Source organism: Cryptomeria japonica, chromosome 4 (assembly GCF_030272615.1).
Source record: "Cryptomeria japonica chromosome 4, Sugi_1.0, whole genome shotgun sequence".
NCBI lineage: Eukaryota > Viridiplantae > Streptophyta > Pinopsida > Cupressales > Cupressaceae > Cryptomeria > Cryptomeria japonica.
Window position 1 is genome coordinate 397,816,346 of NC_081408.1, and position 288,358 is coordinate 398,104,703.

At 37.0% G+C, this 288,358-nt stretch overlaps 2 protein-coding genes across 2 annotated transcripts; one reads left to right on the forward strand and one right to left on the reverse strand.

Moving 5' to 3' along the window:
• The first annotated feature begins 67,531 nt into the window (after positions 1–67,531).
• On the forward strand, positions 67,532–214,603 carry LOC131074668 (uncharacterized protein At4g19900). Its single transcript, XM_058011339.2, has 5 exons — positions 67,532–70,005; positions 116,770–116,919; positions 155,223–155,360; positions 172,282–172,476; positions 213,668–214,603. The coding sequence occupies exons 1-5, from the start codon at positions 67,760–67,762 to the stop codon at positions 213,852–213,854; spliced, it is 2,916 nt and encodes a 971-aa protein (XP_057867322.2). The 5' UTR covers positions 67,532–67,759; the 3' UTR covers positions 213,855–214,603.
• On the reverse strand, positions 76,256–78,167 carry LOC131875473 (uncharacterized). The gene is made up of 2 exons (XM_059219841.1): positions 78,082–78,167; positions 76,256–77,958 (listed from the first exon to the last, which is right to left on the reverse strand). Exon 2 carries the CDS (start codon positions 77,948–77,950, stop codon positions 76,790–76,792), a length of 1,161 nt encoding a protein of 386 aa, XP_059075824.1. The 5' UTR covers positions 77,951–77,958; positions 78,082–78,167; the 3' UTR covers positions 76,256–76,789.
• Positions 214,604–288,358: the final 73,755 nt, after the last annotated feature.

Below are 288,358 nucleotides of genomic sequence, written 5' to 3' on the forward strand. Positions count from 1 at the left end.
TCACAAACTTCTTTATGCCTAATTTTAAACTTTCGGACCTATTCTCTTAGCTTCTCAATGCATTCATTAGCCAACTAGACATTTTCTTTCAAATCTTTGTTTTTTATTTCTATTGCCTCAAGATCCTCAAGAGATTTCTAATATCTTCATTTAAATCCATAAGTTCAACTTTCTAAATCTCCTTCAAGTGGTTAAACTCTTCCAAAGGACTTAGCTCTGATACCAATTATTGAATATCCAGAATACTGAGAGGGGAGGGGTGAATTAGTATTCCCTTAAAATAATTAAAACTTCTAACTAACCAATCACATGTCATAATTTAAATACAGTAAAGGAAATTAACACAAAGCATATAACACTGGATTTGTACGTGGAAACCCCAATATGGGAAAAACCACAAAGAGAGTGTTCTCTTAGGTCTAATGCAATATGTAACTTATTACATAGTACAAAGGGTTGGCTCACTACCAGATGATAGAGTACAAAATTGAATTGTTAGAATTTCATCAGACATATGCATGATTTACAATTCTGTTGAAGTGCACAAGTTGTCTTATACATCCAATGTACATATACCGCATAATAGTATTCACATCCACAGATTTTTTGCATATACACAATGTACACAAATAGTTGGTTTTCAACAACCATGCATCTAACATGCAAATTTGATTGCTATATATTCCACATCAATTGTTCTTGATAAGTCGGCTCAACCAGAAAGGGGCGAGACTGGAATATCTACATGCTACACAAAACAAATATCTCCAAAAGATGTTGATTTCCAATCTAAATCATAAGTGCTTTGTATAACATGACTCCAATAAGCCTAATGGGACTGGATCCAAAAATACATTGTGGATTATGCCTTCATCGCATCTAGGTAGGATCGGACCCAAAACACCTTCCCGTAAGAGTAACACTGGACCTCAAAACTGCATGAAGAAAATATACATACATTGCATAGAAATAACTTATATCAAAGCAAACTTCTGGATCATAACAAAACATACATTCCGGACCAAAACACATCAATGACAATAGACCAACATAAATGACATCATTTTTTGGGTTGGAGGAAGCACCAACATTCTCATGAAATAGGTTATCCAAATTAGGCTCCATATCCTTATTGTCGAATATACCAATGTACAAGACAACTGAGAGGGGGCTTGAATCAGTTGTATAAAATCTTAACTTATTTCATAAAGTAGATCTGCAACAACCTAAATTTAACATATAATCCACAGAAAGATATGAACACGAAACATCAAACACACCATGCACATTGAGACACTAGAATTTACGTTGAAAACTGTAACACCCCATTAGAGAACCCTAAAGGACAACACAACTAACTAGCCAACCTTAGGAGACAAATATTTTGTTTTCCTAAAGAGATACATTAAACAATCAAGCTATAATAATGAATAACATAATATTTAACATGAGAACAACTTATCTGAGCACAAGCAAAACAAATTAAAACAATAACACTTACATGTCCTCTAAGGTTCCCTAACGTCGCTACAAGGCAACACTACAACACACTAAGACATGAGAATAGAAGTTATTCTATCCATTACATAACATAATACCTCAACATAAATATATGAAAATTAAACATATCAATGATATCATAAATGAACTAAGTATAACATGATTACTCCATCAAAATGTTGCTAACATTACTTTCCATGTTATCATATAACCATAGCAATTGAATTTAGATAAATAAAACTATGCTCATGAAATATCATTTTATGTATGTGATGATGAAAAATGGGATCGGTTGGTTTAGGACCTAACCCCACTTTCCTCTATACATTGAAATACAAAATCTCCAAAGGAAGCGATTCACTTTGACTAACTCTTGCAAAAGAGAGTCAAGGAATACTCTTAGGGTTTCTATTCCTTTGTTGCTATGAAGAGAAAATGAGCTAGATATGATAGAATGATCAACTAAGCTAGGGAGATGAATAAAAGCAATGATATAAACTTTAAAAACAAATAAATGCAGAACTCAAACTGAGATATAAACCACTAAACTGGAAATGAAATTCACATGTGCACCTGATATCAGAAAATAAGCTGGAATGAGCTAGACCAAGGCGTTGGGTGCCCTGGTCCCTGTTACCAAACTGCACTATACTTTTGGAAACTACAAACTGAGATCCCAAGCTGCAAAACTGCCACATGAAACCTACAAACTCAAAGGACCATGGCATTGGGTGCCATGGTCGTGGACTAGAGTGCTAGGCAACTTGGTCCCAAAAAACTAGGGCCTTCCTCTAATTCTATACATAAGCCTGTGAACTCTGTCTTCTCAAAAGTCCGCTGCTCCATCGGAATCCTGTAAATGCACCTGCAAGCTAGAAAATGGTGTATGGATGGCTATATAGGGTTTTGCCTTAGTCAAACCCCTTGTTTTAGGTATTTCCGCCTCCACAAATAGCCAATAATATATTAAAATGTGTGTGTGCTAGAATCTTATGTGCTTACAAGATCCTAAATGAGCTCAAATGCAAGAATTACAGTTCTATCCTACACTATGAGCATAAAACCTTAAGTGAATGTAAATTGAATGTAAATGCTTCAAATTACAAATGCAATAATGGATCTAAAGCATGAATATAAATCTAAAAACAAGTGTTGTGAAACACACATAGAGACATGAAAATAACATGAAACCATACCAAACCCTAAGGGAGAGGTACAAGCCAGTCAAAAGTCGATGATCTCCTATTATTCTTAAATATCTCCAAAGCTTCAATTGATGATGAAAATGGTTTATGAAGACTTGATAAATGCTTGATTTTCTAGTTGAAGACTACACATTGTTGGCCATTTGGTGGAATTGATTATGTTTTGCATTGATGTTTTGTCATTGATGCCAACACTAGTTGTCTGGATGCTTTACCGACACCCTTCTGGTCCCGGTAGGTTGACTGGTTTCTGGTTAACTTGGATCTAGAATGATCTGATAGGCTCTAGTATAGTTTAGCGATGGAATTGGCATGTTCATGATACTCATGCTCATATTTGGTTAGTTGATTTTGGTCTGCTGATCGGATTTTATCCTTCTTACTTAGAAGCTTGGTTTCTGGTTCTGGCGAGGGTTTAACCGGCAGAGCTTTTGGTGGAGATATTTGATGAATTTCATAAGTGGTGTTGGTGCAACTTCTAGTGGAGTTCTAGGATGTTGTTGATGATCATGTCCAGGACTTGGTGGATGGAGATCATTGTTGAAGCGTGTGGACCTATATTAGGTCCTGGTTGATCTAGGTTATGGATCGGCTTTAATGTAACATGTGGATGGGACCTATTGATGTATTTCTAGGATGTCTTATGTGTTGACATTATTTGTTTGGCCTAAGGCTGAAATGGTTTGTAATTATGTAATTGGTTTATTGTTTTGTGGTTGACCTGATTATTTATGGTCGAGGGTTTTGTATATATATATATATATATAGATATAAGATCTCATTGTAGATAATCATGGTTACTGTTAGAGGTCATGGTCAAGGAATGTAATGTGTGAATAATGAAATATCATTCAGGCAAAGGAGTCGGTCGATCATTGGAGATCGAATTGGGTTTACGTAAGAGGATTTAGTCATCTAGTAATGAGCTTAAACCAGAACTGTACTCAAGCATAGGAGATGCTATCGTTTGCAGTTCAACACTTCTCCAGATTGTAGTCTGGATTTTTGTGTGATGAATAATGATGAACAACAAAAACCCTAACTGGTACTGAGAGGGGGGTGAATCAGTACAGACAAAAACTTCTCAACAACTTATCAAGTTAAAATAATACTAACCAGTTGTCTTCATCACTGAACTTAACCATGGCAATACCGGTTAAACACAGTAAGACTTCAAACAGCTAAACCAGTAAAATTGAATACTTCAAATAACATTCAACACTTGATAACTACTTCACCAATATACTCATGCATGTGTTTTATCGGTAATACCATAACCATTAGCTCTACATGCATACTCACCTAAACAAAGACTGCTCAATCATCACAAGAAAAATGCACAACCCATGGCACACAAATTTTTCACCTGGAAACCCAAATGGGAAAAACCACGGTGGGGATAAATACCCACAAGCTTGTTTTTGAACTCTTTTGAAGCTCGCTCTATTAGGATCCTAGTCCGGTTAAAGACTTTACAATAAGGTTATATTAGGAACCGATCCTGTTAAAGATCACCCGATTAAGGAATGGCTATATACCTTGTTAAAGGTTGAAACCCTTTTAAAGATTACCTCACTAGAGGATTTGAAGAACTCAATGATCTTGAGTCACCTAGTTAGAGGATTTACAATAAGCTTGTTAAAGCTACCTAGTAAAGGGATTTTCCTACTGTTGAAATGGTTAGAAGACAACAGGTAAAGCTCTGATCTAATAACAGCACTACATGCTAAGGCAGATCCTTTTTAGCTCCTCTACTCTGCAATCACACTCTGCAATTTTCCACTCACTGGTCTAGCAAGTATCTCATCACTCAGATACAAACAAAACATTTTCCAACACAAACAATAACAACCATCATTGACCTTATAGACAACAATTACGGTAGCATAAACCCTAAACCCTAAACATTATAGGTTTACAATTACAAGCGGTCCAATCCTGACCATTCAAACACTTTGCATAGAATAAAACAATCTCAAACAAATCACAAGTCATTTTGCATTGTCCATTCTTCATCGCACATGGAAATCAGTAACCCATCACTCTTTCTTCTCATACTGCTAAGAAGAATGTTCATTCCTGAGGTAGACATTTAATGCAATCAATCTTCACATGCAATATCCTCAAGGAAATCCTTCACGTGCACAAAACTGATGTGGCATCTCGATCTCATCCTTATCTCTTAGCTAACTCATCATAGAATGTCATCGGTTGCATTGCACAAGCTATATTGCCAAACCGGAAACCCTAGAGCTGAGACTACCAACCGGTAGTCACACTTAGGGAAACCCTAACACCGGTTCACTTCATCCCTTCATACCGGTTCTCCTACTTCAACATCAATAACTTCTTCCAATCTTCATACTGGTTCACCTGTACTTATTGACATCAATGACAACATACGTTATCATCATACCGGTTCATCATATGCCAAGAATCTCCCCCTTTGGCATTGATGGCAATACTTAGTGTAGCACTGCAACTATAAACAACATATATCTTCATCACTTCAGATATCTTCTCCCTCATACATCAAATATCTTCTCCCTCATACATCAAATATCTTCTCCCCCTTTGATAGCAATGCCAAAGTGGAGGCACAAGCTTCCAAGCTCCACTATGCTGGTCCCCCTATGGAGTAGCATCTTTCAACACATCCATCCTGAAAGATTTGACATTGTAGTACCTGACTGATGTGGAGCACACATTCTTTAATTTACTTCATGAAGGGGCAGAACCCCTAATTCACCTCTCAAATAGGTAAATGTAGTCTTCGGTAAGGGCTTAGTGAATATGTCTGCTAGCTGCTCCTTACTGGAAACATGTTCTCATACAACCTCTTTGTTTTGAACCTTCTCTCTCAAGAAATGATACTTGAGCTCAATGTGCTTAGTTCTAGCATGCAATACCGGATTCTTGGAAATATTTATTGCATTTCTGTTGTCACAAAATATACTCACTGGTTTAGATATAGGTACTTTGAAACCATCTAATACATGTTTCATCGAGATTGCTTGAGTGCAGTTCATAAATGCTGCCACATATTCTACTTCAGCTATAGACTGGGATATACAACTCTACTTCTAACTTGTCTATGAGACTAGTCTTCCACCAAGAAAGAACGCTCCACCGGTTGTGCTCTTCCGGTCGTCCACATTACCTCCCCAATCTACATCAGTATATACTTTGAGATTAAAATCATCATTGTATGGATACCACAATCCATAATCAACTATCCTTTCAGGTATCTAAGAATCCTCTTGACTGCTACCAAGTGGGATTCTCTTGGACTTTTTTGAAAACGGGCCACAATGCCTACTACATGAGCAATATCGAATCTGATGTGTACCACACAGTGCAGCTTACCAATCATTGACTAGTACTCCTTCTCATTCACCAACACTGAATCATCTTCCTTAGTTAATTTGCAGCCGGTCATCATCGATGTACCAACCGGTTTGCTCTCCTCCATGCCAAAGGTCTTCAATACCTCGTTGACATACTTGGACTGGGTAATAAAGATACCCTCTTTCATCTGTTGAATCTGTAGACTAATGAAGAACTTTATCTCTCCAATCAAAGACATCTCAAACTCTTTCTTCATTTCATCTGCAAATACATGGCTCATTTCATCATCTCCTCCAAATATTATATCATCTACAAACACTTCATAGATCAGAATCTGATCACCTTTAGATTTCAGGTAGATGTTGTTGTCCTCACTTGTTCTCTGAAATCCTATCTTCACAAGATGAGAGTGCAATCGTTCATACCATGCCCTTGGTGCTTGTTTCAATCCATACAGGGCCTTGTGTAACCTACACACCGTGGTACTATCTTCTGATAAGGCAAACCCATCTAGTTGCTTAATATACACTTCCTCTTCTAGGATTCCATTCAAGAATGTAGACTTTACATCTATCTGGTATACCTTAAATCCCTTAAATGCTACAAATGCAAGTAGCATTCAAACACCTTCTAGTCTTGCCACTGGGGCAAAGGTTTCTCCATAGTCTTCTCCTTCTTCTTGAGCATATCCCTTGCATACTATTAGAACCAGTGACAGTCCCAAAGACACTAAGAGGGGGGGTGAATCAGTGTCTAACCAGTTAGCAGAATATTTAAACTTATTATGTACTTTGCATCCCAAAACAGTTTATCGATAAATAAGAATTAATGCAATAAATAGGAATAATAGAGACAGCATAGAAAACACACCATAACACAAGATATTTAACGAGGAAACCCGATGTGGGAAAAACCTCGGTGGTATTTGTGACCCACAATATTCACTCACTGGCCAATGAATAAATATTACTTACAATGAGGGGCCTACGCATGCAGGAAGGCCAACTGCCTAGAGCTCACTACTCAATAAGAGTCACACTGACTACAAAAGTGGATTATCAAATCCAATACAATGTACTACTTCAAATCAGCATCAACTATGCCAAGTTCAGTACTGGTTTAAGCTCAATCTTTTACCAAAACCTTCGTTGTCAACTATATCACCTTATACAAAAATATTATCCATATATTCTCTCCATACACTACTACTCAAAATGACCTATAAGATCGCATACATATATATGAGTCTTTTACAATATGCCATGTTGGCTTTACAAAAGATAATTACAATAAAATACAATAAACAAAAGTTTATTCCCTATCGGCTAGGGTGTCGGTATGCATTGTTGTCATTGTTGGTGAAGTGCATGCCTGTGTATGTAGAAGTCTGTTGTCGGTGTCGATAACTGTCGGTGGCTTACTAGATGAATACTAGTTGGTTGCCAGTTGGTTGCCATCAATGACAACATCAACTATTCTCATAAGAGTGTAGAATGCCAACAATATCCCCCTTTGGCATTGATGGCAACACTCATGAGAAAAATCCAAAAACTGAAGTCCAAATTTTTTTCCAAAAAGATGTGCTCCCCCTGAGCAAATGATCTCCTCTGAATAATCATTTTTCTCTCCACTACTCCCCCTTTGACATAAATGACAAAGGTTGTCAAAAATAGTCAAACGAGTCCAAAAATTTCACCTCAAGATCTATAACCGGTTGGTTACAATCTGAAAGATATCTGCTAAAACCAAATTAAGACTCTGCATAAACCTTTTGTTGTCTTTTAAGGTTGCCTCAGTCTGTTGGATCATGTCAGTGAGATGATGCATGTGCTCTTATGGTGATCATTCTCCTTGAAGTAATGCCTTGGATATTTCCATTCTCTGAGATATAAGATTGTCCAGTTTTGGACCAAGTTTATTTTTCAGTTCTCTCGCATTAGACCTAATCCTTGCCTTTTCTTTCTCAAGTTTCTCTAGTTTTTCTTCAAAGTCTGCCATTTCTTGCTCAAAAACTAATATGTGGCTAGATGAGCCAATTATGTTATCAACTATGTCTTCAATTTATTTCTGAATTTTACTGATTTCCTTGTCTATATCCTCTGTCAAAATGTGTGGTTTGCATGTTTCTCTGTACAACTCTTTGTATTCCAAAATTGTAGAGTTCAGTGCCGGTAATAATGTATTTATGTGTTTTGTGCACTTCTTTATGGTGTCATCAAAGAATTTGTTCTTCTCCTTTTCAACTTTGTCCTTAATTGTATCCTCATTCACTTTATCAACCGTTATTAGATTGTCAATAATAAATTTGGACAATGTGTCCAATTTACCTAAAGAATCCTTAACATGATCTATGTTACATTTCGGTGCAATCAATTTAAGAATTGGTATGGTGTCATCAATTGCTTTGTAAGCCAAAGCATTGCAATCTGTTATCTTTTTGATTGAATCCAGGAGTACCTTTGTTACATTAGTAGGTCTGAATTCACTTGATGATGTGTCAGATGTCTGACTAATTTCCTTTATTAACTATGTGCTTCTATCATTAGTAACCATTTTGCTTGTGTTTACCTCTAGTGGATCAGTCTGAGTTTGCATTTCAACCAGTAAAGGTTTGTCTAATTGTTTAGGTATCTTAGTGATTGTCGGTTTCTCTACCTCAGTATGTACCTCTGCCTTAGTAGGTTTCTTTGTATGCTCAACTATCGGTATCTCAGTCTCTGGTGGCCCTGTGCCAGTATCTATACCTTCAGTATTCTTCCCAGTATCCAATGGTTGCTTTGTTTGTAATGATTGCTCTGTTTGGGTTGGGATCTCAACCTCAACAGTCTCTATCAGTTTCTCTGCCATGTTGCCACAGTCAACATTGTCATCCTTAACCTCTGCACTGTCCTTGTCCACAACAATAATCACTTTCTGAGTATCCATATTCATGGTGAATAGTATCTTAGACTCGGGATTTGTATCATCATGTGTGACACCTTCAGTGTCAAAAACTGGTGGAACATTAGTATGTATCGGTGCAGTATCCAAAGGTGGTGGCGGTAAATTGTCAGTAATCTTGATGTTCAAAACTCCACCAACTTTACCTTCTCCCTTATTCTTATCCTTCTGATACACTTTGAATATTTTCTTTGGTATGTTCATTTCCTCTTGTTTTTCCTTTTCCACAAAAAAGATATCCCATTTATTAGCAGTCTCCTTTGCAATCTCATTTACTCTACCTACCATTAAACTTACTTGTCGGTGACCACTGGAAAAAATAGATTGGTTAGCCTCTGAGATTAGTTCATCAATTTCCTATTTTGAGTTCACAGGATGTACAGCTAGAAGTTTCTCAATTTTTAGTTTCTTATCCAATTCCATCACTGCTATCCTTTTTGCATCCAATCTTCTATACAGATCATTGGGTAAATCATCCACAACTTCAATTAAAACTTTCCTATATATGTCCAAGTATAAGATAATATCGTTCTCAATGATTTCCCTGTCTTAATCATTGAATGTGTTATACAGTTTACTCACATTAGCCATATTTCCATCATCAGTTATTTCATTTAGTAAATCATCCAATGAGGGAGTGACCGGTTTTTGTTTCTTCTTAGGAGTTAATTTCTTTGGTGGTCCCCTTACTGCCTATTGTTTCTTCCTTAAAGTCCTTGTTGTTTTGGGTGAAGGTTTTCTCTTCCTCTCAACTTTCTTGAACTCAGTTGGTTTCTCACTATCAGAAGATGTGCCAACCGGTCAAATGTGTGCCTCCGGTTGCAGTCCTTCTAGCTCACTAGCCGATATCCCACTGATGTTCATTAAATTTTCTTTGATTTCTTGTACCTTCTTCGAAGCATCTCTAATATATTTTTCTCTTATCTTCCTTTGCTTCATTGTTTTCACATCACTTTCAATAGTTTCTGCACTACCAAAAACTTCTTCTGTTGGTTCTTTGGGTGCATCTAACAAAGCTTTTTCATAAGTCTCAATAATGTTGAGATCTACCTCATATCCCATTTCAGTTACCCATACACTCCTAGGGAGTACAACTTCCATCCATGTCTCATCCTTCTTGATGACAAACCAGATTTCTTTGTCATATTTGTCCACTACACTCTGCGGTAGTCTTTCTCTAGTTTTCATTTTAGCTTGAAAAGCTTTAAAGTATTCAGTTATGTTGTTGTCCTTTGCAGTTCCCATTCTGATAAAAGCTTCCTGTAATTGTTTTCCTACCGGTATGTCATATCCAAAATCTTTCAGTCCTATACCGGGGATTTCCTTAGTGAAATACAACATTAAGCATACTAAAAGATTACCAAAGTGAAATGTCCCTTTCTTATCTCCTTTAATCTTTTTCAAATTATCTATGAGTTCATATTTCAACCATTCACACACATCTATCATTGCATTATTGTTAACCATCTCATAAGCATTGTTAATGCAAAGACAAGAAACTGAATTAAGCATGTTTGCATGTGTAGTCTTGTTACCTAGTACCATACTTATGAATCTCACATTGATGTATTTGATATCATTCACTCTTAGTGATCTACTGTCAGATGTTTCTCCAGTTAGGGTCATTACTTTTTTGTTAGGAACTTTCTTTGTTTTGTCAGGTCTGTTGTCGGCTGAGGGTAAACCAATTACTGCCCTAATTGCTTGCCGGGTAAATTTGCAAACATAATCCAACCATAGAAATTCTCCATGTGCTCTACTTAGGACAATTCTCACCACTTCTTCTGAAAATTCGGGAATGTTCAGTATTTCCACAAAACCTAGAGTTTTTATAATCTTGTGCTTGGGTTTAACCACGCCATGTTCATCACAAATTACATTGGTAAACATTTTCATCAAATCTTCAGAACCTAGTAGTTCTTCAATGTTGCAATGAATATAAATCCTAGGATATTCAGCATAAGCTACACCTTTAGGAATTTTTGAAAATGCTCCTATGGAATCATATTGCTTAGCTACTTCAGGAATTATCTTAAACACAAGCCTAGGGTGTTTTATGTTTTCCACAATAGTAGGGTTCGCAATAAACTCAGGAGCAGAAGAAGAAGCCATTAAAAAATACCTTTAGCTACTTTAAAGTATTCTGAATGCTTGAAAAGATTACTTCACACCTTCACCTTGAATGTCTTTGCTCTTTTTCACGCTCTCTGCTAATTTGAATGCTCGGTGAATCAAAAATGAGGGAAATCTGATGATTTATAATTACTTTACTCTTACCAACCTCATTAAATGCTCGTCGGTTAAGTGAAAATTTAACACATCTATCGATAAAGAAGAAATCTATCTTCTCACCATCGACCAAGGGTAATCTACATTAGATTCAATTTGCTGCAATACCCCCAAAGGGTTACTTCTCAGTTGGATTAAGAATCTCCTGTTGGTGGAGGGTTACTCTATTCTACCGGTATAGAGATAGTCACATCAACATTTTGATTTGTCTTCCTAATCCATTGTTTTGAAAATTCTTGCTTTACCTCATCTACCTTTTATTTGCCTTTCAAACTGGATCCTTTATTATTTGCCAGTGAGGTCTTGCTTCTACAAAATTTTGCAATATGTCCAATTTTGTTGCAAGCATAACAAGTCACATTATTCCTCTAAATAGATTTTCCATATCCTATGCCAGTTTTTGTTCTGCATTGATTAGATAAGTGTCCATATCTTCCACAAACATAACATTTCACATTCATTCTGCAGTTTTCTGAATTATGACCAACTTTGTTGCATTTGGAACATTGACTGGTGGGTGCATTAATATTCTAATTGTTTCTAAATCTACATTGATTTTCTTTATGACCATATTTGTTGCAATTGAAACATTTGCCATTAAACTTGTAAGCATTAGGTTGTCTTACCGGTTTGTTCTGATCTAGATTGTTTGCAGTACCAGAACTTTCTCCAACTTCAAATCCAAGTCCATTCGTATTTCCATTAGGTTTCTGATTTTTCAGCATGTTATCAAGTTCCTCTGAACTTTTCTTGAATTTCTCTTTGTGTTTATTTGCAGTAGCCAACTCATTTTCCAGAATTCCCTTTTGTCTCATAAGCTCAGTTTTATCATGTTGCATGTGAATCAGATTTGTCTTCAACATATCATTTTCATGACGAAGTCTTAGATTTTCATTTCCAGCATCATTGAGTCTCCTAGTCCAGTCATCTTCATTTTTCTTTCTGTCCTCAATGTCTTTACAAAACCTCATAGTTATATCTTGCATTTCATTCTTTATAGTACTTTTTTCTTGTCTCAACTTGTTCACAAGTTCATTAAGAGTTTCCTTTTCATCATTATCATTCTGCATCTTCTCATGAAGTTCTTTTCTTTTATTTCGAGCTATAGTAAGATTCTCCTGAAGTCCTTGAATTAATTCATGTGCAATCCTCAGATCATCTTCAAGTTTGATATTCTTCAATTTCTCTGTGTCATAGTCTACAAGAGCTCCCTCCAATTGTTTTCTTAAGTTCTCCATCTATACCGGTGTTAGAATCTTCCTCGAGCTGTTAGGCTTTAGAAAATAGAGGATCGGGCTCTAATACCAATTGTTAGAATCAATGACAGTCCCCAAGACACTGAGAGGGCGGTGTGAATCAGTGTCTAACCAGTTAGCAAAATATTTAAACGTATTATGTACTTTGCATCCCAAAATAGTGTACTGGTAAATAAGAATTAATACAATAAATAGGAACAATAGAGACAACATAGAAAACACACCATAACACAAGATATTTAACGAGGAAACCCAGTGTGGGAAAAACCTCGTTGGGATTTGTGACCCACATTATTCACTCACTGGCCAATGAATAAATATTACTTACAATGAGGGGCATGCACATGCAGGAAGGGCAACTGCCTAGAGCTCACTGCTCAATAAGAGTCACACTGACTACAAAAGTGGATTATCAAATCCAATACAATGTACTGCTTCAAATCAGCATCAACTATGCCAAGTTCAGTACCGGTTTAAGCTCAGTCTATTACCAAAACCTTCATTGTCAACTATATCACCTTATACAAAAATATTATCCATATATTCTCTCCATACACTACTACTCAAAATTACCTATAAGATCTCATACATATATATGAGTCTTTTACAATATGCCATGTTGGCTTTACAAAAGATAATTACAATAAAATACAATAAACAAAAATGTATTCCCTGTCGGCTGGGGTGTCGGTATGCATTGTTTCCACTGTCGGTGAAGTGTCTGTCGATGTATGTAGAAGTCTATTGTCGGTGTTGGTAACTGTCGGTGGCTTACCAGATGAATACCAGTTGGTTGACATCAATGACAACATCAACTATTCTCATAAGAGTGTAGAATGCCAACACATACAAGTCTTGCCTTGTTTCTTACAACTGTGCCTTCTTCATTCAGCTTATTCCTGAAGACCCATTTGGTACCTATGACATTCTTGTGTTCTGGTGTGGGTACCAAAGACCATGTTGCATTCTTTTCTATCTGGTCTAGCTCCTCTTCCATTGCCTTAATCCAGTCTTCATCTGTAAGTGACTCCCTAGAAGTCTTAGGCTCAAATTCAGAAATCATGCAAGATTTTTATTTCACCTTTCTTCTTGTGAGTATCCCTGCATCTTTATCTCCTATGATTTGCTTTGGATCATGATGTAGTTTCACATATCTAGGAATGACTCTAGTTGGTTCTACTTGCTTTTCCTTTTCTTCTTCTTCTCCATCTTCTTCTTCACCTACTGTAGCTTCTACCGGTACAGGAACACTTAGGTCTTTTCTTGTTTCTTTCTTAACCGGTTCCCAGAAGTTTACACCCAGTTCATCTTCCACTTGCTCACTGCAAGTTTCCTTGGGTTTCTCAGGGGATTCATCAACTCTGACATTGATACTCTCAACAAATTTTTGAGTCCTATTGTTGTAGCACTTGAGAGCTTTGCTTTTAGTGGAATATCCCAGAAATATTCCTTCATCACATTTAGCATCAAACTTGCTCAGATGCTCACCTCTCTTGATATAACACTTACTGCCAAATACTTTAAAATAACTCATAGTGGGAGTCTTCCCAGTCTAGTACTCATAAGGGTTTTTAACTTTACCTTTCTTGATGAGTACCCGGTTCATAGTATAGACTACAGTGCTCAACGCTTCTCTCCAAAAAGTGTGAGCAACATTTCCTTTGACCAGCATTGTTCTAGCCACTTCAACTACAGTCCTATTATTCCTTTCTGCTATGCCATTTTGTTGTGGTGTCCTTGGGGCAAACAACTGCCTCTTGATATCGTTCTCTTCACAGTACTTGTTGAATTCATCAGAAGTGAATTCACCTCCTTGATCAGTTCTTAGGCATTTTATTCTTCGACCACTTTCCTTCTCTACCAATGCTCTTAAGGCTTTGAACTTTCCAAATGCCTCAGACTTGTCTTTCAATAATGTGACATACATCATTTTTGAGCAGTCATCAGTAAGAATTATCAAATACCTATCTCCCTAAATACTTCTAGTTTTCATTGGACCACACAGATCGGTGTGCACAAGATCAAGTAAGTTCTCTGTTGAAAAAGACTTACCTTTGAAAGTTGAGGAAGACATCTTCCCAAGTTGACATTCTCTACATAAAGAATTCTCTGGTTTGTTCAGCAAAGGTAATCCTCTTACTGCCTTGATCTTACTGGCTTTTACAATATTGTCAAAATTCATATAAAAAAGTCTCCTATGCCATATCCAACTGTCATCAAACTTCGCCATCAGACATTGACTAATCTTGGCATTCAACTAAAAAAAGTTACCTCTAGTCTACTTACCGATGGCAATAAGTTCACCACTCTTTCCAATTATACTGCAGACTCTATCTTTGAACTCCAGAATGAGTCCTTTGTCATTTAGTTGAGCAACACTCAAAAGGTTATGCTTAAGTCCTTCTACCCAGTAGACATCATCCACACTGCTCTTTCTATTCAGTGAGATGGATCCTTTACCTTTTACCAAGCATGGTGCATCATTGCCAAACCTGACAACACCTCCATCATATTCTTCCAGAGACAAAAACTTTCTCTGATCACCAATCATGTGGTGAGAACACCCACTATCAATAATCCACTCATTTGAGTTGTCAATGCGAGAGACGAGGGCTTTCTTGTTAGATACTTCTTCCTTTACAGCTACAAACACTATGTCTCCATTCTCTTCATCCTCAGATTCTTCATCCATAACACCTTCATCCACTGCAACAAGACAATTTCTTCTACCTCCTCCTTTATACTTTCTAAACCTCTCTGGTTTATCCTTATTGTTATTGTTAGGATAGTTAACAGCTATATGTCCTATCTTATTGTAGGAAAAACATATTAAAGGAAGCTTACCTTTGTATTTTTCGATGCCTTTTGGAAGTCTCTTGGCAAGAAGATCTTCAAACTCCATCAGAATCTCTTCATCATCCATACCTCTGATTGCATGGATTCATAAATGGTACTTACTTCTTTTCCTTTTTTAGTTGGTGCAACAGATGCTTTAAAGGCTAACTCAGTCTTTTGAACACTGCCATCATAGCTATTCAACTCATACGCAGTCAACTTTGCAATGATAGTCTAAGGATACCTTGGTTTTGTCGATAGACCTCAGCTCCTCAATAGCAGCAACTCTGATTGCATAGACCGGTAACATTGATCTCAAAACTTTACTGACAATGGTGGCATCATCAATTGTTCCACCAGTGCTCTTGATATCTCCAACCACAGTCTTGATCCTTATGCCATATTGTTGAATGGTCTCTCCTTTAACCATCCTCGTGTCTTCAAATATTCCTATAAGGTTCTCTTCCTTATCTTTCTTGACATGCTCATCACCACCATAAATAGTTACCAGAGTGTCCCATACATCCTTAGGAGTGTCCTTATCTTGTACATCAATGAACTCAATATCGGACAGGCTGCTAATAAGGGCTTCCATGACTTGCCCATTTTCTTGAATCTCTCTTTTTTGATTATCGGTTAGAGTGCCAGTGGGGATTACATAGGCATTCTCAAGATAGCTCCAGTGTTGAGCACCCAAACTCTTGATATAAATCTTCATTTTGTCCTTCCATACTTTGAAGTTATCTCTATTGAACTTAGGACCTTCCCTCTTCATCATTAAAGAAGGATCTTTTACCTCAAGTGGTTAAGCTTATATCACCGAGGACTTGGAGTTGTTCTGATACTAATTGATGAATAATGATGAACAACAAATACCCTAACTGGTACTGAGAGGGGGGGGTGAATCGGTACAGACAAAAACTTCTCAGCAACTTATCAAGTTAAAATAGTGCTAACCGGTTATCTTCATCACTGAACTTAACCATGGCAATATCGGTTAAACACAGTAAGACTTCAGACAACTAAACCAGTAAAACTGAATACTTCAAATAACATTCAACACTTGATAACTACTTCACCAATATACTCATGCATGTGTTGTATCGGTAATAAAATAACCATTAGCTCTGCATGCATATTCACCTAAACAAAGACTTCTCAATCATCACATGAAAAATGCACAACTCATGACACAAATTTTTCGCATGGAAACCCAAATGGGAAAAACCACGGTCGAGATGAATACCCACAAGCTTGTTTTTTAACTCTTTTGAAGCTTTCTCTGTTAGGAGCCTAGTCCAGTTAAAGACTTTACAATAAGGTTATGTTAGGAACTGATCCTGTTAAAGATCACCCGATTAAGGAATGGCTATATACCCTGTTAAAGGTTGAAACCCTTTTAAAGATTACCTCGCTAGAGGATTTGAAGAACTCGATGATCTTGAGTCACCTGGTTAGAGGATTTACAATAAGTCTGTTAAAGCTGCCTGGTAAAGGGATTTTCCTACTGTTGAAATGGTTAGAAGACAATAGGTAAAAGTTTGATCTAATAACAGCACTACATGCTAAGGTAGATCCTTTTTAGCTCCTCTACTCTGTAATCACACTCTGCAGTTTTCAACTCACTGGTCTGGCAAGTATCTCATCCTTCGGATACAAACACAACATTTGCAAACACAAACAATAACAACTATCATCGACCTTATAGACAACAATTAGGTCAGTAGCATAAACCCTAAACCCTAAACATTTTAGGTTTACAATTACAAGCGGTCCAATCCTGACCATTCAAACACTTTGCATAGAATAAAACAATCTCAAACAGATCACAAGTCATTCTACATCGTCCATTCTTCATTGCACATGGAAATCAGTAACCCATCACACTTTCTTCTCATACTGCTAATATGAATGTTCATTCCCGAGGTAGACATTTAATGCAATTCATCTTCACATGCAAGATCCACAAGGAAATCCTTCACATGCATAAAACTAATGTGGCATCTCGATCTCATCCTTATCTCTTAGCTAACTCATCATCGAATGTCACCGGTTGCATTGCACAAGCTAGATTGCTAAACCGGAAACCCTAGAGTTGAGACTACCAACTGGTAGTCACACTTAGTGAAACCCTGACACCGGTTCACTTCATCCCTTCATACCGGTTCTTCTACTTGAACATCAATAAAAACTTCTTCCAATCTTCATACCGGTTCACCTGTACTTATTGACATCAATGACAACATACGTTATCATCATACCGGTTCATCATATGCCAACATTATGTACTCAATGAGGCTCCTTTTGTGATGAGCAGTGCGCTCTAGGTTGTTGGCCTTCCTACAAGTGCAAGCCCCTCAATTGTAATTCACATACTTACTACAGAAGTATTATCTGACTGTGGGTAGGCTTCCCACCATGGTTTTTCCCTTTATCAGGTTTTCCATGTACAAATATTGGTATTATGTGGATGGTATTTATTTTGGGATTATTGTTTATGCTTAATTGGTTTATCTACTATTCTGGTATTAATGTTTTGGGTTCCGGTATTAAAGTTTAAATTGCTAATGGTTTCGGTAATCTATGATAATTGATTCATCCCCCCCTCTCTATTGTCTTCCGATTATTTGAACTGTCTAACAATTGGTATCAAAGCTTTGGTCCTCTCTGTAGAAAGCTCAACTACTTGAGGAAGATCTATGGCGACTAACAGTTCAAGTTCATCCAGTTCTTCTAGAGATATCTTTCGAAGGGATATTGTGAGGCTTGATGGAACAAATTACACAGTATGGAAGATTTGGATGGAGACTCGTCTGAGATGTCTTGGCAAGGAGATTTGGTAGATCACACAGAATGGTGTCACACCCTATAATTCAAGATCTGGCAATCCTCCTCCAGCAAACCTGGACAAGGAGCTTGAGAATGATTGTAGAGCAAGAGAAGCCCTCTTGTGTGCACTTTCTGATCAGCAAATAATGGGATTAACCGACAAATCATCTAGAAAGGTTATATGGAATAAGTTGGAGACTCTTAATCAAGGTGACCCTACAGTGAAAATTTTTAAACGATGGATATCCAGTGAGATATGAAAACCTGAAGATGGAAGAAGATGAAAGGATTACTGCATTCATGGAAAGGGTAAATGAGATTGTTATGGGAATTCAATGTTGTGGTACAACTCTGAGCGAAGATGAAATTGTTTCTAAAGTCTTGAGAGCCCTACCACTAGCTTACAAAATGAAGGCTACTACTATTAATGAGTTGAGAACAATGGCTAATACATCTATCAACAGAGATACTTTGGTTGGGAAACTATCTTCTTTTGAGCTTGAAGAATTTGGACCCTCTGGAGCTGTAAAGTCTAAACCTGCTTTTCATGCATCTACATCTACAACTGGTAAGCAAGACTAGAAAGATTTGTATGCAAAGGAAATGGAAGATATGAAAAGAGAAGATGATGAGTTTGAGCAACTTGAAGAACTATTTGCTAAAAGAGTACCTAAAGGACCGGTAGGAAGTAAGTATGAAGGAAAAGCACCTTTAAAATGTTTTGCATGTAATAAGATTGGTCATTTTGCATCTAGATTTCCTGAAAGAAATTCAAGCTTTGAAGAAAGAGGTAGAAGATCATTTAAGCCTAACCCCGGATATCAAAACAAGTATAAATACAAGAAAAATAGAGACAAATCATGCTACATAGCGGATGAGGAAGGCATTATTGATTCTGATGATGAATCGGTAGAAGACTCTGCTAGTGGATCCAACAATGGGAAGGAATGGGTGTTCCTGGCTATCAAAGAAGATGATCTGACACTGGAAGAAAATGTACCTGAAGAGAAGGCACTTGCTGCTAAAATTGAAGACAAGGATGAATGGGTAATTGATAGTGGTTGTTCACATCATATGACTGGAGATAAAAGGAAGCTTCTATCTTTGCAAGAATTTGATGGTGGTATAGTTAGATTTTGGAGATGACAAGGCATGTATGATCAAAGGAAAAGGAACTATATCACTGGATAGTAAGAACAATACTGACAATGTTTATTATGTTGAAGGTTTAAGGCATAATATTTTGTGTGTGGGACAATTGGTAGATAAGGAATTTAAATTACAGTTCAAGGATGGAAAATGCAAAATCATTAACAAATTTGGCTTGGAGATAGAAATCGGTACACAGACAAAAGGTAATATATTTTATTTGAACTCCGGTGAGAAGACATGTTTGATTACACAGATTGATGAGAGTTGGCTATGGCATAAAAGGTTGTGTCATGTTAATTTTGATTGCATTGTGAAGATCAATTCAACTAAGGTAGTTGGGGATATGCCTAAGATTATGAAGCCCTATAATCTGGTATGTAAAGAATATCAAATGGGTAAACAGGTCAGAACCTCGTTTAGGAGTATACAAGATAAATCAAATGATGTTCTTGATCTTATTCATACTGATTTGTGTGGCCCTTCTAGAGTTAAATGTTTTCAAGGTGATAGATATTTCATGCTAATCATTGATAATTATTCTAGAATGATGTGGGTTACTTCCCTTAAAGAAAAATCTAAAGCATTTGAAAAGTTTAAAATCTTTAAGGCTAAAGTGGAAACTGAGATAGGATTGAAGATTAAGTGTTTAAGATCAAATCATGGTGGAGAATTCACATATGACGAGTTTAATAACTTTTGTGACAAGCATAGTATAAGAAGACAATTTTCTGCTCCCCAGACACCTGAGCAGAATGGAGTTGTGGAAAGGAAGAATAGAACTATCTTGGATGCTGCTAGAACGATGATGATGGAAGCTAGTCTACCTCATATCTACTAGAGAGAAGCAGTGAGTACAGCGGTTTATACATTCAACAAAGTACATAACAAAGGAGAAACTGGTAAGACACCTTATGAATTATGGTTTGGAAATACACCTACAGTTAAGTATTTCATACTTTTTGGTAGTAAATGTTATATCAAGAGAGATGTTATTATTGGGAAATTTGATCCTAGATGTGATGAAGACATATTTCTTGGTTATTCTAATGAAAGCAAAGCATATAGATGTTGTAACAAGAGATTGCAGAGAATTGTGGAGAGTGCTAATGTCAAAGTAGATGAGTTGAACAAAAGTCAAATCAGAGTTTCTGAGAAGGAACTGCCAGTGGAAATGATTATATCTTAACCGGTAGCACCTTTACCGAAACAGAGAGTTGAACCAGTTACTCCGGCAGTATCAGAGAATTCTACAGTAACTGAAGAACATGGAAGAGGAACAGAAAGTCAGAAGACTCCTAGGTATGTGAGATTGAATCATTTAGAAGATCAAATCATTGGGGATAAGAGCAATGGAGTGATGACAAGAAGAAGATTGGCAACTAATGAGGTATGTTTAATTTCACAAGTTGAACCGGTATCAGTAATTGAGGGATGTAAAGATGAACATTGGTTGAAAGCTATGGAAGAAGAATTAGATCAGATTGAGAAAAATAATACATGGACCTTGGTTCCCTGGCCTAAAAATAAAAAATGTTATTGGAACTAAATGGATTTTTAGGAATAAATTTAATGAGGATGGTCAAGTTATAAGGAATAAGTCTAGATTGGTTTGTAAATGATATTCTCAGAAGGAAGGAATTGATTATGGAGAGACTTTTGCACCTGTAGCTAGGATTGAAGCTGTAAGATTATTTCTTGCCTATGTTGCTTATAAAAACTACAAGGTTTATCAGATGGATGTTAGATGTGGATTTTTTAATGGGGATCTTGATGAGGAAGTTTATATTGAGAAACCTGATGGTTTTTCACTATCAGATGATACAGATATGGTTTGCAGCCTAAGGAAAGCTTTATATGGATTGAAACAAGCACCTAGAGCTTGGTATGTGAGGTTGGATAAATATCTTTTGAAGCTTGGTTTTATTAGGGGCAATGTTGACAGTAATTTATATTATAAGATCACTAATGATGATATACCGATTATTGAAGTATTTGTTGATGACATTATTTTTGGAGGTGAAGATAAGTTATGCATAGAATTTTCTAAAAATATGGAGAAAGAATTTGAGATGTCTATGATTGGTGAGATGAAATTTTTCTTAGGTTTGCAGATTACTCAGATTGACAAAGGTATTTTCATCTATCAAACTAAATATGCTAAGGAATTGTTGAAGAAATTTGGTATGGGAGATTCTAAACCGGTAAGTACTCCTATGGTTACAAGTGAGAAATTGACAAGAAAAGATGTTTCTGCACCGGTAAATCCTATAAGATACAAATGTATGATTGGACGTCTGCTTTATTTGACTCAAACTAGGCCTGACATTATGAATGATATTTGTATTGTTTCAAGATTTCAGAGTGATCCTAGAGAAAATCATGAGATGGAAATGAAAATGATTTTTAGATACTTGCAAGGTACATCAGATTATGGCTTATGGTACCCTAAGGATGATAACTTTACTTTATGTGCATATACAGATGTTGATTGGGCTAGAGATGTTGATGACTGGAAAATTACTTTCGATGGAGATTTCTTTATTGGAAAGAAGTTGGTTTCATGGATCAACAAGAAACAGTCGTGTACTTCTTTATATCCTGTTGAAGCTGAGTATGTTGATGTTGCTACTAACTGTACACAAGTTTTATGGCTGAAGCAAATGTTGAAGGATATAAAGGTGGATTGTGATGCACCGATAGTTATTCACTGTGATAACTCTGCTGCTATTGATATATCAAAGAATCTAGTCTTTCATTCTAAAACAAAGCACATATCTATCAAGTATAAATTTTTGAAGGAGAAGGTGGAAGAAAATGAAGGTAGACTGGTTTATGTCAACACTAAAGATCAGATTGCAGATATTTTCACTAAACCTTTGTCTAAGGAATCATTTGAGTACCTGAGAGATAGATTGGGAGTTTCTGCCCCTCCGGTAGAGACTTGATTGATGTTGTTTGGCATCAATCTGGCATGCCTTACCAGAGATATTATTCATTTTGGCATTGATGTGGGATGTTACTACTCAGGGGGAGTAGTCAGCTTTGTGATTCAGTGGTTTATGTTCTTGTTTTGATATTTCTGTCAGATTTCTGGCATTGATGTCAAAGTGGGGGAGATATCGATGTGAAAAAGAAAAGGAAGATGAAAAAGAAAAAGAGAAAGAAACAGAAATTCATAGCTTTACAGAGATATTATTCACAGGGGGAGATATTGATATTCAGAGCTATACGTGGGTGTTTGTTGGCTGTCATCCATTGGGGGAGACTTGTTTGGCATTTCTTGGTACTTAGATGTTTTTCACATCTAGTGTTGCCATCAATGCCAAAGGGAGTGATTGTTGGCCATTTGGTGGAATTGATTATGTGTTCCATTGATGTTTTGTCATTGATGTTAATAGTAGCTGTCTGGATGCTTTATTGGCACCCTTCTGGTCCCGGTAGGTTGAGTGGTTTCTGGTTAACTTGGATCCGACATGATCTGGTAGGCTCCGGTATAGTTTGGTGATGGAATTGGCTTGTTCATGATACTCATGCTCATATTTGGTCAATTGGTTTTGGTCTGATGATCAGATGTTATCATACTTACTTAGAAGCTTGGTTTCTGGTTCTGACGAGGGTTTCACCGGCTGATATTTTGGTGTTGATCTTTGATGAATTGCATAAGTGGTGTCAGTGCAGCTTCTGGTGGAGTTCTAGGATGTTGTTGATGATCATGTTCAGGACTTGGCGGATGGAGATCGTTGCTAAAGCGTGTGGACCTATATTGGGTCCCGGTTGATCTAGGTTATGGACCGACTTTAATGTAATGTGTGGATAGGACCTATTGATGTATTTTTGGGATGTCTTATGTGTTGACATTATTTGTTTGGCCTAATGCCGCATGGTTTATAATTATGTAATCGGTTTATTGTCTGGTAGCCGACCTGATTATTTATGGTCGAGGGTTTTGTATATATATATATAGATGTAAGATCTCATTGTAGATAATCATGGTTATTGTTAGAGGCCATGGTCAAGGAATGTAATGTGCGAATAATAAAATATCATTTAGGTAGAGGAGTTGGTCGATCATTGAAGATCGAATTGGGTTTATATAAGAGGATTTAGTCCTCTGGTATTGAGCTTAAGCTGGAACTGTACTCAGACATAGGAGATGTTATCTTTTGCAGTTCAACGCTTCTTCAGATTGTAATCTAGATTTTTATGTAGTCAGTGAGGCTCCTTTTGTGATGAGCAGTGCGCTCTAGGCTGTTGGCCTCCCTGCAAGTGCAGGCCCCTAAATTGTAATTCATATACTTACTGCAGAAGTATTATCTGACTGTGGGTAGGCTTCCCATCGTGGTTTTTCCCTTTACCGATTTTTCCACGTACAAATCTTGGTGTTATGTGGATGGTATTTATTCTGTGATTATTGTTTATGCTTAATTGGTTTATCTACTATTCCGGTGGGTAAAAGTACAAAGTTGTGTCACACTTTTATAAAGGAAATGGCCAATGCTAATTCAACTTTTTAAATTAAATCAATAGAAAGTGAAATATATGTTTTGAATTTTGAAATGATGTAAACTAATCAAATTTATATTCTTATGTCTATTTTAAGTTTGTAATTTTAACAAAAATTTAAAAAATTATTTGAATATAGTTTTTTATAAAGTAAACACTATAATTTAGTTGCTGAAAAAATGCTGAAATTGAAGTTATATAGGCCACCACACTTTATTTAGTAAAATTTACTTTTTTTTCTTGATTTTTTTTTGTATATTAATAACTTGAAACTTTAGTGCATGGATATATTGTTTACTATTTTATATAAATATATATTTTTCATTAAATTTGAAAAGTTATGTGTGCTGAAATATAACTATTTCCAATTCCCACCACCTTTTTTCTTAATTATATATCCAAATCATAAAAGAATTATATCATCTTGACATAGATTTTTTCTCTACTGCATCGTATTTTTTTCAATTTTTTTTAATAAATGTTAGTATTTTTCCTTGACAAGATAATCAACCTTATATTTTAGTGTTGATGACCTACTTTCAATAAAAATAAAATATAAAACATAAAAACTAATTAAAATATTAAAAGATATATATAAAGGGGTATTTTTACATCTCAAAAAAAATACTATTTATAAGAGTAGGAGTTGTTGAAACATCGAGTTTTTTATTTTTGTAATTAGACCAAAAGTAGTATAAAATATACATTTAGTAGACACTTCCAATTGGAAAAGTTGTGGCCCATATATAACTTAGCTATAATGAATCTATATAGACCATATGTTTGACTAAAATTAATTTTTAGTTAGAATTACTTAAATTCACTTTTGCTGATAAGTTAGCCTAAAACATGACACAGCTTTGTGCTTTTACCCCAGTATTAATGTTTTGGGTTCTGGTATTAAAGTTTAAATTGCTAATGGTTCTGGTAATCTGTGACAACTGATTCACCCCCCCCCCCCACCTCTCAGTTGTCTTCCGATTTGTAATATCCCGGATAAATTTTTTTTGGTTTTTAAGTGCAATAAGAATTACAAAAAAACACATAACCCATTAAGGTTAGAAAATATAATCTCAATGCTTGCCGAAATTGCAACCCTTCCACTTTTTGATCACCAAGTTCCCAATGTGAGAAGGTGAGAGAATACGGTGATAAGGGGTTCGTTAGCTCACTAATCTGCTGGAAATTATAAAGCAAGTACAATACTGACCAGCAAGCCAGCCCCTTTCGCTTATCCAGCAGCAAAGCAAGGAACTTGGCGGTGAACCAGCCAAGAGAACAATACTGCAAACACAAATCACTCTACCACAATATTTTAGCGGGAGGACTGAATTACAATTTACTCAACTTAATCGCTTATGCAGGGGGAGGATCATTACAACCAATAATACTCAACCGTTTATGTAGCGGGAGGACTGAATTACATTTTTTTAGATATAGGCAGCAAGCCAGCCTCTTCCACTTTTCCACGAGATATGAAGATTACAATCTAGAATGGGTTAGTAGTACTACTACTTAACCTTACAATAGAGAAGAAAGTGAGAGTAGAAGTATATTGTTGAACACAAGAGATAATGATCATCAAACTAATTCAACATCAAAACAGCAGGCTGGAAATGCATAACCAGCAACCTATAAACTCACTAAATTACTCATATCTCGCTCAAATCTCTCTCAATTCACTCCAAATCACTCCCAAACCAATACTAGAGAAGCAGCAACTAAGGCAATCTAAAAAGGAGCTACAAAAACACTTCAAAATACCTTGCATGCGTCCTAATGCACTCTCTAGAAACCACGCCTAGCTAGGATATTTCGATTTGCATTATTAAATTCAAAACTCAGAAAAAGGTGCTATAAACTTACAAGATGTATCACCAACGGCAAGAAGGAAGAGTGAGCCAATACCCAGAATGATCAGTCGCTCAGGCAAAGAGGTATGATCAAAAACTTGCTTCAGCCACAAGGAAACCAACAACTCCAGAAATTACTTCGAACTCCAAAAACACTAAAATGTGCACTAAAAATGTCATAGAATACATCACACAGCTAGGTACTATATCTCAAGTATGAAATTGGAAACACTAGGGAGTCGTACTCTAAAGCTTCAAAGTTCATACGCCAATCCGGCTTTATAACGCTGCAATTTTTCAAGATAGCAAAATGAGAGCCCAAGGCTCATATTTATAACTCCAAGCCTCCCCAAATGCAAATGCAAATGGTGCCCAATCTCAACTCAAATTCCCTTTCATTTTGTTTCATGTCTCCTCCAACATGGTGCCCACTTCCCTCTTCCTAGGCAAGTTTGAACTTTGCCTTATGGAGGCATTTTTTGCAATGTAAAAAATATAAAACATGAGATGTTTTATCCTTCCCATTTGCCACCAAAAAATACGCCTTTTGACTTAGGAAAATAAAACATTGATATCAATTAATTATTTTTCCCTAAGTCATCCTCAAAATATTTAATCAGTAAATACAAATATTTAAATATTAAACCTTTGACATGGAAATAATATTTAATTAAATTACTTATGACTCCCATACTGATCATTAACAAAAACTAGGATGAAGTGGAGTAAAGAAGACCATAAAACTACTACAGGATCAGGACCCTGTCCACTGCCAAAAATAGAAATGCTCCATACTGCCACTTACTAAAAATAATAAGTCATGAATTGCTACTCCGAAAAGCATGATCTTTGCACCCAGTGACAGAGCATGGAAAGCTCAATAAGACAACATAATCCAAATAACCAACCCTTGACTTACTAAAAATAGTAAGTTCTTGCTTCACCAACATTTGAAACCCTAATTCTTCACTCCACGTAGTCTATGGGTCTCAAGAATAGGCCAGTGGACCACTGAAAGCACATCATCAAGAAGGGGACATTACAGTCCGCTCTCCCTAAAATTGCTTGTCCTCAAGCAACCGTAAGGCTAGATGTAGGAAAATCTCCTCATTTTTCCATGTAGCATCCTCTACTGGCAAATTTTTCCACTTGATCAAGTATTTCTAGATCACCCTTCTCCTCAAAGAATGTTCCCTGAAATCAAGGATAGCTTCACGAACCAAAACTAGCTCTCCCTCCTCATCAAGCGGAGGTAAATCAGCTAAAGCAACAACAATATGTCCCAGAGCCTTCTTAAGGCCAAACACATGAAATACATTATGAATCTTGTTGCTTGTTGGTAATTCCAACTCATACACCACTTCTCCAATCCTCCTATTGACTCTGAAAGGCCCATAGAATTGTGGCTTCAATTTCTCAACTCCACTCTTCTTGAGAGTAGACTTCCTGTAGGGTTGGAGCCTCAAATAAACCATGTCACCCACCTCAAAGGTGTGCTCAATTCATTGTTGATCAACATACAACTTCTACTAATTCTATGCATGTTGGAGATTGTCCCTCAGAATCCTCAAAATATCTTGACTTTGTTGTATCATATTGTTTGCCTGAGGGGTTCTACTATCACCAAATACCAAGTCAACAAATCTAGGAGCTTCATAACCGTATAGTGCCATGAATGGTGACATTCGAATGGACATGTGATAGGAGGAGTTGTAGCAATATTCTCCTGGGTGAAGCCATCTCATCCATGTATTCTGTTGCTCCAAGACATAGTTTCTAAGATATCCTTCCAACCAATTATTCACTATCTTGGTCTTCCCATCAGTTTGTGGGTGATAACTTGTGCTTGGAGTGAGCACAGTACCACATAACATGAAAATCTCCTGCCAAAAAGCACTTGGGAACTTGGTATCCCTATCACTCACAATGTTCTTCGATAACCCATGTAACCTGAACACTTCCCGTAAGAACACTTCAGCAACCTAAGTTGTTGTAAAAGAGTTGGTGATGGCGAAAAAGTGAGCAAACTTAGTTAGTTTATCCACCACCACATAAATACTATCCTTCCCTTGAGCCCATGGCAACCCAATAATGAAGTCCATGGATATACTTTCCCATTTTTTACCAGAAATGGGAAAGGGTTGTAACAAACCAGCTGGCAGAGTGTGCTCATCTTTATTTCTCTGGCATGTATGACACTTCTTTATGTACCTCAAGACATCATTTTTAAGTCCCTTCAAAGAGAACCTCTCTCGGATCTGCCTATATGTTTTGAAGTAACCTTGGTGACCTGCAAGGGAAATGTCATGGAAAGTCTTCAAAATTTTCTCCTTCGGCTTACACTCAGCCACAATGAAAACCCTTCCTTTGTATAGAATCAACCCCTCAACCAATTTTTACTTTTCATCATGAAAAGTACCCTCTATAATGCTGGTTGCAAACTGATTTTTGGCATAATCAGGCAGCAACAAGTCCCTCCAATCAGCAGTAAGCTCACACAATGAAAAGTACCCTCTATAATGCTGGTTGCAAACTGATTTTTGGCATAATCAGGCAGCAACAAGTCCCTCCAATCAGCAGTAAGCTCACACAGTAAGGTCAAATGGGGCCTTCTAGACAAGTCATCATCCACAACGTTATTCTTCCCTTTGACATACTCAATATTGAATTTGTAATCCTGTAGCCTACTCACCCACTTATGTTGCCTTTCATTCAAGTATTTCTGAAGTCTGAAGTGTTTAAGACTGTTATGATCAGTCTTAACAATGAACTTACTCCCCACAAAGTACTGCCTGAACTTTGCAAGGGCATGCATTATGGAAAGCATTTCCTTCTCATATATCAAATACAACCTTTCAGGCCCTCTCAACTTCCTACTCTCGAAGACTATAGGATGTTTATCCTGCATGAGGACTGCACCAACACCTTCTCCAGATGCATCACACTACAATTCAAAAGGTTTGGTGAAATCGGGTAAAGCCAAAATAGGGTAGGAACTCATGATCCCCTTAAACTGATCAAAAATTATATGTGCCTTTTCAGACCATTCAAAATCTCATTTCCTTGTAAGATCTATGATGGGGACAGCCAACTGAGGGTATCCTTCACAAACCTCCGATAAAACCCACAAAGACCCAAGAATCTCTTCAAGTGTGTTATGTTCTCAGGAGGAGGCCAATCAATGATGGCTCTAATCTTCTTAGGGTCTACCTTCACACCACCTGCACTAATAATGTGACCAAGGTAGAGAAATTCTTTCCAAATTCACATTCGGATTCCTTTGCAAATAGGGACTCGGATTCCAGTATGCCTGACACTTCATCCAAGTGTTGTAAGTGCTCCTTCCAAGATTTGTTGAATATGAGTATGTCATCAAAGAATATGAGTATGAACTTCCTCAGCTGTTTCTGGAAGATTTTGTTCATGCATGACTGAAATGTGGCAGGTACATTAGTCAAGCCAAAGGGCATGACTAGGAACTCAAAATGCCCAAAGTGGCATCTGAAAGCAGTCTTCTCCACATCTGAAGCTCTCATCCTAATCTGATGATACCATGACTAGAGGTCAATCTTAGAGAAGAACACTACACCATGTAGCTCATCAATGAGCTCATAAATTCTCATAATGGGGTACCGATTCTTAATAGTTTTTTGATTTAGGGCCCGGTAATCCACGCACATGGTATGGTCCCATCCTTCTTTTTCACCAAAACAACAGCTGAAGAAAAGGGGTTTTTTCTTGGCCATATGTAACCCATGTCAAGCAACTCCTGGATTGTTTCTCAATCTCATCCATTTGCTTCTTGGGATACCGATAAGGAGAAGTCATAACTGGCTTAGCTCCTTCTTCAAGCTCAATGATGTGTTATGCACCTCTCTTAGGAGGTCTACCAGGAGGTGGGTTCTCAAACACCTTACTCCTCTTGGTTATCAAGGCCTAAATATCTTCAGGATAGATCTGATTCTTCTTTAGTGGTTTGGAGGGCATAACCATGATCTTACTTATGTCTGTGATCAATGCTTAAATGTCTGCGGAATAGTTGCCCTTGTCTACCAGTGATTTTGATGGCATTATCAAACACTCTGCTGCCCACTCCAGCTGGTTATGACAGATCAGCCTCTCCATCCTCTTCAAGGATACAACTCTAAGTCCACCATTCAACATTCCTCTCAATGCCACCTTCTTCCCTTCAGACATGAATTTCAGCAACATGGTTTGCAAGTTTAATATAATCTCACCAAGAGATCTCAGCCATTGAATCCCGAGGACTGCATAATCAATCCCACCAATGCTAACCACAAAGAAATCATCTCTAATTTCATGATTTCCCAACTTCAAAGACATGTTAGAAATAATCTAGTTGCAAGATATAGTGGAGCCATCTGCTACCATGACTTTGAAGCCTTCTACTTCCTCTGCCACTAGCCCCCTCTTTGCAATAATCCTCTCATCAATGAAATTATGAGTCGCTCCTGTGTCAATGAGAGCAATGACACGATGCTCTCCAATAACACACCAAACTCTAAAGGAATTATTCTTGTGAATGCTTCAGAGTTGAGCAACCACTCCTATGTCTTCTGACTCAGTTTCGGGCCCTTCAAGAGCCTCTTCATACTCATTGTCCTCAATTTCAGTTTGTTGTTTTGAAATTTCAGAATCTGATCCATCCACAGAATAGCACTCCATTTGATTCAAATTTCCCTTCCCATGACACTTATGTCCTGGGGCCCAAGGTTCTCTACAAGAATAGCAAAGATTCTTCCTTCAAAGCTCTTGATGGAGCTCATCATTCATTGGCGAAGGAAACATCTTGGTATGATTTGTAAATTTGTTCTTATCCTTTCGGAAAGGAAAAGGCTTGGACTGAATTTTGTTCCTTGGGGCAGCCAACTCCATGCTTCGAGATTTATTAATAGCTTCTACCAAGGTGGGTGGATCAAATACTTTAACCCAACCTTTCAAAGGTTCCTCAAATCCTTCAGTGAAAAGGACCACTAACTGCTTCTCAGAGATACTACTTACCATAACTGATAGATTTTGGAATTCAGTTACGTAAGTGTCCAATGAACCTTGTTATTTGAGTTGAGCAAGTTCTCTAAATTTCACCTCTAGATCGTTGGTGTCAAACCTCTCAATCAGCTTGTTGGTGAAATCAGCATATGTGGTGATCAAGTTATGACCAAGGGTGACCAATCCATGGTACCACCATTCGTGAGCCACTACATCCAAGCGCAAAGTAGCGAACTTGATGGCGTCTTCTTTAGGCATAGGCCTCAAGGACAAGTAATTGTCCAACTTTTGCACCCATGTTCTAGTTGTGCTCTTAGTGCTCCCATCAAAATGTGCCAGAGTCACCCTTCTAAGAGCTTGTTGATAATCTCTTGGGGCAGCAAATCTGTTGTCATTCCTCCTTCCACGCTTCATTTTCTGATTCATGAATTGATCCAAATTAAGGATATCTCAGATCTCTACAGGGAGAGAAGCATATTCCATATAGTTGTTCCTTATTTCATCAGTTGTAGGTATCTCCACTTCAGCTCATTGTGCTTCTCTTGGTAGGAAGACATGTTGTAGAGGTCTTGGGGTTGAACCTCCACTGTTGCTCCCATTGTTACTCCCATTTCCATTTCCTACAAGAGCATTAGAAGTGTTGACTTCTGGTCCATTGTTGGGTTGGTTAGGGGTCCCAACAACATTCTGGTTAAGTTTGGCCAACAATTGAGACATCATATCCATCATGACATTGAATTGTCTCTCAGCCTTCTTATCAGGTGCCTCATTATGTTTTGTAGCCTTATCTGCCACTGAATCTACAGAATCCAATTCCTTCCCTCTATTTCTCAATACCTCTGAAAAAGTATCATCTTCCGGCACTACAGGAATCTGAAACTGTTGCCTCTTATGTTCTTTGTTGTAGAAACAAATGTCTTTGTCACTCATGGAGAATTATGACTCCTCTGAAACTCACAGGCTAGCAGGAAAACCAGCTCTGATACCACTGTAATATCCCGGATAATTTTTTTTTGGTTTTTAAGTGCAATAAGAATTACAAACAAACACATAACCTGTTAAGGTTAGAAAATATAATCTTAATGCTTGCTGAAATTGCAACCCTTCCACTTTCTGATCACCAAGTGCCCAATGTGGGAAGGTGAGAGCATATGGTGATAAGGGGTTCGTTAGCTCACTAATATGCTAGAAATTATAAAACAAGTACAATATTGTGCGGCAAACTAGTCCCTTCCACTTATCCAGTGGGAAAGTAAGGAACTTGGCGGTGAACCAACCAAGAGAATAATACAGCAAACACAAATCACTCTACCGCAATATTTTAGTGGGAGGACTGAATTAGAATTTACTCAACTCAACCGCTTATGCAGCGGGAGGATTGAATTACAAATTTTTAGATATAGGCGGCAAGCTAGCCTCTTCCACTTTTCAGCGGGATATGAAGATTACAATTCAGAATGGGTTAGTAGTATTAATACTTAACCTTACAATAGAGAATAAAGTGAGAGTAGAAGTATATTGTTGAACACAAGAGATAACATCAAAATAGCAGGCTGGAAATGCATAACCAGCAACCCATAAACTCACTAAATTACTCATATCTCGCTCAAATCTCTCTCAATGCACTCCAAATCACTCTCAAACAAATACTAGAGAAGCAACAACTAAGACAATCCAAAAGGGAGCTATAAAAACACTTCAAAATACCTTGCACGCATCCCAATGCACTCTCTAAAACCCACGCCTAGCTAGGATATTTTTATTTGCATTATTCAAATTCTAAACTCAGAAAAAAAGGTGATACAAACTTACAAGATGTATCGCCAACAGCAAGAAGGAAGATTGAGCTAGTACCCAGAATGATCGGTCGCTCAAGCAGAGAGGTATGATCAAAAACTTGCATCAGCCACAAGGAAACCATCAACTCCAGAAATCACTCTTAACTCCAAAAACACTAAAATGTGCACTGAAAATGTCATAGAATACATCACACAGCTAGGCACTATATCTCAAGTATGAAACTGGAAACACTAGGGAGCCACACTCCGAAGCTTCAAAGTTCATACACCAATCCGACAGCATAATGATGCAATTTTTCAAGATAGCAAAATGAGACCCCAAACTCAACTCAAATTCCCTTTCATTTCATTTCATGTCTACTCCAACATGGCGCCCACTTCCCTCTTCCTAGGCATGTTTGAACTTTGCCTTATGGTGGCATTTTTTGCAATATAAAAAACATAAAACAAGAGATGTTTTATCCTCCACATTTGCCACCAAAAAATACACCTTTTGACTTAGGAAAATAACACATGGGTATCAATTAATTATTTTTCCCTAAGTCATCCTCAAAACATTTAATCAATAAATGCAAATATTTAAATATTAAACCTTTAAGGAAATAATATTAAATTAAATTACTTATGTCTCTCATATTGATCATTAACAAAAACCAGGATGAAGCGGAGTAAAGAAGACCATAAAACTGTTGCAGGATCAAGACCCTATCCACTGCCAAAAATAGAAATGCTTCATACTACCACTTACTAAAAATAGTAAGTCATGAATTACTACTCCGAAAAGCATGATCTTCGCACCCAGTTGCAGAGCATGGAAAGCTCAGTAAGACGACATCATCCAAACAGCCAACCCCTGACTTACTAAAAATAGTAAGTTCTTACTTCACCAACATTTGAAACCCTAATTCCTCACTCCACATAGCCTACGGGTCTCAGGAATAGGCCAATGGACCACTGAAAGCACATCATCGAGAAGGGGACATTACACTGTTATTTGAACTGTCTAACACACATAACCTGCACTTTCACTTCATAAGAGGCTCCTTCAATTGCTTGTAGATGGGATCCCTCAAATGAGGAAAGGAAAGGCTATATGTATGAAACCCTAACTTTGTTTTTTTATCATAGGTCGGCCTAGAAATGATATAATTCCGCACCAAGCCAAATTTAAACATTATAATACCACCAAAACATGATCTCGAAATTCAAGGAGAAAAACTTGGGACCGTGATGGTACCACCATAGTCCAGCTGACTTTTTCCCAAATTTATAGGGATGTGAGGTATCCTAATTATAAGGTGATTCCTAGCTTGGTGCGATGATTCAAGTAGTTTAGATATGTGAAATCAGTCCTTGAAGGTCGAAATAGGACTTAATTAGGGTTTTGATGGATTAATCAATTGAAAGAATAAAATAAAAGGGGCACACTTAAGATTAAGGGCCCAATTTTATGATGTGTAGAGGGATGAAAGAGGACTTTAGATTTATTAAAATTATTTAATTAAATGCTTAAAGGGAAATTAGAATGCAAGATGCAACACACTAAGGCGGGTGCTAACCTAAGCGTGGAATTGTACCATGCAATTAAGGGTGTAAAATTTACGACACTACAATATATTACAGATAACATCTACTCACTATGAACCTAATCATTCATAAGGGATAGATGGTACCTACATCGTGCTATCTAAACTCACAAAACAACCACGTAGTTAACTGTTATCACTAAGGTGCACCCTAGCTAAGCCTAGACTCAGCTCACTTGTGACACATGGGACTACTCTCAAGTTGTGGGTATCCTATTGTGAGAGTAGACCTCTAGATTATGAGTTGGCTCCCTTTAGATATCCTAAAACTAACACTTGACTTTGACTTGAAATGCTGACAAACTCACAAAAGAATCAAGTACTGAAGTTATATTATCTCACAGCCCAACTATGCATGCTTGCAAAAATGATTCATATGAAAGGTCTAAGCTTTCTAATGTTTGTAAAAGGAAAACAATGGTGTTTTCACAGTTTAAAACATAAAAAATGACAACACATTCACTGACCTGCATTATAACATGGTATTCCATAATCCCAACATTGAAGGAAATAGATAAAATTAAAGGATTGTTGAATAGAAATCATAATAATTTTATCAAAAAACTCACAAACAATATTGGAACGGTGAATAACTGAGAAAGAAAATTTGCTTCTTTATTGAGAAATAGGAGTTATTTGCATTGCAAATCAGAAAACTGCTTACAAAAATCTGAAATACTCATGACAAATGAGTTACAAAGTGTGAATATTTGTTGCCACCAGAAGTACCAACTCAAAATTAGAGAAAAATGAGTGAAAAAGAATAACTTATACAAAAGGCCTCCAAAATTTAAATTTTGAATTTTGCCTATAAAAAATATGTGATGTCATCTCTCCTCGAAATCAGGCATCTAACTAAAAGAAAACTCCTCAAAACTGCATCAAGAGTTGTCAATTTGAGCACAACTACTTGGGGTCAAATGCGACTAAAAATCTCTCCAAAATAGGGATGTAACTCGCTGAAACAAGTAGTTAAGTGCCTAAATCACTCCTTGACTCAACCTCCACCCACTTGGACTTTCTAACTGAAGTCAAACTCTCAACTAGGTGTCCAATCACCTAAATTTGCTCCACATGTTTACAAATTAACTCAAAGATGCAACCAAAGATAACTAACCCTCCCTTTTGATATCTCTTTTCAAAAAGTAACGCCTCTTTTATCATGCATTAATGAATTACTTTACTAAAATTATTTATCTCATCACCCTAATAAAGTTTTACAGTTTTGAAAATAAATGCATGAATAATGAGTTTTAAATTACAAGGTAAAAAGATTCTCGACACAAATATGAGAATAAAGCTTTTTTCCAAAGATAAAGGCAGAGAGCTTTTGCATCTATCAAGTCACTTTATGGTTTCAAACCCTAACTAAAAAGTAAACAAAATTATCGATGCCTTTTTCATTTACTTTCATTTTTCCTTGTGAGGGTGCCGCCATGAGAAACCTAGCATTTGTATTGGAAATCATTTCTTTGAGCTACTATTATCTTGATGGTTTGGTAGAAGATTTCATAGGGAATGTGTGGTAAGATCTATACTTGAGATCCGCTATTATCATTTGTGCCCTTACTGTCTAGAGTTGTATTTCTTCTTTTCTGAGTTATTGCGCTTGATGCTCTAGGGTTACCTTGAAAAGGTGACTATGATCTTGCTTTGAACTGTATTTTTATGAGCATCTCTCTTGTTGAGATTACCGATTTGGATCTTTGGCATCAAATCTGTCTAATATTGTGTTGAGATTCATTGTCACTACCTGTGTATATACTCTGCTAATTCATGTTTTTGCTAGCTAACAAATCATCACTGTCGAGCTAACACTCACTTGGGGACTGCTACAAGATGATGACTGTCTTCATGATTATACACAGTTACTCTTAAAGATATCGGAGCTACATTAATATCTCTACAATTTCTATGATCACTTGGAGATCTGTTTATGACTACTTTTATTGGCCTTTGATGTCTGCAAAGCCTTATGCCTTTCATTCATACTTGAGTTGCACCATGACTATTTTAATGGTATTATCTTGAAACCACTATATATGTGATTGGTGAAGGTTTTTTACATATCTTATATTCGGGGATTGTTACTTTTCCACAGTTGTCTATGAGTGATGCTCTGTGTGTGCATTGTATTCATTTCACTATTCTTGTGCTATTAGATTGCATAATACCTCATGAATGACTACAATATTATTACTATGTTTGCATTTAAAAATCTTCTTGTGGACTTGCTTTGTCCTTTGTGACTTTCTTCTTGTCTGGAAGACTACACACATGAGGCTTTAACAATCCATTCATTGTATCCCTTGTGTATGAACATTGATCATGCTTCTACTATCTTTGTACATTATTGAAGATCGAATGCTCAATGTGTTGTAATTATGTGTCTTAACTCTATGATGAAAGAGGCCTGATACTCAATGATCTCAGACTTCTCTCTATCTCATTTCCCTATTACCCTTCTCGATGTTGTGAGATCCTTTACTATGCTTAGTCTCTATGACTATTATTTGATGTTAATCATCTACACATGTGATCTTAACAGTGCATATGATTATCTTCTTACTAGTGAATCTACAATTTCTTTCTTAGAGACTTCCTCACTGATCATGACTACCAAAGTATACTTTGTAGCCTTCTAGGTCTGTGACAATGATGGTTTACAGTTATTGTTGGCATTAGCTCTAGGACAATGATGTATCTGAATACCTTGTGTCATGTACCACCGAAAATGTGAACTGCTCTTCATCATTGCCATGACATATTTTGCCTGGATATAGCTTTCTTCACTGCTATCATGACTATCTTATAACAATCTGCTCCTTTGCTCAAATTACCAATGTTGTAGCTGCATAGTGATTGCCTCTATTATTACATTCCATAGGACTAATATTTTAATCATTGTAATATGTATTTTGATATGATCTTTTGAACTCCTTGGAATGTACAAACACTGTCTTTTAGTATTGACATATGATTATCATGGCCTTGTCCTCAATCTAAGACCTGTTCTTATTCCTTGTATAATGATTCTTAAAGGACTGCAAATTCACCCATGGCTTTGTATCATCGTGAAATTATGTGTATCTCTTCTAGTTGCTTATAAATGAGTTGCCCTATCATTTATACCTTGTAGCACTGTCATTCATGCATATATTTCCTTTTGCTGATATAAAATTGTATATATGCTTAATGTCTTGTCTTTGTTTCATCTAAGAATAATCTCTTCTCTCATTGTCTTTCTCTTTTATCTCATATTTACTCTTTGTACTTTCACTATGGCTTTTCAGAAGCTATATTCTAGACTTTATCATTGCACTGTAAGGATTTTTATATGTCAACATGCTGGGCTCAACCCTTGTGGGAGCCACATTTTACCCCACATGTTGTTATTTATTTTTCCTATATCTACACATGAAGAGAGCAAGTTAGATAAAAATAGTGCATATCAGATTTCTTCTTGATGATTTGATCTGGTACTTGTTTCCTAGACCTATATGATATATTGGTTGTTATGATGCATATGAGGAATGGATTATATGTTTGTAGGTGCATGTGCAGATAATTAATGATGAGCTTCATTTCTATAACATATAGTTTTTCTCTCAGATGAAAGCACTTAGGAGCATCAAGGAGGCACAATTGGATGTAAGTTGGATGACACAAGGCCACTCAAAGAGGACTCATCATTCAGGCAATGGCAAGTCACCCTTCCTTATTAGCATTTTACATTTACTTTGCATATGCAAATATATATGGTTCTCTCTTTCATATGCATTATAAAGGCTAGTCTCACGGCTTGTGTGAGACATCATTCATTTATCAATAAAGATTACTTTTCTCAAAAAAAGGGTACTTTTCCTATATCATATGCATCTGCATAATGAGATATGATAGTAATCTTCTATTTTTCTTTTTAAATTGTTAATGTTTGTAGCTTCAGTCGAATGATCATTTAGAATACATATAATATATGCTGATTAATAATAATATATTATTATGTTATATTATTATATTATTATTAATCATATAAAATTTAATATTCAATATTAATCTATTATATTATTCTAAATTAATAATTGATTGATGAAACATTATAATATTGATTAAATTATTATAATTAAAGGAGAGACATGTCCGTTCAAGGACATGCCTCTCCAAAGGAATATATATAGTATAATGTTATTCAATTTGAGAACACATAGAATTCTAAGAATGCAAGTATCAGATTGAATCAGATATATATACATTAAAATACATCCAATAAAACCTGGGAAAATCAACATAAATGTTCATGAATGTGATAAAGAAGAGATAAAATGTACCTTACTTTCATTTGTGAAACATGACAACTCTACTTGATCGAGCTAGTAGCAAAATTAGGTAACATTAACATCATTACATTAAATTTACATTAAATATTCCTCAAAGAGAGTGTTCATATAACATAATAAATATAAATGGAAATCTATTCAATAACATTAATTAAACATTACATAACATATTACTATTACATCTTGAATCCAAATATTTTGCAATTGAAGAAAACATAGTCCATCCATGAAGTTCATGAACATAGCACCAAAAATCCTGATGGAAGAAAGCATTAACCACCTGATCATGTGGAACCCAAAGGTCCACCCCCCATGCTCCAAAGAATGACATATACCCCACACACCAGACATACCACTAAGGTTGACACTTAACACAACCATGGAAATTCAATGAACACACAAATGCAACAATCACAAGGACTAGAACAAAACATAACATAGACTACCAGAGGATTCTGCACAACACCGCATATGATAGGGTAATAGGATACAACTGGGGAAGAATGTCATCACATGGCATAAACGTGACTTATCCTGGCAACCCTACCCTCTCCAAACTCTAGACCCTAGTGCCCATTTGACTACACATGTGGAACCAAACAATCCTTCCATGGAGGCAAGAAAGTTTGATCTACCATACAAACCTTCCCAATCTCATCCTAAGTCTAAATGAGCACTCTAGACCATGAGATCTCATCCTCTGTCTATACAAGCACACAAGGCATGACTGGGGCACCATCAATTATATAATTAATATGTGTTTTATACCCACCCCATAATTCATTTAATTTAATGTTATCTTTTTATTAATCCAACTCTCAATGAGATATCTTGGTAGCCACTTTAGGGCCTCAATACCCACTTGAGAGCCACTCCCCGTAAGTTGCACCTAGACACCACTAACCTATGGGTACAACAAAAGAATCACAACAACGTCATACACATCTGAGGTACATATAATTATTCATCACAATATATCTCGTAAATAAATATCTCATAAAATAAAACAAGACTTCTATAAGACCCCAATCAACAAAAAGGGTTAAGTCCTAAACCCACTGATTCATAATCATCAAAGGATGGGATTGGGGCTATGATCACCAATACAAATCCAAGTATACATACATAAATCAGACTATATAATTCACATTGCATTGGTTATATATCAAAAAATAAACCTTAATTCACTTTCTGGACCACATAACATTCTTTTATCCAAAAGTACTCAAGACACCTTCAGAAATATAGAATCAACAAACCATAATGAATAAATGCATAGAAATGAAAGGAGAAACATGTATCCATTTAAAACCACTCACTTATCCTTTGGAAAATGCATATTATAAGTTACAAACCCAATAAAAAACCCCTGGATTGACCTAGATTGACATGGGTCCCAAAAACTGAATCGGGAAGCCAAACTAGGTTGACATTGGGCTCAAAATTTGACAAACAGACCAACCCAAAAGAAAAATATAACTAAAACCCATTCCAAAGTGATAAATACCCTTTTCATAAATTCCCTTAGATAACCCCTAAGACAAATAATAAATCTACACAAAACCAAACACTAAAAACAATCCAAAAATACACTACATAGAGAACACATACTTCATTTTTCAATCAAACAAATAGCAATGAATGCATTAAAAATTCAGAATGAAACCATGGCATAGAAAACATAAAGAAGTCAGTCCTTTCAATTCCACAAATATTTTTTATGTATATAAATTAATTAGCACAATAATTCCAACTTGGAAGTAGAAGAAAATGGACAAGAAAGATGGAAGGCCAACCCTTGCATGTTCAAATCGACACAAACAACACTTTCAAAAAATCAAGAAAACACTCAGGTCACGAAAAACATAGCAACCAACCTCCAAAAGACCAAAGAAAACCCTCTCCCAAATCTTCACAAAAACTCTCACCAAAACCCCTTTAATTCAATGCAAATATTGCTCTCCAATGCCACACACAAGTCTCTTCTCCAATTCCAAATTTTTTCAGCAATTATTCAAGAATTATACAACATCCACACACATCAAAAACATGTTATTTTCATAAAAAAAACCATTCCCCAAAAATAAGATTTTGTGTTTGTACGGGAAACATCCAAATTTCCCAACCAATCACAATTTAAAACATTAATAACATAGCCAAACTCATATAATCATAAACATAGAATATATATTATCCTACTTACAATATTTTATGCATATCAATATTCATTTGCCACCAATAAAACCTAATAATTAACCAAATAAATCCTCCTATAAAGTAGGAAGGAAAATAGGAAAAACAATTACCTTAATTATTTAATCCAACTTCTCAAAACACACACATAAGTAATACAAGAGTGATATTATTATAACTCACACCTTATCTTATATAAATAGCATTTAATTAATTTAATAAATTATATTAATAATAATTAACCTAATATCATAATAAATCTCAAACAAATTAAATAAATTAAAATAAAATAAAACACAACCATACACATATTAAATGCAAACGGTAACATTATAATAATTGCACCCAAACTTATATTAAATAGACATTTTTTTTATTAATTAATATTAATAATATTTATCCATATACCTAAATAAATATTAATAATTCAAATTAAATAAAATATAATTAAAGAAATAAAGCACAATTACTCGCATAGTCATGCACAAGACCACACAACCAAAATGGAGATTAAACCAAAGGTAAAGCAATCAAGACAAGGGTTAAAACCAAGACATGGACTAGGGTTAGATGTGGTAGGGCCTTAGTGTCACCTCTAACCAACTACCATTGGGAAAGGAGACACGCTCAAACATGTGGGACTAGGTGGATTCGGTGCCTAGTATCTACACTCCTACACAACATCATCTAGGAACAAACATGTACATATATATATTCATCAAATCAACATAGTCAAGTGAAAGAGAATTATAACATCACATACTTCTCCTATTGAGTGATGTGATATCAACCCTTACACACTTACAAACAATAAAACAACATAAACATAGATATAGCATAATCAAACAACCATCATCCATATCCAATAAGACTATCAGAATTAGGGTTAGCACAAGATATAACATCATAAGCAGTAAACATAAACCATAACATATAAGAAATGCGTTATCACCATGTCCATAAAATAGTAAGTTACCTAACATCATCTAGTAGCTCTAAATCTAGAATCATCATCATAAATACCAATTGTATCCACTGATATGCAGAAGTGCCTCAAAATAATAAAGAGCAAAGCATGGAACAAGAAGTATCAAGACATGAGAAGAGTCCATCAACATCTATCATAAGAATCATAGAGTATAATCATGGAGGGGCACTACATCCTCCCCACCTAAGACTCAACTTACTCCTAAAAGTCGCAAGGTTGAGATGAAAACATTCACACATGAGTGAATCAGTATTCCCACATATTCACACATGAGTGAATCAGTATTCCCACATGACTAGGTTGGAAGCACCAAAATATTGAGGAGGGGGGGGGGGGGTGAATCAGTATTCCCACATATTTAAAAAAAAATGTTGTTCTAACTTTAATTTTCCACAGAGATATCAAACTTCATCCAATAAACTTAACATATATGAAACAACAAATGTAGAATAAACATGAAGAACACAACCATAAGATAAAAGCCAGATTTTATACGTGGAAAACCCAAATGGGAAAAACCACAGAGAGTGTTAGCTCTTAGGAGAATATAACTAGTTATATGGTGTTTGCAACAGGGTGGTTCATTGTTGGGTGGCTCATTGTTGGGTGGCTCATTGCCAAATTACAAAAGCTACACTATCAGACTACTCACTGCAAAAATACAAAGGAACGACTCACTGCCGAAATGCTCATTGCAACATAAAGGTTGAACTGAAAAGGATTGCATCTTCAAATGCATGGGATCAGTTCTTAGATTAAGCTCATATTACAATTCATAAAATTTACAGTAGATTCAGTTAGAGATCTTTGTATAACTGTCATGTAGTAGGTCTGGTGAAGGACTACTACACCACTACAATACTATCTACCTTTGTTGTTCACAACTCACACATTACACACTGCTACCTTCACTGCTAACTCTCTTTCACATATCACATTAACTTCCTTAATCATGCTCTTTCTTCATCAAGCTACTACATATCTACATATATATACAGGAGGGCATGCTGGTTCCCAAAACCACAGATTGGAAATCCTAGAGCTTTGCCAAATCTCCTACTGATTTCTCAATCAGCCTTGGCCAATGAACAGGAATGGTCAAAGACCAAATTCCTATGCACTTTAGGCTCCACTAGACCTAGGCAGGTATACCTTAATCTCCAAAGCACAAAGAGACTTCTTTATAGTGAATTTAAACTTTTCAATTTAGATGTTTGCAAGAATGGAAAAAAGTTTCCTACAACTATGCTTTATTATGTGCTTTTAACTTGCCTTAATCTGAAAACTTGAATGTAATTGATAGTGAATGAATGCTTATAAAATAATTTTGTTGGAACCTTAAGTAATTATGAAAAAACAATACTGATAGAAATAAGAAGTATGTTTCCCTAATGAGGACCTTATGCACACCAAATTTATTCATAGGAAACTAACAATAGACCAATGCCTTATCTAATAATTTTTTATGTTACTTAGTGGACGAATATTTGCAATTAACTTTGGAGAGAGTTTGAAAAACTTACAAATATGCAAGACTATCAATGAAATAGTTTCATTATGTGTTGCAAGAATAACAAAAATAATTATGTTTCCTACACAACAACATGATGACACACCGCAACAAATCTTAATTAGATTTATCCAAAGAACTTGATTCATCAACACCATGTAACATAAAATGATATGAAGATAAAGACAACAAAAGATAGGAGCCTTTTCAATTGTGTACCCCCCCCTCCCTTTTTGTATACAAAATGACTCCCTATACATATGCGACTCAAAAGACACAAATGAAAGGACACACCCTTTCATTAATACAAACTAAAATTGACAAAAACCTAACTAATAACTCCCTATTTGTAAGTGTTGGAGTTGAAGATGATATCCCGCACTGCCATCTCTATAGTCATAAAGCTTTCCAATTGGTCCATTGTCTCTGCCATGTCCAAGGTGTCAGCCCATGCAATACCTAGGGAAGCATTAATTAATGATTGACATTTTGTAATCCACATATTCTTGTCCTTAATCTGCCCTGTTTCATCTATCACTTTTGGAATACTGTATCGCACAATCTCCTGGCAATCATCATATTCAACCTTCAAGGCTGCATCAAACTTCTCATGCTTTTTCATCAGCCTCTAGATTTTTTCAATAATTGCACTGTCTGTCTGACTAACCTTCTTATCCTGCAGGAGCATATGTAATATGTCAGAAACTCTCTTATGTGACAAACTGTTATCCATATTTTTCTGGTAGACTGTCCAGAAGTCTTCAAGAACTCCATTTAACTTTTCAAATATTTTAAACAATAAGACACATGTTGTATCTGCCCTTATGTTCTACATTTTCTCTTTCAACTTCTTGTTTTCTTTATGTAATTCCTCGCACTTCTTCAATTTTGATTCATCTGCTATTTCGGGTACAGGCTGACCTCTACTTCTCAAGAGTTCTTCATACAGTGAATTGTATTTCCTTGTTTCTTTTGCCAACATCTTCATTTGTGCCTTATTTAATTTGGAAATATCAATTCCCATATCCGTTGTGACCATGGGATCCACTTCACCAACCTTTAACTTCATCATGTGACTGAAGGCCTTGTCCACATCTATAATCTATGGCCTCTTATTCAGAGGATAAATGGACCACAAAAGCATAGCCTCATCATCTGGATCATATCTTGATCCAATAAAAATATCACTTACGCCCTGAATATCTAACTTGAAATCCTTCTTATCTGAATGCAATAGGCTATCAAAAATAAAGGATGCACTAAGGTCCCAACTTGGAAAAAGAATGATTCTTGCCTCTACAAGAAGTTGCCTTCCCCTTTGAGGGGTCATCTCTTCTAGCTCTGAATTAATCTTCGCCTTCAGCTTTCTGAGCATTTTTGCCTCATTCTCTAGTGTCACATCTAGCATTGCTTCTCTTAACCTCTTTCCTTTAAAATGATATAAGAAGGACTTAAACTCCTTCGACCTAATAAATTCATCATCTGACACAAAATATGTATGCTCTTCTAGCCTAACATCCAAATCAACATTCATCCTTGCAACGATTCGGTCTTGCGCTTCAGGTTCCTCTTCCTTATCAGGCATTTTAAATCTTAAGATAGCCTCATTTTTACCTGATTCACTTTCAACATCTTCTTTTTCCTCCATCTCCTGTAGTCTCTATCTTTTTTCTTCCAATTTCTTATTCAAATCTTGAAAAATTTGCATGGCTTCATCAGACTCCTTGTTTCTAAAGATATCCAAGCCTTCAATATGCTCATGAAAGTAATCACCAAGATTCTGCTTTTTTCTGCTCTGGTGTATATAGTCCTCCGAGTCATAATTTTTTATGCTTGTGTGCTCATACAGATTATAATCTTTTATTAACCTTCTGTCAATAACTTCACAAGCCTTTGTTGATACAATGGTGAAATCACCAAAATGCAGAGTTCCAGGTAAGAAGACTTGCTTGTGGGCATCCCCAAAATGATGTGCATTAGAGATACTCATCTATCTCACAATCTCCAAGTAAGCAATTCGGTCTGGTGTAGGCTTTGGCAATACATAGGGAGCACCTTCGAATCCAAAAACCCTAACATATGAGAAGTCTTGGCATACATACCAATCACCCAATTATGATTCATCCTTGTATCTCCATCCTCATGGGGTCTAAGAAATCTTTTAATTTCTTCTGAAAATGATCCATCACAAGAAACCCCAAAAGCTTTGTATAATGGTTGAACAAAAAACTCTTCAAATTTGACATAATGGGATCTCATGAACCGAGAATCCCATAGTGATACCCACAATTGTATTGGCTGCTCCTACCCATCTTTACCATTAACATTAAATTTCAACTCTTCAGGCCACAACCCTCTGGTTCGTCCATAAAACAAGATAATATGCATCAATAACGAATAAAACTTAAAAGACTTATCAGGGTTATTCTGAATATTTAAGAAACCCTCATGCATTTTTTTCATGACATAGGCAACATAATCAAATTGCCTTGGTTCATGCATTTGTGTATCTGCAGCAAGTACTAAAGGTCCTACTCGAGCCACATCTGGAACATCAACTCCTCCCACTTGACTGCATGTCATGTATGTATATTGCAGATACTGTCTGAAAATGGTTATGTCAAACGGGGGCCCGTCCTCATTTGTCAACTTCCCTTTCTCAACCTTATGTATGGCCAAATTTCACTCGTTGTATATAGTATCCATCTTTGTATATTCTTCTTTCATCTTCTCAAAAGACAGAGGCACATTGGATTCAAAACCAAGACCAAAAACCTCATGAATGGTAGCTACTGAAAGACAAATGGATGCATCACCATTTGGTAATTGGATACATCTTTTCGTGGAATTATAAGCCCTAGCCAGGGTTTTCAACAATTGAATATTTACAAAGACATTAGGGATCACTATCTTACCCAATCTAGTCGTCCATGGGTTTGATATTGGGGTCGGCTTGCTCCTTTGTGATTAATGATATAAGAACAATTCGTGGTCTCTAACCCTAGTCTAGACATCACCAATTTCCTTAAAATCATCTTCTAGTTGGTCACGGATAGGCAAATTAGCCTTAGACCTTCGGGACTTGGCTCCCGGTGAGCTCATCTGGTCAATCATATCCTGATTTAACTTCCACTTCTATGCACTTTCCCCACCTTTAGACTTCTTTGAGGTGCTCTCAAAAACCTTAGTGACCTTCCTCTTTCCTTTGGAACTATAACCCTCCATATTTGAATCCTTCAAGCTTTCTAAAATTCAAATTTTTGCAGTTTAGTTTCGCTTCAATCTCTCTATTCGCTTCAATCTGTTATGCATATTTCTTATACAAACTTCCATATATAGATTTAATACATCAGGAGCATTTACTCAATTGAAATGGTGTTATGATTTGCCTCGTGCAAGCATAGACCTATTTGTTGCCTGTATTTAATAATGGTGGGTGGATTCGTTAAAATCAGATTTTGCAACGGCTAGTTGGCATAACTCCTCCCGATAATTCAATCACTTGGTGCCACTCATCTTTTTGATCGGCATAGGTCTCCCCGATCACTCCATCAGGCATCAACGTAACTCATTTGCCCTCATTCTGATGGTTATAACATCCCCGATGGCTTCACCTTCTAGCTAGGCTTTACTTTCACCTTTATGTCACATCAGCGTAGGTCATTCCGTTGTACCCTCCTTCTATTCCTCCATGGCATTTTGCCCGTCGGGTATCGGCATAGCTCCAAATATGTTCCTCTGATGGTTAGAAGTTATTCTGATGAGTCCTCCTTCGTAGTCTGCATCTCATTTGTTACATCGGTTCACCTCATTGGGTATCGGAACAACTCATTTTATGTTCCTTCGATGACCCGATGACATCGACTTCATACTTGTGTATCTTTTTACTTCTCTGGTCTATCGACATACGTTTCCCCGATGAGATCTCCTTGCTTGCACCCATCTTTGCTTTCTCATAGGGTATCGGGGTAACGGAAAAAGTCTCCTCTCGATGAGACAATGATATCCCGATGAATTTGACTTCGATCGGTGTAAATTATCTCGATCAAGTCTCCTTCTTCGTGTCCAGCTTGTCTTCCTCATCGAGTATTGGCATAACCTAAAACACCTCTCCCCAATGGTTTAAGTTACCTTGATGACTTAGTATTCTCCTCCTTTTGGTACCGCCTCATCAGAGTAGGTCAGGCCAATAACACCACCTTCGCCACCTAGTCCATCGGGTATCGGGGTAGCATAAGATGACACTTTCCGATGACCCGATGACATCGACTCCAAGTATTCTGCTCCATCCGACATCGGCATAAGTTCTATCGATAACCTCATCGGGTATCGGGGTAAATTTTTCCTGGTGCTTTCGATAGTGAACGCTATGCCGATGACTTCGCCTTCTTGGTATGCTATCGGTGTAGCTCTTCCCAATGATTACTAACTCGCTAAACTTCTTTCTGTCGATCGCACCCTACGAAAATGCCATCGGACTCATCAGTGTGAGTTTTTCCGATCGACACTCACCCTTTTCTCCTTAGGCAATCTTATCGGGGTGACTTGCGCCGATAAATATAATTTTATCTTTTATGAAGAGAAGGCTTTCTTTCACAAATGTAACTCTCCACAACCATGCCAATGGACTTCTAAGGCACTAAAAACATCTTTGAATGTACTCATGACCCTGCTTCTGTGATGAACCCTAAAATGTGCTCTTGTTATGCAAAGACTGTCATGATGAAGGTTATCACAATGTCACCATACTTAATGTCATCCCTTAATATGCCTAGGTGATACTTGTTCATGTAGATTCAGGCTACAATTGGACTTCTCTGACACATCAACATATCTCTTGCACATGCAATCCAGCAGCAGTAAATGCTCTTATGATGAAAATATACATATAAAACATCAATAGATAGCACAAAATATTTTTGTAAAAATATGTGCTAATAGGGCACAAATAAAAAAAATAGTGTGTTGACCAAGCCTAACACGTTATCAAGACACTCATGTCGACCTCTGCAAGATCTCTAAACGCTTCCTTTTACATACTTCATTTTCCAATGCACATATACCAAGATTATAGGAATGGGGCAAGGTCATCTGGACCCAAGAATACTGACTCATAACAAAATTAAGTACAACATCTCCAAACCATAGACTCCATGCATACCAAGAATACTACAACGCAAAGCTTGAAGAGATACTACTGATATTGACCAAAACAACTAATAATGGGACACATGATTGATACCGGGATTAATGAGAACTCAAAATAGAACAAGGATCTTTCAGAGATTGCCACAACATATTACCTTCATCATATTGCATCATAACACTTGTCCAAAACAACATCTATCCATAACCAAAGAATTGCACATACTAACTTCATACAACATTTGGACCAATATATACATATCTGGGTCACACATACTATCTGGTCTAAACCAGAAAGCTAGATTAACATCAATGACAACAATATCAGCAATATTCACACAAGTCTAACACCATGCTCATAAAAGGAAACAATATTCACAATGCAAAACACATCTCAACATCCACACCAAAAGTGCTAAGCTAAAGCACAACATAGTCTCAACTAAAGAGAAGGGGAGAATCTCAATACATGTTACAAACACTCGATGCATTCCTCACCCAGTAAATTATTCATAGGCATCCTTATTCAATAGTTATACATGAAACATACATAAGCATTCACAGGGAACCTATAGTTCATTAACATTTAACCACAACATATTATTCAAACTTCTTTAATACAAACACGCTTCTCTCTAACATTTCATATAATCTAAAAAATTACCAATGTATTTCATCTTGGAAAACATACTTTATTTCCTCAACTTACATTAGTATTATCTAATTGCCAACCATGCCTAGTGCACTTTTCCGTGATGTCCTCCCTTAGACACGCTATGAGGGGTTCAAAAATGAACATGAGAGAAACAACATTTAACACATAACTAGGGCCCACAATACTAAACATTAAGATGGCCACCATAGACATCAAAAGAGAAGCCCAAATGGAGAAATTATCAAATTCAACATCAAATTACAAAAAAGATGCTAGCAATATCAACAATTAATAAAGTGTGACAAGTGCCACAAAATTGATAGATAGAAGAGCTTAGTGGCCAATCCTAGCATAAGGGAATCCAAAAATTAGGCTAAGCCAACGACACCAGGTAGAAATCACAAATAACTCAAGGAAAATCAACCAACACATATAGAACCACATAACGAGGTGACTATTATTAGCCACACCACAAGGAGTAACTATTGCATGATACCCAAGGACACAATGTATTAAATGTATTAGAGAATGTACACCATACGCATTAGGCCATATTTATATATATCTTTCTTAAGAAAATTTTATGCAACAACAAAATCAATCATGGTTTCTACTTACTTGCACCCATTTACCATCATTAATGCAATGCAAATTTTTCCTTACACACGAGAATTTCTGCAATCATCCTTTATGTAAGAAGACATATACATGGGAGGTATATAATGTCTCATACACACATGAAGAATACACTCATTATATGACCAACATTCATTTAAGATATCTCAGTCACAAGATAATCGCATTCACCAGATTATGACTATAATAGAAATAGATATCAAATTCACAACTAATCATTTGATTACATACTACAACATACACCATTGGTCACAATGCACAATAAATAGCATGTTGGTAATTAGAATACCCTTCATGATTCCATAAGGCAATTTAGTCATTTAAATACTCACACATACATCGCATCATTAAAAAGACAAATCTCATTACTTTAATGATAAAAAAAATCTAATATCAGATTTCAATAACAAACACTCCTATCATCTATGATAATTTTCCTAATAAATCACTAATCAATCAATTTGGTTATTTAATCATGGAGCTAATTACCATAGGTACTCAAGGAAAATTCTCACTTATTAGCATGTTATAACATCATTCATCTCATGATTAATCCATTCTACTAAAGTTTATTGAGCAATAATACTTATTTTGAAATTCAAATAAGGTAAGAAGATAACATCATTTCTTACCCATTCATTTGATCAAACACAACATTTCATCAAAACCATGTAGACCTTTCATGAAGCTAAAGACCTTTATCTTTCCAAATCAAATAGGAACACAAGGGAATGATTTCAAATTTCCTATACACACTTTACATGCAATGCACCAACATTACCTTTTTCAACACTTATATTATAACATGATCTATTAATCTAATATTTGTAAAGATATTCTACATAGATGCAATGCATTAATTTAGGCCTTCAATGCAAAATTTATTCTAGCCAAAATTTTCCTTTTGTGCACACCAAGTCACATTCATTAATAAGCATTCAATACTTCTATTTGAGATCAAATACACCCCTAAGTAGAATCCGTATGAATCTTAAATCCAAATAGAGAGAATATGAAGAGAGTTGTCAATCAATCATTAAATGCATATATATATATATATATATACTAGATCATGCAAGGTCATGCAAGTATAATTAAATTTCCTAGACACATCATCTTAATTCTCCAGTTTAGCCACTTACCACATAATCTGATGCAAATCTAACCTTTCATAAGGTCTCCTAACATTACAAATGCAAATAGAAGTCTCTGAATTCCTTACTAAAAAGTGAGACCTATACAAACAATCTTTTTCTTACATATAAGATCACATATATATAAACACTAAATAGTTATAATCGGTAAAAATACATCATTAGTTTACATCCTTATATTTCATATCAATATAGGAGAAGAAGGGGAGAGATAAATATCATTCAACAACTATATAAATTTATATAGATAATTTCCATGCAAGTTCTTCACATACACATCGTGATCCATACTTTAAGTCAAATTCATATGAAGCACACAAGCACATCATCTTACTATTCATAAATAAAGAAATGCATTATTCCAAGGTAATAAGCTAGTCATAAGAACACAACGCCAGTTAAGGGGATATATACCATTTCCTCTATAATATGATCAATTATATACCTAAACCACCTTTAGCATTCAAGTAAGCACTAGAAACTACAAGGAAAACCAAGGGTGCATAACATTATATAACAATTACTTGCATTAAGGAGGGAAGCACGAGAAATGAATACACATTATGCACACAAATATAATTTTTTAGAAAGAACAGGACAAAGAGATCACAAAGCATATACATCTAAAACCTCCAATGTCCTAAAAACTTTTCCAAAACGTAAGTCTCGAAGGACAAACATAAGACAAGAAAAAACACTAAAACACAATGTATACACCTGAAAAATGGTCTGAAGATAATTAATTAAATACACAATTATTTAATTAATCCCCCTTCCCAATTAATCGAATTCACAAGCAAATTTGATTAATTCCCTTATTCATCTACTAGTAAATAAATCTACATGATTTATTTATATAGTTCATTTTATATCCCTTTTGATTAATTAATCTAAATTAATTAATCCTCCCCCCCCCCCCCTAAATCAATTCTTCTAATCCCTGATTAAAATTAACAAACTCAAGTTTGTTGAGATTAATTACCATTTTCTAATTATTTGAATTTATAAATTCAAATGAGCACATGACTCCTAACTTTTAACCATCCTTAACCTCAACCTTCCACCTAACCCCGAGTTTAACTAACCCTATCCTATCTTGCACATCCTAACCTCCTTATCCTAACCTCCTATGGGTTGGATATCCTCCCCTCGAGACACATGGCACTTATGCCATATGTCTCCTCCCTTGGACACTTGCCCTTTGTTGGCATTTTTTATGTTTATGTTGTGATTGTCATTGATGGACACACACTTGCATTAAGATCCTCTTTATATGTATGAGTTTGAACACAACCGGTATTTGTTCCAACCGGTATGTTGTATTATAGTCTTTAGACTATTGATGTTTTGTAGAATGTGTTTCCCGATTTGAAGCGGCATATTGACCCCAAGCGGTTTGTGGATACCAAGCGGCACGAGGGACTAAAGCGGCATAACACATTTTTACCAGTCTTCATTTTTGTCAAACCGACAACCGACATTTTGTATGAACCGACATTTTATGATGAGTTACCATCCATCGATTATTTGACGGTGCCAACACATTAACGGTGCTTTTTGTGTCGTGGTACCAAGTATGTCCAGGTTCATTGAACCTAGGAAATTGTTATGTAATCCTATTGGACCGACATGAAATCAGATTCCTTTATAAGGACATCATGTCTAAGGTTTTAGGTTGTTGATGTGGATATAGAGAAAGTGTATGTTGTTGCTATGGTTTAAGGTGATTGAGGAGTTGGAGAGAATATGAATGTGTAGAAGACTGAAGTAATGCTGAAGTGCACTAAGAACGAGCTACCAAGGATCTAACCAAGTAGTTTGTGCTACTAGCTAGATCAAACACTTGTTGATTACTCACATCTTTGACAAGTCTGTAGCCCTTAACTAGGTAGGCCCAAAAGCCTTTTGTAAATCCTCTAAAAAGGTGGTTCACATCTGTGGATCTAAAATCCTCTAGCAAGGTAGTCTTTAATCGGACTTATCTCCTAACAGAGATTGAGATTCCTAACAGGATCTGTTCTGGTAAAGAACATTGTAAGACCTTAACTAGTCTGACCTTAACCAGTCTGGTTCCTATTTTGCAGATAGTTACTTGTGAGTTCCATCTCGACGTGTTTTTTCCCATTTGGGTTTCCACATCAAAATCTCTTGTGTTATGGTGTTTGTGCTTCTGTGGGTGAATGCATTATTAGCTATTTGGTTTGCTTGTTTGTTAACCGGTTTGTCTGCTAAATTGTTTTACCGGTTTACTATCAGTCTTGCAAAGTGTTTAAGTGCAAATATTTCTGGCATACTAATTCACTCCCCCCCCCCCTCCTCTTAGTATTCATCACCCTCTTAGGAGAAAGGCTCCTTGATACTTGTCACCACAGAGATGACAAGTGTCCCTCCCTCCACCTCTTCTCCAACCTCCTCCAATTTCACCCTTGATATCTTCATACTCAATCTTGACTATTGATTCCTACCACCTCACCCTTGGCATTGGAAATCCTATAAATATCCACCTTTTTGGAGCACAAAGGATCCCATCTCATATCATCTTATGAATTGTTATTATAGGCATATCATCCCTTGCATTCATAGTTTTAGCATCATTACTACAGGCAATTTGCATTTCAATTATCTAGTAATTAGCATTTTGGATTAATCATAGCATGTTAATCTAGTTTCTTAGATCATGCATTTCATATCATTTGCACAATCAATCATGATCAAGTAGCTACTCAACTCTTGAGTTGCCACTTTGGAGGTCATTACTCCATTGAGAGCCAAAAAATCCAACACCTTCAAGGTCCTCAAGAATAGAGGAAAATGGGACATTGCAAGGGAGGCTTATGGTTTGCATCTTTAATTTAGTTTTCAATTAAGCTTTCCATTATGTTTTATTGTCTCATTATATGTGTATGCTTGTTTCTATTTACCACATTTTTAGCATCACATTAATTGGCGCCCACTGTGGGGCCAAGCCCCTTTGATCTTTAACAATTTTGCTTGCAGGAAATTTCATTGACAGGTTGATTAGCTCTTTCAGTGTGCAAATTAGCACTCTCGAGCTCCCAAATCGCATTCTTGGTCTCTATTGTAGCGTCCCGACACCTCAAATGGTGTTTATGGGAGATTTCTCAACTCTGTTTTTATGTTTTTCTCTGCTTTAGCATTTTCAGTTTGTACCTTAGCATTTTTGGTATGTTTTGTGGCATTTTTGGTATATTTGACAGCGTTTTCAGTCGGTTTAACAACGTTTTGGTCAATTCAACAAATTTCTGGTGTGCAGAATAGCGTTTTGGGTCACTTTGGCAGCGTTCTTGGCACATATGATGGCATTCTTGGTCAATTTGATGGCGTTTTTAGTTTTTTATTGATTTTTCAAATGTTGTATTTTGTATTTCTTATTTCTGCTTCTATACTATCATTTTATTGAACCTAATTTGCAAATTATTGGTTTTGCAGGTACTTATTTCGTTGTGAGAGACCAGAGTCATAAACCATTTCGTCGTCAAAGAATGCAATATAAATTACTAACTTTGTTTGCAGTCGCGGGATTTTGCACTTATTTTCTTAAATTAGGCACATGGACTAATTACAATGGAAATGAACAAACATGTCTTATGTGTTTTGATGATAGGTGAGTATGCTATCACCTTTCTTAGGTGATTAGAAAGCTAGACTTGTCTTTTCTTTTCAATAGTGCATATCTTTAGCGGGCCTGCCCTCTCGAGGAGCCTATAAGGCCAAAGCCATTAAGGTCGGTAAGAGGGGAATGACCCAAGTGGGAATGGCTAACACCAAGTACTCTAACCCACTATAAAATAAACGTGATTTGATGAAAATCAATTCAACGATAGTACTCGGGAATAGCTCACCTTCGTACCTTCGGGTATATCAAATCTTGGTTTTCAAGGCTGGGAGACCTCTTAATTGAGTTTATACCCCGACGCGCCAAACGGATCCCTTACTAGTTCCGATTAAAATTAGAAGCTACCTGGTTTACGTCCGAACATTATTAAATTCTTAGTGCATGGAGGGGGAAGTATCTCTCCTTAAGATACTCACCATATGTCCCTCTTGAGCGTATGTGTGAACTCCCCTTTTGAGACCTTATTGCTAGGCTCGTAATGGAACTCCACTAGCTCTTGTAAAGGCAAAAACACAGGCACCCTTTAGGGGGTGACAAGGTTGTGTGAGCTGATAGGGTACCAAGTGTGGGCTAAGAACTAATAATGAAGCCAATCTCCTTAGGATAGACTAAATGATGTGTTTTCAATTGTTCAAAACCCGTGAAAACTTGGGCTTTCTTTAAAGCTTCTTGAATATACACTTTATGTGTCCTTTGGGACAAAAATACAATCTGAATTCTGTGTTTGTAAGTCAAGTCAAGATATCATCCATTTAAAATACAACAAAAATTACAAACTCAAACTTCAAATTGTCAAATTTACAAGTTTCACAATAGATTAGCTCTTTCAGTCCAAACAATAGCTCTTACGGTCCAAATAGTCGCACTTTCAGTCCAAACAGTAGCTCTTTCAGTCTAAAAAATCGCACTTAGTCCAAACAGTAGCTCTCACGGTCCAAACAATAGCTCTCACGGTCCAAACAGTAGCGCTTTCAGTCCAAATAGTCGCACTTTCGATCCAAACGTCAGCTCTCTTGGTATGAATGTTAACTTTCTCATATTTCAACATTAACTCTCCAAGGTTGAGCTTGCTAGGTATAAATATCAATTTTCTCAGTCTACACATTAACTCTTGGGGTCAAACTAACCATTGTCTAATTTCTAGCATCACTAGTTAAACTTAAGAGTTCTTGGTTTAAACAACAGAGTTTCTATTCTGAACAACAACTCTCTTGGTCTAAACAATAGAGTTTCTGGTTTAAAGAGTAGAGTTTCTGGTTTAAATAGCAGAGTTCCTAGTTCAAACAAAAGCTCTCATGGTCTAAACAATAGAGTTGTTGGTATAAACAACAAAGTTCTTAGTCTCAACAATAGCTCTCTTGGTCTAAATGTCAGCTCCCTTGGTCTAATCAATAATTATTTTGGGTTGAATGTCAAATTGCTCATGTTTCAACACTAGATCTCCTAGTTTGTACTTCCTAGGTCTAAATATCAGTTATCTGAGTCTGAAAATCACAAAGTTGGGTCAAAATTACAATCTCCTAAGTTCAAACACCAAATTTGCTGAGTCTAAACACCATTGTTTTGAACTTTAGAGTCACTGCATTGCAGAATAGCATTTCTGGTAATTTTGTCAGCGTTTTTGGTCAGTATAGCAGCGTTTCTGGTCAGTATAGCAGCGTTTCTAGTCATTTTATCAACGTTTTTGGTAAACTGCACCGAAATCAGAAAACAAAAACAACCCATTTCTCAGACAGTCAAACTTAGAGACTGGGTCATCTTATTGGGTCACTTAGTCAGGTTATCTTCTATCAAAACATATTCAAAGCTAGACAAACTAAGGTTATCAAGTATTCACATCCAACAAGTTCAAGATCTAACATCTTAAAGTGCAACATCACATTTTTCTTTGATAAACTGATTTTTCAAACATAGTTTCTCATCAAGATCTATCATCCTTTATCAGGTAACTACAATGATTGATCAAATTAACCTCGTTCTCTATCATAGGATATATCGTTCCTATTGAACTTGGTCATATCAAAAATAGCAAAATTTGCACTCCAAAACTAAGATCGAAAAACTTGCAAACAAGCAAATACTTGAAAAGATCATTTCGTGTCTATCCATCTATACTATTTAACTCAACAATTGATCACTTATTGTGACACATTATAGAAGATTTAAACCTCGCAAAACATTTAGAATACGTGTATGCCCGTTTTAACTAGGACTCAGAGACAAAAGATCGCAGAAACGGAAATCGAAACATTTGAAATAACTGAAGATTATAGGAACATGGAACACGAAAACAAAATACAAGAAGAAGGGGAAATAATAGAACAACATCTCACAAAAATCAAACAAGATCCTAAATTTGATAAATTTATGGAGAAAATATTGGAGGGAGAAAAAGAAAAATACTTCCTAATGTTAGCTAAATTTGGTGCTACACTCCCCCAAGATTTTGATGTGAGCGAATTAGGACAAAAGAGAAGTGACCCTTTCCATGATAACGAATGACATGAGGAGATTTTTGGTCACAAAAAGGACGACACATCAATTCCTGATAACACAAGAACTAATGAGAAAACTTCCATTCCCAAAAAGGATGACATAAAAATTACAAATCATGTCAAATCTAATGAGGACACAAGAAATAGTTGGGATGATATGAGAAGAGACCAAGATCATACTAGAGCCTAAACTCGTGGTTATACAAGAATAAATCATGTGGATAATTCTCTCACAACAAATACAAACACTGCAAACATAGATTCAAGATATACAGAGAGGAAATGTTTAACGATATTCGCTTCAGGAAACTTGTCCTTACCCATTCGACAAAAATCTAAACATGATACCATTTCCTACAGGTTGTGAAACTCCGAGATATGATAAATATAATGGAAGCATTGATCCCCAAGATCATATACGAGAATTTTGAATGATGAGGATGGAGTTTGCACATGAAGATATACCCGATGAGATTAAGTGGACTAGCTATGGAATGGTTCTCCAAACTTCCACCTGGAATTAGATCATTTGCATAATTGGTGGATAAGTTTGTTTCACAATACTCTTACAACATTCATCATGAGGTCACAATGCTCAACCTATGTAATACTAAACAAAAGAGTGGAGAACCTTTCATGACCTTTCTATAGAGATGGAGACGGTTAGCTTCATGATATCCTTGTACAGTGCCAGAATACGAGAAAATGGATATATTCATTGACAACCTAAACGATCAAATGAGTTATAATCTAAAAATGTAATGTCATCAAAATTTTGAAAAAATGATTAATAACAGAATCAAAATGGAGGAAGCTATGGTAAAGAAGGGTGAGTTGAAGCTATACAAAGAAGGAGTTCATCCTCATAATAATAATAACAACAACAACAATGATAAGCCAAAATTTTGGAATAGAAATCGAAATATTGTCAACAATGGGATAGTGGATAACAACAATGTAAAACCAAAGCAACCGATTTTAATTTATCCAATCACTCAGCAACGACTCGACAAAACAACAATCACCAAAAATCAACTTTCAACAATTTCTTTTGACGAAAAGTTACAAACATTGGTGAACCACTTGGGTCAGCATTAAAGATGCTTCTCGCAAACAAGTTGATTACCTTGCTAGAAGCAAGAAACTTTTAACCCAAGGTAAAACCTGCTTGGTGGAATGACAACCATTATTGTGATTTCCATCGAAACAAAGGACACCAAACAGATGCTTGTCAATGATTAAAATATGTTATCCAAGATTTGATTGATAATAGAGTGATAATTGTGGATGAACATACAACAAACGAATCTCACACAACTTTGAAAACTCCACTTCCTAACTATGAGAAGGGTGAATCATCAACAGAGCATAACGGTAAAGGTAAAGCAAAGGTGAACTATGCTCATGCATATGACAATGTGGTAAATGTGATCATGGTTAAAGAGAAACAACATCAAGAACCCACTCATGCTATCACATGAAGCAAAGCCAACGTGGTTTTTTCGGGTCCTACGACTAACACGTCATCCACTACAAAACAATATAGTCTAGTGGATCAACTACAGAAAACTCCCGTGCAAATATCCATCTTAGAACTTTAAAGCTTTCACCTGTACACAAAGAAATTCTAGAAAGATCATTAGTAGATATAACAGTGTCCAAAGATCTTGATATAGATCAATTCCAAACCATGGTGGGACACCTCACAACCCCTCACTTCTTATCATTTACCAAAGAAGACAACATGTCCTTGCAACATCCCCATAACACTCCCTTGCATATTGAAGTCCTCATTCACAAGACGCGCATTAAACATGTCCTAATAAATGGTGGAGTTGGCTTAAACATTTTCTCATTGAGTCTTGTCTATGCTCTAGGTTATTTAGAAGATGCAGTTGATCCCCCAAAAAATAACACCATCCAAGCATATGATGAAGAAGAGGTTTCCTCTAAAGGGATTGTGATATTACCCATCAGAGTGGGACCTTTGCATAAAGACACAACATGCCAAGTTCTAGACTTGGACTTATCATACAACATACTCTTGGGAAGACCCTGGATACATGAAATACAAGTTGTTCGGTCAACATATCATCAGGGCCTAAAATTTCCCTACAATGGGCAGGAAATCATGATCTCAGCAGACTCAAATCCATTTCAGTACTGTAGTAATCTAAAACTAGCTCAAGAGGTCATTGTTCCTCATAATAGGGAGGCATCATTTTTTAACACACAATCCAAACAAAAATCATTTGCCTCAAATTTTCGAGTATGGAAAAACAAATGCAGCTAAGAGATTGAGGGAATGAAGAATATTCACTATCCCAATTACCACTTTCTCCTAAATCCTATGGAAAACCATCAAACTCTAAACAACAACCAATTGTGAAACATCTTCGAATATTTGATGGAGCATTTGTTAGTGTTGGGACCTTATCAAAGGAAACATAAGACAAAGATGTGCTAGAATGGCTATACAAGGATGAAGAAGTCCAACAAAAGATCAATCTTGACCATTGATTCCTGCCACCTCACCCCTGGCCTTGAAAATCCTATAAATATCCTCCATTTTGGAGCACAAAGGATCCCATCTCATGTCATCTTATGCATTGTTATTATAGGCATATCATCCCTTGCATTCATAGTTTTAGCAACATTACTATAGGCAATTTGCATTTCAATTATCTAGTAATTATCATTTTGGATTAATCATAACATGTTAATCTAGTTTCTTAGATCATGCATTTCATATCATTTGCACAATCAATCATGATCAAGTACCTACTCAACTTTGGAGTTGCCACTTTGGAGGTCATTGCTCCACTGAGAGCTAAACAATCCAACACCCTCAAGGTCTTCAAGAATAGAGGAAAATGGGACATTTCAAGGGAGGCTTATGGTTTGCATCTTTAATTTAGTTTTCAATTAAGCTTTCCATTATGTTTTATTGTCTCATTATATGTGTATGCTTGTTTCTATTTACCACATTCTTAGCATCACATTAATTGGCGCCCACTGTGGGGCCGAGCCCCTTTTATCTTTAACGAGTTTGCTTGCAGGAAATTTCATTGACGGGTTGATTAGCTCTTTTGGTGTGCAGATAAGCACTCTCGGGCTCCCGAATCGCATTCTTGGTCTCTATTGTAGTGTCTTGACACCTCAAATGGTGTTTATGGGAGATTTCTCAACTCTGTTTTTATGTTTTTCTCTGCTTTAGCACAACCATCATCCATAGCCAATAAGACTATTAGAATTATGGTTAGCACAAGATATAACATCATAAGTAGTAAACATAAACCATATCATCTAAGAAATGCATTATCAACAAGTCCATCAAATAGTAAACCCTAACATCATCTAGTAGCCCTAAATCTAGAATCATCATCATAAATACCATACTGTATCCACTGATATGCAAAAGTACCTCAAAATAAGAAAGAGAAAAGCATGGAACAAGAAGTATCAAGACATGAGAAGAGTTCATCAACTTCTACCATAACCATCATAGAGTATAATCATGGAGGGGCACTACAAAAACCTCGTTAGGGGAAAAACCGCGAAGAAGCTATTCTCGAGATATAAACACTTGATAGGGTGACATAGGTTAAGGTGATTTTTATAAAGAAAGGCTCATTGCCAGAGGGCTCGTTGCCTAAGAGAAAGAAAGATGAGGCTCACTGCCAAAATAAATGAAGAAGAATAAAAAATAAATAATCCATCATAAATGCACTTTTGCAACTGCAAGATCTGTAGATACCTTCGGCTCACTACTTCTAGTAGCTAACACATGAATACTCACACAACACAACTCTTTTCACCGACTCAACACCAACTATTAAACTGTCAAGAAGATAGATCCTCTTTCATACACCTTCATCACATTCCACTTTCTTTCACCTGTACACACACATGCATATATCCATTATAATATCTAAGCATCACTATATATAATACTATCAAATGCAAAGTCTCCCAAGGTTGGCTAAGCAACTTAACCAAACACAATTCTAATTAAGTTGGCACTAAACATTTTGTGGCGAAGAAGAATGTAAAGGGGACCATAATACATCTTAATCAAGACCAAAATAATTATCAAACACGTTATACAAAAGTCCATAATAATTAGAGCAAAAAAGTAGAGTGTAAACACTCAAGGTCGGCCAAACCTAGAGTAGACACCATCAAACTTGAAAATCATGGTTCTGAAGGCCAAGAACACATGCCAACTGAAAATAATGAAGCTAAGGACATTATCATCCTAACTCCAAAAATGCAATGCTATAAATTGTAAACACTATCAACCACAATCAAACACTATCAACCATACCGGTAAACACTACTTCCTCATCATAGAAATATGAAGCACCAAATCCAGAAAATAACATCTCCAAACATAGCTTAACAACATGTCCAAATCACAAGAATAGATATGCAAAGTAAAAGATATGAAGAGCAAATTACCTAGCACAACTGTACAGAAAGCTCAATAACACTTACACCAAGAAGTCACTAATGACAACCAAAGCATGTTGACATCAATGACAACACATAAACAACTCATTCTGATTAACCTTGCAACACTTAGTAATTAAACCCTGGGAAGCCTTAATTCTACAACTTCTTTTCACGAGAATATTGTAGGTTGGATTAATGGTAACAAAACTCATGCACAAAGGATGGAAATTTGAATACAAATTGTAGATTATGATTAAACAATGCAAAATTTTGTAAAAGTGGTTGATTAACCAATTACTTAAGCAATTTTAATTGTAAATTTGAAAGATAAATATCTCTAAATCATAACATATCATGTCATAAAGATCAAATCTGAAAATAGATTTGAAAAATTATGCAACCCATAAGTGAATTTTAGAATTATAAATTAGGGCTTTTGTGAATTTAACCTCTAAATTTATATAAATTTATTGAAATTGAGATCTATGAGTGCAAAGTTGAATTTTAACATGCATAAAAAATCATATTTGAGACAATGAATTAAAATTATGCAACCCAAAAGTTTAAATTTAGAATTATAAATTAGGGTTTGTGTGAAATTAATCTCTAAATTTATGTAATTCAATTAAAAATAAAACCTATGAATGCAAATTTGAATTTGAAAATGCACAAACAATCAGATCTGAGATCACAAATCAAAAATTAAGGTGCAAGAAGTTGGGTTCACCCAAATATATTGGTGTAAATTAGGGTTAGGGTTAAATTAAGATAATAAAACCACTAAATGACCTAATTAACCAATACATTAAGGATGCAAGGAATCTAATATATCCTTGATAGACCAAGATTTTGATAAGACTCCAGGCTCCTTTGTTAGGGCTATATCCTCCTTAAATTGAATTGAATTGAATTGTTGAAGATTAGGGCACGATAGTGAACTATTGAAGCAATATGATAGAAATAGTGGGTTACAAATGTCGTACGAAGCCACCAGCCTAGATTTGAGCAGAAGAAGATGATTCAAATCTATTCCCAAAATTTGGCTTGATTTTTTGGGATTAAGTGGTATCAATTCGCCATGGTCCTCCGAATTTATCGTAGTTTGTCTCTACAAATCTTGTTGATCCTCTTGAATGCAACTTTGTACCTATTCTTGCACATAGTAAAAAAGGGGAAATATATTGGGAATTGGGTTTTGCCTTAGGTCAAACCTCAAAACCCTAGGTCAAACCTCAATTTTGGAATTAACCATGAAATTGAATTGAAAATGTAAATGAAGATAAAATAAAATACTTTCCTTTTGAGGGAAAGGTTGAGAATAAATGAAACACTAATGATATGCCTTTAATGAAGTTTTGTTTGTCTCCACAAAGGAATTAGGGTTTCATGTAGGTTGTCTCCATAAATCATAGAACATGAATGTCCTCTCCAATGCTTGAATTTTGACTTCACTTCTGCTCCAATGCTTGATAGAATACAAATTGCTTGCTCACTTGAATTTTCTAGAGTGTAATTGAGATCTTGAATTCATTTTAGGTTAGTCTTAAAATGAGAGGGGTAAACCTCCTTTTATACTCGCTTGTCAAAAATTCGATTGAATTTCCACAATAGGCCGAGATAGGGCTAAATTTATCGCTCATCAAAGATGACAGTTAAGAGGGGCGAATTTGGGGCCTAATTAGAAGGCCCAAGGTTTATATGCTTTGGTCCAATTTAGGGATAGGGCGTGGTACATCCCGGTCCTACAAATCAGGACTCCAAATAGAGGGTCAAGCTAAAAAATTGGTGAGAATGTGAGGTGAATAGGTGGTGTGAGTAGAATTAGTGTTGTAATCAGGCCTTGGAGGAGAGAACACCAAAGTGAGGGTTAATTGAGGACACAATTATAGGCGAAAACAATTTAGGATGCTACACTCCTATGCGATCTCAATCATCCATCCCTTTTGGAATGAATTTAAACTCAACCAATTATCTATCTGTGTCCCAATCTATAAATTTGAATCTTTGCTACCATTTTTTCTTCAACCACTGCTCTTGAGCTTTCTTTTTATCCAATTTTTTGTGCTTGTAGATTTTTGAGGCCCATTATCATTGTAATTTGGAAAGATAATCAAGAACTATGGAGAGATTAGGGGAGTATTTGTTTTATGATACTTTTTTAAATTTGTTTTATCTTCATTATGTACTCTCATCTTCATGCTCTTCATAGTATAGTTTGATTTTAGCATAGATTGGAGGAATTGGTGGTTTTCCTTTGATGATTTACGCATGTAGAATTTTAGGCTATACAATATCTTGCAAAAATATCATCCTTGTTTGTGAAATCTCATATTACAAATTTGGAAGATTATTTTGAGGAAATTCGGCTTGTTTCAATTGATAGCCACATCATGATGATTAACTCATTCATTATCTTTGGAGTTTGTTCTACACTAGTTTTCATGAGATTTTCGATTAGCATCCTCTGATTTTGCCATACAGACATGAGCAATTTTTAGGGGCACACATCATATGGATTTGGATTCCCTATTGACATACTTATGGGAATGCCTTCTCAAGTCATCAATGGATTTATTTCTTGTCAAGGAGAGAAATATTGTTTGTAATCAGTGGATTATGTTATGTGTTAGAGGTATCTTTTATTAGTTAATAATTATTTATTTAATTATTAGTCTATTATACTCTATACTTAAGCTAAACTTAGGAATCTTATAAATCTTTAGGGTTTTCACCTTTAGGGTTTCAAGTATCCTTTTATAAGGATTCTCTCTTTGTAATTTCATAACAATTGTAAATATTGAATTGCATTCATGTTGCACAATCAATATGACTCCTCTTTTCTGGATCTTTGAATTTTGGCCTCCATAGCTTTTTGCTTCTCTCCTTCTGTGACAGGTTTGCATGCAGGTGATCTTTGGGAGCTGTAGAGTTGATTTTTCCTCAACTCCTATTGACATACTTATGGGAATTCCTTCTCAAGTCATCAATGGATTTATTTATTGTCAAGGAGAGAAATGTTGTTTGTAATCAGTGGATTATGTTATGCTTTAGGGATTTCATCATTAGCATAAGAGCGACTTCTTTATGCAGGGATTCATGTCCTTATTTTTTCTCTCCTATTGGAGGTGTACTCATTATACTTATGTGACAAAAAAATCCTGGGGGGGTCATATTGAGTCCTTTCTTTCTTTCGCTATTGTATTTATTTTATTTTCTCTCTTTAGGGGAGGGGTTTTATCCCACGAGCTTTTCTCCTTTTCCTTGATTATGAGAGATCCATTTGTTTGTACATGGGTGCTTCATTAAGTCTTGTAGCTAAGAGACATTTGAAATTCATTCATGTATTCATCATTGGGTTTTTAACTTTTTCCTAAGTTTCTTAAGGGGGTTGGAGTAAATATGTCATCATTTAATTAATCAATGGATCATTAATTATGCCCCCCTTTACTTTATTACACTTAAGCTAGACTTAGGAACACTTTTCTATATTTAAGTCACGTTGTCTCGCAACATAAAATGATAACATTTGTCATGATTTGACTTAATATCCAACTAGGGTTTGTTTTTAATTTTTATAAGTATTTAACATTGTACTTTGCATTAATCTAATTGTTCTTTCAATATAGAAGTTCAATAATGTTGCTTTTTTAGATCATTCTCTTTTCAAGGTTGTATAGCACACAATTATGAAGTTTTTTCTCTAGATGTGATGTACATTTTGGTTGCCAGTGATTCTTAGGAGTTGTAGGGCTCACTATCAACTCCAACAAGGAACTTTATAAAGTGAAATAAATTATGTTTTTAGGTTCAAATCTAAGATGTTCAACACATCAATAAAGGAAGAGCAATGTTTAAAGTAGTGGTTAAATATTATATAAATATAAAATAAAAAAATAAAACTAATACATAGCTAAAAGTTTAGAAAGTTATAAATTTATGAAATAAATTAAAAAATTAAAATATAAAAGGATAATTTACAATATCTAAGTGTTGTTGTTTCTATTCTTTGGTTTGCATAGAATAATTTGTAAATAAAGATATTAATGTCTGTGAAGGAAAAATTGCATGTTAATTAGATCAAAAGGCAAACACAAAACTTGAATCTAACTAACGAATTCAGTCACAACTCAATAGAGAATTATAATTAAAATCAACAAGAAAACAATATAATGAAATCATAAAATGATTTAACCAATGGTGATTCCAATGTGCTTGTTCTCCATTGTCCTTCTCATGGGAATGTGTCTCTCAAAGTTACACTTTGAGAAATACCTGCAATATGTAAGCACAAGAATTACAAAGATTGTGGTTATTGAAAATGTAAGATTGTAGTTCAATTTATAGATTTGGAGAGGTTTGATTCAATGTCTGAGATTGATTTGAAGACGTAAGTAATTGACAGTTGAGATTCAATGAGACGGGTTGGTGAGAGACAATTACTCATTTTGACTGGATATGATTGACATATTAACTCACTTGATTGACTAGTTAAGAGACATGATTGGGAGTGGAATTGACTTGATTAAGTAGTTAGAAAAAGTTGATTTCGAAAAAGGGGGAAGTAATTGACTAGTTAGAAAAAATGATTCACGAGTTTGTTGAACAATTGGAATACTAAGGGGGGGGGGGGTTGAATCAACATTCCTTGAATATCTTTAAAACAATCTTATTATTACTACTTTGTAGATTTACTTCAATTAGATACGAATGATTGATTAACTAAACATCGAAAAATAAATATCAACCACATCCACATACACAAGAGAACACAATATTTTTGCATAGAAACACATTAGGGAAAAACCAGGGAGAGGGTTAAGTCTCAATATAATATGACTAGTTATAGAATATTACAAGTGGTCACTGTCAAAATGAAAAGGCTCATTGCCAAGAGGGCTTACTGCCCCAAAGAGAACATACAAAAATGAATTGCTAAGATTGTATCTTACATATGCATGAATTACAATTCCAATTAAGCTTAGTAGATAGTCTTCTCACACTTCATTCATTCTTCAACTATCTGCTTCAATCACATCTGATCACTATGTTGCACGTCTGTCTTTATATTTTGATTTCCTTCTATATCTCTCTTACATTCATTTTCCATCACATCATCAAAGGAATACATTGAGCATATATATATATATATATCGATTCATATCTCAAGTCGATCATATATTCCTTATAAGGAAAAATGCCTTACACACTATTACAATATGCTTCATACGTTTCACTTACATAGGCCAGCCAAAAATATAACAAAAATTAATGCCAACTATGATACACACGTTATCAACAAAGTTTAACCATGTAACTGCAAGGTTAGAGACAATCACTTAAAGAAATGCGGATGTTAAAACACATTGTTCTATTCCAGAGGAATAAAGCAACTGATAGATTGAATCGTTGAACCAAGTACCCCATCTTTCGGGGATCTAAAAAACCTACAAATTGGAATACAGGTACTTCTGATATACACTAGTGTATATACATGAGAGTATTTTCATACAAATTTTTAAATAATGGGAAAAAGGATAATTTAGAATATTTCCTATTTTAGTGGAGCAACTACTACTTAGGAATTTAAAAAAAATTTCAAATAAAAAGATTGTTTGAAGTTAAGCAACAATTGCATATTTTTTTTATTTATCTCCAAATTTTCCCTCAAAATTTTAGTTGTAAAAATTATTATTAATTGGTTTAAAAATATTAATAAAGCATGTAGTAAAATGTATATACTATAAGCAGCTAGAGACTTTCCATTTGTATGTACTATAAGGTATGACCATTTAAAAAATATTAAAATTTAAAAGATAATTTTCCCCACAAAAATAAAAGCATATATATTTTGAAGTGATAAATTTTTAAAAATTTTAGAATAAAATTTAAAAAGATAATTTTCTGTACAAAAATAAAATTTTAAAAGATAATTTTTTATACAAAATAAATGCAATATATATTTTATACTGATAAATATATACTTTTTTAGAATAAAATTTAAAAAGATAATTTTTGGTACAAAATAAAAACAATATTAATATTTAAGAAAAAATAAGACATAATTTAAAAAAAAATAAAATGATAAAACAAAATGAAATATTAGGAGACCACCAATCCCACAAATTGCTCATTGAAGTTCTAGAGAAAAAAAAATTAAACAACTCCTACATAAAACCTTATTTTAATCCCACTCTAAATCCACGTTCAAATCTTGAATCTGAAAATAGGAACTTTTTATAACCCCTCCCCCTCCGGAATGGATCCATGGGACCTCGGCCTTAATCCTGGAAAAGCAGCAACTTTGTTCCGCAGTAAGCGGTGTGCTCCTGTGGTATTCTATACCTATGGCTCTATGATACAATAAAAAAAAAAAAAAAAATTACTACATTCCTCCTGCATCTATCGTCATATAGCCTGATACAGATACATGAATTGAAAGGGTTAACACGATGCTGAAAAAAATAAGAAGCAAAGCCCGCCCGCGAATTTTCAAATCGGGCATGTCGAAATCAAGATGCAAATCCAATTTATGTGTGGGCATGGCGGTTTTCCTTCTGTTATTGTCGGTGTCTTTGCTCCACACCAAGCTGGGCGTACATACGACCCTCGAGATGAAGTCGCTCCAGGTAAGTACGTTTCCCGCTGGCAGAAAGGAACTTACAAGCAGAGATACAGAAGCTAGGGTTTTAGATAAAGCCTTCTCAACGAGGTTTGCTGACGACAGTTTGGAGCGGAGAGAGAATTTGGAAGAAGATTCGGATGAAAACGACGCAACCGAGGAATTTGATGGTTTTGAGGACAAAATTGATGAAATGGACGAGGATGCGGATGAAGGGATGGGCGACAGTTTTGGAGTAAGTCAGGAGAAAGATTTGGAAACGCAGGGTGCAGAGAATGATTCACAAGGTAGCGAAACAGATGGGAAAAGTAATGGCACCCCAGAGGGCCGTGATAATTCAGGAAAAAGGTTGGAGAGAACGGGGCAGATTAAGAGTATTACACGAGCAAATAATAGCGACGAGCAAAGGAAAACTACAGATTACATTCAATCGAAGGAAATGAGAACACAGAAGATTGTATCTCTTCGAGGGAGGGCAGGATTATTCTGGGATCACGCCATGGGGGTGACCAGAAAGGCCTTTCCGAAACGCCCACAAAGACTGGCGGCTATTTCAAATACAGCGAACTCAAAATCTGGTCATGGTCAAGAGTCTAAAATTGATATTGATATTCAAATTAACGGAGAGTGGGAGGATGCAATTGCTGATGATTCGGTGGCAGGTAGTGATGAGAGAATGAAACAGACATTTAGTTCAGATGACCAACCGATTGACGAAGGAATTAGGAATGGACTAGAAGAAGTATATGCCATTGAGGATGCATTGCTGCTCAAGGGTGGTGAAAGGTCGTCACCTCTCAGAAGTGGCTGGGGTCCTTGGTTTGACACTATTCAGAGGAGAGCTTCCAAAAGTGATTTTCTCAGACGGGACAAGATGGCCAGGTCTACGGTTGACCTCTTGAATCCTATGAATAACCCTTTACTACAGGATCCAGATGCTATTGGATCTGCAGGACTGACCAAGAGCGATAAAGCTATACAAAAAGCTCTGAAGAAGGCTAGCATTGAGGGCATTCCATTTGTTGGAAAGCAATCATTTACTTCCAAAGATGCGGCCGAAGAAGAAACTGGTGTTGAAGGAAAAGAACAAGTACGTGATGCGGTGGCTCTTCAAAAGACACCGGAAGATGGTAATCTAGATGGTGGTGATGAGGCTTCTTTAAAGGAGAGGAACAATTCTGATAATGATGATGATGCATCGTTAAAGACTGGATTGCCACAGTTGACAAGAAAGGCTCTGGATGAGAGTGACAACCAGATTCGGTTAGAGAGCAATGTGGACGGTAAGAGTAGTAGAGATTTCACTGAAACTCTGAGAGGCACTGAGCGGATACAGTCGGTCATGCCAGAACAGGTAGTTGAAAGGGAAAGGAAAAAGCTATCTAACCAAGACTTGGAGGACAACACGAGGTCCTTGGGAAAGAATCCCGAGAGAAGTAAAATAGATACTCACAGAAGTAACTCAAGGAGGAACAAATTACAATTCCAAAATAAAGGAATTCATGACAAAGATAAAACTCGAGAATTTAAGTTTCAGGCTTATGGAAACGGTAATCTTTTGGATCAGAAAAACGGCTCGAGAGTTCAGAGTAGAGATGTCTTCTCAAGAGATAATGTAGTGATCTCAAATAAGAGCACGACTGAAGATGTGGATGGAATTGCCTCAATTAAGATGGGCGTAGCTCGTGGAGATGCAATGGAAAATGCAAGGGGCAAAACCACAGGAATTGAAAATTATGAGAGAAAAATGCAGAGGCGAAGAGAGCCAAGGAAATTGAATTCAACATCTAAGAAGAAGGCTCATAGAAAGGTCCGCCTTGATGGCGATACAAGAAGATGGGGCCATTTTCCTGGCCTGGATCCTCTGCTTTCATTCTCTGAATTTATGGATGAGTTTTTCCAAAATGGTAACTGCTCCCTGAGAGTATTTATGGCATGGACAACTCCACCATGGTCATATTCTGTGAAGTATCAGCGTGGCCTTGAAAGTCTTTTCTACTTTCATCCTCATGCTTGTGTTATGGTGCTGTCTGATACCATTGAACTTGATGTCTTCAACGATTTTGTGAATGACGGGTACTTCCCTTTCTTTATCATTATATTATTGCTTATGTTGTTTTTTCTACCCCCAAATATCATATAATTACTATGTTACCTCGAGTTTTTGGGATGGGGATGACCGGGGATGTCTGGATCGGTTTCTAGGATGGCGGATTGTTTTGCCAATTTTGGGGACGGCTATGTAAAATATAGAGAAAATTGAAAATATATAGGAAAATTTTAAATGTTCATATAAAAACATGTATAAAGCATGCATACATATATTGTATTCATACGAAAACATGGGTATAGTATGCATATGAAAACATTTTAGAACCTTAAGTTTTAACATACAATATTCGTGTTCAAAATTCATTGTCAATACTAAATATGCATTCATAATTCAGAATTCATTGTCAATATGCATGTGATTTAAAAAAAAAAACATACAAAATGCTCAAAGGCTACACAACTGCCATATAGTTTCATTGTCAATTATAATATGAAAATACAAAAAAACAAAGTACACTGTTGCCTCTAATTTGCATCTTCTAACACCGCATCAAAATCAGATTCCTCCTCTGAGTCTTTGCACCTGTCATAGTCCATGTCCACCTTTTCCAAGGGAACCCCAACCAATCCTTCTAATGTCTTCACCCCATCAACCTGGGCCATGTCTTTGGGATCAACATCCCACCTTAAAGTTGGAGTTTGTCGATACTCTGGAGTTGAAGAGAACTATGCATGGCCACTAGCTTCTATGCTCGTCTAGAGGTAAGTTTATTTCTCTCGATGTAGTGGATAAAGCCATATCTGGACCAATTCCTCTCTGCAGCAGAAGAACTAAGAACTTGTGAAAGGAGGCGAGTGGCAAGCAACTTCAATTGTGGTGTATTCCTCCCATGCCATGCCCACCATCCAATAGGGTATAGGGTCTTTTTGGGCTAATATAACTCTATCTAACCTCGCCGGTGGTTTACTTAATGTAGGACCATGAAAATTTGTACAGTCAAGGAATTGTGTGTGAAGTATGAAAGCCTTCTCGTTTGGGTACATCTTACCAATGGCCCGTGTGGACCCATCTAAAACCTCTTCACCCTTGCATGGAGACACCCTTCCATTCCTTAATGCATATCATTTGGGATTTAGAGTATAGGCTGCCATATGAAGTGGGGTGTCCATATTGTTCCACCTCCGCTACACAATGGGTCTAATATGTTTCTCAGATAACTCCAAAGTAAGATCCTTAGCCAAAATTGTTTGCTTTATCTTTCCAAGCATATTGTCAAATGTCTCATATCTCTTTCCAAGACTAGGAGAGTTTGTATCAGCAGATCTAATGACATCTACAATAGGTGAGATGATAGAGAAAACATATCTGCAAAATCAAAATGCAAACAAAAAGTTCAATATATTAAAATCAGAAATTTAATATGAAAATCAGCAATTTAATAATAAAATCAACAATTTCTTACTTCATGGTGGACCATTAATTGTCATCATGGATCTTTTGTTTTACAAATTTTCCTTCAGTAGAGCTTGAATTAGGCCATCTAGTCCACTTAGGATTCACCACCATCAACTGTAGAGAATCATGCACCTCAAACATCCTCTCCAACAAGATGAAGTGAGTGGTATACCTATAGTCGTTAAAAAATTTAAAAGCAATATAAGGCTCAATTTAATTGGAATACAAATGTTTGAAGTTTCAAAATTTTGATTTTCCAATGTTTCCATATATTGAAAGTTCAAATCAATATGAAGTAAGTGGCATACTTTGTCTCAATGGTTTTGAGGAACTCCTTTGAAAATGACCTAAAGAGAGCAAGTGAAGTGTGGTGGTTGCAAATGAACATTTGAATGTCTCTAGCTTCTGCATTTGCTTCAATCAATCTATTTTCCCTATGTCTTTCAATACATTGTTCAATGAGTGAACACAACATGGGTCCAAAAGATGTGCCTGTAAGCAACTTTAACCATCAAACCAACTGATTTGTACACGTGTTGAATCAGTGATCGCCTGTACAACATTAGCAGCCCCAATCTCCTCTATGCCATCTCTCAAAATTCTAAATTGGAACTCTGCATCCTTACGCTTTCTTAAACAATCCACGACTTTGAGAAAATAAGAACCAGTAGGGCATGTGACAATGATATTGATGAGTGGTCGATGTCTAACATTAGTCTACCCAACCATCACAATAGAGCAACCAAACCTCATCCAAGTTTGCCTCATATCCTCCATTAGCACAATAACCTTGGATACTCTTTCTCTAGGAGAGTAGTCTGTAGCTTATGATCCCCAGGGGGTGTGAATGAGGGATCAATAGTGGCTATATCTTTGACTATTTGTTTGAAGTAAGAGGAACGTGCCACATGAAATGGTATGGCATGAGAAAATAATAATCTAGCAATGGATAACTCTGTAGCTTCACATCCTTGTGCATTAAACAAAGCTTCTACTGACCCTCCCTTCTCACTGCCACTCATCTTCCTCTTTCCTCTCGTGTCAACTTGACTACTACCAACAGTGGATGTCATGGGCAATAATGATTGTGAACATGCAAAAGATGCCGTCATTGCCCTACCTTGTTTCCCCATATTCGCCTCCATGTGCAATCTATGGCAGTCTATCTTCTCCTCTTCTTTTAGTGCTGGACAAACATTGACCCCATGGCTCGTAATGTTGATGTTTATAGCTAAAGTCGGATCCTTGTTTGGGCAAACCTAATGAAGAAGTGCTTCATCAAATATAAATATCGAGAAGGATTCCTCCCTAGCTAAGAGGGAGTGTTAATATTATTGTAGCTATGGTCGGATTCCTTCAAGCCGACTTAGATAACATAAAGGTTGAGATAATATAATTATATTATTATAATATTGTGAGAATATAATTATCGATATTATAATAATTGATAATTAATTATATGAGATATAATTATTATATGGGTTATAATTATAATATTAATTATATATGACATTTATATTATTAATTGGGCAATCTTGGAAGAGCGGTGACCCTTGGTGAAGGGGCACCACCGATAGATATATAGGAAGATTAAATCTTCCTCTCTTGACTATGGAAAAACACACACATTCTGCCTATTGAGAATAAGCGATGCTCGGGGGAGACGATAGATGTTCGTCTATGGTTGGGAGGGCAATGGCATTGCCCGTGGTTAAACGAGCATTTAAAAAAAAAACAACACGTAACACCCAAAAAATGAGATTTTACCCTTGTGTAGCTGCCTCTAAAATCTGTCAAGCAAACATGACAATCCCACACCCTATTCCCTCCCGATTTTGTTTTCCTATCACCCCTAGGTGTAACATATTGGAAAAGAGATTTTTTTTTAATTGAAAGGGCCCTTTGCATATGTTTCCATGATTTTTGAAGGGCACTTAAATTTATTAGGTTGCTGTCCACTACTCCTCTCAACACTTCCACTTGTATTTCCACCAACCACATTCTCACTACTACTATCACCCTCATTGCTGCTCATTTTTTTTTGAGATTGAATGAAATTTTAAACTGAAAAAAAAAGCAAAAAAAATCAAAAAAATCAGACATTTCTGTTATTTCATGCTTCAAATTTTGAAAAAAATTGGAAAAAAGAAAAATAGAAGAATGAAACTTACCTCTTTCAAGCTTGAAGGAAGATATTTGCCCTAGATTGAACAACTTTGCCTTCTATTTCGTATTGCATCTCCTCATTCAATGGCTTCCTTCAAACTCTCTTGCTGCTCCAAGTTTTTTCTTCTCACACAAATGACAAAATGAGTCAAAATGTGTGAACAAATAACCTTTAGGGAATTTTGGGAGGTAGGGGCCCACAATGCAAAAAATAAAAAATAAAAAAAAATTGCAACTTTTTATGTTTTTGTTGACAAAAATGGTCCTTGCCGCGGGGGACACCTAGCTGCCCCTAGGACAGTCGAGGGATGTCTTAGATGTCCCTCGCCATCTTGAGGACAACCGTGTCCCTTGCCGTAGGGACCAACGTTCCCCTTTGATTTTGCAATTTTGGGAACGGGGGGGCGGATACCGAAGTTTTTTACCCTCTCTCGAACAAAATCACCTCAGATGCTAAATATTTGATCAACTAAGACCATAGTTGAAAATCTTGGACTCGCCACGGACTTGGCAAACCAAAAATTTGGACTCGGACTCGGACTCGCGAAAGACTCGGCAAAAAAAACAACCATAGTTTTACAAAAAAACATAAAGAAATTAATGCATTTAGAGAACATAAGAGCCATAATTGAAACATTACACATGTCATATGATCAACAAACCCGCAATATTTGAAATTTCATCATTCATACTCATAGTTTCAAACTTTCAACTCTAAAATGTATAATACCAAGATTTCTTCAATGCTAATTATGTTGTTATATGGAGCCTAATCAGACTCGGAGGTTAAATTTTCCCTACTTCCATCAGCGTAGTTTCCCCCTATATTTTTTGATGGGGGTTTGGGGGCAGTGCCCCCAAGTTGGGGTCAAGGGGCAGCACCCCTTGCGCGCTCCCTGTGGCGATACAGGGCGGGGTCGAGGGGCAGCGCCCCGTGAGGCCAAAAATATTTTTATTGTTTTATAAAGGCGTCGGGTGTTATTTTTCTATTGGCCCACGTCCAATTAGGGTTACCCCTTAACTCCCAAAAAAGTCAAAAAGGGGGAGAGTTACGCCAAATGAAGGCAAAAAAAACTCATTTTTAAAGCTTGCCTAATGGTTTTTTTGGGTTGCGCAAGTCCATCTGAAAGACTCGCGAGTCCTTGCAAAAGACTCGCAAGTCTTTCAAATGGACTCGCCAGGACTCGCCTCGCGAGTCCTTGGCAAGTCGACTCGTGGCTCCCACAGACTCGCGAGTCCGTGGCGAGTCCACAAGTTTTAAAACTATGACCAAGACGATTCCAAGGTTTCTACGGTCAGTTCTTGACATGTGGGTAACTTAATGGTTTGATGTGAATTGCTGTTTTCACTTGGGGACTTACACAATTGTTCTTGAAAATTGTAAACTTATCATGAATGGAGTAGGTTTGCCAATGATTTCAAATGACTTATGATTTTGCAATTGAGCTCTCAATCTATCCGAACAAAGATTTTCAAATAAAATGCAAAAGGATGAGGGTTTAGGAGTTCTAATCTAAGTTGCCGGTTCGGGTTCGGTTTCCGGTTCGGGTTCGAAGAACCCGGTACGCCGGTACGGCAAAATTTTGAAAAGGGGTTTGGGTTCGTTTGGGTTCGTTAGTACAAAAACATGTAAATTTATATATATATATATATTATATATATATATATCAAAGCCTATAAGCATGAATTAAAATATGCATGTCACATAGCATCATGTGAACAACAAAACAAACATAAACTTGTAATCATAGCATCATGATCATACCATAATTGATAATAGCATCATATACATCAAGTTTAATATCAAAATGACAAAATATTCAAGTATCATTGTTTCAACTTTCAAAAATATAAACTTAAAAGTTTAATCATCAAATGGATCATCTAATTCTTCATCCTCCTCCTCCTCCTCCTCCTCATCCTCATTGACATTGACATTACATGAGCCAATGCCACTTGCACTTGCACTATAAGTTGGCTCAATTTCCGAGTCATCAAGTGTCAATGCAAGAAGCTGAGAACCAGGAGCATCCAAATCAGTATGCTCTGGCTCTATATCCCACATCTTTGTTTCCCCTTGTGTGTAGTCATGTTGTTTGTGTGAAAGAAGACGTAGGTTGGAATGCACATATACTAAATTCTCCGCTCTTTTTGATAGCAGCCTATTGCGCTTTACTGAGTGGATGAAAGAGTATGTGCTCCAATTTCTTTCTGAAGCAGATGAACTAGCAACCTATGAAGACAAAGTAAACAATTAAAGTTATACATTAATAAAAATAAAATTACTAGCAACCTATGAAGACAAAGTAAACTATAAATAAACTAAAACTTGTAAATTAAAAATTTTAATTAATTAAACTTACTTGTGATAAAACTTTTATAGCGAGGGGTTGTAGGTGTTGGAAGCATGTGCCATGGAAGTACCACCAGCTATGAGCATCTTTCTTGGATCTATGACGAAGTGCATCAACACTTAGACCATTCCCATTTGCGAATTCTATGAACTCATTTGTAACAACATCTCGCAAATCATCATCGGGATATAGTCTAAGAAATGCTGCCTTATACCCATCAGATACTTCTAGATCTCTCCATGGTGGAATCCTTCCTGGTTTATCAAGAAACTGATTGCTATAGTACTTAGGTGTCAAGGCATAGGCAAGAAGGTGCAAAGGAGTGGTCATCTTATTCCACCTCTCTACAATAATTAATTCCAGTTCTTTGAAGAATTTCTCCTGAGGATCATTCTCTTTTTCATTTATAGTGAACTTTATTTTTTCAAGCATTGAATCAATGCCATCATAAATCTCACCTATGCAAGGCCTATCCATGTCTGTATAGCGAATCATGCTCATGATGGGCTCAGTGATACTTAGGAGATATGTAACAAGATCCCACCATTTCTCATCCAATATTCTATCCCTAATTTTTCCTGCCCTCTCAGTGCTACTTTGCTTCCATACAGTCCAATTGGTGCTGATCACCATATTGCATAGTGCCACTCTAACTTTCACAAGTCGTCTTAAGACGATTGTGTTTGATGCAAAACGGGTCTCAGCAACCTATAACACAAATTAATGCCAAATTATTAAAAAATAAAGCCAAACTTTAAAGAAGAATACACAATATAGCTTACACAATGATATTATTAACATTGAAAATTCAAAAAAATCAGAAAATGTAAAATTAAATTACTATTTCACTTACCTTCAATAGCTCCAAATTCGAATAGGTTCTAAAAATCCCTTGAGACATGTGGTGGTTTGTGATGAACATCTGGATGTCCTCAGCCTCTGCATACACATCTCTGATCCATTTTATTTTTTGCCCAATCCTTTGTAGCATAAGATTGAGCGAATGTACCGCACAAGGTGTCCAAAAGATGTGATCATAGCGTTGCTCAACCAACAAACCAGCAGCTCTACAATTTTTTGCATTGTCCGTTATGACTTGGACAACATTGCGGGGTCCCACAGACTCAATGGCAGAGATGAGAATTTCTGCAATAAATTCGCCATCTTTTATTTGGCCCTCACAATCCACAGCTCTCAAAAACATTGCCCCTTTAGGGGACACCGCTATGACATTGATCAAGGGACGGTTTTTAGCATCTTTCCACCCATCTGAAACAATTGTTACACCTGTCTCAACCCACGAATCCCTTATGGGTTTCAATGCATCTTCAACCCTCTTCACCTCTTTCTCCAATAATGTTCCACGTACCTTCTCATAACCGGGGCCCTTATACCCTCTTGGTGCCTCATTAACACTTTTTATCATTTGCTTCCAATATGGGGAGCGAACAACATTGAATGACAAACCATTTGCATAAATGCACCTTACTATATCTTGATCAGCATTGTCTCTACTCTCATTTTGGAATGCGGTTTCTAAAGGCCCTTTTGTTCTTTTACGTGTCAAGGGTGGTGCACTTTGAGGTTCATTTGTGGCAAAGAAGGGGTGGTCTTCTACTACAATACTGGGATTAGAAGGGCCTTGCATTCCCCTTGTTTTCTTTGATGCGGTTTGGTTCAATCTACGGGCTTCCCTCTCTTCTGCTGCCTCATGCTCCCTAATATATTTCATCACTATCTCATCTGGTATAGGTTTACCATTTTTGCCAGGGCATTTTTTGATGCCTCTTCCTTTTATTCCACACAAATGGCCTACCACTCGATAATATGAACTATTACGTTCAATATCACATCCATGGCATTTCCAACGGAATCCCCCACCTCCCGGAAGTTGTTTTATAATGTCCACATATTTCCATAAGGGAGAATTTGGATCATTTCTTTGTTTTGCAATTACTTGTTCATTGCCAATGGAGGAAGATGTAGATGCCATTCTAGTTCCTATGGCAAGAAATAAAATAAACATATTCAAAAACAAAAACTAAATAATGAAAAAAAATTCAAGTTTCATGTTTGACAATTTGTGAAACAAAAATAGTTGGAAAAAAATGTTTAAAAACCTACCTCTTGCTGCCAATGGAAGCTTGAAAATGTATGGAAATGATGCTGCAACACTTGTTGAAGCTTCTAAAATCAGTCTTCAACTCCTCTTTGATCTTGGAAGCCAAATTTTGTTCAACCTCTCTTCAACCTGCTCTCATAAAAAATTTGTTTGCAACACAAATGAGGTGAAATGTGTCAATAAGATGTTTTAGAAGTGTTTTTTAGGTTATAATTTTCGCTTTTTTAAAGGCGGAATTGAAAAAAAAATAAAATTTGGTTTGTTTTTTAACTTATTGGGCCGCCCAGCCACGCGGGTTCGACTGGGTCCGCCCGGGTTCGACTGGGTTCGACCTCGGGTTCGACTGGGTTCGACCCGGGTCGAACCCACCCTGGGTTTTACGAACCCTGGTCGAACCCGGGTCGAACCGGACCCGTACCACGGACCCGGTCGAACCCGGACCCGTACCAGGGCTTTCCAGGGGCGAACCCTGCAACTTAGGTTCTAATCTAATCCTATCTAACCTAGAATGCAAGACGTAATGAATGATTCAATGAAATTCAACTAGGCCAGGTTTCACCATCAAAAAACAATTCAACACAAGCTTAGTGCAATCATCTAAGGTAAATTTATAGATGTTCAAATTATTACCATCATCATCAATACCATCAAGGCAATGCATGCCAATGGACGAGCAATAATTGAAGTAGGTAAATTTATAGATGTTCAAAATACTACCATCAACATCAATACCATCAAGGCAATGCATGCCAATGGATGAGCAATAATTGAAGTTAAGTTCAATTTTAATTCCAGTTGACCACACAAGGCAAACTTACAATCAGCAAGAAGCTAGTGGTCTGGATTAAACGAATTTCATTCAAATGTATTCAACATTTCTTTCATCCAATCTTGAATACTTGAAACAAATTCTAATCTAAATTTGTTGGAAATGAGAACCACAAATGCTTCAAATCTCAACAAAATCACCAAACTTCAATGACTATATCAAACTTGCAGCATATAGACAATTTTAAAAAATCTCTCTTACAAATAAGAGACAAATGGGTTTATATAGAGTCTCAAATGAAATGAAGGGCCAAGATTCATTTAGAATCAAGGACCGAGATCATGCCAACATTGCCCTAATTAGGGTTTACATCAAAAAGTGGAATAAAAAAAGGAGGTTCAATAGGATGACGCCTAGTCATCAAGTAGGGAATCTTCTAGAATATTCCGACCTACATCCCTCTCTCTAGCTTCATACTCAACGAATCTAGCCAAGATTGAGTTGAGTTCCTCCATCGTAACACTAAGTAGACCTTCCTGCTGCAAATTGATCACATCCAAGGCATCTGAGCAAGCATCGAAAATGCTTTCCCAATCCGGCATTAGTTTCTACAAGTTGCTGATGTGAATCATGAGAGAAACCAAGTCATCTAGCTGATTCTTTCTTAAAGATTCCAACTCCTTGAAGTAAATAAACTTCATCTTCTCTTTCAAGTCTTCTAAGTTCAAACTGCTGGAAGTGTGGACACCTTGTCCCATTAATTCTTTAATAGATGCAAGGATCTTGGATTGATCCCTCCATCTCCATGCACTCCTACTTTGCATGATCATACTCTGATCGCATGGCCAACAAACAATACTAACCATGGAAATCATAAACATTGCCTTCCTGAACAACTCCCTCTTGGATCAATGTGGACATAGGAATTCGCTTCAATACCCTGAGGCAAGGAATAGTCTTCGCTTTCATTGGTTGGAAAAATCTTCCCAAACTCCTCTCAAGTACTACAACCTGAATATGAGCATCGCTGTCTTGTCAAATGCTTGGACAAACTGAGCTAGGAAATCATCTGCTTGTTTCGAAACATCCTCTATCCATTTTCCAACCTCTTGATATGTATCCCTTATTGCCTCATGATCAAAGGGGGATCCTATTGATGGTGTTTTTACGCACTATGCAACACAGAATAAAGTACTAAGTATTCTATCCTCTCTTGAACAAAGACTTCCCAAATGCTAAGCTGCGTGATCAAATGGGACGGCTCCAAGATTCTCGAATGTCAGGTCTTGACGTGCTCTTGGATAGATTCAATTGTATATGATGTGATATTGTTGGGATCACAAGGTGGACTTATGTTGAATGCTTGAATGCTTTGAATGTCACTAGAACGTGGAATTTAACTTGATTTGAAAAAAAAAGGGAAAAAGGATGAGGGTTGAGAGAGATCTAATCCAACTCTAGGAATGTAGGAGCAATGGACAATCTTTGATGAAATTCAACTAAGTCTTGCTTCGACATGCAACGAACATCTCCACAAGACTAGTGCGACCTTCTAAGGATAGCTTTAAGGTTTTCAAATCACCAATACAAGCATAGACACCATCAAGTTGATGCATATCAATGAAGAAGCAATAATTGAAGTTAAGATTGGCCAAGATTGATCCAGTTGACTACGCAAGGCACTTTACAATCGGCAAGGTGTTAGTAGTATGGATATAAAAATTTCACCATTGATCATACACAAAGTCTTCTATTCATCTAAATAACATGAAAATCAAATGAGAAGTAGAGACCATGCAAATTGTTGAATCAACATATAGAATTCACCATATCTTCAAAGAAGTTTACATGCTTCTTACAACAAAGTCTTGGCAACAATCTTTGCCTTCTCTTCCTACTCTACTTTAACTGCTATCTACCATTGAGCTACTAAGAGTGGAGCCTTATATTGTGCTCTCATTACAATTGAATGGCTCAAATCGATTCACAATCAATGGCCAAGATCGAAAAATAGAAACTCATTGCAAAGCATTTAATGCTTGACCAATGATAAATTCACAATTGATGGGACACATGTCCTTATTTGAAAATTCAACCAATAGATGATGGCGGTAGATACATCGAACTTTATGCCCATGTGGTAGTTATCTTCTTTTGATGAATAAGTCAGGTACATTGAATTTGGACGCCTTATCTTGATTAGATGTGATGACTGGGCACCACCTCAGCTTCAATCTTTGTAACTCATCACAAGTTGTAGTTGTAAATGAATGAGGCATATCTCTTGATACTCAACATTATTCAAGCTCGATCAATGAATGAGGCATATCTCAAATAGATCCTCTAACTTCGATTAACTCTTTTGAAACTATCTATTGTTTTGATTACTTCTGCCTTGGAGTTCCATCTAGCTATACTGGCAATGATTCTTGGATTTCCAGAGGAAATTCAAGATTGTGAAAATTTCCACCCTTGAATGCTTGATGTTGATTGCTACCCTTTGCCTTGATGTTACTTTTCCATTATTCCTCATGCTAATTGCTTGTGTCAGACCTGAAAAGACAATGAAAACATCTTAATCATGACTGTGAATTAATTATAAATGCATAAATTTACCCTTTTTTCCAGAAAAATAAATGATATTAAGTTCTGATTTCATTCTTGATAGTCTGGAAATTAGTTTTCTGATCATGTAAACATCTGATTTTGAGTCTGATTTCTCTCTTTTTGACTTAATTCTTCATCAACTTGAGTCTGATTTTGTGTCGCGGACCTGATTTATGTCTGATTTTGTATAGCAAAGGAGGTGCTAATCCTTAGATCACTGATTGTCATTGCCTTGGACGGACCCTGTCATTGCTTTGGATGGACCTGTCGTTTGCTCAAGGACGAAATGTCCTTTGACCAAAGACAGGATGTCCTTGAATTTCCATGCCTAAGCCAATATTTCTTGATCTCAACTTTAATGTCCTTAGCTCAAGGATGAAATGTCCTTTGAATTCCATGCCTTGTAGTGTTTTGATCTTACTCCATCATAACTTATACATTCTTATGAAGTCCTCTCTTTTCATCTGAAACTTGCTTGCTTACTTCCATCCTTCTATGACTGATTGCCCTTGTTTCCAGGATCTGAGCGCTGTTCTTATGTCTGACTTTTATCACTTTAGTCCTGATTTTCCATTGCTACAGGTCTAATCACGGACATTTGCCCAATCCTGCCGCTGTTGCCTTCAAGGATGAATGAAATTTGTCCCCAACTCAAGTCCAAGTCTCCCTAATTCGCTCTTAAATGTGCATACATTCGCTGTATTCTTATGTCAAAATTGTCTCCCTTATGAGATAGTTCGCTGTGATTGACAATAATAACTGATCAAAATCAGGGTTGCTGGCTTTAGAATTTGTGTAAAGGTTGTAATCGCTTGTGAAGAAACCAAATTTGCTGCTGGCAATAATCAATCTCACCACCTTCGATAGTCACTGCTGTCGTACCATTTGAAATCGCTGAGATACCCTTGATTTGTTTGATCAAATGAAATGATCAAAACACAATATATAGATGCCTTGGGGAAGGATTGCATGTAATATCCCCTTTAATTTTTTTGATTTTTCACGCAACAAGATTCACCCGTTAAGGTTAGAATAATCAAACTTGCACAGAAAAGAAATGCTGAAAGTAACCCTTTCACTTTTTGATTACCGAGAGCCCAATCTGGGAGGGTGAGAGCATACAGTGTTGAGGGGATCGTTAGATGCAATAAACTAAAATTGCTTACAATACTTGGGCGGCAAGCCAGCCCCGTCCACTTCTCAGCGGGATACTGAGAATACTGAAAGATCACTTGGCGGTAAACCAGCCAAGGACAAGCCAAGAAATTGAAGTAGCAATCACTCAATCGCTTATCTAGCGGGAGGACTAGAAATGAAAATTACAAATCAACTCTACCGCTTATGCAGCGGGAGAACAGTATTACAATATTCAAAGTAGGCGGCAAAGCCAACCTCTCCCACTTATGCAGTGGGACTAAGAGCAACAATCCAATTAGATAGTTGTTAGTACTACTAACCAGCTTTACAATGTACAATATGAACTACAAATGAAGAGAAATCACTATCCAAAAGATAGGCCGAGAGGCCAGCCTCTTCCACTTTGCAGTGGGTCTAAGAAAGATCAATAGAAATTGCTGTTAGTACTACTACTAGCATTACAATATGAATCATAGAAGATAAGAATGAAGAACCAACAGCTGCAAACAATCACCAAGATCTTCCTCTCTACCCCAAAGAACCCACACACTCTAAAACCAACTCCACACAAGAAAGACACTCCAAAATCAGAAATCTCTAAATCTGATATACTCCCAGCACGCTGAAAACACACAGACCAGCAACACCAAATCCCACTAAAACACTCACAACTTGCTCAATTCTTAACCAAATGACATGAAACTGAAAGCATAAGATCACTAGGAGGTAGGCGATCAGTCCTAGGACAACAAAACATAGCAAACTAACCCTGACAATTTATGCACGATCCCAAAGTACTCAGCCACATGGTACGACCAGCTAGGGTACGATTTTGCAAAATAAAATCCAAAACACCATTTAAGACTCTACAAACTGACAAAATGAATCACCCAAACCACAAAGAGAGATAGAAGAAATACCCAGAACAAGAAGAATGACACACTGAGACCTGTAACCAAGAATCTACTTCAGCACACTCCACGACTAGCAACAAGAACACTCTAAAACCACACAAATCTTCACCAATGTTGAGCCCAATATGCTCCTCTGGATGGGAAACAATCATACATTAAGCTAGGCACTATCTTTCAAGCACGAAATTGAGGCACTGGGAGGTATGCATCCCTCGAAGTAAGAGTTTGACGACATTTCGACAACACTTCGTTATCATAACAAGATTGGATACCCAAAACAAGAGCCCAACACTCTTATTTATAGCTTTTGAAGCTCCAAATTCAAATTCAAATTCACTCCCAAATAGACGCCAAATCCAAATGCACATTCAATTCTCTCAAATTTGTAATTTACATTTCATTTTTTTTTCCCCAAAATCGTCCATCACAAGGAAGTAAATATACTTAATAAAAAATATCAATAAAGTGCATTATGGTGTCCAAAGTAAATAAGTGAACTATTTCATAAAATTAACATATTTCTTTCTAAGGTGTCCAACTTGCCTTATTAATAATTCACTTATAAAATATTTTTGCTCAACCATGAATTCGCCCAACATAACTGAGAAAAAGACTTTTTAATATAACTTAAGCAATCCCTTTAATAAATCGTCCATTTTTGCCTTAAGTTATAATTCAACTTAAAAAATCATTTTCCATCAGATATTGAACTTGCCAAAACAAGCTCCAAGAGTATGGGAGATCAAACTGAAAGAATTGCCTTGCCGGATATAGCCGCTGCACTGAGCTCAATAAAACATGCAAAAAATAGCACTGAATCACTGGATCACCAAGTCAAGCTGGACTGCTAAAAATAGCCTGTGCTGCACTGGCTCAGTCTGAAACCCTAAAATAGTGCTTACTAAAATAGTAAGTGTCTCCAAACTTTGTTAGGGCATAAACCATGAAACAATTGTCACTTACTAAAAATAGTAAGTCTGCCAAAAGTGAATAGATGGAGATGCATGTCACAGTGCTGCGAAGCTCTTAAAACCCAGAAAATAAATTGTCCTCGCCCTCACTTACTAAAAATAGCATACTGCTAAAAATAGTAAGTGTGTCCAAATGCATTTTAACCACATTTTGAGAAGTCGTCGCAACTTACTAAAAATAGTAAGTCTGGAAAAGTCCTCAGATTCAGTTGCATGTCGAACCATCTTGAAGCTCTCTGAAAACCCAGAAGGAATCCAGAATCCAAACTATCAAACTCCGACATACACCCCCTGAAAACACCAAAGAATCCTCCTAGAAAATAGGAAACTCAATTTTCTGCTCCCGACTAGCCTACGGGCCTTCGAAATAGGCTAACGGCCAACTGAACTAATCACTGTGGAGAAGGGGACATTACATTACACCTCTTCATTTGGTTGACTTTGCCACATTCGTTAAATGTTTTGTATTTGATCATATGAAGCCGACTTGAGTCTTGATTAAAAAAAAGTGTTTTATCATTAAATGTGTGGGGCTTTTGAACTTGCAATAATCAAATCGTATCCTTTGGTAGTTGATAATAATTAAACCTTTATGTCTCTATTTTGCTTGGCAAAGAACGGATTGTAATCTCTCTTAAGGCGCTGATTTTACTAAGGAAAGGACATGCATTTCCTCATGTCGCCCATTCAGCTAAGCAAGGACAGTTGTATTTCCTATGTTGCTGATGTCGGTTTGGCAAAGGATGGATCAAAAAAAAACTTATGTTCGTTCCTTTGATGCCAGCTGGAAATGCTTTGCTTTTGAATGGTCAAAGGGAGTGTTGTTTCGGTCCTTATAGGAAATCGCAAGGCTAGTGAAATCGCATTGTAAATATCTCTAAAACTTTATCGCTGTCCCTTGTTTAATTGGTGGGACCCAAGGAATGGCGTGGCATGGTTGAGAAGGGGAAAGTTAAGGTAATGAGTTTGGAAGGGGGGCCACGGGAAGAAGGGATGAAGGAATGTGGTGAATGGGAAATGCCGTGGGGATAAGTGAAGGAAGATATGGGTAGGATGAGAGCTGTGGGGGTTGGAGTTAGTAAAGGAAGTTTAGGGGAAGTGATGGAGTGATGTCGGGTGATTGGGAGGTATAAGGAATAAAAGATACCGTGGCAAGGAGTGGGGGTGTAGGATCTAGGCTAGGATAAGATAGGGTTATGAGGGGATAGCAAGGGGTTGACGGTGGGTAGGATAGGAGTAGGAAAGGGTAGCAAAGAAGGTAGGTTAGGATAGGATAGGGGTAGGAGATGGGTAGGCTAAGGGGAGTAAGGAGGTAAAGAATATGACATGTAGGTTAGAGGATATAGGAAGTGGTAGGTATAAGATGTAGGAAGAAAGCTGGGAAGGGAAGCTAGAAAGTGAGAAATTGAAAGATGGAGAGGTAGTGAAAGGGTATGTTAAGGGAGATAAAGGGTATGAGATGGGTAGTGAAAGGGTATTAAGGGAGATAAAGGGGAATAAAGGGTATGAGACGAAGGTTAGAAAATGGAAGGTATGAGAGGTGGTAGAGGAAGGAAGTGAAAGAAGATGGAGGGATAAGGGGATGGAAGACAGAGGGTGGAGGAATAAGGATGGGTGGAAGGTAAGGGTTATGGGTGAAATCAAAGGAAGTGAAGGGGAAGTAGAAATGTAGGATGGAGATGGGAGTGAAAGGTGAAGTGAAAGGATGAAAAGATGGAAGGAAATGGAAATGAAAGGGGAAATGGAGGATAGAAGAATGTGGTGAAGGCATAGAGAGGTGGAAGGGAAAAAAGATGGAGGGCCTGTGGGATGAAGGAGTGAGATGGAAAGATGAAAGGAAATGGAAATGAGAGGAGATGGAAAGGAAACGATCGGGCTTGGGTACCTATTGGCAGTGTTGGGAGGGTGTTGACGTGTTTTTTGTACACTATCAAACACAGAATCAAATACCCAAGGGTACCTTATCCTCTCTTGAGTAAAGTCTCTGAATGCTGAAGATATCGCGAAAAGGATCAATCAGGATGACTTCAAGGTTCTTGTATGTAGGGTCTCTACGTGTGGATAAGCTCTCTGTGGTATGATGTGATTTGCTGGAATCACAAGGGGACTTACACTTGATGACTGAACTTCTGATTTGCTTTGAATATTTCTGGAACACAGGCTCTTACTAGCTCTTCATTGATATGCATCAACCTGATGGTGTCTATGTCTGTAGTGATGATTTGAACATCATAAAGCTTTCCTTCGAAGATCGCACTAACCTTGTGGAGATGGTCCTGTGATGTCAAAACAAGACTTAGTTAGAATTCCATCAAAGATCATTCATTGCTCTTACATTCTTAGTGTTAGGATTAGATCCTTTCCTCGCCCTCATCTTTTTTCCTTTTTTCAAATCAAAGCTAGTAAGAGCCTGTGTTCCAGAAATATTCAAAGCAAATCAGAAGTTCAGTCATCAAGTGTAAGTCCCCTTGTGATTCCAGCAAATCACATCATACCACAGAGAGCTTATCCACACGTAGAGACCCTACATACAAGAACCTTGAAGTCATCTTGATTGATCCTTTTCGCGATATCTTCAGCATTCAGAGACTTTACTCAAGAGAGGATAAGGTACCCTTGGGTATTTTATTTTGTGTTTGATAGTGTACAAAAAACACGTCAACAGAATTGGCGCTAGAAGGAGGGCTGAGCATTTGAAAGTTCAATCTTGTCAAGTCACATAGCATTTGAAGAAATTTTCCAGAACTTTTTACCCTCCTCCACGCTCGACAGAATTGAATTAGGAGTGCCTGACAGCGAATACGAACTCTTGAATCCAAGGAAGATCAGTGGAAGGTCATTTTCAACACTCGACGGAAGTGATACAAAGAAGGAAGGTGATTGCTGGATCGGCAGTTGGACTTATGCAAGAAGGAATCTAGCTGGAACTAGTTGAACGTTCAAGTTGAATCCGAGATATTCAAGATCTCTCTTATTCCAGAAAATCCAAAAAAAGTGAAAAATAGAAAATCCAAAAAAAAAAAAAATCAAAAAATCAAAAAAAAGAAAAGATTTCTCAATGGAGCGACAACAGTTTCACGAGGAGCAACATGTTGATTTTCCTGAACTTTGGTGGAGATTAGATACACAACTTTATCCACAAAGATTGTCCGAGTTCGCAAGACCAGGGCAGTGTCGAGTCCACGAGACAGAGGAACATGATGAAATGCATTGCTTGAAGTACTTATCAAGGATGGAATCGGCAGCGCAGGGAAAAATCTTCTTTTGGGATGTCCCAAGGCCAGAAACAGAAGAAGGCAATTTCAGTGTCCCAGAAACCAAAGATCCTCTTCTAAGCTTCATGTGGATGATCGAGAGTCAACTCATTTTGGATGGTGAAATGCGTTTGGAAAACATATTGCTACCATTGTGGTGTAGAATTCACAACTCACCTCACTCTGAATTTACTTGCTTAGTATGTGAAATGGCTATCAATCAAGTCAGAAACCAGTTTGGAATGCCAACTTTGTCCGAGGAAGAGTGTATTATGAACAAATCTTGGGGTGTACATCTCACAGCCGAATTCAGGAGAACCTATGAACAAGACATCGTTCCAGCATCTGAATGTGAGAAGGACCAGTTGTACGTTGAAGATACCAATGCACCTGAGGAACAATGTATTACAATGGATAGCTCGCCATGCCTTGCACCTGAAAAGGAATACCATGAAATAAAAGTTGAAGAATCAGTTAAGAATACTCAAACAATAATAAAGGAAGATCCAGGAGTTGAACAAGCAATTAAAGAAGAGGACGACTCATTCCTTGAAGAATGCTCGTTTATGCTACAAAAGGAGATCCTTGAGATTGAATTGCAGGAGTTTTCAAATGGCCTCATTGAAGAAGACAATCAAGTTGAGATGTTGAACAAAGAACTACAAATTATCGTAAGTAAGCCCAGGTATGAAGAACAATTCAAAGGGGCGCTTGAAGATTTCATCACCATTATGCTATTTGAGGAAGCATTGAAGGATCTTACACAAATGGAATCACTGCCAAATTTTTTTCTAGATAAGCAAGTTACTGTGAGTGATGTGATCCATCATCAGCTCCGACCTCCCGAGACTATGGTTGAAGAAGAAAAGCCACCTAAGATTATCTTTGATCCACTAGAGGAGATGTTTGAAGATCAATCCATCAAGGAGACTCTCATTTTTGAAGATATGCTAACAAAATTTCATGAAGATGCCTGGTTTATGCAAGATACCTCAGTGAAAATAGAGAATCTTGAGCTATTCGAAGGGGCGCTGAGCTTGTTTCAAGAGGAACTTCCTAATCAAGATCAACATGTTGTGGATGCTCGTGGAATAGTTCATCACCAATGGCAACCTCCTGAAGCAGCTGGTGACCTCGCTTCTGACAATGCAGTTCCGTATGAGCCTGAAATATGCCAGGTTGTCTCTTTCCTTAATCCTAGCTTTGAAAGTCATTATGATTTTGATTATGGGGATTTTGGGAAAACAACTTGCATCTGGATTGATCATGGTCCTAACGAATTACCCCAGTTGATCATTTTGAGTGAAAATTTGCTTGAGTATGAGAGATGCATGGTGAGAGTTTGCCTTTCTGTATTTAAGGATGAATTTGCCCGATTGAGAACCATCACGTTTGCCATGCTCTTGTTGCACAACCTGAGAAATCATGTGAAGTCATGTATATATTTTGCTTCTTTGAGTCGTGTCGAGTCTAGGAGTCTTGTATATAGGTCTAGAGTAGGTTTTCTTTTCGTGTTTTTAGGTTAGAGGTTTTTTGAGCCTTGTTCTTGATTTGCCTTGAGTCATTTGACTCATGATCTAGTGTGGCGTAGGTAGTTTAGTTGTTTGCCTTCTTTAGATAGTTTGCTTTTGGTGTGCGCTTTAGTTTAGTTTGCTTTGGGTCAGTTTGTCGGTCGTTTGCTTTAGTTTAGGTGTCTTGAGTAGGAGCCTCCATCTTGTGAGAAAGGCGTTTGTGTTGTTGCTCACACACTGGCTACATCTTGGATCTTATGTTAGACTCATTTCTTAGATATCTATTCATGAAGTGCTTGGAATCCGAGGTTGTTCCTCTCCAATTTTATCATCTGATCAGGACCTGTATTTGACTTCGAAGGGAATCATTTTCTGTATCTTGATGCCGACATCTGTTGATTACTATATCTTTACACATTAATAGACTCCGAGTCATTATGGTTTTCAGGCAAAGCTATGATTGGTGAAAAATCTAAAATTTGACTTCAGCGCCACCGCAATCCTCAAACCCTAGTAAGCTTCACTGCTTACAAGCCAAAGGAATTGACGGAGCGAAAAAGCAATATCAAAAGGAAAAAATGAGAAAATGAAAGAGAAAAATGAGGAAAAAATGAAATGAAATGAAATATCAAAATTGGCTAAGGGGAATATGCGAGTAACTCCATCGGGGCTATAGACGCCTGGCTGGCAATGGAGCAATGTTCGTGAGCTTGCGGCGATAACCTCGTCGGGACTATGGACGTCTGGCTGGCAGCGAGGCTCTATCCAGGATGCTTTTGAAGTTCAGATAAACTACGTAGCTAATCACAGGGGAACCTGAAGGTTATAATTGTCTTGTCGAGAGGAATGAATACACTTGCACACACCTGGGTAATCAAAGACTAAGTATTTTGATCTGGTTAGGGGTTCTCCTTCCACTTTGAGTACATTTTCTAATCTCCTGATAAGTTGGGTTGAATTTTCTGGAGGTTCTAGGTCTCGATTGAGTCTTTATCTCTGAAATGTTTTAGGAACATTTATTCAAGGTGGCGCTAGATGTTGTGACGTTTTCACACATCGCCCCATTTAAAATGGGGACCCCCTCTTTTCGCTTTTGTTTTGCCTGTTCTTCTCTCTGCTTTTAGGGTTTTGAATGAGTGAGTTGTCTGTCTGGGCTAGGGCTAAGCCTTAGGGGTTTCTTTTGGATATTTTCAAGTCGAGTCCAGTCAAATTTTGAAAGTTATTACGCATCCTCCCGAAGATTGAGATTTTTAAGTAGGGTGAGTCTGTCACGAAGTCGGATATGTCTCAGGTTAGGTCTAGTCAGGGTTCTTTTGGGAAAATTCAAATATTGTCTAAGTGTTAGCATTTTGAAGATAAAATTGTACATTTTTGCCTAGGTAAATTTTGATCAAATTTTGGAGGCAAGATGATGCTTGAAACAGAGAAAGTGCTCCTGTCCCTCCCTGAAGGACCATGCCACTTTTTCAAGATAACTGATTCTTGGCCTTGAAGATGACTTAATTATGCCTTGTGAAATGATTGAAGACCTAAATTGTGGATATTTTAGCTTAGAAAGGTGAAATCGCTCCTGTCCCTCTCCCAGGGACCAAGGCGAAAATGTTATTTAGTGCATATTTGTCTCTGACTTTTTAAAAATTGTGTTGTGCAGGGTCTCCAGGGGAGATAATTGGACGTGACTTGATGATTTTAAGGATTTTGAAGGTTTGAAAATGATGAAATTTGAAGGATAAAAATAAATTCGCCCTTGTCCCTCCTTGAAGGACCAGAGCGATTTTCTTTATACACACCTTTTAAGATCTTTCTCGGACTTGAACTCTTGTTCATAGCTTGTAACAGGATGATATCTTCCCTAGCAAAGGAATTTCGAGATGAAAAGTGAAAAGATTTGGCCTAGAGGGCAAAATTCGCTCCTGTCCCTCACTGAAGGACCGGAGCTTGAATTTCAAAATTTGCATTATCCTTGCAAGATTAAAGTGATTTTACGATTTGAAGAGGTCAAGGGAGGCGTGTTTTGTCCGTTGAATATAACTTGAGTGGACCATAAAGGAGGGAATCAACCCAAAAGACAATAATCGCTCTTGTCCCTCTCCAAGGGACCAGAGCGATTTTCTAAAAGGGCAAATTTCTTGCAAAGGTAAGGCAAGTTTCGTGTTTGAAATGAATGAAAGAGGGCGTGGTTGGTCCATTGAAGGTAATTTCGAAGGCTAGCAAAGCACAGGTAAGCTCATAATTGCAAAATCGCTCCTGTCCCTCTCCAGGGGACCAGGGCGAAAAACCTAAAAGACTATCTCTTTTCTCCAAATTGGGACGAATCCAGGCCAAGGTACAAGTTTGGAATGATACTTGAAGTGCTTCAGGGTGGAATGGAGTTGCAGGGACCACAAATTTCGATGACAATTGGCTAAAGCGCTCCTGTCCCTCACCAAGGGACTAGGGCGAAATCCCCACATATGCCTATTTGCCTAACATTTTGAAATGCCATTTTTTGTTTCCAAGACTCAAGAAGGAGTGGGGAATGATGTTTTATGCTTTGAAGGTAATTGGAGGTTGATGTGATCAAGAGTTTGTACAAGGAATTAAAGAACGCTCCTATCCTTCACCAAAGGACTAGGGCGATTTTTATAAAATCAACAATTTCCCTCCAAAATCATGTCAAGGCAAGGTGGTGCAAGATGAGAAATGCCTTTTTAAAAAAAAAAAATGGTGAACAAGGAATTGCTTCCAAAAATTGACAATCCTAGGCTCAAATGCAAAAATCGCTTCTGTCCTTCACTGGAGGACCAGGGCGAAAATCTTGGGAGAGCCTATTTTGCCTTGAGGAAACGAGTTAAGCATGCATAGAATGAACAATGGGGATCATTGCTTACCCCACAACATGAATTGGCAATTTAAAAGATAAAGATCAAGGACAAAAGTAGAAAATCGCTCCTGTCCCTCACCAAGGGACCAGGGCGAAAATGTCCTAAGGCACACTCCTTCTAAAGATCAAGTGAATTAAACTCAAAGTTCCAAATAATAATGCCATTTTGGACGCCAAGGATGATGTTTTGAACGTGAAAGCAAGGAATACAAGGTTTAAAATGCAAGAGCGCTCCTGTCCCTCTCCAAGGGACCAGAGCGAGGTTATTGACATTCGTTATTTTTTACCATGCTTGGGCGTTAATATCCTCCAAATCGCATTAGATGCCAAGTTCGCTAAAAACTTCGAAATATTTTAAAATTTTTAATTAAATTGGCATTTAATAAAGGTGCATGGGTATTTAATAATTAATTTGAGCCTTAGAAAATCGATTTTTTTTTTTTATTAATTGAGGCATTTGAAATTAATTATTATTAAATTAAAATTGAAAGATAGAGCGCTTGAGGTATCATTTTAATATTTTGTCAAGTCGGCCTTCTTTTATTAATTTTTGTTTATTTTGGGTTCTATTTTACCAAGTCGGCCTATGGAAAATGAAGTGGTAAGCGCCTATATAGTAGGGGTGTTTTGAGCAATTTTAATCAATCATTCATTCATTACTTCAAGTGCGATTTGGAAGAGCAAGAAAGAAGTGCGAAAACTGGTCTAGTTGGAGCGAATTTTGTTGGAGGCTAGAGGTGGTGGAATTGATGCTTGTGAAGACTAGAGGAAGTACATTTTGCTAAAGGGAGGACTTCGATCTATCTTTCGCCTAGCAAATTCTCAAGTGGAGGTATGGCGTGATCATCCTTGTCCCAATGTTGAAATTTTGAATTTTGAGCTTCAAGTTTTTTTTGAAATTGCATAGTTAATTAGGAAATGATAACTCAAAGATTTATCATGAAGTTTCCTAATTAAAAGCTTAAATCTTCCTTTCTACTCTAATTTCTACACTTCAAGATATATTATTAATTGTGAAATGTTGTGTAGGTATCAAGATGGCGACTCCCAAGCTCGAAAGATCTACAAGTCGGAAGGCTCTCCTCAGGGAAAATCAAGCCAGATCAAGGACGGTCTCCTCCAAGGACGATCAAGCAAGGACAAGGGCGACCTCCTCCAGTCTAGCATCGACAAGGACAACCTTCTTCGATCCGGCATCATCAAGATAAGGGCGACCTCTTCCAATCCAGCATTCCAAGGCGAGGTACATCATCATCCTGCAAATCAAGGACGCAAGAAGTCAGAGCAAAGGGTTCGTTGAAGAAGCAGATAGTTCCAGATGAATTAATTAAAGCTAGCTTCTCAACAACATCAAGTTGAATATCTACCAAGTTACAAGTGTCAGATGAGGTGGCATCCCAGTCATCACTTCTTCAGTCGGATTGGTCCACCTCAGCATGTCCAGATTCAATGTACCTAACTCATGGAAGGTGGCACAAACTTCCATGTACCTACCCTGGCTATCCATTGGTGGAATTTTCCAGAGAGGACATGTGTCCAAGCAATACAATTATTTCATTGGTCGAGCATTAAATGTTATGTAATGGTTGTAACAAACCCTAATTAGGGTTTTCATTATTGAATCTTGGCCATTGATCTCAAATTGATGTCAGCCATCGAATTGTATTATGGGCACTATATAAGCCCCGACTCTTCATTTTGTTAGGGAATAGATAGAAAATAAATATAGAAGCAGTTAATAGAAGATAGATAGAGAGTAGTTAGAAGGTGATTAGCTAGTTGATAGAATAGCAATTAGAGTAGAGTAGAGAGAGAAGGCAAAGATTGTTGCCAAGATGTTGTTGTAAGAGACTTGTAACTTCATTGAAGGAATGGTGAAATTTATGGGTCGATTCGACAATTTGCATGGTCTTTATACTTCTTATATTTGATTTCATGTTATTAGATGAATGGAAGAAATGTGCTTGATTGATGGTGGAATTCGTATATCCATACTACTAGCAGTTTGTTGATTGCAGACTTGCCTTGTGTAGTCAACTGGAATCATTCAACTTAAGCTTAACTTCAATTGTCGCTTCTTCATTGATATGCATCAACCTGATGGTGTCTATGCCTGCAGTGATGATTTGAACATCATAAAGCTTTCCTTCGAAGATCGCACTAACTTTGTGGAGATGATCCTGTGATGTCAAAACAAGACTTAGTTAGAATTCCATCAAAGATCATTCATTGCTCTTACATTCTTAGTGTTAGGATTAGATCCTTTCCTCGCCCTCATCTTTTTTCCTTTTTTCAAATCAAAGCTAGTAAGAGCCTGTGTTCCAGAAATATTCAAAGCAAATCAGAAGTTCAGTCATCAAGTGTAAGTCCCCTTGTGATTCCAGCAAATCACATCATACCACAGAGAGCTTATCCACATGTAGAGACCCTACATACAAGAACCTTGAAGTCATCCTGATTGATCCTTTTCGCGATATCTTCAGCATTCAGAGACTTTACTCAAGAGAGGATAAGGTACCCTTGGGTATTTTATTCTGTGTTTGATAGTGTACAAAAAACACGTCAACAGAGGGGCAGGTCAGAAGTTGGTTGGGCAAAGGAAGTGCTGTACCTCATTTCATCCTAAAGAGAGAGAACCCTGACTTGATCAACTCTTGACCAATTACACCTCTTCAAAGCAAAGGCTAATAGCAAAAGGCTAAAACTACCAACGGCTAACCTAGAAAGCGAAAAAGTGGGGGTCCCCATTTGCAATGGGGCGATGTGTGAAAACGTCACAACAAATGTATGAGCAATAGCAATGGGTGAGACAAAAATAGGATCCTCATGCCTTAGGGAATTCATGTAATGTTCCCTTTTGGGAGGACACTAAATCTTACCCGATGTACTTGTAGAATTATTGTAGGTTATGTATTTTCAGTTTGCTATGGTAATTTGGACAGATTTAATTCAATGTTGTTTCCCTCTTTAAATGTACAAGTCAGCTGTTTATATCAATCTGATCTGCTGCCTATACTCAGATGTATATATGTGTGTATGAGAATCCTTTCTATTCCATCAGGTCTGATTATTGATTTAATGATTCCTCTTGTTTTTCTTCGATGCGTACTTTATTATTGTTTGCAGGTTTGTATTTGTGTTCTGATCTCTTTGATCAATGTTCATATCATTCTTGCAGATTTTCTTATAATTCTGATTTGGGTCTGCTCCTAAATCTGCTTTTAATGCTTCAAATATTTTGTTCTATTCAATGGATCCTTTCTTCTCAAATGAAAACTTCTCCACTTTATATCCTCCAATGTGAGGGAGAGTCACACGTCTTCTTAATGGTCATAACCTTTCACAGATACCACCTTCGAAAGGGTCAAAACCTTTCATCATTGCTGCTCCTTTGAAAGCGTCACTTCCTTATCTTCTTCCCATTAATGCTTCCTTAATAACTTTACTCCCTTCTTTCTTCCTTTTTTCCTTTTTTTTCCCTCTAAATGAAGTTCTCCTCTCTCCCTTTTATATCTCATGTTTGAGGGAGTCACAACTTTTCATTTCATGCCTTTTGACCATTCATTAAACTTAACTAAATTTTAATTATATTAATTTTTTATTTTTATTCTTTTATATTTTAATTTATTATTATTATTTATTAATAAATCCTATTTCAACAAGGGGACATTACAGTCCGCCCTTCCCAAATTTGCTCGTCCTCAAGGAATGTAGATTTCTAAGAACTGAATAAATTAACCCTTGGAGATTGGTATTTTTTCTTTAATTTGGTTGGCCCAAGGCTTACACCATACTATGAATATCTCTTTGTGTTAAAGCATGGGTGATCTTAACATATATTAAGATGAGGATAAGAAGCATGACACACATCTATGACCTTAATGCGACTTATATCTATCTAGTTATTCACATCTCTAGAACATATCAAGTATTAACCAAACATAGAGCATACACATAAAAACAGGAAGTATACACATGAATATATGCTAACACGAAGCATACACACGAATATATGCAATCACGGAGTATACAAACAAATACACATGTTGTTAGATCCCTTCAATGGGTCTAACCCTATCTTTCCATTTGAGCCAGAAAGTGGGCCTAACCCTAATCCTTCTACTCCTAATCCATTTTGAGTTAGAAAGTGGGTCTAACCCCAATCTTTCTGCTCCTAATCCATTTCGAGTCAAAAAGTGGGCCTAATGAGATATCCCCCTTGATTTTTTTTTTCAAAGTTTTTCCAGTTACACACATTACAAGCACCCGTTGGGGTTAGAAAATGATAATCAAAACACTGCTGAAAGTAACCCTTCCACTTCCTGATCACCAAGAGCCCAGTGTGGGAAGGTGAGAGCATATCGTGACAAGGGGATCATTAGCTTGAATAATCAACAGGAAATTACAATGCTGGGCGACAAGCTAGCCCCTTCCGCTTATTCAGCGGGTGATAGAGATTTCAACACTAGTATGGCGGTATGACCAGCCAATTACAGAATCCAAGAAACTGAAATAAGCAACAATCACTCGACCACTTGTTCAGTGGGAGGATTGAAAATGAGAATTACAATCTACTCAACCACTTATTTAGTGGGAGGACAATATTACAATAAGATAAGATAGGCGGAAAAGTCAGCCTCTTCCACTTATTCAGTGGGTCATGTGTTACAATCCAGAGAGAAATAGTTGTTAGTACTACTAATCAGCTTTACAATATATAGCATGAGATTTCAGAATAAGAACATCATTGTCCATCGTTACAAATGATAAGATATGCACTCCAAAACCACCAAAGACTAACCACTCCAAAAAACACACTTCTCACTATCAATCTTCAGAATCTGATATGCAAACAGCAAGATGGAAATACGCAGATCAGCAACTACAAAACGCACAAAAATGCTCACAACTTTGCCCACACTCAACGGAATGATCCCAAATCAGATGCAAAAGAAAGCTAGGAGATAGGCAATTAAGCTAGAGCTGACAAAACACATCAAATAGACCCAAAACTATTTTGCACGCATCCCAAGGCAGCTTCAGCATGGTACGGCTAGGGCAGAAATTCGATTTGCATTATAAAATTAATGACTCCCAGATAAGCACTAAAAACCCACAAGAATGATTGCCTAGAGCATATAGAAATAACGAGCCAATACCCAGAACCGACAGATGACCACACAAAGACTTATGACCAAAACACACCTACAACACACTGAAAAACCAGCAACCTGCGACTCACACAATCCACACCAAAAATTAGAAAACATCAAGCATACATTTCTCAATGAACTCCATCTATTCTCCTAAGTGAAGAATAGTCTCACAGTCTCAACTAGTCGCTATCTTTCAAGCGAGAAGCTAAGCATTCAACTAGGGGTAAGCATTCCTCGAAGCATTCAAATGGCATTTTGGCAACACTTCGTTATAATATTCATGGATAGTCTCAAATGAAGGCCAAGACACTTATTTATAACTTCCTCTCCAAATCGAACTTACTTTCCATCCAATATGGGATTAAACAGCAACATTCAAATTTCCTTTAATTTGTGTTTCATTTCACTTCATTTCATTCCCTCATTAAATCGCCCAAGGAATAATATTAATATTTTATTTGGCAACAAATACATTATTCCCTCAAGTGGACGCCGACTTTAGCCAATGCTAAAATAATACTAAGCATAAACCTTTTTAATGAGAATTTCCTCCAAAGGCGTCCAACCATAAGTTATAAAATTTAACTGCATTTTGGCGCCCATTATGAAGGTAAAATATTTCGCCAAATAGACAGGATAAAAATAAATATTTCGCCAAATAGACAGGATAAAAATATTATTTCTTATCTCCAAGTCGTCCAAGTCTAAATAAAATAAATATTAGGCTTAACCATTAAAATATACCTTCTTCAATTGCTGACATCTGCCAATGTTGAGCTGAGGCCAAAGTACTGAACTGCATTACTAAAAATAGCCATCTAAGCTGGAACACAGGAACCTACCAAAAATAGTACTGCCAAAAATAGCACTTACTATAAATAGCATACTGCTAAAAATAGTAAGTGTTCCCAAAGTGATTTTAACCACATTCCGAGCAGCCGTCACAACTTACTAAAACTAGTAAGTGAAAAAAAAGTCTTCAGATTGATTTGCATGTTATACCATCACGAAGCTCTCATAAAACCCAAAAATGCCCAAAGAAATAAGCTGCCCTCGCCTCCACTTACTAAAAATAGTAAGTCTACTAAACTCCACTGCTTGCTATGCATGTACCATCATTGCGAAGCTTTCTGAAAACCCAGAAGGAATCCATAACCGAAACTGACAAACGTCAACATGCAAGCCACCAAAAATGTTGAAACATCCTCCCAGAGGTAGGAAACCCTAATTTCTGCTTCCAACTAGCCTACGGGTCTCTGGAATAGGCTCACGGTTAACTAAGCTAATTACCGTTGAGAAGGGGACATTACACCTAACCCCAATCCTTCTGCTCCTAATCCATTTCGAGCCATAAAGTGGGCCTAACCCCAATCTTTCTGCTTCTATTCCAATTTGAGCCAGATTGTGGGTCTAATCCCAATCCTTTTGCTCTTAATCCATTTCGAGTCAGAAAGTGGGCCTAACCCCAATCATTTTGCTTCTATTCCAATTCGAGCCAAAAGTGGGCCTAACCCCAATCCTTCTACTCCTATTCCTTTTCGAGTCAAAAAGTGGGCCTAACCCCAATCATTCACTTCTAATCCATTTCAAGTCAGAAAGCGGGCCTAACCCCAATCCTTCTGCTACTAATCCATTTCAAGTCAGAAAGTTGGTCTAACCCCAATCTTTTTGCTCTTGTATGCTCATTGATGTGTCGTAAACTTTCCCCAATACGCTTCAAACATTTGCTTAATATGTCCCATAGATCTTGGGGATGTAAGGGCACCATAATTACTTGATTGGCTCCTCCACAAAGCTCCATGTGTTTATGGTCCCTTCTCCTACTTGGATGCTTTTAAGATCTTTCTCATCGTGCCTTGTTTTCTTACTTGGATTTCCTTTTGTTTCACTGTCGAACATTGCCTCTATATGATGTCACTGGCTTTCTTCCTTTTTCTTTCGATAGCCCTTAAAGCTCATTGACTTAATTGCATTAATTAATTTCCCTCAGGCTGGCAGGAACATGCTCTGATGCCACTTGTAATATCCCCTTTTGGGAGGACACTAAATCTTACCCAATATACTTGTAGAATTATTGCAGGTTATGTATTTTCAGTCTGCTGTGGTAATTTGGACAGATTCAATTCGATGTTGTTTCCCTCTTTAAATGCACAAGTCTGCTGTTTATTTCAATCTGATCTGCTGCCTATACTCAGATGTATATATGTGTGTATGAGAATCCTTTCTATTCCATCAGGTATGATTATTGATTTAATGTTTCCTCTTCTTTTCCTTTGATGCCTACTTTATTATTGTTTGCAGATTTGTATTTGTGTTCTGATCTCTTTGATAGATGTTCATATCATTCTTGCAGATTTTCTTATAATTCTGATTTAGGTCTGCTCCTAAATCTGCTTTTAATGCTTCAAATATTTTGTTCTATTCCATGGATCCTTTCTTCTCAAATGAAAACTTCTCCACTTTATATCCTCCAATGTGAGGGAGAGTCAAACCTCTTCTTAATGGTCATAACCTATCACAAGTACCACCCTTCGAAAGGGTCACGACCTTTCATCATTGCTGCCCCTTTGAAAGCGTCACTTCCTTATCTTCTTCCCATTAATGCTTCCTTAATAGCTATACTCCCTTCTTTCTTCCTTTTTTCCTTTTTTTTTCCAAATGAAGTTCTCCTCTCTCCCTTTTATATCTCATGTTTGAGGGAGTCACAACTTTTCATTTCATGCCTTTTGACCATTCATTAAACTTAACTAAATTTTAATTATATTAATTTTGTATTTTTATTCTTTTATATTTTAATTTATTATTATTATTTATTTATAAATCCTATTTCAACAAGGGGATATTACAATTCATCCATTTAATATACTCCTTGAGTCGCTTGTTTTCACTCTCAAGCATCTCTTTCTTTTCAATAGTCCTATCCAATTGTGCCTCAATTTCCTTGACTGTATCATCGAGCTCCTGAAACTCTTGTTTCTTTGTAGTAGGTCCAAGGTCAATTGTGGTGATTTGATAATCCATAGAAGTGACCACATCTCTGGTCTTATCACCTGTTGGGGCAGCCACTTGTGCAATACGTGCTCCTGTATCATCTCTAGTAATCCTAGAGAACATCTTAGCCTTCTTTAGCTCCTTTTTCTTGCCAATCCTAGCTAGGAAGTCATCAATATCTTCTACGGGCTGCGCCTCATACTTTCTTTTTCTCCATGCTGTTCAACAACCAATCAAGAATGGTAGAGAATTCCATCCCATCCTCAAGGTGTTGATCTTCATCAAGTCCTCTCAAGTCCGAAATAACGTCATTTGGCCACAAATGTACAGCAGGCTAACTCCTCTTTAGAACGCTCTGCGATATTAGCTTGCTATACAGACTCTCCCTAGTTGGACTTTGGATCAGCCAACCACTTTCTGTAGAACTTCATCATATGACCAAGTTTACCATCGTTTGTTTACCACAATTCCCACCAACATTATGGTGGGTAACAAAGCTAACCCTCCTGCTATCCAGAGACACGAAAAACCAAGATCGACTTCTCAAAAAACTTCACAACTCTAAAAAAATCGTCAAAAAAGCAACACCCATGTTTTTTTGTAAAAAAAACGGCAAAAACCTTTTGTAGAACAACTTTGTTCACTCTAGAAACCCGAGGTGTGACCCAAAACAAGCTGCAAGAAATCATGAGTTTTGTGAAAAAAATTGTGCAAAAACGAATAGAAAAACCACGATTTTTTTTTTAAGAGAAAATCGTGCAAGTTCTACCATGATTGTCTGTAGCAAAAAACAGAAAATCCTCTAGCAAAGAAAGAACGCACTGCGACCAATGCCCTTCATCACATGGTAAAACAAAAAACATGACGTGCGGAAAACATGTTGCAGCCACAACAAACAAAACAACCCATCACAACAAAGAAAACCCTAATGTATACTTTCACACGACCTCTCATAGAAAAGCACATAAAACAACCACGATTTGTTGAAAAACTGTGCAAAAGGACACCAACCCAGATCACAAGAAACCCTAGGTCACTGAACATGCTGGAAAAACTCAGAAATTAAAAACCCACGATCTGAAAAAGTCTTAATCACAGCTTGGAAAAAACCACAGATCTCTAGCAGAGGAAAACATTAACACCTGCAAAAAATAAACTCGTCTCCACCCTACTTGCACAACAAAATAATGGCAAACATTGCATGTTGAAAAGACCAAAAAAATCATTGCAGAGCCGACACGAAATGAAGTAAATTTGTGTCGTAGCTCCAAAAATTCCTCACATGATGGAAAAACACCAAGCCGCATGTAAACACAAAGCCGAAAACAGACCAGGTCTGCGGAAGAAGTTGAACCGAGAAGGACATCGCGATAAATTAAACCCTTCGTACGCAGAAGATAGACGAGGCGACGCGTGAATAGAAAGTACACTCGAATTCGCCCTCACAAAAATAAACTTGTGATTTTATTTTCGAAATAAATCGATTAAAAAATCCTTCTTGACAAAAAAATTCTAGGTGACAACACCACAATTTTTCATTAAAAATCATAAAAAATCTTCCGAAAATAATTTTAGGTAAATACCCACGAATTTAAAAAAAAAAAATCTGTCAAGAAGTCTTAACCCGCTTTGCTACCATGAAATAATAAATGATTGATTTAATATATTGACATAGGAGTCAAAACAAAGTTTCTTAAATAGAAACGAAAGACATAAGAGAAACATAATAAATAAGAACAAACTACGAAAAGGAAATATCCTAAACTAACTGAATGACCATTATAGAAACATTACATAATTACTTTAATAATGTGCACCGTTCTCATGAAAACTTCACCAAATCAAACGGAAACTTCACCAATCTAATAATTTAGGTAAATATATGCAAATAAGATTATTTGTACAGCCTAATGCTGTTTGTACTTTAAATTTATCAAATAAATTTACCAACAGAAAGTTGCATACAAAATGAAGCCCAAATTTGAAGCAAAATTTCACTTCAGACTGTAATAATGTAGTGCTAACATCAAATAACTCCACATATGTGTTCAATACGATGAATAACAACAAAATACATGAAATTTGCAGCAATTCCATGGCTGCAAGGCTGCCTTAGATTTCTGCTATAAACAAAACACTCAAACTTGGAAGAGCAAACTACAAAATTGAATGAGTCCTAACTATTTGACACAATGATAAACTCTAAAATGAGATTATTCGATGGTAATCCTTGACTCCCATCCTTAGATTACCTAGTAATCCTTTGACTCTTGTCCAAAAGTTTAGCTGAAATTTTGCAACAAGAATGATGATACTTGGAGAGAAAAGGTAAAGTCCCCAAATTGGGAATGCCCTATATTTGCCTTAGTTCTCAATTTCTAAGTAAGTAGGTGGGTTCAGAGTGTACCCTCGCCTTGATTGAAAGCCTACAAACAGATTAGAAATCATTTACAGCAACAATAATTTCAATAAGTTGATTATGTTGATTGACATTAGTAAATCCATCGCAGAATTGTCAATTCAGTCATAAAGCATTAAACATATTTGGAAGGCTCAACCATAAGAGAGTGTGGGAAAAAGTGACTTTGATGGGGTGTCTCAGACCTTCCACCCTAGGCCCAAGAGCAGATATACCATCCCTCTTGGCCCCATGTGGCCTATGCCATCCATGTGAGGTGGTCTACCCAGTGAGGTGTCCACTTTCCGTTATCCTCTCATCTTGTCAACCTTTTCCTTCTCTCTATGATTGGTCTCCTTGTATTAATCCACCATGACAGGGGAAAGAGGTAACAAAAGGGTGCCCTAGAAGCCATCTCCTCTAGGCCCAAGGGCTGTACCCTTTGTACCCCCTTGGCCTCATGGAATCATCTAGTCCCCTCATAGAGGTGGCATACCATAGAGGAGTGCCCCATCATCGTACCCCTCTTGCAAGCCTACTTTCCTTCTATCATGGTTGGAAGTACTCAAAAAACATGAAAGATTCTAGTATCATACATATATTTAACATATACTAAGTAAATTAAAGAATTTCACAAATCAGATGTAGTTACTGTGATATAGTCATAACAAAAATATATTATTCAGTCGATTGTGCATAGGGGTATATTCATTAATGCGGTGTTTATTCTATTATGCATAATAAAACTCATACCAAACAGTTATATCAAATTGAACTGCAAAACGTTCAATGTCTTATCAAACATTCAGTCTGAATTCTATCACTGGATGATGATTCCCCTTCTACCTTGACGTGGAGGGTCTCTTTATACCCTATGCTTCTTGTTGTAGGATCACGACTCCTCATCGTGGGATGCATTCTCAAGGAGGGAGATGTCCCTTGAATTGCCACCTCTTCCATATCGTGATAATTAACTTAACTAATCCAAGTATAACCGATATCTAGTATAACCAATCTTGTTTGATTATCTTTGGCGGATGTGGAAATTAATCAAGGTCGGTCACCTCAAACCTAATCTAGTCATCTTTAGCGAATATGATGTACAGTTAATATTTGCACAATCTGATCAGTTCAGCCTTGTGTGATAGGCGATAGGGAATGTTAGTGAAATTGTGAAGTCTTACTTTGTAAGACGATTTGACCTCCAGGTTTCAATCGTGGATGAGGCATTGGATCAGGGGCATGACAGAAAACCATGCATATATGAAACCACTTTCAAAACCTAAGTTAGACTCTCAAATCCCATGCCAAAATTGAAAGGAATCTTGCGTGTAACGTAAGTAACCTCCTTTTGCCATGTGTCACTAGACTTCTACAACTTTCAAGGAAACTTGCCATTTCTTAAAAAGCTTAAAAAGCCACTAATTGCGGAAAAGACAAGCCATGAGATACTTTCCAATGTCCAATGCCTCAAATAGGGGAGATATTTAATTTAAAAATCTTTGGTGGGAAAACAATATCTACGACTTAACCAAGTTGCCAAATTAGATATTATTTCTGAACTATCAATTGATCTTGATTTGCTATTTTGGGACAGCTTGGCTTACTATTTTTAGATTTTTTTTTTAAAGGGACATGATATCCTTCTCAACTGGCATCCTTTGAATGAAGATTCTTCCAATGAACTAGATACTTTCTGATGTTCCTATTTTTAATCTTGTTCCTTGGTGTCAACGATCTCTTCCGGAACCAAGATCAATTTTCCCTCATCATCCAAGGGATATAGCTTAGTTGATAAATAATATGCTGCCCAAATGCCCTCTTGAGGCACAACACTTGAAACACATTTTGAATTCTACTACGCTCGGGCAATGGCAACTTGTATGCAATCTTTCCAATACTTTGCTTGATCCTGTGTAGCCTATAAAATGGGGCTTGAGCTTTTTTGCTCCAATCCACTCAAAAAAGAAATGCTGACATGGCTGCAATGTTAAGAAAACCATTTCTCCATCCTCAAAAGTCTTCTTTGTACGATGTTGATTTGTCTAAAACTTTTGCTGATTTTGAGCATGACGGAGGTTTTGAGAATTTTTAGAATATCTTGTCTTTTTGTAACCAAGTCTTTGGCCTTAGAATTCTGTTGTCAGAGATGATTAAATCGACAAAGGTTTGAGCCGCATATCCACACAAAGCCATGCATGGCATCATGCTTAAGGACATGTGATGGGTGGTATTGTAGCAATTCTCTCCTAGATAGAGCCATTTGATACATGCCTTCTATTGTCTTGCTACATAGTTTCTTAAATATCCCTCAATCCATTTGTTTACAATTTGTCTGCCCTTCAATGTAAGGGTGGTAATTAGTGTTGGGTGTAAGCTTGATCCCTATCAAATGAAAAAGCCCTTGTTTGAACAAACTTAGGAACTTGTTATTTTTGCCACTCACCATATTTAGACAAACCATGAAGTCTAAACACTTATTTGAAAAATAAATCAGCTACTTGAGGTGCTTTGTACCATAGAAGCAATAGTTGAGAATAAATTGCAATTAGTCTCAATTAATCGCGAATTGCTACAGGTGATGATTTTTTCTCAAAAAAATCATGAAAAATCGGTCAGCAGTTTTCCATGATTTTTTTGGGTTCAAATTGCGTTTATAACGTATAATTAAATGGTGAAAAATCATGAAAAAATCCGAAACCCCTAAAAATGGCAGGAAAACCATAAACAGTCCATGAAATAGTGAAAAGTGCTATGAATGTTCTATAAATCACGTCGCGTGACGTATTCACAACATTCATGATCACATAAGAGGAGAAATCGACAGTTATAAGAAACTTGGTAGTCGAATTTGGTAAGAGACATTGTACTGAATGAGTTAAGTGCTTAAGGAATGTTTCGGGGTTGTCATTGATGGCAACTCAGATCAGAAATCATATCCGGTATATGCAGAATTGTTCTATTGGAAGTTTGATATCCATTTTGCTCAAGTCAAGAAGGTGGAATATAGTATGCGGTAGAGTATGGGTACATTGAGCAGAACTCAATTTTGGTTGCATAGTTTTGGTTGCGGTGTAAGAGTTAGGTGACTGGATGTTCGAGATAGCTTAATTCGCAATCCTAGCCTCCAGTGTTGATTCTCGTGCAAGATAGAAGATCTGGTATCCGATATTTCAGGAAGAATAGGGTTATTTTGGTGTAGCATGTTATGCAGAATCCTTAGTTTTAAAACTCGTGGACTCACCACGGACTCGCGAGTCCATGGGAGCCACGAGTCGACTCGCCAGGACTCGCGAGGCGAGTCCATCTGAAAGACTCGCGAGTCTTTTGCAAGGACTCGCGCGAGTCTTTTGCATGGACTCGTGAGTCTTTCAGATGGACTCGCGCGACCCAGGAAAAAAGTCATGCAAGCTTTAAAATTGAGTTTAACATGTGAAAAAATTTGGTCTCTCTGTCAGGATTCATGTATGGAATATAACATTTAAGTATAAGAAAGAAGAAAGATATTCTTATAATTCCATATATACTGTCAGGATGTTTGAGAGTGGTTTTGGACCTCCACGAGTTATAATGCAAAATCTAGTTTTTGGAGGATTCTTCAATTTTCCAGATTTAGTCAAATTTCAGGATCCTTCGGCGATGCCCCTTGACCCCAACTTGGGGGCGCTGCCCCCAAACCCCCGTCGAAAAATATAGGGGGAAATTGCGCCGATGGAAGTAGGGAAAATTTAACCTCTGAGTCTGATTAGGCTCCATATAAAAACATAATTAGCATTGAAGAAATCTTGGTATTATACATTTTAGAGTTGAAAGTTTGAAACTATGAGTATGTGACATGTGTAATGTTTCAATTATGGCTCTTATGTTCTCTAAATGCATTAATTTCTTTATGTTTTTTTGTAAAACTACGGTTTTTTTTTTTTGCCGAGTCCTTGCTGAGTCTTTCACGAGTCCGAGTCCGAGTCCAAATTTTTGGTTTACCGAGTCCATGGCGAGTCCGAGTTTTTCAACTATGGCAGAATCTTTGGGATGATTTCAGTGATTGGTTTTGAGTTCGAGGTGGTCGAGCCGACATGTGTGAAGCATTTAATCAATTTGTTTAGGTCCGCAAAATAGAGTAGTGAGACGAAACAGTGGATGAAGACTTTTGTGCTTAACCGGAACTGCATTTTGGCATTTATAGATGCTATTCATCAGTTCAGACAATCTGTTATCATTTGTAAACATTTGTAGGACAGTGAGTCCTTTGGGGGTTGTTGCCCTCTTCTTTTGTAATTGAGTAGTGAGCTCTAGGCAGCGTGTCTGAATGCATGTGCATTTGCCTCTTGTAATATTATTATACTCTTGATCATAGTATTATAATATTGTGGGCCTGAATCCCACCGTGGTTTTTCCCTTTTCGGGTTTCCACGTAAAAATTCCGGTGTTATGGTTTTGTGCCTGTTTGCATTCAGTTTTTGCACTTTGCTTTTGTTCATTTGCATCTGGTGGTTTAAGAATCAGTTTAAGAAAGTTGTTAATTGCATAACACTGATTCACCCCCCCTCTCAGTGTTCATTGATTCCAACAAAAATGTGTTGAATATCAAATTAAATATTCAATACTATTCTCTATTATAAAAACACAAAAACGGGTGTTTTTGTTAAACGATTTATAAAGGATAATAAATTAAAGATTATATAAATTCTTAATTAATATCAACAAGTTTTTTAATATTTTTAATATAGAAATTTCATTTAAAAACATGCTACGTCTTAAATGTCAAATGATTATCTTTGGACAAGCCTTAACCTTTGCCATGCACTGCCCAAAAGGTGACCACATACCCTAGTGTAGTGTAGCTTCCTTTGAAATATTTATGTACAAATGTCACAGCCATATTCTATCGCTCCAGTTTTTAACTAGTTATGTTGTTTGAGAAAATAATAGACTCCAAACTGAAAAAAGAAAGCAAGTTTGAAAATGAGAAATAATTGCCTTACAATTTAAGTTTTTAACTCTTTGAAATGATTTTCAAAGAACTATGAAAATAAAAAAAATGAAACACCTACCTCACTGAACAGCTCATCTTCTCCCATTCCTCAAACTTTAAGCCTTTAGCTCACAATGACAAATCAAATGTGTATTTTTTTAAACTCAAGGCTACTTGCTGCTGCAAGATAGTTTGCTATTGTTTTCTGTTATTTTAAACAATGACAAAATAATAACATTAAACTATAACCTCGCAACAAGTAAACATGTATCATTTAAGAAACATTTTATATTAACTTTGCAGCAGCATAAAACATTTGTTTTAAACCTTTGAGCAATAGGCAAACACAATTATTAGTTCTAAAGTAGACATTGAAATTGTCCATGAAGTCACTTACCACTTCTTGATGATTCTTAGAAGTCACTAAAATGTGAGCATCACTTATGGGCAAGGAATCTACTTTCTCGCCTATCGGGGGTGAAGCATTAATGCAAGAACCAACCGGGGGTGCTCCAAGAAAGAATGTTAGGCCATCCAACCACCACCTAGTTAACGAGAAAGAAGTGCTCCATCCCATCCAACCGGAGGTGAATGGACTGGGGGGGTTCAGGCTCCGGTAGCAGGTTCGAAAGAACAATCGAACAATCGGGTAACCGGTTGAACTAGTCACTTACATCAAATTCTATTACCTTCCTTCCGGATTTATACACATAACTACAACATTAAAAAACTTTTGCCTCTCATTTAAATAAATATTTTTATTTATTTAAATTATCTTTTCCCTAAATTAAATAAATATTTTATTTATTTAATTGGTCCCATTTCTTCTATTAATTAAATAAATCTTTATTTATTTAATTAATTCATTAGCTTTTTTCCTCCATGACACTTGTCATTCATCTCTTAATTTGCCTCTAACCACCTCTCTAATATTTTCCCATTTTCTATACCAACCCTTTAATCCTAGCCGACCATTTAACCTTTCACTTCTTAATCCTATCCCTCCATTTCTAGGGTACTCTCTATATAAGAGGATCCTTTCATTCTTGCCAAACCCTAACTAATGCGGTCATATCCCTAACAAGCGAATCAATCTTCATGCTACCTTTCATGCGATCAAGCAATCAAGCATCTACACAGCCACAATCCGTTCTTTGTTGAGCTCTTGTGCACAATACAAAATCTGAGAGCAACCATATCAAGCAAGATCAATGAAGATAGGAAACAATGGAGATCAAACCCTACTAAGCATGTGAATGGTATAATCTTTCATGTTTTTGATATTTTGCATGTTTTAGGTTCTTCATTGGTGTATGGTGGATCTTAATTGTAGAACAAGGTTTTTTTGTGGTTGGATCTTTGTTGGTTTTACAATAGTTTAACATTCCATTTTCACCGTATACAATTTTGTCTATAATGTGCTCTTTCACAAGGGTCAAGGAGCTAGTTTGACCAGGGTTGACAAGATTTGCAACACACCTTGCACTACAAACTCTATGTCAACAAAAATATAACTTTAGGTGAATGTTTGTTTCAGTTGAGTGGATGGAGTTTGGCTGCAAAAATCAAATAGATGGCATAGCAGTGGCAAAGTACATATTCTACCAATTTTTGGGGTGTAGTTGAACAAATTGTAGAATATTCAGAGCCTCTAGTCAAAGTCTTGAGACTAGTGGATGGGGAAAAATCTCCCATGGGATATTTGTATGTGGCCATGGATAGGGCCAAGGAGGTGATGAGGAGTATGATGGCAAATAATAGGGATAAGTATATGGTATTGTGGGACATAATTGATAGGAGATGGACCGCTGCACTCTCCTCTCCATGCTACATGATACTTTCTTAATACATTGTTGTTCTACAAGATTCCATTAAGAGATATTGATGCTAAGATCACACAAGGCTTCTTCAATTGTAGATATTGATGCTGAGATCACACAAGGCTTCTTCAAGTGCATGGACAAAATGTTTCCAAGTTGGGAACAATTTAATAAAACAAGGGCTTTTCTCTCTTCTACGGGTGCAATGGAAGGCATAAAGACCCTCCAACTAGGTAGACTCTATACACTTTTGATAATCTCTTTATTTTGTCAACATGGTCATTAAATTTATTAAGATTTTAAGATATTCTTACAATATTATTGCCATGTAACGTTTTTTCAGCTCAATGGTGGGATTTGTTTTGGTCACGAATGCAACAATATTAGGTGGATGGCGATAAGCATTTTGACCCAACCATGTAACTCATCCTCTTGTGAGTGTAATTGGAGTGTTTTTGAACACATACATTCCAAGAAACGAAACAACCTAACACAACAACGAATAAATGACTTGGTGTTTGTTCACCACAATCTCCGTTTGAAGCTAAAGAAAGCTCAAGGTAAGAATTTTAATATACTTGCAATCAGTTGAAATTGTATTCATTGTGTTTTTCACTTGTAAGGCAAAGACTAATTCCACATGGGCAAAAGTAGGAACTATTGAGGAAGATGAGCCAATTAACCTCGACGAGATAGATCCAGAGTTCGAGTGGATTGTTGCTGCTAATGATGATAATTTGCTTGAGCTTGATGATTTTGATATCATGGGGCAGACCAACTTGGAGCCTGAATGGATTGAATGAGTTAGGATAGGCTCTCACCCAAGATCTCCATCATCAAGGCCTCCTATCCTGTAGCATGTCATTAGCTACATTTGACTTTTTGGAAATTTGCACTTAGTTTATAGGTTGACTTGGTACAAAGTCACAAACTATATTGTAATTGACGTTTTGACAACTGTCACCACCTAGCTATTATTTATTCTATGGTATGTTTTTCTGCAATGTAATCAATGATATGAATATAAACAACAAAAATCTATTTTCTACAGTTCATGTGTTGAAGTCTCTATTTTATTTGCTTACAATATCTCTATGCTATGGAAATGCTCTTAAATATATAAAAAAGGTAGTTTTTGACTTTTTTTTTTGAATTTTTTTATATTTTTTTGTAAATCGATTTTTAAATTTTTTTTTGTACTTTTGTTTTGCTGACTAATTCCCCAAACGATTAATACTTCTATGCTTTGTACTAAAAAGATATGACAAAGAAGTGAACATATTTTGTGATTCTATCCACCACAACATAAATATAGTCCTTACCCTACACTTTGGGAAGTCTTGTAAGGAAATCCATTGAAATGCTCTCCCACTTTTGATTTGAGATGGGTAGGGGCTGTAATAGGCCTACGAGAAATGCATGCTCTATCTTGTTCAGTTGATAAGAAAGGCACTTTGATATGCTAAAAATGTGTGCTCTATCTTGTTTTGTTGATAAGCAAGGCACGTTTCGATCTGCTACATTTTAGCTACCTCTTCATGATTTGCAAAATGAGCTAACTCTAATGGCAACTGGATGTGCAAGGTTTGGAAGCCTAGAAGTTCTTCGGTGGTGCAATTACATGGAAATGAGAAAATGATTACCCATTTGAATTTCAAACATACTAACATTAATACCATTTTGTTTGTTTGCTAAATGCTTGCATAAATTTGATTGAGAACTAGATCTCATTAATTTTGTGTGTAGAACAAGTTTAAATACCATGAAGTTTGTTAAAATGGCAGCCTAGAACGGGTGTAAAGGTCACTTGCATATGAAATTTTAACCGCTAAATTAAAGGTGGCATATTCTTCTTCATCATTCACCGTTGATTTTGAACTTGGATTCGTGTGCTTGGGATGAAAAATGCTTTTTGGTTGGGAAGATCTTTCGGTAGTTCCACGAGTCAAGTCAAATATTATTGGTGTTTTGGGAAGTGGGTAAGGGGAATAGGAAGAAATGCTAAAGTTGAAGTGGAACAAGACGAGGATAAGAGAGATGTAGGATTTTAGGTTAGGATTGAATGGGGGAATGGAAGTCTTGAATTTCAAGGAAAACTTCACAAAGAGGTTGAAAGGAAGGAATGGATAGAACAATGAAAGTGAGGGCAAATCATTGGGACTGGAAATCAGAATAGGGTGTCTAAGTGGGAAAGATGGATGTTTGGAAGTTAGGTTGAGGTCCACACAAGAGGATTGAATGAAAAAGGGCAATTGGATCTTTTGTGGGAATTGGATGTGGTAATGGATATTGGAATGAAAGTCTAGATGTTTGGATGTGCAAATGAATTACACAAGGTGGAAAGGGGAAAGATGGGGAATTCCTAAATGAAGCAAAACGAAGGGATGATATGAGGTGAGGAATTTTGTTGAACTTTTAGATGGGATTGGACACTAAAACTAGATATCAGACTAGTAGGAAATGTCCCGATGTATGCTTAAAGTCCACAACTTTGCGAAAACACTAGAAAACGACCAAAAACACCCCATACATGGAATTTTCTTAGGATTTTGCAACTTCCATTATATGATAGGCATGCAAGGAATGAAGGAGAACAACAATTAAGTAAATTTAATGAAAAGAGACCCATTTGAAGATTTCTGAACAACAATTAAGTAAATTTTATGAAAGGAGAACCATTTGAAGATTTCTTAGGCTGGTTATCTATGATAGAGAAATTGAGGCCTTACATAAAGGAGGTGGAACTCAAGGGAATTTTGACATTATTAAATTGAGTCCCAATAGAGAGCATTAGCTCATGAGAACTAACTTGTAGGGATGATTCAACTTGAATTGATGGAAGAGTGATGACTCAAAGATAGTCCAATTGTAGTGGTGTCATTCTCAGGAGAGAGCATTAGCCTATGAGAACTAACTTGTAGGGATGATTCAACTTGAATTGATGGAAGAGTGATGACTCAGAGATAGTCCAATTGTAGTAGTGTCATTATCAGAAGAGCTTGTCAAAATGGAACTAGTTTAGATGGCCAATTGAGGCAACACCAATTTATGGTGTATTAACTGTAGTTGTTGTTTTGGAGATGATCAACAATAAGTGTTAATTATGGGAGCATTGATAGGAACGACAATAGTGCAAAAGTTTCTTGCCAAATTTGATTTGTGCTAACACTTTATTAACCATGTGTTAGTTGGAGGGGTGCTAAACATGTGGAGTATCAACGAAATGTGCTCTTCAATTTTGGAGGACTAGTTTGTAAGGCAATTGTTGTTGGAGTTTTGTGCCATGTTGCTTGGCATTGGTTTGTGCAGGTTTGGTGTTATGAGAAAGCTTTTCGTGGAAATCGATTCTATGCATTAGATGTTGTGATGTTTAAATGATGATAGTAGTGCTACTACAAAGTATTGGTCTTGATTCATCCTCCATGCTCAATTTAGGTTTCAGTTCAATCCATGACTGAAGCGCCGACATGCTGATTTGTTCTCTAGAAAGGATTGCCTTGGGTCCCACCAAATGCCAATGTTGTTGGTGTGAGATTGTGTGTCTCCTTCAATCTATTGACATCTCCATTGATTGGCTTCCTCTCTTTAAGTATTCCTTGTATGGTGCTCATTTTCTTTTCTTGAAGGAGGTCATCAATATTGTTGCCAAAGGGGACATACTATCATTACTTTTTAAGCTAATAGGATTTTTCCACAATTGCTCAACCCCAAAATGACTTTGAATTGTCCATAGTTGCTTAGCCCCAAATTTGTTTTCTGTGCTAAACATTTCATATGAATTATAGATGGCCTTAATATTCAAGCTAACTATCTCCAATATCATTGGTCATGTGGCTCGGGGAATCATTTGCCCATTTGGGGGTGTTAAACCACCAACTATGCATTGAGATTGGTTACCATAGCTTGTGGGATGACATGATCTACCATCTTTGCTCCTTGGAGGAAATTGAGATTGAGGATTACTCTACTTTTATGTGTCCTATTTACTATGATATTTGATGGAGATATCATTGCCTGTATAGAGGCACAAGTGGTTTCTAATCCACTTATTTAATTACCTTGGGCAAAAGTTTTTCTTGGTCATTTGGTGTTGTTGCCCGACTAATTATGCATTGAGATTGGTCACCATAGCTTGTGAGATGACAAGATCTACCATCTTTGCCCCTTGGAGGAGATTGAAACTAAGGATTACTCTTGTTTTCTATGCCCTATTTACTGTGTAAGATCCCCTATCCAATTGAGATCATTTTTTGTTTTTGTTTTTTGCAATAGTTTATGATGAGCAGCAATTTTGACAAACAGTTTGCATATATTTTGTTTTTGCTTGTTGAGCTTGAAATGCATTGAATTTAATAACAATATGAGCAATCTTGACACATAAATGAGATTTGAGCATAACATATAATAACTGAAACAGTGAAATATCTGTGCTATTAATAAGCTTGCTGTTATAAAAACAAAGTATAGTGATTGAAACATAACAAAATCTGACCTTTATTATAGCAGAAATAATTGATGATGGCAATTGAAATTTGCATCACTTAGCTTGAAGAATTCATTCATGTTTATTCAATCTTTATGCATATTTCTGTAACAAGTCCTCAAAGAGTTCTAGATCTCATGGCGAGAAGTGATATGTTGGAAGGCCAGTCGACAATCTTTAACTCTTTGGCCATATCCCAAATTGTTCGGCAGTCTACAAATACTTTGGCACCCTTGAAAGAGTGGTACGGAACGTCTAAACAAGATATTGCAGCATATATTCTAGTGATACGACAACCTAGGATGAGATGGTGGCTCCCTTTAGACTCCAACGCTGCCTTGCCTTGGTCCCACAAAGGTTACACTAGCCTGTAATAATTGCCCTATGCTGTGCTAGCCACTTGTTTGCTGCAAGAAAATGTCTTCATGTGCCAATGTGAACTTCCTTAACATGCTGTGCCAGACCTTTTTCTTTTTATAGTGGCGGTCAGAATAAAGAGCTCACAAACTCCTTTGATTCTTCTTTGGCTTGTAAACAATACACATTGATCCTCCTCAATGGTTCTATAGAGTGTCCGACAATTAAGGAAGCTAGGGATGGTACGACTGGGGTCTAATCCAGCTGCTACAATAAAATATATTATATTGTTTTGTTCTTCCTTTCATAGGCCACACACTGCAAAAAACTTATATGATTTCACCTTGGCACACATCATGATAAAAGTATTATTTATTTGGTAGGCAAAAACTTCAATAAATCTGAACTTGCAAACCTAGCAAACCTTCTGCAAATCCCTATCAATTTTATCTTGCCTGCCAAGACTCACAAAATTGCAAATCCAATCTTCCATCATACCCGTAAAATCTCCTTTCCGCACAACTTGTAACTCTGAATGTGCCACACCAAATTAACTAGGGAGGATCTCTCACCACCATGACTAATCTTCTTTGAGAGAATTTCCGTCCTCAAGAAGGCTGAGATGAATCGAGTTTGATCTCACAGATCCACAAGGGTTTCACTAGCGAGAAATAACATAATCTGTATAATGAGTTGACAAAACCTCTTTTTGTACTTCTCCTGCCAAACTTTCTAGCAGATTGATTTTAAATTTCACTTTTTAGTTAAAAAAACTCCTTTTTACTCGAAGAAACCTTTTTATCAAAAAAATGATAATATTTGATACACGAGGTCCCAATATTTTATGTCCATGATATAAAATTTTTCATCCCCTTTCCAATGAGCTATTATACTTAGGTGCTTTTAAAATATTTTAATAAGAAATAAGCAACCTTAGTAAAATAATTAAATTAAAGCCATTATAATATACAAGTTGTGGAAATTGCTGAAAGCATAAGAATTGAAATCCAATTGCACTAGAGTGATACCAAGGATGAATAGTGAAAAACGGGGCCAATTGGGTGACTTGCTATAAATAGATGCTCTCTCCAAGAATCTTGGAGAGCACACTAGAAGTTGAAATTCAATTTGGAAAGTGTCATAGGACTCCTCTAGACCTACAAAGCTCGTGGCCAACATCAAACATCCCCTTTGACAAAGTTGATGGTCATTGAGAAAGCCAATGTTAGTTACAATGCTAAGTGACCGAAAATGGGGGACATTACATGCTATGATATTTTATGGACATATCATTGCTTGTAAGAGGGTCAAGCAGTTTATCCACTTATTTATTTACCTCAGGTAGAGGTTTTTCTTTGGGAGCTTGTTAGTCTTAGTCTGATCCACATAAGGGACCTTTAGAATTGTTAGGTTGATTACTTCTTTGTGTGCACCATAGCCATTGGAGGCATACGCACCCTTTTGATAGAAGTGTTTCACATCTTAAGCGAGACTGACTAATTAGATGATATGCATCTGTGCCTGTTATATCTAGAATGCCCCAACCTTGATTGCCCTTTTCTAGGCTTAGTGGATCTACTTTATTTTGCATCAAGGGCCTTCCTCAGCTCCATAGCCCATGTCACAAAGACAAATGTACATTACTACGTTTTCCTTTTCTTTTGGAGATTCATTGACCTCGAGTATCAGGAAGGGCTTTAGGAGTAGTTCTCACTTTCTCCTAGGATTGTCCGTCTGGACCTTCCTTGATAGTGGGAGTTCCCTTATATGAATTCTTAGATTTTTCTTAGGTCTTGTTGTGATAGATGATGATGTTGTTGGTTCTTTTGGTCTGAGCCTTACTGCATACAAAACAATTATTGATCTCTTGACATGATTTTGGATCTTCGTTACTTCATGTTTCTTTGAGGGTTTTTTTTTTCCTTGTAGGGTTGTCCATATGTGTACTAGGTTTATGGCTTGGGGTGTTCACCATTTTCTTGGTATTGTGTTTAGTAACTTTTTTGTAAACAAGGGCCTTTAAACCATAGTGCTTCTATGTACTTTCTTTTGTTCTTCCTTTTTGCTTCTTTGAGGGGTTTTATCGTTGTGACTATAATTTTAGAGAGCTTTTACACTTTATAAGCTCTCTTAGCTTCTTCCTTTTCTTGGTTATATAGATTTTTGTTTGAGATGCTATAATTAGTAATTACTTGTCTTCATTTGTGGTAACTGATGATAGTTATTTTGAGCATTCATTCATTAGTGATTTTTAAATATTGATAATTTTTTTACTTAATTATCTTTCATAATATTTTGTTTCTATTTTTGTATTGTACTTGATATGCAGTGCTTGTAGTGCAGACTTAATATTTATGATGTATTTGTTTAGTTCTTAATAACTACTATCTGCTCAGCAATAATGGAATTCTATTGAAGCTTTGTCATTAAATCTTGGTCAAGGAAGATTATTGATTTTCACTTATGATGTAATCTTGGATATTTCAGCTACAGAATTGCTGTTATCATGCCTAACCTTGATGAGCTGTTGGTGAACACTCCAGCACACATATTTGCTTCTGTTTGGCTTGATTGGAGAAAGGTTGATTTTTATTATATCCATTACACTGAACTTTTGCGGCTTGCAGTGCTTTACAAGTAAGCTTATCGTTTCTAGCTTTGATGTAATGCTTTGTTTTATGCCAATGCTAGCTAGTGATGTTTAGAAAGGAAATAAATAATTTTTAATTTATTCATAGCAGCGAGAGCCATGGACTATGTTTGATTTTTTGGAACTTTATACTTAGTATGTAAGTTGAATTTGTACAAGCTAGATTGTAATTGAAAATTTGAGAACTATTAGCATCTGGTTATTACTCATGCACTATGAAGTATGCATTATGCAGTGCAATGTAATCAGTGGTGTGAACGCAAATGACTGAAATCTATCTTTCACGATTGTTGGGTTAAACTCTCAATTTTATTTGCTCTCTATATTTCTATGCTATTGAAATGCCTTTGAATTTAAAAAACAAGAAGTTTTCCTCCCTTTTCCTATGTTTTTTTTAAATCCGAAATTTCCCAATTAAATCTTTGATTAAAAAAAAACTTATACTTTTGCTTTATCATAATCTTCTCCAAAAGATTTTTGCTTCTATGGTTTTAAATGATGTGGGATTTGTTGAGAAAAATTGGTGAGACAGTGAGAATATAACATAAATTGTAAAAATTTGATTATCATAAAATGATAGACATGTGATTAACCGTCAAACATGAAATACAACATAGATAAACACAATAAAATCAGCAAACCGTATGACACTGGACATAATTATTTTTATGGAAAAGCTCCACCAAGAAGATTTTAAACTTGTATTAATCAAGAATAGATCTCAATAACAATACAATGTACTTCATAGTTTGCATACTTTGAATCAAGTTAGTCTGTGTGACTGTGGACCCAAAAGTTTGAACTCAACAATTTTTTGACAACTTAAAAAATTACTAAATCTCTTCAAGAATGCAAATTTAATGCAAAGTTCACTTACTAAATGTATCCAATGAGTGCACAATACATTTGGGAAGTGTTTTATATTAATTTTGAACACAGTACGAAATTGCATTATCATGTGGATACAATAGCTATTTATGATGATTATCTTTGAAAATCATCATAAATTGCATATATAAGCAAGTTATTGAAGGTGGTGGCTACTGCATAAGTAAGAGAGATTGGATTGGATCATAGTTTGTAGATTCAGAATTGGTAAAAGTCGGCAAGCCTAAAATTTTTGACTTATCAAAAACTTAAAGGATTTCTCAAAAAACACATTTTTTTTTGCAAATTTTAATTACAAAATGCATTAAATGAGTCTAAAAAACCATGAAAAAGTGTTTCCTATTAGATTTGATTCTTAAATACATACAGATTACAAAATTGCATCATCATGTGAAGCTGGATACTATAGCTAGCTATTAATTGATAACTATAATGAATTTGTGATGATTGTCTTTGAAAATCATGATGATAAATTGCATATCTAGGCAAGTAAGAAATTATAGGTTTTAACAATCTCCTCTTTCTTGCTCTAGTGAAAAATTATGTGATAGAGGGTATAGTCCTTGCACTCAGTTGTGGGTCCTTGTTTGGCCTAGAATACTATGCATGTGGCACCACCTTGCTGCTAGATGGCCATGGCTTCTCTTCCATATTACTGTCATCCAATAACAATCCAATCTCCCTATGCTTCTGTTGCAGCCACATACTCCATAGCCTGCCTCCTGAAATCAGCGATCTCATCCTCTATAAACAAGGCGGGCTGATCAGCATACATGGTCCAGTCACTATAGGGATCAATCTCATCCAAATCAATAGGCTGCTCTAAGTTGTCCTCCACCTTTCTTGTGCACAGCCGAAGGTTGTATTACATAAAGACTAGATCGTTGAGGTGTTGTTGAGTCAATTTATTTTGTTTCATGTGAATTGCAGCAAACAAACTCTAGTTACACTCAGAGTGTAAGATCCCCTACTGATTTTTGCCCAATATTATTCACTTTTTCCCTCGGAGTAATTTTGTCAAACAGTTTGCTTTCCTGCTGATCACTGGTTTTTTCTGATTTGTACTGACTTATGTTGTTGTGATAATTTGTGACATTACTCACACTTAGCATCAACATCATCTGGAGGAAATTCAGGTTGAGCATCATCAAATTCAGATTTTGCATCGTCCCTCCCATCATGTGAACCTAATGGAAGATGGACACCCAAGTCGGTAGCCTTCAAAGGCTGATCCTCAGAATTCTGCACAGACGAGGATAATTGAAAGGGTCTTTGTTCTTCATCAAAGACAACATCGCGACTGGAGATGAGACGATTAGTTTCTACATCAATCAGCCGATAAGCCTTGTTGTTGTCATTGTACCCTATAAACATAAGTTTTTGACTCCTAGAATCCAACTTGGAGCGCTTGGCATTTGGAATCCAAACATATGCTAAAGAGCCAAAGACTTTCAGATGACTGATCCTAGGTTTGCAACCAGTCTAGGCTTCCTCAAGAGTCTTCCCCTTAATAGCCTGTGTGGGAGACCAATTAAGGAGATAGACTGCAGTGTATATTGCTTTTGCCCAATATTTCTTGGGAACACTCCTGTGTTCCAACATTGACCTAACCATCTCAGTTATAGTGCGGTTGTGACGCTCTACAATGCTGTTCTGTTGAGGAGTGTAAGGTGTGGTTAACTGGCTTTTGATGCCATGAGTATCACAAAAGCTGGAGAAAGTGGTAGAACAAAACTCCTCCCTTGTCTAACCTAAGAGTGACTATAGGACAACAAGACTCTTTCTCTACTAAGGCTTTAAACTTCTAAAATATAGTAAACACTTCTGATTTTTGTTTAAGAAAGTACACCCACATTTTATGACTGAAATCATCTACAAAAAGCAAGAAATACCTAGAACCAGTAACAAAAGGTGTATTCATTGGTCCACATACATCAGCGTGAACCAACTGTAGTACCTTGGAGGCTCGCCATGAGTGACCATCCTTGAATGGTGTCCTGTGTTGCTTCCATAGCGAGCGTCCATAGCCCCGATGAGGTTATCGCTGTAATCTCACGAATATTGCTCCACTGCTAGTCGGGCGTCCATAGCCCCGATGGAGTTACTCACATGTCCCCAAAGCCAAATACTTTGATAATTTCTTCTTTTCTTTTGATACTGCCTTTCTTTTCACATATTTTGTGCACTTTGGCTCATAAGCAATGACATGGTTTTGAAAATTATAGTGGTGCTGAAGCAAGATTTAAGATTTTTCAGTAGCTACGACTTCACCTAAGAAACCACAAAGACTTGAAGAAATTGATTAAATGTGTAAAAATATAGTAATCAGAAGTGTAATGTCCCCACTTTGAAATAAAATTTAATAGTAACTAATAATAATAAAATTTAAATTCAAAACAATAAAAATAAAAAATTCAAAAAATATAATTTAATATAATTAAAACTTAATTAATTTAATGAATGGAAAAGACATGGAATGAAAAGTTGTGACTCCCTCAAACATGAGATATAAAAGGGGGAAGAGAACCTCATTCAAGAGGGGGGAAAATTTGGGAATCAGAAGTGCAGATCTGATATAAATAAGAAGTGCAGATCTCATTGTGAAAGGTGAAGAGCACACTGTCATACTGAGAGAGGTGGGGGAGGGGTTATACATTATAACAACCAATTTAAACTTTTTCAACTTCACATTGCATATCAACATTCATATGTGACTTAACCAATATGAACACAAGTAGAACATAAGATATACACGTGGAAACCCTTATGGGAGAAAACCACGGCAAATTAATGCTTTTATAAATTTCTTCTTTTACAATATTTGTAGGCACCAACCCCTAAGTCTGTTTGTGAGCACCAACCCACTGGAAGCACCAACTCCCACAACTGAGCACCAACTCAGCAAGAGACACCAATCTCTTTTCTATGAGCCACCAACCTCCAAATCAGATTTAGATTCCACCTTGCTTGTTGCTTCTTCAACGGATGATGGACACTATTTCTCTTCACAAATCTGAGTATATTTCTTTCTCTAATCTACTATTATTATGACAATGAACATGTCACAAAACTGATTACAATCTTCTCATAAGACTCTTGTAAATCTGCCATACTAATTCTCACAACCTTTGCTTTAATATACTTTATGATGCTGCTCCAAAGTCTGCTTTATCTCTGTCATGAAGTGTTCATAAATCTTCATATGCATCTGATATAAACTTCTCATATACTACACACTTACATCTCAATGATGTTGTTTTTAAACCATACTCTACACACCACGCTGCACACTTAATCATCACACTGTTACACCTTAAATATCACTACTTTACAAAACCCACATTCCTTCACCTTTTATATATTCTCATATGGAGCCATCCTTTATTTATGGGTATGTCTTTTACTAAGATCATACCTTTTCACATGAGTCGCAGAACTTCACAATAATTAAACACATCGCACCCTTTCATTTCTTAATAAACTTTCTTTAATGAAATCATGTCTCTTTAATTTATTTGTTTCACTAATCTTATCTTGTGACAAGCTGATTATTATTATTATACTTAAGTATTTCTTCACTGATTACTTCACGTTGTCTTTTGACAAGTGCCAATGGATAAGCCAGCCAGGAATGCCCAGTAATATTTTACCATTATATGGGTTGAACTTTGCTAATTATATCGCTGCTTTGCATCATGCACATGCTATCTCTGTTTTTATTATCATTCATTTGCCTCTAATCATATAACCAATCTTTACCGCTGCCTAATATGAAGTTATCAAACTCAATCGATTAGCATTATCTTTACTTGATATTAATTGCTGCTCCATTAAACTTAGTCCGTTTACTTTTAGAGCATTAATTAATAACACTTGTGTATTAGTTCGGCAGTCTCCTTAATTTATGTCTTGCTTGTAAAGGATTGTAGCGCTGTCATTTTCCTTGCACTGTGTCGACCATCAAAAGAAATGATAAACAAGTCGCTGCTCTCCATATTTTATTTCACCAGTGTCTGTCATGTCCCCTCCTTGATCATTATATATAGCATAAATGAAGCAATTATTATTATTATTAATTAATATAATATTAACGAATAATTATTTGAAAATTATTAATATTTACTTATTTTTTTATTAAATATTATTATTTAATATTTATTAAAATTTACTACTAATAATATTCTTGAAATATTCAAATAAAATAAATTAATAATAATGAAATATAATATTCATTAAGACAATTAAAATGAAGAAGATTATCGTAAGATGTGGTTGAACCGATGGGTATGGAACGATACTATAAGTAATCGATGAATGAGGGATTGGTAAGGGATATTGATTACGGTAAGCAGTGAAGCCTAGAAAGCATCGATTATTACCAAAGGACAGCGACGTGAATGAAGATCTAACAATAAACTGTTAGTGAGTCAATCATAAACATCGGCATAATAGCAATCGCAAGAATGAATCAAGCAGATCGACTAAGGTATAATCGGTGAAAGTAATTGGCATCAATCAAGATTGAACATCCTTAATACAAGTGATCTAACCGATCAATTAAGGAGGTGGATTAAGATTAACTTAATGATGGAGATCAATATTAGTTCTGAGACAGCGATTGGTACTGTTAAATTGATTTAAGGAAAAGATGACTAACCGGATGATTAGTCACCAGTGATAACAGTTTATTAAGAGACCATTCATGCTGGCAGTGCATTTAACTAATTAACCATCACAAATCAATGAACTAAGGATTCTTATTAAGTAGCAGTGATTTGATTAAATAATAGCAAAAAAGACAAGTAAATGCTAACCCTTGATTAGTCATTAAGAACAGTAATTGTAAACTAAATCGATTTGTTATGAGGAAAGTTGATTAGTAAAAGAGGTGTCTCATCGGACATGAAGGGGTGTAATCCCTTAGTTTTGCATGATACAAGAGGTAGATCAATCACATTTCAGGAGGGGGGGAGATAGAAAAAAAAAGAAGAATAGGTGATTATTATCATCTGCAGATCCATATTCACTGACATGCAGTAAACATCCTTGTTCTGGGTGGTATGCATGGGAATGTGTTTAATATGAATTCCTAATATATGAAACATGATAATGTTCTCATGCAGAATTTAATAATAATATAATTATTAGAAAATAATATGATAATTGTGATTACTATAATATTTAATAAGAACTACTCTACAGTGAAATATATAGTAGATTACTATCTGAAAATACATGTACATACACACACATACTGTACCTACATACATACATACACACATGCACACATAAACACACATGCATACATATACACATACATACATACATACACACACATACACCCACATACACATACACATACACATACACATACACATGCATGCATACATACATACACATACACACATACATGCACATACACACGCATATGTACACACACACATACACACGTACATGCGATATTCTACCTAACTTATTCTTCTTAAATAGAAATCATAGATGCAATACATAAATTTGATCTTCAATGAAAATTTATTCTAACCCAAACTTCTCTTTGAATGTATGCAAAATATTATTCACCAATGCACATTCAATACTTCTATTCAATCCCAAATACACTGTCAAATATCCTCTAATTGATAAATTATTATAATAAAACAACTCACACTTGTGCAGTGCCAATTTTTGGGTGTCCCTAGCTCAGGAGATTGTAACACATTTCTCTACATTTGAAGATATATTTTTGCAGTTTGGAAATAAGACAAAGTAGGATGTATACATATGCATAGGCATCTGCATATATATATATATATATATATATATATATATATATATATATATATATATATATATATATATATATATATATATATATATATATATATAGTAATTTGAATGAACAAGTAAATCTGAAGTTATAAATTAGACTGAATTATCAATTCAATATCAGAAAGAAGATTATTTAATCATCAATTGGATTGATGTTAAGATAGTTTTGTCCCCTAATCAATTTAGATTAAGTCATAATTGTGTTGAGATGGAGTAATTATGGTTAAATGAGGCCTAAACTTAGTAGGGGACATTACAGTGTCTTTAATCTACCAATTGCTGTTCCATTATCATCTGCATATGTATTCCACGTTGGACACAAACTTTTATTTCCAACTTCCACTAAGCTTATCATAGTCGTTTATTCACTGTTTGTGTGTTCGTCATCAAATTGTTCATTGCTGTATATGTATTCATCATATTGTATTTTTTAATACTGTTTTTAATATATTATCGTTGCATTCAATATCTCTTCAAGTCGCTGCTTTGTGTTCATCGTTGCATGTTATTTATCTCTATAAAGATAAATCACTGCATTCTTTGAATCGATGTTTTGATGCTGCCTTGATGGGAATTGCCATTTCTATTTATTCAGCCATCACACTAACAAACTGCCTCTCTTTGGTCATAACTTGACTTGCACATTAAAGAAGTCTCTCATCATTATCACTGGCTTCTTAATATTTACTAGCTAAATGAAATCGCATGATCTTCATAGCAAGTCGGTCTACATTCCTCAATCTCTGTTTCTATACTTCAACCAGCACCGTAAATCACTTGGAACATTGAACATGTTTGATATGAACTTATTTGAGAAGTCAGCTGTGTGTATTACGGCTATACATGAAATTGTTTTGTTTATTAAGCATATACAACATAAAAGTGTATCATCACTGTGCAATGCCTTTTATGAAGTTGACCACCATTTTTATTTAATATATTGCTGCCAAAGAAACGGGACTCGGACTCGGCTTAGACTTGGCAAGGCCGACTTGGACTCGGACTCGGGACTCGGAATCAGACTCGGCTGGACTCGGGAAAGTGAAAAACTCAAGAAATTCAGAGTTTTTTAAAGATTTAAAACTTGTTTCATGCACCCTTTATTGAATACACCTTAATGTCACGAACCCATAATTGATGTATGAACTAATATATTAATACATATATACTTGTAAGTATTGCGAATATCAGCATCAATTAATCAATTAATTAATAATCTATTTCAATTTATAAAATAAACTAGTATTAATTAATATTGATATAATATTAGTATTAATCAATAAATATTAATATTATAATCAATAATCAATTAATTAATAATCTATTTCAATTAATAAAATAAACTAGTATTAATTAATATTAATATAATATTAGTATTAATCAATAAATATTAATATTAAAATCAATAATCTATTAATCAATTAATTAATTAATAATCAATATCAATTAATAAAATAAACTTGTATTAATAATATTAATATAAATCAATTAAATATTAATATAATCAATTAATCAAAATAATAAAATATCATATTCCAAAGCGATCGTTATAATCCATCAAATATACAATTAACATTAATTAGTAATTAACTTAATTAATAAAATATTATTTATTTAAAACATCTATCAAATATATAATAAATATGTTAGTACGTAATATGTGCGATGAACATAATAATCGCCATAGTGCAAAGTCAAAAGCATAAATCATAATACAAATATACTTAGGGATGCATATTAAATCTATTTTTAACTAAACCTTGCGAACAATAGTTTTCCGAAGCAGCAAAAGTCTGGATGAACAGTCACGGCTCAAGCTAACATACAAATACGGGAAGGGGAGGAGGTATAAGAAAATCACGGAGAACGGAAAAAGGGAGTGCTGGAGATAACGCCAGAGACAGGTTCATTTTATTTATGCAGAAATAATATTTCTCCATGCAATTTCATTTACGCAGAAATAATGATCATAAATTCCATTTACTGCACATTTTTAGTAGGAAATGACAATAAAAAATATTAATTAGACTGTGAATGTCTCTGAATATGGTGGCCATATTTAGAGACATTACTTAATGATATTTAGCAATATATGTTAATTTACTTTAGTATTGGGTAATATGTTGCTAGTTACCTTTTCGCTAGGATTCGTATCTCCATAATATGACGTTGCCTACAATGGACTGGGAGTTTGCTAGTGGATAGGGCAACCGTCTTGGGGCTAGAACAACTATGGGAGCCTGAGGTGGGTTGTTGCCATCCTAAGGGCAGTAATTCTACCGTCCACTATAGGAATGGGATAGGATTTGGAAATACAATCCCAGCAAAGGGTTTAGTATATATATTGCCAAAAGCTTGTATTAACAGTTCAGAATTAGGAAATCTGGTCTATAGTCATTAATCTATAATCTCCTCTCTTGTAGAATACAATGCCAATCTAGATTACTGAAATTCCGTGACTTAGGTTCATTACAAGTGGTATCACTTAAGTTGGGAAGATCAAATTTGAAACATCCCAAGTTAAATATCTAGATTACTGGATCCTTAAGTTAGGAAGATCAAATTTGAAACATCCCAAGGAATATATCCATGGTGACCCTAGGATAATGTCATTGTGTAATGGAACAACATACAAATCCACTCTAATGAAGTGTTTTCCCAAAATAATCTCTTGTTGAGGAACTACTTTTGTACACCTGACTAAAGAACCCGTAGCTTGGGTGGCTGTAAATCCTTTGAAATCTCTAGTCTTTAATTTCATTTTTGCAACAAGTTTTTCATCTATGAAGTTGTGGGATGCCCCACTATCAATTAGTGATATGACCTTTCTCCCTTGGATAGTACTTTTGATCCTTAGGACTCGATTCTCGGGAGCTTGGGTGAAAGAAGCTATCACTCCATATTCCTCTCCCTCTTCTTCTTCGTGTCTTGCTTTCTTATTTACATTATCCTCATCTTCTTCTTCGGAGGTTATTTCTATATTGTGTGCCCTTCCTCTTTTCTCACATTTGTGTCTTGGTTCCCATTTTTCCTTGCATTTGAAACTTATTCTTTTCTTTTCGTGGTCCTTTTTCCCCTCACATTGGTGACCTGGCTCCCAGGGCCCCTTGCACGTGTAGCATTGTCCCGCCCTTCTTAATCTTTTCCTTTCCTCTAGGTTTAGGGTGTCTTTGGGATATTCCTCTCTTTTATGGGGTTCATCTCTCTTATGGAATGGTTTGCTATGGTAGGTTGAGGGTCTGTTGTTATTTGTTGACCCCTCTAACCTTAGTGCTTTATCAATAGCATCATCCAAGGATGTGGGATTGAAGGCACTCACTAGTCCTTTTAGTGAGTCTTTAAGTCCTTCAACAAACAGGTAAGTACGTCGGTCATCATCTATTCCTATTACTTGCACTGAAATATTCTGAAACTCAGCTATATAATCTTTTACTCCCTCATGTTGTCTAAGTTGAGTCAGCTTTTTGAAATTTTCTTGGGGGTGACTTCTGTCAAATCTTTTGATAAGTCTCTATGAGAAATCTTCATATGTAGTTATGTTTTGGTGTCCCTGAGTGAAAATACCATGGTACCACCATTCATGTGCTAAACCTTCTAAGTGTAGGATAGCAAACTGAAGTGCGTCTTCCTCAACCATTGGACTAAGGGTGAGGTAGGTATTTAACTTTTGTAACCAGGCATGAGTGGAAATCTTTCCGGATCCATCGAAATTTGGGAGGTTTATTTTGTTGACTTTTTGTCTCAAATCTTTATTTGTGTTAGCTCGTGCTCTCCTTGGTGCTTTTTGTCTTTGTCCTTCGCAGAATTCCCCAAAGGTTATGAGGTCTCTAATTTCTGGCTCAAGGCTAGCATAAGCTCTGGCATTGTCCACGGTGCTATTTGTATTTTGTATGTCTCTTTCTTCCTCTCCCGGTGATCCCTCTTTAGTCAAGAAGGTGGGTTTGGGTACCCTAGAGGATGAAGGATTGTTGTTATTTTTTGAATGGTTCGAACTTATATCCCTCCCATTCAAGGAATTGCCAATAAGACTATCAATAGATTTTCCCATGTTTTGGAGGGCTTGGAGGAGAGCTTGATTTGTTTTTTCCATTTGATTTACTAATGTTTGGTTTGTTTTTTCCATATAGGATCTCATCTCATCGGCCAACTCATTCATTGTGGGTTGTTTCCTTCTTCTCTCGTAGGTTTGCATTAGCTTAACAGGTTGGCAGGATAGATGCTCTAATACCACTTGTAATGAACCTAAGTCACGGAATTTTAGTAATCTAGATTAGCATTGTATTCTACAAGAGAGGAGATTATAGATTAATGACTATAGACCAGATTTCCTAATTCTGAACTGTTAATACAAGCTTTTGGCAATATATATACTAAACCCTTTGCTGGGATTGTATTTCCAAATCCTATCCCATTCCTATAGTGGACGGTAGAATTACTGCCCTTAGGATGGCAACAACCCTCCTCAGGCTCCCATAGTTGGTCTACCCCAAGACGGTTGTCCTGTCCACTAGCAAACTCCCAGTCCATTGTAGGCAACGTCATATTATGGAGATACGAATCCCAGCGAAAAGGTAACTCGCAACATATTACCCAATACTAAAGTAAATTAACATATATTGCTAAATATCATTAAGTAATGTCTCTAAATATGGCCACCATATTCAGAGACATTCACAGTCTAATTAATATTTTTTATTGTCATTTCCTACTAAAAATGTGCAGTAAATGGAATTTATGATCATTATTTCTGCGTAAATGAAATTGCATGGAGAAATATTATTTCTGCATAAATAAAATGAACCTGTCTCTGGCGTTATCTCCAGCACTCCCTTTTTCCGTTCTCCGTGATTTTCTTATACCTCCTCCCCTTCCCGTATTTGTATGTTAGCTTGAGCCGTGACTGTTCGTCCAGACTTTTGCTAAACTATTGTTCGCAAGGTTTAGTTAAAAATAGATTTAATATGCATCCGTAAGTATAGTTGTATTATGATTTATGCTTTTGACTTTGCACTATGGCGATTATTATGTTCATCACACATATTACGTACTAACATATTTATTATATATTTGATAGATGTTTTAAATAAATAATATTTTATTAATTAAGTTAATTACTAATTAATGTTAATTGTATATTTGATGGATTATAACGATCGCTTTGGAATATGTTATATTATTATTTTGATTAATTGATTATATTAATATTTAATTGATTTATATTAATATTATTAATACAAGTTTATTTTATTAATTGATATTGATTATTAATTAATTAATTGATTAATAGATTATTGATTTTAATATTAATATTTATTGATTAATACTAATATTATATTAATATTAATTAATACTAGTTTATTTTATTAATTGAAATAGATTATTAATTAATTGATTAATTGATTATTGATTATAATATTAATATTTATTGATTAATACTAATATTATATCAATATTAATTAATACTAGTTTATTTTATTAATTGAAATAGATTATTAATTAATTGATTAATTGATGCCGATATTCGCAATAATTACAAGTATATATGTATTAATATATTAGTTCATACATCAATTATGGGTTCGTGACACTTAAAGACACAATACAAACTCGGTTCATTTGATTACATACACAAGTATACATCAATCACATAAGCATAAACGCAAATTGTAGCTGAAGGAAATAACAAACATAGATATATAAATATTGTCAAATGCATACAATATTACAAAACTCATGGAATAAAAAATCCATGTCATCATATGATCATCATCAAATGTTCCATACAAATACCAAAGGTAAATACAACTACAAGCCTATGGCTTGGAGGAGCGTGCACCCTCTGGCCCCGACCCCCTGCAAAGGCATCTAAAGTAGGTCCTGGATGATTCGACAGCCATAGCCTCTCCCCGTGACAGCATGCCATGCTCACCAACATGAGGAACATCTGTGTCACTATCTGCCTCTTAATCTCGTCTCTGCTCGTGCTCTCCGCTTCTCCTCTGCCATGCCTACAGCCTCAGCCTCTATATCTACCTGGTCGATCCAATCAGCGTCATCATTACTAAAGACAGCCACAGGATCTGTCTCAGTGGCCCACTCTGCATCAGGATCAACCTCATCTAGAATGATAGGAGAGATGTCAGCTAATGCATTCTTTCTCATTCTCAGGCGGAGGTTGTAGTGAACAAAGCCGAGATCATTCATCTTCTCCACAGATAATCTATTGCACCTCTTGGAGTGTATGTGCTCAAACATACTCTGATTGCGCTCACAACTAGATGCGCTGCATGGTTCGCTCAAGATGCGAATGGCCAACTTCTGAAGATTTGGTGTCATTGGGCCAAAAAAGCTCCACCAATTATCTGAGTTTGAAATGAGAAAAACAAATAAAATCAGTCTCACTCATAAACTCATTTAACAATATACAATAAAACTAAAATTAAGCCTTACAATTTATTTTTACTTGGCATCATAGTTGTCCTACTTTCTTTGGCGATAGGACGAGAGAAGGTCTCCCCTTGTGCATTTGAGAACAACTGTAGCTCTCGAATAAGCTCTGTTTGAGTAGAACCAGTAGGTGCCATCTTCTCCATGATTGAGTATAGCCCATTAAGGACCTCCACATCAGCCTTGAAAGTAGGGCTAAAATGGAATGCCGAATTCAGATAATAGGCTGCTGCATGGATGGGCCTATGAAGCTGATGATGCCATCTCCTATCAATGATCTCCCAAATGGGACCATACTTGCGTTCATCTCCTCCATAGACGGATTTGATGCCCTCCTTCGCCCTATCCATGCCCTCATATATGTAGCCCATTGCGGGCTGTTCTCCATCTGCAACTTGCAACAGAACCACCAAGAGCTTAACAAACTGCAAAATTGAAAATATTGTGTAATTTAGAAAAATGAGCAAATAAGAGAATATGATGAATAAGTTATAAAACAAAAAGTTAAATTGTAGAATTTATAAAAAATTTACCTTCACTATCTCATCACAAGGGATCCAAAAGTCTCGCTCATCAAAAATGCAGTCTACCATATCTTTCCCTGCAGGGGTGGAAACATTGGATGAGGAACACCACTCCTCACCAACAATCATACGTCTCAAGGCTGACTTACAGCGAAGCATGGACTGCAATGTGATGAAGTTTGTGGCAAATCTTGTGATTCCTGGACGAGCTAACTCCTTCTGCTCTGTGTATTGTCTCATAAGAGCCAACACCCATGAATAATTATATACAAATTTGCACACATTTCTCGCCCTTTCTACACATCTCTTGACCCATGGGAGTTCTCCAATATCCTCCAACATGAGGTCAATGCAATGGGCGGCACATGGAGTCCAAACTATAGATGGGTGCCTCTCCATCAATAGTCTACTTGCAACAACATAATTTGTTGCATTGTAATTAATGAAGTTACAAAATAGTAATTAATTTGCAAACAAAAATAGTTTGTAATCAAAAGTTTACTTGCAGCAATATAATTTGCTGCATTGTCGGTCACCACTTGTAGCACGTTCTACTCACCCACCTCATCAATCACCTCCTCTATCTGCTCACATAGGTAGGTGACATTCTTGCAGTGGGCGGAGGCATCAATGGACTTGATGAAAACGGTGCCCCCTGAAACAAAAAAATAAAGCAAGATCAATGATCATTCAATAATTCATTAAATGAAAAAAAATAAAAATTAATGACTAAATGAAACTAAAATTAATCAATCACTTGCAGAAGAAACAAGAAAATTAAGGAGAGTTCTATTTCTCCTATCCGTCCAACCATCAGTCATGATGGTGCAACCTTTAGTGCTCCATATCTGGTGTTGTTCACCTAATTCCTTCTTCACATCATTCACCAATTGAGTCAAAATGGGTCCCCTCAAATCAGACTTAGAAGGGGCTTTGAACCCCGCCCCGCATATGGTAAGGGCATCAACCATTTCTTGCCAATAAGGAGACCTGTCACAAATAAATCAAATGAGATAAGTTAAGTATGTACTATGTAGTATGTACGGGAAAAAATAAAACGAAGAATCAAAGTATAAAAATCAAAACAATCAAACATAAAACATTCACCTGGCTGTAAAGAATGGAACACTACCGTAGACCCAAAACCTGCCAACTGCCATTTTAGCGACATCATGGGCCTCCTTGTTCCAACCCATGCTCTCAAGTGACTGTTGGGACCTAGGAGTAGTGTGAGGCGCAAAGAAGGTATCCAACCTAGATTTACGAACTCTAGGTCCAATGCTAACACTCCCACTACCACTGGCAGTGCTAGGAACATGAGTAGTGGCACTTGCAGAAGCAGAAGCACTAGCACCAGCAGTAGCATGGTGAGTGGGACGATATGGAGGCATGGAAGAAGGCCCTCTAACACAACCTAAAGCCGTCCCACTTCCAATGGCTGCGAGATCATCCTTTTGCTTCTTTTTGTTTTCAATTGCTTCAACCATTACCTAGCACTCGTGTATGGCCTCAGTCGTTGCTTCAATACATCGGTTGGCATCATGCCCACGCACACCAGCAATATGGTATTTCAATCTATATATGCCTCCATAGAATATTGTTTTGCAAAAAAAACATTGTCTGCCCCTTTTTTTGCCCTGGAAAATCCTCATGAAATTTCCAAGCAGGGTCCTTTCTAATGGGGGGTCTAGAAGAACTAGAAGACATTGTATGATAGTTTTGTGAAACTTGAGGCAAATAAGAAAGTGAAGGTTGCTGCAATAAAACATTACAAATACAAAAAGAAATTAATACATTCATTCTTTGTTGTGCACTCATTCTCATTGAACATTTTTTTCAAAAAAACTAAGGTAGGGTTTGTCAAACCCTACTTTTTAAAACAAAAAATTTGCAAACCCTACATACAACCCTACATAGTAACATACAAAAGATTTTGGAAGAAAATGTAAAACTTCCAAAATAAATGAATAGAAAATGGAATTTTTGCATACAAGAAACAAAAAAACCTCAAAAAAAAACAATCTTACCTCTTACAACAAGCTTGAAATGAGCTGGAAACTCTTCCTATCCAACTCTTGATGTACCAAATCCAAACACAATGCAGCCCCAATGTGATAAATGGAAGAAATCTTGAGCTTCCTCCTTGCTGGTTTTTCTTCAATGCACCCTTGTTTTTCTTCACAACTCACTTTACTCCTATTTTTGCAAGTGAATGAAATGAAGTTCACTTTCAGGGGCTAAGGATAAATAACAAAAAAAAAAGAAGTTAAAAAAACTTTTAAAAATGTTTTTCTTGTTATTTTGTTTAACCCAGCCGACGGCCAAGTTTAGGCATGGAACTTGCCAAGTTTGGCGATTTTAGAAGTCTAGCGAGTTTGCCTCCTAGACTCGGCCGAGTCCGAGTCTGAGCTCTGCAGACTTGGGAGGCATGACTCAGACCGGACTCACCGAGTTTGGGCGAGTCCGGGCGATTCTTGTTTCTCTGATTGCTGCACATAAAGTCAGCCAGTGTTCTTGAACCACTTTCGAATCTTGTTGTTGCATGTATATTAATATATCGCTGCATCAACATGATCAATCCCCAAAGAATTCTGCATATAACGAAGTCTCCATCTTCAAACTTTCCATTTGCTGCTTGCTCATACATTAATGCTATGAAGTCAGTAATGTTGCTGCTAACCAAAGTCATAGTCTTCATTATATAATCGCTGCTCATATTTAATTTAGTCAAATTTACCAAGGACAGATGATGAAGTCGCTGCCATAGATAGTGTAATCATTGTCTTTTCTTAATCACTTTGACATTGATGATAGTCTTGTACCTAACATTGTCTTCTTACCTTTTACATCAATAGCACAGCTTCACTCCTTTGACATCAATGACAATAATTTCAACAAAAGATTGTGTCCGTTTCAAAGGGCAGAAATAATGAACAGTTGCACTTTTTCAAAGGGTGCTAATGGTGGAAAGGGTGCATCTCTTGCCAAAGGGCATACGTGATAAAGAGATGTGACCTCTCTCTCACATTGAGAGATAGAAAGGAAATTAATCAAAAGCATCCAGTGACATCAGCATCGATCAGATCAGATCAGAACTGTTATTAAGTTATGGGCAGTAACATCCTTGTTCTTGGTGGTATGCATGGGGATGTGCTTAATATGTATGCTTAATATATGAAGCTTGATAATGTTCTTATGGAGAATTTAATAGTAATATTAATATAGACTGCATTATGTATGACAGTTATACTTAATTTCGTAAGCATTCTTAATACATTAAAAAATTGTTATATGGTAGCCTAATCTTTAGTTTTTCCTATGCCCCTAAGAAGGATCAAATGTGGGAATGTTAGGGAGAGGCGGTACTAATACCTCGCAAGATAGGTAAGTCCTACAGTGGAATGGACCATGCTACATCATACAAGGGTAATAGATAAGACCTGAGGTGGAATGGGCATGTGTTACATCATACAAAGGCACTATTTGTTAAGGATAGTTTCTAGCACCCTAACATGGTTATTCCCCATCCTTTGTAGGGTTGAGGATTGGGTTAGAGGTAGGGATTGGGGCTTAAATATAATAGTTATCAAATGTGTTATGAAAGATAAATGTTTATTCGTTGCAATAATTGAATCTAAGCATAATAGTTATGTTGAAATGTGTTGATCTTCCTAGTAAGAAGTATCCTAAACCTTACTTAGTTAAGAGTAACCCTAATGCTAATTTGTATAATTATAATTTGAGGACAAAAATTGGAAGGGGACATTACAAGAAGGTTTTAGTATAGAGACACAATAGACGATTTCTTTCCGAGTCAAGTACAAATCCTAACTAAATGATAAAGTTAAGAAAGAAGAATCTTGAATTCTAAAGATCTTCATAAGTTTGATTCAAGAAATGGACTGGACATAGCTAGCAGAGCACCAAGTGTCTTAACTACATCACCTTTCTCAGTCATTGGACATGTTCTCATCACTTCTTTGAGCTTGTCAAATGCTCGTTGAGCCTCACTTGTCCATCTGAAAGCCCCTTTTTTAGTGAGTTTTGTTAGAGGAGCCCCAAGTTGCAAAAACCCATTAACAAATCTTTTGTAGTAGTTGCATAACCCAAAGAAGCCTCGTAATTCAGTGGGAGTCCTTGATGAAGGCCAATCGATGATTGCTTGTATCCTCTTTTGGTGCACGTGGATTCCTTGATCATTGATGATGTGCTCCATATAGAGAATCTTCATCATACCAAATTCGCATTTGCAAGCCTTAGTATGTAACGATTGTGCCTCCGTATTACTCAATACCTCCTCCAAGTGCTTCAAGTGATCCTTTAATGTCTTGCTATATATAAGTATGTCATCAAAAAATCCTAGCAAGAACTTCGACAACTACTTGTTGAAGATGTGATTTATGTAGGATTGGGAAGTTGCGAGGGCATTGACCAAAGGGCATAACCAAAAAAATCATAATGCCCATAATGACACCTAAAAGTAGTTTTAAATATATCTTGCTCTTACCCTAATCTAATGATACCTGGATTCAAGATCTATCTTGGTAAACTAAACTGCATGATGTAGCTCATCTAACAACTTATCGATCCTGGGGATGGGATACCTATTCTTGATTGTCTTTTTGTTCAAGGCATGGTAATTGTTGTCATTTTATGACACTTTTGGTCCATCAGTAAGAACCGATCAGAGATATGTTCCATGGACCAGCGCGGCCCCAGTTGATTAGGGAGAGAAGAATCATGAAGTGTGAAGTGTTGCCTTGACCAGAGGAAGTTCCTTCCTTGGCCTTTTCTTCTTCCCCGAAACTCCGGAACCCCAAGGTTCCGAAGTTCTTTTCTCTTTGCCCTTGTCTCTTTCCTTCTTCCTTTTTCGGAACTTCGGAAGTTCTTTGCCTTAGCCGCTTTCTTTCCTTCTCCGGAAATCTGGAACCCTGAGGTTCCAAAGTTCCCTTCCTTCCCTTAGCCTTTCTCTCTTTTCTCCGGAACTCCGAGGTTGCGAAGTTCCTTGTCCCTTTTCTCTTCCCCTCTTCGGAACTTCGGAACCTCGAGGTTCCGAGGTTTCTAGCCTTCCTTTCCTTCGCCACTTCTCTTAAGCATCTCCTTTCCTCGGAACTCCGGAACCCCGAGGTTCCGAAGTTCCCCTTCTCTCTTTAGCCCTTTCCCTTTTCGGAACTCCGGAACCCTGAGGTTCCAAAGTTCCTTTGCGCAGTCCCCCGGAACTCCAGAACCTCGAGGTTCCGAAGTTCCCTTCCCTTGCCTTGCCTGGAACTCCCCCTTCTTCCTTCTTCTCCCCAGAACTCTGGAACCCCGAGGTTCCAAAGTTCCTTTCCTAGCCCTCCTTTCTCCTATCCCGGAACTCCGGAACCCCGAAGTTCCTTGCTCCTTCCCTTGTCTTCCTCACTTCGGGAGTCCGAAATTCCGAAGTCTCCGGGCTTCCTTTAGACTGGCGACACTTCCGGATGGCGTGATCAACACTCAAGGCTTTTAATGCTCCGACAGTTTTGGTGACTTGTGCACTTTCTTTTGTGGAGCCACAAGGGTGCATTAAATGTTTTTGGCAGGATTTCCATGAAAGGAGGTACGGGGCCATGCTTGGTGACTTATGTCATGTTTGACTTTGGAAGGTCAGTCAATCTATCTTCCTTAGAATTGACTTTGGAGGTATGGCTTGGTTGCTTGCATGTACAAGTCAAGTGCATGCACTTCCCTGCACTTCCAGACTGACACGCAGGGGTCATGATCACCATTGTAACCCATTTTTTTATATAAAGGCTGTTAAGCCTCATTGTAAAGGGTTCTCTCCCTGCTGGCTTGAGCTCTCTTATGCTTTTCTCTTCTCTTGAAGACTTCTAATTATTTTTGCATTTCTGCAACTGTAAGATTGGCTTTTGGCCTTATGATTAATTGAAAATCTCCTTTCTTGCCTTCCTTCAACTTATGTATGATGTGTATGTGTCCTTACCTCCATTATAAGTGTATGTTTGTCGTTGCCTTTCCCATGTATGCTGTGTTAACTTGTTTTCTGAGTGTGACTTTGTGGGAATCCTTCTCCCCTCTTGACACTTAGAAAATTCTAACCTCCATACATGTGTTTGGGTCACTCATGCAATTGAAGTTTGTGCATCTCTTGGGGTTTTCAGTTGTTTCCTTGTGCCATTTCGGGTGGGGGAGAGGAACAATCTCTTCTTGGTGCATCACCTCCTTTTATTTCAAGCATTTCTTTCTTCCCTTTACCTCTGCAATTTGTTAGGATAGGCTTAGGAGTTAGTTTGAAGTGTTGAGTTGGTTCAACACCTGCACCTATTTGAAGAAGGAAATTGGCCTTCTCCGGAGATTCAACCCCTTGCGCAAGGTCCCACACTTCGGGGTTGTTTCCATGTTTCACAAGTTTGCTGAGTTGATAGCTTAGCAAGGGTGCAAGCTTTTGTGATAAGAGTAATCAATGCGCATTCTTAGGGTGCTGTCCTTCTTTACCATAACGACAGAGGATGCAAACAGACTTGAATTGGGCTTGATGTTACCCATATCTAAAAACTCCTTGATGGCTTTCTTGATCTCATTTTTGAACTTCTTCGAATGTTTGTAACAAGTTGTGATTACTGGCTTTACTCCTTCCTCGAATTTAATTGAATGGTCAAAACTTTTGTTTGGAGGAATCTCCCTATAAACTAGATTGTGCCTATCTAACATTTGGAACCGTCACTAGTAAATTTGGAAGAAATTAAACATTCATCTGCCCAACCAACATCTTCATGTCTGAAAATGGTCTCCATCCTCTTAGCTGAAACAACTCTGGGAGCACCATTGGTTATTCCCCTTAAGAGCACCTTCTTGCCATCAATTTTGAATGAGAACTTCATTTTCTTGAAACTCCGAGTGTATTTATTGAGGGAATGCATCCACTGTATCCTTTAGGGGGGAATTTCAAGGTCATGAAGTCTGAATTCCATTCAAAGATTGGGCCATACTATGTGTTGGTGTCACTGTAAGCATGATATGTGAGCTTATACATCTAAGTGTTGTCTTTTAAGGGTGTTTTCATTGCTGGTTGGGGATGCCAGGACTTCTAGAAACCAGTTGAATATGAATTTGACTGAACTTTTTATGCTATCTTGACCTTAATGGGGGCCATATAGCTATTTGGGCTGGCTGTAGTTGTTGATTCAAGGTTTTTACAGACTTAGACCTGTTTAAAAATCATCTCTAGATTTAAATATCCTTCCGTCCAGGCAATGTGGAGTGAGTTAGAAGCTAATTGGTGATGGGTTATCAGTTTGTGCCATTGTTGGTGTGTTCGGTTTGTGAATGTATCTCTTCAGAGTTTCCAGAACTATGCTAGCGCTGATCTCAGTCTGATTTGATAATTGTACAGAGGCAAACAATTTAATCAGACCTGCGACAATCATTATTGATACTTATTCAAGGTATTTCCTTGTTGGGCATTCCATAATCTTGTCATCTTGTGTTTTTCGCATCATTTGGGGTGATTTAGTTGCTGGCTGGAGGTTAACAGCTGTCACAGCTATATCAGACTTGCCATTTCAGTCACCAGCAATCAAAGAGTTCTTCCAGACGCATACCTCATTTAAATCAGCAAATTCAAGATATATCATTACATTGTTCAAGTTGGTTGGGTTATCTCCAATAGATGGTATATTTTGGGGGTGTATTCAGCCATTGTTTTGTATCAACATTTCATTACAGCAGTTATTTAGTGATAGTGATGCTTATGCAGTAAACTTATAACCCTTCGGAAGGTTATACTATCTTTCTAAGCATATACGTTGTAAGTTGTAACACTAGATGGTAATACCATTAGTGAGTTGATTTTGGTGATTGCTGGTACTTACCACACTGAATATGTGGTTTGTTCTATTTTTGCCCACCACTGGACAAGTGGAAGGTGCTTATTATTTACTTTCATTTGTTTAAGCATTCCCACTGAAAAGTGGATGTGGCCCTAAGCTTTCACATGGAAGTGGATGTGCCATTGCAATTCCTTATGAATAAGTGGATGTTTATTTTTCTATATTGTAATGCATCTCACCGAATAAGTTATATTGGCCAGATTACCACTGGATGCTTTCCTTTCTGCAGTTTGCTTTCAGTTTAGTTTTGATTCTAACATTGTATGCTCTAACCTTGCCCTTTTTGAGATCAGGGTGATTAGGAAGTGGAAAGAAAATTGTTATGTATTATGGTTAAAGCTAACATATTTAAAAAAATAAAAATTGAGGGTGGTTTTTACAAGTCTAAAAAAGTGTTCAATGCCTCTCTTGAAGCAATACAACATCTTGAACAACATTTTGTGCCCACTTCCAAAGAAACCTCCTCTAATATTAAGCTCAATTTTTTTAAAATTCTTTATTGCTGGAGGCATTGAAAAACTAACTCACCATTCAAAACCACTAAAAAATTGATGAGGATGTGGTTGCTTCCATCTGTCCATCCGTTTGAAAGAGTTATGCATCCCTATTTTTGCCATTTTGATCTTTCATAATTTCGAAACTTAACTCTTTTAGAGAGGGCCCCTTGTACTCTTTCCCTGCAACGCTCAATGGTATCACCGAATACTCCGATATGAACTTCTTGCTATGTTGACGGGAAGGTTGTATTATAAAATATCGTGCATGCCCTGTGTGCCTCCTTGTTCCACTGTTGTGCTGTTGGTACATTTCTAGGCTCAAAAACCCTTGTGCTGAGCTCTACTTGAGCTAGATTGGGTGGATGTGTTGATTGAAGAGCACACGGTTATACTGAGAGTGGGGGGCGGGGGGGGGGGGGGATGAATCAGTATAACAACCAATTTAAACTTTTTCAACTACAATCACAAGTATATAACTTATCTCATTAACATTTTCATTGCATACCAGCATTCATATGTGATCTAACTAATATGAACAAACTAATATGAACACAAGATATATATGTGGAAACCCTTACGGGAGAAAACCACGGGAAAATAATGTTTTTATATTTCTTCTTTCACAATGTTTATAATCACCAACCTACTAGAGGCACCAACCCCTACATTTGTGAGCACCAACCCACTGTAAGCACCAACTCCCAATTCTGATGTTGTGAGCACCAACCCACTGAAAGCACCAACTCCCAAATCTAAATTTTGTGAGCACCAACCCACTGGAATCACCAACTCCCACTTCAGAATTCGTGAGCACCAACCCACTGGAATCACCAACTCCCACTTCAGAATTCGTGAGCACCAACCCACTTCACATAAGTCTGATTTTCCACCTTGACAATGTTGCTATGACGATGGATGATGGACAATTTGATCTTCTCAAATCTGCATATATTCCTTCCTCATATGCATATACATCTTCATATAAATCTCTTGGGATGCACTTTTTATTTTCTCAAATCTGCACTTTCAATTATATCTTCTTCATAAATCTGAAAACAATCTTCTCATGTATTTGTTCTCTTCGAATTTGGTGTATATTTATATATCTGCTTTGCTTTTTAACGTACACAGCACACAATTCTCATTCACATATTTTCTTTTATTTTCTTTTTGTCACATACACCACAAGCACTACATTCTTTATAAAACTTTCTTTATTACATACCATAGTCTTTATGCCCCACAACTTCAACACACTTACACACACAACTCTCTTACATACATTCATGTGTATTTGAAAGGACATATCCTTTTGCGAACATATATCTCTTTTTAAACGAATCATGTCCAAAACAATACTAATCACACCTCTTCAATTTAAATCTTCTTTAACCAGTAAACATATTACTTGTTAGTTGAACCTGTTGAAGTTTTATCAGATTTGAATATAGGATATTTTAAATTTAAGAATGTAATCTCCAAGTCTTATTACAATATTATCAATCACTAAGATTATTGATTATATAATATGAACTGCTGTTCCAATGATCGATTTATAATAATATCGATCTCTCTACAAGTGCTGTTTTAAACAAAGAAACAATCGATATATTACTTATCGATTTTACCAGCATACGGGCCGCTGTGATGAAGGTGGCAGTTGGGCTTGTGTCAACACTTAATATTTCTGTATGTTCACAAGTACCGATTGACCACCTCTACATATAGAGGGAGACATGCCTACGTAGAGGCATGCCTCTACGTGGAACATGTCCACGTAGAGACATGTCTCTACGTAGATATGTCTTATCGGCTGTGATCACGCCGATACATAACAAAGGTTAATCGATTGTTATCGATTCCAATTTGCATTTGATACCGATACAATTTAATAATATGATTCGCATAGAATATATAATCTGATTGATACTCAATATCGATATACATATGATTAAATATGATTAATATAATCAATTTAATTATATGTATGTATTTAATAATGTATAAATATACATTATTAAATACATACATATGATTAATTTACAATCATATTTCATAGATTAATAATTAAAGCAAGAATCTTATTAAACACATAAAGCAAATAATTTGATTAATACTTGTGAAGGATAGATATCAAATGCTTAAGGTCGATAGGCCAATTAAGCATTTGATTTCATCAGTTAGAATAATTTGACCGAAGCTACAAAACATTAACACTCCCTCTTAGCTAGGGAGGATTAATTCTATACCAGAATACATTGGATTCATTTATAAATGATATCACCTCACTATGATATTTAAGAGATATGGCTTGCCCATAAATATCAAGTCACATGATATTTGCCATGACTCTCATATACATATCTCCAGAAACTATGATATGTGCACTGGCATCACGTCACATGATACCTACCATAGGAATATTAAATCATGGCATATCCATGGATATTACGTCACATAATATCCACCATGATTATCTCAACTATTATTGTTATCCATTGATATCAAGTCTCATGATATCCACCATAATGTCTACTGAGATGCTAACTATCATGACGCGTCCATAGATATCAAGTCCCATGATATCCAACATGATAGTGATGTCAAATATTGCAAAGTCGTCACTTTACAATATCAACCATATACAAGTGTTCATTGTTGAAAAGTCGTCACCTTTCAAAAATGTTCATAGGGCCCATGCAGTCATGGAGTCTCCCACATGACAAAAGAGTTTACACATTAAACATCTTTAGTGATATTAGTACAACATAATTAAATAATTTAGATTTAATCTCAAATTAACTTACATTTTCAACCATACCAAGTTTATCCCAAAAATGCTCAACTTTTGACTTGGATAGAGGATTGGTAAGAATGTCTGCAGTCTGTTCGCCTGTACTGACATACTTCAGCTGAATCACATTCCTTTCAACCATATCTCTAACATAGTGATAAGGAATCTCAATATGTTTTGATCGATCATGGAACACTGGATTTACTGAAAGTTTTATGCAACTCTGGTTGTCACTGTGGATGATAGTAGAATCCAAAGGTTGACCAAACAATCCCACAAGGAGTTTCCTTAGCCATATTGCTTCCCTTGCTCCCATGGAAGCTGCAATGTACTCGGGTTCTGTAGAACTCTGTGCCACTGAGGATTGTTTCCTACTAATTCAAGAAATCATAGCTGATCCTAAGCTAAGGCAACACCCTGATGTTCTCTTTCTATCTACCACACTTCCAGCCCAATCTGAATCAATGTATCCATGAAGATCTAGGTCAACATTAGTGTATTTAAGACCATACCCAATAGTACCACGCAGGTATCTCAGAATATGCTTAGCTGCAACCATATGTATCTGTTTTGGTTCACACATGAATTGACCAAGTGGATTAACTGGATAACAAATGTCTGGCTTGGTGCTAACCAAATACATCAGGGACCCAAATATCTGCCTATATGAGGTGGGATCTGCAAATTCTGATTCTGCTGCTGCTTCCTTTAACTTGTGCAAGTTTGTTTCCATAGGGGTAGACATAGGCTTACACTCCATCATTCCAAATCTTTTCAGAATATCAATAGTGTACTTTCTTGATTTAGGATGATGCTATCTGCCTGTTGCCAAACTTCTAATTCGAGGAAATAATGTAAAGGACCCAAGTCCTTCATGTCAAACTTTGATGCAAGATCTTGTTTACATTTGGTAATTAGGTGATCTTCTCCTATAAATAGTAAATCATCAACATATAAAATGAGAATTAACATTTCATCATTAATTACCTTGAAGTACAAATTCGGGTCTACATCATTCTTGGAGAAGTTTAAGCCCAGAAGATATTTATCTATCCTTTCATACCAGGCTCGAGGAGCCTGTTTGAGCCCATATAAGGCTTTCTTCAACTTGCATACATGAGAACCATTTCCATGCATGACAAACCCTTCGGGTTGTTCTAAGTATACTTCCTCTTCTATTACCCCATTTAGGAAGGCTATCTTCACATCCATCTGGTGAATCTTCCATCCTTTAGATGTAGCAATGGCAATGATAGTCTAATAGAAGTATATCTGGCAACTGGGGCAAAAGTCTCTTCATAGTCAATCCCTTCCTTTTGAGAGAAACCTCTGGCTACAAATCGTGCTTTGTATTTCTCAATGCTTCCATTTGCCGCATGTTTGATTTTGAAAAGCCATTTTGAAGACACTACTGATTTATCTTTAGGTCGGGGCACAATGTCCCAAACATCATTCTTAATGATGGATTGATACTTTTTTGTCATAGCATCCTTCCACACTTGATTTTTAATGGCCTCCTTGACACTGGAAGGTTCTGATTTGATGATCTCACTCATCAAGGCAACATAGTTGGAGAACCTGTGAGGTCTTTTGCTTTCCCTGAAGGTCCCTTGAGGTGCTGCATAGTCTTTAGCCTCTTGAATCATTTTCCTTGCCCAACGTGGCCTCTTTCGATTCACATTAGTGTCTCTAGGTTCATTTGCAGGATCCATGAATTCATTTTGTCCTTCATTTTCTATTACTTCACGAGTCTCCCTCTGAATCTCAGGAGCAAGATCCTCTTCCATATTTAGAGGAGATTTTTGATCTTCTAACTCTTGAGTACTTTTAGATTTTCTGAAAGCAATGTCTTCCTCAAATATGACATCTCTACTTAATTCAATTAATCTTTGTCCAGGTATGTAGATTCTGTAGGCTTTAGATGTTTCACTATATCCTACAAATATGCCCTTTTTGCCTGAGGGTTCTAATTTGGATCTTTTCTCTTTAGGTATATGAATATAGACTGGACATCCAAAAATTCTTAGGTGGCTTATGTCAGGTTTAACTCTAGTGAAAGTTTCTTCAGGGGTTTTGTCATCTAGGAGGGAGTGAGGACATCTATTTTGTATATATACAACAGTACTAGAGGCTTCAGCCCAAAAAGAGGTTTCTAAGTTTTGATCATACATCATAGCTCTAGCAGCTTCAACAATAGTTCTATTCTTCCTCTCTACCACCCCATTTTATTGAGGATTATAAGGAACTGTATACTCCCTCTTAATCCCAACATTTATACAAAAGTTTTTAAAGTTATCTGAAGTATATTCCTCCCCATTATCTGTTCTTAGTATTTTAATTCTCTTACCCGATATATTTTCTACTAGAGCCTTGAATTCCTTAAATCTCATAAGGATTCTTTTGACTCTTTACATTTAAAAAAAATATATCCATGTCTTCCTAGAGAAATCATCTATAAAGATAACATAATACAAAAATCCTCCTAAAGAGGTTACAGACATGGGTCCACATAAATCGGAATGAATAATTTCTAGTACATTTTTAGATTTTCTTCCAGTGGAGTGAAAAGTCCCTTTCGTGTTTTTCCCCAAGGCACATCCTTTGCATGTTCCTTCATGATTTTGCTTGAGCTTAGGTAGACCTATTACCATTTTTTCAATTGAAGGGAGAGCTCGAAAATGGAGATGTAACCTTTTGTGCCAAATTTCACATGTACTTGTGGACTCATGGATTAGGGCTTGAGAGGAAGAAATGCAAAGTTTGTAGAGGTACCCATGTCTTACTCCAATAGTATAAGGCTTCTTGATGGTTGAGTTCTTTGGCAATGCCAAGACCTTTCCTTCCATAAAGGTGATTCTATATCCTTTGTCTTCAAGAGCTGAAATGGAGACTAAATTCCTCTTTATTCCTGGAACATATAACACACCTGTGAGTTGAAGAAAAATGCCTGAATTCAGGTTTATAGTACAGGTTCCAATTGATTTTACGGGATAGTTTGAATCATCCTCAATAGTTACTTCCTCATCAAAGTTTTCTATTAGACTATCAAGATGTTCTTTGAATCCTGTAATGTGACGTGATGCTCCACTATCAATCAGCCATGTATTAGGATTGGTTGATACTTGACTTGATAGTGCTGAGTAGAACACAAGTTTCTCCGAATCATTCTCTAACCCTATCTTACCAACTTCTGCAACAGTCGCTTGAGGTCTTGGCCTGTTTGTACACTTTATGGCGTAATGCCCATACTGGTCACATCTGAAACATTGCACCTTGGTCATATCCCTTTTTCTCTTGGATGAGTATTTTCCTCTTGTATCTTTGTCCTTCTTCCTTTTGAAGTTCCTTTTCTTTCCCTTTTTGTGAGAATGAGAGTTTAGCACATAAATGTCTTCATTTGTAGAGTTTTGACCATCCCCCCTTGTGATTAGTCTGGATTCCTCTTGAATGCAATCTGTCTTTAATCGATCAAATTTTGGGAGTTTTGAGCGAGCACTAATTCCTTGTATGAATCCTTCCCATGAAGCTGGTAATCCATTCAATGCGAACATAGTTAGCTCCTTACTTTCAATGAAGTGACCAATGGTGGAGAGTTGGTCCCTTAATTCTGTGATCCTCATGAAGTATCATATAATGGTTTCTCCTTTGTTCATCTTCACATGATGAAGTTTTTGTTTGAGTGATAGAGCCCTGCTTGTATTGTTTATTTCATACATGCTTTCTAATGTTGAGAAGATTTTGAATGCTGTATCCAACTTGCAGATTATAGGTACTATGTGAGCCTTAACTGCATCCACTAATAACTTCATGGCCTTATTGTTGTTCTTTATCCATTGTCTCTTCTAATCTTCTTCATTTGGTATAGTTATCTCCTTTTTTACAAAAGCTTCTAACTCTTGCTCTCTTAATGTGATCATAATTCTAAATTTCCATGAGACAAAGTTAGAGGCGCCTTCAAGACGATCCTCGAACCTAACACCGTTGGCCATTTGGAGAAGAAATATGTTTTTCTAAAGGAAAAGATTCAAATGATAAATTCGACAACCTTTAGACTCAAATCTGATCGGATCTTCCTTAGACTGGCTCTGATACCATGTTGAAGTTTTATCAGATTTGAATATAGGATATTTTAAATTTAAGAATGTAATCTCCAAGTCTTAGTACAGTATTATCAATCGCTAAGAATATTGATTATAATATTAATTGCTGTTCCAATGATCGATTTATAATAATATCGATCTCTCTACAAGTGCTGTTTTAAACAAAGAAACAATCGATATATTACTTATCGATTTTACCAGCATACTGGCTGCTGTGATGAAGGTGGCAGTCGGGCTTGTGTCAACACTTAATATTTCTGTATGTTCACAAGTACTGATTGACCACCTCTACATATAGAGGGAGACATGCCTACGTAGAGGCATGCCTCTACGTGGAACATGTCCACGTAGAGACATGTCTCTACGTAGATATGTCTTATCGGCTGTGATAGTCACGCCGATACATAACAAAGGTTAATCGATTGTTATTGATTCCAATTTGCATTTGATACCGATACACTTTAATAATATGATTTGCTTAGAATATATAATCTGATCGACCGATATACATATGATTAATATAATCAATTTAATTATATGTATGTATTTAATAATGTATAAATATACATTATTAAATACATACATATGATTAATTTACAATCATATTTCATAGATAAATAATTAAAGCAAGAATCTTATTAAACACATAAAGCAAATAATTTGATTAATACTTGTGAAGGATAGATATCAAATGCTTAAGGCCGATAGGCCAATTAAGCATTTGATTTCATCAGTTAGAATAATCTGACCGAAGCTACAAAACATTAACAGAACCTTTTCTTATATTAAGATTAACCTTAAAATCATACCTTTCATAAGCATTGTTTTCATATAAGCGCTGCTCCTTGGTCAGTATTTCTTTCGATAATGCTTCTCTTTAATTATACTTCAACATATTCTAATGCATATAAATTATCAACAAATTTACTTTTCAATACAAATTGTATCCCTTCATTTGAATGAACAACTCATTAGCAAATTATACCCGTTGAAGACTTGCATAATTGGTTTTGATTTCTCCTTTAATAAATTGTCTCTTTTCAAGAGAATTCTTCAATGATTTTATTTGCAAAAGACTTTAACTAATCACATTGCACTCCCTGATTTAGGTTCTCCATCGGTTGCTTCTTAATTTCAGTTTCTTATTAGAATACCTCTGCCATCAATTACTCGCTGACTTATTTGTTCTTACAAACCGCTGTGTAATACAATCGCATATTTCCTATGTTACCCTGAGTTTCCAGGACGGGGGGATGGGGAAACGGGTTTCCGGGACGGATTTTTTTTCCCAGAGTAGGGGACGGCAGGGGACGGCAGTGGGGACAGCTATATAAAAAATAGGGAAATTTTATATATTCGTATAAGACATGGATAAAGCATACTTATATACATTATAAAACCTTAACATATAACGTTTTTGTTAAATAATTTAAATTGAGTGTTTGCATGAGAGTGGAAGTCAAACAAATAATCAAAATTCAATCATTAATTTTATCGGACAGCCAGAAACGGGTTTCTGAAAGTTTCTGAGTTTCCAAGACGTCCCCGTTTCCGGGATGGGTCAAATTATGCTGGAAACGCATCCCCGGGTAACACTGGATATTTCTTTTAATGATTCAGTGATTATCACAAAACAGGTCGTAATTGTTTGCTTCCTGCTCACTATGAATCGTTATTGCTGTGTAACATCATGCCTACCCTTTGCAAGTCTTTCTCTCTTATTATTCAACTGGTTGAGGTGCTCGTAATACTTTTCAAATTCATTCATTTGAATGATGGCAGCTGCACAGATAAATCCATTGCGTGGTTAATCCATTATCTTCCAGCATATTCGCTTATTGATTATGTTTGTCTTTTTTTTTCTAATTACATTGCACCTTCAATATGATTTTATTAAATTGTCCTTGTATTATGGAATCGTTGCCACCTATGCATAACACTTGGCAACTGCTCCATATGAAAATGATACTTTGTCTTGAATCGATTCTATATAATGTTCTTATATTCTCCTCCACATGGCCCATGATTTTTGACTTCATTTGACGTGTGCTTGTTCTGTAAGTCAGCTGCTGCTATATAACCACTACGTTCTTGGTGTTGATCACTATTTTGTGTCTTCTATAATCTCGATATTCAAGCTTTTGCTAAACTTTGCGGACTGCACAATAATATCTTTCTCAAAAGCATCCTGATCGTTGTATTCTCCAATATGAATGCTGGATCAACATATTTAATGATCCGCTGCTCCTTATAAAGAGGGAATTGTTGTCTTTTATATTAATCACTAAGTCTGTTGCTTGTCGACCATAATTGATTGCCACATATTGTAAGTCACTGCTCTATAAGTCGTATACCATGTAAGTTGATTTATCTTAGAACTCGCTTCTTCTATCTCCGAACATTGAACAATACTAATGATTGTCATTGCTGTGCATTACGTGGACCTGTGAGGAAGTCGTCTGCCATCATCTTTTTATCTTTTTAACACTGCGTTAACATTATTGCTGTCTTAGATCATAGTTGTATCTCTTTCAAAACTAAAGTTGTTGCTCTCCTTGTTCACATATCATTGCTGCCTTTAACTTTGACTTCCTCCTTGATATATCACAAATAGAATCTCCTTTTCTCATTATAAATTTCAATGAACTTTATTGATTTGTAAATAATCTATTGCTGCTTTCTGTATCAGCATACTATCTCTACTCTTCTGTATTAACACTGTGTATCAGCATTATACTAATATTTTTGGATCTGCATTTATGCCACTATCAATTTATTACTGTAGTAGTATTGTGTCATCACAAATCTCTTTGTTATCAATCTTACTTTAACATATCAAATAGCATTGTCTCTTATTGACATCAATGACAATATTTCCATCATTGATCACAACTAGACCCTACAATGTCTTGTGTATCTACATCAGATTTGTTGCCAAATTAGGAGCAATGTTTGCTTGTGCTTTGGCCCTTTCCAATTTCTGTACATCCAATGCTGCAAGAAGGGCTATCATCTCTCCTAGCACCTCTTCTAGGGTTATTTGACATGGTTTGAATTGTGATTAGGAATGCTTGCAATATGGTAGTTGAGGCGATTGATGCATCCCTCCACTAAGCTTCTTCAAGCACTAGTTACAAATCATGGACCCTGCTATTGCTCCCATTATGGTATGTTTCCAAGTGGGGTCATGGCATCTAGGGGGTCTAATTCAAGTGGGATGGCTTCCACATGTTAATTCGAAACTAGATGCAGAGGTTGGTGTCATTGTGGTTAACCTGCAATATCAATAAAAAACAAGAAAATAGCAATTTGAACATGAATTAAAAAAAAAAATCCTGTAATTTTAAATGCATTTAAAATGTTTAATTGTAACACAATAATATAGTAATTGAGTTATCGAATATGATTCGAATACCATCTTGTAAACCTAAAACGTAAACAATAAATCTTATATTTTCTTTTTTTTTTTTGAAAAAAATAGTGTAAATCAATTAAATTTTAATCGATCCAGAAATTAAGACAAATTGAATCAATTGAATCAATTAGAATATGTAAATTTGACATCCTAATTTTTTTGAAATGATTTACAATAAATGCTTGAAAAAAAAGAAAAATGAACCAACGTGATGCAAGTCCAAAATTCTAGAAATTTGCTCTTCAAATACTGTTTGTTGAAATAGGATTTATTAATAAATAATAATAATAAATTAAAATATAAAAGAATAAATATAAAAATTAATATAATTAAATTTTAGTTAAGTTTAACGAATGGCCAAAAGGCATGAAATGAAAAGTTGTGACTCCCTCAAACATGAGATATAAAAGGGACAGAAGAGAACTTAATTTGGAAAAAAAAGGGGAAAAAGGAAGAAAGAAGGGAGCAATGGAATTAAGGAAAAGCATTAATGGGAAGAAGATAAATAAAGTGACTCTTTCAAAGGGGCAGCAATGATGAAAGGTTGTGACGCTTTCAAAGGGTGGTAATTGTGAAAGGTTGTGACCATTAAGAAGAGGTGTGACTCTCCCTCACATTGGAGGATATAAAGTGGAGAAGTTTTCATTTGAGAAGGTAGGATCCATGGAATAGAACAAAATATCTGAAGCGTTAAAAGCAGATTTAGGAGCAGACCTAAATCATAATTATAAGAAAATCTGGAAGAATGATATGAACATTTATCAAAGAGATGAGAACACAAATACAAATCTGCAAACAATAGTAAAGCAGGCATTGAAGGAAAAGAAGAGGAAACATTAAATCAATAACTAGAGAATCAGACCTGATGGAATAGAAAGGATTCTCATACACACATATATATCAGAGTATAGGTAGCAGATCAGATTGATATAAACAGCAGACCTGTGCATTTAAAGAGTGAAAGAACATCTCATTGAATCTGTCCAAATTACTACAACATACTAAATATATATAACTGCAATAATTCTACAAGTATATTGGGCAAGATTTAGTGTCCTCCCAAAAGGGGACATTACAAATACTTGAAAAACTCTTCCTAGTTTGCTCTAAAATGCTTGCTTGCTATTGTGTGTGGTGCAAAAGGGCAAATTTGTTTTTTAAAGAATAAAAATTGCATTTTGGAGTGTTAAAACTGCACTTTTAATGTGTTTTGTACATCTCAATAGGCAGTGGTGAGTTTTTGTTTGGGACTCATTTTGATTTTATGTGTACATGCCGCAAAATCAGTGAGTTCTCACCCAACAATTGCCAAAAAACCCAACAAGTTTACTCTATGACTACTCACCATCCAAAAGAACTCACAAGTACTTGGCAAATCACCAAGCCTGCAAACTATGAATTTGATGTGGTAGAGGAGTGCAGTTTTTGCACTTGGTTGTGGCTCCTCTCTTGGCTTAGAAAGATGTGGCCTCTTGCATGACCTAGAAGATTGAACGTATGCTTTCACTTTGCTATGCAATGACTCTGCCTTTGACACATTGATAACATTCAATCCAATCTCTCTTGCTTCTATTGTACCCACATCTTCCATAGCTTGCCTCTGAAAATCAACAATCTTGTCTTTTGCAATTAAAGAAGGCCTCATCTTGTGTGTTCCAATCATTATAGGGATTATTGACATCCAAATCATTAATCTTCTCTAGTTTGTCCACCTTTTCTGTGTGAAGCTAAGGTTGTGTTGCACAAATATAAGGGCTTGAGGTGTTGTTGAGTGAACTTATTGTTCTTCGTGTGAGTGGCATCAAATAGTAAAGTAGGTGAGGTTCTAGGTTGTGGTTTTGGCTAGGGTTAAAACGTTGAATATTGATGCAAGTGATGTAGGAGGGGATGTATGAAATGTGCAAGGGAGATCAAGATATTTCATGAAGATGGAGGATATTTTGAGTCACTATTATGATTTTAGGGAGAGGGGAACCCATGAAGTCCTAGAATAGACCTACATTGCCGACTTCTTTTTGGGAATGTAATATTGCTTGGAGAATGAGATGTATGAGCACATTTCAACATTGGGTCTTGAATCCTTGATATATACAAAGAATGTTATTAGTGATTTCTAAACCATCAACATACACATTGAGAATCACATCATTGTTATCATTGCTTTTGAATAGAGATTCAAATTAGAGAAACTTCTTTTGAATCCAATATTGTGTAAATGTTTATAGATTTTAATGTGCTTGGCTTGTAAGGCTTGTATAAGTCCATACAAGGACTTGGCCAGTTTACGCACTAGATTATTTTCTGACATTTTTAACCATTTTGGTTGGACTACAAAAATCTCCCTATCTAGGTCCCCGAACAAGAAGGTGTTCTTCACATCCGTTTAATACACCTTTCATTCAAACTATGCTTAAATGGATAGTACAAATTGAGAAGTGATCATGCTGATAGTAGTTGTGAAGGTCGCATTGCCAACTTATTGCTGTGAATAGATTTTGGCAACAAGATGGCCCTTGAACTTATTTGAAGTATCATTTGCATTTCATCACCCAGTTGCATCAAATGGTTTGCTTACTTCAGGCAACTTTACAAAAACCAGGTGACTTTCATCAGCGCATCATACTCTATCTTCATGGCTGCTTCACAGTCCAGTTTCACAAAAGTGGCTGGGTCACTTGTCTAAAATGTGGCTGATGTGAGAGCAAAGTTCACATTCTCCTCAGAACTCAGAACTGACAAGCTGCTTTCATGGACTTGTGGGCTGTAGATTTTGTTAGCGAACTTCATCTTCCTTCATACCCTATAACATTGTGTGGTACCACTCAGATCGCTATCACTATTACGGTGGAGGTGTTAGAGCAACACCTCTTGAAGCATTACCCTTGTCAACATATGATAGTTGAAATATATATCAGTTGGGTATGGTGGAACATAGTTTCATTTTGTAACCCCTAGAGCTTGATGATTTTGGTGTCTTTTATTCGTATCCTACTAAGAAACAACACTGATACTGGTACAAAGCATATCATTGGATACACATTCTCTACTAGTGCTTTGAACTTAAGAAAGTTAGTAAAGCATTTAGACAAGTTTAAGTATGATTCCCAAGTTGGCTCACACAAACCTACATGAATGGTGTTAAAAACCCCTTTCACTCACCTTGAACTTTTAGCTAGATATTGCTGTCTAATTTGTTCTCCAGCTAAACACTTTGTACAAATATCTTTCTTTTCCTGAATGGAAAGCAGCTTGTGAATCATATTGATCCGATGAACTACAGAAAGACACTGAAATTCCATATGGCCATAACTTTCATGCAAATCAAATGTTGTTCTCCACTATAAGAACATGTTAATTCAACATGGAAGGATCAACAAGTTTATACACAAAAACTCTTTGTCCAATACTAATGGCAACCACCATATTCTGTTTAACATCAGAAAAAATTTACACCGATGTTCAGGTTCTGGGTGAGCTGGCTAATAGATATCAACTTTTAATTCATCTTTGGAAAATAAATAACACCCTGAAGCACACGCTTAAGAATATCTTGAGAACAATACAAACATCTCTCTACCTTCAACGATGAGACAATCTATCTCCTAAAGATACTGATTGAGAATTGCTATTGGTTTTTTAAAATTTATATAGGAGTTCTCATGAGTAGTGAAATGTTGTGACACACCTGAATAAATTACCAACATCGATTGGCTTCTTTGTCATCTTGGGATCTGGATGAATGTTTTGGGTCATTGCATTCAAATGATGGGTGATCAACCTGTATCAAGAAATTGATCTTTCATGTCAATTGGTTTAAGAGCAGGGATATGTATAATTCAACGCAGTTTTGGAATCTCCAAATTATTGGTACAGTTGCCTATCCAGTAATCTGTTCAAATTCATGACGCAACAAGTTTGTTCAATATCCCTTAATCACATAGATTGTGGCTTTAAATGCTAGCTGATTGATGATAGGATAAAGTTAAGTATAATCAACTGGGGGCATGCTAACTGTGATTCCTAACTACAGTGTCAAGAGTGGTTATAAGAGGATGCAAACTGGCTGGAAACCATCACATTGCTCAGCATAAAATATAGATAAATTGACAAATGGAAAAATCAATCTCTTTATGGTTATCTCTGCACACTAAGTATTATTCACTGATAGTTTAAGGAAAAAACTTAAGAAGACATTTTTACTTCTTCCAGAAGTATTTTATCATCAACTAAGGACACTTAAGTCGATTTCCTCATTATTGTTTTAATGTTTTGTAGCTTCGGTCAGATTATTCTAACTGATGAAATCAAATGCTTAATTGGCCTATCGGCCTTAAGCATTTGATATCTATCCTTCACAAGTATTAATAAAATTATTTGCTTTGTGTGTTTAATAAGATTCTTGCTTTAATTATTAATCTTTGAAATATGATTGTAAATTAATCATATGTATGTATTTAATAATGTATATTTATACATTATTAAATACATACATATAATTAAATTGATTATATTAATCATATGTATATCGATATTGAGTATCGATCAGATTATATATTCTATGCGAATCATATTATTAAAGTGTATCGGTATCAAATGCAAATTGGAATTGATAACAATAGATTAATCTTTGTTATGTATCGGTGGAATTGATAACAATAGATTAATCTTTGTTATGTATCGGTGTGACTATCACGGCCGATAAGACATATCTATGTAGAGACATGTCTCTACGTGGACATGTTCCACGTAGAGGCATGCCTCTACGTAGGCATGTCTCCCTCTATATGTAGAGGTGGTCAATTGGTACTTGTGAACATACAGAAATATTAAGTGTTAACACAAGCCCGACTGCCACCTTCATCACAGCAGCCCGTATGCTGGTAAAATCGATAAGTAATATATCGATTGTTTTTTTGTTTAAAACAACACTTGTAGAGAGATCGATATTATTATAAATCGATCATTGGAACAGCAGTTAATATTCTAATCAATATTCTTAGTGATTGATAATACTGTAATAAGACTTGGAGATTACATTCTTAAATTTAAAATATCCTATATTCAAATATGATAAAACTTCAACAATTATGGATTACATTTCTAGGAATTTTGGCACAACTTAATGTGGAGTAGTTGTGGGATAAAACTGACAAGAACTGTAATTAAAGTCTTGTAAGAATTTCCTTCAGTGATGGAATTTTATAATATTGTTTTTTGAATAGTGATGTGGAAGATCTCAAGAACTTGAATTAAAAGGGTTTTTTGTGATGCTCCAGTGGGTCTCATTAACATTCAGGTGCAAGTAAAAACTATCACATTAAAGGCAAATCAGAACTTGGACCAAGTTATCAATCTAAATAAGAATACCTTTAGATCTTCAATTTTGGAATATGAGGTAGTATCCATCCATACCTCAGGATTATTCATGAAAAATTATAATGATTAGGAAAGCCATGGAGGTAAATAAGCTAAATTTGCTTTTGTTAACTTTGTATTGAATAGAATCTGGTTTTGCTTGAGCTGGTGATTGGTTTATGTACTGGGTAGATAGTATGTGCTGTTTACAGCTTGGATTGGGAGTAGCTATCAACATTATAGATGACTATGGTTTCTTCCGGTGAACTTAATGAATAAAATGCTAGGAACAATTGAGTCTGATTTAAGTCAAAGTGCATTATTATATTTATTCTATGATAATTTTCTTATGTATGAACATTTTTCCTTCATATGGATGCTTCAGTTAACATGGGATTTTGTTACAACTTTATCATAATATTATTAATACATGAGGAGTGTTAGGACTAATTTTCTGTAGTTTCTGCTGAAATGGATACATGGTTCTATTGGTTTCTATTTCATCATTTATATGGCTTTCTTGTACAAGCAGTCGCTTCAGTTAACCTGGTCACTGGTTTCTTTTGGTTTTAGATATGGAGGAATTTATCTTGATTCAGACATTGTTGTCCTCAAGGCGCTTGATTCACTAAACAATACTATAGGCACAGTATCTCCTTCAAATAAGGATTTTACTCTTAATGGGGCTGTGATGGCTTTTGAAAAGCACAGGTTTGAATTTTCTTATCATCCCAAATTCCTAATCTCATTTTTATTTTACACTGTTCAATGTTCAAGCGATTATATATATTTAAATTGATAAAATATCATTTTCAGAAAGAAACTATCCCTCCAAATTCTTAAAGATAAATTTGCATTAAATAGGTGTTGTATGTATCTGGTTGAAATTTATTTTATTGGTTACAGTTGGAACCGTTAATTATGTGACACAGACTGCAGTAGTCTGGATTATAAATAATCAATTCTATTAAATAATTTTTTCACAAACACAAGGTAATAACTGACAAACTGAGGCCTGTTTTTGGTGAGCTTTATGAAAACCACTGTAAGGGCTATGGTAGCATATTCTTGCTTCACATTCTCCGAGCACATATCTTTCCAAGTGAATTTTAATGTTCATCTTTTATTCAGGTTGATGTTTTGCTCATAGTAGCAAAAATCGTTTAGGGAAAAAATTGGCAAACCAAAAGTATAAGTTTTTTTGGAAAAATCGAGAAAAAATCGGCAAAAAATCGGGGAAAAATCAGATTAAAAAAAATAAAATAAAAAATTGTAGAAAAAGAGACAAAAACTATTTTTTTAAATAACTTTAGGGCATTTCCATAGCATAGAGATATAAAGAGCAAATAAAATAGATTTTAACTTGTGAATTGTAGAAAATAATTTTTTGTTGCTTATATTCATATTATTGATTACATAGGCAAACAATCAGTTAACTTTTTAAGAGGGTAGTCACCAAATACACCAAATAGTTGCCTAAGTCAGATCAAATATTAACTAAGCCTATGATGTAACTGATATCAAAAGTTAACAGACAAATAGTAAAAGTGAAAGCCATTTTGAAGTGATCCAAAGAATTTTATTCTTATTGAGGCAAGGAGTTTTGTAGGGTTAATTCAATATTTTAGAAAGCTTATCGAATCATATTCCACAATTGCAATGCTTTATATCATAGTAACAAAAATCATTTGGGGAAAAAATTAGCAAACCAAAAGTATAAGATTTTTTTGAAAAAATGGGTAAGAAATTGGATTTTAAAAAATCATAAAACATTGTAGAAAAATAGACATAATGTACTTTTAAAAAAAAACTTAAGGGCATTTCCATAGCATAGAGATATAGAGAGTAAATAAAATAGAGTTTAACCCATGAATTGTAGAAAATAGATTTTGTTGTTTATATTCATCTTGCTGATTACATAGGCAAATCTTCATTTAACTTTTTAAAAGGGCACTCACCAACCAAAAACACCAAATGGTTGTTGTCTAAGTCTGAGATCAAAGATTAGCTAAGTCTATGAAGTAACTAAGATCAAAATTTATGATACTGAGATCCAACTATCGTTAGGAATTTAGTAAAAGTGAAAGCCATTTTGAAGTGATCCAAGACTTTCATTGTGATTGAGGCAAGGAGTTTTCTAGGGGTATTAGCTAAGTCTATGAAGTAGTTGAGATCAAAATTTATTAGACATATCCAACTTTTGTTAGGAATTTAGTAAAAACGGAAGCCATTTTGAGGTGATCCAAGACTTTCATTGTGATTGAGACAAGGAGTTTAACCCATGAATTGTAGAAAATAGATTTTTGTTGATTACATAGGCAAATATTCATTTAACTTTTTAAAAGGGCAGTCACCAAATACACCAAATAGTTGTCTAAGTCTGAGATCAAAGATTAGCTAAGTTTATGAAGTAGCTGAGATCAAAATTTATCAGACAGAGATCTAACAAAAGTTAAATAGGAATGTCAAGTATGGGATTTTATAGAGATCTTGCTAAAATTATAGAGATTATAGAGATTTTGCTAATTTGCCTATGTAATCATCCCTCTCCCTCTCTCCCTCACTCTCCCTCTCTCCCTTCTCTTAATCCTATTGTCACCCCCTCTCTCTCTCTCTCCCCCTCTATCTCTCTCTCTCTCTCTCTCCCTCTATCTCTCTCCCCACTTCCTATTTGGTTCCTAGTTCTACATAACCCGTACGGGTTATGCAGAAATAAGGCCAAAACTTCTAGTTCTGCATAACCCGTACGGGTTATGAGAAATTGCGAACACTCACATTAGGTTTCCATAACCCGTATGGGTTATGGGAAAATCTTAATTTATTTTAGTCCCAACGGCCTAAAAACCAGCATTGCAAGTTGTTTGAAGGCCCCACTGCTGTTGCACATGATTTTCTGGGACAGTAACAGTCAGGTTTTCATTTTTTTTTGTCAATTTTTCTTTGAAATGATTGATTTGTCTCGTATATTGGATTGCTTTTGAAGTTATTTTATCATTCTTACTTTAGATTATAACAAAATGATGATCATTTGTTGTTTTTTTTGCTTTGATCATGATTGATTTGTCTTGTATTTTGGTGTTTTTTGAAGTTATTTTATCATTGTTACTTTAGATTATAACAAAATGATGATCATTTGTTGTTATAGAGATATAGATTGTCCAAAGTTATAGAAGGTTTACAAGGAATGCTTTCAGTTTTAGGAGTAGGAATTCTTAGTCTAGAAAAATCTGCCATTTCATTTTTACGAACTTTTGCAATGTGACTAGGATTATTACATCTATAGCAATACTATATTGTAATTCCTTGGAGGAATAAAATAATTCATTTGGTTTCATCTTATAAACTTTAGTAATAATAAAATTAAAATTAAATTCACTTTGTTAACCACAAACATAAAAAATAAAAAAAAGAGTATGTTGTTGATTACATATAAAAGAGAGTATGTTGTTGATTACATAGAAGAGCAGTGATCTACAGTCTTCAATAATAACAAAGTGATCAAACTATTAGAACAATCTTTTTGACATTATTGCAGCATCTTCTAGGACATAGTTCACACCTAATATATCAAGCAATAATACATGCCTAATATATAAAATTAAATAATACACACCACTATTATTGTTGCAAAATGACAATAATAGTCTTCAATATGGTTCGCTCATATTGTTTTTTATCTGAAATAAGGTTCTTGTGTAAGACAGATTGGTCTATATTGTTTTGGGTCTATGTGGTTGCGTATGGTGTGCTTAGAATTCTTTTTGGAAGATGAGTCGACATGGTAAAAAAAGACTGTAGAAACTAAATATTTCTTTAGTTTCCTTATTCACACACATAAAAAAGAGTATGTTGTTGATTACATAGAAGAGCAGTGATCTACAGTCTTCAATAATAACAAAGTGATCAAACTAAATATTTCTTTAGTTTCCTTAACCACAAAGATAAAATAGTTGTCTTTACTTGTCTTGTCAATGAGTACAGAGTGTTTTAGATCATTAGATCATGCTTCTAGATTATCTTAATTTCTATTTTGATGGTTCGCTCATATTGTTTTTTATCTGAAATAAGGTTCTTGTGTAAGACAGATTGGTCTATATTGTTTTGGGTCTATGTGGTTGCGTATGGCGTGTTTAGAATTCTTTTTGGAAGATGAGTCGACATGGTAAAAAAAGACTGTAGAAACTAAATATTTCTTTAGTTTCCTTAACCACAAAGATAAAAAAGAGTATGTTGTTGATTACATAGAAGAGCAGTGATCTATAGTCTTCAATAATAACAAAGTGATCAAACTATTAGAACAATCTTTTTGACATTATTGCAGCATCTTCTAGGACATAAGCCTAATGCTAAAGCTTAAAGGTATCAAGCAATAATACAAGCCTAATATATAAAATTAAATTCAAAGGGGCTCTAAATATTTCTTTAGTTTCCTTAACCACAAACATAAAAAAGAGTATGTTGTTGATTACATAGAAGAGCAGTGATCTACAGTCTTCAATAATAACAAAGTGATCAAACTATTAGAACAATCTCTTTAATTTTATATAGTATCATATATAAAATTAAATTCACAGGGGCTCTAAATATTTCTTTAGTTTCCTTACCCACAAACATAAAAAAGAGTATGTTGTTGATTACATAGAAGAGCAGTGATCTACAGTCTTCAATAATAACAAAGTGATCAAACTATTAGAACTATCTTTTTGACATTATTGCAGCATCTTCTAGGACATAAGCCTAATGCTAAAGCTTAAAGGTATCAAGCAATAAAACAAGCCTAATGCTAAAGTTAAATGAATATCTGCCTATGTAATCAGCAATATGAATATACTAATTCACTCTAATCTTTCTTTCCCTCTAATATACTCAAGTTTAGGGTTGATAATAAGAAGTTTATTATCAATATATTCCTTTGCAATAATTTTATATTCATAGTTGTAAACTTTAGCGAATTCATTTGGTTTTATGATTGTAAACAATATAAAATTGATTGATAATAGATTCCTCCGCAATAATTTTATATTCATAGTTGTAAACTTTAGTGAATTCATTTGGTTTACAATCAATAATAACTTCTATTGTTCATTGCACATCTCAAAGGGTTATGTTAAATTCACAAAGAAAAGTATCATATATAAAATTAGCAAAATCCCTATAATCTCTCATATTGCTGATTGGGAGAGAGATTCCAAATCAATGATGATTTTTCCTTCAAAATATACTAGATTAGAGTATCAATATTATTATCAACCATTTATTCACTCTAATTTTTCCTTCTCTTAATCTTTCTTTAGTGAGGATATAAATATACTAATTCCAAATGAATGATGATTTTTCCTTCAAATATTACAATAAAATTTTATAATTTCAACTAATAAAAGTCAAAATGACGAATTAAAATCTCTATAATCTCTATAATTTTATAATTATTGCCTAATTAAGAGAATAGGATGGAGGGAAATAATGGGAGGGAGAGAGGGAGAGGATGGGGGCTTGTATTATTGCTTGATTCCTTTAAGCTTTAGCATTAGGCTTATGTCCTAGAAGATGCTGCAATAATGTCAAAAAAATTGTTCCAATAGTTTGATCACTTTGTTATTATTGAAGATTGTAGATCGCTGCTCTTCTATGTAATGCCACTTGGGTGCAATAATTAAGAGAATATCGGCTACCTTAAACCTTGTCGGTTAAACCCTTCTTTCAGGCATCAAATCCATTTTGATTTTTTTTGAAAAATCCATTTTCGGGCATCAAATCACATCCAAATTTCAAAATTCTTTCAGATTTGGATTCGTGAGAGAATTTTCTCTCTCCTGGAACCTGGAACCCTATTTTTGGAAAGTTCCTAAAAAATAGAAGATGGTGGAAAATCATTAAAAATCTCCTCCAGAGCAAAGAAAGTTGAAAAAACTTCAAGAAAATGCTTCCAGAGTCAGATTCTCTCTTGAAGTTTTCTTTCTCTAGGGGTTTTCCACCAAGTGGCAGCCCGGTCAATGCATGTGGAGTGCATGAAGAATCTTTTTGCATGCAGTCGCCATATTAATGATTTATGACAGATTCCTACCGCATGTAGTTGTCGCATGGGATGATGGGCATTTATTTCTTGCATGGGAATATTTGTTGTATTTTGGGCCAATTTGATGTAATGGGGTGCATTTAATGCACAAATGGATGCCATTTTTGGCTATTTGGAATTAATTGTATATGGGCTTAATGGGTGTTTAATGCTGATTCCCACCTTGTTGCATCTTGAGTGGAGAATCTTTTAGGGAAAAACCCTAATTAGGGTTTGCATGTAGCTAAGGCCAGAAGCCTATATAAAGAGGTGCCCCCCCCTCATCTGTACAGGAGGGAGACTTGTATGAAATTGTTGCGATAAGTTTTGAGATAATAATAGTGAAACGTTGTTCTTTGATGGTGTCCACTTAAGTTATCTTTTCAAAGCTTGCATGGTTTCACCTTCCTCACTTAGATTAGAAGTAGTAAAGTGCTTTGATTTTCAATGGAAAATGTGATGGTGTTTGATGAATTTCCATGGTTAATACTTTTTGCATCTTGCTGATCGTAAGTTGCAGTGTAAAGTTAGTCTGAACCCCAAACTTGTGCTAAGTTCGATTGAGAATAGTCATTTGAATTGTGCTGTGTTGGGTATTCAAATGCACTTTCTTAATGTGAAAATCCTTCAACGTCCTCAGAAGATTGCACCGGTTCATGCGGAGCTGTAGTTAAACTTGGTAAAGCAGAGCTTGGTTTATTTGGAATTTGTCCACCAAAGCATTAACTGTTGATATCATTGCCCTTAGGAGTAGATTTAGATCCTTGTAAACCCTTTCCCTTTTATTTTCAGTTCATTTTAGTCCGTCCGAAGCAGAAGCATCGCAAAATTGCCATATCCGATGATGAAGTTCCACGCCACGTCAAAGAAGTGAAACAACGATCCAAATGTAAGTCCCCTTGAATTACTAGCAATCACATCAGCCAACTGAGTCACATCCATAACATAAAGGAACCTCGGAGTCGATTGTTTGAACTTCATGCAATCTTAGCGTGCAATCGCACTTTGATCAAGAGAGAGTAAGGTGACTGTTGGTAACTTTATTCTGTGTTCGAAGTAGTCCTAAAAACACGTCAACAAGTCCTTCATACTTGAGCTTAATGTGTTTGGCATCAGCCATTTATGGTAGACAATTTGGAGAGTACTTCAGTTATTTGGTGAATTGACATCTATGATTGCATTGCCCTATTAAGGAAGGAAAGGCGATGTCTTTAGGAGTACTTTGGAGGTGAATTGAGGCGGTTTAATGTTACAAATCAGGTCTAAGACAAATTCGACCAGACCCCTTCAGATCCATGATTTTGTTCATTACTCCTTGTTTGTGCATCAAACTCATCTTTGGTTGGGAGCGCTCACCTTTGGGGAAGGCCATGATGCATTTTGGTGTTTACGAGAGGACTTATAAGCTGGAAATTAATTGTTATTTGCCTCCAAACCACAACAGGGTCGATTTTGAGAAGGGGGTCGATTTGGCACAAGGAAATCACAAGGAGATTAGATATTGCTTGCTTCTTCATCTATACTCCAAGGCGCTTCATCCAGGTTTTCTTTGGCACTGTTTACATTGAGTTTTCAGTAATATATGTATGAATTCATAGCTGCCATTGTTACTCAGAAAATTCTGAAAACTATTATGTTGTAAGCCATAAGGTTGGGTGTTCATAGTTGTTTGGAATACGCATACAATAAGGGTTGTTGTTGGGAATCTAATGTTTGATGTAAATCTGCATTTATGATCAGCATGTGTGCCAACTGTTTGGCATAATGTCGTTTAAGTGTTTATTGGCATCAGTCATCTTTTGTCTTGGCCCTCTCTTAAGTATTTTATAATCAGGACTGCATTAAATAAATAAGCTGTGAGTTTTATATATGTTGTAGCAAGTTGTTCAAATCTGAGGATGCATGACAATTGTTTGACAAAATGTCAACTAGATGATTTTAATGTTTGTATGCTTAATTAGTTGGTCTATCATCCCTTAAAATCATTGCAAGCAAAACCAAGACAAAGTGCATAACATGCAGTATTATACAACTGTCCAAAACTGCATAACACACAGATTATACAGTCTGAAAACTAAAATAGCAGGTTATTAGACAATTGTTTGTTAATATTCCTTACACTTTCAGTCATATAACAACAGGGGATATTATCGTGGTATCAGAGCGGTTTCCTACCATCCTGTGTGGGCAAAATGGCTTCTAAATTTATTGAAGAAGTAATGATTGCTTATGAGGAGTATAAAACACTTCCAGATAAGACCAAAAGTTTTCTAGATTTCGATTGCTATTTGGAGTATTGGATGGATTATGGCAAGCACAAAAGAAGAACAAGGAATAGAGATACTTCACCCATGTTAGGCAGAAATTTATATGATGACATTGTTAGGCATGCTGATTTAACTCAAGAGGATATGAGGACAACCATGGGGAATGAGTTGTCTACATCATCTTTGCAAGAAGTTTCACTTGAGACTTCTACATTGGAGGCCAGCATAGAGCATGTTAATGATATGGGTAGCAATGGTATGGATTCGTTGGATGATCATATTGCTTCTTCACCTTCACATGATGAAAAATCAGACTATGGCAGCCAAGGACAGTTGGAAAATCAGTCCCTGGTAGCAGCTAAGGTATATTGATGACAACAGACACATTTGTTCACGTCATCATGAGAATGATGATACCTTGGAATCATCTCTAGATGGCACTCAAGAATTAGGTGTTAAAGATGGGTTTGGTGGGATGAATTCAAATCATGAGCATTCTGATTTTTTATATCAGACTTGGGTGGATGTGAAAGTTGATCTTCTTCTTAGTGGAACAGCCACTAGTGTTTTGATTACTCATGATGAAGGTGACATTTTGCAATGGCATGATATCATCACTTATTTGTTTGAGTACAGTAGCATTATGTTCCATAGTTCTCATGAGATTGCGGTCCTTACAAATGGAAGAATTTGTGAAGACGAGTCTACAAGTGTGGGGCATGAAGCTTGAATTGAAGAGGTGCTTGAAAAGGGTGAATACTTTACACAATGGTATGACAACTATTCTGATTTTGATAACAACAGTCATACTTCTTTACATCAACATGAGGTAATCATGTTGTCATATGAGGAATTCAAAAGCAAGGAAAAACAATTTGAAATCAGTCCTTATTTTCTGTGCATAAACAACAGCTGTATGTCTTCACTTTCTCATGATATGGCAACTTTTAATTGTGGAAAAAGAAGTGACATAAGTGTTACTATGGTTGGTACACATGATGCAAGTAGAGGACATGGAAGTTTTGATGTTGCATCTCATTTCGGGATAAGTTTCAGGTACTTTGGAGCAGTTGATATGGAGCAGTCCCAAAGGTTGATTGATGGATGGTTAGAAAGGGCAAAGCAAGCGAAGTTGTTGGTTCAACAAACTAAGCTCCATCTTCAACACATTCATGATAGACAAAGTTTGTGTAATTCTGCAAATTTTATTGAGATTGAACATTCTTTTGAGGATGATGATGATTTTTGTGATGACACTCATAGTGGATCAGCCACTCAAGAGTTGTCTTTGGAGGGTAATGAAGGCAACCACAATCCATCTTTGGATTTGTTACCCATTTCATATGATATGGCAGCTATCTACTTGTTGGTAGGTGATTTAATCTTCTTAGATTCGTTATTGATCGATGGCTGCTTTACTTGGGCTCCCATTACACATCTTTCTTTGGCATGGTTCACATCAGCTATTGAGTTGATACAACAGATTCAGTTGGTGGTGTTAGTGTTGGTGTTACAGGAGTTGTTTGGTGATAGCAGGGACATTACACATATCTTCATTTGGGATCCAGGTAGAGTAGAGTTTTTCTTGCAGCTGAGATTGCTTGGGGACAAGCAATTTCAGGGAGGGCAGATTGTAATGTCTTCATTTTCATGAGGATCAGTTTGCAGAGGAGTTTGGCCTATTAATTGACCCTCGTAGGCCATGGAGTTGATAAGAGGGGCGGTTGGGCAGTTGCTTATGGCTTCATGTTTTAATTTTATATGATTTTTCATGAGATAATGAATTCTCACTTATGATGTCGCATGTGTTGCACTTTATTTTCATAATGATATTTTAATTATCTAAAGTGCAAAATAAATAATAAAGTCACTTAAATAATATTATTATTATTTGGGGGATCTTCTAGAAGTTCAATTAAATAATATTTTATTTCTTCTAGAAGGAGGCCGACCTCTTGAAGGAAAAGAATAAATAGAGGAGGCAGCCTCATTGTTGGGTATCGGTTGTTTTGATATCTTTTCTTCGTGACTAACTTGTGGAGTGAATGATACCTCCCATTGATAGCATAATTGAGGCGGTGAAAGATCCTCCGAAGGGTTGCAATTGTGAGTGAAGGATACTTCAGTCCTTCATACCTGAGCTTAATTTGTTTGGCATTAACCATTTATGGTAGACAATTTGGAGAGTACTTCCACTTCAGTTATTTGGTGTATTGACATCTATGATTGCATTGCCCTATTAAGGAAGGAAAGGCAATATCTTTAGGAGTATTTTGGAGGTGAATTTGAGGTGGTTTAATGTTATAAATCAGGTCAGAGACAAATTCGACCAGACCCCTTCAGACCCATGATTTTGCTCATTATCCTTGTTTGTGGATCAAACTCACCATTGGTTGGGAGCGCTCACCTTTGGGGAAGGCCAGGATGCATTTTGGTGTTTAGGAGAGGACTTATAATTTGGAAATTAATTGTTATTTGCCTCCAAACCAGAACAGGGGCGATTTTGAGAAGGGGGTTGATTTGGCATAGGGAAATCACAAGGAGATTCGATATTGCTTGCTTCTTCATCTATACTCCAAGGCGCTTCATCCAGGTTTTCTTTGGCACTGTTTACATTGAGTTTTCAGTAATATATGTATGAATTCATAGCTGCCATTGTTACTCAAAAAATTCTGAAAACTATTATGTTGTAAGCCATAAGGTTGGTGTTCATAGTTGTTTAGAATATGCATACAATAAGGGCTGTTGTTGGGAATCTAATATTTGATGTAAATGTGCATTTATGATCAGCATGTGTGCCAATTGTTTGACATAATGTCATTTGGCTATAAGTGTTTATTTGCATCAGTCATCTTTTGTCTTGGCCCTCTCTTAAGTGTTTTATAATCAGGTCTGCATTAAGTCTTGGCCCTCTCTTAAGTATTTTATAATCAGGTCTGCATTAAATAAATAAGCTGAGAGTTTTATATATGCTGTAACAAGTTGTTCAAATCTGAGGATGCATGACAATTGTTTGACAAAATGCCAACTAGATGTTTATAATGTTTGTATGCTTAATTAGCTGGTCAATCATCCCTTAAAATCACTGCAAGCAAAACCAGGGAAAATTGCATAACACACAGTATTATACAGCTGTCCAAAACCGCATATAACACAGATTATACAGTCTGAAATCTAGAACAACAGGTTATCAGACAATTGTTTGTTAATATTCCCTACACTTTCAGTCATATAAGAACAAGGGGATAATATAAAGGCCCTCAAAATTGGCTCTAAAACTTTCGTTTGCATCTTTAAAATACATAAATTTTAATATCTTCAAATCTAGCATGCTTATCTAGCCAATCCAAAGCTTTGGGGAAAATTTTGGACTAATTCGTGCTCAAATTAAAACTTACTATAAATAGCAACCTTATGTAAATGCAAGGTTGAGACACTTCTATGTAATGTCCCTACTTTGAAATATAATTTAATAATGAATAATAATAAAATTAAAATACAAAAGAATAAATATAAAAATTAAAATTAAAATATAAAAGAATATAATTAAATATAATTAAAATTTGAATAAAGTTAATGAAAGGTCAAAAGGCATGAAATGATAAGTTGTGACTTCCTCAAACGTGAGATATAAAAGGGAGAAGATAAACTCATTTGAGGGGGGGAGAATTTGAAAAAGGAGAAGTGCAGATCTGATTATGAAAGGTTATGTCCCTTTCAAAGGGCAGAAATAATGAAGAGTTGAACTCTTTCAAAAGGTGCTAATGGTGAAAGGGTGTGTCTCTTGCCAAAGGGCATGCATGATGAAGAGGTGTGACCTCTCCGTCACATTGAGAGATATAAAGGAAAAGAATCAAAGCATCCAATATTATCACCATGGATTGATAAGATCAGAACTGTTATTTTATTTACAAGCACATCTTTGTTCTTGGTGGTATGCATGGGGATGAGCTGAGTATGTATGCTTAATATATGAAACCTGATAACGTTCTTATTCTGAATTAATAGTAATAATAATGTGGACTGCAATATGTATGACAGTCATACTTAATTTCATATATATTCATAATACATAAGAAATTAGTATACTCACAGTCTAAATCATGTTATTACTCTCAGTATTTAAGAACATGGGAATGAGATGTTCCAAAGAGGGGCAGTGTAAATCCAAGCAATAGGTGAAGTCCCAAGATAGGGTGGGGATCAGCGACCCATAAGCCTTGAGGGTATAGACCCAAGATAGGTAAGGGCTTGGATCTGTAAACTTTGAGGGAACCTATTGTATTTGGTCTCTAAGCACTTTGGTAACATACATTGACCCTTCTCCCTTAAAACTCAAAATTACGAATAATGAAATTAATCATCTAATGAAGATAATAAAGAAGAACTTGTTAATATCTAATTGAAGAATAACAATCAATTTTAGTATATTGAAATAGATCAAGTAGGGGACATTACATTCTAGAAGAAGGATATTTCTAGATGAAGATATCCAAAGTGTTGTCTTGAGTGAGTATGGCCACTTCACATCTTCAAGGAATCTTGATATTTCCACTCTTAGAGACAAATATAAGAAAGATGTGCATGAATGGTGGTACATACATGGTCACGGATCTATTCACATGCAACTATATTATCTTTTACAATTATATAATTTTATTATTTATGTTTTATGTTTGTAAAATTAAACACTAAATGTTGTATGCAAATTCAATAGGTTGCAAGTTCTTCAACTGAGTGGAATTGGAGTACATACTCTTTCCACTTAGTTAAGAGCAACCATTTGAGTGTAAAAAAAATTTAGGATTTGATTTATGTACATTCCAAGTTTTGTCTCTAGCTTGACAAAGAGGGATCTAAGTTTTGAGTGTTTCAATTTAGATGCTACAGTTGTATAGATGATTTAATTTTTGTACGTGGCATAGCTAATGGGAGTAACACTCAATTGATTGTGGTTCAAATGAAATGTTTGAAATATTGTCATTGATGTCAAAGGGATTTGCTAGTCACTAATGTCAAACAAGCATGGACAAGATTGTTTTAATTAAGTATCATCAATGTCAAAGGAAAAAGGATGCATATCTTGTTAAGGCCAAAGGCTACTAAATCGTGGAACAAGTCACAAAGACAAGAAAGCAATCAAGAGGTGGCATTTGAAGTCAATAGAGACATATATTATAACAGTCATAAGGAAAGTAGTATGGAACAATGATGATAAGTTTAAGAGCAACTACATGATTGTATGATGATGTTAAAGTAGTGGGGTCTTATCATTAATGTCAAGTAGACAGGATGAAGGGGAAGCAACGATTACACACAGAATGATTGATTTCATACATGCATTTCTTGCTACTTTATGATCCATATGTTCCAGATTGACCAACCCCCATGCTCATAACTATATAAAGGAGAAGCAGCGATGGAAGGATAACTATCTAAAGCTGACAACAATGTTAGAACTTTCTAAAGGCATTGATGTATAAAGTTTATGATAAACAGCAATAACATTGAATGCTATGTATGCAGGGGAGTCGTCTAATGGGCAGAGCCATGGTTGTGGTGTGCAGACCTGTGAAGATAGCAGTCGGTATGTTGGAGAGTTCAAATGAGGTGTCAAGCATGGACCTGGGTACTACCACTTCAGAAATGGAGATACATATGCAGGAGAGTACTTTGTAGACAGAATGCATGGTGATTGGTACGTGTTATGAAAGTCCTCTAATATACTAATTGACGCTAGAGAAAAGGAATTTCAGCTCATTATCTTTGATGCGGAGAAGAGATTTGCCTTTGTTGAAATGCGTACAGCTGAATAAGCCAACAATGCTATGGCATTGGATGGAATTGTTTACGAGGGTGTACCTGTTTGTAAGAAGAGACCAAGTGATTATAATCCATTGCTTGCTGCTGCGGTTGGACCATGTCAACCAAGTTTAATCTCAACCTGGCTGCTGTGGGATTGGTTGCTGGATCATCAAGTGTTGCAGATGAACCTGATCGTATATTTGGTGGAGGTTTGCCATACTATCTAACAGAAGAACATATTATTGATCTTCTTTCATCATTTGGACCATTGTTTGCTTTGATCTCGTTAAGGATCGTGAGACGGGAAGCTCAAAAGATTATAATAATATGCAGCGATAACATAAGATTAAGTGCAAGATTTTGGCAATGGTTATTAATAAAAGGCATAAATTATGATCTAAAGCAATGATTAAAAGCAACATTTTATAATAGTTAACAAAGGACATCTTATTTTAAAGGGACATCACCTTTCCAAAGGATGTCTCTTTTCATAAGAGACCTAAAGTATAAATAGCGATTGTAAATTGTGAAAAGAAGAGTGTGGAATTGTGTGTGTAAGATATAAAAGATATATAAAATTCAGATTTATTACTGCAGAGGGGGATTAATTACGAAAGAACATTTGTGAAGGGTTACCTCTCTTGGTGAAGAGGTATTTTGGAGTAGTATGTGAGGAGATAAGTGAGAAGTGTGTGTTGAGTAGAAGAAGACAATAACATAAATATATGTGTGTGGGGGTTTGTGCATGTGTATATATATATATATATATATATATATATATACACATATATACATACACATATACACACACACACACACAAACACACACACACACACATATATATATGCATGTGTGTGTGTATATATATATATATATGCATGTGTGTACATATATACATATATACATATATATGTGTGTGTGTATGTATATATATATATACATAATACATATACATATGTATATATATTATGAGGAAATTATTAGCAGATTTATGATAATCTTGTGAAGGAAATTATGAAGAATTCATAAGCAGATTTCATGCAGAGATAAAGAAGACTTCAGAGCAGCATCATGAAGCATAATAAAGAAAGTTGTGTGAGAAATAGTATGGCAGATCTATAAGAGTTATTTGAGGGGACATTACATGAGGAGATTGTAATCAATTTTGTGGCAGATTCATTATCACCATAATAGCAGTTTGAGGAATAGAATTTGTGGTTTACAAGGTTATCCATCATCCATTGTGGAAGCAACATTGATAAGGTGGAAAGTTGAATGAGGGGTTGGTGCCTCTAAGAGAATGAGGGGTTAGTTCCTCTAGTGAGTTGGTGTGTATGAATAGAATGAGGTGTTGATGCCTCTAGTAGGTTGAGCCTATGAACTTTGTAAAAGAAGATTTTATATAAAAGCATTAATTTGCAGTGGTTTTCTCCCGTTCGGGTTTCCACATATATCTTGTGTTCTATTTGTGTTACATGGTTGTTAGATTTCATGTGAATGCTAATTTGCAATGAATATGCTTTGTGATAAAGTTATATGCTTATGATATTAAGTTGAAATTGTAAAAGTTTGTTGTTATACTGATTCACTGCCCCCCTTCTCATTATAACCATGTGCTCATCATGAAGTTGGACCAAATGTTGACTTTTGATTATGAACAATATGAAGACTATTAAACACTGATTGTAATTTTCGTTGTGCAATGACATCTTGAATTGAAAAATCATTGAATTATGATTGCAAATTATGAATGTGAGGTATTAAAGTATTCTATTTATTGGCAATTATGAGAATCACTAATTGTATATTTTTCTAATTTATAATTTTGAATAGATATATTATATAGCCAAACCAGTACCCTTACTCAAGGAAAATTTCCTTTTGCTGTACCATCGTACCCGATGTTTGTAGCTGTATCTGTACTAGAACCAGTAACTTAGTGAAAAATATATGGGAGCCCATGCTTATAAAAGCTCCTAAAAGTTCTCTGCAACACCAATTGAGATATTTTAGGAAGCCTCCCTCCATGGGGTAGTAGCGTAGGACTCTATATTAACACATTTCATTTCAAGAACAAGGAAAATGAAAGAGATAAGAATCATTCCAACATTTTTGTACACACATAAATATTATAGACGCACTTTTTTCATATGCAAGGTATCAAGGTATTATTAGAGGAACACTTTTTTCATATGTAAGGTATCAAGGTATCCTTTGTTTAAGAAGTTTCTAGTAATTCTATTCATTGATCTGTTGGTGCAAATGTGGTATATTACCTAACTAGTTTGATATTAGGTCCTATTTACACTTGCATATTTAAGCTTACTTGGGTCATTTAGTATTTGTGTGTCATATCATAGGATTAAGTCACTTGTCATGATCTTATTATGTCCTAGGGTTTCATTCTCATCTTTATAACAATGGCTTCCTCATTGTATATTGTTCTAATTTCATTTATGTAATGAATTCTCTGGCTTCATAGCATTTACCTTGCTTCTGTCTTGTGCAAAAGGTTGTTTTGGTTGCATGTGATCCCTGGCTCCTATGAGATTGATCAACAACTCTTACATGATCCTTTATACTTATAATTGTTTTTGCTACAATCTGCATGGTTTTGAGTCTTCATATATCTGATGCTAAAATGATCTCTTCGGCATTGAATTTATTATATGATTAGACATGTTCAGAGCACATGTTAAAATTCATAAAGCTGATTGTATTTGCTGACAGGATTGGCAGCTAAATGATTTTTGCTTTTAACAACTGAATTTGGTCACAGTTTATCTCTGTTTTAGTTTGGATCAAATGTATCATGAAAATTATACTTGTCTGTTTAGGTAAGGAATTATCAAACATCTATATTATATCAAAATGGCTATAGTTTAGCTAGGATCGTGTTCATTGGATGAATTCAACATGGCATTTCTGGAGGTAGAAGAGGTGGAAATAGGTTTATCCTCAGACCATTCTTGTAAGTGACAGGCTAAAAGAAACTCTGGAGCTTCTTATGCTACCGCCTTGGAGGACTAATAGAAAAACATTACAAGGTCTAGGACTTGTTCAAAAGTAAACTGCATAATTTATTGCTGCAAGAGATTAGCAGTTATCCTTGATGGAAAGCCTGTCTGGTCAGGCTCATTAAGAAGCTTTTGAGAATGGTGGAATCACAAAATGAGCTTTCCTTACACAGTAGATCACACTGTAGGGCATAGTTGTCACAGTTTTGAACATTGTTGGTGTTTTGTATGACAGAAGTTACCTTGTTTTTTGAAGTACATTTTGATAAAAATATCTTAAGCATGATAAGTACCTAACATATAAAAACACATCTGTTTCTGGTTATTATTGATTGGAGTATACTGTGATTAATATTGATATTAAGAATATAAGGTTTTCATGGTCCAGTTTGGTGAGTAGGAAAGCTTTTGGATTAAAATGATTTCAGAAGTTTTGATCTTTGTATATGCCATAAACTGAATCATTATCTAATGGTGATTTTTGCAGCCCCTTTCTACTGGAGTGCCTCTCTGAATTCACTGCAACATATGAAGATAATTTGTTAACGTGGAATGGTGCAGAGCTTTTGACCAGGGTTGCAAAAAGATCCATCGAACAAAGTGATCAAAGCTGGGTGCATAAGGATTTCAAAATACAACCCCACCAGGAATTCTTTCCTTTAAGTTTCTACAATATCTCAAAGTATGAATATTATTCTTTAGCTTCTTGTATATGCTATTCTTCCTGTGGTTTTGTTATCTCAGAAATATATTGAAAACATTGCAGATGTGCATATAAAAGTAAAATATTGTCCTTCACTTGTTGCACATTGAAGCATTTCCTCTTGGGAATGTTCTCTTCGTTTATACATTCTCTGTCAGAAATAGTTCCCTTATTTCTTTAAGATATATTTAAATCCTTATAGTGCAATTGTGATTAGATTTGACAAATGGTTGATTTCATTAGTATTCTAGCATATACTCCTAATGTGAAGTGTGAAGAGAAAGAGAGAGACACACAAGATATGAATCACATGATATATCCATCATCACTTAGCACTGGAATAATAAATGTTGGACAGGGACCAACCCTATAACTTTTGTATGGTTATTTTTTGTTGGCCTCTTATTATATTCAAAGATAGGCCTGCTTTAGACTAACAGCCATAGTGTAGGGCCCATAAATTATGGATCCCAATATAGTGCAAACTTGTACTTGATTAGGTTTACTATGGTAAAATGGAATGGACACCATACATTAGTGCCTCATGAGGATGGGAGCAACACTTCACCAAGAAGATGATTGTGTCTGCAATATTTCCTAGAGGCAAAGAACAGAAGTAGGCTCCTGCAATGACTCCTTGAAGATAATTGCACCCACAAATCACTTGGAGAAGCTAGCACTCACAATATCTCCTATCTCTCTTTCAAAGCTTGGACAACAAATCTTAGATAAACGAATTCTTGAACACAAAGAACCATTGATAGTTAATGATTCATAAGTACAATAGCCAACAACCAATTGTTCCGATCATGGTGTCCAGCCATTATGCTAGGAAAAGCATCTGCAAATCCCTTACACAACCAGAACCTAGAGATACAAATCATGAACCATGAGAACCTAATGATGGGACTGACAAAGATACAGCCTAAACAAATCTTGATCATATTCCACTCCATTGTAAGGCCCAAGAAGTAACTCTATCTTAAAGGTACAAAGTCCGCTAGACGAAGCTCCATGGCCAGTTAGCTGTTGCATAGCAATATATGAATGAATATCAGAATAATATGAAGTACAATCATTTGCTAGCTTGGATTGTGGATTTACCACATAACACTTGCCCTTGAACCACATTCATAAGTTGAGAAAAATTGAAAACATTGGTTCAGAATTATATTATCGTTTTGAACTAGCACTTTGCCATCAAAATGCATCATCATGGGTCATCTCAACAAAAGTCCTATTGGTTAATATGATATCCTTATAAAAAAATAAATTCTATGTTCTCAATGTACTTTGTGTTTCCTTAAGATATGCCATTTTGGATGAAGTTAGGGAGTCAGTCTATGGTGGCATTTCTCTAAAATAGGTTGTTATTTTGTTTGAAATGTGTAAGTTTTGAATAATCGTTTAAAAGTTTACATGTAAATCGTCAATCACTTATTCAAGTTGAAGGTCTCAAGTTATAATGTGAATCCCCAAATATGCAATTGTATTGCCCCCTTTTGAGGAGTAATCGGAGATGGCCCATTTAGCCTATTTTCTTTTCGTAAACCAATGTTAGAATATAAGGGAATAAATCAAATTAATTATTTAAAGTTTTCCAATAAAGTAATATTTTATGGATAGCTGTATTCTAATTAATTAAATAAAGTGACTTATGTGAAAAATAAAGGAAATATTAAAAATTCACTTTAATATTGAGCTTTAATGAAATATTTTAAGTGGGAATCTGGAGAGGTGCTCAAGAATGTTCTACAGGGAAATATAAAAGTGGATTTGGAAGCTCATTTGCATATATTTTGGATCTTCTTCTTGGAGCAAGAATCCTAGGACACAAACTCTAAGGGAAATTGGTTTCGATAGTGAGAGATCTACCCTAGCTGGTTGCAGGTGGAATTACTTAGGTTTCACTCATGGTTTGAACTTTGAATGATTGAAAATTTCGTAATTTGTGAAATCTTGCAGGTAAGACAAATTATTGAGGAAGATTGTTATTTTCTTTAAGTTCTTGTAATGTTAGGAGTTTGGGTCAATATTGTTGGTTAGTGTCATCATTGGGTTTTGTAAATTAAGGACATACCGGGCAACTATAAATATCAGATTAATGCTTATTGATATAAGATCATATTGTGGAGTGGGTGATACAAATTAAGGCAAATTGAAATATATATGCCTTCCATACTTGGGTGACCTTTATACCAAGTTGTTGAGCGATAGGGTTGTTGCGGGGTCACAGGTTTTACTATGTGGTTGGGCACAATTTTTTAGTTATTGTGGAGCGTTTGACATTAATTTCAGGGGCAACGAAGGAAAACCTCAAAGACTGGCCAACGCTCTCAAAACCAGATGGCATAAAAATGGGGACATTACGGTCTCCCTTCCTGAATGATTGCTTGTCCTCAACAAATGCCAACTCATAAAATGATTGATCCCGGATAAAATTTATGAGAATCCAGGATCCCAAATAATTCTAGGAGGTCTATAGCTCCATATTCTTAGTATACTATACTGCTAGGCTCGAGCACAAGTGATCTCTTGAAATCCTCTTGTAAGAAGAGTAACCAAACATTGAAAAATCTCAGTCAACTCCTTAGCAAATTGTTTTTCATAATCATAAATCTATGGCACCATAGGAAAAAAATTGATGATCCAATGCCGGAAATGCAATGTCGGAAATGCAACGAATGGGGTCACTTTGCGTGGGAGTGTCAAAATGGAGATGACGCAGGGAGTTTGCTGTGCAAATGGTGCGGTCTAGGGAATCACGAGGACACAGGGTGTCCAAAGCAAAAAGGGGTGAATATGCTGGAGGTAGAAGAGCCGGAGGAAGGTGTATTGGCAATCACAGGATTGCAAAACAAGAAAGCCATGTATCCTGATCCTCGCACGGAGAAGGAAAGACTCTAGGAAGCTAAGGCAGACATTGAACGTACAATGGTAGAAGAACGAAGGGCCTCGCATCTGGTTGCCACTACCCCGCTTCGGTCGGGACCGGAAAAAACTATCATTAAGCAAATGTTACAGACCACTATACCTGTACGGGTATCTGACCTCCTAGAGACCATGCTGCAATTGAGGATGGCCCCGACAAATGCAGCCGGTGACATCACCGTCGACCAGGAACACCGAACGACAGAACCACCTAGTACGGCTCCGGTGAAGGAACCTGGTACAGATGCCATAGACCCTATGCTACTCACCATAAGCATTGGACGAAAACCTGCCGTGGTGGAGATGGACATAATGGGCCAGAACCTCACAAACACCATTGTGGATGGCGGGTCTAGAGTCAACGTGCTACCGGAAGAAACTTGGAGAGGTCTTGGCAAGCCTACCCTCTGGCCACCAACGTTACACCTCGTCGGTGCGGATCAACACAACATCAAACCCCTCTGGACTCTCATGGCACAAAAGGTGGTGATCGGGACACAACAATTCCTTCTGGATTTCGTAGTCATTCCACTGGAGAGAAAAGTGTACGACGCCCTCCTGGGAAGGGGATGGTTGATCATGGCTAGAGCCAATCATAACTGGAAGAAGAATACACTCTCAATCGAGAGTGAAGGTCATAAGTATTTGATTGACTTGAGGAATCAGTCCATCAGTGAAGAGCTTGCGTCGTCTGACTCCGACTCAGAGGACTCAAATAGATGGGAGCAGGGTTCCGAAGGAGACAGAAGAGGGAGGGAACCCAACGAGGAAGGAGTGCTGGAACTGGACGGATGCTCCGAAGATGGAACTAGTTCATTGGCTAGACTCTTCCATTGGCAGATGGAGGACTACGAGGTCTTGCACCCAGAGTGCCACATGCTGCAAATATGCGAGATTGGGGAATCAAGTGGCGGTACAGAAGAGCAGTCATTTCCCCCGGAGTACAGTAGGTATCAGGAAGGGATGGCACGGGTGGATGACACACTAGCCCACCAGTTTGAACGAGACAATCCCATCAAGTATGAGGAAAGGGATGTGAAAAAAGTCAATCTAGGCAAGGACGAGGATCCGCAGGTGATACTCGTAGGGCATGACTGGAACCCCGTATTGAAGGCGGTGGCCTTCAGGATATTCTTGGAATACAAGGACGTCTTTGCCTGGACCTACAAGGACTTGAAGGGGGTACCATTGGAATTGTGCGTACATCGCATATCCCTCGTACCAGGAGCCCAACCCATACGGAGGAGACCGTATAGGATGAAAAAGAACTACGCGACCAAGGTGAATGAGGAAATCAACAAAATGTTGGAGGCTGGGATCATATTCAAAGTGGAAACAAGTGATTGGGTTTCCCCAATAGTCATTTCTCTTAAGAAGGAGGCTAATCAGATAAGGATATGCGTAGACTTCAGGTACCTAAACGTAGTAACAATCAAAGATCCATTTCCAATCCCATTCATTGATAGCATTCTGGAAGTAGCTGGGCACGAGATATACACGTTTCTGGATGGGTTCTCGGGATACAATCAGATAAGTATTGCGGAAGAAGATAAGCTAAAGATCACATTCGTGGTGGAAGAGGGGGTGTACGCCTACAATCACATGCCCTTCGGGATATGTAATGCACCAACAACCTTCCTGTTGATGTGTATTTTGTACACAACCAAACACAGAATAAAATACCCAAAGGTATCTTACCCTCTCTTGAATAAAGTCTCCGAATGCTGAAGATGTCGCGAAAAGGATCAATGGGGATGAGTTCAAGGTTCTTTGTTGTAGGATCTCTACGTGTGGATAAGCACCAGTGGTCGTTGTATATGCTGTTTCTTCAAGGGGCCTTACGTACTTTCAGAGAAAGCTTGTCTGTGTTACTCTCTTTTCAACTGCAGGAACAGGATTTTCCTAACACTAACAGATTTTCAAAAAAATGTCAAAAGGATAAGGGTTTCAAGGAAGGAATGCTAATCTAATCCTAAGAATGACTCAATGAAGGCTAGACTTGGTAAGATTCTACCAATTTCAGTATCGCCAAGAAATTACAACTCTACTGGAATTGATGCGATCTTCTAAGGTGATTCAGTAATTTTCAAATCATCAAGGATATAGATACTATCATAGAGATACATATCAATACTTCCAAAAATGATTGAATTTTTAAGCAATCTCAATATTTCCAGTTGACCACACAAGGCGTCCTTTCAATCGGTAAGAAGCTAGTGGTTTGGAACGTGAATCTCACCAAAGATCAAGCACAACACTTAGTCCTTCCAACTTAAACTTAAATAGTCCTTCCAACTTAAACTTAAATACTACTTCAACTGAGAGTGATTCAAGAAAATAAACAATCATGAAGATAGCCACAAGTATTGCAATAAAACACCATAACTTCAATATTTTATTGACCTTAAAGCCAAATGGACAACAATTGTTCAAAATTCTTTCTTCACTACTCAAGCTTGCTACACAATTACTTTCTTCTCTCTAAGCTCTCTCTCCTTTTTTCTAACTTCTAACTATAAAAATGAAAATGAGTGAGGGTATATATAGCATCCTCAAATACAATGAATGGCCCAGATCGAAAGAAGATCAATGGCTGAGATTTTGACACCTAAACCCTAATTAGGGTTTATTACAAAAAGGTCCCCATTTAGATAAACATCATTAAATGCATAGCCAATAATTAATTGGCACAAATATCGAGGAAACATAGACCAATAGGAATTAAGTTGCCACATCATCCTATAACAACTTTTCATCTAGAATTTTGTTCCCTTTCCTATGCTCTTTCTTAGCATATTCAATGAATCTGGACACAATTCCCTCAATCTCAACAATGGGAATCTCAGGAAGATTCTTCATTCGTTCTTCCAAGTGAAGGACTTGATCAAAAGCAGTGAGAAGAGCTGTTTCCCATCTAGGTTCAAGTTCTTTGGTCTTCTCAATTAGGAACATAGTAGTGTACATTTGATCTCGCTGCTTATCTGTGATGATGTTCTCCTCTTTGCAAAAGATAACCTTGACTCTCTCCTCCAACTCTTGGATGTCCACATCTGTCTCAATCTCGATCCGCCTGTCAAGAATGGTACACAACACCTCAAACACCTTATCTTGAATTGGGTGAATGATACCTTCAAGTTGACTGCATCTGGTGTTGATGTCATCAAAAAGGACCTCTTTCATCTGGAGCAGAGCTAACCACTGTAGGAGGTTATGGGTTCCTCCATCCATTATCCTTTCTTGTGCCAGAATCCGTCTTGGTGTTTGTCTTATAACTTGTAAGACAGGAATGATAACATCTCTAGTGTGAGTGAATGCAACTACAGTTATCATTAGATTATGGATAATCTCAAGGACCTGGATAGCTCGATGAACTATCTTCATCATTCTTGTTGCAAATTCAACGGCTACCGTGTGGGATTTATCAATCCAAGAGCTCATAAGCTGAACCAAGCTCTTGACTCTTTCTGCCTCACCCACTGATTCAAGAGGGAGTGCTTGTAAAGGGGATATTGCTGGATCCTGACGTCTTAAGGGCTGATTGAGATGACTAAAATAGCTTCTCCAAGCACTGACCTCCTTCTGAAGCTTCTTATTCTTTTCCATTTCTTCTTTAAGTTTGTCTTTAAGTGCTTCAAATGAATCGGTTGCTTCTTCCATTGCTTGCTCGGAGGTAAGTGGACCAAGCTCAAATGTTTCTAAGTCATACTCATCTGCAAGAATCTCACCCTCATATTTGTCCACCACTGGTGTAGCTATTTGCAATTTCCTGGATCCTGTCTCATCTCTAATTACCTTGGACATCTTTGTGGCCTTCTTCTTTTCCATTACCTCTTGAGAATTTCCTATAAGGCTTTCTAAATCAAATACTTCTTCTTCCTCTTCAACCACAACTACCCTTGTCAGTCTCTGTTTTAACCAATCCGGAATGGCAGATCTTGTTTCCCTTACTTGTATTTCCTTAAGTAGTTGTCTATCCTCTCGGAAAGGAGATGTCGCTTCATCATCATTCTTCTTTTCACGTAGCTCATTAGCATTAACTTGGGGAGATTGATTTGATGAATGTTGAGGCGTCTGTCCCTTTTCTTGCTTGTCATTTTGTACCATGGATTCCATAGATTCATCAATTTCATATACCATCTCCCCCTGATCTTCTGCTTGATTTGCCTTCTTTTCATGTCGAGAAGATGTGCTTGGTGGGTGATCAGGGTTTGCTTTCTGTTTCTTCTTGGAAGGTTCCCTTTTTTCAAGTCTTTCTTTCCTCTTTGAGCCTTTGGAATGAGAAGTATTCTCACTCACGCTTGCTTCTCCTTCTTCTGGTCTTGCCTCCAAAGTAAATGTCATTGATACATTCTGCTCTTTCAACTTTTGATGCTGTACATCCACCCATCTGCGAGTGCATGATAAAACGGGGGCCATCAAGGCTCTCAAGTCTAAAACCTCGGGCTCATTCCAATCTATTTTCACTTCCTTGTCCTCTTTCTCATAAGATGACTGGAGGTATCTACCATTATCTTGGGCTTGATCAGCTACTCTATAAACTTTGCATTTCCTGATGAGATCTAAGGGTAGCCAAGAATGCATCTTTCTTTTGACCTCCAAATCACCTGGGAGATTCATCCAAAAGTCCTCCACTTGAAACTCATGCTTGTACTTCTTGCCGACTGTCTCCTCCATATAACCATGAGGATCAAAATTCTCCCGCGAGGCAAAGAATGAGAATGAGTATAAAGATAATTCCTTTTCTGCATCTTCATGGCTTGAGTATTAGGACATACTTCAACTGAATTCCCTAGTATGATGGGCACGGGAATTCCATTTCCATGCTTGTGTCTAGATGCCTTCGCATAAGCTGCCAACTATCTAGTCACCTCAAGTAGTAGTATCCTGTCTGTTGGATATCTTGGCAACATGTAGGGAGGTGAAGGACACCCATGAACTCTGATGTATGTGAATTTTTGAAACTGGATGAACCATGCACCATACTTCTTCACAAGCTTCTACGCATCTAGAGATAGTCGATTGTGAATCCCACCTTGCAATATCTTGGTAATGTTCATCGTGAAGGTGTCATTGACTAACTTGTAGTCACTTCTAGGCGGATGATGTAGATGAACATAAGAATCACAAACTCTCATTTCTCCGGGTCCTCTTCTGATCACTCGTCTGTGAGGTAGCCTTGCATACTCGAAACTCCTAATTAAGGCATATATAACATATGAGCTCATGTGGAATGATTTGGTGGGTCTTAGCCTTCTCAACTGCACGTCCAGACAATTGCTAATAATTTTGGCCCAATGAAGCATTCCTTTTCCTTGGACTATCATTTGAATGAAGAACATCCACTTTTCGAAGAAGAAGGCTTGAGGAGCCCCTGCAACTCGATTGAGCAAAGTTATCAAATCTCTGTATTCCTCCTGGAAGTCGATCCTATGCGGTGTATTGGGAATCTTGTTCAGGCGAGGCCGACTTTTGAGCAACCAATTCTTATTGATGAGATTCAGACAAGTCTCAGGATCATCTTCATAGATCGACCTCGCTCCTTCTAAGCTTTTGTAAATCATATCTTTATGGTCTGGAAGATGAAGAGCTTCACTTATAGCTTCCTCTAAAAGGTAAGCTAAGATGTTCCCGCCTTTGGTTACGATTGTCCTTGATTGTGAGTCATAGTGGCGGGCACACTCGATCATCAGCTCATGACACTTGACTGCGGGAGGGAAACCTGCCGCCTTGATGATGCCACTCTCGATTATCTTCCTTGCAATAGGTGATGGCTTGCCAATGTAGGGGGCCTCTCGAAACTTCTTCACTTTGAAGTTTCCTAAGTTGGTGTCTCCGATATTACTCCACTTGGACACGATCCTGGTCTCCAATTCGTCGCTCCTCTGATCTTCCTTGATGAGAGCTTGCCGACTAATAGATCCTCCGGCTTTGGGGGTCGCCATTTGATGCCTACACAAAAAATTTCAAAATTAGTCTTTAAGCATCATACCTTAAAGTGTAGAAATTAAGACTCCTCAAAGGGAAGATTTAAGATATTAATGATAAATCTAGAATTCCTCATTTCTCAATTAATTATGAATGGAATCAAACTTTCAAGACTTAGACCTTTTTCTTAAAAAATGCTATGAAATTAAAACAAGCCTTGAATAAGAACATCAAAATGATTCCCTATACCTTCCCTTGAGTGCTTAACTATAAAACCTTGGAAAATGATGAAAGAAGACCGGATTTTGCTGGACAAGGGTTAAATTATAGTCTTCCTTTGGTGAATTACGCCTCCATTAGCCTTCAAAAGAGCTTCACCTTCTTTAGCCTCCAACACTTAGCAAAAATTCTCCTCCAATCTGCTGGATTTCGCTCCTCAATTTGCTCCTCAAAATCGCTCCTAGAAGGAATGAATGAATGATTTGAAATTTGAAGCAACAATCCCCTTTATATAGGGCGCTCACCCTAATCCCTTCAAGGCCGACTTGGCAAATAAGGTGTAAAAATAAATAAAAATTCCTTGAAAAGGTGGCCGACTTGCCTATAAAGGCATAATAATGATTTTTGAGCGCTCATTTTGTATTTTTTAATTTTAAAAATTAATTTTAATGCCTCCAAGGTGAATTTTTTTTAATTATTTCAAGGCCTAAAAATTAATTTATTAAATTGCCAATGCCTTAATTAATGCGAATTTAATTCAACCTCCCAAATGTCTTGAATTTGGGTAATTTAGTGCAAATTAGGGAATATCAAGGTTTGATCAATGCTTAATGAAACTTCCTAATGATTTCGCCTTGGACCCTTTGGAAGGGTCAGGAGCGATTTTCTCAATTTAGTCCCGAATATCTCATTCCTTGACTCCAAAATCTCCTGGAGGGTGAATTCATACCTAATTAAAGGCTTGCATTTCAACTTTTGGTATTTCACATGAGGAAATTAGGTGAAAATGTGGATTTCGCCCTGGGCCCTCTGGAAAGGTCAGGAGCGATTTTTTATTCTAGGCCACAATCAACCTTAGCTTGATCATTGAACTCTTCCAAGGCAATCTCCAGGGTCCATTTCCTTGCATCATTGAGTTGGCTCATCAAAATTTTGAAGGAAATAGTGCATTTAGGAGAATTTCGCTTTGGACCCCCTGGAAGGGTCAGGAGCGAAATTCATAATTGGGCTCAAAATTTTCATTTTCTAAAGTTCAAAACCTCTTCAAGGCATTCCAAATAGGTTCTTTCACTGAATTCCAGGCTTAGTTTCATTCAACTTAGGAGGAAAAAGGTGATTTTAGGGTTTTTCGCCCTGGACCCTCTGGAAGGGTCAGGAGCGATTTTTCCTCCTTAGGCTTACTCCTCCATCAACTTTTGTCGAATCTTTCACTCATAGCTACGCAATGTTCTTCCTCATTCAATCCACCCAAGTTTGACTTGATCTTGCAAGGTATAATAGGGGTTTTTCAAATTTTCGCCCTGGACCCTCTGGAAGGGTCAGGAGCGAATTTTGAGTTTTAGGCATATTCCTTCATGCTTTTAACTTCAAATCACTTCTAAGGCAAAGAACATCATGCCTCTCTCCCATCCAAATCATGAATAGCAAGATTTTGTCTTAAATTTGCAAGAAAGAGGGAGAATTTAGAAATTTCGCCCTGGACCCTCTGGAAGGGTCAGGAGCGAATTTCTTCCTTGGCTTCAAAACTTGCATTCATGGCAATCCATTTCCACTCTAGGGCAATCCAAATGTCGTTTTAAACCCATGCCTAGGCTTAGCTTCGCTCAAACTTTGGAGGAAAAGATAGGTTTTAGGATTTTCGCCCTGGACCCTCTGGAAGGGTCAGGAGCAAATTTCCTAGTTGGGCTCAATTCTTCCACCTTTTGATAATTTCTTCCAACCTTAACATATTCTCAGGGGCAATTCCTTATGTGTTTCATCTTATCCCTCACTTGATCTAGCCAAGTTTGATAGCAAAAAGGTGTTTTTGAGAAAATTCGCTCAGGGCCCTCTGGAAGGGTCAGAAGCGATTTTCACTATTTTGACCAAAATCCTTCGTTTTTTCACCTTGAAGCTTCTTTGCTAAGTATGATTTCACCTTCCCCTGTGCTAGGAATAAAGTCTCATGTCCAAGGAAGGCCAAAAAATGTGATTATGAGGAATTTCGCTCTCGACCCTCTGGAAGGGTCAGGAGCGAAATTGCCTTTCCTGGGCAGAATCCTTCATTTTCTTCAAGTTAAAACTTCCTCAGGAGGCAAAAGGGAGTTGTCCTTGTTTCATTCATGCCCAAAACTTTACCCTTTTCATTGCAAGATGAAAGCTATTCAAAATTTCGCTCAGGACCCTCTGGAAGGGTCAGGAGCGAAAATTACCTTCCTTGTCCAAAATTCTTCATTTTGCATGCTTCCAAATCTTCAAATGTATCAAATGACGTCCAATCTTTCCTCCAAGATGCCCTGCACATCACAATTTAGCCAAAGTCAGTGAAAAATAAGCTCAAATAAAATTTTCGCCCTGGACCCTCTGGAAGGGTTAGGAGTGAATTCACTTTTCTAAGCCAAATTGCTCAGTTTTTAAGTTTCAAAACCATTTCACAAGGCAAGGTCAGATCATTTCCAAGGCCAGGAACCAGATTGCAAGTCGACTCAAAGCAAGAAATTGTGTTTAGAATGAACTTCGCTCTGGACCCTCTGGAGAGGTCAGGAGCGAAAATCCTCTTTCAGGCATCATCTTGCCCTCCAAAGTCGATCAAATCCCTCTCTAGACAAGAACACATAAATTCATCTTCAAACATGTCAAAACTTAGCCAAAATTGTGAAGGAAATCCAGTCTACAAAGATTTTCGCTCTGGACCCTCTGGAAGGGTTAGGAGCGAAATTGACATTTTCAGGCTCTTGATTCATTTCATTCTCTATTTAACTTAACCAAATCAACTCCCTTTCTTCACTGACTATGCTTAGCTGACTCAGACTCAGAAACAAACAGGACCTCACCAAAAAAAACCTTCTTTCAATCTAGACTTGACCTGAGACCTATTCATCCTGCCCCTGACCTAACCAATTTGACTCTCCTGAAAGGCATGTTTCATTCTGGCAATCTTGAATCTTCAGGCAGACGATTAACAATTTTCCAAAATTTGACTAGACTTAGCTTGAAAGAAACCTAAAACGAGCTTCCAAGGTTTAGCCCTAATCCAGTCAGCCCAGATAGATCACTCACTCACGCCAAAAAACCCAAAAGCAGAGAGAAAAACAAGTAGAGAGAAAGCAAAACCAAAAGCAAAAGAGGGGGTCCCCATTCTAATGGGGCGATGTGTGAAATGGTCACAACACTTCCGGAGAATAATTTTACGCACCTTTGACAAAATGTTTGTAGGGAACTTCAGGGCATTTTTGGATGACTGGTCGATTTTTCAGTGATCAGGTCACCCATCTAAAGGCACTCGGAGAATGTATGGAGAGGTGCCAAAAAGCAAGGTTAGCTCTTAACCCGAAGAAGTGCAGGTTTATGGTACCGCAAGGAAAGCTCCTTGGCCACATTGTTTGTAAAGAAGGTCTGAAGACAGACCCAGATAAGATAGGAGTGATCATCAACATGGAGAATCCGACGAATGTAATAGGGGTGGAGTCATTCTGAGGCCACGTTGGCTACTACCGGAGATTTGTCAAAGGCTTTGCACAAGTCTCCTGGCCCCTAGACAAGCTGACAAGGAAGGGAGAGCCGTTCGTATGGGGTACGGAGCAAGAAGGAGCCTTCAAGGAATTGAAAGACTGGCTGGTGAGTGCACCAATACTGGTGTACCTGGATTGGAATAAAGAGTTTCACGTACACGCCGATGCCTCCAATTTCGCTATTGGTGCTACCTTGGTACAAGTAGGGACGCAAGGACTGGATTACTCCGTTTTTTTCGCCAGCCGCCTTTTTGTCAAGGGCTGAACGAAACTACAACACAATGGAGAGGGAGGCACTCGAGATGGTGTACGCGGTACAAAAGTTTCGCCACTACCTGTTGGCTACTCCGTTCACGTTTTACGTGGACCATCAGGCACTAATGTACTTGGTAAATAAACCAATTATCCAAGGTCGGGTAAGTAGATGGCTACTACTCTTGCAAGAATTCACCGTTACCATTATTGTGCGGTCAGGTAAGTCCCATGTGATAGCCGACCAACTATCAAGGATCAGGTTAGGAGAACTGGTCGAAGGGGTGAACGAGGACTTCCCAGATGCACACTTGTTCCAGATTGTAGTACTACCATCATGGTACGAGAAGATCGGCTAATACCTCTCTACTTCCATATTCCCAAAGTAGATGTCCCCGGGGGAATGGCGGAATTTGGCACTGAAGAGTAAGACTGTCCAACTAATCAATGGCCTGTTGTATAAAATGGGGCCCGATCAAATCCTAAGAAGATGTGTTATGGAGGAGGAAATCCTCAGTGTCTTGAAGGAAGCACATGACGGGTTAGCAGGCAGACACATGGGACTAGATGCAACTGTGAGGATAGTACTTTTGGCTAGTTTGTGGTGGCCAACTCTACACACTGACGCCCGGGAGTGGGTGGTCGGGTGTGACACTTGCCAACGTGCAGGAAAGCCGCTCAAGCGAGACTTCATGCCCCTCTTTCCCTCTCAGCCACAAGAGCTATTTGAACGGTGGGGTTTGGACTTTGTAGGACCCTTGAAGCCGAGTAGCATGCACGGGTGCAAATTTATTGTAGTGGCTACAGAATACCTTACTAAGTGGGGCAAAAGCCAGAACCTTGCTAGATAACACGGCTTTGAGTACGGCACGGTTCTTGTATGAACAGATCGTCACTAGGTATGGGATACCCCTTCAAATCACCAGTGACAGGGGAGTGCACTTTGTCAACCAAGTAATCCGTACCATGATCATAGAGTTCAAAATCTTTCATCGTCTCTCTAGTCCTTACTACCCCCAAGCTAACGGACAGGTAGAAGCAACCAACAAGGTATTGGTGTCAATAATTTATAAGTCGTGTGGGGTGGAGTAGGAGGATTGGGAGGAAAGGCTACCAACCGTACTATGGGCTTACCGCACAACCTACAAGGTCACTACTGGGCATACCCCGTTCTAGCTCATGTACGGACATGAGGCAGTGGTACCTGCCGAGTACACCGTACCAAGCCTACGGGTGGTGGTGGATAATAGACTCGGTGATGAAGAAAGCTTGAGTGCAAGGCTTAACAGCCCGGTGAAACTAGACGAATAGAGGGTGATGGCACAATGGGCAACGGAGGTAGCGCAGCGACGGCGAAGGTGTTGGCATGACAAGCACCTACGGCGGGTCAACTTCCAGTCGAGCCAGTTGGTTTTGAAGTATAATGGTCGGAACGAACTCCGATCGGGGAAGTTTAAAGTTCGTTACCTTGGACCCCTATTAGATTAAAGAGGTCGGCAAGAAGGGGGCGATGAAGCTATCTACACTGGATAACAATCCAATCAAGGACCTAGTGAATGGTTCGAAACTGAAAATCTACATAGAACGAAACAAACCTGTGATCGGGATCAACATGTTGGGATATGCTACAAAAGGGAACTGGACCATTGGCTAGAGCAGGGAAGCCAATGAAGACCTGGTGGTGAAAGCAGAACCCTACCGGAGAGATGAAGATTGGGCAAAGCCTCTTGCAGCCATGGAAGAACGGCTTGTGCCGAAGCGGGTGGAAGGTGTTGCGGTCCCTAGGATCCACAAACACCTGATAAACGCGCATTTTGGGGACCTAGCTATATGGGTACAGATTTCAGGACATTGGAAGGAGCGGGCCCCATATGAGGGTCTTCGAGAAGGGTACGTAGCATACAATATCGATGAAGAGGCCGAAGCCAAAAGGAAAGTCGAGAATGCAAATAAAGAGGAGGAACATGTAAACCTAGAGGAAGAACTTGACTTAGAGGAGTACGGGGCAACTCTAGGTCCCTGCTTAAAGATGGTGCTGAAAACGAAAGACCTATTCATCATCGCCTCCCGGCTAGGCGAATTGGAAGCCGGACCAAATGCATTATACCGGATGATCCCTAACCCCGCAGGACCTCCGGAGGTTGACGGAGAAAAAGTAAAATGGTATCAACAGTATGAAGGCCGCTACATTGATGGGCGGTAGAAGGGGGTGGGACCAGCTCCGTTGGTTGACAAAATATGGGACCTAGAGTACGTGGGAACGTGTTGTGCTCAAGAATGCTACAGGAGGATGCCGCACGTATGTATGTGGTTACACGATTCAGAGATAAGAGTAAGGTCCTAGGGGGATTCCCCAAGTGTGAAGAGGAACATAGGAAGTGAGGACGCTGACAAAGGGCCAAATAAAAGGTGCAAGGAAATCAGAACGCATGGCAAGGGAACAACAAAGAAAAAATTAGGTATCCGTACAACAAAGAAGAAACTGAGGGGGCGAAAAAATTTAGAGGCATCTGAAAAGGCAACAAGCTATCCTGAAGATCAGAAAGGGCCGAATGCACGACGAAAACAGACCCTGAGATACCTTAGTATATTGAAGGTACAAAAGGTTGAATTTAAAAAATATTATTGCTTGAAGACTTTAAAACAATTGTTAAAGAAGGGGGTACTGAAAATTAGAAATGAAAAGTATGTGGAAGAAATAAAAAGACCAGGGTTTATAAGCATAAAAAAATTAAAGTGTAAGGCAAAGGTGATGGAAATAAGTAAGGGAAAAATACAATTAATAAGGAGGCAATTATTTTATAAAAAGTTAATAACATATTTGAGCCTAACCCTAACCTTGAAAAGGTCAAAAGATTATATAAAGCCCTACAAAGCCCATTTGTACACAGCACACAGGCAAAGTCAAGACAGTGGAAGCAGAACCGACAAAGGAGAAAAGGAGAGTGTAGGAAGGGCCGTATGACCAACACGCAAGTGGAGCCCGTACCTCGTACGAATTGCGTGTACAAATGAGCAGAGGACGCAGTGCAATAATCCTGATCCATACGACGTATGGATTGTGCGTACGGAAGTGAAAGCACAGAGCAAAAACACTGTACGACGAACACAGAGTAAATCACCGTACAACGACCACAGAGCAAGATACCGAGCAAAACACCGTACGACGACCACAGAGCAAAACACCGTACGGTGTACAACGATCACACCAAGGTTGTACGGTTTGTGTCGACCCCCACGACCCAGTCCGTATGACGTACGATATCCATATCACAACGTACAGCGAGCACAAGGCAATCCGTACGACATACATTGCAACTCGCACGAGGAGATTGGAAGGTCGTACGATAGCGTATGGTTGTCAACACAGGGGGAAAGAATACCATATGAGCAAAAGAAAGGGGACCATACGGTTTGCCAACACCGAGAGGAATTGCATAAAAAGTTCAAAGGCATTAGTATAGAAATTCGTGCCATTCGTGCAGAGCTGAGTGCAGAGTTTGCGCAGGTGGAAGAGGCTATACGATCAGGGAAGGGAAGTGTATGGACTAATCTGTACGATGTCGAGGCGGCAGTTGGGCCAATGGTCTGTACAAATTGGCAGGTCACACTTGCAGACCGTTATAATAATGGTCAAGGACTGGACAAAAACAAGAAAACAAGGCAAAGCAGTTATAGTGCAACCATGACCGCTATAGACCCAGCCAGCTGTAGCAAGAAGGCCAAAATCAAGCCAAAAGTGCAGAAGGATCTGGAGGGAATCACTGTCGAGAATGTAGCCTTTGAGAGCGTGACTGGCAACGAATGCCGTACTTGGTGGGAGGAAACCCCTCCCGACCATGTGATAAAGGACTCCCTCAGGAAAGCAAAGCATAGGTAGACCATGCCATTTAGATGCTGACATTCAACATCAAGGATTTTGAGTCAGTGTTGCAAACTATGCTGTCTGGATACAACTGCCAGGAAAGGGCTTCCATCATTCGGTTCCAGGGCTGCACGGTACGGGTTTCCTTCAAGGCGTAAGACTTCAGAAGGGTATTTGGTATGCCCGAGAAGGGAGCATCTGCAGCGAAACCGGCCAAGAAGCTCACCAAGGAGAAAAAGAAGTGGTTGTTGGTGCAGAAATGACTTGACAGAAGAGCAATGGAAGAGCGCCCGGTCTGACAGTAGGGGATTGAAGCATGCTTTTATCGCACCAGGAGAATGGAGAATGCTGATGGACTTGGTAAAAAGTCGGCTGACTCACAGGGGCCAGCCATGCATCCAATATAGCCATCTGGATGATAGGGTTGATGAATGGCATTAAGTGTGGCAAAGTTTACAATTGGGGGCAGCTTTTAGTTGAGAGGATTCATGATTTCCTCAAGCTGGAACACAAGACATTTTACATGTTCCACCACACCATCAGTCTATTCCTGGATGTCGTATGCCTACAAGTACCGCTAGAAATGTGGGGTAATTTCGAACCGCACGGAAGGGTGGAACCTAATAAGCCATCCATGTACTATTATGCCCATCTGGACACTCTTAGTGACACCACGCAGTCGACAAAAGGAGTAAGAAGCTGGACGTGTCCGTTGAAGTTGAAGATGACAGCAGTACCAAGGATTCCAAGGAGGAGGCTGAAGAAACTTAGGAGCAGGAGAGTGGAGATGAGGGATTCCGTATGGCACCACACACGGCAGGAGAGCATGAAGGGGAAGCAGAATCATAGCAACAGGAAGGGGAGGAGGAGGAAGAGTAGCATGGAGGGCTGTGAGCATAGTGGAAAAGCACGCGGGTGAAATTTAGACCCCCCAAATTGTCCTCTTCAGCACACGTGGTACCATAGGAAGCACTTATAGTAGCCAGTAGGGGTGCTGTTCAGGAGAATTGATGAAGGGGAACCACCGACACAACAGTGGGTGTCACTGCCGCAGATCAGTCTGGCTATACTTGAGTCACAAGTTGTACTAGCCGTAGAGCATACCAATAGGCCTGACTGTACGGGTAGTGACCTAGGTGGCGAGAGAATGGCAGACCGTACAGTGGCAGACGAGGTCGTGCAACATAGTCCGGATGGAATGGTTCAGGAGACAAGGAAGAAGAAATAGTTGTACAGGAGATCAGTACTGGTACGACGGGTACTGGTACTGGCACGACAGATACTAGTACGGTACCAGCAGGGAGAGATGAGTCGGGGAATGTATCGATGACAGGAGATAGTCTGTAGGAGTTGGCAGTAATAGACACACTGACGGACGAGGATATAGATGCATCTCTGGACGGGTGGCTGGGGTAGTTTGCACTCACACCTCACCCTCCCACCTCGCCTTTACCACACGCCATAGTAGTTTGACAGAGCCAGACACAGCATAGGACCACCCCTATCACAGATCGAGATGGGAGAATTTCTGCTGAGGAGCAGATTAGAGCAACAGGAAGTGGTGGACAGGACCCGAAGATCATTGATGTTGAGGAGAGCGGGTCCGGAGGACTACTGGTAGGTCTTCACCTCACTCCACCAAACCCTAGTGATCCAGCAGGCTCGCTCCAGCAGTTCTTTGGGGAGCTATAGGGGATTTCAAATATAGCACGCGAAATGGCACAGTTGACTGGACAGATGGATGCCGGCAACTCAGTTGACACTGAGAAGCTGTGCCACTTCATGACTTTGGGATGTGCGGACGAGTTTGCATGCCACTTTAAGCAGCAGGGGTGGCCAGACAGTAGTACACTGGAGATGGTACCATAGTGGACGCACATGCGACTGGTGGAGGGAGTGGGCACCTTGGGCGCCACCTTGAGCAGTATAGAAGGATCTTTCCGGAATATCTACCTGTAGATGCGACAAAGTCAGATAGAGCAGCAGACCCAGCGATTGTATGCAGCAAAACTGGAGAAGGAAGGGGAGAAGCGTGTGAAGTTAGCTGCAATGGAGAAGAACCTAAGGATTGAGCTCGAAATGAAGGTGACTACTTATGAGGCCTGTTGCAACATGTAGAAGGAGGAGTTACAGGTACTAGCAACACAAGTGGCTGAGCTTACTCTACAGATGGAGCAGAAGGACAAAAAACTGTTGGAGGCCGCACACATGGTCAAGAAGGCATGGGAATGACAGCTGATAGCAGAGAAGAACCTCAGACTCCACATAGGGCAACAACCTTCTTCTTCAACCACCACAGGGACGCCTCCTCCCCCTTCTCAGTCTTAGTCTTTTGTTTGTTATTCCAGCTCCTGTTGCCTTGGTCATCTAAGACGACTACTTTTTGGGGGGGGCTGATGTTAGGGGTCAATAACACATGGTAGTTTATAGTGGGTTCGGGTGTTTATGTTTGGTTATGTTGAGTCGCCGAAAGGTTCCTGTGGGGTAGTTGGTAGTTAGTGACGGTTGGCAACTTGGCCAACCGTCGAGTCTATATATGGTATGGATGGAACCTAGGCAAGATGGTATTGTACTGGCATATTTTGAGTATTCAATAAAGATATCATTATTCTGTTATAGCTGTTCTATTATTGTTATTCATGCTTTGATATATATTAATGTTCTGTTACATGAATTGTTGGTACGTGTGGGATATCTCTATTTATCCGCGAGTTTACCAACCTCACCATAAGGACTAAACACTATCCTTGGCTGCCATAGTCTGATTTTTCATTATGTGAAGGTGAAGAAGAAATATGATCATCCAAGGCATTGCCACCCATGTCATTGACATGCTCTCTGCTAGCCTCCAATGTAGAAGTCTTGAGTGAAATTTCCTGCATAGATGATGTAGACAACTCATTCCCCATGGCTGTCTTCATGAACTCTTGAGTTGAATCAGCATATCTAACATAGTCATCATATAAATTCCTGACTATCGTGGGTGAGGTATCTCTATTCTTTGTTCTCCTTTTGTGCTTGCCAAAATCCATCCAGTATTCCAAATAGAAGTCAAAATCTAGAAAACTTTTGGTCTTTTCTGGAAGTGCTTTATACTCCTCATAAGCAATCATTGCTTCTTCAACAAATTTAGAATCCATTTTTCCCACACAGGATGGCAGGATGATAGCTCTGATACCACTCTAATATCGCCTTCTGATATAGTACTGAAAGGTAGGGGATATTGTCAAACACTTAGCGGATTACCTACTGTTTTGTTTCAGACTGAGATCTCTGCGTGTTATTATCTCTGAAGTTTGTCTTCAGACTTATGCGAGTTTCAATAATGATCAAAGCAATAACTGATTGCAAATATAACCAGAAGATATGCAAACAACTAAGAATGCAAAATATACTTGAAATCTGACTTGTAATGGACGTTGACATTTTGTCATACAATTGTCATACATGCTTCGGAATTAAACATTGACTGTCGGGAGTGCTGTTATGAATTTCTGATTACATTACAGTCATTACATGAACATAGGAAACTCTCTTTCTCAATAACCAATTAACCTTCTAATGGCTGTCCCTAATTCTGAAGACAAGTACTCAAAAAATGACCAAATGATAAGCCAAAAATATGTCAAAAACCTGATTTAATGATGCCAATCCCAAGAAGAATGCCAGGCAATGAAGTCTGATTATTTTGGTGATTTTTGGAAGCCTATAAGCATGAAATCGCCCCTCCAAGGTTCTCTCCCTCCAATTGTGAGCAATGAGCAGATATGTGAGAATCAATGGGTCTGGTCGGACCCCTATGGCAGACCTGAAAGTATATCAAAACTTCCTCAAATGCACTCCAAATACCTCCCAATATCTTCAAGAAGAATCGCTTCCTACCACTGAGATTATCGCTGGCCTCAAAAGTGGAATTTGTAGCTTCAATGTAGAGAAATGGATAAAATCGTGGGTAATGAGGTTTGATTCAAACTTGTTCTCAGGCCTGATTTGTCTGCTGCAACCTCTTTAATTCTTCTTCCAAATGCTTCTAAAAGAATCGCTTTTGGTACCCACTGCTAGTGATTTTCTCAAATGAAGGTTTCTATGCTTCAACAAGGAGGCAATAACAAATCTGAAAATTACTGAGAGTGGCACGAATCCTAATCTGATATAAACTTGAGAAATGACTGAGATAAATCAGTGAATTGAAGTGCAAATCAGCTCCAAATAGCAGAACTGTTGAGGACACTTGATGCCGGAAATGTCTCCAATATGAGCCCAAATGAAACTGGCCTTTGGCCACCAATGAAGTCTAAGCGAGATGACTGAAATACCACCTCTTCAACGCAACCCCTCGAGAGATATTTCACTCCCTCAGTTATGCCATCTATGGGAGTTTTTGTTTCCAAAGACACTATCCTGCAGAAACCTCCTAGCTCCACAAAACAATCAATACAAATGTCAAACAACCGATGCCCAACAATGAGGCTGCCTCCTCTATTTATTCTTTTCCTCACATAGGTCGGCCTCCTTCTAGCAGATCCCTTTATCATGAAATAATATTTAATTGATTCTTTCTAGAAGATTCCCCTTAAATAATAATATTATTTAAGTGACTATTATTTAATTGCACTTTAGATAATTAAAATTATCATTATGAATATAAAGTGCAACACACGTGACATCATACGTGAGAACACATTATCTCACTGAAAATCATATTAAAGTGGAATGTGAAGCCAGAAGCAACTGCCTAGTCGACCCTCTCATCAACCTTTTAGCCTACGAGGATCAAGTAATAGGTCAAACTTCTTTGCAGACTGATCCTCATGAAAATGGGGACATTACAGCTCACATCATGGTAGCAAATCACAAATCTTCCTTTCCCTTATTTTAGATGTCACTATCGCCCTCGAATCTGCTCCAAATATCTTCTTCAAATCTGCCCTTTTCTATTAGAAAAGTCTAATAAGCTCAATGTGTTTCTTGAATGAAAACACCCATTAATTCTCGACTGTATCTTGCAACAGCGAGAAGAATGTTCACAAAGAGGGATTTCGTCCTCCAAGCCCAATATTCAAATTTCTGAGAAATCCAATAACATAACTTCTATCTCATCCAAGCATGTTGAAAGTGAGCTCTCCAATCCATTTTATAACTTCTTCATAAGAGTTTACTCACTTGTCTTGTCAATGTGGGATAATTAAACACTTTGATATTTTATCCCTCTTTTAAGTATACCATGTACTTTTAATTTAAAGGGGATATTTAATATTTATAACATATTACTTTATAGTCCCACTATAGTCATTTATTAAACAAAGTTAAATATTTGTAAATTTAACTTTATATCTCGCCTGAATAAATAAATATTAAATGACTATGAATTATTGCCATCCATCTGAACATCAACCATGAAGTCAATGATGTCGCTGAAGATCCGAATCATCCCAAAGTGACTTATTGTAAATAGTAATTGCACCAAAACTACATCAAAACATCTCAGAATGACCTATGACTGAAAAATGCCTAGGCAAAAATCCTTCAAGATCCCTTCTGTGTTTGGGTTAGCCTACGAGACCATGAGAAAATAGGCTAACGACAAACCTGATACAATATGTGCTAGAAACGGGACATTATAGTCCGCCCTCCCCAAAAATTGCTTGTCCTCAAGCAATGCCTGCACAACACCAGAAAGACTAGACTTAAATCATATAATATCGTAGGGTCCCATGTTAACGTCAAAGGAAAACCACCATGTTGATGCTGCACAACACCAGAAAGACTAGACTTAAATCATATAATATCCCAGGGTCCCACGTTAACCTCAAAGCAAAACCACCATGCTGACACTGCACCACTTTGCTCATAACAGTAGATCCACTATGCCAAATTTGTACTCTCCTTTCTTGTGATCCCAAAAAGTAACCATCATCATAGTCCAAACTGAAATACCTGAAAAATACTATAATTTATTCCATTAAGCATATATTGCCAAGGTATCTTAGTGAAGTCCAACTTAACAATCCCACTACCAAACTCGATCCAAGGCAATGGACAAGAAACACTGCTCAACCACAAAGCATAAATCCCAACATATCCCCTCAACTTGTCCCTAAAATGAAATTGATCAATCGTCACCAAGGGATTGGTATAGAAAATGACAACGCAACCAAATTTGAAATCAGCTAACCAAGGAGTACCACTGTATTCACCAACTAAAAATATGTCTTTGGTGCTTACTCCTGAAGAGTCCCATGGAAGATCTTTAACACTCCAATCAACCCAACCAATTGCAAACAACGAAGCATCATTTGAAGATATGGATATCAAAACCATGGAATGTCTATAGTGACCAACGCCCACCAAGGTGGAAGCATAATTTAACTGAGTTGTACATGAAAGTTCTCCTACAACCTGTTGGATCTCAAATCAACAGATTGGACAGGTTCTAAGGAAATGCCAACTCCTATGATCAAAACCTCCAATTGACTTGGCCAACTTATAGAGTGAACCTATGTGGTTACTAACTCCCTCACTTTAGGCTCTGCAAGACCTAGGCGGGTATACCTATTCACTAGTGGCTTTCAATGACTAATGCTTTTTATAGCAGATTGTTTATCTTAATCTAACTTCCTCCCATCTTAGAATGGCATAGGTTCCTAGGATGAGTGGCTTTTAGATGAGTTCAAGATTGTTGTTGTGGAAGCTATTCGATCTATGTACTTGAAGCTTATAACTATGTATACTATTGCTAACTGGTTTTATGTGTCCTACTCAACTAGTCCTATTGCTTTAATGTAACAGTAATTAATATGGTAAAGGTTGTGATTTGTGAATGACCAGTGTCTTTCCTATTATCTGGGCTACAGAGTCTTATATTTCTCTAGGACTTAATGTATGATTTGTGAGACAGTTTTTAAATCTACCCCCTTTGGTAAATCTGTCAGTTACTGTTTCTTTATGAGATCTGTTAAATGTTTATATCATAAACCGCCTGAATGAATTTAACCCTAACCTTAAGGGACCATTCAAGGAAGAACTACAAGGAACAATTACAATCCACGAGTAGATCTTTTTAATCCAAATTTACAATATAGGAACATAAACTTCATTGTAAGAATACGAATAACCTTATCTCCTTTAGATAATATCACAAGCAACTGGCTATAGAAAATGAGATAATCCACAACACATATGCAGAGAAAAACGACTGATTCTATTAAAGCTTCCAAAATGGTACAATAGTATGCCAGAGGCTATAGTATTTGTCCGATATCTAGTAATCTAATCCTCTTCTTTCACAAAATTTGCTCATATAAATAAGTGAGCAACACCTATTCTGTGAGAAGTTACGTCCCTTCATCATTAACAACTTGATTACAATTGCTTAACAAAGTGAAAGATAAAGAGATTAAGCATGCCAAGATAATTAATATAACTATCACTCTTATAGCATCTAACGGCCACGCTCTAGACCACTCGTGAATTTGATCTCGAATCGTCTCGGTTCTCCGAGGCTCGCTGCGAATTCTTCGTCGCTTAGAAGTGTTTCCTCTTTTATCAATTTATCGAGCATTCATGGCGACTTTATCAGTTACCATTATCAGTTGCACAACAGTCACAGAGGCATTTATTTGAATTTATGATGAAGTGACCTTATTAAGCTTTGTATTGATCCTCGTGGCGAAAAGTAATCATTCGTCTAGCAGCACTTCATATCACCTATCGATGCTCATCAATTCTATGGCCGCACTCTTTTTCGATGGAATCATGTACTTCGGTGGCTTAACTTTATCTTCCCTCGAAATGTCATGTTTCATCAATGTCTCCGTAGTTTTGGTGAAACTACCGTCATCGTTAAGGAGCTTTGTGGCTTCATCGATTTCTTCACTTTCATCGAAAGACTCTACCTCACGTGTCTATGTCGATGTAATCCTCCATCGGCTTCTCGAAACCTTGTTTTCGGCAGGAATCTTTTCAGTGCTGCGTTTTGCAACCGTCTTATCGTTTTTTGAGTATGCCGATAACGGTCCCTCGTTATCCAGCTTCTGCATGGGTCATTGATGAAATCTTTCATGTCGGCGAAAGAAGAATATCCTCTTTGACTTTTCATTTTTCGATGAAACTGTGATCGTCGGCCAATAACTTTTGCACCTCTTCGACACCATCCTTTTCTCAAAAAGTCTTATCGATGAGAACTTCCTGCGGTTTCCTCGACATATCACCTATTGATGAAAATAATGTTTTCGATGAGCCACTTTTGGAACTCATCGAGGCCCAAGTCTGTTTGATAAGTCATCTTGTCGATGAAACATTGATAGGTTTCTTCGATACAACAGGTGTACCATTTCGGTCAAACTAGATATCTCGGTGAAGGACTAGCATGTATATCCGATGGCCTTGGTTTGAGCGATAATCTTTAGGATTCTGATGTCGATGGAAATGCCAAGGGTTCTATCGAAATTCTTAAGGGCATGCTTGATTTCATTTTTTTCTCAAGAAAACTTCTGTAGCTTCAATTGAAACCACGGAATTCTATTTATTTAAATTCAATGCTCAACACAACCCACTGCCATAAAGTCTGCAGGCTCAAAATTTATCTGCTCATATGCTCTTCCAACCATTCTCAACCATAAAACACTCAACTTCTAATCAGAAGAAGCCATCCAACTCATCTGCCGATCAAGAAGTGAATGATGAACCAAAGCATGTGGAAGCTTGTAGTGTTGAGCTAACACTAAAAGTAGACTATCCAAGTATACAACACAATCCTTCATATGATGCACCCCCTGACCTAGGAAGGTCTGAAGTAAATCAAAATCACTATTGTTCAAGACTGAAATCAGTGAAGTGCAATCTGATTTTAGAGCTCTACACCAAGGACCATAACAGTATGTCTGGAAATGCCAAGTATGAGCATGTAAGATGAGCATTATGTTGCACCCAAACAACTTAGTGGCTGAGAAACACTCCCAAGCAATCTTCAATTGGTAATCTTCACTTCCTTGACCAAGAATAAAGTGCCAACTCCTCTGAATGGGAGCAAACCAAGGAGTGAACTGGGCGACTTGCAACCAAACAACAAACTTTAAACTGAAATTCTGATCCATTCTTCGCCAAGGAACACTCCCAAAATTATCCTTTTGATCAATGCTCCAACCCTTACTTAGAATCTTTCTCCAATCCACTTGTAGAAGAAGCATAGAAATCACATAGTGGCTGGTAAGAAAGGGAACAGCTCCTTTAAATCTGAAATTTTCATCAATATACCTCCAAAGATCATGCCTACCCTTCCCAATAAGTTCCATCGAATCCTGTTGAAAATCCCATCCATAAATACCCAACCAAGAATGATCTTCAACATATATAGAGAGGTAGACATCAAAGCTCCATGTGTCATTAAAAACAAAAACATCATAACTCCAAGTGCCATCAAAAACAAAAACATCATAACTCCAAGTGCCATCAAAAACAAAAACATCAAATTTATCATGAAAGTTGGTGATCTTATTGGTAATCTCATGTAACCCCTTCATAATATCATCAGCAACTAGGGTGCAAGGAGTGATTGCTGTTTTCATAAGTGAACCTGAAGATGGATTAGTATGAACTATAACATCACTCAATCCAAAAGATTGATCAGCAAACATGTAGATATTGTGTTTAGGGCCTTGTTCCTCCAAAGCTTGATAAGTATCAAGCTTGAATCCTCCTTTCCTCGCTGCTGTTCGAATAATTCTAGTCAACTCAAGAAAAATGTTTGGAATCCTTTCAAAATAGGAAATGTAGAAGTCTCCATAAATCAATTCATCCAACAAAGATGCTGCATCTCCGACTACATAAGTAAGGTATGCATGACTATTCACCAACTCAAACAAGGTATTAAATGATCCACTTGTTAGCCAACTCCAAAACTCAAGACCACACTTTCCAAAACTTATGTAGCTAGGTATGATGATGCCTCCTAGTGTCATGACACTCCAAATACAGTCGTCATCTAACTCCCTGTTTGCTGAACTGAGATCAACAGCAGGCTGAATACTATACTCCAACTCAGATTTTGAATCTTCTCTTGGATACCATACCTTGCTATTTTACCAAGTGCAATGCTACAACCAGGAGTTGTTCCATCACCCAACTTAAAAGAGGATTGGCAATTATCTTCTCAACACCCATCTCAAACAATGGGTTAGCAATAGATACCACAAACTGATTTTGCAAAGGAAGTGAACTGCTACTATAATGAATACCAAAATCAGAATGTTCATACCTGTCATTAATGACTCCATAGCTGTCCCAAATCTCTTGTGCATCCTCATTATCATTCTTAGCAGTATACCATGGATGCAAATCTTCAAAGTCTCTAAACTTTCACTCCAAGTCAGCCCCATGCAAAGATAAATCAGTTTTATTAATAACACCATCAATGCCATCCTCCATGCAAACATTGTGCTCTAAGAGCCCAGCATTATTAGGATTGAAAAGAAATTCTTCCCGCATCGGGTCTTCATCATACTTGGTTGCCAACACACCCGGATCCCAAGTACTAAAGGGCTGATTGCTTTGTTCAGTTAAAAGTGCTCACCATACTCCTCATGATTGGTTCCCCCTATGAATAGATTACTCCCCAACTCACAAGTACCATCTTTAGCTTCAACTGTTCCCATGTCTTCAAGACAACTTGGATGCAATGTTAGAGGCCTTTGTTCGAATTCATCTAGGGGCCTTAGGCTGTCACTTATTAAATTTTCTAATTTGCCTCCATCTGTAGGACTAGGAACAATCTCACCATCTACATCAGCTGATTATCTAGTTGAAACTATGCAATCTTCAAGTGAGAAAAATGTGACAGCATTATGATCAAACACAATATCATCAAGAGAATTCATCACTTCATCATGATTATCAATAATGATCTCTAAGTCTCCAACATAGAGGCTTATGCAACCCATACCTGTAGCAACATGTGATTTTTTTTCTTTACAAGACATTGTGCCATTGAAATGAAAGGAAGAATCAGCATTATTTTATCCTACTATTCCCACAGTCGTATCAACTTCATTAGATAGCTCTACATGTGTATTCAAAGTTGTTGTTTTGACAATTTCATTGCATTCATTTTGAGTATGTATAAATGTATGTACATCTATGGAAACATCCTGGAAGTCAGTCACATCTTTATCATGAGGCAAGCCATTCTCTTTAACTCCTAAATTGATTTTCTTCTTTTCCACCTGCACTTCTTTATTCAAGAGAAGCTTCAATTTTCCCTCACATTGTTTGAACACACTATTGATCAACCCACACGCAGCAGTAGAAGGAACCCATTCTTGTTTGCAAACAGCCAATATCATAGATAAGATAGGTTGGGGTAAAACATCACTTCCATTTATACACTTGACCATAATAGTCTCCAAAGCTGTGATAATCTCCTTGTCATTTTTGCTGTTGACAGTGACCAAGAAATGATGAAACACATTGTAGATCAGGTCATGCAATCCCAATTCTATCAAAAAGTTACCCAATCTGATTTTTGCAAAATTTTTGTGATGTCCCCTACTAAGTTGAGGCATGTTTAACCATAATTAATCTATTTCTATACACTTATGACTTAAACTAAAGTAGGAGACAAATCCATCTCAACATGAATCAAATCAGTGTCATTCCACAGTTCAATCAGTAAAATGTTCATTCAAATTATTATTTATATATATTTATATATACATGTATTTATTTTCGGATAGTATTATATGTATTTTACCGCAGAGCAGTTCTTATACAGTATTATAATGATTATAATCATGATATTATTTTCTATAATTATATTATTATGTAGTTCTCTCTGATTATACAATTAATATTGTTATTGGTCTGATCAGCCTTTTATATATATATATATATATATATATATTATTAGCACTACCAATTTCTAAAACTCTAATCATTAGTCTATCTAATAGTTGCAATAGTAAACAGATCTGGCATGTGTCAGATCTGGTCTGCCACTGTATATGAGATCAAGTATGGCTGCCTTATGTATTATAGTCTATATTAACATTACTATTAAATATTATTATTAAATCCTATATAAATAATTTTCAGGTTGTATATAATTAGCACATTCCCAAGCATACCACCTATTGACGTGGCTAAAGTCGTGTTGCGACAACTCTATCCGGCCAACGCAGAATAGAATGTTCTCGCCGAGTATCCTATCCTCTCTTGAAATAAGGAAGCCCTAATGCTTCTTTTAGTCGATCAAAGGGGACAACCTCAAGGTTCCAAATGTCAGTTCTTGACTGCAGGATAACTCAATGGTCAATGTGTTTTGCTGGGAGCACAAGGGGCCTTACGTTTTGCAACAAGTTGGTCTTCATCCTACGATGCTGCGATTCTCAAGCTGCGAAATAAAAGCAAAAGAGAAGGGTTTAGGCATCCTAAGGACAGCGATAAGAATGACTAGTGTAGCAGGTAGACATATTTCCATTAACAGATTCTTGTTTCACGAGAGACACCCTCACAACTAGACAAGAATAGTGCAATCTCCAAGGGATGAAGAATTTTCAGACCAGAGACACTCATTTAGGCACCCAATTCTGGCGTAGCCTAAGACGAACATCTGTAGTTGAATTAAGCACAGTTTGGGTTCAGACTAAGCATGAAAGATGACCTACAATCAGCAGGCCCCCAATGGTATGAAATTGAAATGCATCAAATACCCCTCCACACTTCACCATTAAAATCCCTGCACTCTAATTAACCAACTGAAGGCAAGCCATACAAACAGAAGAAAACAAAGACAACAAACACCATGATTCAATGTTCATATATTTGCTTCAGCTACGATTACAACAATTTCAGCAATAGTTTTACTCTACTCCTAAAATCTAACTTTCTACAAAACTCTAACCTATTGTCTAAAAATCTAACAATAATCTAACCCTTTACAAAAGAAAGGCCTCTGCCTTTTATAGATTTTACAATTTTAATGAAAGGCCAGGATTGACCTCATCGAAGGGCCATGATTCATCCCACAAAATATGGCTGCCCATAGCCATAATAATGAGGAACAAAATATCCCACACCAACTATCCACTAACTAACACTATTTGGCTTTAATTTAGTCAATTTGGCAGTTGGAGATAGCTGTCCACAATTGACCTGTTTCCCCTTTGTTTAGAAATATCTTGAGCGGGACCCATAGGTGGCTTTACATTAAACAATCTTAGTTTTCAAAATTGAATGTCTGGAAATAAATTCAGTTGTGCATTTCTGAGAATGCATACACTTGTAGCATTCAGAGTGTTCTTTGTCTTCAATCTCGTTGGTGGACTTCAGCTTGTTGTTCGGTGGTGGCACGTTTCTCCGTACCTCATTGCTTCGACCTTGTACTCTATGGTGCGTTTTGCATTCTCGCTTCCGGCTTTAATCACGATCAGGTCTCCTTGACGTTTCGGGCTTTCTCTTGGTTCTTCCTGGTGAAGCCTTCGACCTGCAAATAATTAATTTCCACTCCGGATTAACCATTTTTGAAAAATTAAATAAATTAATTTAACAAAAATATTTAAATCTAAACGATGTTGGGCTTCTTCATTTTTAAACGCCTAATCGTTTGAACATGAAATCAATTACATTTGAAGGATTGTGCGATTTTGGAGAGTCGGTACTTGACGACTTTGAAGAGATTTTGTTCTAAGTTTAAATGTCCTCCTTTCATCACTTCGGGCGAAATAGGTGAAATTCAAGATTTATTTTAAATCACAATGTTTGCCCATTGCCGATTTCGGGCTGTAGGGGCCTTTTGCAAGATTTCGACTTTCAAGTTAAAGGCTCTCCTTTTTAATTTCGGGCCTAAGGAGCCTTTTGAGAGACTTCAATTTAAATGCCTAACTTGCTTGTTTAAGGAAATTCGGCCATTTAGGAGGTTTTGCGCGATTTTAGCTTGCCCCTTTCAACTAAGGAATTTTAGGCCTTTTGTCTAAAATGAGCGATTTATTCATGTTTTGCCTTTAGTCTTAAAAACTTCGGGCTCTTTGGCCATTTTGCACTAAAATGTGTGATTTTCCCTTTGAGTTCAAGTGCCCCCTTAAGTGAAATTCAGGCCTTTGACTGAAAATGTGGGAGTTTTACGCTTTGCTTCATTTAGCTTCAAATGCCCCCCTCTCTGGTCTAAAACTCAAGAGTCTAATGAGAATGTGTGAATCCTAACTTAGACACCCTTTAAGTTTGGAAGAAATTTCGGCCATTCCAACCATAACGGGCGAATTTGGTCTTTAGACTAAAACGCCTAATTTGACTTGCAAATGCGATTTTGTTTTACCAAGTTTAACGCCCCATATCATTGAATGAATTTCCGGCCTTACAGGAGAAATGCGTGACCTTGGTCTTTGCCCTTGAATCGAACTTCGGGCATTTAGGCTTAGATTCGCGATTTTCTATCAAGTTGCCTTGTGATTTTTCATTTTCGGCCAATGAGGTTATTTTGCGAGCTTATCACTTTCGGTTTTTTCACCTTTGATATCTTTGCTCTGTTTCGGCCTATGAAACCTAAATGGCGCGATTTTGAACTTAACGTCCTTTTCTTGTTTTCAGCCTTTGAGGTGAAATGGTGAACTTCTTTCATTTTCGTTCAAATGCCCTTTCATGGCAATTTCGGGCTAATTGATGATTTTGGAGGTCTTTGTGTTTTTCGGCCCTAGAGGCCGATTTGAGAGTTTTTAAGTAGTTTTCGGCCTAAATGGCCAGAATGTGCAATTTCCTCCCTTTCGACCCACTACTCCATTTTGAGAGATTTTCGCCTAAACCACCCTTTGCAAGAAATTCGGGCCTTCGGGAGGAATTGCGCGATTTGGGATTGCTTGTATACCCCACGATTTTCACCTTAAATGCGGGTAAGTTCGGTGTTTTGGTTACAAATGTGAGAATCGCGATTTGCAGAAAGAGGAGAAAGTCAGAGTTTCTCATTTTGTGTTGGCACTTTGACTTGAAGATTTCGGACTCTTGCCCTTTGGCACCCATCTTGGTATATCAAAATCTGATTTCACTAAACTCGGCTTACAAAGATCATCGACAAAAAGGTGGGTTTCATTCTGCCGAGATTGACCTTCGCGTAATGTTTTTGGCAGACAATGGGGCAATTTCGGGGATTTTCGCAGCTTTTGCAATTTCAAACACGGGCCTTCTTCTCTCCTTCCTCCACGCAAGGCAAACATAGCGGGGGTCCCCTGTCACAGAGATGGGGTGGGGTGTGCCATATGCACAACACCACCCAAAACCAAAATGTTACAGTCTGGAACTTAATAACAGTTCTGATCTAATCTGAATGACTTCTGACTATTCCTTTCCTTACTGAGTATCTATCTATCTAGATTTTCCTATTAAATTCTGCATAAAAACATTATCAGGTTTCATATATTTAACATTCGTATTAAGCACATCCCTGTGCATACCACCCAGGACAAGGGGGTTACTACCTGTAACTTCGTAACATTTCTGGTCTGATATGAATGATTTTCCTGAGTATTAATATCCCTCTTCAACGAATGAAATGGATCTCAATATATTTCTTACGAAATGGAATGATAAGTTACTTTTCAAGAGAGATATCTCATGTCTCTTCATCAATGCCTCCATTTCTTCACTATCACACCCTTTCATGACTATCGCTGCGTCACTAGCGTTGCCTCTATACATACTCGATGTTGACTAATATAATCGCTGATGACTTAATTATCAACGCACCTTCTCATAGCAAATGCTGATCATAATATCAGTTATTATTTATCCTTTCCAATTATTGATTGTAATTGCTGACATCCTTGTTAGTCGATATTATTACTAATCGCATCCTGATTACGCGAGTACTTCTATCATCACCGATAGTGAATCCATTGCCTTCATCGATATTATTTATCGTTGTCTTCTGTTCAATGGCTTCTGACTTTCCATAGGGGTAAAGAGCTTGGGAGAGTGCAGCAATCATATGGGATGAAGATGGTTGCTGACTTAGTTTGGGTGTTGGCTTCTGTAATGTTTGGAATTCACATACCACCGTGACATATCGTTGTATGTCGTTTGTCTTTATTTGATGTTCATTATATGTATTTTTTTCTAATGGCGGTTTGCCATCATTTCAGTGAATTAGTCCCAACTCCATATAGTGGTACCCTTCCTATCTCATTAATGGTAGAGCAAATTGAAAGTATGGGAGCTTGGATGCTTGCGAGTCTTTATTCTCCATCATCCCTTTTTTTGATCATTCATCAACTTTAATAAATTTTTAATTATATTTACTTTTTTTTGTTTTTTTTATTAGTTGGTATATTAATTTTATTATTATTTATTTATTATTTAATTATACTTCAAAGTGGGGACATTACAATTTTTTATTATAGCAGCCCTTTGTGAATAATAAATATTGTTGATGTTATCAAGACCTTGAAAACTATCCACAATTAAATACATAACCTCCTTCATTGTATCCTCGTCATAAGGAACTTGAGGTGCCAAAATCCTCATAATCTCACTTAAGCATGAAGTAACCATCAATCTATTCCCATTATCCGAATGCCTTATCAAACTGTGTTGCCTTAAGGAAGTCATAACAAGGACGAGCTAGACGTAACAAATCTAAATGTGACTGCTCCACTATGCTGAAGCATCCATCTAATTCACTCAAAGTGTTGAAAACCCCATCTTTCGGTTGATGAGTATTGAGCTTTCTACTTGCCTCTTGTAGAACTTCCACCAAACAATGTCTCTCCTTTGGCCCCATGTGTAAATCTGGAATTTTTTCCCCAATAGGCTGGCAAGAACTTTGGCTCTGATACCACTGAAATAACCCCTGGTAATCTGCCTTTTATTTTTTCAGTTTCGTATGCTTGACAATTCATCAAATACTTTGTATGCACAGTCCGATTTCTGAGTTCTTGTTTGTATTGTGAGCTTAAGGGATTGCAATTGATGCCAAATCGCATATTATTACAAGGAAATAAAAAACTAACAATATGCATATAACTTTTGACGATTGAGATCCAAGGAATAACAACTTTAAGAGCATAAATCGGAACTGATAAATAATTTATTTATGACTATTACAACCTTGTCTCAAACTGAAACTTCATACCAATTAGTGTTTTTTCATCAACCATACAAGAGTAAAATCAATTCTTTACATACCCGTTAACCTTGCTTACTAACATAGACATGAAATGGCATACACCAAAAGAGAATAGAGCTGGAAATGGACTGTTAACACACTTAATGCAAATCTGAGTACAACTGAAGTAGTAACAACAATAATGAGTCCAAAAACAAGTGCCAAATCTCCACCAGGTGTAGCTGCCTAGGGTAGGAATGGAACAATGAACCCCTGGCTAGATATGAATGCAAATGTAACCCCCAAATGGTTGCTGAATACTGTAGTACAACATTGTAGCAGCACTGTTCATGGCACTCTAGCAAATCACAAATCTTCCTTTCCCTTTTTTTTAATGCCACTATCACCCTCAAATCTGCTCCAAATATCTTCTTCAAATCTGCCCTTCTCTATTAGAAGATCTAATAAGCCCAATGTGTTTCCTGAATGAAAACACCGTTAATTCTCTTGACTGTATCTTGCAACAGCGAGAAACATGTTGACAAAGAGGGATTTCGTCCTCCAAGCCCAATATTCAGATTTCAGAGAAATCTAATAACATAACTTCCATCTCATCCAAGCCTGTTGAAAGTGAGCTCTCCAATCCATTTTATAACTTTTTCATAAGAGCTTGCTCACTTTTCTTGTCAATGTGGGGTAATTAAACACTTTAATATTTTATCCCTCTTTTAAGTATACCATGTACTTTTAAGTGAAAGGGGACATTTAATATTTATAACATATTACTTTATAGTCCCACTATAGTCATTTATTAAACAAAGTTAAATTTTTTAAAATTTAACTTTATATCTCGCCTAAATAAATAAATATTAAATGACTGAATTATTGCCATCCATCTGAACATCAACCATGAAGTCAATGATGTCACTGAAGATCTGAATTATCTGAAAATGACTTACTGTAAATAGTAAGTGCGCCAAAACTACATCAAAACATCTCGGAATGACCTGCAACTGAAAATGCTTAGGCAAAAATCCTCCAAGATCCCTTTTGTGTCCTGGGTAGCCTACGAGACCATTTGAAAATAGGCTAACGACAAAGCTCATACAATATGTGCTAGAAAGGGGACATTACAGTGGTCAAGGAATATCAACCAATCTGCAATGGATTGTGAGAGGAAATATTGATACCTTGTTTATGATTGGCTAACTGTGCTACATGAACTGCCTTCAATTGTCTAGCCAACTCCATCAAAATGATCTCATCGGTGGGATATCTGGGTAGCATATATGGCTGACCTTCAAAACATCCAACTCTCATGTAGGTGAAAGTTGGGAACTGCAAGAACAAACATCCATACTCATTCACCTTCCTCCATGCTGCCTCTGACACTCTCTTGTTCTTGAGTGTTTTGTCAAATAAGCACACAGAATGGCCAAAGAAAGCATCTTGCACTCTTTTGTAATGAATTCTATTGGGCCTTAGAGTGAGTTGCTCATAATACTTCCATACTAGTACCAGCGATCTGTCACCTTTGGTAGAAAGACCAGGAAACTGTCTAAGCGATGCCACTATGTACACCATGTATGAATTCATGTAAAAGGTGAGGGTAGTTGGGATTTGTGATAGCTGCTCGTAGAGGTTGTCATTGATGACTTCTCCCTAGAAAATATGAGATTGGCCTTTCCTCATGACTACGATGTACTTGTACATCCAGATCTCAAACACATTAGAGTGTCTTAAACCCATTATCTTGCTAAGAAGTGTGATCATATCACTAACTTCCTCAATAAAATCAGAGCGATTCAACTTGGGCCATCTTGTGAAACCAATCCTAGGAGTCTTGAGCCATTTAGAGTTGATATGTCTAATGCAATTTGATCTTCTTTGATTATAATGATCTAGAGCACTCTTCATAGAGATGCCCGCATACATAGGGGCAGCGGGAACTTTGAAGATCTTATCACTTGTTTCTGCATCTAATCTGATTATCACATTGCCATCATCATCTTTGATCGTCCTAGAGTCACTGTCAAAATGATAAGCACATGCAAGCACAAACTCAGGCTCCAAGGCAGCCACTGGGAAGGTGGAGACCAAATGGATATGACTATTCAAGAGCAGCTGCATGTTGTGGGTTATGGATCCTTCTGTTCTTTTAAAAAATTCAGACATGTCAACATGTCCAATTTTTGTGTCCTTGATCTCATCCACTAGAGAGCTCACTTGAGTAGGAGCGATGTCATTCTGATATTTATCATATTTGTATTTCATCTTCTTGTTGGGAGGAGATGTTGGTCTTTTGTCATTGAACAATCTGCAACACTGTGATGAAAATTCAAAAGAGTAAGAACATCTTCAGCAGCTATTTGGGATTCCATGATGCCAAAACTTGCATGGGTTTTTAGCATGAAAAGAAACGAATCAACTCAAAAGATGCTTTATGGATAAGCTTGGACAGCGACAAGGGAGGAATTTGGATCTCGGAGGGTTGACTGCAAGTAGAATGAAAGCAAGCTTGAAATACCTATCTTGGGAGTAATAATGAACTTCCATTTGCAATCAGGTCTCTAAGACCTGATCGCAAATGGGTAAATAGCTGGAAATGCTAGGTAAAATAATACATTCTATACTTCTAATCGGGCCTACAAAGCCCGACTGCAAGTGAGAATGGCTTGCAAATGAGTGAGCAAAGTTGACCATTTAGCCTTTGAAATCGGAGTTTGGGAACTTTGATGCTAGTCTTCATATAATAGCCAAAGGTTTGCAATCGGATCATGAGGATCCAATTACAAATAATATTTGAAACTGCAAAAGGGGGGAAGGAGGGGTGGGGGGGAATATGACCCTGCAACCATCTCTTAAGAATCCAAAATGCCTCTTATAATGTATATATAAGAGACACACTTTACTTGAAATCGGGTCCCCAAGACCCGATTACATATGAATGACAAACAAACAATGTTTTGCAAATTTGCAATCACTTGAAATCAGATTTTGAAGACCTGATTTCAGGCAAGCATTTTAAATGCAAGACTTGCAACCATGAATGAACTTGCTTTCATCTTCTTGAAACCCGAAAAGCAACATGGAGGTGTAATAAGAGGGAAATACAACAATAAGCACTTGCAATCGGATCATGAGGATCTGATTACAAGTAAACAAGATTGCATAAGGAATAACCAACTTGCAACCGGGTCTTAGAGACCCGATTGCAAGTGCTAATCACTTTTAAAATTAATCAAGCTCATGAACATATGGAAAGTGATGATAGCGAAATGTCTAAGAAAACCCTCAAAGCCCGATTCTAAGCATCAATGAATGATATGAAGTGATATGCAAGGGAAAACAACAAACTTGCAATATGGGCACATTATAGGGAAGAACAATGGCATGAAAGATGAAGCCAATCACAAGTTAGATGAAATGAGAAGATCGCGTACTTACAAAAGCAACAAAAATACGCATGCAGTGATATGGCATGAGAGGACCAAGGGACACAAGGGGTTTCAACTAAGATTTCATTAGTAATGCTTGGACTAAGGAGATTCAAACCACGAAACTTCAAATGCCTATACAAGACTGAAAAACCAAAAACAAAACAAAAAGAAAAGAAGAAGAAATACCTTAAAATCGCCCAATACTTGGAATGAAGCCTCCAAAAGAAGAAAGAGCAACAACCAAAACTCAAGGGTTGTCCTCTTTAAAGAAAATGGAGGAGAAATCCAAATCGAACTAGGAAGCATTCAAAACATTTGCCCTAAAATCACCTTGGAAGAGGCAACTACGTAGGGTAAAGTTAAATGAAAAACATAAATACTTGTAATCGGGTTCTAAGAGCCTGATTGCAAGTATTATAAGATAGAAGAAAAGAGGAAATTAAAGTGTAATCGAGCCTTAGACCCCTGATTACATATGCCAAAACTTGTATAAAAAAGACTTCACTTACTTGTAATCGGGTCATAAAGACCTGATTGCAAGTAAAAAGAACACTTGCAAACTAGAAAAAGAAAACCAAAATCGTAATCGGGTTTAAAAACCACGACTACAAGTAAGAAAGAAAACTAACTCTACTCACTTGAAATTGGGTCTTGAAGACCTGATTACAAGTTAATAAAGTTCACTTGCAATACCTCCAAAAAGTTCTTCAACTTGCAATAAGACACTAGAAACCCGATTTCAAACTAAGAGAAGGAAAAACAAAACCGAAAACAGCCGAAACTTAACAAGGAAAACCAAAAGAAAATGCACAATTGATTAGACATTAATCAAGATAAATTTTGACCTCAAAAAGCGTGCATTAGAGACATAATGATATGAGTTTTTTACGAAGAAAAATTCAAAGGGGTTGCCTTCATTTTTAGATTACAAAAATGAGGACAACAGAATGAAAGCTTGAACAGTGGATGCAACTTTCTACAGTGGTTTGGGTGTCATATGAGCAATAAGGAGTGATCTTTGAAGTGAACGGCATACCTGTACCTTGTGCTATTTGATGTTTCAGACTTGTAATGTTCATTTCTATCTCTGCTTTCATAATATTATGTCTGTCTATATAATATTGTCTATTCAATGCATTGTTATGTGGCTTTGAATTTCTATTGTGTTCAATTGCAGCAGTAGATTATGTATGCTGATTTTGATATCAGTTGAATAACAACAGTATGTTCTCATAAATATAAGTTCATGTTATCATTTTCTATACAAACAAAAAAAATAAAAAAATTTAAAATCCAGGGGGGTTATTACAAATATGTAACTAATGCACCAATGAATCCTGGAGTGTATTAAATTTTATAATGTTTTAGATTTTACCCTTGTTAAAGAATAACATGAAAAGAAGACAAGTCATATTGTCATAAATGTAGAGAATTATTATTATTTTTATTGTTGGTGTGTTTTATGTCAAACCTAGATTGTTTTTGCAACCCAATATAGGAGCATGAGTCTAAGTAGATACCTTTTTGGCTGAAAGCCAAGGACTGACAGGCATCCATTTTGTCAAAATTGCTTGAGGCATGACCCTGGCCTCATCCCTTATTCAGTGCACCCTAGGGGTTTTGAACCTTGGTAGATGTTGTAATTAGAGAACGTACCATCACCCTCACCGATTGTGCTCAATTGAGCCCCTTCAGTAAGATAACTATTTAACAAAATGGCACCAGTTTAATAAAATCAAACTACTTAAGCCTGTGCGACATGTATGTAACATATTCTTGCAGTTTTGGTATGCAATAAAAATTATAGAGCATAAGTATAACTTTTCAAATATTCTTTATAAGTTATTGTACAAAGTTATTTACTAAATACTATGGAACGGTGCACATGTGCTCGTTCTTGTTTCCTTGAGATATATATGTGATTGCAATAGCTGTTGGCTTTGAAGATGGGTTCACTTTTTTCCTATTAGGTTGTTTTGCTTGTTTACAGATTACAGTCAAGCAGGAACAGATAGGATTTTCCGCAGAAAGAATTTTAACCTCTGAAAATTCTATTATCGTGAAGAAATTGGCAAGATATTTGTATAGTGATGGAATTAGTAAATGCAATGAAAATTTATTGCTGTTCAAGAATGATAGGAATAGTTTAATGGGACTAAATGGACAACCGACAATGAGAGGAAGAGGAGGTGCTTGAAGCATCATAAATGGCAGAAATATAGAAATAGATTAAATTAAAATAAATAAATAGTAAAGACAGGTTTACCAAAACTGATCTTAACCCAAGAAATTATAAGAGTACATGTCAATAACCACAAGAAAACATTCCTCAAGATATATAAGCCAGATTTCCAGTCACTAACAGAACTCTTAGGAGAATTTTCAGTCAAGCTAGGGCAAATAGAATCGTCTAACTATAGAAGCATCTACCTCTAGATCGTTCCCAACTTCCCAATACAGATTCTGGGGAGGAGATTGCAATCCTTGAAGGAAAAGAGTACTATGCCTTTGGTAACAGTCAAGTTAAGGTTCTCCTGAAAGAGGACATAAAATTGGCAATGAGGATTTGGTTATATCCGCACAATTTTAAGGATAGTCAAGGGTTATATATGCACAAGTATAAGGAGGAATAGCTGTCACATCAATATTACCAATGACCATAATACAATTCAATCCCTTGCTGTTCAAAATTAGGTGGTAAGGTGATGTACTCAGTCTGGTAGGTCTGAAATTAATCTCTAATGGGAACCAGGAATATAAAATAAAATAAAGAAATTTTCCCTGGTGTCTCTGAATAAGTTAAAGGGCCTCGCTTGGATCTCAGTATATTGGAACATTAGAAAATGAAGTGTTCCTAAGTCTCTATCTCCTAAAGAATTAAAAATCTTCTCAAGGAATATTGTTGTCAGTGAGTGCAAATCTGGTATGAGTAAACTTTCATACGGAAAGGATGTAAAAGGCTGAGTGACTACAGTTACTGCAGATAATCTAGGAATATGTGGTACCATTTGAATTTTGTAACAATGCTCTATGTAAAATGTCAATTCAGCTCTGAGGCTATGGCTGAGAGGGATGAATTGTCCGTGATTGCTTGCCCGTGATTGCCATCCATAACTACTCTTTTATCTCTGCTCTAAATGGGAAAAGGTGATTGATTATTTCTAGAGAATGTGGTAATTGATGTAAATATTAATAGGATGCAGAAGATGGGAGGCCTCAGTTTACCAGTGTAGTCTTCATGCCTTTGGATTTAGATGGGGAATGGGTATGTGAGCTCCCCAAATAAGCATAAGGCCAAGAAAGATTATTTCAAAAGCCAATCTAGCCACAAACCAAACCGTTTGAAGATACAAAATGATCTGAAAGGCTCTCCAGATGGTACGGTTGAGTATCAAATCGTAGCTTGAACAATGTTGCAGAAAACAGTTCATTGCACTGGATCATGTGCTTGGAATTCTTTATGTTTTTGGGATTTTGGAGCCTAGCACCTGGTCAGTTGACTAGGCACATGTCTATCATAAGATTTAAGCCACTCCCAGTTGATAAAGAGTTTCGATTTTTGTTGATGGTTACTAGCAAGATTGTTTTTATTATTGCTTGCGTCATTTATCTTTTCATAGGTGGCTACTTTTGATAATTGTTCTCCTACAGTCCTCACACTTACAGGTGAAGCTAGATTCTAGTTTACTCATTATAGTTTCTTGTCATTTTGCGTAAGAAATTATCAGTCACAGAAGTGGACAATAAATTTAACAATAATACCATATTATCTATAAATAATAAAATTAGTGCAAATCAGCCATTTAATGCTAAAGTTAGTCACTACCATGAAAATTTTTACATAGCATCATTTTCACTATGTTTATAGCCTGTAGGAACAATTTTCAAGCATACTGTAGCTATTCTGGAAATTGATTTTTTTCTGTGCTAAAAACATTTTTTGATTGTTGACTTATGTGCACAGCTATTTCACAGCACCCAACACTCAATATGACAAGGAGGTGCAAGAAGTGCTTTTGAATAGAATTTTGAATGAATCATTCACTTTGCATCTCTGGAATAGTGCAACATCGAAGTTGGTTCCTGAAAGTGGCAGTCTTGTTGAGAGAATACTAAACTACCATTGCCTTCATTGTACTGATTTATTGTAGTAGTGCCAAGAGAACTTGCTATATTAATTCATGTACACAGTTACGATTTTCAAAGTGGCATGATTTTTCAGGATATATCTAAATTACGGAAGCTGATTCAAACATCAGAGGGCAAGGCTTTGATTTCTTGTCTGTACAAGTGTGAGTTTATATATATGAAGTATAAGCTAATATGTATCCTGGGAATGAAGGATGCAATCATTCTGTAGGTAGGGCATATGTGAGCTTTAAAACAAATGGCCAATTCACTAAAATTTAAGTTTCCATTATAAAGCTTTCAGCAGGAATCTGGCGAAGGTGAAGGGTTGACTGACCACTACACTGCTTGATTCGGAAGAGGTGTTCTCATTTTTGTGAATTACGATGCTTGTAGATATGGGCAAGATTTGTATGTGCTTTTGCCAATGGTCCAGCATCTAGAAGGCAAATTTAGCTTATGTAATCTTTATCTTTGTAATTTTAAAGGCAAGCTGTTTTTTCTCCACTGTAATATCCATGATTACTGCCTTACGCATGTGCCTTTGAGTGTTGTTTCTGCCATGCTGTAATGTGCAGACCAATTAACCAATTTGAAAAAGTTACTTTAACCTCCATAAAGGAGAGAAGATTCCATCCCTAGAAAAGTAAAACAAATGGCAAGGATACAAAGTTGGAAACTGCTTCTTCATTGTCAGTTCACATTGTGGAAACTTCTTCCATAGACAGTCTTTTATCTATTTTGACAATGAATATTCTCCTGTGCTTTCTCATATTTTTTCAATATAGAATTTGGAGGGTTGTGAGAAATTGGGCAATGCTTTACAATCTTTTGCTTCTTTTCTGGCTGGTAACATATAACTTGCATATCATAGAACTGTAATTAAAAAATTGGACAAAGGCAGCATTTTATCCGTTTTAACATGAATATGCTCAAGTGTGCTTTCTGATGTGTTGACAATATAGATATTGGATGGCAGTGTCAGAAGCCAGCCAATGCTTTATAACCTTAACTGCTGCTTTATTAATTGTTAATCATATAATTTTTAGATGATGATATTGGACAAGACCAAATGTAGTTTAGTGACAAGTTTTCTTTATGCCTTGATATTTCTACAGGTTTGACATTTTAAGCTATATTTTTGTAAGTAAACGGATAAAACACAGTTGCATCCAGCTGAGTTACTTAAAATTTTTAAGTTAAGACGAGTGATTATAAAAAACCAGTGGATGTTTGAAGAGTGTCTTAAAACTTTGAACACACAATATTCTTGGGGGTTGTCCCATTTATCTTTTCTTAAAACACATGAATTCACTTTCGTGGCATTAGACTCAGTGACATGCATATCAACAAAGTTACTGGGTTTTAATATATGGGGAATATGCATTTTGGCCTAAGAGATCCTTCCATGTAAACCTTGGCTTGGGAATTTTTGGGGGATGTATGATCTCCATATGAACCTCTATAACAATCACAGACATTTGAGCACCGTAGCACCCCACCTAAGTGAGGGATTTCTTGACCCTTTAATTAACAGAAAGTTAGGAAAAAAAAATTTCTGACTTCGATGAACAATCAAAGTATAGGTAATTACTTTCCCTCTTGTTTAAGGTTAGGTTGACCAGAAATTAGACTGTCGAATGTGTATTGTGTTTGCTTGAGGTTGGATGAGAGCCCAAATTTGGATGATTAGAAGGTGCCAGGCGGTTGAGGATGTAAGCAGTACCTACACCACACATGAGTTAGATCTGAAGTTTGAGTCACTTGGTGGTTATCACATAGTTTCACAAGCATAGCTATACGTTTTGTTGGTTAAATACATGTAAAAACCAGTCATTTAATGACTATAAGCTATCTTCTCTATTTGTAAGAATTATATATTTAAAATTGTCAATTTTGGATTCAAGAATGAACTTGCTTGCCCTCATTGCCTTCCCCAGAGCACGTATATCTTCTGCAAATGGTGCCATCTAGTTCTTTAGATTAGTTGTGAAAGCAAATATGGTTACAAATATGATAATATATTACACAGCAATCCATAGGGGCCACATTAGAAATTTAATTGAGGGAAACAATTAAAAAATTTGCTAGACAATTTATTGTTACATATGGCAAGCTGACACATGTAAATGTTTTACATATCGTTTTGTTCTTTATAACTAATAGCATATGATAATAATATGTAATGTTTTTTAAGCTGATTTTATCCTAGAGGAAGAGGATGATATCATATGGATTGCTGTGTAATATATTATCATATTTGTAACCATATTTCACAGTGAAACTCCATTAAATATATGCTGATTTTAAAATGTCTCTCACATAAGGGTATCCTAGAGGAAGAGGATGATATCATAAACGCATTCCTTAGTGTCAGTTTACCTTCTATACATGGTATTTCTCCTAGAGATGTAGCTTTGATGGATAGTGTTAACCCATTTCCCAAAGTTTGTCTTACCCATAGAGATACCTTGGAGCAAGAGGATGAAATCATTACTTATTTCCTTGAATCCTTAAAGAACAAATCATCAAAGATGAATCCTTGGAGAAAAAAGAGCATAATGAAGTCAATACCATTCATGTTTCTAGTTATGAGAAGTATAAGCCAAAGAGACCTCTTGGCTGTATCATAAGAGTTGCAAAATTCATATGTGAAAGAGGTGACATGGAAAGGCAACTAGCACAAAAATATGGTTTTGAAGTGCCTAGCTTTAGAAATAACAAGCAAGATTCCAATGTTCTCACTTCCCTTCCTTCACCCTGTCATCCTAAGAAATATGTTGATAAGGAATCTAACTTGTTGAACAATTTTATGCTACTTTAAGTAAGATATTCCTTTGGGATCTAATTGAAACTTCACCTTTATACAAACAAAACATAATAGGTGGTTCCCCATCCTTCTTCTAAACCAAATGATATTACATTCTCTTAAGATGAATTGCCTTCTATAGAGATTAAAAATAGAGATGATCTCCTTATGATTACTCCTCGCATTTATGAACAAAACATACGAGGTGCCTTAATTGATAATGGTTCATCACTTAACATTTGTCGCATTGAGTTATTACATAAGATAAATTGGGATTATTCTTCTATTCAACCCGATTCTCTTTGTGTTTGTGGCTTTGATAATGTTCCTATAGAGTCACTTGCTATAGTCATATTACCTATCAAAGTCAGACCTGTGACTTTACCTACTCCTATTCATGTCATGCCCAACAATCTTAGTTATAACCTTCTAGTTAGACTGTGGATCCATGCTATGAAATCCGTCCCTTCTCTTCACCACGTCAAATTCAGCTATAACAATGAAATCCATATAATCCATGTTGATCCTACTCCTCATGATATTATTCAAGATGAAGTAGGATGCATATCTCCCTTTCATACTATGATTCTTTCAACAACATAGTCTCCTATCAATGATGCTTCTTTACAAAAGAATTGGGGTGCATTAGACTTGATACCTTCCTTTAATGGATATAAGAGAATGAAGCCTTGAAGGAGCCTTGTGTGTCATTTATCCAAGCTTCTTCTAAATTAATTTCCACCTCTTCTTCCAACACATACTTGATGACGATGGGAGCTCCTTAGACTTTGACAATAATAATGAACCCTCTCCTCTAGGCATTTCAACATGTACATTTGATTCTAAACATGGATGCAATGGACATGATTTAGGATGTGTGCAAAAAAGTTTTGAAGGTCATGAGAAATCTACATCACACTTTTTTAAAGAAAGTTTAGGTTTCCAAATTCCTCCTTTGTTGGCATCCCCTCCCCCACTATCTAATTCATCTATGTTTTTTTACTTCTCATCGCCACAAGAGAGCATTTTGTATCGGCTTCTTAAAACCAAATTGATTACTCTCCCTTTAAGAAATCAAAGAAAAAATTGAAAGTAAAATCAACACAATCCTTTTTGCAAATATCATCAAATCCATGGCCATTCCTCTAAGGAATGCTATGATTTAGTGGATAAAATTCAACTTATTGCAATTGGTACCATTCAAATACTAGATGACAATGAGTTGGACTCTCAACTTACTTCTTCCACAAAGCATTTAAGTTCCTATTATGTTGCTCCTCACTATATGACATTGCTAGCTTACTTATTGGGGGCTCATTGTTATTCATGGTGGTACAATTCTAGGTGCAATCATACTCAATGAGCAACATAATGGTCTATTTATTCATGTCTCCACAGTTGGGGGGCAAGAATAGCCTTTCTATTAGTATTTCTCTTCAAGGCCCCACTTTACCTTTGTTGAAGTCGTGTCTTCTATATGGTTCTCTTCTTGATTGTGGAGATGCATATCCCTGCTGAGGATCTCTTATTGGAGCAAGTATATCTAATGAGGATCTTATCCTTTCTTTAGAAGTATGTACCCTTGGTTAGGACCTCTTCCTTAGTGTTGAAAGTCTTCCTTCCCTCTAACGATTCACTTTTTTCTTTCTTGAGTTGCATTTTTTCATAATTGGCAGTATCTATTGGCAAATGAGGCAGGTTCGAGGTGGTGCTTAGGGTTGACAAGATGAGGGAGATGGTGGTGGTCATGGAAGGCAAAGAGGTAGAGGCAAAGGTTGAGGGAGGGGGAGAGGTAGGAAACAAGGAGAGGAGATGGTGATGGAGGATAGGCTACAAGAGGTGAGACAGACAACGATTGAGGACAGGTTGCCCCAGTGATCAAGCCATAGCCAGCAATAAGTGGAGGAGAGGACAGGATGGACGTAGATATTGAGGAGGATTGGAAGACAAAGGAGGAGATAGAGGAGAGTAGTTCATTTGAGCTCCAATGTTTCAGACTCTAGAGATGAGGGCGATGATGATGATCAAGATGAGGCTCATGATGTCACTATGCCCAATATATAGGTGGTCAATGTTGAGTTGTAGGATGTACAGGTAGGCAACGATTTCTCTTAGATGCCAAATGCTCAAGCTATCAGAGCTCAAATTTAGGCACTACAAGATCATATTGCAGAGTTAGACCTATGGCTTGGTACAACGAGGAGACACAGAGTTGAGGATAGGGTAGCTTTTATGTAGGAGCAAGCTGAGTGGATACAGGAGTGAGATGCTCTTATTGTGGAGAGAAGTTGCCATTGCGGAGAGAGATTGTCTACGGATTCAGAGGGATGATGTTGTGGCCAGAGCATAGCAGACCACTGATTCCTATCAGCAGTACTTTGTTGAGGGTACAAATGTGAGAGCTATGGATGAACGCCTATTTGAGTCAAGTCTTGAGATATCCTACTTGCATTGGTTGTATGAGAGTGTAGTTCTTGTAGATCAGAGGGCTCTTAGTTATAAGGTTGCTCGGACACAGAGTCGCTCACAGGGCCATACACATTTCAGGGCTATAGCCAACAATGGAGATGTTATGAAACCACCACCTAGACCTCCACCACCTTCAGGGCATCCAGGGGAAGGCACTTCGATTGGTGGACAGGCTAGGGCCCTAGATGCTAACAACAGGGGGAGCACTGGTTGATGCTCCTTCAATGATAGATACTTGTGTATTTTGATTGAGCTTGCGTGCCTTATCATTTTGCACAGACATGATGATATTGTACTTTGCTAACTTTTCTAAGCTATATATGATATGCAATTTTGGCAACGAATTATATGATGTGAATAATGTTTCCTATATGCATGGTGGTTCTTTTTATGATGTTCATTATGTGATGGATGATTTATGATATCTATTTGATGTTTTATGTGTTTTTCATGCTTTACGAGGAATGTGTGCACTCTTGTGATGTTTTCATGCACATGCTTCTATATGACATGCAATCTATATGGTAGATGTCATGGATGTTATTATGGGTGCAAATATTATATGTATATATGTGATGGATATGTGATGGATACGTGATGGATGTTGCATACCAACATGATTCTATATGCAGGATGACATATCTTTTAATTGCCTTTGTATATGTATATGATGATGCAAAAGAATGTGATGTAGATGATATGCTATGATGTACTATGATATGCTTATATTCTAACATGTGTATGGATGCATGCTGGACTTATTTTTGCATGCCAACGTACCATGCCAAAATGACTATGTGCTTAGATGGAAGCATAGTTAGTGAGAAGAGTGAATCAATAAGAACGATTAAGGAATATAATTGATTGATGAATAGAATAGTTGATATGAGGAAATGAAACTAACATGTATTCTTGTGCTTCTTAGGTATTGCAACAATTTCATCATCAAGCCTTATTATGTATCAATGGAAATTTGTACACTAAGATATGAAAGACCAAGGTATAGATTATTTCTCATTGCATTGATAGACATAAATCAGACAAGGAGTGTGTCCATCCATTCTAGGGTTGTTGTATTAAGGGTTGAGGTATGTGCAACAGTCACAAGCATAGTTATCCTTGACTTCTTTTTTTGCATAGGATACTTGTCGACTAAATGTAATAACACAGACATCCAAAATACCTATGCCCCAGACCTTCATGGAAACACACCACAGACAACAAACAAAGAAAAAGGATCATGAACCATCCCCACTCCTCTAGTCACTTGTGGACATCCTTGAGTAGCATAGGAACATGACCCGAGACAAATCGATAAAAGATAAGACTAACTTGACCAATGAGCCAACAACCATACTGGTCTTTGTCAATATTGATTGATTGATGTGATGATCTCTGATTCCAAAGACTTAATACCATGTATAAGATGGATCTATCTACTTTTGAGTGTATCCTTCCCTGTATAAGACAAGATGAATGATTGATTGATAAGCCATGCAATCAATTTGATTACGGAGTTGATTAATTATTTGTCTGGCATTGCTTGATTTGACTTACATGATGCTTTGATATGTTGTGCATCTACTTATACGTTTGTCATTGCAATGGATAGTTTATTGCTCTAAATTTTCTTGATTATGTGATTTTTAGGTCTTTTTTCAAGACATTTTATGTTTTTTAGCATTTTTTTAGGACATTTTTCGATTTTTAGGATTTTTTTCAGGACTTTTTATCATTTTAATTTTTTTTAAGGACCTTATATGTTTTTTAGGATTTTTTAAAGGGCTTTTTAGGATTTTTCAAGTATTTTTATGATTTAGGGTTTCACTTCCAAATTAGGACCATGTTGCACGGAAAATTGGGAGTTGGACTAACTTATGTGGCTGATGGTCTCTGACATTAACAACCAATTAACCTTAGGCCATGAGAGGTATGTTGACATGTTTTATTATTGATAGTGGGATGGATATGGTTGACCAGATAAAATGCTAATACATGGTAGAATTGTGATCTCTTACACATGGTGCCTGTTTACCAGGTTTTTAACATGGTACTTACCCAAAATGCACGTTTGCCATGTTTTCACTATAGGGCAAATTTCTCTTTACCATTTCATCATTTTTCTGTTATTTTAATAATCACACAAGATACCTATTAGCTAGGTTTTCATCAAGGTGATAATTTGTTGCTCTTTTTATGATTTTCTTTGTTCTTTTATGATATTTTTTCATTTTTTTTTCCTTTTTGACTCTCTCAAATTCTATGAGCCTCAAGTGAAATACTTCTTCAAGTGCATTTTGTTGATGGGATTGGGTATTGGTTCACCTTTTGTGGTAGAAAACTGATAATAATTGTTTCCATAGGCCCCTGTGATTACATATGGCCTTGTTATGCCTTGCATACTCTTCCCCTTCCATTTTGCTTTCGAAAATGTGGTTCCCCCTTGTCTCTTTTCTGTTTACCTTCTCTTTTCCTCCTTTTTTCTGTCCCTTCGGAGTTTTGGGTTCCCGAAATCCCGGAGTCCTTAGTTTTTTTGGTCTTGCTTCTTTTCTTGCTATGGGATTCTAGAACCCCGGAACTCCAAAGTTTGTGTTGTTCCTCTTTTGGAAGATTAAGGACTCTGGATCCCCGAAATCCCAAAGGTCTCCTTTTGTTTCATTTCGATTTTCGAACTCTGGATCCTCGGAATCCCAAAGTCCCTTTGTTCGTCCTCACCCTTTTTCCTGTCTTGCTTTGATTTCGAAACTCCGGAGTTTTGGAGCCCCGAAATCCCTTTTGTTTTGTTTTGCCCCGCTTCGGAACTCCAGAACCTCGGAGTCCTAAAGTCACTTAATTAACTTGACCTTGGGATTTCGGAACCCCGGAGTCCCGAAACGTGTTTTATTTTTTGCACTTAGGGAGACTATTAATAGCCCTTCAAAGGGAGATTTTGGGTCATTTGCGCGTGACATCCCTCCAAGTTCTCGTTGCTCCTTGACGATTCACTCTTCTATCGGTGCACTTTGTCTTCCCCTTTGCTTCTCGTTTAGGTTGGTTTTTGGGCCTCGTTAGTTTTTTTGTTTCCTTTTTTGCTTTTCATTTTGCGTGTGTGCGTTTTCATAGGGTAGGGTTTCGTTTTTGTTTTTGCAAATAAGTCAATTTTATCGACAATTAGGGTTTTCTCTCGGATTCGGAACTTTGGGTTTTTGAATTTCTGGAACCCTCCTTTCCGCCTTGTTTCTGGAATCCCTGGGTTATCTTTTCCCTTTTAGCCTCTTGCCTTTGGAACTTTGGATTCTTGGAGTTCTGGAGTGTGTGGCTTTTGCTTTTGCAAACCTTAGAACTCCGAAACCTCGGAGTCCCAGAATTTCTCTATGGTTCCTTGTGTGCTTCGAGACTTCAGAGTTTCAAAATCCCGAAGAAATTTTTCAAGTCCTTTTGATGACCCCAGAACTCTGGACCCCCAGAATTCCAGAGTCCTATTCTTTCACTGCCTTCCAATTTTGGGATTCTGGAACCTCGGATCCTGAAATAGTGGAATTTCTTACCAAACCTATTTTAGGATCCCAAAACCCTGGAACCGTGAGATGTGTCTCTTTTTCTTATCCTTCAAGATTTGGGATTCTGGTACCCCAAAATCCCAGAATCTTATGTAATTGCCTTATTTTCGACTCCAGTACCCCAAAACCCTAGGGTCCCAAAATCATGTGTAATGGGTTTCCTTTTGACCCTAGAACCCCAGGGTTTTGGAGTGCCTTGCTTTAATTTGATCTCTTGAGGTATTGATTATGCGTATTCTTGTGTAGATTAACCCAATCTTGTGGAAACATCAGCTACCCCTCGCAAGAAAACAAGGAGTGAAATCAAGCTCGAGAAGAACCTGCCCACCATGAAGTACCAATACCAGGGTTAGAACTTGGTATCAAAGTTCGAGAATGAAGTACAATGGGTCACTAACATGGAGATTGGCCATATTGAGATAGAAGATATCAGGAAAGAAATAGCCTATCCAAACCTCAATGCAGCGTACAAAAGAATCAAGAGATCCAGACTGGTTGAAGCCACTATTTTTCCTCAAGCTATGCAATCACCTAAATTGATCCTCGCCATAACCGAACACTACAATAAGGATACTAGAAAGTGCAGGGACACTAATGGGAATATAGTAGTAGACCTCTCTCTGTAAATGCTTGTCCTAACTTTTGGAATTCCCCAGTTTGAGAAGGTCCTCCAAATCACTAAAGAAGAAGAAGCCAAAAAATTCAATCAAAAGCTCATAGATAATAGGTGCCATATAAATGAAGCATGGCTGGAGGAGCCAAGGATATCGGGATTAAAAGATTTTGATAATATTCTAAGGGAAGATTTTAAGGTTGCACCAATGGACCCGATTATCATGCTCAGTCGGGCATTCAAGAAGTCGAATTGCAGACATTACCACCTCTAGATGTTCTATTATATGCATACCATACTGATAGGCAAGGAGTACTTTGACAGGGCATAGATGATTTTTTATAACATCCATGAGCAACTATGTAGAGTATTGCAGACAAAGAAGTTCTTCATGACTTCTTATGTGATTTGGGTGGTAGCAAGAAGCGGAAAATACTCGGGGCTGAACACAACCAGCACAGGCTAGGAGAAGAACCAGGACAAAAAAGAGAGTGGGAGCATTACATTCAACTGCCCATTCAGGAGGCTAAATTCCATTTTAAGAGAATAAATGATGCTTTCATTTATGTTGTGATCTGGAAGTTAACAAGTGATGTGGGATACCACATCTCTCCTGAGTCAATGAAGGTTGTACAAGAATGGGGTTCATGGTTCCTCCAGGACCAACACTCCACTTACATTCGAGTAAGCAGGTTTATAAGAAAGAAAGCCTTTCCTCCTCCCCCGATATTGCAGCAATCGCATCATCCTTCTTGAATACACAAGGAAGATTGTAGGACTTCAATCCCTCTTGACCCTTAAACATAAAATCAAGGTCACATTAGCAATAATCCTTGAGCACTATACATGTCAAAATATACAGACCGCCAAATCAGCTATACATGAATTGCAAGATATCAGTTGGAAGGACTTTGATTATGCTAGGGATAGATATGATCGATTTGGTAAATTTAAACAAATGATTTCAGTGTCATAGCTGTGTCACCTGTCGGGTTTAGAAGATTTTTTGGTCAAAATGTAGGACAATTTTGAAGCTAGAGAAAGAGGATACTGTATATTGACACTCCCACAAATTAGGAACTTCAAACTTGAAACAACCATTCCTAATGAACTCAGAGATGATGGTGAAGTGCTCGATCCCATCTACAAGGAAATTAAGGTTGACAAGAAACCTCTTTCTCCAATCAAGTGGTTAGAATAGGAGAAAGCTGATGTTGATAATGTCACCGAAAAAGTAGTCGAGAGAACAGTGCAATGGTTGAGCCTTAGGATTTGCCCAAGTCCCTCCAAAGAGAAAAAGAAAGGAAAAGCATCAAGTAATCCTGAAGCCAAGACTACTAGGGGGTACATCAGGAGAACAAGGTTGAAATTGAGAAAGAACACTCCTATGGATCCAGAGGCTACTCCTTAGACCATTGATAAGGAATAATTGATGAAGCAACTTTATGCAAAAATGAAGGATTCCCAACTCCTCAAGATGACAACAGAACATGGGATCACAACCGGTTCGCAAGCAGTGCCACGAGCTTCATTTCATCCCATTGTGCATGTTGTCACGAAGGATTGCGCCTAAAATGCTAAGTATGAAACCTAGCAATCCTGTGAAACATGGAAACACCTTTGAGTCTGTGGGTTGCTCAAATTGAAGGTGAATCTCTGGATTATAGACCGTCTTCCTTTATGATGAATCTCTGGATTATAGACCGTCTTCCTTTATGATGAATCTCCTGCAAACTAATTTCTATTGAGAAAAAAAGGATAGAAGGAATACTAAAATTGAACCTATCCTACGAGGTGATGCACCAAATGTTTTATCTGAGACTTGCAATCTGCTTAACTAATAAAACCCTTCAAGAAAATAGACCTGAATCTCTCACAGCTCAACTAAACAATTAGATACATAAGTATTTCCTAGAAAGGACTGAATTCAAAGCTTGCTTGTAGGAAAATAATGTGTTTACACAGCTTCAAGCTTATTAAAATCAGTTACGCAACCTAAGACCTTCACCTATCATGTATCTTCCTACACCAATCATATTTGAATGAGACATACTTAAAGGATTAAGCATAAATCACAATAAATCATCATATCATTCATCTATGATAAGGAATAAACAAGTATTGAGAAGGAAAATAACTGTTTTGTATTGAAAATAAAGAAGTCTGCTACTAGAAAACTCAAAAAACTGAGCTACAATGCTATCCTTCAGCATGAAAGAGCCTTAACAGTCTACAATCATGTTGAGGGAAGAAAAGAACTGGAAAATAATGAAGAGAGAAAGATAATATATAGAAGATAAGCTCCTAAAAATAAAGAGCTAAAGATAGCTTAATGCTCATCCCTGAAAATCTGCATGAGGAAACCCTTGGGCGAATTTTCCAAAAATAGCGTGCAAAGCAAATGTGAAAACTTGCCAAAATAATCCCTCCTGCTAAAAATATCTCTTTGACTCAACCTGCATGGAAGTGAAACCCTCTGCCTGATATATAGAACTATAGCTATTGTAAAAAATAGCCCCGCTGAAAAAAAAACATTATTCCCTCTACAAAATTTGCATGATTTCATGCCAAATATAGCTCTGAAAAAAGAAAACACCTCCCCCTGAAAAAGTACTCCTCCTTTTGTAAAATCTAAATGAAGAGATATTTCTTTTCCTTTCATCTTTAAAATATTTTTATTCTAACACTTAATTAAAACAATTTGTTTTAATTAAATGCTAAAATAAAAATATTTACTTCTCTTTTCTTTTATAATAATTTTATTTTAATACTTATTGAACTTAAATTAATTTCAATAAATAATAAAATAAAATATTAAAGTTCAAAATTTCCTTTTTATAACAGAATATAATTTAATTAAGGCTTTTTAAAATAAAATAAAACCTTAATTAAGTTATATTATATTATAAAATAAAACAGAAATAAAAAATTCACTAGTCTTTTACCCTTTATTTTAGGGTTTTCATTGCCTAGGTTGCAAGACAAGAAGTCTTGACCACGACGTATATTACATGGAATATTTGTTTCTTTAAAACAAATAAAAAAGAATTCATTGATTCAAATAGGGCATGCATTAATGAAAAAACTCGAACCCTAAAGATGTATTTGTCGGTCTCCTCAAAGAAGACTCTCTTCGAGACGCTATGCATGATGCTTTGCTTTCTTACATGCATTTTAATTAGGGTTTTAAATGAAACCCCTCTATGCATGCACTCTCTATGAAACTCTTCAAGTTGTAATATCTCCGTGCATTTTGATCAAGGATATTATTTGACTATCAAAAGGACTGAGACAGTGTTCATGAATCGCTAAGCTTGGAATGTGAGGGTTTTAATGGCTTGACTATGAGCATTGTGCATTATCTTTGCCATATGATCTTTATAGATGGATTTATTTTTAACCCTAATCATGAGACTGTCTTCTTTATGTACAACGTCTTCTAGTCACTGTTTTGTGTCTTTATAATAATATTTCAATGGGTTCTTATGGCCTTTTGGTTCTTCTCACTGTCGTAAGGTATTGTACACTGTCAGACTATATTTTGACAGCGATTATAAGTCACTGTTCTTTGTATTTCTTTAAGATTTTTACAGTGTGTTGACTGCAATTTTGGCCCACTCCTCTGCCTTTACTGTATTATGAGGGTTATGCAAAACTTGTTCTTTTAAAGATCTATTCTCAAGCCGCTTTTAACAGTTATTTTGGCTCCTTTGTGCTATGACCATCTTTATATTCAAATCTATATATGCACATGTCATAACTTTGTTTTGATTACTCCCTTTAATTTCAATGCACTAACTCAATCTTTGTCTCAGACTTTCTCTACTGCTACACCGGTCTTAAATGACTATCCTTATAGATTCTATTGATTGTATTTCATGAATGAATTGTCTTTAGATGGGTCCCTTGATGAGGACAGTCACCTCTATGATCATACTCAAGTCATGACTGTAATTTTGGCTTCTATTCAATGTACTAGTATCTTCGATGCTGCAATAATGGATTTCTTCTCGCTGTATTAAGGCATTTGGGCTCTTTAAGCTATGCGTTGTTCCTTTATACATGGACTGTCCAGAGTGTTATCTTCTTTCCAATGAACTCTTAAATGAGTTTGTGGTAGCCTTTACTCATTCATTACATTTAAACATGCTCGTTGCACTGTAATATTTCTTCTTCACATGGTATTTACTATCTGGATAAATGATTAGTTCTTTGTGATTAATCTTAGTTGTGATCAGGGCCTTTGTAACTGCAACAATGCTTTTAAGTTTTGCATATCTATGTTGGTCTTCATCATAAATGCGTATTAAAACCCTTGCTTATATTACCCTTGAAGGTAATGCTCTTTTCTCTAGTATCAAACTCCTTGGTGCTATAACTCTTTCTCACTGCCTTGGGTACGGTAGATAATGATTCTCGATCTCTGTTCATTTATAGCATACTGCTCTTATGGTTGTGTATGTCTTCTAATGCCACTGTTCTCTAAAGGTTGAGGGAGATGACTACTAGAGGACCCCTGTCATCATGGTACCTTCACTGTCTTTATGTATGTGTTATTGCTTCTTTTTGAAAGCTCCCTATGCTGGGTTTTCATGGTTGCTACTTGATCTCACCATTTGTTGATGCTATGATGGTCATTAATGGATTATAAGCCCCCACTGCGGCTTCATGGTTTCATTGTCAGAGATCCTTATTCTTTGATTTTTTTTACAGTCGTGGTTGAGTAATATGGATTCTCTAAAGTTTACTAGGTGACTTTTATAAGATCTTGTTTTCTTCTTTGACAGTACCTAATAACGGTACTTTGCCCTTACGCCATAAATTGTTCTCATGGAAGCTTTTTCTTAGTGTATGACCTCACTGTCCTTCTTACTGTCAACTGTGCACTCTTCATCATTACCTTGGACTGTCACAGTCTCTATGGCTCATACATGCTTAAATGTTGCTATTTATATGTATTTTCAGCTTTGCCATTTTTGGTAGTAATCCTACTATGAACTTTGAGGTTGATTGAATACTCCTTTTATGTCATTGATGTTAGGATAACTGGCGAACAATCGAGAGGGGGGGTGAATCAGTTGTTAACAGATTATAACTTTTAATACACAATACAACCTTAAACAAATCAAGTACCGGTGTGTGCCGGTAGGAACAGATTCCGGTAAACAATACAACTTAACAATTAACTAGATAATCAATGCAAAACAATCATACCACATAACACCATGATTTGTACGTGGAAAACCACGGTGGGAATCCTACCCATAGTCAGATGATACTCTTGCATAAAGTATGTGTTACAATGAGGGGCCTGCACTTGCAGGAAGGCACACCGCCTAGAGCTTCTTGAGAGGCTACAACCATCTCAAGATAAATGGACAACAATCCAATAGAGTGAATTGCCAGAAATAGCATCTACCATGTTTGATTACAGTCTCGGTTAAACTCAATGTCGGAGGACTAAATCTTCTTTTGAATCCAATTTGATCAGATCACCAATGATCGATCAACTCCTCTACCTGAATGATATTTCAATATTCACACATTACATTCTTTGACCATGACCTTTCCAATAACCATGATACTTTACAAAGAATTTCTACTTCTTATTTATACAAACCCTAAGGCCTAAACTGATTAGGTCAGCCACCTAAAAGATATTACAATAAGATCATTACATAATTCCATATTACAATGATATGCCATGTCGTCTTAAGACCAAAACAACAATAAAAGATGCGTAAATCCTCTCGAAACATCCCGGTAACATGTAGAGTACACGTTAGCATGATACCGGTCCATAACCTAGATAGGTGCCAAACCTATTTTGGGTCCATCACGCCAAAGCAATGTCTTCAAGCAGTTGAAGCATGATCAAAGAACATCTTCAACATCCTGAAATCCATGAAGAAGTTGCACCAACACAAACTATGCATCCTGTCACGATTCCTTAATGAAAGTTCTACCGGTAAAGCCTTAAACCAGTGCCGGTAAGGGTTTACCAGAGTGTATGATAACATCCGATTACCAAGCCAATACCAACTGACCAAAACAAGCTCATGGAGCATATAACACATGAAATCAAATATACTTCACTGATCCAAACATGTCGGAAGTGTCCAACAGATAGTCTCTTTTGCTGGTAACACTAGATCTTCTACCGGTAACCAAAACTTGTCTGTCGATAACCAACCATAACAGCTAGTGTTGACATCAATGATAAAATATCAATGCAACACATAGTCAATTCATCCATTATGCCAACAATTGCATCCTCCTCAAACAATATTTTCAATATTGTTCTTATGCATTACAGAGCCTTCATAGTCTTTCCCTATGCCATTGTATGACTATAATAATCAATGCACTATCATAGGTCTTTCTTTGAAATCTTGATTGCCTTTTGACACCAAAAACATGGGTGTGATTATGATAGGGATACCGATGTCATTTGTTGTCCTTGGTGACTGCAATTTGATTTTTCAATGGTCACTACTCTTATATGCTTTAATTGTACTAAATCACCATCCTTCGTGTTTGGATTGCATACCAATGGGTCTTCTTTTGTAGCTTTATGGGAAATAAAACTTTCATGATGGATAGTGAAAAATAACTCTCAAAGTCGTCTTTTTTTTTATCTTAGATATGTCTATTCTGAACCTGTTCTTGTTCTTTTTTAATATGATTTCATGCTCACAAATCTGAGATAAAATTGTCCCTTCTTGACAGTCAAAGGACTATGATTTCGTTGATTCTCATAACTTTGTTTGTGGCAGCACTTCTATTATTAAGATTTGAAAGATTCACAAAAACCCTTGACTATAGTCTTCATAGCCTTGGCCTATTGTTGTTTGCTATGACTGTGTATGTTGCTGAACTATGATTTGTATTATACTTTGGGTGCTATAAAGCTAATATGACTACTCATATCAATGAGAATACCTTTTGACAGTGTGATCAAAACAAAGGGTATGATATCCTTCTCTGTCATGGGGTATTTAGATTGTGTATTGGCAAGCACCTTTGTTAATTACTGATGCCTTGAAGATTATGAAGATATTATGAACCTTGTGACTGTATTTATCCTTTGAGATTTGTCAACATTGTCATACCATCATGGTGTCCTTCTTAGTATCAATGATTTTTGTTGTATGTATTCATGGCTGCTACCAAGGGTTCACTGTGTGAAACTGGCTCTCTATGACTGTTCTTGTTTCACTTTAGAAAAGGTTTCATCTTGATTACTCTCACATGGTTGCAACATCACTGCTAGTCTGAACTCAGCCTTTGTGTGCTTGTAATATTCAAGCTTTTGTCCTTGCATTAGGATTGTGTGTGCATCTTTTCACTTTTGGCTGTACTTTTAGCTCTTATCTAGCTGACAACTATTTTTACTAAATCTTTGAGACCCTATAGGGGTTTTCTGAGTGTTGATTATGCCAATATGGCTGCATTGGTTACGGGCACGTCATCCATAATAGTGATCCTGAAAGTTTCACTATTGTGAATGATGAGTCACTGCTCAATGGAGCGATATTGACATGTTAGCATGCTGGGATCAACCCTTGCGGTAGCCTCATTTAACCCCACATGATTGAATGATAAATCATAAATACATTATTTAATCTCTGCTTCTGCACATAAAACAAACATGTTAGATAAAAAATGGTATCTGCTTGATCTCTATGGCATATGTGATGTACTATATTTTATTTGTAGAAACAAATAAGGTCTCATATGTGGAGCTCTAACATCTCTCTCATCGTTTGCTAGTTTATCTGAGGATCGGGATCAAGAGAAGATGACAACTTTGAAGACCCTTTGAAGACTTATTATTAGGCAATGAAGGCTATTTTACCCTATTTGTTATCTTCTTCTTTTATTCAGCACTATATTACATTTCATGTTATATGTTGGTTCAGCTATTCCCACGGCTTGTGTGGGACACCTTACACATTTTTTGCAATACAAAAGCTATATTTATGCAATCTTTTTCTATTATTTGTTTGAAACACTTGCATATATGAAATAAATTTCAACTTTTAAATCATGAAGTACAAAATGAAGAAGTTTTGTAAAAGGAATTGTGTACCTTTCTTCAATTGCAATGTGTAAGGCTTGTAATAGGCCACCATATTTAGTTGTAGAAACATTTAGGTAATAGTGCCAGTCATTGGAATTGTTCTAGGGGAGGGGGAATCACAAGCAGAGAATGTTGAACAATAAGCCTCTCCCACTACCCAAACACCAGCACCAACCTCTGCACCACTTCAGAAGTAGGTTGCTATTCACAATATTGAGTCTAACTCCGATGAATACGACGAGCCCATTTCGATGGTTGCTCACAGGAAGAAAAGTGAAACAATGAGAAGGCATACTACTTCCAAATAGGTTCAAGGGGAAGCATTGTTGCAACAGGTTGATCAGCCCAAGGACCAACAAGTAGACATTGATCAAACACAAGCACCGGAAAGGCATGACAAGGCCATAGACATTGATGAACATGATGAACGGATGGTGCTTGTATGCATGTAAAATTCATCTTTATAACAAGTATTCAATTAGAAATCAGAGGGAAATCACGAATCCCTGCCTAATCAAAGAATCTTAACAAACTAACAATGAAATAATGCAATATCAAACAAATAGGAATTACAATAGTTCAAATCAAACCCCCTATTCCAAGATTGCATATAGCTTCCATTGCTCTTCTATTCTCTGTGGTATGATGGCTCTCAGATATTGCGCTGGTAACCTACAAGTGACACAACGATTCGAAGTTCGTGATTCAGAGGAAACTGTCCAAGATTGAGAAAGATTGAAAATGGAGATTGAATGCTCAATTTATAGATTTTTGGAGAATATTGATTGAAAGGTGGAACAAATTGATCAAGAGGTGGAACTCAGGTGAGTTCACATGCTGATTGATAGTTAAACTGCTGACTTGGAGGTGAAACAAAATAGATTGAATAGATTAATTGAGTCAACTGATTGAGAAAAAGCTAACTGAAGAAAGAAAAAGAATGATTGGAGAAAATAAAGAGGATGACAAAGAGAACTAGAAGATGAAAATAGAGACTGAAGAGATAAATGATTTAATTAATTAATTTAGCATGTACTTGCATTTAGACTTAGATTTTCAATTTAATCTTTGCATGAGATTTTAATTCAAATAATTGAATTTATTTTAATTCAATTTAGCATTTGAATATATTTAGAACTTGACTTTGATTTTCAATTTGGTTTTTGAAATCATGCACATGTATTTGAATTTGAATTTGGAAGAAATTAGAAGAATATGAAATTAAATGAAATTAGAATTTGGGGATTTGGAAATGGAAGAATTAGTTAGTTAATTAAATAATTTAAAGAAACTATTTAATTATGTAGAAATGGAACTTAATTAAATAATAAAGATAATTTGAATTAAATGATTAAATCACAATTAATTAAATAATAAATATTTAATTAATATTTAGAAAATGATTAAAACGATTAAATGAAGAAAGAATAAGAAACAAAATGATTAGTAAGATGATGAGGAAGTATGAAATTAGAAGAATAAGATTAATTAACTTAATTAAATAATTATTTAATTATTTAATCAATTAGATGAATAATTAGCACATGATCAATGAGACATTTTTAAGTGTCTACAGTGCTAACTCCTGAAGATCAAGAGAGGCTCCTTAAGCAATTGGAAGGAGATAAACAAAAACAATAGAAGGATTTTGAAAAGGAAACTTTTGAACAAGAGGTTGGTGAAAAACTAGAGGAATTTGCCCAACAGCCAAAGATTTAACAAGTGCTCTTAGCCAACCTCGCTAAATAGGTCTCTTCAGTGCACCCACAACATGAAGATTCTACATCTTAGCAACCACATGAGCATCTTCACAATGAAGAACAACAAGAGGATGATGGGCAGGAACAACATGTGGAATCACACATGGTAACTACAAACATATCAACCCAAGGAGAACAAGAAGATGACAACATTCCACAGTGGTTGACCTTTAACTTTCAGAAGAATAAAAAAATTGTCCTCCCTAGCATCACCTTACAAGATGCCATAACTGAATCACCAAGGCAGATCAAGAGGGCCAAAGATCTACATCATCTTTCATGGATTGTTTGGGTGATGTTATAGCTAGTGTTGTAGCTCCGACGTAAGAAGAAGGTGCTCAGGTGTCCCAAGAATACTAGATCTCTCTGGTTAACCTTGGCAAGCAGACCAAATGGGGAGAGATAGCTTCTTTGGATGCGGTCACTACTTCCATCAAAACAAGAATAGAAAAAGAGCATAAGTCAAAGAGAGATGTTGAAACTATTGGACTCAAGGTCTGGGGATGCTCTTTCTTCCACTTCATCACTCCCAAAGGAAGAAGTGAAAACATTATATAAAATGAGGAGAGTTGTGGTGACCCTCAAGACGAACCACGAATCATCTCAGAAAGGTGAGAATGTTCTTACAAGATACTATGGAAATATATGAAGATGCACACCTTCTTGAGAAGGGCCTCATCTTTCGTTCCAAACAATGGAAAACCCAATTCGATGGATTATCAAAAACAGTCAAGTTGTTGAAAAAGATCAAAATATTGGGTGAAGATGTAATAAAAGGAGAAGACTTGTTAGGAGGAGAAGACTCCAGCAACTTATAAAAATATATTGATAAATTGGAGCTCAAGGTGGATATGATACACCGATACCAAGAAAAAGCACTCAAAGAGTATCTATCGTTTTTAGATCTCTTGGAGCGGTATGAATAGTATGTACTGGAGTTGCTGGGCAAATATGGTATAAATCTAATACAATCCAAAGCGCTCAATTATGAGATGGTTTTCAAGTAGTGGGAAACATATACCGTAGAATATTTCTCTTCAACCATGGAGTTCGACACCACAGTCATGGACAAGTACATGCATTTGATCCTCCAATCTTACCAAGCAACTCGGCTAATTGAAAACTTGGTTGATAAGGTGGATGAAGAGCAAGAAGCACCGAGGATGGCCAAATTGTGCATTGAATACATATCGGACCCTCCATTCACTTCCATAGATTGTTACATAAGCAACTACCATAGCTACAGAATGAGTAGGAAACGGACTGGTAGTTGACTTGCAGAGACACATTCAGGAAAAGTGTCACATGGGGAATCACTACAGTTCACCAGCAACTCTTAATTACACCTGTCATGCACCTGACCCACCCTCAAAGGACACCATGCACGTGGGGATTATAGAGTTGCAACACCCGAAAGATGACTAATTGTTGAAACCTATTTAGTTATAGTCAAGTGGAGTTCTAAAGGCAGAGACTTGCATCTTGACTGCAACTCCCACCATTTTGTAAGTAGGTTTCAGGCCCCTTTTGTTCCTAGGAAATAGGAGGCATAGAACTATAATTTTGATGAATCAAGCCTTTTGAAGGGTCCAAAAGTTGAATATTTGAGGCCCTAGTTTGGCATTTGACTTGCAATTCTTTCATTTTCAGTATTTTAGTTTCAAACTTTGTCAAACCTCTTTCAGTATTAGTGTTCACTGGTACCATTATTTTCATAAATAATCAATACAAGCTACTGTTGTGGATCGCATGTTTCGTGATCTATGTTGAATTGAGTTAGTATCCCTTTCATTTGGTATCTTCTCTCAGTTTGGATGGCATTCTAAATGTTATGAGTTTCATTGTTATGCACTTGAAGTTGGTTAACTAGCTCCGCCTACACATGAGATCATAGACCTTATATGTGGATGAAAACCGTATATGATGCTATCTAAGTTGTGATTGATAATATCTTATTATTGGAAAAAATTTCTCTGATTCAACAAGTTTGTTTGGTTGTTATTTCTCCCTCTTACCCTTATATACTTTGCATTTTATTTCTGAGCAATTTGTGTATCTTTTGTAACCAGCAATATTGCCTTGCTGAACAAGTTATATAGACCCTAAGTTATCCAAGCACCATTGTGACCCAACTAACATGACCTTGGGGAGCACAGATTTTGTAATCCTAGCTCTTTTTAGGAGAGGCTTCATTCCATTGAATCCTGCATGTAGGTGAGTATAAAAGGCCCATCACAGGCCCCAACTAGTTTGGCTTAAATTTTCCTAGTCTTTCTCTATGCAAGATTCCTTTGATTTTATTTCAAGACCAAGTCTACTATCTCAAAGAAGTGCACCTTGACCCTCTTTTTATAGCTCCTAAAATGATTCTAATATTCTTGAAGATGATTGAGGGTGTTCTGGCATTTCTCATCAAGCGATTCTAGCTCATTCAATCTGACGACCCGGTACATTTCATCTGGGATGAGATGTTGCAATGAAACTCAAAGTGAAGGTGACTCAACCTCAATGGGGAGTATGTATTCTCATCCATACACAAGGGAAAATGGTATGGCACATGTGGGAGTGTGGACACAAGTTCAACAGGCCCAAAGTGTAGGATTGTGTTGTAGATGCTAGTCACAGCTAATGTCATTGACAACTTTCTTGAGGATGTTTAGGATAGTTTTGTTAGATGCCTCAGCTTGACCATTACTCTATTAGATGTAGTATGGTGTGGAAAAGAAGAGTTAGATATGGAATTGCTCATAGAGTTTTCAAATGTCTTGGTTTTTTAATGAATAACTGTTATTTGTGACAATGGATTGGGGTACTCCATAACAATATATGATGTAGTTGAGTAAGAATTTGGATATTTGTTTACCGGTTATGTAAGTGCAATTTCTTCCACCCACATGGTGAAATATCCATTGGCAATGAGTATGAGTTTGCGTCTATTCGATAATGTTGGGTTAATCTTCCCTGCAAGATCAACTCCCCACTAGGAAAAGGGCCATGGAGTTGTTATCAGTTGTAGATCGTGTTGGTGCATGAATGAGATGTCTATGCATCTGACATTGTCGACATCTCTAAACAAACTTGTAAGCATCATTTTTGTGGTCGGCCAATAGTACCTAGTTCACATGAGCATTTTAACCAATGCAAGACTACTAGAGTGAGCCCCACAGATACCTTCATGTACTTCTCGTAAAGTTGTTTGTGCTTCTGCTAAATTGAGACATTGAGGGAGAGTGCCTTCAAGACCTTTCCAGTATAGGGTTTCGATGATGATGATGTAATGAACAATTTGTCCTATAAGGGTTTTGTGTTGGTTGCAGGACAAGTCAAGGGAGAGGTATTGCTCATGAAGATAAGAATATACATCTTTATACCAGGGTGAATCAGGACCAACAATTTAACACATGCATTTAGATTATGGAATATCAAAAGAAGGGACCAAAGATGCTCTACCAAGAACCCAAAAAGTGTCAAATGATTTGGTATATCAAGTATAGGTCCCACTATAGCCATTGCATCAGCTACCTTATTTTGGATTCAAAGAATTTTCTCAAAGTATGTGGTCAAAGTACTTCTTTAAATCACCTACCATACACTTGTATGGCATAAGCTTATCATCTTTAGTTTGATAATCATCATTGACCTGTCTCAATATCAACTAAGAGTCACCATAAATATGGAGATCTTTTATTTATAATTGTACTATTGTATGTAGCACAATGACGAGAGATTTTTATCCTCTACAATGTTGTTTGTGCAAGGAAAATTGATTCTATAGGAATTTGGAATGGTGTCCCCTTGAGGTGTTTTGAATAGAATTCCTGCTCTCACTCCATGATTAGTATATGAACCATTAAAATAAAATTTCCATTGTGTGGAGGCATCTATTGTGAACATTGACTCAATAGGAAGGTTTTCCAATATTGGGTGGTCTACTTGAAGTGGACCTTATGTAAGTTAGTTTGCAATGATCTGTCATTTGATAGCCTTTCTATCTACATACTCAATGTCAAATTCACTTGGATCATAAGAAACTTATCTAGTTTGCATGTGTGAGCTTCTTTGTTCAAAAGATACTTGAGTGGATCAATTTTTGCAATGAGTTTGGTTTTGTGACTCAACTTATAATGCCATAATTTTTCAGATACAAAAATGACAACAAGGCATGCATAGTCAATGAGACTGTAGTTTAGCTCATAACCAACCAGTGTTCTAATAATATAATAGATTTCTCTCTCTCTTCCTTGGTCATCATTCTGTACCAAAAGTGATCCTAAAGATGAATTGGTAGTTGAAATGTATAATAACAAAGGTTTCCTAGGAGTATGTGGTACGAACACTGGTGTTGAAAGCAGATAATACTTAAGTGCTTGAAAGGATTCTTGAAATTGGTCTATCCACTTCAATGACACTCCTTTTCATACTAGATGTTGAACTGGTTCACATTCATTTGCTAGTTGGGCAATGAATCTCTTGATTAATTATAATTTGCCTTGTAGGCTCCTTAACTTCTTTAGAATTTAATGGTGGAGGTATTTAAAGAATAGCTTTAAATTTTGTTAGGTCTACTTTAGTTCCTCTATAAGACATAATGAATCCAAGAAATTTTCTTGATGGGACACCAAATACACATTTCTTTCGATTTAATCTGACTTTGTATTACTCTAATTTGTCAAAGAAGCCAGGCAAAACAAGAAGTTGATTGTCCCTTATGGCTCACTTTGCCAATAGGTCATTGACATAGTCTTCCATGATGTTGTGTATCATGTCATGATATAGTGTTGTCATAGGTCTTTTATATGTTGCTCTGACATTGTTGAGACCAAAGGGCATGATATTCCAATAGTAGGTTCCCCATAGACAAGTGAAGGTTGTGTTGGAAATTTTTGTGCCAACCTTAGCAGAGCTCAGATCCAGGATTTCACTCTGGCTAACATTTCATTTTAGTCAATACCGATAACATGTCATGTTATCAGTCTCAGAAGAGTTAGTTGCTTCTTCATAGTTTTGGAGAGTCATATAACATGAAGGTTATATGATGTGTCAATAACACGACTGTTATTGACCCTCGTGCCTCATATGCTATAGAAACAATTCATGTCAATAACCGGGTCATGTTATTGACTAAGTCGTGTTATTGACCGCAGAGGCATGGCATGTTATTTACCTCTTTGGCGGGCCCCAATCGGCTAAGTGTTTGGCAAGGTTTTCTTCTTGTCCCACGAGTTGAAAAGGGCAACAATGTTGGGCCGTAGGATAAGGAAACTTGAAGGTGGGTGAGAATTTTTTGTTTATCCCGCGAGGTTAGCAAAGCATCAAGGTGAAGCCGCGGGATAAGAGTTTGTGACTAAGGCATGTGTGTTTACACTTATCCCGGGGAGATAAAAGAAGACTCAAAGAGGGTTGTGGGACAAGAAACAAAGAAGAAAACATATAAGGCCTTATCCCGCGAGGTAAACACGAGGACACAAATAATGTGCGGGATAAGGAAATAAAAGGGAGACACGCGGGATAAGCAATGAAGCAGAAACAAAAGAAACCCTTATCCAATGGAGGACAAGAAAGGTATCAACGAGATCGCAGGATAAGAAGACCAAAGGAGACAAAGCAAGGAACTCTTATCCAATGGGGTAAAATAGGGATAAGAGTGAGCAAGAAAGATAAGAAAAAGATAAAGGTCGATGAAGGAAGCCTTACCCCACGAGGTGAAGCAGAGATTGAAAAGGGCCCGCAGGATAAGAAAGCAAGGCGGAAACAATGAGGAATGTTATCCCGCATGGTATTCTGAATTTCTCAGCAATCGAACACAGTCAATGTAGCATGGACCCAAAATGCCACGTCGGACCTCTATGACCGTCGGATCTTCATTAAGGCCCAATTTGATGACCATGTTTTAATCTCTTATTGGGCCCGATGGGTGTACACGAGGAGAGATCTCGTGCATCCATCTACGCACGAGATCTCTTGATCAACAACAGAGGTTCAAACTTGCAGTTGTCGTTTGCATTTAGACTCTTTTGAAGGCGGTGGTTGTCGACCCGATGGTTGAGGATGTTCTGGGCTCGATCAATGCCTGATTTTGGACCTAATCTCACGCCAACCACAAGATTTCAATACCATTACTCCAAAGGTGACCCCTGCAGGCCATTTTGGATACCACCTGATGCTCTGCAAAAAAGATTAGAAAATTAGTTTGATGGCAACACACACAAGAGCACAAGAAACAAACATTAGTGTTAGCAACAAAAGATTATCCTAAACAGGCATATCAAGAGAGATATTAAGCATGAAATAGAAAGCATATAAACATAGAATAAAATAGCTAATCAAGATGCTCATAGTTGCTCCTCCCTTGTTCCTCTCCTCTCCAAGTCCCAAATGAGTGTAGCTCTCAGCTTTTAGCACTAGCCATGGATGCCATATGGAGGTTCAAGATGGTTGAATATGATAAGCAAATGCTATGCAAGTGTAGATAGTGATGCTATGAAAAAGCTCTATGCTAATGCCAGTATAACAACAATACTCTAATGCTTCCCTTTTTGCTTGAGGAGAAGGGTTTTATTTATAGAAGAAATGGGGAAATGAAGGCTTAAGATTGAGCAATCTTAACAAGGGTTAGGATTGAAAGATATTCAATCCATGTGAGACTTCCAACCCAATCCCATGTTGACAAGTGTCACCATGAGGAGGCTTGAGAGGAGAGATAAGGAGCATTAAATGCTTGAGGGGACATGATGGTTACCCTAGTCAAAGAAATAAATGCTTTGAAGAGACACATGGGTTACATGAGGGTTAAGTTAGGGGTCAAAGTCCTTAACCATGGGTGCAAGTGGAATTAACCATTAATGGTCATGTAAGAGCCATAAGTGGTTTGGAAGACTTTAGAGGTTAATTTGTTGAACACACAAAGCATTAATTTCTTTTCAAAGACTTTGGAGTCTTTGAGAAGTGACTCCAATTTGCTTAGGAATGTGACAATATTTAGGGGATGGATTAGGTTAATTAGGAAAGGTTTAGAAGAATCTAGAAGGGGTTTAGGCATGCAAGTGGATTTTGTAGGAAAATGCAAGTGGGAGAAATTTTGGTATTTTCAATTAAAATAAAATCATTTATTTCAATTAAATGGTGTAATTTGCATTTGGATAAATATTCAAATAAATATTAATTTATTTAAATGAGAAAAAGGAAGATAAAGCATTAAAATGCTTGAAGACTTTGAGGGAAACCATTAAAGGCTTGAAGACTTTAAGGAAAACCATTAAAGTCTTAAGAAGACTTTAAGGGAAGCCATTAAGTTTGAAGACTTTAAAGCCATCAAGTTTGAAGACTTTAAGGGAAACCATTAAAGGCTTAAGAAAACTATAGAAGGAAGCCATCAAGTTTGAAGACTTTAAAGCCATCAAGTTTGAAGACTTTAAGGGAAACCATTAAAGGTTTCAAGTGGGCGAGGATAAATAGGATTTTAAATAAATAATTTATTTAAAATAGTTGTGTAACTTGCTTTTGTAGGAAAATACAAGTGGGTGGAGGATAAAGGTGATTTAAATTAATTATTTATTTAAAATAATTGTGCAACTTGCATTTGTAGGAAAATGCAAGTGGGTAGAGGATAAAGGTGATTTAAATAAATGTTAATTTATTTAAATGTGAGAGGTGGGATTTTGGGGGATTTAAATAAATATTAATTTATTTAAATGTGAGAGAATATTTAATTAAATAAATATGATTTATTTATTTAATTAATGGTTTGAATTTGGTTAAGTGAATTAAATCAAATAAATTGAATAATTTATTTAATTAATAAGAGAAGAGGGTTAAGATGAATTAATTATATATTAATTTAATTAATTATTAATTGATGGTTAAATAATCAAATAAATATTAAATATTCATTTAATTAAGTGCACAAATTTATGTGACTACACCACCCATGCCCTCTTCAATGTAGTTCAGAGATTTTTATCCCTACAAGTGTGCTTGACCATGCTTCTCAACAAGGATTTATTCACCAAGGCTTGCTTTCGCTTTTTCAGAGGCAGAGAACACTCCTAGAGCTCGATGCAGCATGTTATCAGATCAATCTCCGATCTGATATCCCTCTCCCCTCTCAGATTTTTTGTAACCTAATCTGAGTAGGGATAGGGTTTTCTCAATTGTAATCTATCTGAGTTATGCCTGAACTATAAAGGCAATTTTGTAACTATTTTCTGAGGATCTTCTTCCTTTTCTCTTCAGCTGAATACTTCTTTTCATGATTTGTAGAAGTATCCTTGCCCTGACATTAATAGATTATGCTTATTCTTGCCTCTTTCAATTCTTGCAAACTGTGTAACAATTTACCTCTTTGTATGAATATATTTTGTTTTTCTTTCCTAGGTTGAAAGTGACTATGGATGTTGACTGTGAACTGGACTCAGTTCCTCTCTTCATTTCATAGGATCCCAACCCTCATTCGCACATAGGTGGCTAACTAGGATAGGAAATTGTGCATACCCAGAGCTTTTCTATTGATGTTTTGTGCAGATATAGGCAGGAAGATCAAACATTCAATCTAGGTGCAACCCTTTTTTTCCTTTTTCAAGCAATCCTTCTTCCCCTTTTCCCTCATAAATCAATAGTGTTAGATCATTTGTGTTGGGTTGGTCCAACACCTGCACCAGATTGGAAAGGAATCCGGCCTTCTTCGGAGACTCAACCTCACTTCTGCAAGTCCTACACTTGGGAGGTTATTTCTATGTGTCATGGGGTTGATGACCTATGAGGTTCATTAAGGGTGCAGACTTTTGTGACAACAGTTTTTGGCATGCCCGATGGGACACAATTTCAACATATCTGCTAAGAATTCAATGTTGATCTTAACAATCCATCCTTTATAGGCAATAAATCAAGCACTTGGCAACTCTAAGGAACGAATTTAGCCTCATGGTGAGGACCAGTTGTCACTTACATGCCAAGAATACACACCAGATCTTCTTCTAGAGGTAATTTCCAATACTCTAAACTTCCATATTCAAATTGTAGAAGAACTAGAGGTAGGGTTTCATTTTCACCGACAAGGAGAAATCAAGGAGAACCACCTACACCGTAAGGTCTCATTCTACCCCCCCTTTTATCAGGCTTTCACAGTCTAGAGGTCTTTCCATCCATATCAACAGACCCCTATTTTCTATGGAAGTGCCAATAGCACATACCTTTGTCACCTTCAATGGGGGAAGTCTCTTAGTCCTAGCTCAAAAGAGTGACATTCTAGCAGCAGCCTTGAAGGCTATACCATTTTTTACTAGAGAGACATCTGCCTTCCCGGAGGAATACATACAAGATGTGGCAAGTATCTGTACAATGTTTGATGTCACTGAAGACAATGTTGTAGTAAGGATTCTTGCTTCCTCATTCAAAGGAAAGGCCCTTCAGTGGTATAGAGGGCTAGCTCCTAACTCCATTCATAATTGGGATGAGTTAGGAGAAAAGCTATGCAAACATTTTGAGGACAAAAGTGACCATCTATCACTTATGGAGCAGTTGACCACAATAAAAAGGGTACATGAGTTCATGGGTGATTTCAACTATAGATTTCAAAGACATGGGATAGAATCCCATCATTAGTGAAGTAGTCATCAAACCATGCTTTTTTATATTATCTTAAGGCTTTGAACAGTGGAATGGAAGCTATGATTCAATCCATGGGAGGAAATAATCTCCCATTAGCTTTTGAGACTGCCATAAGGGGATAAAATTGCTTAAGATAAGCAAGAAAGTTGTCTCCTAGGCCATGAATGCCCTTATTTCCAGAGGCTCCTACACAATAGCTTGTTTTAGCACCAATACCAATGACGTCTTCAAGACATTTGCTTATTCCTGCGCCCCCTCCAGTTTTTGAAATCCAAGAGTTCAAGGTTGCTATGGAGGCCTCAATGAAGAAAATGGATCAGAAAATGGACCAACGAATGCAGGGATTTGGGAATGAGCTTATTTCAATCAAGAGACAGTTACCATAGGCTAACAATAGGCCTTATCAGACCCAAAACAAGAACTATTAGAAGTAGAGGCCTAATTTTGATGGGCAGAACCAATGGAACAATGCTAGGCCCTTGAACCATTTGAATCCCACAGCTGCAAGCACCTCAAAGGCTATAGTGCCAATTCAGAATAATCTTGCTCAGGAATAAGATTGGTGTGTTCCACGCAATCATCCCCATAATCAAGCCTCATGTTAGAATGGTGAGTTTTCTCAGGCCCTAGTAGCACAATAGGAGCCAACAACATCAGGGAGATACAAATTTCATGAATTGGCAGAGGTTGATTTTTGGGGCATGAATCAGACAAGTTGAGATAGTATGGCCAACAACACAAGATCAAAAAGGAGGTCCATAGATCCTAGTGATATTTTTGCAGTAGCAGCTCAAACTCCATATATAGCTTAGGCTTCACAACTTGTCCTACAAGCTACAATACCAAAGACCCCTGATAAGGTGACTTCTCCAAACAAAGGGCGATACTTAACACAAAATGTTTAGGAGGGAGAGCCACCTAAGACCCCTATAATATCAAAACCGGACCTTGTTGTGGCAAAGGTCCCTGCGAAGACTACCATCCCCTTCAATATTGTTTAATAAATGAAGAGGGCCAACCTCAATGTATCTATGTGGGATGCTCTTGCTATCCCATCTCAAAGAGACCTACTTTGGGAAGCCCTAAAGGGGATGGATGTTGCAAAAAATACCAGTCAGAGTTGTAGTTCTTTAACCTCCACAAGCTTGGTGCAACCTTTGGAGGTAGATAATTCAAAGAAAATTAGTAATCGTCCTCCCTTTTTTTTGTCATTAATCATAGGAGAAAAAATTGTTCATAATTGCATGATAGATATTGGGGCTAGTAGTTCAGTCATGCCTAAGGATATAGTTGACTGCCTAGGTATCAAGTATGAACCTATCACAAGAGGGGTGGTGTAGCTTGATGGCACATCAGTTCAGGCTATGGGGGTCATTAAAGATTTAAATCTAGCCTTGCATGACTGCCTGGGTTGTAGTGTGTTGCAAGACATCTCAGTGATTGACCTTCCTACTTATTTTTCCATTTGTTTATCTAGGGAATTCACCACCAAGATAGGTGGCTACCTATCTTCTGATTGGTCTCACATGTTGTTTAGGACTAGATATGGTACCGAAGTCACCATTAGGGCTGAACCTATTGCCAATGATCATTCAGAGCCCTATACCCCAACTCCTATCAACATGAATTGTACTCTCCATGAGGAGAAAAAATAAATTTTAATAAGAGAGCCCGCCACTCAGTTGGATGAGGTTCCTGATTGCCTACTTGATGAGTGGGAAAATGCATTTTAGTTTAACCCTATTGATGAGGTCAATGGTACTGCCATGGGTACATATTGTATACATGAAGAAGAGACCCCAATTCCTAATCTTTCAAAGGAAGAGAATTATATGCATGGGGATATGGGACATGTTCTTTGATGGTTCAAGGAACAAAAATGGTGTGGGCGTAGGTCTACTACTGATATCTCGCAGGGGGAGAAATATTTATTTTCTTTCAAACTTCAGTTTAGTTGCACTAACAATGTAGTTGATTATGAAGCTTTGATTTTGGGTCTCCAAATAGCACAGAGGAGAGGGATTAAATCTTTGAAGGTGCATGGAGACAATGAGTTGGTTGTAAATCAGGCTAGAGCTTGACATATCACCAAGAGAAACCTTCTCAAGTCCTACGAACATAGAGCATGGGACCTAATTGAGGGATTTGAGGCCTTCAATATTCCTAGTGTCCCTAGAAATCAAAATAAACATGCTAACAGACTAGCAACAGTAGGTTCCCAACATGACATTTCATCTCATATTACAGAGGAGAAAGAACATCATATCAGACTTGTGGTGAGACCTGTAGTGCCCGATAACCAAGTGAATTGGTAGGTCTTTGATTCTGATCAGTAGATTGTGAAATTCTTACAAGATGAAGCAGATTTCTCCCATAGGAAGCAACACATGCTACAAGACCAATATGGAGATCAATTCATGTAACTCGGTTCTAAAAATCCACCCAAGGGGTTGATCACCTTGGAGGGGATCTTCAACCATGGTGATCAAATGAAAAGGCAATGAACCTGGCCGCCAAGAAAGGAGACTATAAATCAATAGCCATGGCAAGAGGAAAAGCTCTCAATTTGGGGAAGGTATGTTCCCAATCAGGTCAAAATACTTTTGTTAATCTTTGTCAAGAGTATAATGATATTTTTGCTTTACCTATGCGGATATACAAGGATTTGATAATAGTTTAGCTCAACATACCATAGAGTTAGATCCTAATGCTAAACCAGTCAAGCAAAAGCAAAGGCCTATAAATCCCAAAATTGAGCCTTTGATGAGGAAAGAGATATCCAAGATTATAGAATCTAGCATTATTTTTCCAATCAAGCATTCTTCTTGGGTAGGTAATCTTGTTCTAGTTAGGAAGAAAAATGGAGAAATCAGACTATGTTTAGACTTTAGGGATCTCAACAAAGCCTCCCTTAAAGACCATTATACCCTCCCTTCCATGGAACAAATTTTAGCCAAAGTTAGTGGCTTTGAAAGATTTTCATTCTTGGATGGATACTCAGGTTATAACCAAATCTTAGTCTAAGAATCTAACCAATACAAGACTGCATTCACTACTAAATGGGGCACTTATGCCTATTTTTAGATGCCTTTTGGACTGACAAATGCAGTTGCAACTTTTCAAATGGCCATGGATATGGATTTTAAGGGAGTATTAGCAGAATTTGTACTAGTATATCTTGATGATATTACTATATACTCCAAGCATGCGCCAGACCACTTTGCTCATCTTGAGAAAGTTTTTAAAAAGTGCAGGGAATATGCTGTGTCCTTGAACCACAACAAATGTGTATTTGCCACTGATTAGGGAAAACTACTTGGACACATTGTATCCAAAGATGGTTTGGCCATAGACCCAGAGAGTGGAAGCCATTGTGTCTCTTCCACCTCCACATCACAAGAAAGGACTTCAAAGTTTCCTTGGAAGAATCAACTTTATTAGAAGGTTTATCCCAAACCTTGCAACCTTGCTCAAGCCTCTCACAACCATGTTGAAGAAGGATTTTCCCTTTAAATGGACCAAGGAAGGGAAGGAGGGCTTTGATCTGATCAAGCAGACCATTGATCATACTCCTACCCTACTAAATCCAAACTATGAGAAGGATTTCATCCTTTACACCTTGGGAGGAGATGCAAATATATATGTTGTCCTAACCTACTAAATCCAAACTATGAGAAGGATTGGTTATAAGTTATGATCGCCTTCCTAAAGGATGGCAGCTATCCTCCTCACTTTGATAGAACCAAGAGAAGGCATCTCAGATTGCAATCCATCCCCTATGCCTTAGTGGATGTTATATTATTCAAAAGAAGCCTGGATGGTGTCTTGCTGAGGTGCATCCATGAAGACTAGACTGACAGGCTATTAGAGGAATTCCATAATGGGCCCTCTGGTGGCCATTTATCAGCGAAAACTACGGCTATGAAGATCACGAGAGTAGGCTATTATTGGCCTTCTCTATTCAATGACACTCACATTTGGGTTAGACAGTGCAAGGAATGTGCACTTTTTGCAGGAAAGCAGAGATTAGCATCTCTGCCCCTTCATCCCATCTCTACTGATCAGACCTTTGCACAATGGGGACTTGATTTCAATGACCCTATCAATCCAATGTCAAGTGCAGGCCACAAGTGGATTTTGGCTGCCACAAACTATTTTACATGATGGACAAAGGCTATTGCTTTTAAGGATGCAACTGAGAATTCAGTGGTTCAATTCCTTGAGGGGATTGTAACCAGATTTGGAGCCCCTTCCACAATTATATCAGATAATACTAAGGCCTTTGTGGGGTCTCAGATTAGTCTATGGGCAATCCAACATGATGTGTCTCTAAAAACATCATCAAAATATTATCCCTAGGATAATGGATGAGCTGAGTCCTCTAACAAAAACCTCATTAGAATCATCAAGAGGACTCTTGAAGACAATCAAAGGTCATGGCACCTCAAGTTTGGAATAGCCCTATGGGCTTATATAATTACTCCCAAGAGGGCTTTGGGAAACTCACCCTTCATGCTAGTATATGGGAGGGAAGATAGGCTTCCCCTATCCCTTGAGTGGCTATCCCTGTACCTCAGTTGGAGCTCTTGAAAAATGATGTCTTGTTAGTAAAGTATGCTGAACTTACAGAGCTTGAAGACATCAGGGAGAAATCCAAGCAGACTTTAGATATCCATCAGGGATAGGTAAAGAGATATTTTGACAAGAAGGCCATTTTGAGGAACTTCGAAGTCGGAGATTTTGTCCTAAAAAGGGATGCTGACAGAGAAAAACTTGGGAAACACTCAAAATTTGATGCAATATGAAATGGTCCCTATGTGATTACAGGCTGCAAGGAGGATAATGCTTTCAATCTAGCTAGGTTAAATGGTGAAGACCTCCCTATTTCAGTCAATGGCATGCATCTCAAGGTGTACGCTTAAGGGAGACCTTCTAAATCCTTTGTAAATAGTATGGATATATGTATTTATTTTCTTATGCTTTCCAACAACTGCACGCACACAGGCTATTCTCCAGAATGGAAAAGTTTAGACTTTTGAGGGTTGAGATTTATCTTTTTGTTTTAGGCCTTGACTCTACACCTAATGGACTTTATAAGGCTATGATCAATGTTAAAGGCATGCTTTCGATCCCCTCAGAGTCACCAAAAATGTTGGCAATTTTTGTGCCAACCTTAGCATAACTCAAATCCAGGATTTCAGTGTGGCTAATATTTTGTGTTAGTCAATACCAATAACATGTCGTGTTATTGGCCTCAGCAGAGTTAGCTGCTTCTTCATAGTTTTGCCGTCATATAACACAAAGATTATATGATGTGTCAATAAAACAACTATTATCAACCCTCGTGCCTCATATTCTATATCAACAGTTCATGTCAATAACCGGGTTGTGTTATTGACTGAGTCATGTTATTGACTGCAAATGCATGCCATGTTATTGACCGCTTTGGCGGGCCCCAGTTGGCTAAGTGTTTGGCGAGCTTTTCTTCTTGTCCCGTGAGTTAAAAAGGGCAATAACGTTGGGCCGTGGGATAAGGAAAGTTGAAGGTGGGTGAGCATTTTTTGTTTATCCCGCGAGGTTAGCAAAGCATCAAGGTGAAGTTGTGGGATAAGAGTTTGTGACTAAGGCATGTGTGTTTACTCTTATCTTGCGAGGATAAAAGAAGACTCAAAGCGGGCCGTGGGACAAGAAACAAAGAAGCAAACATAGAAGGCCTTATCCCGCGAGGTAAACACGAGGGCAAAAATGACGTGCGAGATAAGGAAATAAAAGGGAGACCTATGGGATAAGCAACGAAGCAGAAAAAAAAGAAACCCTTATCCCATGGAGGACAACAAAGGTATCAACGAGCTCACGGGATAAGAAGACCAAAGGAGACAAAGCAAGGAACTCTTATCCTACGGGGTAAAATAGGGATAAGAGAGAGCTCGCAGGATAACAAAAAGATAAAGGCCGATTAAGGAAGCCTTACCCCACGAGCTGGAGCAGAGATTAAAAAGGGCCCACGAGATAAGAAAGCGAGGCAGAAACAATGGGGAATGCTATCCAGTGTGGTATGATGAGTCGCTCAGGGATCGAAGATAGTGAATGAAGCGTGGACCCGGGATGTCACGTCAAACCTCTGTGGTCGTCAGATATTCATTAAGGATCGATCTGATGGCCATGTTTTAATCTCTTATTGGGCCCGATGGGTGTACACGGGGAGAGATCTCGCACGTCCATCTGTGCGTGAGATCTCTTGATCAACGAGAGAGTTTCAAACTTGTAGTTGTCGTTGGCATTTAGACTCTTTTACAGGCGATGGTTTTCGACCCGATGGTCGAGGACATCTTGGGCTCATTTTGTGCCCAATTTTGGACCCGATCTCACACCAACCACCGGATTTCAATGCCATTACTCCAGAGGTAACCCCTCTAGGTCATTTTGGATGCCACCCATGCCCTCTTCAATGTAATTCAGAGATTTTTGTCGCTACAAGTGTGCTCGGCCATGGTTGTCGATAGGGATTTCTTCACTGAGGGTTGCTTTCGCTTTTCCAGAGGTAGAGGATGCTCCTAGAGCTCGATGCAACACACTATCAGATCAATCTTTGATATGATCTCCTTATCCCCTCTAGGATTTTTTGTAACCTAATACGAGTAGGGTTAGGGTTTCCTCAATTGTAATCTATCTTGAGTTATGCCTAAACTTTAAAGGCAGTTTTGTAACTTTTTCTGAGGATCTTCTTCCTTTTCTCTTCAGCTGAATACTTGTTTTAATAATTTGTAAAAGTGGCCTTGCCTTGACATTAATAGATTATGCATACTTACCTCTTTATATGAATGTATTATGTTTTGCTTTCCTAGGCTAAAAGTTACTATGTTGTTTCCCCTACAGATGTTGACTGTGAACTGGACTCAATTCCTCTCTTCATTTCATAGGATCCCAACCCTCATTCGCACATAGGTGGCTAACTAGGATAGAAAATTGTGCATACCCAGAGCTTTTATGTTGATGTTATGTGTAGATATAGGCAGGAAGATCAAACATTCAGTCTAGGTGCAAACCTTTTTTCCTTTTTCAAGCAATCCTTCTTCCCCTTTTCCCTCAGAAATCAGTAGTGTTAGATCATTTGTGTTGGGTTGGTCCAATACCTGCACCAGATTGGAAAGGAAGTCAGCCTTCTCTAGAGACTCAATCTCACTTCTTCAAGTCCCACACTTGGGAGGTTGTTTATTTGTGTCATAGGGTTGATGAACTCTGAGGTTCATCAAGGGTGCAAACTTTTGTGACAACAGGTTATTTTGTGCTAATCCTCTGGTGTTATTCTTATTTGGTTGTACCTGAAAAATTCATCCAGTAGTGAAGGTATTTCATGTCCAACAATGGAATCCACAATTGTATCAATATTGGGTAATGGAAAGTCATCTTTCGAACAATCTTTGTTCAAATTTATAAAATCTTTACAAATTCCAATGCCCATGGTTGGCTTGGTGATAGGTACTAGATTTGATATCCATTCTATGTAATCTATAGGTCTGATGAATCCCACATCTAGTAGCTTCTTCAACTCTACTTTGACCAACAAATCAATTTAGGGATGCATTTTTCTTAATTTTTTCTTATATCCATCTTAGCTCCTGGAAGTAGAGGTAAGTGGTGGAGAACAAATTTAAGATCTAGACTTGACATGTTAGCATAAGACCATGAAAAAATTATTTGTTTCTGGTGCAGGGGCACCCACCTAAAGACACAAATGAAGCCCAAAGAGTCTAATATCAGCCATGAGGTGAAAATGTAATGACCTTGTCACATTAACATCATATGTAGTAGGTTGATAGGTTTGTGAGTCAATAAGACCCAATTGATGTAAGGCATTGTCATGGTTGCATTTTATAAGCCACCATAAAAAAAATGACCACGTGGGTCACTAGGAGTCTAGGCATGAGTCAAGATATAAATAATGGTCTTAGAAACATCATACCAATCCTTTGAATAGGCCGAATACACCTTGGAGTCGCCAAATTTGAAAGTTGCAAGTTGACAACTTTTGTTGTCATTAGAAAATATTGTAAAAAGGGGTAACTAATCCTCCAACGGTTCAAAAGTTTGAAAAGTGGTTGGAAACCATTAGGGAGGCTAAATTAGGCCCACTTGGATCTATTCTAGGGTTTTTGTTTAATTTGGTGATGTTTTGGAGTTTTGGAGTAATACAACATACTTGGAGTTTTCCAAAAATCCATGTGTTTGATGTTCATTTCTCATATGTACAGATTGGTGGATGCCTAAAACCAATTGTATGAGTTAGGGAAGTATCTTCCCTTTCATTTGAATCAATTTTGAGTTCTTGAAACAATTGGGTTGTAGAGATCCATCAAAATCCATCCGGACTGGTCACAAACCCTGCCAGCACCCAGGGTTTCACTGAAAAAATGCCCTTAATTTGACATTTTCACTAGAGGACCAAACAACTTGTGGGAAAATGTTAGAGGGGTCATCCTACCATAATATTTTTATGTTTTTTTTCTGTGAGGCTCCAATTCTGAGGAGATTGAATTGACCCTAGGCGAGCATCTCTATGTGACCGCCTAAACTGTAGAAGTGAAAATCACTTGCAGTAGGAAAAGGAGATGGGATCAAGTCCTGAAACCTTAGATTTGTTTGAAATCTTACCCCACCTTTAAGAAGTTTTGTTTTAGTTAGGGGACTAATATAATGGGTATTTGCTTTGTAAATTAGGCCTAATTGGCTTAATTAGGTCTATAAGGAAAGTAAGGGTACAAACCTTTAAAATTGGAATTAGAGTCTAATAATGTGGGGAATTGTGTACTTTGATAAAGGGTATCTTAATCTTCCCTTATTTTGTCTTGTCCTTTGGAAGTTTATTAAGTTGTGTGGGGAAAACTCAACTGATAGGGCTACTAGACAAATAGAATAGTTGTGAGACAAGTACCCCCCTAGCACATTTGACAGTCAGATATCATGGATGTTTTGAGTTGTTTGGACCACCAATAGAAAAAATACAATAGTTTTATATCCCATTAATACCAGAAGGTTGTCTACCATTCACACAAGGGTCGAGTCAAGGTGAAGGGTAGAGTGTTAGATACAAATCCTTTATGAATCTGGTCACACAAATTATTGTTTGAGTTGAGAACTTGGTAGGTGTGTTGTTTGACACCCTAAACAAACAAAAAAAATTGGTTTGGACATAGTAGTTGTGGGTGAGAGAAGGTTATCACCTAGTTTGTTGCCTGGCTCTGCACCTTTGAATAAATTGGTAAAGTTTTCTTTCTGTGCTGGTTTGAGAGACTGCAAAATAGACTTTCCTTACATTTACAATGTCACCCAAGTTCACTTCCTCTAATTTTTCCACTAAAAATGAATATCATTATTGATCTGTAGGGAGAGTGTCCAAAGCTCCATCTTTTGGTGCCTCTGAGAGGTTTTCACCATTAGATACTATAATTGGGAAAATTAGGAATTATGGTTTCAAAAAGTGAATCCACAAAATAGCCCAATTAACACCACAAAATTGAAAGAGGGGTGAACCTAATAGATCTAGCCTCAATCCCACAAAGGAATGACTGAGAATTCTGATTAGATTCACCTTTTTAGGGTTTGTCTCCCTCTTTCCAAGTTGAATTGGAGAAATTGTGAAATTAGGGCAAAATAGGTGATAAATGAGGTATTCTAATAGAAACAATAAGCTAAAGATGTCGCACAGAGCCACCAACCTATATTTGGGCAAAAGAATATGTTTTATATTTGTTCCCAGAAGTTCAAACTGAATTTTTAGGAGTAGGTAGTATCAATTCTCCATGGTCCTTCGAATTTTTTGCCTCTGAAAGTTGAACTTGTTTGTCTCTGCAAATTATGTCGATCCTCTCGATTATAGATTTGTACCTATTTTTTCACATAGAGAAAAGGGGAAATATTTTGGGAATAGGGGTTTGCCTAGGTCAAACCTCAGTTTGGAATCAACCTTGAATGAAATAATGCAAATACTGAAATAATTATTTAAGGAAATATAATCCAGATCTGCAATTGTTATTGATGATGCAATTCTCTTTGAATGAAATCATAAATGTATGTAATGGCATGAAAAACACATGAACATGAAAAACCATAATCACACACACATGCTTGCATAAAATTGACATGACTTTTCTCTACAATGCTTGATGATAAATGAATTGATATGATGGCTTTATATAGGGGTTTCTAGGTAAATTACCGATTAGGCCAACCTCCAATGGTCATGTATAGCCTTGGGAGTCAAATCTTGGCAGGGAGACATAGCACATGCCCCATTTCAAATTGGGGCCCCTTTGAGGGGGACCATGGCATCTTAAGATGGCATGGTCCAGACTAGGACATCCCATGCCTTCATCCCACTACAAAGGGGACCAAAATAAGGTGTGAGGGAGGTGGGTACCCCTTTATGGGACCCACAATAGGTTGTACATGTAATCAAAGCTGGGTAATAAACACAAATCAAACCTAGAGATGGGATGAGGATAGAACACGCTAAAGTAGGAGCCCAAACATGGGGTGTAAATTATACTAGTGATAATTTACGATTTTACATTTAGCCCCCACTTTAACGAGAGTATGAGCCTACACAAATACTCATGGTAAAGTAAATGAAATATGTGAGAGAGGAGTAATTAGGAGCAAGATCACAAGGAGTATTAGATATCACTAATTTTGAGGAACCAAACCCCCAATCTTAGGATCTTAACTCACACAATTGCATGCAAGGGCACACAAAACAAGACAAACAAAGACAAAAGGTAAAAGACACCACAGAAAAGCTAAAATCCAAAACAAGACCTCAAGTCAACTAGTTGAAGAGATCTTGAGAATCAAAATGTCTCAACCACTAATATCATTCTTGAAATTCCATGACAAGAACACAAGCAATTGCCTAAAAAGAGTGAGAGAATGCATCAAACCATGAATAACAAATAGAAAACCTATGAGCCCATGATTAGAAGAAAGGGAAGGCATGGATATCACATTCTAGTTGTGTTTTAATACGTGATCCATGAGAAGAAGAGAAAGAGAGGACATGGATTTCACGGGCTAGCTATGTTTTTCTAGGTAATCCATGTTGGTGAGGAGAGTAGGAATACTCTAGCTATGTTTAGGTAGTTCCACTCTTCCTATTACGTATGCAACTGTCTAGTTTTGGGTGTTAAGCATCTCATATAAGAATGTGTTTTCTCTAGTTTAGATCATGCAACAAATTGTATAAGACATGAAATGAAAATGCAAATGTGTCTGGTTTCAAGAACATCTTATTTAAGACTTTGTTTTATCTAGTTTTGAGTATGTGTAACCCTATGTAAGAAAAATATATGATTGGTTTTAGGAACATATCGTGTAAGAATTTGTTTTATTTGGTTTCGAGAATGTGTAACCCCATATAAGATATATATAAATGGTGTGTCTCATTTCGAGCATGAAGCATCTCACATAAGAGTTTGTTTTCTCTGGTTTTGAGAATGAACAACCTGTTTAAGACATTACAAAAATATAGTACAAAGAGGGCAATATGTATACCCCCCCTTAAGTTGTCAAGATAGACCTATGTTGATATCTTAAGGAAGCTATAAACAAGGATGCACACCTTCAACACCAAGGTGATATCCTTTTAGGCAACAATGTTCATAAATCCAAGCCAAAGATCGGTTAAAAATAAATATTTTGTAAAATGTGTAAAGAGAATCCTTGGAGGATAAGGGATCTTTGCTCAAAAGACATCTACCTCCAAGAGGAGTTTAGTGAAAAAAGATAACACCATTGAACAAAAGAGAGGAAGGAGAACAAGAATGCATACCTTCCTCTTATTGCTAAGTAGAAGGGAATCTTGATAAAGGATGACACACTTTTGACCCAAAGTGGAAGGGTTTTTTTAAATAGATATACATTATCAATTGTAGAAGAGGTTGTAGTCAAGGATACACACCTCTTGCATAAGAGAGAATCCTTGAGAAAACAAACAACTTCACACAAGGAATGACATCGTATTGTAAGAAAACACCACTCGACAAAGGAAAAGTGGGTCCTCGGAAAGGATAAGAGAAAGATCAATTCCCCCCAAGTGTAGGGACAATGAAAAGGATTACACAACCTCTAAGGAGAAATATATTCATAATAGATGTATCCTTTCAAACAAGGAATAGGTCCTAACAAGAACATACATGTATTCCCGTGAAGGATAACTCAATGCAAGAAAGGACATCAAGCTATGAAAAATTCAACTCTAAAGAAGAGGTAATCTTCAAAAGGAGACATAGGAGAGAATGATTCATTATCCTTGCTTCCCAAAGAAAGGTGACAAGGATAACTATGATGAAGGATCACACACCCCCTGAAGGAGAATTATTCATAAGAGATGTACCATTTCAAACAAGGAATAGGTCCTAACCAAGGAACACACATGTACTCGCATGAAGGATATTCTCATGTAAGGAAGGACATCATATTATGAAAAATGCAACCTATTAAGGAGAAAGTGAATGCTAGAAAGAGGAAAGAGATAGGAAAGGACATAATGTTATGAAAAAATCAACCCATAAAGGAGAAAGTGAATCTTAGAAAGAGGAAAGAGAGGAAATTATTCTTGCCCCCAAGCATAGAGACAAGAATAAATAGATTATTATGTTTGCTCACTAAGTATTGTAGACACCTAAAACTGTCTTAGCTTAATTAAAAAAATATTTTTTATATTTAATTATTTTATCCTAAGTCTTCTATTAATTAAATAATTTTTTTTTTACTTAATTAATTCATTTATCCTCTATTAGCCTTTCCTCATTTAAATAAATATATTTTTTATTTATTTAAATTATCTTTTCCCAACTAAATTAAATAAATATTTTATTTATTTAATTGGTCCCATTTCCTCTATTAATTAAATAAATATTTATTTATTTAATTAATTCATTAGCTTTTTCCCTTCTATGACACATGTCATTTATCTCTTAATTTTCCTCTATCTATCCCTTCATTATTTTATCATTTATTTCACCTACCCTTTAATCCTAGCCGACCATTTATTTATTTCACCTTTTAATCTTATCCCTCTATTTTCTAAAGTGTCTTATATATAAGAGGATACTCTTATTCTTTCACAACACTAGCTAGCTAACTAATGCATTTATCAAGCATTCTTGCGATCAGTTGACATTACAACCACAATCTGTTCTTTGTTGAGATCTTGTGCACATATAAAATCTGAGAGAAAATATATTAAACAAGATCAATGGAGATAGGAGACAATGGAGATAAAATCCTAATTGGCATGTGAATGGTATTATTGTTTCAATTTGTTAATTTGCATGTTCTTAGGTTTCTTCATTGGTGTATGGTGAATGTTTTATTGTAGAACTAGGGTTTGTTGTGGTTGGATATTTTGTGGTTTTGCAATAGTTTGTCATCATCATTTTCACCTCACACATTTTGGAACACCTGGTGAGACTCTTGTCCCTTAGTTTCTAACATTTATTTGTCGTTTTAGCCATTTTTGTCAAGTTGCAAGTCGGATCAACAACGATTACAAGAGAATTCGCGTCTACGACATATATTATAATGTCTATGTTTTTGTCTTGATTTGTCTTACAGGTTCAGATTTTGATTCCGCATCTACGACCTATCTTTTCGCGTCTAGGTTTTATTTATGTGTCTACAAAGGTTATTTCTGCATTTGTGTTTGTTTCTGCATTAGGGCCATCATCTTTTCACATCTGAAACTATTATTATCGTGTTTGTGTTCGATTATTGTGTCTACGCTATATATTTGTGCACTTGTATTTTTTTGTTTTGTTTAAGTTTGTTTTTGTAGGTTTAGGTCTTGTTTCCAAGTATGCGACCATTATTCTTGTGTTTCTATTCGGATTCCGCATCCATGATATTTCTTTCTGCGTCTATGTTTTGTGTTTAATTGCAGGTTTCAGATCCAGGTCTTTTTGTGTTTGTGTTAGGTATAATTGTGTTTCAGTTTCTGCATTTAGTCTTTTTTGTTTTTCTCATTTAGGTTTGATTTTCCACTTAGATCTAGTTTTTGTCCTAACCCCATGCTTGGACTAACAAAGTGGTGCAGTTGTCTAAAAAGAAGAAAAACATATTGTCTAAGGCTCCTTTTCACATTTGGATTTGAAATTTATAAAATTAACCTGACAAGTGTGCTTGCAGGTGGGATAATTTATCAAAACTACTAATCATTTTGTTGCAGGGGTAATATAGGTTGTGTCTTTGCATGTGTAGTCTAATTAGGGTCAATCTTTTTCATTTGGGGTTAAAGAAATTGTTTGAAGTGTTTGGTGCACTTTGCACACTTTATGTTTATAACCCTAGTGGTGATAACAAAAGTATCCTCTCCCCTTGCCTTCCATTGGACCTTGGGTGTAAGATAAATTGTTATCATCTTCTTTTTAGGTAGGAGGGCTTGTCTCTCGAGTAGTCCATAAGGCGAAGTGAGAGAGCGAGCACGATCCAAGCAGTACTTTCTTCTTCCCACTATATAAATTAATATGTTAGGCGAAAGCTACGATGACTTGGTGATGTGTATCTACACCGATGGTTCTCCCTAGTATCCACACTTGTGTTAGATGCGTTAAAAATCCTCTTTGGGGATTAGTAGTGGGTTCTTAAATAATTCGTCACTGCATGGGTAGACACCAAGAACCACAGAAGTTCCCCCACTAAACACCTTTTATTTTAAAGGCCAAAAATCCCTACATTTGATGGTTTGGGGAGTGTGGATCATACCCCATAGATACCCCTCATGTACCCACTCAAGATAAGATAGGAATCCCTCATTTGATCTTTGATCTTTTGAGGTAAGAGAATCTGGTATGCCTGAGAAGTGAGTGGTGTGGTGGGGGAGCTAGTTCTACCAGAAGCTCTAGATGTTCACTTGTTTGAGGTATTTCTAGGTCGCAGGGGCCCCATTGAATGGTTTCTCTTTCCAGCCTAGGGTGTGCATGTTTTCAAGTGTCTTCAATTTGTGTTATACTAGTGGAAATATTTTGAACATGCACATAACATTTTGGATAAAAACACCTTCAAACATTATGTCTTCATTGTTTGTTGTCTTTTCTTGCCACAAGACATTCAACAAGAAGATCTGGTCACAATCAGCAACTATAAATTTTGGACAAACTAGTGAAACTTTTCCAGAAAATATGTTTGTGTTATTTAAAACTGCATCTATGTCAGGAAAGTATGTATGTGCATAAAAAAAGTGCGTTTATGTCTCAAAGGATCAGAAACTACCAAAACAACATAATAGAAAATGCATCTGTGTTATTCAAAATTGTGTCTATGTTCCAGAATTGTGTCTGGGCTTTCTGAAACTATGTTTGTGAAAGCAGTAGTTATCAACTATCAGGAAAACACATCTATGAAGGATAGCACCACGTCTGCATTATTTAAAACTAGAAAACTATCATTATCAATAAGGAAAAAAGTGCTTAAGTTTTGGGATCAAAAGAGCTTCCAAGGCATCTTCCTTTAGGGATTCATTTTAGTCAACCAGTCTTTATCACAATGTTGTCACTATTGTCAATCATTTTCACTCATTTTCAATCCTTCAAACACACTTTTTCAAGCGAAGAGTCAAAAGGTTGCTTTTTTTTCCTAATCATATCTTGCAAACATATTACAACATATCACTAAGTGGTGCCCGTATCAAATCTATCATCTTAGTGTTCCATTTGATCTTCTTTAGTCAAGGTCAACTTACCTCATCAAGAGATGATCTCTTTGGAGGCCACACCTTACTTTAGATCACACATATCTTGGACTTACACTTTTGGACATTGCAAGACAACCCTAGATTCATTCCATCTCATATTCCTTCTTGGTGTTCCCTAGTCTTTGCATTTTCTTCAATCTCTCATTTTAGCCAAGGTTTTGTTCATGGTTGAAACCCATTCACAATGGTCTAGAAGAGAAGTCAAGGAAGCTCTAAGATCTCTCAACATGAGTACCTATGAGTTTAATGGAGATGAATTTTACAACCCATTTGAGAGTTGCAATAATATACCAGACTATGACAATGATAACAACAATGATAATGAAAACAACAATGATAATGACAATTCATTTATCACTTTCAGAGACATTGAAGAGACCATCATAGATCTAGGGTTCAATAGATCAGTTGAAGAAATCATGAGAAGGGATAGACAATACTTTTTACAAGTCATGGCACAAAGTGGAACAAAGTTACCTCATGATTTTGATGTGTCACAAATTTTAGAGGAGGATCATAATCAAGTGAACAAACAAATGTGAATCCTAGAGGACATAATGGTGGTAATAGAAGAGAACGTTTAATGTCTGAGTCACCCTCGTCCTTATTTCAAAAACTAGAAATTACCAACACTCATGCTCAAGCCATCTTTGTTAGGAGTTGTCACGAACAACTTTGTAGTTGTCCTCTTGCATGGAGGAGAAATGCTATTCTCATACCCATGATAACGCCCATGATCATATCAATGCATATAGTTATACTCAAGGCAACATTCAAAATCATGACACAAGGAGACCCTATGTCAGATTTGGGGGCAATATCCAATATCATTCTTATGATACCTCCTATCCTCATACTCATGACATGTACAATCAACCTAGACCTAGTGCTCCTCATTATAATACAATCCCAAGTGGTCCATATGTTATCTAAAACTATGTTCCTCCTCCATGTGAACACATCTATGACCAATATCATTCATACATGCATTATATACCTCCTCCTCCACCCAGTGGCTCAAGCATGGGACTAACTCAATGAGATAAGACACCTCCTAAGAATGACTTGCAAGAACAAATCAATAATTTGCAAAAACAAATGGCAGACATGAATGCACCAAGGCAAGAATACACAATGAAAGACATATGTCCTTATCCATTTGACAAAATTATTCCAATGTCTCCATTTCCTATACATTTCATGACACCAAAATTTGATAAGTATAGAGGCAAGGGAGATCCTAAGGCACACATAAGAGAATTTTTCATGGCTTGCATTGAGGTAGTAAGAGAAAAAACATGCTTGATGAGGTAGTTCCCAAATTTTTTAGGTGGATAGGCTATGGAATGGTTCTCCCAACTTCCACCTGGAATTAAGTCATGCAGTGATCTAGAAGAAGCTTTCATACAACAATTCTCATACAATATTGAAACATATGTGTCAATAACTACTTTGTGCAATACCAAATAGAAAATAGAGTCCTTTGCTTCATTTCTACAGCGATGGAGAGGTCTTGCTAGTCGATGCTCTTGTGATATCCCACAAAAACAAATGGTGGAAATTTTTACTCAAAATGTCAACAAGGATATTGGATATGAACTAAGAAAATCTTGTTTGTCTACTTTTAAGGAAGTCATTGAAAAGGGATTGGCAGTTGAGAAAGTCCTTATTGAACAAGGCACTGTTATTCTATTCAAGTATAACAAAGAGGAATCAAATGGGAAAGATAAACCCCACTTTTAGAACAAGAATAATAACGCGGTCAATAATGGGGTAGTAGATGCAAATATGGTGAAACCAAAGATGAATTTCACATGTACAAGCTCATCCAATTTGAACAATCAAGTGAATGCTCAAAGTCCATCAAAGCCTCCAAGAAAATACACTCCATTGGGAGATCCTATTGAGACAATATTTAAGAAATTGGTTGCAAAAAGCTTATAACAATACCAGATAATCCACCTTATGAACTAAAAGTGAAACCTGCATGGTGGAATGATGATGAGTATTGTGAGTACCACAAGAGAAAAGGGCATACAACTAGCAATTGTCACAGATTGAAGAACAATATACAAGATCTTATTGACAAGGGTGACATAGAAGTTGATGGTCATACCTCCAATGAGGAATGTGAGATGTTTAAGGAAGCATTCCCTAAACATGATAAAGGAAAAGCCAAAGCGGACAATCAAGCTAATATGATAAAATATCCTATGATTATGATTCTACCATTAATCACATTTCAATGGACAATCATGTTTCTAATATTATTATAAAGGACAAAACCGCCAAAGGTTCTACCCAAAGGAGTAAAGTTGTTTTGCAAGGCATTAGACCATCCTCTTCATCATCTAGTGAAGAAACCTCTGAATGTAATGTCATGACCCGTTGAGATAAAATCATCTTGCAAGATGTTTCATCCAGGACCACAACTTCTTCATTTACCAAGAATGAGTATGACCTTGTAGACCAATCAGGAAAGACACCCGCCCTCATCTCCATCCTTGATATTTTGTGTATATCCACTTCTAATAAGGCTATTCTTGACAAAGCATTGAGAGAAACATCTATTCTCACTGATCTAAATGTGGACTAGTTTCAAGCCATGGTTGGATACCTTTCCACTCCACATTGCCTTACATTCATTTAAGTCGATGACGTGTCCATATGCCAACCACACAATGCACCTTTCCATATTGAAGCCTTTATCCGTAAAAGTCACATCAAATGAGTCTTGATAGATGGAGGAGCAAGTCTAAACATTTGTACATTAAATACTATTAAACAATTGGGATATTCTGAACAAACTTTGAATTCAAGAAATAAGATCACCATCAAAGCATATGATGACAAAGAATGCTCATCCAAAGGAACAATCACCTTACCTTTGAGAGTTGGGCCAGTCACAAAGGATGTGGTTTGTCAAGTCCTTGATCTAGATCTCACATATAATATACTCTTGGGATGTCCATCGATACATGAAATGAGAGCAGTACCATCAACATATCACCAATGTATCAAATTCCCTTGCAATGGAGTTGAAGTGACACTAAAAGGTGATCCAAATTTGTTCATATATTGCAATAACTTGAGACTAAAATCAGAGATAATAACCCAAGGAAGAAGAGAAGTTTAGAGAACAATTCAAAGTTGGTCAAGCAACTCCATTAGATTCTAAATCTCAAGAAAAGAAAGATAGTGGAGAACCGTGGATAAAAACATTTTGGGATCCCAAATCCTCTACATCTCTAGGTTCTAGGTGAAAACCGCGAAGAGTAAATACTCTCGTTGCTAAGTGTCCCTCTAGTGATGTTGATCTAGATTCATTTACAATCGAGGTCGATGAGGAGAGTACTAGCGATGACCCCAACAATTGCATTGAAATACCCAAGGACTCTTGTGTCTTTACCCTCACTCCCATTGACTTTGACAAAATTGTTGGTCTTCCCCTCATTAATTCATAACTCATTGATTGGGACCAACAAGGACCTCCACAATTAGACACATTCCAAAATGATGAGGCCTTCATTCATTACCATCGTATAAGGAATAGTCTTCCTCTTGGGAATCACAAAGCAAGATAAATAATAAAACTCAATAGTGTGGCATATTTTAGAGAGGGTGCCAAACCTTCTAGTCGCAAAAGTATAAAAATAAAAACAAATCATGGGTCTTATGGTGAAAACCACATTCTGACACTGTCTGACCCCAAATAAGTAAAAAGAAAGGGTGTATCCGAAGGTGAAAACCTCTTTGAGATGTCTGAGGATGGAAGGTTTGTTGGAATTGAGTTGTCATTGATGTCAACCGGTATTGCAGGTTACCAATAGAGTGTGCCAACCGGTATGAAGAAGATTGAACCAGCATAAAGAAGAGAAGTATGTTCTAAGTTGACATATGATAGCACTGGTATGAGGTGAGATGCAGGAGTGTTTTGGCATGCTTGAGTAATAACCGGTAAGGCATAAATTGGTATGAAGGTTGGTTGTTTGTTTGTGATGAAGAGGCAGAATGTTAGATGAATCACAACAACACCTAGTGATCAAAAAAAAAAGAATGGCATGAAGACATACCAGAAGGCAAGATGAATTGTCAGGATGATGTGTTGTCAGTAAGAGTGATACATACCGGTAAGGGTTTGTATTGGTAGAGATGTCCTATTTTTAACCGACTCTTTGTCGGTGAGTTGAACGTATGTTGATGTGTGCCCCATGGAGCTGAGGTGGAAAACATGCAGAGGTCGATGAAATGTTCATCGACATGGTTTTCTGTGTAGTAGGTGGTCATTAAATGATAAAACCGCAAATCACGGGTTGAAATTTGACTGATGTGGCTCGAGGAAGAATGGATGATAGAGAATGATCAGACAATTGAGGGATAGTGTTTGAAGCATGAAATATGATTGCAGATTGACCTTGAGAATGAAACTGCTAGATCATAAATGTGTCAACAGATTTTAAGGCCGTAAAACAAGGATAGGTTTTCTATTTTTGGAAAACATGTTTTGGATGGTGAAAAATGTGAGATGATTTATCTCCCTAAAGCATGTGAGCGATCCAAGAAAGATAAGAATAGATTGGATATAGATTTGATCTGAGGAGGGAAACCCTAACCATCCTATGTTTGAATTAGTTTTTGGCAGGAAGTCTCAAGTTTATAAGATGCTGACCTGAGACTGATAGGCGATGATGTTAGTGAATGAAAGTGAGTGGGAAAAGACTATGTTGAGTGAAAAATAAGAAAAATATTAAGTGATTGTGTGTTGAAGGAGAAACCGGTAAGGTGTGTGTGAATCAGTAGAGAACAAACCGATAGAGGCAGAACCTAGCAAAGTGTGGTCAAGTGTGAATTGAATCCAGCACTTAGAGGAAGAGAAGTTTTAGCAAAGTAAGGATCAGCTAAAAGGCATTGTTGCAGGGTGTGTGGAGTTTTCACAGACCGGTAAGATTGAAACGGGTAGAGCAGAGTATTGAAGGGTTGCAAAACTTCATTTGTAAACGGGAATTTATTTGTGTATTTAAATATTCATATTGCCTTCACTAAGTAGGTTCTTAGTGCAGGGGTTGTAGCTCCTTTAGGTTGTAGCATATAAATTGTTCATGGGTTGGTTCTCCTTTGAGTCAGTGCTCATAAATCAGGGGTTGGTTCTCCTTGGGTCGGTGCCCTAAAATTGTAATCAGATTATTTTCATTGTGAGGCTGGATAGGAGCAGAAGATCTCCAACAACTATTCTCACCGAGGTTTTTCCCACATTGTGTTTTCCTCGTATATCTGGTGTTGTGTGATGCATTCTTATGTATGTGTTATATTGATTTTATATCAAATCCTTTCACACACTTAGTTTGCATTGTTTGGTTTACCGATCAACACTCCATTTGTTTTATATTATACCGGTATATCCCTTATCAGAAAAGAAGTGTTTAAATCACTGATTCACCCCCCCCTCTCAGTGATCCAGTGTGTCCAACAATTGGTATCAAAGCTTAGGTTCCCTATTTTGTCAAAGCATTCTCTAGCTTGGGTAGATCTTGTCAAGTGTGCACAATTGCAAGAAATAAATCTGCCTCCTCAAAAGCTCCTATGTTTGATGGTGTCAACTATGCCTTTTGGAGTAGAAGAATGGAAACCTATTTATTCTCTCTAGGTTTTGATGTGTGGATGCTAGTTAAGAATGGGTATATAGTCCCAAATAATCCCCCTACTGATCCAAATGCTAAGAAATAATATGAGAACAATGCTAAAGCTAAAAATGTCATTATTAGTGGGTTATCTGATAATGAGTTCGTTACGGTTATGCACTACTCATTTGCCAAAGAAACTTGGAATAAGTTGTAGAAAATATTTAAAGGTGATGCTAAAGTCAAGGAAGCCAAGTTATAGACTTTGAGAGCATAGCTTGAGGGTTTTAAGATGAGAGATGAAGAGAAGATTGTTGACTATCTCCAAAGGATTGATGAAACAACAAACACCATTAGAGGGCTTGGAGAAGAAATAAAAGATGAAGTGGTAGTGAAGAAAGTACTTAGATCTCTCACATATAAGTATGATACAAAGGTCTCAACAATAGAAGAAGAAAAAGATCTAAAAAACCTTCACAATGGATGAGCTATATGGCTCCCTAACTGCTTATTAGATGGGGATTGTCTGTACAGAGGTTGTAAAGAAAGAAGATGCATTAAAAATGTCAAGGAAAGGAAAAGAAGATTCTGCTCAAGATGGAGCCGGTGAGGATTCTGATGATATCATGGAAAACTTTGTCAGAAGACTCAAGATGGGTTCCGACAAATACAAAGGCAAGCTGCCCTTGAAATGTTTCAATTATGGAAAGATTGGACATTTTGCTGCCAAATGTCCCTATGGTGATAAGAATGAAGATGATCAATCAAGTGGTAGAAGATCAAATGGTAAGGATGAGAAGAAGAATGTATACCGATATGGTAGAAGAGGCAACCAGAAGCAAAGTAGCCTTTACACACATGAAAATGATACCACATATGAGGAGAGTGCCTCAGATGACTGTTGTGGTGAAGATGAAGTCAGAGCAAACCTTTTTTATGGACCAAGAGGTCCCGGTACCAGAAGAAGGAGAAGAAGAAGAGAAACAAGGAGAAGTTGATCTTGAAGCAGATATCATCAGTGCCTTGGAAGAGCTGAAGAAAACAAGAAGAGATCTGAAGAAGGTGAAAAAGGTTGCAGCTGAAGAACAAGAGATGTTGGAGCAATCTCTTGAAGAATCCAAGAAAACAATTGCAGATCTAAAACTTCAATCGGAAGAGGCCAAGAGGATCTGTGAAGTTACTAGTATCGGCTTGAGTGAAAAGGAGAAGGAGCATCAGAACCTGGAAGAATAATTTGTTAAGCTCTGGAAGGAATTAGAGAAGAGAAAGAATGAACTGATGATGAGAAGCAACTATGAAAGCAACATAGAGACCCTAGATAAAATGTTGAGCAAGCAAAAGTATTCAAAGGATTCTGATGGACTTGGATTTGAAAAGGGGTAGAGTTCTGGAAGCAAGTACTCAACCAAAAAGGAGATACAGTTCACGTCATCTAGTGAGATTAAGGTCAAGCAGGTATCACCATTGACAAATCTCAGAAAAAGAAGTCATATGTTGTTGCTACAAGGAATCAACTAGTAAGACAAAATGTTGTTGTAGTTCAACATACAAACCAGTATGCTGGAAATAAAGGAATGAGGAAGGTTGATGACCAAAGTTTCACTAGAGTTCATCAAGTGAGGAGGAGATATTTGGTAAGACAGAATCATGCTTCTCCTAGGACACAAAACTAGTATGTATCTGAATTCTATGGTTATTGTCACTGGTGTAATAAGTTTGTTCATAGAATGGCATATTGTAGGAAGATGAATATAAACCCTAGTTTTGAGAGTAGAAACTCATTTGTTGCATTACAAAGTATAAATGTCACATGTTATAATTGCAATGAGTTTGGTCATAAGAGTTATGAGTGTACGAGAAATATGCAGATGTCCTACAAGAATGCTTTGAATACATACTTCAATGCTAATGTGAAATGTTATAAGTGTCAAAATTTTCATCACATAGCATTGTAAGCTGAGAAATAACAAGCAAAAGAAAATAGTACCGGATCAGAAGATAGAGACAAAACCGGAACACAAGATGATAGAAGAGGAGAAGAAAGAAGAGAAACAGGTTTGGATAGAGAAGGAGAAGAACAAGACAAAGTCAAGCTTGATTGTGTGGACTGCTCTACATGTCGAAAGGAGGAATTTGTGGGTAGTAGATAGTGGCTGCTCAAATCACATGACCGGAGACAAAAAAGTTTATCAAGCTTGATGATTGGAATGGTGGTTGTGTCCGGTTTGGTGACAACTCCTCTATCAAGATTAAGGGTCGTGGTACATTGAATATTGATGGAAAGCTCAAGGCTCATGATGTGTACTATGTGGAAGGACTAAAGCATAATCTGGTGAGTGTAAGTCAGATGTGTGACAAAGGGTACAAGCTCACATTTGACTTTATCGATTGTCAGATAAGCAAGAAGAGTACCGGTCAGGTTTTGGCAGAAGGAAAGAGGACAGATGGTAATGTCTACAATCTAAAGGAATGCTATGAGTCCCAATGCATTATGGGACAAGTTGATGAAATTTGGTTGTGGCACCAGAGATTAGGCCATGTGAACTTTGATAATCTGGTGAAGATAAGCAAAAACTGGTATGTAAGAAATATTCCATAAATAACTAAACCAGCAAGTACTTTTTATGATGAATGCATCAGAGGCAAGCAAATCAAAGTGAGTTGCAAAACAAAAGAGTACAATACCTCAAGACCTCTGGAGTTAGTACATACAAATTTGTGTGGACCAACAAGGACAAGGGCTCTGACCGGTGAGAGATACTTCATGTTATTCATTGATGTAAGGATGACTTGGGTGGCATTTCTGCATGACAAATCATAGGCATTTGAAAGATTTGAATTTTTAGAAGAATGGTTGAAAATGATAGTGGATATCGGTTAAAGTGCTTAAGATCAGACCGGGGTGGAGAATATTTTTCAAATCAGTTTATCGACTACTATGAGAAACATGGAATCCAAAGACAGTATTCAGCAGCAAGAACACCACAACAGAATGGTGTGGCAGAAAGGAAGAATAGGACAGTGAAGGAGATGGCTAGAACGATGTTGAATGAAGCCATACCGGATACATACTGGAAGGAAGCAGTTCATATTGCACTCTACACATTAAACTAAACATAGTTAAGAGTGAACAGTAGAAGACTCCTTATAAGTTACGGTATGACCAAAAACCATCACTTAAGTATTTTAGAGTGTTTGGAAGTAATTCATCAAGAAAGATGTTGATGGATTAGGAATTTTTGATTCCCGAAGTGATGAAGGAATCTTCTTGGGTTACTCAACCAATAGAAAAGCCTACAAATGCTACATCAAGAGATTAAGAAAAATGGTTGATAGTATAAATGTGAGAATAGATGAAGACCTACATATGAGAAAATTTACACCGGTACCCTACAATGAGATTCAGATGTTGAGTATGAAGAACAATCTAACAATGGACCAATAGAAGAAGCACCAAACAAGAACTCCAATTGGTATGCAGAAGAACCATCCAGAAGAACAAATCATAGGAGATAAAAATGAAGGTGTGCAGACCAAAAGGAGACTAGCCCAAAATGACGAGCAGGTAAATTTCTGCCTTATGACAGAACTTGAGCCCAAAACTTTTGATGAAGCTAGAAAAAGTGAAAAGTGAGCAGAGGCCATGGATGAAGAACGAAAACAAATTAATAAAAATCAAACTTGGGAACTTGTTCCTAGACTGGCAGATAAGAATGTCATAGGTACCAAGTGGGTCTACTAGAACAAAATGAATTAAAAACGCAAGATAATCCGACATAAAGCAAGGTTAGTTTGCAAAGGGTATGCTCAAGTGGAAGGTATTGACTTCGAAGAAACATTTGCATCAGTTGTTAGGTTAGAGGCAATAAGAATGTTTTTAGATTTCTCTACCTATAAAGGATACAATGTTTACCAAATGGATGTCAAATCTACATTCTTGAATGGTAATCTTGAAGAAGAGGTGTATATGGAATAACCAGAAGGATATCTATTACATGGTGATGAGATTTTTGTATGTCGGTTGAAGAAAGCCTTGTATGGTTTGAAGTAGGCCCCCAGAGCATGATATTTCTAGTTAGACAAATACTTGAAAGAGCAAGGATTTTGAAAAGGGAATGTAGACAACAACTTATATATCAAGGTAAATGGAGATCATATGATTATAGTTGATGTGGATGACATTATCTTTGGTGGAGACAAGCACATTGTGTGCAAATAATTTGCATATCAGATGAAGACAAAATTTGAGATGTCCATGTTGGGTGAGTTGTCCTATTTTCTTGGTTTGCAGATCTCACAGCAGGGGAAAGGAATTTTCATCTCACAAACCAAGTATGTTAAAGACATGCTGAAAAAGTTTCAAATGGAGGACAAGAAACTGGTAAGTACTCCCATGATTACCGGTTGTAAATTGAGAAAAACTATATGAGTCACCGAAAGTAGAGAAGACACTATATAGGTCTATGATTAGTAGTCTGTTATATCTAACAACATCTAGACCAGATATAGTACAAGCAGTTTGGATGGTTGTAAGATTCCAAGCTTCTCCTAAATAGTCTCACTTAAATGCAGTCAGGACAACCTTCAGGTACCTGCAAGGAACAATTAGTTATGGCCTGTGCTATCCAAAGAAAGGAGACTTCACTTTGCAGGCTTATACTGATGTAGATTGGGTAGGATGTATTGATGACTGGAAGATTACAAGTGGAGGTGCTTTCTGCTTAGGAGACCGGTTAGTATCTTGGCACAACAAGAAGCAAGATTTAGTGTTATTATCTACTGCTAAGGTTGAGTATATAGTAGCTGCTACATGTTGTTCATAGGTACTATGGATGAAGCATACACTAAAGGACGTATAGGTGGAGACACCAGAACCTATTCCAATCCGGTGTGATAACTCAAGTGCAATCAACATCTCCAAGAATCCAATAATGCACTCAAGAACAAAACACATTGCAATCAAGTATCACTTCTTGAGGGAGAAGGTAGTAGACAAGGAGGTCGTAGAAGAGTATGTTCCAATCGGTGAGCATATTGCTGACATATTTACCAAGCCACTTTCTTTGGGCACATTTGAGTACTTTAGACAAAATATGGAAGTTGTCCCACCATCAGGCAACACTTAAATGTGCAGGGAGATGTATGGTTCAGGGGGAGCCAACAATTGTTATTATCTTATGACTCTTGAATCATGAAGCATGGACATAGGGGGAGAATGTGTCCTACCGGTTGAAGACATGAGTTGTAGTTCAACTACTAAATGGAGAGAATAAGGTTGGAGTCAAGTAGTATGATTGGTGTCAAACTAAGGTTCCCTTTGCCATTGTTGTCAAAAGGGAAGAGAAATCGATACATAAAGTGTTGACATCAATGTCAAAGGAGGAGATTGTTGGTATTGAGTTGTCATTGATGTCAACCGGTATTGTAGGTTACCAGTAGAGTGTGTCAACTGGTATGAAGAAGATTGAACCGGCGTAAAGAAGAGAAGTATGTTCTGAGTTGATAGATGATATCACCAGTATGAGGTGAGATGTAGGAGTGTGTTGGCATGCTTGAGTAATAACCAGTAAGGCATAAACCGGTATGAAGGTTGGTTGTTTGTCTGTGATGAAGAGGCAATATGTTAGATGAATCACAACAACACCTGGTGAGTTGAAAAGAAAGAATGGCATGAAGATATACCGGAAGGCAAGATGAATTGTCAGGATGATGTGTTTCCGGTAAGAGTGATGCATACCGGTAAGCATTTGTACCAGTAGATATGTTCTAGTTTGAACCGACTCTTTGTTGGTGAGTTGAATGTATGATGATGTGTGCCCAGTGGAGATGAGGTGGAAAACATGCAGAGGTCGGTGAAATGTTCATCGACATGCTTGTTTGTGTAGCAGGTGGTCATTAAATGATAAAACCGCAAATCACTAGTTGATATCTGACTGATGCGGCTCGAGGAAGAATGGATGACAGAGAATGATTAGATAGTTAAGGGATAGTGTTTGAAGCATGAAATAAAATTGTAGATTGGCCTCGAGAAGGAAACGGTTGGGTCATAAATGTGTCAACAGATTTCAAGGCCGTAAAAAAGGATAGGTTTGTTGTTTTTGGCAAACATGTTTTGGATGGATGAAAAATGTGTGATGATTTATCTCCCCAAAGTAGGTGAGCAGTCCAAGATAGATCAAATCAAATTGGATACAGATTTGATCGAAGAGAAACCCTAACCATCCTCAGTCTAAACAAGTTTTTGGCTGGAAGGCTCAAGTTTAAAAGATGCCAACCTGAGACTAATAGGCGATGATGTTGGTGAATGAAAGTGAGTGGCAAAGACTGTGTTGAGTGAAAAATAAGAAAAATCTTAACTGGTTGTGTGTTGAAGAAGAAACTGGTAAGGTGTGTGTGAACCGACAGAGAACAAACCGGCAGAGGCAAAACCTAGCAAAGTGTGGTCAAGTGTGAATTGAATCCAGTAGTCAGAGGAAGAGAAGTTTTAGCAAAGTAAGAATCAGCTGAAAGGCATTGTTGCAGGGTGTGTGGAGTTTTCATAGACCAGTAAGATTGAAACCGGTAGAGTAGAGTATTGAAGGGTTGCAAAACTTCATTTGTAAAAGGGAATTTATTTGTGTATTTAAATCTTCATATTGCCTTCACTAAGTAGGTTCTTAGTGTAGGGGTTGTAGCTCCTTTAGGTTGTAGCCTATAAATTGTTCATGGGTCGGTGTTCCTTTGAGTCAGTGCTCATAAATCAGGGGTTGGTGCTCTTTGGGTCGGTGCCCTAAAATGTTAATCAGGTCATTTTCATTGTGAGGTTGGATTGGAGCAGAATATCTCCAAAAGATATTCTCACTGAGGTTTTTCCCACATTGGGTTTTCCTCGTATATCTGGTGTTATGTGATGCATTCTTGTGTATGTGTTATATTGATGTTATATAAAATCCTTTCACACACTTAGTCTGCATTGTTTGGTTTATTGGTCAGCACTCTGTTTGTTTTATATTGTACCTGTATATTCTTGATCAGGAAAGAAGTGTTTAAATCACTGATTCACCCCCCCCTCTCAGTGATCCATTGTGTCCAACAAGGTTTAACACTCTTCCCATGACATCATATGAAGAGAAATCATCAATGTTGGTGGAGGAAACTATCAAGACAAACATTGGTATAGAGGAGATACCACATAACATCTTCTTAGAACGGTCTTTGACAGAAAAAGAAAGACCAAAGTTCATAAGTTTCTTCACAGAATGGCAAATCAACTTCGCATGTTCATATGATGATATGTTGAGACTGGATCCTGATTTAGTTATGCATTATTTGATAGTAACTCCAGGAGCTAAACTAGTAAAGTAGAAATTGATAAAGATGCATTTGCAGGTGACATTGTTAGTCAAAGTGAAACTAGAGAAATTATTGGATGTTGGATTCATTAGACCGATTGACTACCTCGAGTGGATTTCTAATTTGGTACCCATCAGCAAACCAGATCGCAGCATCATAATATGTATAGACTTTAGAGACATTAATAAGGCATGTCTTAAAGACAATTTCCATTACCAAACATTGACTTCATAGTAGATCTTACAGTCGGTCATGCAATGTTATCCTTAATGGATGGATTCTCTAGGTATAACCAAATAAAAATAGCATCTAAAGATCAACATAAAGCAACATTTACTTATCCTTAGGGTACCTTTTGTTGGAATGTTATGCCCTTCGAATTAAAGAATGCAGGTGCTACATATCAAAGAGAAATGACAACTATGACAACTATTTTTCATGTTCTTATGCACACCACTATGGAAGACTATGTTGATGATCTCCTAGAAAAGTCATTAACAAGAGAAACACACCTCGATATCCTATCTGTCATTTTTGAATGTTTGGAAAAATACAAAGTTAGATTAAATCACAAGAAGTGTCTTTGGGTTGACCTCTAGGAAACTCTTTGGATACATTATCTCACAAAGGGGAATTGAATTAGATCCAGCAAAACTTTGGGTTATATAGGAGATGTCACCACCAAAGAATATTAGTCAACTTTAGTCTCTACAAGGAAGACACCAATCAACACGAAGATTTATTGCACAACTTGTTGATAAATGTCATCCTTTTCAGCATCTACTTCACAAAAACATCTAGTTCAAATGGGATTATAAGTGTCAACAAGCCTTTCAAATTCTCAGATTATCTTTTGAATCCACTAGTATTGATGCCACCTATTCAAGGAAAACCCCTATTACTTTACATATCAGCTACACAAATAGCACTAGGAGCACTCTTAGCGCAACGAGACAATGATGGCAAAGAAAGAGTTGTATGCTACATAAATCACACATTGGTTGGTTATGAGCTTAATTACACTCCAATTGAGCGTGCATGTCTTGTTGTTTTGCTTTGTAGAACTTGTGTCATTACATGTTTACTCGCAAAACAAAGCTCATTGCAAGAATAGATCCACTCAAATACCTTCTCAATAAGCATACACTCATTGACCTAGATTAGCTAAATAGGTTATGATCTTGAGTGAGTTTGACATTGAATATGTGGACATAAAAGTAATTAAAAGACAAGCCATTGCAGATCAGCTAGCAAATGCACCTATGATTGATGATGCTCCCATTATCTCAAAATTCCTGAATGAATCCATCCTTATGGTGACAAATTCAAAGCCTTGGTAACTATATTTTGACAGTTCATACACGTAGCATGGTGCAAGAGTTGGTATCCTCTTCATCACACCTCAAGGGGACTCCATTCCTAATTCATATCTATTATCATTTCCCTACACAAACAACATAGCAGAATATGAAGCATTAACAACAGGACTACGAATCGCAGTTCAATGGAAGATCCAAGAACTTCCTATTTTTAGGGACTCTCAACTTGTGATTCGGCAAACAAATGATGACTATCAAACTAAATATGAAAAGTTAATGCCATACAAGAAAATGGTGGATGATTTCAAACAATATTTCATACAGATTGCCTTTGAACAAATTCCAAGGGATAATAATCGAGTTGTAGATGTCAAGGCTACCGTTGCTTCTTTGATTGACATGATGTAGAATGAGACCTGATATGAGTTCTTGGTAGATAATATTTTGGTTCCTTCATATGAAATCAGTCCTGTAGAAATAATATGTGTTGTTGGTCCTGATTCCCCTTGGTACGGTACCATTTTCACTTACCTCTACGATAATATCCTTCCACCTGACCTTTCTAATAATCAACATCATACCTTCATTCATCAATCCTCCTGCTATGTCATTTTAGCCGATACCCTTTATCGTCGGGGTCTAGATGGTAATCTCCTTAGATGTTTATAAAGTGATGAACCTTAGATTGCATTACATGAGGTCCATGAAGGTATATGTGGTGCTCACTCTAGCGGTCCAACCTTAGCCAATAAATTGATGAGGACTGGATACTACTAGCCCACTATTGAGAAAGAATCATATCAATTTGTCAGAAAGTATAAGTAGTGTCAAATGCATGGAGACCTTATTCATGCACCAGCATAGGAACTTCAGCTGATGGCCACTCCATGGCCCTTTTGTTAATGGAGACTCGACCTCGTAGGCAAGATTCAGCCTCCTTCTTCCAATGGCCACAAACTCATTATTTTAGCCACAAAATATTTTACAAAATGGATTGAAGTTGTTCCTCTCACCCAAGTCACCAGAAAGCAGATTGCAACCTTTATCCTTAACTATATAATTTGTCGATACGATGTTCCACTTTCCATTATCATAGACAAAGGGCATTCATTCAAGAACTAGGATGTTCATGAGCTTTGTGATCGCTTTCATATTCATCATCTCATTTCCACCCCATATTACCCCCAAGGTAATGGTCAAGTCGAGGCATCTAACAAAACTATCCTAAAAATTCTCAAGAAGACAGTTGATGACACTAGCCGTAACTGGCATATCCAACTCAACCCTGCACTTTGTGCCTATTGTACAAGTGTTCACACACCTACTAGAGCTACCCCTTATTCAATTATCTATGGTATTAAATCTATCTTGCCTATTGAAGTTGATTTACCATCCCTACAGATCTCTTTGCACAATCTAATCAATGATGAAGACTACAAGGTCTCCCACTTACAAGATTTGGAATTATTGGATGAGCGTAGACAAACTGCTTTCAATCATCTCAAAGCATATCAATAAAAAATGAGTCGTGGCTATATTCATAAGGTTAAACCTCACACATTTGAGGTGGGTGATATAGTGCTAAGATAGAATCCTAAGAATCAGCAAGATAGAGAAAAGAAGGGTAAGTTTGAACAAAATTGGCTTGACCCTTATGTCATCACAACAATATATGGATTAGGTGCATATCAGCTCTCAACACCAGATGGAGAACCTTTGGAAGATCCTATTAATAGCATGCACCTTTGTAGGTTTTACAAATAGTTTTTTAGAGTATCCCAATATCAAAAATAACAAAAAAAATAAATTTTTTATCAAAAATACAAAAAAAAGCAGAAAAATAAAAAAATCGTCACTATGGTGAAAACTTGGCAAACAGGTGCCTTGTGACACAAAAAAAATGAAAAATTGGAAAATGTAAAAAGAAATAAATTTGTCCAATGGTGAAAACCACTTCGATGGTGCCCTGGAACCATGGTGAAAACTGGGTTATCGATGCCATGTGTAGAGACTTTGTTCCTCCTTCCTTCATGATTCAATCTCATCTTATCACTTAGCACACACTCACATCTTACCATCCCATAATAAATTTACCTATTCCCATCATGGCTTATTATTGATCTACCTAAGATTGGTTCTCCGTTCATAATAAACCCCTTTTCACCCTTTCCTTCCATAATAAATCAGGTCTAGTTTGTAACTAAGGATAAATCCTAAATCTAGTGATGGAAGTGGAACTCTGAGCCTTGCATGTTTTGAGAGGCATCGTCTTTTCATTCCTCCTTTTTGTGCACAAGCTGCAATAAAAGGTCACTTGCATCATCAGTCCGCAATAAAGTTTCGTTCTTCTCCACAATAAAGGTATTAGTTTCATGGATTCAGTCAGTTTCTGATAAGACACAACCACCAGTGAGCTTTCAATAAATCAAATCTTTCAGCAGACTCTGACAATGACATGGTTTTTTAGCATCATCTATCCTTATTAGGAAAACAACATTGTGACCAGATCAAACATGTTAACATATGTGTCAAGAAACACAAATAAATTGAGGATTATAGTTTATGTTGGTGTCAAGTTCTGATTTTCTTTTGATTTTATCTTTTGGTGACATGTCTTTTAGCTTTACCGGGATGTCTCTGACTAGAGATTCTATCTCCAGGATGTCTTTGACTAGAAAGGAAAGGATGGGGTATGTTCACCTATTTTGTTAGTTAAGGATTGTCTCATAGTAATACTATGGCTTGTCCAATGATATGAGGACATTGTGAGTCTAGTGTGAAATGGGGCACTCCTTGTTTGTTATTATCTAATCTCCATGCAAATAGGTAGAATGGCTTTCTAGGTCAAACCTATACCTGGATGGTCATAACCTATTTTCCATAATAAAACTCAATTATGATAATAGCACAAGATGCTCTCTCACCTCCATATCTTCTACCTTTCATCCCCCTTTCTCGTTTGTCTTTCGTTGTCCACCTTGAGTCCTGTGTAGTCTAGTATCATATGACTGAGTATAATGACACGCCAAAAATATTTGCATCTCATGTAGTCTTTACCTACATTAACATATGTTAGTCTATCTCATTACATGCATATGTAAATCATAATAACATCACATCCTACACACACCACTTGTTAATACATTATATAAGCATTATATCCATGCATCCATTTGCATTATACATAACATTAACATAAAATTACAAAAAAATATAAAGCATCGTATCATCCACATAGATTGCATCCCATAATCATCATAGTCATAGAATATAAGCATCATAAAATCATAAATGCATCCATGGCAGAGATCACCACATAAGAATATTACATCACATGAACATATTTCATAAGCATCATGCATGATAGATACATCTCATGAATCATAAAGAAAGCATCATCACATCGTAAAGCATATACAATATAAGCATCACATAATAACACATGCATATAATGGTCGCAAAGGATAGGTCATCTCATATATATATATATATATATATATATATATATATATATATATATATATATATATATATATATATATATATAATATCAGTGTCATGATACAATGATGTCAAAATACCATATGGCTACAAAATCATCCAAAGGTGTCTACATCATCATAAAAAAACTAATACAAAATGGGATCCAAGTGAGCTATGATGAAGACCCTCCCTCGGAGCCAGCAGGCCCGAAATAATCTGAGCTCTCGAAGGCCTAGCCCCAAGTTCATCGCGTGTGCCTTCTCCTACTGGTCCTATCATTACTGCTGATGTGGTTGGACCCATAACACCCCCACTAGATTCTCTCTGCCTATCTCATCTTGTCTTCATCAAGCTAGATGCACGTTTGTAGCTACCCGCTCAGAGTTGGGGAGGAATTGTTGCATGATACAAGCTCCTCTAGTACTTTATCTCCTCTCCTTCTCTGACACAGTATGCAAAACTTGACCCAGAGAAACTTGTTGATGTGGCTCATGCTTTCCTTAGTGCCTCCTCTGTAGATGTGTATCGTTGGATGGCCTGATCTCACTCATCTTGCATCTATCTGAGTTGTCGCCTCAATCAAGTCATCTCTCTCTCGAGATCATCAATCTCATCAGCTTGTCCCTGTGTGAGCTCTCAAAGAATAAGTATCTAATCATCCTACTCATCCCCTCCCTCTGCCTATCTAACCTACCCTAGAGAATCCTATACCTATTCTCTATACTCTTGTCCCTATCCCTATCCCTACACCTATGCCTATACATGAGCGGGTACCTATAATGGTTGTCCTCCTCTACCTCTGTGTGGCCTTGGTATTTTGCCTCCCTCACCACCTCCATGAGCCCCCTCTCCTTGTCATGCATCCCTTTTTCCTCATCTCCCATGGACACTCCTCCTCGCCCCTCCTCTCCTCTATCTCCTATGTCGTCCTCCATCATCCTCATCATCATCATCCAGTGGTGGTATGGGCTCACCTAGATCTGATAACCATGGAAAAGGATTTGCCTGAAAATATGTTGCATACTCCTCTGTTATGCCAACATCAACAACATCAAGAAAAATATCCCAATGTATGGGAGGTAGCTCCTGAAACTGTGTAAGAGTTGCATCATATGACAAAATAGGCCCCCAACGAGCCTACTCTCGGACAGTGCGCGCAAACTCTCCTGATCCTCGTGGCATATGTTGTCTCCTACCAAATTGTCTTGTAACCTTGTCAATCAAATGCTGATCTAGAATGTATGGAGTACGTCCAATGAGATACCTACTCCAAAAACAAAATGGTAACTCCCTCTCATCCTCCTCCCAAGCCTCACAGTTTAAATATGGTCACCATGTCACCCTATCAATATCATCTATGACCCACTAAAAATACTCTAACTTCCCAATCTGTGGTTGGGAAGTAATCATGTTGTATAAGTGAACATATGTCTAACCATGCCCTCTGAATCTGAAATGAATCGGCCTCGTCACCGCAATATGCTCATAGGCCCATACCTATAATAGTGTCACTCCACACCATATCCTGCAGCCACTGAGGTATACAAACTAGTGCAACTCATGGTACAAATGCGCTAATATGCATGGTCCCCAAGCAAATGTTTTGTTCTCTATGACTAGGATCTCCAATGCCCTCCCCCATCCTATAGCCAATCCCCATGTCACTTTGTTAGGACATAAGTACCCACTGATCATCCCTCCTACCACTGCTGCCAAGGTATGTTTGTTGGTATACATAACCTCCCAACTCAACTGTCTTGGTCTCAATACTAACTCTAGGTCTCCAAAGACTTGTCGAAGCGCATTTGCATCCCCCTCTTAGTCATATACCACCATCTCTCCATGGATCATTATCCGCAGTATCTGGTATACATCCTCTAAAGTGACTAACATCTCCCCAGTCAACAAACAAAATGTGCACATCTTAGAGAGCCAACTCCCTCCAAGAGCAGTCAACAGTCTTGTGTTCGTCCAAATCTCTGGCATGTACATAGTGTGTCTCAATACCATGACATCAATTGTGGCATGGTCCTCAACAGTCAAATCTATCTGTAGCCATTATGTCAGAGATAATCTCTCTCATGACTCTAGTTGTGGTAGATCCTCCTGCATCCAGATGAACCAATTGTGTCAATCTTAGTAGTACTCATGTGGCACTGCATCCTAGTGTATATATTTATCACATTGCACTATATCTTATCTTGCTAGAGCACTCGCTAGATTTTATCAATTTGGCAGCTTATCCTATATCAGCTGAGCAAACCTACCTATTTTAGGGCACCTATTGAGTGAGTCCTCTTGGTAACTTATCCAACTGGTGACGCATGTTTATCACACAGTTACTGATTCTAGCCTAGTTGTCAGTTTTGTCTTTCCTAGGGCACCTGTTGAGTGAGTCCTCTCAGCAGTTTATCCAATTGGCAACATATGTCTATCACAGAATTGCCAATTCTAGCCTTTCTTTGACATAGATGTGTTTTTACAACATAGACATGGTTTTACACAACTTATATGTCTTGTTGTAGCACATACGTGCTTTATCAGCATAGACACGTTGTTTCTCGACACATACACGCCCATAAGGCATAGACGCGATCATATCTGCATAGACACACTATTATATTCATAGATGTGAACAAAATCTACCTAAACACACCTATCTATCACCGACGCGTTCAAAGCAAACCTATATGTATTTTAACCTAAAGTGTTGATTCTGTGTTTTTGTAAATCTACTTCTAAAGTGCATTAAATGTGCCAAAAATGCAAAAATGTACTAAGCAAGATCAAGGTACTTAATGGCTCACCCATGTCGTCTAGTCATTGGAACTATCAGACGTGATTGAATCGATGGATCCTCTCTACCATCTCTCCTACACTATTGACTGCTCTCTAGGTGCTCTGCTCTGCTCTGATCTCCTAAATGTTGTGGATGCCAATGAGGATGTTTTTCTTTTAGCCTGCATATATAGTTTGTTGTGTCAGTTTGTCGTTTCTAGTGTCAGTCTCTTTTTCTCGTCTAACCTTGTCATTCTCAGTCCTTTCTAGCCTTTCTTTCTTATCGAGAGATTGTCTACAAAATTTACATCCAATCTCTCAAGGGGGCATATCATTCCCGTCTTGGGGCAACTTTGTATCAGTTTATCTTATCTTCTTTGAGCCAACGCAACGAGTTGCATTATCTCAAAGAGGGGCAAAATCTAGACACCTAAAATTATCTTAGCTTAGTTAAATAAATATTTTATTTATTTTATTATTTTATCCTAAGTCTTCTATTAATTAAATATTTTTTTATTTAATTAATTAATTCATTTATCCTCTTTTAGCCTTTCCTCATTTAAATAAATATTTTTTTTATTTATTTAAATTATCTTTTCCCTAAATTAAATAAATATTTATTTAATTAATTCATTCATTAGGTTTTTCCCTTCTATGACACATGTCATTAACTCTTAATTTTCCTCTGCCTACCTCCATTATTTTATCATTTCTTTTACCTACCCTTTAATCCTAGCCAACCATTTAATTCTTTCACCTCTTAAACGTATCCTTTCATTTTCTAAAGTGTCTTCTATATAAGAGGATACTCTTATTCTTTCACAACACAAGCTAGCTAACTAATGCATCTATCAAGCTTTCTTGAGATCAAGCGACTTTACAACCACAATCTATTCTTTGTTGAGCTCTTGTGCACATACAAAATCTGAGAGCAAATCTATCAAACAAGATCAATGAAGATAGGAGACAATGGAGATCAAATCCTACTTGGCATGTGAATGGTATTATTGTTTCAATTTGTTAATTTGCATGTTCTTAGGTTTTTTCATTGGTGTATAATGAATGATTTATTGTAGAACTAGGGTTTGTTGTGGTTGGATCTTTTGTGGTTTTACAATAGTTTGTCATCATCATTTTCACCCCACACATTTTGGCATGCCCGGTGGGACTCTTGTCCCTTATTTTCTAAGATTTATTTGTCACATATATAAGGAGAAATTAAGTTGGCTTGAAGGTGGGACAAAATATTATATTGTTGCAATGCGATATTGGAATGAGAAGGCATGGATTCACTAGACAATGGAGGAGGGGATGTTGACAAAGGAAGAGGTTGGAAACCTAGTTTTTCATTAGAAAAGAGTGATTTCTCATGAATTTGAAGACTATGTTGAATACATCCTAAAACTTTTCCATTATATCCTTGTGTAGGACCAAATATAGGTGTTGAAATGTCCAAAAGAGAGGGTTTGTTCTTAGGTGGAATTGGATTGAAGGTGTAGACATATAAATATGACCACATAATTAAATAAATATTCAATGTTTATTTAATCCACTAAAACAATTCTTTTATTAATTAAATCATATTTAATTCATTCCACCCCCTTTCCTCTATTAATTAAATAAATTATTCAATTTATTTGATTTAATTCATTTGGCCACATTCTAGCCTTTAATTAAATAAGTCATATTTATTTAATTAAATCCCCATTTTCTCATTTAATTAAATTTATGTTTAATTAAAAATCCAATTGCATTTAAATAAATCAATATTTATTTAAATATCCTTCCAATGCAAGTTGTAACCCACATTTTTGAAATAAATGATTTTATTTCAATTAAATTAAAAAATCCTCCCACTTGCATTCTCCTAAAAAAACCACTTGCATGCCTAAACCTCTTCTAGAAAATTCTAATCCATTATAATTAAGCATAATCACCTCTTAAACATTTGCACAATCCTTAAGAAAAGGGTCACTTCTCAAAAACCCTCAAAGTCTTCAGCAAAGCTCCCATGCCCACACCTGTAGCAGTGTTACCCCTGCAGATAAACTCATGGATCCTTGATACACTACCTGATGTATCTCCTTGTATAGATGGGAAAAAATGCATGATCCCCAAGTGAATCTCCTGCCCTCGGTCATCGTGGCCTCTAGCACCAATCCCCAACCCACTGCTAGTCCCTTCGACCTACAGTCGAGACGTAGAAAACCTCTAATGAATCCTGCAATAATAGATGGTAGTGACACATAACTATCCACTATCTCCTATCGAGAGATCTCATATCCACTGATCTACTCATCCTGAAAAACTCATCGTAATGCCTTTGTCCCACCCTCCTCTGTTTGCTCGTATGGTAGAAGGTCTCCCACCACAGGGATTCGAAGAATCCTATAGATGTCTTCAGATGTCACTGTCATCTCTCCAGTTGCTAGGTGGAAGGTGTTGGTGTCGCTATGCCACTACTCCGCCAACACCGTCAATAGACCCCGGTTAGTCGTATACTAGGGCATGTTAAGAAGAGTGGATAATTCACACCTCTCAATAATATCTCTATCAACCTGTGACGGCTAAGGAATCAGTCTCCCTATCTTTGGGAATCATTCTCGAGACTGAAGGACACCTTACCTCTCTTGCATTTCAAACACATATCAAGCCTATCAAGATCAAAACACATCAGATCGTGAACACAAATCAATCTATCAACTCTATCAAAATTAGTCAACACTCAATCAATTAAACCATATCCAAGACCATATCAAAAACAAATTGAATTCGAAGAACCATATCAATATCAAAATCAAAATCAAAACGATCAATCAAATCAATTAGCTTGTTAGAGATTAAATCAATCTCATTACACATCATATTGCAATCAAGAACCATATCAAGATCAAACATCAATCATATCAAAACCCAATTGAGAACCATAGAGAAATCAAAAAGCACCATATCGAAATCCAACCATCAAAATTAAAATTCAAATCAATAAAAATCAAAAGGGCCCATATCGCAAACCATATCGAAATCAAAAAGACCCATATTGACAACACTCAATCAAATCAACCCATATCAAAGTTAATCTATATCCAAATCTAGAAAATAAATCACATTTTCCTATCTTTCAGTATCATGCGCTAAAATAGTCTACGATTGCGTTATAATTCATTGTAAACTCGCTAAAACATATTAATGCGCTAATCTTCATGGTCAATGTGCTAGACTGATGGTCCAATGTGCTAAATTGGACACATGCGCTAATCTATACCGCAAATGCACTACACTACCTTGCATATGCACTAAAACACATCTATGCGCTAAACTACTAGGCATATGCGCTAACCAAATCATCAAATGTGCTAAAGAAATGCCCTAGAAGGCTATGCACTAATATCCCTTGCATATGTGCTAAACTATGACCCTAATGCGCTAAAACGTAAAAATCTAAGGCAAAATCATAAAAACACGTACAAAAATCTCACAAAATGACATGGATTTTGAGCACTTACCGATGGTCCATATGTGGCGGGTCTCTGGAAGCATCTAAATCGCTCAAATCGGTGGGTGTGGTACGGAATCAATATTTTTCTCCCCAAAGCTCTATTCTCCAATCACAAGAAGACAAATGTTCAAATGAAAATTATTTTTCACTTTTTACCTTTTAATAGGGGTAAAAAGAGGGTTATTGAGTGGGAGTGCATTATCCCACTTATTTAACCTAATTAATTGACAACCTAGATCATTTTTTTCGGGAGATGAATCAATCTAAACATTTAGAAAAGGTTAAACATCATAAATCTTTTGGAAAATTCAAAAAAATCAAAAATTTCAAAAAATTGTCAAAAATTTCTCAAAACTCAAAAAATCCCCAATTCGTCTCCCGAAGGGGGAATTATCATCATCATTTATCAAATCAGCATCTAGGGAAAAAATCAAAAATTTTATCAACATCATCAGGTGATTTTTTTTTGAACCAATGTATGCACACAGACCACTTCAAAGAGGGGCAAAATGTAGACTTATAAATCTGACCACATAATTAAATAAATATTTAATGTTTATTTAATCCACTAAAATAATTATTCTAATTAAATCATATTTAATTAATTTCACCCCCTTTTATCTATTAATTAAATAATTTATTCAATTTATTTGGTTTAATTCATTTGGCCACATTCTAGCCTTTAAATAAATCATATTTATTTAATTAAATCCCCCTTTTCTCATTTAATTAAAAATCCAATTGCATTTAAATAAATCAATATTTATTTAAATATCCTTCCAATGCAAGTTGTAACCCACATTTTTGAAATAAATTATTTTATTTCAATTAAATTAAAAAATCCTCCCGCTTGCATTCTCCTAAAAATCCACTTGCATGCCCAAACCTCTTCTAGAATATTCCAATCCATTATAATTAAGCATAATTACCTCTTAACATTTGCACAATCCTTAAGAAAAGGGTCACTTCTTAAAAACCCTCAAAGTCTTCATAAACCATTAAAGGCTTTATGTCTTCAACAAGCTAACCTCTAAAGTCTTCAATAACCAAATGGTTAACTCAAACTCAACCCTTGGTTAGAGACTTTCTCTCTAACTTAACCATTCATTAACTCATGGGTCTCTTCAAGCATTCATTTCTTTGACCATGGTTATCCATTAACCCTTGCACAAGATTTTATCCTTTGGACAAAAGGATTATCTAATAACTCAACCCTAACCTCACCCCCCAGGGTAACCACCATGTCTTCTCAGGCATTTAATGCCTCTTCTCTCTCCTCTCAAGTCATCTCATGTTGACAATAGTCACCATTTCATTGGTGAAAATTGTAAACATGGATTGAAGATCATTCAATCCTAGCCCTTGTTAAGATTACTCAATCTTAACCATCCAATTGCCCATTTCTTCTATAAATAGGCCTCATTTCTCTCATTGTTAGGATCCAAGTTTCAGGCATCTAGATTATAGCCTATTTCATCAAGCATTGCCTCTCTTTGTTGTAAATCATTATCTTAATCATTTAGAAGCATTTTAGTATAGCATTTATCATATTTAACATATATCATGTTAGCATAGTTTGTTGGTTTCATTATCATAACTAATCTTCATCCTAGTAATCTCATCATACTCATATAGATCTTAGTTGCACGTTGCATATTAGATCATTTTATCCATTGTCACTTGTTCTTGGAGTTGTCATTCCAAAGGTCAGTTGCTCAATGATCTGAGAGCAACCATTGAGGAATCCTATGAGATAGAGAACAATGAGACATCTTTTGGAGTATTTACTTGTTTAACTAGTTTACCAAGTTAAGTATTTATGTCTAAAGTTTCATTGGTATGTTAGTTTCTTGTCCTTTTGATTAATCAACTAAAACCATTATTCTAGCATACAGAAGTTTAAAGAGGCCCAATCAAATTCTAGATATGTGTTATGTTAAAAAAAAAAATTGAGTATCAAATTCAAGCATCTTAGATTTTCTACAAAAAGGTGTGCAATCTAATGACCCCCAATCATCCTCCAAGAGTTCTTCTTTAGGAACTTCATTAGTAGGAGATGATGTATTTGTTTGAATTGGAGAGAGGATTGTAGGAACTAAAAAAGTATATTGTGCTTCAATTTGTTTGTTGTTGTCAACTTCTAAAGTAACACTTCATTATTATATGTGTAAGGTACCACATGATAATCAAGTTGATGGTTCACTCCATCTCTAACAATAATTTTTTATTTTTTGTGAGATTGAGAGACATCTTGAGGAAGGTGGATAACAACCTTAGGCTTCTCAACAACATGAATGGCATTGATTTGATCATTGTGTAAAGCGGAAAAATTGAACCCTAGTCGTTCTCCCCTCCCCAACTCCAAGGAGAGAGAAGGGAGAATCACTAGGGTTGATGGTTTTCACTTAGGAGGGACTTTACATTCAAAAGAGGGGTTGAAACCCACAAGATCCAATCCCACGCAATGCAAGATTGGATTCTATATGAGTTTCAAGGGTTGTGATAGCAAGGATACCCTCTTTTGTAAAGAATGTAGATAGAATGATTAAGCTAGGAATACATAGAAAGTGAGAAAGATTTGCTTATAAACAGAGATAGGGATATGATATGAAGTTGCGGACCTGGAATTAGCAGTAAAATGTCGAGACAGTGCTGTTCTACAAATTTGAGCAAAATTTGACGGGACGATGGCGCCCGGCGTGCACACGGTCCTCCAAAAAATCCGCAAAACGAAGGGGGATCTGTTCGTCTCTGCACAAGGATTCCAGATCTTCAATTTCAGCCGCGTACCTGCAACCTACACACAGAAAAGCGAAGACGATTGGGGGGTTAGGGATTAGGGGTTTGCCCTTAGGTCAAACCCCGGTTTTGGAATTAACCAAGAAATGAGAAATGTTGTAAATGTAAATGACTGTAATGTAAAACAAGTACTAGTACCTTGTTGTAAGGATGTTTGTATCCTTATATGCGAAGGTATAGATGTTGTTGTTGTTTGTATGTTGTATGTTGTAGCATGTGATCTCCTCTTCAATGGTTGAATCCTTGTCTTGAATGCAACACCTAGCCTTGAATGGAGACTTAGAATGATCAATTGCTTGAAGGAATGCTTGAATATTTGAATGCTTGAATGTTTGAATATCGTTTTCGCATCTTGTACACATATGTCCTTCCTCCTCAAAATGGGAGAGGAAATGTAGTTTATATACTTGCCAATTAGGGTTAAAAGACTGATTTTCCCGACCTTAGGCCGACCAGGAAATGTTATTTTCCAATTTGCAAACAAAAAGGCCCGAAGTCCCATAGGAGACCGGGCCCAAAATAGGGCCAGGGACCAGGGCGCTAGGTGCCATGGTCCTGGGGGACCAGGGCGCTGGGCACCCTAGTCCTGAAGGACCAGGGCACTGGGCGCTCTGGTCCCACCTCCCGGGACAGCAGGGTGCAAGGAGGATCAGGCCAGGGTGCTTGAAAAATGCAGTTTTTGGTGTCGTGAGCAAGTTTCGGGGTCTCCATTCAGGTTTAGTGTTGCGTCGCCATCATGAAGACCCAAATGCAGTCAAAATTGCAAGTGTCACAATTTTAGGACGCTACATTTAGCCCCCACTTTAGCGGGAGTATAAGCGTACGCTCATACTTCCGGTAAAGTACAAGGAAACAACATTGAAAAACTTTCACCACGTTAAGGAGGCAAGATACACCAAGCCCCCAGTGGACTAAGGATCTTACGACTTCGATTGACAAAGTAAAAGGGAAGATCACGAGGGAGAACCATGACTGTCAGTAGTAAGGTTCCCTCACTATGAGTCATGCAAGAAAGATATCAAAAATTTTCAAGGCAAAGCTAAATTTGTCAAGAAATTTTCAAGTATCTTGAAAAGATATGAACGGGATGTATGCCCCCCTACGTTAAAGCGATCGCACACACCTCACCGAGGGTGATTGCTTTAAGGTAGTGATACATATAAGAAATGAGAAGGGAAAGGAGCACGTTATCGCAAGGATTTAGCCCCCAAGTGTGAGATAAGCCCAAGGATAATAGACACAAAACACAAAGCACAAGGTGACTTCGCTTTCCTCAGGGTTAGTATGCTGTATGATAATTCATGTATATCATATGTATGTATGCATAATTGTTCTTCATTCCCCAATCAAGGAAGGTCACCTAGAAGAAGGGAACACATGTGTCTTTTGAGTCAACATGAGAGAGACCAAAAGAGATCTCAATGTTTTGCATCGTCCTCAAGTAGACAACACTAAGGACAACAAATAGAAGAATGAGAATAACATATAGAAGAAGTAACAAAAGAGAGGGGGAGAGAATCTGCTATGCTAATGAAACTAGTCTAGCACGTCATCTACCCCCCGATCTTGCTGATCAGTATTTCGGGAAGGTAGGAAACACGCTAGAGGAGGAACATCCAACACAGGAGATGGAGCTATCACAAGATCCAAACAAGGGCTATGTTCATGTTCTGAGCCACGTTGTTCTTGTCTAGGAGCTAGGATAAGTGCTTTAGAAAATGCGTTAGATAAATGGTTATCAACATCAACATATTCATTTCACTATCAGAATGAACAGAAGTAACATTTTCATCATGAATAACATTTTCATCTATATCATCATCAAGATTTATAAAAATAGGATCTTTAACTCGCACAGGATCAAGACCATCATGCATCTTATGTTTAGGAGATTTCGGCTCAATCGTCGGCTGAGGAGAAAATGGAATAATATTAGTTGAAGGTGTTTTTGGGGATTGCAAAGTTTGAGCTCTAAGACGACGCTTTCGCCGGCGTTCACGTGCAGAACGATTCCGTCTAGTCTTAGTAGGAAGTTGAGAAAATTGAGGAGGAGGAATGTTCTCATCCTTATCACTTGGGTGTTTAGGTTGTGGTTTCTTAGGTTGAAAAATAGGAGAAGAGGAAGGTCTCTTCTCTCCATAAGAGGAAGGAGGAGGAACTGCTCCATATAAGGGAGGAATATTTGGTTTAGGAAGGAGACCAAGTCCATCATGACGAGGAGGTATAGGTCTACTTTTAGAGAGTTTATTAGTCATAGGCATAGTCACATCCATAGGGATGGGTTGGGAATCTTCTTGAGAAAAGACATTAGTTTTATCTTTCAAAGGAAGAACTTCCTTCTCAAGAATGATAGGAATGTCAAGTTTGGGTGTTCTAGGTTCGCTTAGAGATAGGATCATATCTTTTTTCCACTTTTGATAAGATTTGAAAAGATGATCACTTCGCGGTGGAAGAGATTGGAATTGTTTAGGCCAAAAGTAATCAATAGGAACGCTAGAAGTTCTTTCAGCTGGTTTAAAGAGACTATGATTGACAGTAACAACTTCACCATTATGGGGAAATTTCAAGCACTTGTGAATAGGAGAAGCAATAGCTTTCATGGAAGACAGCCAAGGATAGCCTAGCTTCACACGAAATTGTTCAGATGATGGAATAATAGCAAAGTCCATATCAAGGGATTTGTTATGGACCTCAATAGGTAATGTAATAGAACCAATTGCAGGAGAAGAAAATGCATCAAATAGTTTCACAACCACATTTGTTTCATCATAGATCACTTTATTCAATTGCAAAGTAAAAAGAAATTCTTCAGTAATGATATTAACCATACAAGAAGGATCAATAAGCACTCCACGGCAAGGTGTATTCTTGACTTTTGCAACTATATATAAAGGACCATTAGGTGCCCTGATAGTTTTACTAGAATCAAATGTGATGGAAGGTTCTTTAGGGATTTTCTGCTGCTCCACAAAGTTAATCACATTAGGAGTCATAAACACAAGATCATCAGGTGAGACAGAGGAATCAGTAGTATCAATCGCATTAGAGGTATGAGAAGGCAATGGATCAGTAAAA

What these genes read in the sequence shown, in the direction of transcription:
- LOC131875473 (XM_059219841.1), bottom strand. Translation starts at nt 77,950, where the DNA reads ATGGCATCTACATCTTCCTCCATTGGCAATGAACAAGTAATTGCAAAA.
- LOC131074668 (XM_058011339.2), top strand. Translation starts at nt 67,760, where the DNA reads ATGCTGAAAAAAATAAGAAGCAAAGCCCGCCCGCGAATTTTCAAATCG. An exon ending in ATGGCTTTTGAAAAGCACAG is followed by an intron (nt 155,361 to 172,281) that starts GTTTGAATTTTC and finishes TGATTTTTGCAG; the next exon opens with CCCCTTTCTACTGGAGTGCC. An exon ending in AGTTTCTACAATATCTCAAA is followed by an intron (nt 172,477 to 213,667) that starts GTATGAATATTA and finishes TTATGTGCACAG; the next exon opens with CTATTTCACAGCACCCAACA.